This window comes from Pagrus pagrus (genome assembly GCF_965226575.1).
Source record: "Pagrus pagrus genome assembly, chromosome: 6".
Lineage (NCBI taxonomy): Eukaryota > Metazoa > Chordata > Actinopteri > Spariformes > Sparidae > Pagrus > Pagrus pagrus.
This window is the reverse complement of record NC_140190.1, coordinates 14,194,206-14,437,359: the sequence shown is the minus strand read 5'-3', so window position 1 is coordinate 14,437,359 and position 243,154 is coordinate 14,194,206. Positions and strand designations below refer to the sequence as shown.

General features: G+C 42.3%; 5 protein-coding genes across 18 annotated transcripts in view; 2 read left to right on the top strand and 3 right to left on the bottom strand.

Moving 5' to 3' along the window:
- Positions 1–19,001: 19,001 nt before the first annotated feature.
- tle2b (TLE family member 2, transcriptional corepressor b) lies at positions 19,002–109,287 on the top strand. Of its 9 annotated transcripts, XM_084354916.1 has the most exons (23): positions 19,002–19,158; positions 20,524–20,609; positions 21,153–21,221; positions 36,459–36,631; positions 36,905–37,002; positions 39,259–39,322; positions 58,899–58,943; positions 80,377–80,439; positions 82,947–83,021; positions 85,473–85,653; positions 86,951–86,967; positions 89,731–89,871; positions 92,409–92,462; positions 96,723–96,890; positions 97,341–97,500; positions 98,210–98,379; positions 99,135–99,211; positions 100,029–100,278; positions 100,583–100,830; positions 101,377–101,524; positions 102,347–102,497; positions 102,658–102,734; positions 105,635–109,287. In XM_084354916.1, exons 6-23 carry the CDS (start codon positions 39,302–39,304, stop codon positions 105,740–105,742), a joined length of 2,154 nt encoding a protein of 717 aa, XP_084211042.1. In that variant the 5' UTR covers positions 19,002–19,158; positions 20,524–20,609; positions 21,153–21,221; positions 36,459–36,631; positions 36,905–37,002; positions 39,259–39,301; the 3' UTR covers positions 105,743–109,287. The 9 variants fall into 9 exon arrangements, with proteins under 9 accessions (XP_084211042.1, XP_084211040.1, XP_084211036.1 ...); XM_084354914.1 differs by lacking the exon at positions 21,153–21,221; XM_084354910.1 differs by lacking the exons at positions 21,153–21,221; positions 36,459–36,631 and adding an exon at positions 25,530–26,233.
- Positions 109,288–111,809: 2,522 nt separating this feature from the next.
- On the bottom strand, positions 111,810–156,668 carry tle2a (TLE family member 2, transcriptional corepressor a). 4 transcript variants are annotated; one of them, XM_084354563.1, is made up of 20 exons: positions 156,030–156,668; positions 144,152–144,315; positions 130,988–131,051; positions 126,812–126,856; positions 124,191–124,253; positions 123,678–123,782; positions 122,988–123,201; positions 122,580–122,596; positions 120,160–120,255; positions 119,530–119,574; positions 118,125–118,286; positions 117,557–117,680; positions 116,557–116,753; positions 116,187–116,266; positions 115,454–115,703; positions 114,931–115,178; positions 113,757–113,904; positions 113,502–113,652; positions 113,226–113,302; positions 111,810–112,988 (listed from the first exon to the last, which is right to left on the bottom strand). In XM_084354563.1, the coding sequence occupies exons 1-20, from the start codon at positions 156,051–156,053 to the stop codon at positions 112,881–112,883; spliced, it is 2,382 nt and encodes a 793-aa protein (XP_084210689.1). In that variant the 5' UTR covers positions 156,054–156,668; the 3' UTR covers positions 111,810–112,880. The 4 variants fall into 4 exon arrangements, with proteins under 4 accessions (XP_084210689.1, XP_084210690.1, XP_084210691.1 ...); XM_084354564.1 differs by having other exon boundaries at positions 144,152–144,303; XM_084354565.1 differs by having other exon boundaries at positions 123,708–123,782; positions 156,030–156,667.
- Positions 156,669–172,573: 15,905 nt separating this feature from the next.
- Positions 172,574–192,672, bottom strand: plpp2b (phospholipid phosphatase 2b). The gene is made up of 6 exons (XM_084354293.1): positions 192,110–192,672; positions 179,821–179,972; positions 179,281–179,543; positions 178,599–178,656; positions 176,935–177,111; positions 172,574–175,981 (listed from the first exon to the last, which is right to left on the bottom strand). Exons 1-6 carry the CDS (start codon positions 192,183–192,185, stop codon positions 175,823–175,825), a joined length of 885 nt encoding a protein of 294 aa, XP_084210419.1. The 5' UTR covers positions 192,186–192,672; the 3' UTR covers positions 172,574–175,822.
- Positions 192,673–200,917: 8,245 nt separating this feature from the next.
- On the bottom strand, positions 200,918–214,940 carry mier2 (mesoderm induction early response 1, family member 2). The gene is given in 13 exon segments (XM_084355980.1): positions 200,918–203,475; positions 203,477–203,898; positions 205,456–205,598; positions 206,627–206,757; positions 206,894–206,988; positions 207,987–208,068; positions 208,524–208,675; positions 208,799–208,868; positions 209,320–209,399; positions 211,644–211,755; positions 211,865–211,978; positions 213,473–213,623; positions 214,807–214,940. Coding segments are annotated over 12 exon segments (1,479 nt in total). The 5' UTR covers positions 213,500–213,623; positions 214,807–214,940; the 3' UTR covers positions 200,918–203,424.
- Positions 214,941–238,993: 24,053 nt separating this feature from the next.
- Positions 238,994–243,154, top strand: part of s1pr3a (sphingosine-1-phosphate receptor 3a) — a 4,277-nt gene continuing 116 nt past the window's right edge. The window contains exons 1-2 of one of the 3 annotated variants that reach the window (XM_084355979.1): positions 238,994–239,198; positions 240,198–243,154. The exon at positions 240,198–243,154 is cut by the window's right edge and continues 116 nt beyond it. In XM_084355979.1, coding sequence (XP_084212105.1) covers positions 240,268–241,467 — 1,200 coding nt within the window. In that variant the 5' untranslated portion in view covers positions 238,994–239,198; positions 240,198–240,267 and the 3' untranslated portion in view covers positions 241,468–243,154. Of the gene's footprint in view, positions 239,199–239,270; positions 239,341–240,157 lie in introns of those variants that run through there. The other 2 variants (XM_084355977.1, XM_084355978.1) reach the window with 2 other exon arrangements.

Genomic DNA, 243,154 nt, shown 5'->3' with positions numbered 1-243,154 from the left:
ACAATGTTGCTTCATTCATTTTGAGGCCATAATGCGATAAATGCATGACGGAACGAGTCATCAGCAACCTTCTCCCCTGTTCTCTGGGTGTTTTTCAATTTTCCTGTCAAAAACTGTAAGTGCTTACTGAAAACACATCAAATGAATTCCCAGAATAACTCCTTGAGAGTCACAAATTGGTATTGTTATATCACAGACTTTTGTGTGAGTGTGAGTTACTTGAGTATTTTACTACTACTACTTTTCACAAACTAAGAGGAGAGGGGTTTATTTTCTTGTGGCCCAGCGGGGCTGAGATCTCTCTGGTCTGTGGTCAGGCACAAAACTGAAGATCATCATACGGTCGCAGTTACTATGGGTTATGTCTATGGCTGCCTTCACAGCTGACCTATACTGTCATTTTTCTGAAAAGGATAGTCTGGATTTTAGTATTAGCTTCTTTCATAAATTCCTCTCTGCCATCATTATAAATCTTATCTTAATGGCTTTTCTGAATTACTCATTGCCTTCCTCTCTTCTGTTGTCAATTTTGCTTTTAATCCTCTAAACCTGATTCTTCAGTGCTACTGCCTCTATCACAACGGATTCGTTAGAGCTAGTTTCATTTGTTAGATTGTTTTCTCTACTGCTAAAAAAAACACCAAGCTGCCAATATGAAGCTAAGAAACTGAAACTTAAATCGAGGAATATAAAAGTATAAGAACCAAAAAAATCTGTGACTGAAAACACAGATGGAGCTGAAATAAGCCAGCATTCAAACTGACAGGTGTTCAGATTGTACTGAAGTGTTGTTGCCATACGATATGTGTCTGACAGTTCATGGGTTCACGGCCGGGCTTGTCCCGTCTATCACTCCAGCCTCATACCCCGAGCGTACCGACCCGTCCCGCGTGTGCTGGCTCTGTCTGCTCGGCTCTGTAGTTTCTGGAAAGCACTTTCATCCTGATCCTCATCACTAATTCATCCGCTTACGACCTCCATCCATCAGCGCTAGCTCAAGTATGAAAACACCTCGGGCTAACTCACTACAATAGTGCCCCGGCTTCCTCCTCACGCCATGAAACCCACTCTGCCTCTTTTTGTTTCCTCTGATACACCTGGAAAAAAAGCCCTATCTTACCTTTTTTCTTCAATTTCTCTTCATCATCTGCCTCTCTGTTTCTGCCTCCCTTTTCTGTTTGCTGCCTCTTATATTCTCTCTATACACTTTTTTCTTCAGCCCCCCTCCTCCCGTTTTTTCTTCTCTAGCTGCTAAAAGCACAGATTACAGCGAGTGCCAATGACAAGATAATGGTGTGTTTGTAGTTACTCTCCTAAACACAGTAATGCTAATGTTAGATCCTCTCAGCTCCTCTGCGTGCTTCACAAATATATTCCTGCCAACATGTACTTCAGAATTCTAATTTTGTTGGTTTTCTGTTTTGTCCTTTGTTGTTCGTATTAAAAATTCATACGACTCTCCTGCAGCACCCTTACGCAGGGATCAAGGTTACAGCAGTCTGAACCGCTGCTCATTGCGGTGGAAGGCATTTAGTTGTGTTTGGATTTTTTTTTGACTTTTTCACATCAGGAGAAATTTCTTCACTGTTTTTTGAGAGTCATTTTTTACAGTCTATGGAGAGCATTCAAAGTCTGTTATACGACTTCATAAATACATGGTTGTCAGGCTGTAAAATGTTCCGTTTGCTCAATTGCTGCTATGCTGATTTTTTTCTGTGATACAAGTGTTTTCAGCTGTCATCTGTGATTTGTTACCCGGCGTTAGCTCGCCAGGCCACATCCCAAATCCATTTGAGTCTGTCCACTCTGGTTTCTAATCCACGCTATAGCGGCATGGCTCTGGGGATGTCGAGGTCTGTCTGTCCACAGCGTCGGTCCAGAATGAAACGTGAGATCTCCGGACAAATATTGATTAAAATGTGGTGCATACATTCATGTCACCATCAGGATGAATTGCATAACACTGGTTATCCTCTGAGGGCCGTCATGAGGTTACATTTCTTAAAGTTCCCATGAAACAGTTCACGTGCTATTTGCTTTGGCAGAGTTACGTGTTTCCTGCTAAAACAGGCAGCTGGGGATACCCTACCTTGCTCGGCATTACCCGCCTCTGATTGGATACATCCTGCCCGTTAAGTATTGTGCATGTGGAACTCTCATCAAAGATTGAACGGGTGAGATGTTTCACTCTGTAGCTAAAACAGAGCGTTCAAGAGAGAGTGTGAAAAGGGATGCTGCAGCAATGCACCATGTGAGAAAAATAATGTGTTTTTTGAAAATTAAAGTATGTAAACCTATTCTACTAGGACCCCCAAATAAAAGTGTGATACTGAAAATTAGCATTATATGACCTCTTTAATAAAAGTCAGCCCTGTCCTGTTGCAGTCATAGGGTTAGGGTAACCCTAACCCTGGATTATAATATGTTTAATATCCTTATCAAAACACATGGAGTGAGCTGAACAACATACAGTTGCGTAACAGTATGTTCCAATGCTGAATTATTAGAAATTTGTCATATTATACACGTGAATAAAATGAGGTTTTCTCAAGTCCTCATATACAGAAACAGAGGTGTAAAACACACATATTTTAAAATCTGTGATAAACAAAATCCAAACCTCTTATTTTGTATTTTCTGTCTGCCTTTTGTTGCTTTTTAAAACCATCGTTTCAACATGTGACTGAAACAGAAATACTTTTTTTGTGCTGGTAGCGTGCCCATGTAGCTCTCTCTGGTTACCTGTGCAACATAACAGTGAGGATTGCACGTAGGCAGCTATTAAAATAAATCATTTCTGCACAGTGAATCCTCTGTCAGCTGAATTACTCAGTTGTCAGTAGTAAATATAGCAGGTTTCACGCAGACGGGTTGATGACGGAAAGCTGCATTTTTTGACAATACCTAAATTGGGCTCTTGGTCTGTGTAAACGTCTGCCTCCTTCGTCTTTGCCTTTCTGCTTGTCTTTCCTGCTCTTTTTCTCTCTCGACAGTCTTTTCATACCTTCTTAACGGCACTTCAGCTCTCTTGCCAACTCTCCTCCCCTTGCCCTTCCTCTTTTCTACCTTGTGTCCTTCCTTTCCCCATCAGTCCTCCCTCCTCTTCCTTCCTTTCTTTCCATCTCTCTTCACTGCTTTTCCTCCCTCCATCCCTCCTCCCCCTCCCTGCAGAAAGCCATATGCAGCGCTGTAAATGGCAGGCTGCTGTGTGGTTGTGATGTGGTCTCTCTGTGGTCTGTTTGCACTGCCACTGCGGTTCATTTTGCTTACCAGCCTGCTGCTTCACCCCGTCTGGACCCAGCTGGCTGCCTGGTTGGCCGGCCTGATGGTTGACTGACTGACTGCTGCGTAATTGAGGCAGTAGCGCAAATGCTTACGCACACACACACATATACGCACCACCACAAGCCTGCCATAAACTATCCTGGTGTGTCGCTGGAGACACAGGCCAGCCATCAGTGTCCCGTTGCTGCTTAGTGCTCCCTGTTGTCTTAATACTCTGACAATACCACCAAACACCATTCATCATCCCATAATTGCAACCTGCAGAGAGCCGGTCAGTGATGAAGCTGAGAATGATTAACGTGATGACTCATGGGACTTTATATGGTCGTCCGGCTGATGGGAACTATGATATATTTGTGAGAGGCACAGTCCGTGTCTGTATGTCGGTAAGAGTGTGTGTTTAGCTGCATGTAGCTATTAGACAGGTAGAAATTAGATGGAGCAAAGAAATGGAGCGGTTACATCCAGGGAGAAAGAAAGTTGGTGCGAGAGGTTCGAGCGCAGTAATGTTTGTCGCCTAAGTGTGTGTTTGTGCGTGAGTGTTTCACCGTCTGCAAAGAGGCAAGAAGGAGAAAGCGAGTCAGACAGCGAGCAGACAGAGAGAGAGGCAGAGAGGAAGCAGGAGGAGGGGTGCTGCCAGAGGGTGAATGTTGGAACATAGAGCATGCTGTGTTGATTTGATTAAATTCAGTTCTGTTCTATTTGCAGTAGGCCTAGTTACTCAGCTATATTTGTACAGTGCTGTCTGCTGAGTTTTAACAACACAGACACAGATTTCTGGGAGAGCGGGAGGCCCGGGATTAGGCTCTGAAAAGCACTTTTAAAAAGGATACACTCAGTTATTGAGGAGATTAGCCCCGTTTGTCTGTTTTCATGGTTCATCCATTGCCACTGATACCTAAATTAATCCACATGTACTGACATTATCCCAGATGTTTCCAACAATATTTAACCCCAGAGAAATCTGTAATTTTGTTCAATGTAACAATGGGTTTGTTGCAATAACTTAGGAGAGAGTCAGAGAGTGAGGAAGGAAGTCAAATGTGAGTAAGCTCGTTTTGTTAAAGTACATTATGGCCGAACAGCTGCTCTCACACAGTCTGTCCTCCAAAGGTTTTCTTGGTCTGCTGTTAAGACGATCCGACAAGCACTTTGTTTGAAGCAAAGAAGTGGTCCTAACAGTGTTTGAAATCCCCTCCAACAATATTTTCCTGACTTTGAAATTGGGGGCTGACAATTTTTCAGAAAACTGCCACTTGTTACACAGTGACTGGCCAGGTGTGCAGAGGTGAGAAGCTATCAGGAACACTTTTGAGAAAAACGGTCAGTGTGAACCCTTATTCCTATTTACCTGAACCCAGGAGAGACCAGGAAGGCAGTGTGATGAAGCCATGAGGATGTTGTAACAGCAGGCTTTTCACTCCACCAGTGAATGTGGCTGTTTTGCTTTAGAGACACGGTTGGGTGGCACATGGTACAAGCTCATTTCAGGAATACCATACTCGCACTTCATTTGAAGCATACTAAGACCCAAAAGCAGGACAGAGAACAGGAGGGTGAAAAAATGATGAGTGTTTGTAGTACAGTTAGCAGCCAGTCAATAACTTCACACAATGTCTTCTCTACCCTGAAACTCCACCAGTACAACAGGTAATATATGAGCAGACGCACACAGAGAGAAAACAGAAATGCAGCAGTGTAGTTGATGTGGCTCGAATGTTGGCAGTGAAATCATTGAAGCTTTAATAGGACCAAACGCTTCCTGGAAGAGAGTTCAATAAGCAAATATTTCCTGAAAACAAATCCAATTCCAGGCGTAACAAGTCAGAGATCTGAAAAATATTACTCTCTAACATAATTCAGTTGAGGGAAAGAAATTGAATTCAGCTCAGTGAGGGATTAAACGTTCCTCTGAATGTGTTCACGTTTGTTTGTTTGATGGAAGGAAGGAAGGAAGGAAGGAAGGAAGGATGGATGGATGGAGGAAAGCAATGGGTGGATGGATGGTGGATGGATGGATAGATGGATGGATGGATGGATGGATGGATAAATGGATGGATGGATGGATAGATGGATGGATGGATGGATGGATGGATGGATGGATGGATGGATGGATAAATGGATGGATGGATGGATAGATGGATGGATGGATGGATGGATGGATGGATGGATGGATGGATGGATGGATGCGTGGAGCTTGGTGAGTCAGTGTGACGTGAGTGTATAGCCTTCTGAGTCAATGTCTGGTGACAGCTTGGGAACAGTCAGCCAGCTCCAGTCCAGAGGGATGCTCAGACTAGGTCACACACACACACACACACACACACACACACACACAGCCCAGACACTGGCTTGATGCTCGCTCAATGTCACTTTGACATTTACTCTCCAAGGGAACGCTGCTGTCACTGAGGACGATGTGTCATAAAATGGAGGCAAATTCTTACAAGTTTACTCACAATACTACACACAATAACACAATATACACTGTATATAGTAATGTTTCGTTTGTGGGTTGAGTCTCATGATTTCTGGTCTGTTTGAAAGTAAAATCCCAAGTTTACATCTCTTTTAAGAGCTGTTAATAGTTTCCCCTTTCAGAGTGATGGATGTGGAACATATTGCACAACCGTTTTTAGCTGAATGTCCCGCGTCTGCTGCCAGAAACTCATCCGGCCAGACGCACAGCATCGCTCTCTGTCACACACACACACACACACACCGTATGTTTACATAAAAATGAAATAACACATAAACTCTTCCTCTCTCTCTCTCTTGACCTCATTCCTCTCACAGACACACTTGCACATATACCTTTTAATAAATTTTCTATAATGCAGACACACACACACACAAACTTGACACACACAAACATCCCTTTGCTGACCATGTTGTCCCAGCTTCCTGCCAGATGGTGTCATTTGGCCAGACAAGGTTACTCTCCTCCACTTGCCTGCAAAAATGTCCACCCTAACAAGTTATTTAAAGGGTCACTTCACCCAAATTAGTCCTCAAAGCTGTGGTAAATGTACATTTGAAAACAGGCACATGTCTGCGCACAACTCAGTGTCCACAGACATCCCTGTCAGTGTTTCCTGCACTCCCCTTCACCTCCAGCTACCTGCTTCTCCTCTATGTTCATGTTCTTTCAGTTCATGTGTGTCAGCTCCTGATGATGCTCTTCCTCCTTTCATTCTCTCCTGTCACAGATACGGTTGTCACGGAGAACAGGGACGTTAGAGGGGGTGCGTGTGAGGCAGGAGAGGCAGGGAAACTAGGTTAATGTCTGAGGAGGTAAGTTGTGTGAGTTTGATGGCTGGTTTGCGTGGTCTGGATCTGTCTCTCAGATGGTTAGTGTTACTAAGGTCAGTGTTGATGGGTTAAACTGTGTGTGAGGGTAGGTGTGTGTGAGGGTAGGTGTGTGTGTGTGTGTGTGTGTGTGTGTGTGTGTGTGTGTGTTTGATCTCAGTTCAGGACAGGGTTAATAATGTGGGTAGGGGTGGAAATCCCAGGTGGAACGCTTTTAGTTTCTGAACTTAATTGCCGTGACATGGCCCGGGCAATGTGCCAAGTGTGTGTGTGTGTTCATGTGTGTAATGATGTGTGCACCTAGCTGCTTAGATATGTGCGCACATTTGCCTGCAGTGACACAAACATATGTGCTCATGTCTGCAAGTGCATGTGCGTGCGTGTGTGTACATGTTTGTGCTTCCATTTGTATACATTTATCTGTGTGTGCACATTTACGAGTGCAAGAGTTTGAGTGCGTGTGCGTGTTGATCGTTTATGTGTTCGTCTGTGTGTGCAGACATGCGTGACAGGTTATATCAAGGCAGTAGGCGCCACAAGCAGAAACAATATCTGATGTCTTTATCTCAGCCTACGGTCAGTTCAGAGCTGAGCTGTAGCCAGAGAGCGTGAACGTTTCTGCACGTAAAGCAAACACAAAGAGAACAGCTTCAGAGCAGGCTAAAGGCTGACATGTACAGCGTGCACACGCTGATCAGGGACAATCACTGTTCTGTACATGTACATACAACATTCATGCTTTTCGTCTTTTCTGCAACAAACTCGATAGGATTTGGCTCAACAAATCAACCTGCTGGATGGACAGATCTTTACAGTCTTTGAGATCTGGGAGTTGGATAGGATAGGTTCACCCACAAATGAAATTCAGTAATAACACGCCCAGGCCGATGGAAAGCCGTTGCAGCATTCTCCTAACCAACTCTTTAAAACAAATCCCCATCTACTTCAGTTATTAGGAGGATGCTGCGATGCGGTTTTCCTGCGAAGCTCCAGAAATGTTTTGTGGACTGCAAAACTTCACCGCACTGGGTGACATTAAAGTAACTGAATTTTTTATTTTTGAGTGAGCTTATCCTTTTAGAGTCAGAATGAACTTTCACTTGAAAAATTAGGTCACTCATTTGATGGCGCAGCAAGTCAGCTAAAAGGTGACGTGTTAATGTCTGTAACTCTGGTACTGAGGCCCTTACCTGCTGTGCTGACTGTTATAGCCTTCCACTGACAACATACAGAAGTATTCCAGCCTCAATTTTCCATGACAAAACATTACCATAGAAATACATTTTTAGGGTTTCATTACAGGAACAAAACATCCCGCTTAACCTCTGATATATATTATTGAAAAACACAGGAAACAAAACATAAAGCAAGTGCAACAACAAAAGAAACATAATCCCTGTTATGATCTGTGTACACTGAGAGACAAGATAAATAATACACAGATAGATCCACACCAAATAACAATATATTGAGTCCTGTATGGTACTATTGAGCCCATGCATTGTAAATAGCTCTGTTGAAACACACAAAGCTGCAGTCGCTGACTAAGAAAAGTAGAAATCAAGTAGAAAATGGGGCTGTAATGAGAACTCCGGCTCATATTCAGCTCTGTGTGAAGCTCTGGGTTTGTAACGCCAGCCGCTGCCAGTTTCCATTACCTAGTGCAGAGTCCGAACCTGCTCCACTTGGGCCTGGAGTGCTATGTTTGCTCAAATGGTCTTGGCACGCTAATGTGTAGTACACCTCACTCAACAAACACTGTGTCGAGGGAGCAGCCATGAAGTAATGTGTGTAATGGGGAAGCATGTTCTCCCAGCTTCCCTCGCTTTTTCTTACTGGATTTATCTCTTTTACATGCATGTGAATATAAACATTACACATGTGCCAAAAAAAAATGCGAACATTGAAATTTCATGAGAAAAAAAACATCTCTTTCTGTCTCTTCCTCTGCACTTTGTTTGCAGTTTTTCAGCCATGCTAGCAGTACGGCTCTAAGGATGTCTGTCTGTTCAACAACCCCTTCGGTTCAAACTGAAATATCACAGCAACTACTGGATGGATTGCAATGAAATTTTGCCACCTAGACGATGAATCGACTCACTTTAGTGATGCCCTGACTTTTCTTCTGGCACGTCTGAAGGTTGACATTTTTTTCCCCCTCAGGATGAATTGTAATGACGTTGGTGATCCTCTCATTTTTTATCTACTGTAGTATCATCAGATCAGTGGTTCAATGCTTTGCTTTCTGACCCAATCCTCCAAATCTAATAGCATTCCCATCAGCCTCAGCTGTACATTGTGAAATTAGCATAATGTCATTATGAGCATGTTCGCATGTGCAGCCTCACAGAGCCGTTAGCATGTTTGTTAACTATTTACAGTCATTTTTCTAGCAGCCTGGCACCGTTTCTATCTTCTTTCACCTGTCCTTTATAGAATCAATTAAGTCAGGTTTAAGACTATGGAGGTCAACAGTGAAGTTCTACCATATTCATATTCTGAATCAAGGATGTTGATCATCAGCCATAATGTTGTAACCGTCCAAGGTAGGAATTACAAGATTGTGAGGTGATGGTATATGGTCCTGAGGAAGCAAAAGGCTGCATGATATCAACTTTGTTTCAAGAAAAATATGTTTTACTCACAATTTCATGGAAAAGAAATACACTACCCACAATCCTAATGTGTAAGAGTGAGCTCTCTGTTTGGTGGAAAGTCATGTCGGCCAGCGAGTTACTGCTAGCACAATCGGATTGTTTACGTTATGTTAACAAAGAGTAGTCTGACTCACCAGATGTCATTGGGTGCCTATTTCAAGCCGTATTCTCCTCCTACACGCTGAAAAGGGCTAGTTGCTCTTACACTAACCTGGTCATAAACATAAACAAGCTAGCAGCTGTTACCTTTTCTTTTGCAGGGATTTAGAGATTTTACTGCAAGGGCTCATCTGCTCACGTGCAAAACAAGTTCACCCTAACTGTATTTTGGAGGGGCACCATCGCTGCATCTCAGGTGTAGCCCTACCCAAGACGACTATAATTGTTTTACAGAAATACAAACAAGCCAGAGCATTCGTTCCACTATGCCAAAATGAGAATTGGTGCAGCCAACCATAGAGCAACAATGACGTCTACTTTGTGACATACTGCGTTTTTTTTTTTAGAGATGAGGAAAAGAGTCCAAAGGCGTGAAAATCACTACAAGTGAGTACAAGTGTTTGCAAGTTGAAAGTCGTTGGAAAGGAAGCATCTGCAATCTGTTTATCAGATGAGTCATCCTTCACTCCGTGTAGCGTCCCCCCTCGCCTCTAAAAAGTGATGCACAGTATTCTACCTTTGCCTTTTCTGCGTTTTCCGTTTGCTTGGTTCCAGGCTTTAAACTTATTATGCAAGGATTTCTGATTGAATGGGAACTTCAATTCCATAAACAGAGCAGTCCAAAAAGTGTGCAGTCACAGTTGAGCTCCAAGGACAACAGAAAGCAATCCAGTTATGTTTGCAACTACAAGAAAAAACACCACTTGGGGAGAGAAATGTCTTATTTCATGATGAAATACGAAAACATGTTAAACCTGCTGTCACCTCCATGTACTGGATGAAACGTAACCAGCACGCTACCCCAACACTAATGAACTCCTTTTGTTGGAATACACTTAGTTTGAAGTTAAATAAGTCCATGTATTTGTATTTGTTGGAAATGTAAATAACTAACATATTATTCCGTGTGAAATATTCACTTGACAGTCGGTTGGATCTGGCAACTTTGTGAGACAAAGAAATACCCAAGAGGCTGACAAAACCGTCTCCAAAAAGGGAAAAATCAAAATAACAAAGAGACGTTTCATTTCTTTGTGTCTTTATCGGTGTTTCTCCATATCTCCCAAACATCTAACTCTTTGATTCTATATCCTCTACATAACACAGGCACACACAGGCACACACAGACACACACACACACACACACACACACACACACACACACACACACACACACAGGATTCACAGGTCCAGTGTGTTTTGCGTGTGAGTGTGTTTGTGTATAGTGCCTGCCTCCTCTGTAAGGCCATTTGAACAAGAAGATATCCCCCAGGAATCTCCAAACATGGCATCATGAATTTTTCAACACTGACATCCGCCATCTGCACCTTGGCCAACACACACACAAACACACACACACACCGCACACACACACACACACACACACCATCCAGCATTCCACACACGCATACATGCATCTGCTCGCTTTCAGTCTGTCTCACCTCTCTCTCTTCTGCATCTGGTCGCGAGAGCCCCTGCCAGTACATTTTATACCTCCATAATGCATTCTACTGTCAAAATGTTTAAAAAGAGAGGCAGGTAGAGAGAGGAGGAAGAAAGTAAGAAAGTACGGGGTGGAGGCAGAGAACAATATTGATTTTTCTGTTTGATTAGTAATATGGATGAAACCATTTTTTCCACTCCACTGAGGCATATTGAGTTCAAGAAAGACCTGAGAGTCGGATGAAGAGGTGTGAGTCTGAGAAATTGAGGGAAAGCATTTTGGTATGCAGGATGTATAGATCAACGTGCAGGGATGGAAAACAAAAGGCAGCGAGCCTGTGCTGTGCTGCTGCCGCTGGATAAACGACCGGCTATCACAAAGTAAAGAGCCGCACCGATTTATTTGCCTGGCGCCGGTGGAAATGATCAAGAAACGCAGGGGCACAAATGAAGTAGCACACGAGGTCTCACGCACATGAAGTGTTGCTGTTCCACTGAAGGTATCGACTCAGGAGGGTTCTGTTTTACGCTGTTGACTAAGAAAACACAGCAGCAGTGAATGAAAGATATACTAACACATGTCTGAGTGTGAGGGAACATGTACATTTGTGTGATGTAAAGGTAAAAACTGAAGCTTGTTTAGTTATTCTAGACGCATTTCTTGTTTAATAAATCAACATTAATAATTGAACATCCCGACAGCAATCAGTAACTCAAATGCTCCGACAAATGAAAGGGAAAAAAATCCAGTAACTGTGGCTGTTGCAGGACTCTAATAAGCTCATCTAATCGTGTCATTAAGCCTGTATGTAAAGATTGGACAGACAGGAGTCTCCCACAGACCGAGGTGGATGTATTGCTAAAGCTATTGGCAAGCTCGTGGCACAAGGTGAGTACTCACAATAACCTTGTTCCTTGTTTAAGTTCATCATAATAATATTAGATGGTTTCTTATATGTGGGTGAGACATGAAGTAGTTTTGATATGGTTAAAAATGACAACGATATGCTGTGCTCACAGCGCACAGTCTCTGAGTCTGTTGTTCAGCAGCTAGCTAACCTAGTAGCACAAAGCACACTGCCAATGAGCCAAAGACTGAGTGAGCAGCAGTTTTTCAGCCGCTCACCGAGTACCAAAAAGCAAACAGCCCCTGATCCAAAGAACAGAGTCATGGTGGCAGAAGAAGCGGCTAACGTTAGCACAAGGCACAAAACCCCTGAGCCAAGTTAACCCAGTTAGCACAAAGCACATAGCTAGGCGAAAAAGCTAAGAGAGCTTGTGGAACTTACAGGCTGGACACAGTAGATGCAAGTGAAGCGCTGCTGCACAGCGTTTCCTCTCGCTTTCATTTCAGCCTCCATGTTAACGAGAAAGACTGGCCACCCTGGATGCATGAGTTGCGCTTCTCACATGTGTGTCAAGCAAGGCTGCGTCACTTCATCTAGACATTCAGATTCTGCCTTTTTCTACTGCGACACGCGTGCAGTTCTCAGCAAAAATAGACCTGAACATGACCTGTAGTCATACGGACATCATACCAACACTTTACTACAGTTTAATGTCTGTATCTAGAGAATATGTCACAGACCTAAAGAGAATACACACAACAGGTGAAGGGCAGTTTTTCTTTCTCTCCCTAGCCCTCTCTGTCTCCCTCCCACTTTCTCGCTCTTTCAACAGGGATAAGGGAAATTCACGTCATCATAATTATTGATAATTATCAAAGGCAAACTCCATGTAAACAGATAGGGCAGGCAGGATCCGCGCTGCAGCATCAACTCATCCTATGTGAACACAAACGCGCGTCAGCAGCAGCTACTCAGCAATGTAGCCGCCACGCACCAAACAAGCATTCCGTGTGGCCAGCATATTAGTGAGCTAGCCGCCAACTCATATCTCCCTGCTAGCAAGCGAGAGCCACTGGGCAGTCGGTGTCTGTGTAGTCAGCCAGTGAGCAATCATTGGAGGAGTGTTTTGGAGGGAGTGGGTGGGATTTTTTTCTTGGACACTTTAAAAAATTGAGCTTGCTGTCGCTGGTTTCTACAATCCCAGGAAACCCCAGCTTTAAATATTGCTATTCACATTCAGGAGAGATGCAGGCAGAGCGAGAGACAGAGAGAGAGAGAGAGAGAGAGAGAGAGAGGTGATGGTGGTGATGATTGAAGAGGAGGAGGTTTTTTATTCACTGCAGTCTGCCTCAGTCCCTATTAGTCACACAATTGTCCTGTGCCAAGCAGGCTGATCACAGCACAGTCTACTGTAGCCTGGAGGGACTCTACACACACGCACACACACACACACACATACACACACACACTCATACTGGCACCCGTAAATTATGCACATGAAAAGTGCACATACTGTACTGCTCTTAGAATAGGTCATACTTTCACACACACACACACACACACACACACACACACACACACACACCCCAACCGACCGACAAAAGCATATGTTGTATGGACACACATACACACAAATCCAGAATCCAGCCCAGAGCCTTCTCACATGGCACATGTATGATTCACACAAACACGCACAATATACTGATATACTTCACCCACAAACACTTACTCATACACACGTGTTGACACACATACATCATATCCTCACATACCTACACACTCACTCATTTATGGGAAAACATGGTGTCCACAGGAAAACACACACATTACAGCTCATGAGATGTACATCGACAGATACAGTACAGGAATCTAAAACATGCACGTAACAACCTATAAAGCTTTTAATACATCTTCACATCCATCCTCTACGTGCAAGGCCATGGTCTCACATATACAGTAGACAAAAAAACACAATTTATACAGTGCACATACACACACATAAATATAAATGGCATCGGGCTGACTTGATTCATACAACAGGTCTACTGGGTTGCACATGTACCAAACATGCAGCTGCCTCTCTGTCTCTCTCTCTCTCCGTCCATGTATGTCAGAATAAGACAGTGACTGACGCTGACTTCATTATGCTCAGTCGCCTTATTTCCTGGAGATTCGATCTTGATGTGTCACAGTTCATTAGCAGGACGGGAAGACAGTTCCTGGTGTGTGGCTCTGTACTCCCGTTGGTCTGGAAATCAAACAATGTGATGAGGTTGTAACGTTATCTTTTAGCTTTCATTCAAGGATATTTGCATCCACGTCAGATGAACAATCAGATGAAACAACCTTTTTTTGTAGATATTCTGTAGATTTTAAGGTGGCAAACCCAAATAGCTTAAAGTAATTTCTGTTGTTGTGTTTTATGAAGGTTCTTGTGCATGTAAAAGGTCTTGAAAGTTAAAATTTACCTACAGAAGCTCCTTTCTCCCACAGAAAACACCGCTCATGAAATGCCTCGTCACTAGTCCCGCCTTTAACTCTGTGGATTAATGACATCACACTACCTGACCATGTCACACATTTGCATAATTTACACCTCTATTCACGGTAGAATTGAAGCTAACTGGAAGCTGAAAACAGGACAGAGCCATCTGGGGACACGGTGTGCGAGGCGTGTGTGAGCTGACCAATCAGGGCAGACTGGGTATTCAGGAGAGGGGGGCCTTGAAGAGACAGGAGCTAAAACAGAGCGTTTCAGACGGAGGGCGAGTACAGTGTTTTGCTCCACTGGACAGTTTTAGAAAACGAATGCGTTTTTTTTATAGTCGCGATCCAAAATAAAATCATGAACCTGAAAATGAGCAAAGTAGGTCTCTTTTAAAGAGTACTCCACACTACATATTGTATGAAGGGAAAGCGTTGCGTGGTTTGTTGCTCCACTAGTTAGAAGCACATGCCAGATTATATGCAGTTGGCCTTTAATTAAAGCAGCATTCAGTTATTATGCGCCACATATCTGGAACAAACTCCCAGAAAACTGCAGGTCTGCTCCAACTCTCACCTCTTTTAAATCAAAGCCGAAGACCTTTTTGTTTGCCACAGCCTTTCACTGAAGCAATTTCAGGGCTTAAACTGCTACTTTCCTATATCGTTTTAATGCTTTGTTTCTTGATGTCTTCCTACTTGTTTTTAATGTATTTTAAATACAATTTTCAATGTTATTTAATGTAATTGTATGCCCCTGTAAAGCACTTTGAGTTGCCTAGTGTCTATACAAATAAGCTTGCCATGCCTAAAGAAATCATCTTGAATGTCTAATTAATGTCTAAAGTCTGAATTTCCTGCCTGTTTCAGAACCTTCTTGCCTTCAATCTGTTCTTCAACAAGCGCAACCAGCCCAGCATCCTGAAGATTTACGCCCATTTTGGATGATTCAGCCCCTCCCAGCTTGTTCTGTCCAATGCAAAAGTTCCTTATCAGTGCAAGAAATGGTTTGCCTTTAATGTGGTAAAGAGGAAAGTTAGGTTGTGGAGGTTGGGATGGTGGCCTCCTGTCACAGACCTGCAAAGAGTAATTTTTAGTTACTGTAACCATTATCTTTTCCATGTCTTAAACAGCTGTTTTATTGCCCAAGCCTGACACGTTATTTGTGCTTTCTTATATATAAACCATGTGAAGATATTGGAGATATTATTTACATTTTGTCAAAGCATTGGATGAAAAAAGAAATAGCTGTAATTGTTATGTTCCAGGACAACATTTTGGGGGGTTAAAAATACATCGTAATTGCAACTTTTGAGAGTTTTTGTTGAACTGTCCTATATCAACATTTGTGTCAGGTGATGGAGTGAGTGCAACAAACAGTTAGTAAGACTAAGGTCTGCTGCCTTGGTAAGTCAATAAGATTACACTGTTTGTCCCTGAAGAGCTCATCGGCTGCTTTAGCTTCCTGTTCGGGATCATGACCCTGCTGCATTGTCCTAAAACTGCTGTACAATGTCTGTAAAAAGGTATAAAAAGAAGTCCTACACTGTTAACTCTAAGACATCCTGAATACAGAACTATGTCACTGTCCACACACACACACACACACACACACTGACACAGTTATTTCCTGCAGCCAGGAGCAGGAAATAAGTTGGATGAGGCTAATTATGGCATAAAGTGTTACTGCACATGTCCCACACATACAGGCTAGCTACGCACGCAGGCAGGAAGTCACACTGATCTTGCAAAAACATACACAATCACACCCAGACACGTCAATGCACGCACAAGCAGACACACAAAAGAAAACACACACAGGCACGTATATCCATATACTGAATAGCCAAATGTTTGCACTGCAAGGTCAGAGGATCACATGTGTTTGCAGGTGCTCAGGGACTTGTAACACACTGCAGGTACATACACATGGCAGCTTTATTTGCCCCGTGTGTCTGAGCGGTTGCCTGTATGTGTGTGTGTGTACAGTGAGGCCTATATGTGTGTGTATGCCAGTGTTTGAATAGGCGTCTGTTTATCCGCCATCAAACCAGACCAGAGTTTAACCAGAGTCCCACATCATAGGGGTAGGGTTTCCCACTGTGTCGTTTTTCAATTGGACCTATTTTATTTAAGCTTATTTTTCTATTTTTAACTTTTGTTTTTTCTAATGTTATGTTTCTTGATGTCGTCTTGCTTATTCTTCATGTCTTTTATGATGAGGATGGTGTGATACGGTTGAAAGGTTCAGATAAGGCTTGTAAAAGGACCTTAAGTTAAAGCAGCATTATGTAGAAATTGGTATTTTGTGTGAATTGGCACCATCCTCCATTTCTGAGTGCAACATCACCGTTGTAAATACAAATTTGAAAACTTGAAAACGAAGTCTGCACACGACTCAGGAATGTAATGCAAAGCTAATGTAACGTGAACCAAAACAATTACACCCGGCTTTAACACGCTAATGGCTAAACCTCTCTCAGAATGGGCTGACTCGACTTATGATCAAAAACTAGCGATTTGAGCACTTTGCTAACACAACCAAACATCAAGCAAGTGCAACAACACAAGACAAATATCTTAGCAAGCCAGCTTATATTACTTACTACTCAGTACTTACTACAACCACAAGTTTGGCGTCTGCCATCGGCCAAAGACTGAAAGCCAGTCTTAGATCGACTGAGATTGTTCAGTAACTGTCCCTTTTCCTCTTCTTAGTTTCCTCCATCAACATCCTCTTCGGTCTCTTCACCTCTGTCATGATGTCCGTAGAGGCAGCTGAGTCCGGTTTCACTGGCCGCTCACTCGGCTTCGGCTCTGCTGCCCATTCCAGCCTTGGACCTGAAAACCTTTTTCCTCCCAGTGGGTCCAAAGTTGCTGAGATTGCAGTGTTAGCACCAACACTTCTTGTGGGGGTAGATAGATCCAGTAGCTCACTTGGTAGATTGTGCACCCATGGGTTTCCCCTCCTCCTGTCATCTTTCCTGCCATCCTATTGAATAAAGGCACAAAAAGCCCCCAGTAATAATAATAATGATCAAAAGAACAATCCCTACGGATCACTGTACCAATAAAAATGTTATTTTAAGGTAAAATAGTTCTTCCAATGTCAAGAATGAACGTTCCGACTCAATAGAATAGAATAAAATAGAAGCAGACGGGAGAAAATAGAGCTGAATTCAAGATAATTAATTTTATCATAAAATGCAGAAAAAGTTAATTAGCATATAATATGAATGGAAATCAGAACCAGTGTGGGCAGACATTACTCTTTCATGAAGCTTTTGAATAAAACACTTCAAATAAAACAACTTTATTGGCATGCAAAGCAGTTCAATATTACATGCATCTCATATCTAATGATCTAACACAAGAATGGTAAACGTCAGACTTTCAAGGAGCAGGTGAATGTTTCCAGACAACCTTCTGCAGGAGAAGACAGTTTCTCCATTAACAGCAGCCTCAAACAGACCATGCAGTGAAAGACTCACTACATGTCGGGTCAAAAACACTCATGCTGTCACCATCATCGAGGGGCACTCAAAATCACTAAGTGAAGAAGATCTACTGTGGGTGAGGCAGGTTGAGGAGAAGCAGGAAGCCTACAGAAAATACCAATTACATATTCATGCACTGAATTGTCGCAGTCTGTGATGATCTCATCGAGCTCCTGCATGGATGTTTCCTCTGATAAGTAGATACAGTCAGGAGGACCTTTTCCCCCACCATGCATATTGCATTAAACAGCCATACATTCATGAATATGACAGTATCCTCTTTGAGAGAAAAATGCATGTACCACGTCCATAAAGCTTTACGTCAGCCTACGAGAAAAGACAAGGGGGTGAGTAAAATGGGAGTCAGCAGGTTTTTATTTTTATTCTGCAGCAGCGGTGTCTGCCTGTAAAATGTGGTCTGCAAAGGGGAGCTATCATAGCGAAGCGTGTTGAGACACACCAAATATCACAATATCACCCTGAAATGAGATGTATGGGACAAGAAAGGAGCTCAGAGAGGAGGCGTGAGGTTATGTGTGTTACATGTAGAGAAAGGGGGGAATATAGGAAGCAATGACAGCAGGTGCAAGTGTTATGCAAGAAAGAAAGAAAGAAAGAAAGATCCAAACAAAACATTATAGGAGTCAGCGTGCTGCAGTATTTCAAAGAAGAAACACAAAAACTGCAGGTCGTATGTCACAGTCGACTTCTTTCATCCCTGTAGGTTATGATTCATGGTGTTGTTCCATATACTTCATTATTTTAATTTAGGCATGTGAGGGCCACCCGTTTACTTATTTTGATTTCAGTGTTTGAAGTCGAATAAAGAAAACTGGCAAGAAAAAAAAATCTTTAATTTCGAACCGGACTCCACTCACAAGGTGTTTACCCACTGTGTGTGTGTGCGTGTGTGTGTGTGTGTGTGTGTACTGTAGCCTATGTGTGTGTGTGCTGTAGAAATAGCGAGATTGAAATTAACGGCGGAATTTACTGAGCATTTATGTAGCGTGACTGACAGCGTGCGTGGGCGCGCGCGTGTTTATGCTTTTGTGTGTGCCTTCCTCTGTGTGTGTGTGTGTGTGTGTGCAGAATAATCGGGACTTCAATGCCCACAATCCCCACAGACTCCTCCGCCCTCCCCCCGCCCCCCCTGGGCCGCCCACACCCATTCAACGGCCGGCTCGGCTCGCGATTGGTCCGATTGCCTCATGACATCAGGACCCAACGTGGGGTACCCTTAGAACGATTGGTTGGAACGAGGCATCCCTCTGGCCAATCAGAATGCAGAGACAGGCCTCAGACGAGGAATAGCTGTTAAGGTGGCGCGGAGCGGTTGGCGGCTTACTTCTCTCCAGTCTAAATTGAGATGTGTACGCATTAAACTTGAGTTTCCCTCTCCTTTACAGCTTGTTGTCGATGTTAGAAAAAGTACAAGGCAGGCACAGTTACCTAACTGACAGGTGACCTCGTTTGAATGTAAGTTACATCGTCTCTAACGACCGTTTCTGGTGTGAAGTTCATGTTAAAAATGATGCTGCTCTGGTCGTATTTGAACATATTCTTTCATCTATCCATTTAGTTTATATTTTTCTGTTTAATTAGGGTTTATTTGCATGACATTTAACATGTAGCCAAAGTACAGTTACAATTATGAAAGATAAAGTTGAAAACATTACAATAAAATGATGCTATCAGCATCACTGAGTTTGAAACACGCCCTTTATTCTGTATGCAAGTTAGGCTAAGTTTAGCTAACAAACACTTTGTTTTTGTAGCATGTAAGCTAACGTTAGCATGGCCTTTCACCGACTCTTAAAGCACTTCATTGAGACAGAATTTTACAGTCTAACCTTTGAAGAATTGAAGCATTTGATACAGTCAGAAGAGTATTTTTTTTAAGTAAATCATATATAGTAGCTTAATGAAACTGCCTCATGTAGTTTGATCCTGTCCCACTGAGCATAAACATATTCAAAAAGATGTCAGTTCACCTTCTGTGCTGACCTTGAAAAGGTGTCCACTGGAGAGCCAGAATGAAAGTTTTTTCAGCCTTCAGCATTGATGTGTCATCCTAACAGGTTTCAAAATATAATTTTTCAACTTCATTTACAGACATCTAAAGAACTTCTTGTGGTTCAAAATGAAAGTAGCAATCTCGGAAGCGGCAACTGCAGTTGGCAGCTTTGCCACACCCCACCTAGACAGCCAGTGTACATCTTTGGTATTACATCAAATGCAAGGGCTTTCATCAGTGCGCCATAGGCTCAATCATAATTGTGGTACCTCGTTTGATGATAGATAGTGACTTAACAGATATTTGTATACATGAAAATCTTTGAGATTATTACTTCAAAGTTTTTATGACAGCCAAATTTTGCATCATGCAGAAAAAGCTACAGGGTGAATTCAAAACTTGAACCTCAACCTCAGTTGCTTGTATGAAGCATGCACTTTACCAGGTCAGCTATTCATCAGCTTTATTAAATAATGTGTTTTGGTCATCCAACCTTCTTCAGGTAGGCTAATATTCCCAGGTTGGATGATCAAACATGGTTCTTAAATTGAATGAATAAATTGATGTCTTTTGGATAGTTTATGCTCAGTGGGTGTGTATCACGTTATTGTAAAAAAAAAAAACCTTATGAAGACTACTTGCGGTTATCTAATCTACTGTACATGCTGTGTGACACAATTAAGTGCTTTTATTCTGCTAAAAATATTTACTACAGCTATTAGTTGTTCATTATAATCTGTTACTGCTGTTTAGGGCTTTGAGAGCTGAGGTTATAGTGTCTTTACTGTATCTGTGCCAGCAGCTGAATCTGTTCCCCTGTGTTTCAGATGCTGACCATCACTCTGAAGGTGCTGACTTTGTGCATCCCCTCAGCCTTTATCCCTGAACTTCCTCATGCATTACAAAGGCAGAGGTCAGTAAAAGGCACTCTTTTTAAAGCATTCAAAATCTATAGAGAACTGCAGTTAATTTGCTTTGCTAAAGGCAAACTTGCCCTCACTGTATGCATTATTGTTTCCCAAGTTTTCACTGCGCTTTATCCAATCCAAAATCCAGATGTGGCCTGTTATGATTTTCTCTGCCCTTTTTAAACTATAAATGGTGAAGTTGGTATTCACTTTGTCAACATGGGCAGGTGCGATCAAAAAGTGCTCATCCCATACTGTGTTGCTGAGATTACGTCAATCAATGTGGTATTATGAAGTGCTATTGATAAACACAAATGCTAGCTTTGAATTTATGTAACTTCTGGACTGGGTCTATTTGTACGTATGCCTGCCCATCTGTCTCCCTGAAATCCAGTGTGATGAGTTGGGGGAATAATTACCTGCATAATCCATTTTAGACAATTAGATAATGCTTATTAGTGCAATAGGCTACATGGGGATTGATGGTGGTGGTGGTGGTGGCGCCACTAAATGACAATGTACAGTTTGTCTGTGTTTGTGTCTGAAAGAGAGATTTTTCAATGGAAGCAGATTGGAAGAAGAGCTGGAAAGAGGACGGAAGACACACAAAGTGAAAAGTATGTACAGAAAGGTTTTAGAGGACTCAACGTCTGGGAAGCTCGGAGTTTCTCACTAAATTTCATGGTAATCAGCCCAATCAATTGGACTGTAATGGCTCTTTTGACCGTTGCCTCACAGCATGAAGTTGCTGTACTGAATTTTAGACAGCTTGTGACTTTCTGTATGAAGTTTGTGTTCACTCATTGTCTGTAAGAATGACCTTCCACAGTCTGAAGACATGCAGGTCAGGTAAAATTGCTTTGAACTGTAGGTGTGAAGGTGCTCTGGTGACCTGTTAGGGGTCGACCTCTCTACCAGTGTGCGCTGGGGCAGGCCCCACTGAGCTAGGCTCCACTTTACAGGTTAAGTGGTTTGGATGTGAATCATTTTGATGGATCAATGTTTACACAAGGAAATTTTAGGCAGATGGTGGTGCTGATTTTGCACAGTTTTTGCCATTCGTGGCTTCTGACTCCACACATTATTTCCACTTTGTCTCATACTTTTTTAGTCTGAGACAAGGCTGAAGTAATGAAGGATTCACGGAGGGAGGTTACAGAGGGCAAACACTGAGAATAATGCTAGCCAGTGGTTGTCTTGTTACTGCCCTGTGGGTTGATTATTTATTTATTTTTTCGTCTGGCACAACAGCACCCACTCTGACCATGAGTGATAATTATAGAATAATGGTACGTTGAATTTTCCTGCATTTTCTAGGATTTTTCTTGGTTCGTTGCTTGATAGACATCATCATTAGGTGGCACGAATAACACCCAGTGGAATGATATCACAAGCAGTTACATGTCCGTTTGTTTTGCTTTAGTGGTGAAGTCATTGAAATGTGTATCTTTGACAGGCTAAAGAAAACACAAATAGAGAAGAGTCTTAAAGTGAGTGAACGGACTTAGTGACATGTTTTACACAGCTATATATCGTAAAAGTTTGCTAACTTTAGCCACCATAAGCTATATGTCATACAAAAACAACTAGTGGCAAAACCCTTGAGTGTATATAATTAAACAAGGCTGTGTATAATTACTTATGAATTCAAATTTTAATTTACTTTTAACATTAGTAGTCTAGCTTTCAATTAAGCAGATGCATATTTTAAGTTTCAGAGCATTTGATATGAAAAACATAAAACAAATTAACTGTGAGATGAAATATGATGAAGACATTGAAAAGACAATTAAAAATCTTCAAATGTTGCCATTTTTAAAATCAATTTAATACACTGATTTGTATGTGGATTGTCAGTTAAATACATTATTTGACGTCAGAATGAGGAAGTAGAACTATTAATTGACAAATATCATGATTATTTTATTACCTGTTTTACTCCACTTGTTTCATGGTAACAGACTCTTGCTTAAATCCTGCTTGCTGGGTAATAGCTTATACCTGCTAAGTGCTGTTAGTTCAAGGCTTTCATCACTGCTGTCATCACAACCTCATGTTGATGTATATCTGTATAAATCTGTTTTCCTTTAAATATCCACTAGCGACCAAGACTTATCTTTGAGCCAGATTAACTAAAATTACTCATCCTTGCCCTTCTCCTCTAATATCCAGACACATTTTAACACAAAGTTTCTTACTCAAAATAGCATAGTGGTTTCTTATCATTAGATCAGATCCTGGGAAACAAACTTTGCAAGGTTAACATAAGCCAGTATTAGGCTTCCCCAAAAGGATCTTACACTATATATAGGCTAGTGTTTAGTAATAGACTGCATTGGATAATAGGATGTCTGTACGTGACCTTAATTGAGGCTTTGGGGCTGCCCTCTGGCTAACCCGCTTGTTATCAAATGCAGTTTCTGTCTTACTGGAAACCCTCCACAGATGCCAAGACTGACTGTGTCCGATCTTACAGTGTCGGATTAATGGCTGTTTGATCAAGTTCAAAGGCAGAGCTGCCCTGGATAAACTCATTATAAACAGCGCCAAAACACTGCTTGGCCAGACTGGTGTACTGTACAGGAAAGACCTTTAAATACCAGGTCTTACTCGGTCCAGGTCCATTCTGGGCTGTCCTGTTATAAATAACACGTGCACTGGAGCCAGCAGTCAAAAGTAGGCAGGCAGACATTTTTATCTCACTGTAGTGGGGATATTTCTGGGGTGTTACAGTGGTAATCCCCAAGACACTCGACTTATTGATTTTGATGACATCTTTTGTGGTAAGTGGACGTTGCTTGTGTGTTTCTGCACTGCACTCTTGCCAGATATCATTACACAATGTGTGACCCTTTATTTAATGTCCATTTCCTTGGAATTTCTATTGTCAGTTGCACACTTTCTGGTGCTTTTGATCTTGTCTTGTTTGGGGGTTACTGCCCATTTCCTCTGTTTATTTGAAACAAACCACTGTTGCTGCCAAGGGAAAAGTAAAATGAATCACATCCTGTGTGCCAAGTGTTTTTTTCCCAAAAGACCACCTACCAGCAGATGGTTAGAATAGCAAATTTAAATGCAACACAATCTTTCAGTTATATCCATATGGTATGATATCACATGGCATTCGAGACCAGCAAGAAAAACATTAATGTTTACTTTTCTATTGTTATCATATGCTTTTGTTTAGAACGCTTGCGTGTTGAAAATCCCTCCATCATGAACTAAAAGGACATGAGTTAACCCCAAAGTAGGAGTTAATCCGAGATATTATTGGGTAGATATCAAAGATGCTACACAGTACTTGAACTAAGCACAGGTCAGACCACCTTGTTTTACTATATATCTTTAAATGTTACAGTTATGGCTAAAAATGACAACAGAAATAAACATCTTTGCAGTTCAAATCAAATTCAAGTTGTCTCCCTAGAAGTGACTGTTGATAACGTCACGGTGATTCAGTCTATATTGGGAAGTATCTTATATGTTTCATGGTGAAGAGTTGACTGTTTAGAGTGACCGTCCTGGGTCTAAAAGTGAGATATGATACACGACAAAAACAACTAAAACATTTTACTTATATGTGCCATGCATTCACACGTAGCATGCGCACATTTGATCTATCAGATACGTGGGCACATGCACATGTAGGGTTTTTTTTTTCTGATCTTCAAATCAAGCAGCATGCATACCAACTACTTAGTTTTAACAGGATTAAAACAATAAGTAGGTTATAGCAACTGACATTTTATACTGGTTTATATAAGCAGAATTCAGTGCCAAATCTGAGGGAGCATTACTTCATCAGAATCAGAATCAGAATTCCTTTATTTGTCCCGCAAGGAAATTTCATTAACAGATCATTGTGACTTGTGTCTATTATTTCTAATAACTGTGCCATGATCTGAATTTTCGGTGTTTTTCCCAGTTATGTGACACAATGAACATGATGCATTGTGGTGTTTTTATACACAAACAACTGCATGGTGTGGCTTAAACGTAAAATAATCCATGCAAAAACCCAAACACAAATTCAGTGCCTCCGTTTTCTTTCTCCTCGTTTGTGGCACAGATCTGTCATGTGCTGTTGACTTGGACATAAACCAGATTAACTGAGGGATGTGACATTTCTGTTGCTCTGAGGATAAAGTTGCTCTGAGGAGTTGCGAGTTGACTTATGTGGTTTAGCATGGTGATGTATTTGCACTTAACATCTGGATGCAATGCGTCTCTGACCGCTTCCTGAGGAGGTCTGAGCAATCGGATCTGTAGCATTCATCAGTGTGTGTTTACACCTGGATTAATATGCGATTAAGCATGACTGGCCAGTCATCCAAGATGCATTTTAATGCAACTTGCAAACTGAGTAATAAACTTATCACTCTGGGTTACTGTTATGTGTGTGTGCAACTGCGTGTGTGTGTGTGTGCGTTTGCGCTGCATAACAAGTGTGTCCACATCGCTGTCATGAATTTGTGTATGAGTGTCGGAGCATTTGTGTGTGAATCTCGATTCATATCAGTTTGAGCCTGAGTCTTTGTGCATGACTGATTGCTTTGTCTGTCTGACCACAACTGAAAAGAGATCCATCTCTCTCTTTGCCTCTCTCTCCTCCCTCCGCCTCTCTCTCTCTCTCCCTCTCTCTGTGTGACTGGGTGTCTCTATCTACTCAGTTCCACCTTAAGAGGAGCTTTAGCAGCCTGTCGTGTTTGTGTTGAAGCCAACAGGCACAATATATTACAGTCTAGGGCTTGCTGCTGAAAAGCCCGCTGGATCCTCCACTGACCTGCTGTTCTTTCCTGCTTTCCTCTCGCGTTTTTTTTCCACATTTAGATTAAAAACAAAGCTCTTACTCTCCCTCTTCTCCCCTCCCTCCTCCTTCTTCCTCTTCTCCTTCTTATCCTTCTTCTTCTTTTCTGCGGCAGCAGTCAAGGCAGAGGCTTCAGTGTGTCAGAAAGAGGGTGAAGAGGGGGAAAAGCAGAGGAGAAGACTGTTTGGACGGAGCAGAGTGTGTGTTTATGTTTGTATGTTTCGCCATTGGACGGCCGGGTGAAGGGGCACAAGGAGAAGAGTAGGAGGAGGAGGAGGAGAAGAGGAGAGCCTGCCTGGATGAAATTCTCTGTGTCATGTCACTGCGCGTGGACCTTGACTGATCACAGGTTGAGGGAAAAGGGAGAGAGACACTGAGCGGAAGACGAGGAGGTGGAGAAACTGAGACTTGAGGTGCACTGGGAAAAGAAGAAGAAGAAAGAGGAGGTGGAGGAGAAGAAGGAGGTAAAGTCTTGGTTTATCATGACACTGTTGGATAAACAAGCCGACGGATAGAGCGCTCTTCAGTTGTGTGTCAACAGGAATTCGCCTTAGAAGACAGAGAGAAGGAGAGCGAGGGAGAAAAGAAGGACTCTGGAAGAGTAAAGACTGCTGTGTTCAACCCAGCTAAGGAGCAGGGACTGGACTTACTGAGTGTGTGTGTGTGTGTGTGTGTGTGTGACTTTGAGAGTGTGTGTGTGTGTGTGTGGCTGTGTAACCGGTGGAGGGCAGAGGAGTGGAGGGCCAGGGGACTAACCTGGCCATCAAACGGACTGGCAGCCTCTCCTCTCCTGGGATCATGTACCCTCAGGGCAGGCATCCGGTAAGTACCTCCTTATGTCTCTTTCTCCTGTCCGACTCCTTTTCTGTCCGTCTCTCAACTCTGTCTCTCTGTCGCTTTTATATCCCTCACATTTTCCTTGTCACTTATATCTCTCTTCATATTTCTCTTCTTCAATTATCTTGTTTCTTTCCTCCTTTAACTTCCTCTGTGTTAGAAGTCTCAAGTCTTTTTCCTCGTTTTTGTCCCTCTGTCATTCTGTCTTGTCTTTTTCAGCCTGTCTCTGTTGTCCCTCTCTCTTGTTTAGTTATAGGGACTGTACTGTAACATGAGGAGCGAGACGTGATGGGAGGGGGGGTTGTCTGGGCTAAGAGATTCCCTGTTATGTGTACACACACACAAACACACACACCACCACCTCCTTCCTCTCTGTCAGCTGCAACCAGGTGCCTTTGAGGTCTTGTTGATGGTTAGCTGTGTAGGTGGCATATAACTGAATCTGCACTTGTCAGCTTGTGTATGCGTGCATCCATTAGTGTTTGGTTGTCTCTAGGTGTGTGTATGTGTGGTGACGTGTGTGGGAATAGACCCGTTTGTATGAGTGTTTGTGTGTGTGAACTGGTCTGTACAAGTGTCAGTTGTCCATTTGCTCTTTTCTGTTGCTAAGCAAACGCTTGTGCACACACAGACATGCACACACACACATACACACACACACACACACACACACACACACACACACACACACACACACACACACACACACACACACACACACACACAGAGACAGTTTAATTGATAGTTAAATTCCACTTAATTCATTTCCATTACTAGTAAGAAAGGTCGTGAGTGCACAAGCACTTCCCCTTTAATACCTCCTTAAAGTCCCTTCCCTCCTTCAGTTTCGCCCTTCATCAGCAGTGAGAATTTGCAGTTAATTTACCTGCCCGGGTAAAATAAAGGTTAAATACATAGAGTAAAAGAGCACAGGAGGATGAATGACAGCTTAGGCTCAGTCTGGCTTAGGCCATTCGTTTCACTGGGGCCCTGGTCCGGTTGCTATAATCAGATTTGGTTGTCAGTCTCTTTGTATCTGCTACAAATGGGTCAGTGGCCACTTTGCCTTGAAGCCAGCCAGCCAGACAGCCAACCACTCAGTCAGCCAGCAAGCCAGCCAACCACTCAGTCAGCCAGCAAGCCAGCCAGCTAGCTATCACACAGAATTATGAATGACATTTTCACAAGAGGAAGGCATGAGGAATCAATTATATGTACAGAGAGAATGCTAATAAGCCAGTCGCTGGAATAGAAGGGAGAGAGAGACGCCGAGAGAAACAAGAGAGAAGTGAAAAACAAAGGGAGAAAGTGAAAGATGTAAGAGCCAAGCAAGAAAAAAGAAAGAGTGAGAAAGAATTCTTTAAAAAGGCACGGCCGGGGGTGGAAAGAGAAATGAAAATGAATGAGAGATGCAAAGGAAGAATAGAGTGTGAACATTCCTCTGTTCTCTCCTTAAGAGGCGTATCAGAGAGCTTCCTGCTGCGATGCTCTACGTTTGTGATAAAGTTCAATCCCAGATTGAGCCAACTCCAACCGATCGATAGCCTCTCTCTCTCTCCTTCAGTCTCTCCTCTGTTTTTCTCCCTCTCTCTGTCTTCTCTCTCTCTCCCTCTTCCTCTGCAGCCCTCCTTTGCCAGTGGAACTTTATTTCTGGTGTTGCTATGAAATGTGATCTGTGGAGAGGTGTGAGGGTGCAAAGAACAGTTGTGTGTGTGTGTGTGCGTGTGCGTGTGTGCATGAATGTGTTTGTGGCTAAAGACTGCTTGCACGCATGTCCTTGCGTACATTTACGTACATGTGTGTATGTGTGTGTTTGTCCTCAAAGTCAGAACGGGGTTACTTGTGAAATATGTATTTCCTCCTGTTTTGTCAAAAGCACAGCTGGATTATAACCCTTGTCAAAACTCTGCCTTTCTGGTGCAATTCAAGGAAGATACAATATTTAAAAAATTGTAGGTGGCTGCTAGAAAGAATGATGCCAGAAAAGGAAATCAGAAGCCAAACCTTGAGCACACTTGGAAAATGTGAAATGGGCACCGTGGGCTTTGGTGCATCAAGCTTTTCAGAAGTTGATTCAGCTCAGATGTCGGCTTATCCTTGACTCCACCAATAGTTTTTAAAATAGTCTCCACTTGCAACTGCATTATCACAAGATGATGATGTAACTTTTGCATAAAAGTAAGAGTGATGAACTGTTCACTGAGCGTTAATTTGAAACAAACTTAGAGTTTTAAAAGCTTTAAAATGACTCTTTTACAGAGCTTTGGTATTGGGACTGTGTGAATGCACAGCTACTCACCTGTTACTGAAGAATTATTTCACTCCTGGAAAGATAGTCCTTGCATAAGAAATTGGTTCTACATATCCTGAGAAAAGCGAGAAAAAGGGATGTTGTAGTCTCTACAACAAGTACTGCGAGTTGGATGGTGCTTGTTCTTGGGTCTTTGTCCATTTTGAGACAGGAAACAGTAAGGAGGCCAGTTAGTAACAAACAATATCGCGGCCAATCTGTACACTAAAATATGCTTCTGTCATTATTTTAGGTGAGAAATATGCAGTGTTGAAACAGGATCTTAGTTTTTAATTTATAAGCACTGCCTATTTTAGACAGTTTGATCAAAGTTTGGTGAGACACCCCTTACTCGATCCAAAAATGTGGAAGTACAATCTGTAGTTGAACGGCCCTAAAATCCGCCAGATGACATGTTTTGCGTCACCAAGAGGATTTCTGATGACAAAATGTCGGGGGCTCTGCATGCAGGCAAAATGGTGAAAAATTTACAATTGTTCATTTACATGAACATTGTAGTACTAGAAAGCTGGTTGAAAATTGGCAAAGTTCCCATGTAAGTGACTTCCCAGTAAACAGGCTTGACTTTTGTCTCTCAGTAGCCTTGATGTAGCCTTGCTGGTGTCAATCAAACATCATGGACTACTTCCTGTCAGACAGGACAGAGATGGCCTTGAATGCCGCTCCTCTCAACCCTTCTGTGTGCCCCTTTTGGAAACGATAAGAAAGGTGTCTTCAGAATAAATAGATAAAATGGACATCCAAGGTTAAAGCAGCGTTATTTTTTTTCTATCAAAAGAAGAAGTCCGACTTTGTTCTCCTCGCTCTCTGGCAGGAAAAGGTTAAAACCAAGGGCTGATTTGCCAGGCGAGCGGAGCTGTAATTGGTTCCACTGGATTTTTGTGGCAAGCGTTATCAGAACTGTGTGAATGTGTGTGTGCGTGTGGATATGTGCGAGTTGTGTAAGTGTGTGTTTTCTTTTTGTATTTGCTGTGTGTGGGTTTTCTTTTTATGTGTCTTTGCCTTTTTAGTGCTTTGTGTGTCTCTACATTTTTGTATTAACTGTGTGTGTTTGCCCTTTTTGTTTACTTAAATGTGTGAAAATGTGTGTGTGCATCTCCTGTGTGGTGTTTCAGTTTTATTTTATGTGTGCATTTGCTCTCTAGTGATAAGTGTCTTTGTGTCTAAGTATATGTACATGGTGTGTGTGTGTGTGTGTGTGTGTGTGTGTGTGTACCATGTACGTGTTTGTATTTGTCCTTGTGTATGTGTGCGTGTGTGCTTGTGTTTGTGTGTTCAGCTGTTAAAGTGTGTGTATGTTTGTGTCTTGGAGGAGAAGGGGAAAGTAGAGCGGCGGTGTTTGTGCGTGTGTGTGTGTGTGTGTGTGTGCACTGCGTGCCAACAACAATAACAGTAAATAATGTTCCAGTCCGACCTCGACTGTTGCTGTGAATGTACAAGCCCTTGATTGGCTGCCACACCCCAGTGAGGGAGAGAGTGAGAGTGAGAATTTACTGTGTGTTTTCATGGTTAAGAAAGATGTCTATAACTGCTAGCCTGCAAACAGGACTGATCAGAGCTAAGACTCACACTAACATGCACACACATTTACCTTAAGAGTCTGGAAAGTTTGTGTGAGTGTACACTTAAAGCTGTCACTCTGCGTGTAGACTACAACATTTCTCTCACACCTAAGAGTTGTGGTGGCTGTGGTCTAGTGGGTGTAGATCAGACAGTTTTCTTAAGAAAAAGCGTGTTGAAGAGGAAAAGAAAGAGAGGTTACTCCAATTTAGTTGCTGAAGGTGTTGATTGTTGGTCTATTAATGCAACTGTACTCAAATCAAATCTACTCTGATCATTATTATTACACCATGCGGGAACATCATTCAGTCACTTTCTGCTGTGGAAATGTTTGTCATGACAATCTAACATCTGTTGTAGCACTCAGGAGTGTTTGTGTGTGTATGTGTGAGTGTGTTTTGCGGGTACAAAGAGGAAAAAAGTAAATTCTGAGGGATAAATAAGAACACAAGTGTTCCAGTGTGTGTGGTACAATCTAATTGTTGGAAAATCATTGCAACCAGGATGTATAATCATGTGTGTGTACGCACGGGGAGAGCTTTTTTTTCCTTTGGCCATGAGAAGGCTAACACTTTATTTTTATGGCCAAATAAACAAACTCATACCAAATATGTGGCCACAGAAATCACATCTACTCCATTAATGGGGGCAAAGCCACTCCAAGAGTGTGTGTTTGTCTTAAAGTTGGATTTTGATGTGCATGAGATTAATTTTGTAGTTGCAGTGGCAGGATGTGCTTAACTAGGCATTATTGTGTCTTGAATTGTGTAAGTGCCTTTGATATGCAACTGTATCTGCTTTCTTGCACACTGGACTTTTTTGTTTTTGGCATCTAGCTGTGTGAGGCAGTTTGTTTTTCCCCAACATTTGTGGCTGTAATATAAGCCATGTACGGTAAACAGCACAGCGGATTGCTGTCACCTCCCACGGATGACATTCTCCCCTCCGTTCCTTTGTCCTCATCTTGTTTACATTTAATTTCATACAGCATTTCAAAGGCAGCCCCGTAAAATGGCAAAAAGTCAAGTAACAACAATACAGCTGCGGCGAGACGACCCACTGAACAAGCAAAGAGTCGCACAAGCAACCGACAACTCCATCATCAGCCGCCCAGATTAAGTCTGCTCTCTGAGTAAAAAAAAAACAGGCTTTTTCTATCCTCAAATCCTGTGTTCTGTGTTCTTTTCTTTGTCATTAAAAGAAATGATCAGAGCGAGGCTTGGATGGAGTCCAGAGACTCTTTTGGCTGCCAATCTTTCCCTGATTTGTAATCCACCACTGGCTTAGTGGCTGACTGTTGAGCTGCAGCATTAACTGACGAGCTCTCTGAATGACTTACTGATTGGTTAACTGGTAAGACTGACCCACTGTCTGACTTTTGGTGTTACTGGCTGGATGACTGATTGAGTGTTGGCTTGTCAATTTCACTGTCAAACTGAATGACTGACTGCCTAGCTGGCATAATGAGTGAGCGGTAAAGATTCATTGTGAGAGCGCCACTAACTCTAAATGAGCCTCTTTTCTTGGGAAGCATGGCTCTCTCCAAGTTATCAAAACCTTTGAGTGGTCTGTGGAAATGCAGACAACACTGACAGCGAGAAAGGGGCAAATGTGAAGGTGTGATAAAAAGATGGCTGATTTGTAAGTCACATTTCCATTCTTCCCTGCAGCTTTTATTCAGTCTCTCATCCACGCCGTCCAAACCAATGAGCTGTTGCTTATGTTCACTGCTGCTCACTTCAGCAGACACATACACACGAACACACTGAGAGACATGTACACAAGGGGCACTGACACTGCTCTGCCACACTTGGTATTTCTCATCTATTCATGTGCCTTTTTCCTAAATATTTCACCAGCCAATTATTATTTCATGTGCTATCTGAATGTGTCTCTGCTTGTCTCAGAGACACACAGGCAAAAAGAAGAACAAAGGGTCTAGGGAGGAGAAGTAAAAAACGAAAGGAGAGAAAAGGGAGGGAGGAAAGAGACGGAGAAGCAAGAGAAGGGGAGCAAGAAAGAGAAAATGTTTTGTTTGTTTGTTTTGTTCGAATGAATGCATCCATGCATAGGCATGCCTGCTTATACTGTGTGAATACTCATGCATTGGTAGAAAGTGAGCCAGGGGCTAAACAGAGACTGAGATGACAAGCAGATAGATAGAATCATTTATTTCCCAATCACTCCCAGACCTGCATCTGTTTTACAGTCGCTGTCTCTCTCATGCAGCCGCTGCCAGTGGTGGAAAAACAGACAGCTGCTTGAACAGTAGACTTCCATGTGACGGACGGACAGGCGGACAGAAAGACAGAACCAGAGTGACCTAATATGCAGATGGCCTGGGAAAACACTGAAGTGTGACTGAAAATAAGTAATACAAGTCACTGGATGAAGTCAGACAGATTGTTGCACCATCACATCAAGGTTAAAATTTTTGACATGTAAATAATTTGGGGTGAATGAGTTAGTTTCAAGCAGATTGCTGTCCAGGCACAAAGTTTTGGAACTTCAACATCATCTATATAACAGCAAAGGTTTGTGACAAAATCCTGGCCCATAAATCAGAAATTAACTTATCTTATATATTGGTATAGGCTTATACACTCAGTGGCCAGTTTATTAGGTGAATTTAGCTAAAAAACAATGTAGTCTAATACAACAGTACTGCAGTATATCCAGCGTTCATCAAGGTAACAATGTTCAGGGGATAGTGGTGGTGTAATAGGTGAGAAGGCTACCAAGCCAGTGACCGCAGTTCAAGCCTACGTTTCAACATTTGTAAACATGAGACGACAGGATATTTCTAAGTTTGCGTCGACAAAAAACATATTTTTGAGGGGAAGTTGGGCCATCTCCAAACAGGTTTTGCCAACCAAAATGTTCATATTATGAAGATTTTTTTTTTTTAACCCTAGCCGAAGGCATAAGTACAGCGTTGTCACGAGATAAAAAAGTTGCAACCCAAAGAAATGTGAACTTTCATTATATCCGTGGTTTGCAGAAAAGAATATTGCTTCCTTTTATTCTGGCTATGGGGTTGTGGTTGTGATTGTTACCAGTAACACTTTTTGTAAACAGCAAGACAAGATTCTAGTGATGTCAATTGATCAATGTGATTTCACGTAATCAATAATTTATGAAGTCGTACAGTCAAACTCGTGACAGCCTGAAAGGCAGCTGAACAGGCAGGCAGGCAGACAGGTGATGGTTACAGCCAGTGGGTCCCACCTCCGTCATGTTATGTGATACAGCACAATGGGCTTCATCCGCCACTCCTCCACTCGCCTCACCTCCCTCCCTCCCTTCCTCCCTCCCCACTATAGATAATCCCTCCTAATTCTCTGCTTGCCCGTGCCAGCTCGACCAAATTGTGATTGACTGCTGTCCCACATGGTGTCTGTGTGTGTGTGTGTGTGTGTTTGTGCACAAGTGACCCTTCCCTCCCTTCCTTTCCCCCCTCCCTCCACCTCCACCTCCACCTCCTAGATTAACCGGATCAGTTTTGGGTTTCAGGATCCCCTATGTTGGCTGCTACGGTGCTCACACACACATAAACACACATGAAAACACAGGCGGTAGGCTGTTTTTTGGCCCTTCGTGACGCGCTATTGGACCCCTAACAGTCTGGGCTGCCATCTGTCAACAATACAGGAGAGACCAAACACACACACACACACACACACACAGACACGCAGACACGCTCCAACAACAAATGTTAGTTCTGGTGTACATACGGCATGACGTGATGATGCCTCCATCTTTGTAAACACTGCAGAAAGATGCACATATATCATTGTATATAACTTACAGCTCAGTTTTATTTTTACCTGCTGAAGTGTCCTTGAGCAAGACACTGCCACTCCTATTATTACTAATAAGCATGAAGTCATTTGATGGCAGCTTCCCATACTTGACTCCTATTCCTGACAGGCACAGCTCCGCACAGGCAGAGAATATTTCTCCTTGTGCCTGAGGACCGTTTTATAACTTCTTTTTTGTGTGTGTGTATTTTTCATTTCCTTTTTGCTCATAAGAAGTTTTATCGCTGCGGGGTCCATGAAACTCATTCAAAAAAGGTGCAACTGGCAAACCAAAAGGAAGACATTTTTGAGTTTATGTCCAGCACATGAAAGGAATTCAAATCTCTGTCATCAGCACACCACAGAGGACGGCATGTTGACGCTGACGGTTGTCACTCGCGGATCTCTTGTATAAGCCTGATCTGTGACTGTGGGCTTTGTTATATGACTTAGTGCTGCTGATGTAACCCGCCAGCAGCACTTTGTCTGTGTGCGTCTGCGTGAGTATGTGTCTGTGTGCTCATGTGTTCATGGCAGCAGATGGTGGGAGCAGTATTACCACAGAACGATGGACAGTGCGCAGGGCAGAGCGACTCGGCTGTGTTGACTACAGCAAAGACAGTGTGACTCTCTCTCTCTCTCTCTCTCCCTCTCTCCGTCTTCTCTCCATCCCCTCGGTGTCAGACCGATGAATGGCTGGCTATCTCTCTCAGTCAGCAGCCACGCCGCTCTTTCATCATCTGTCTCTCTGCTCGTTCTTTCATTCCTCTGTAAGGATGTCAGACCAGTCTATCACTCCCTCCATCCCTCAGTCCATCCATCCCTCTGTCTGTCAGATGAGTATTTATCTCTCTTCCACCTCTTTTCTCCCTCATCAGTCCATCCCTCCATCCTCCCACTGTGTGCATGTGTGACTCTGGATGTGTGTGTGTTTGTGTTTGTGTGTGTTTGTGTTTTTCAATGCGCTCATGGGTACGTGGGTGTGTGTGTCTATCTGCGCGTGCCAGATCACTATCTACCCCCCTACCCCTCCCTTCCCCTCCCCCGCTGTGTGTGTGTGGTGTGAATCAAGGTCAGTGGGGATCTGTTGGCAGACACCCCCCATCGCATCTATCCCACCCACCCCCCTCCACGCCTCCCTCTCTGTCACACACACACACACACACACACACACACACACACACACACACACACACACACACACACACACACACACACGCACACACACACACACACACACCCACACACACACACACACACCCAGAGGGTTTGAGTGTGTTGTGCCCATCCAGCCATCTAGATGTCCCTGCTATGCCTGCCTCAGCTCAGTTTAGCTCAGCTCAGCTCGGCTCCGTGGATTAATTACTGGGGAACCCACCGCGTCTCTGACCTCCACCGTTGGACTAATTGAAATCTAATTGAATTGTGCTTGTCTAGACTAATGAAGCCCCGCCACTGAAACCGCCAATCTTTTAGCTATAGCTACAGGCCGATAGCCACCCAGCTTCACTGTAGCGTGTGCACTACGCTGCTTAGTTTGGATGGATGGACAAATATGTGAGCAGATAAACAAATGGGAGGATGGGTGGATTCATGGTCAAATTACAAAGTAAAAAGAAACAGTTCATATGTTTTATATCTTTAGGTACTAAATTAAAGGCCACCATATCATCAGAGAAAGAGTGCATCTATACCAACCAACAAATGTCTTTCCTTATATGAGAGATTTGATCTGAGTTTATGTCAGAGCTGTAGTGGCATCTTTGCTGTTTGCCTGCACCAAGTCACAACGTTGACTTGAAATGTTTAACGTTGAAAATACTCAAACTGATTAAACAATTCTCGAAATACTGATAATCAATAAATAGTTGCAGCTCTACAGGCCACTGTGGGGATCTGGGTTCAGTCCCCAGCTGTAGTGCTTTGGGTTTGGCTGGGTATTAACACAGTGTGCAGCGTTTGCGGAGTTGGATGCCGATGAGGTGTCCTTGTCTCTGCACCAGCAGGGTTAGAGCACTTGTGCAGAGGGAGGTGCCATCTAGATGTGATAGTGTGAACCTCAATACTCCTGTTGAGGCAGATCACTGACAGGTGATGAGAAGTGGCTGAAAAGAAGTGGCAGAGACACCTGGCAGGCTGCATCCTCCCCAAGCTAACAGCGGGAGTTCCCCCGTGCAGGGAAAATCAGCCAATCCAATTATATATATTCTTTGGAGAAGAATGAAGAAAGATGTTTTCTTTTTACACAAAAATCTACTCTAGATTTGCCTGACTAAAAACTAATCCCAGTCCTCAAACATGAACAATTACAGCATCAACAAACATCCACATTGTCCTTGTTTCTAAAACTTTATGAAGACCATGGAGGAAGACGGTGGCTGTCGAAAGCGCTTTAGACAGACATGGAGGGCTAGTGGTGGTGGTGGGGTGTACCCCAGGGAGGTGCTTGTTTTGTTGGGCCTTCTTTAGCTTTTAGCAGGTGAGAGACGGTGCCGTGATTCCCTATAAGTTATTCATTTGACGTTTCCTCCCTTCTCAGCTCTTTGTAGGCTGGAATACATTAGCAACCTGGCAGAGTGGAGAGGATGCTAATGTGGAAGAGAGGGAGCGGGAGAGGAGAGGAAGAAAGGATAGGGGCAGCGGAGGGAAGGAGGCAGAGTCATTAGAGGAGGAGGAGAACAGAGAGAGAGAGAGAGGACACGGCTTTATGATGTGTGGGAAGGGGAAGTGACCTTCCCTCTCACTTTCATCTTGGCTTTTTTCTCTCCTTGCATTGCTCCCTGACACGCACACACATGCACACGCACAAATACACACTCAGATATATGGCACATTCAGGTGCACATGTGCCTATACAAATATATTAGAGGCACAATGCATACAATCATTTTTTTGAGCAGCAACGCGCACACATGCACACACACACTCACACCTAAGTATCTTTTTTTCATCCCTTCTTTCTCTTCCTGTCTTCTTCCTGTGCAGGTCCCCTTACAGCCTGGCCAGTCTTTCAAGTTCACAGTCCTGGAAACCCTGGACCGTATCAAGGAGGAATTCCAGTTCCTCCAGGCGCAGTATCACAGGTACACAAGCCATATTACACTGCACACATGACACAGACATTATACAGATATGCATGCATGCACGTACATAAATGTCCATATGGTATTATGAATAAAGTCAGAAATGTGGTTAACATAGTTCAGTTCTTTCTAATCAAGAGAAACGGTTATGAATGGTATGAGGAATCACTCTTCCATACTCTTTTAATATTGTATTTTCTCTACATTACTTGAAATAATTATAGAAACACCACATTGAAATTCAATTCACATTCAGTTCATTGGAAGTGGGTGTTGAATTCTGTAATGTTTGGACCAATGCTGTTAAAATGACAGCGTGCTGTGTGCTGTCCTTTTAATCTTTATTATTACACTGAATGTAGAAAAATACTGGAGACTGATTGTGAGTTGCAGCCCTTCATACTGAATCAAGTTTCAAATCACATCTTTACAAACTTCTCTGAGTCATTATCTTAAATGTATGCACCGTCTTCTTTATTACTAATATTTGCAGTAATTACAGAAATTAAGAAGGGATCATAGTTTTCTGCCTATATTCCCTTCATCACTTCTTTTTACATTAAGTATGCTTTTTGTGTGATTAGTCAGATTTCCAGTTTTCTTCCATGATATTAACAGAATTTTACAAGTGATATTCTTAACTTAAAGTGAAAATGGACTATGTTTCAAATTGCCTCCTCCTAGTTACCCTGTGGCATTACTGCTGGCAATGCTGTCAAAAAGACAGGGTTAGCAACATGGCTTCAGCTAATGGCCTGGCTACTGTCCAAACTAAAAAACAACCATCGAATCACAATTTGACTTAAAAACTTTTATGTCAGTGCTATGAAAAGGCAGAGTAAAACATCCGATTGTAATAATAAATAGGAAGGTTTTGTAACTTTCTGATCTAGTAGAAAGAATGCTGGTTGTGAACTGTGTCGAGTGCCATTGTTGTGTGGAATCACAGATCAGTGAGGGACCAGCCTCCTCCATCAGCGCAGTTCTTTTTCTTTTGCAGTGTAGCGTTTGCACAGTTGTTCCAGTTGTTCCACCGTTACCTGGAGCCAATCCAATTGCCTTATATTTTTCTTCGTTTTTTGTGGGGAAAAAACATTACCGATTTACCGGCGGCGGGCCGAATAGCATAATGAAAGCGAGGTTTACAGGAAACAGCTACATATGTAATCAGCAACTACTTTAGAATGATAAGTTAAAGCAAAAAAGTTTATTCTCTATTCTCTAAGTCTATTCCCAGTTGAAAATTTTTTTTGTTTGCTAATTCCTCTTGCCGTTACACTTTGTTACAGTTTAACTGAAGTTGTGGATAACCAAGTTTCTAGTTTCCAACATATCATACAAATTGTAACGCAATCAAGGTCTTTTTTTATTATTCTCTACAGCCGGAGGTCACTGATATGTCGCTTTATGATATGGCTGACCAGAAATGACCTTGGCAGAGAGAGATAAACCTTTGTAGGCTAAAGCATCCAGCCTCTTGCTCACACCTCAGTGGGTAGGCTGAACACCCTGCTGCAATATAGCAACACCACTTTACTGCTTTGGCATTAGACTGCTGGATCTTAGTCATACACACAAAGATGCAAACAGCTACAAACATCTATCCATGTGCTCTGTAAACGTTTACATGGTAAGTTACAGTGAGGCTACACAAATTGCAGCCAATTAACAGCAAGATGCTATAGCTTTCAATAATAATAAACCAGCTGACTAACTGTCAGTCTGTTAACCTTTTCTGAATATTGTTCTGATAAAGTAACTGTTAAACTCATACACTCATTCCCACCTCAGCCTGTCGGTTTAAATAGTCCGGACCACATTTTAATAATGTACCTGCAATGAAGCCTTTCCTTTGTCTATGTTTCATCCACTATTGACTAATGCATAAACTCGACACGAACACACCTATGATACTTTGTCAGCACCTATTTGACTCTAACATAAACACACCAATGTACACATGATGTATATAACTAGCCACACTCCCACACACACAGAGGTATGATAAATTGCAGTAGTGAATAAAACATACTCTGCTGGCAGTTGCTACCACGTAGGTGATATTTTTCAGTGTCACTTTCAGCAGTAATGGGTAGCCCGACTGTGTGACTAAGAATCATTTTTTGGTATCCTTACTCGGTCTTAAACTATGTTTGACCTCTGCAGTATCTAAGTCCTGTGGAAATTATAATTTATTTCAGTGGATGCAAAATACACCATTTAATCCATGTGTGTCCTTTTTCCGTCCTTGTGCAGCCTGAAGCTGGAGTGTGAGAAGCTGGCCAGTGAGAAGACTGAGATGCAGAGGCACTACATCATGGTGAGTCCAATCAGGACAGCAGAGCTGTACGGTGATTTGCTAGTCTGGCTGTGGCACTTAGAATCTCTGAAAAGAGTCTGATGGGTTCTTGTACAGGAATTACAATCAGGGGAGTTGTATCTGTGCTTTTGATTAGCTGGATTGACTTTGTTGTGTTTGGATCATTCAGGAGTAAAAGCTCTGTTTGTCTCTCTACTTCTCTGTTGTTTTTTGTGTCTTCCTGTCATGTTTTCTCTCAAGATTTTTTCCTTTCTGTTTTCACTTATTTCAATCATTTCATTTACATCAATAAGCTGTTTATAAAACAAAGATAATGTCAAGGAAACAGCCTTTCCTTTTTTAAATCAATTGTTAATATCTTTAAACATCATTATTTACTTTGAAAACCATGTTATTTGCAGTACATAATTGTTTGAGGTTCATAATCTTGAACACCTGTAATAGTGGAATATAGTTCAAAATGTCCAAAAGTTGTACAAACCGTCACCAATCAGAATTATATGTTTCTCTTTCTGTGTCTTGCTCACTCCCTACCCTCTCTCTAAAACGTACTTTCCCATATCTCCCCCCATTTTTCCCCCCATCAAACCCTCTATCTTCCTCACTCTGTTTCTCTTGTCTCCTCTTCCTCTCTCTGTTTTCTCTTGTGCGCTAACAGCCTGAGCTCCCTCTGTGTCGGTGTGTCTGTGCGACTAAAGGCTCACATGTATCGTAAGCCTTCGTCTGTGGTACAAAACCCACACAGAGCCGACCAGAATACGATATGCACCATCTGCTAAGCTGCTCGCATTTCATAAACCTGGGAGAGCAGGCAGGATCAGGGCCGTAAGCTAGATAGACACACAGATGGATAGACAGAAAGAGAGAGACAGAGAGAGAGGAAGAATCAGACAGGCAGAGTGTGAGAGGGAAAGGAGAGCAGGCAGACAGGGAAACAGACAAATGGATATAGAGGCACACAGACAGACAGGCAGATGATAAACAGATAAAAATATACACACACACAAACAGACAGGAGATACTGAATACACACATTCATTCACACTACACTTACACATCCTTGTTCTTGTGTTCTTGTCAGGACCTTCCATTAAAAAGCTCCAGCTAATCCGACCTCCAATTCTTGTAATAACTGTCAAAATAATAATAATATCAAAACAGGATATAACAGGATAAATGAAACAGATGAGTGTTGTCCTGATACTTGAATTTCTACTTTGATACAAAACCTTTGAAAAAATTTAGATTATACCATTTTGAACACTTCAGGTCTGCAACCCGACCCGAGGGCTAGGGCTGGGTCAGGCTTTGTTTTTAAATACACAATCAGGGCTCGGGTCAGGCCGTGCTCCGTGCTCTTTTTTTTTTTTTTTGGCTGCTCTAAAGTCTGTGCTCCTTGCTGAAGCACTGACCAAGTCAATGTGACACACACACACACTCCTCGTCACTCCTGAGCTGTCAATCAGGCCGCGCACAGTGACACACACAAAACACACACACCTCCCTCTGCTTGTTGTTTGCATGTAGTGGTTTGGCGGGAAAAGTGAGGGAAAAGATCTAGTTCACTGTCAGCCATGGAAGAACTAAGGCACAAGGTAGCAAAAGGGGAGCTTATTAAAATCCCAAACTAGAATGGTAAGGCTAGTTTGTGGGAGTACTTCGACTTAATTGTCGAGAGTGAGATGCGAGAGTACACAGGGAATGTGCATTGTCGCCGTTGCAATACGATTTTAAAATATGATAGCAAGAAGACCGGGACATCCTCCCTCCTTCAGCATGCAGAGCAGTGGCTGTGCCGGCGGCCGTTTTGGTGCCGCTAGCCAGTCAAGACAGTTGCCAGTGACAGCCTTCACTGTAACAGACATCAAAGTGCCAACTAAGGTGAAGTCTGGAGTTTGGATAAGTGTATGTGTTACATTAAGAGTTTGTTGTTTTGTAAATCAGAAATGAAATAAGCCCGTTTAGTCTCTGCTGCCGCTGTTGCTGCGGCTGTTGCTGCTGCTGTGTGTTTGTGTGTGTGTGTGTCTCAGTCTCAGCCTTATTTCTGATATTTGGGTTTAGTCTCAGGCACGGGCTTCAAATGTTGCATTACAGTCGAACTAATTGTTGGCTCCACGTCATGAGCAGTTCGTGGGCATAGGCTTAATTTTCAAGTCTGTGCAGACCACTATTCAACACCGCAGGGAAAAATTGATGCAACAATGAGGGCATAAAAAAGATAAACATAACAAGGCTTCTGAGTGTTATGCACGGCAGCATCTAAGTAACTTATTTACTTCTGATCATAGTCCAAAGAGTGAGAGGAGTAGGGCCTGTGTGGACATTACAGCAGTGTGTATGTCAACTCACTGTTGGAGGGAAGAAGGAGCGAGAATGTGCAGCTGTTATCGGTGTAGCGATATGGCAGAAAGTTTGTATTAAAACCATTTCAAATATTCCAAATGTATCGAGAAAAATCCATATTTTTGCCAACACGACTATAGCATTTTGATACGATTACTATTGCATATATGATGGCATAATGATTATACTGTTTAACATTGTAGTTATTCTCAGTCGGTGATAACGTGGGGTTGGGTGGTTTTACAGGAATATTCATTCAATTATTCAACCTTTATTTAAATCTCGAAAAATTGAATTGAAATTGTAGGACTACTACAGAAAGCAGTGTGTCTCTATGATTCTCTAACTTCCATTACTACATGTTGCTACTTGTCACTTTGATCATGGAGGTAACCCTCTCTACTCTATAGAGTATATTGGCTAAAATATAGTACAGAATCAAGTATTTGTAATATACAGTTTAGAGCAGATGAAAAGGCACAAATACAAAACCATCTGCTACTTCAACACCACAGACAGCGCCATGGGTTTATCAATACACAGGACAGTTAGGCTACTGATATTTTAGAGCCATGGTCAGGACCATAGATTGGTACTTACTTGCACAAACCTCACATAAAGGATCAATGGGTGAACAACCCTTCTGCCCCTGCTCACTCTGCTACTTGGAGATGGAAAGGGGAGATGGCAGGTTAACAAGGGGGATGCATTGGGATGGCATACCACGTCTCACTCCTCCTCAAATTGCCATAATTAGAGTTGCAAGAGGTAACATAACTTTAAAAGGAAGAAATAACACATTGTTTTTCTTATAAGTTGTCACTCCAATCCAGAATGAATTACTCTGCAAAAAAGAAGATCAGTACAGTTTGATGCACTTGCTGCTGCTAGTTTTACAGCAACAGCCTTACTTGGTCTGTTATGACCAGTACTGTAGCTTATGGTGGCTAAGGTTGGTCAGAAAACCACAGGTACTTATGGCTGTGTAACGGACATTGCTGAGTCAGTGTATGACTCTTCTCTGCTTGTGCTACTGTCACTGTACTAAATTTTAACATTTCAGTAGCTTTATAAAAAACATAAAACAAGTAGTTAACACAGGAGATCTGTTTGTTGTTTTTGGCATGTTCAGTCACTTTATGATGATGTCTTTAAAACATGTGGCTCAAGACAACCTTGAATAGTGATGTGAATTCCAATGTCCTTCATTTGTCAGTTGTGACCAAAGTGGCCGCTATTCAGCAAAAATTACATAAACTCAGTTAGTCACTCTGTATACTTAAGTTACGACATAATCTCCTAGTCACATCCTCGACCCAAATAAGGGACATTTTTATTGCATTTTAAAGTTATTGCATTTTCTTGCAGTTGCATAAATGCAATACAACTTTGAATAAATCATATACTATATAATAACATACAACTGCAAAGCCAAAAACTTGTTGAGGTTTGTTTAGGACCTTAAACTACCCAAACCCCAACCCCCTACTGGTCCCTCAAAAACAGAGGGATTTTCTAACTGACCTCATTTTATAAAAATATTCTCACTGTGTTTTTCAAAGTGGTGAAAAATACAAGAAGAAACATGTGCACATAAATATGATACATTGCAGAACACACACAAAGAAAAACCTCTGCAAACCACAGACTTTTCAAAAACACCCACTTCCCTAATCTCAGGCACTCCCCATTTTAGCTGTGGTTTCACAGAATTACTGTGTGGAACAAAGAGCCCGGACAAACATCCACCTTCTCCATTGTAATCCCCACCACCCAGTCTTGTACAAAAGCAGAGGTGGCGTGCCAGGGTAGATGCAGTTCCTGTCTTGCAGTTGACAGGGGCAGTGGATGACATTTGATCAAACTTTCTGCATATTAAATGTCACGGCCTTTGTGACCACTGAGCCATCGGTAAGCTAAGGAAGCAGAGAAATGAGGAGTGTCCTCAGCTATATATTCAAGTTCAACACTCGGCTTTAACAGTTACTTATGGCAGGAAGTCAGGGAGCTGCAGATGCAGAGGACATATCCACATACTGTAGGTTAGCATGGCAGATGGTTAGCACTCCAGGCTATATTATTTGAACTAGGGCTCACCCTGGTGTAGTGGATGGCTAACACAGTGCTATGCTACTTCATACTGTACTGTAGGCATGGCTCCGAAATGAGAGGGAGGGAAAGAGGGAGAGAAAATGAGAGGGAGGGGAGTGAAAGAGAGGCTCAAAGGGAAAGATAGCTTGAGAGAAAAAAGGCTCAGCGAGTGTCAGACAGAAAAAAAACTGGGAGCTGCTGAGGGAGGGAGGGATACAAAGGGAGGCAGAGATAAAGAGAATAAAAGAGGAGAGGGAGAGAGTGATAGAGGCAAGAGAGAGATACAGAGGGAAAGAGAGAGAGAAAAAATGCTGAAAAGGAATGAGAGAGACGAAATGAGGAAAGAGAGATACCAGGGGACAGAATTGCAGGGAGGAGAGATGGAGGGTGAAAAAAAAGATGCTGTGAAGGGATGAAATGGAGAGAGAGAGAGGGGGAGAGAAGAAAGAGTAGTATGTAGCACAGAGTGCAGGAGAAAGAGATAGTGATGTGTTTGTGTGGGGGGGCGTGAAATGAAAGAAAGAGAGATAGAGAGGGGAAGAGAGAGAGAGGGTGCACGCACAGACACGTAAATAATGTGAAGCAACAACGGACTCGCTGCGCCCACAGAGGAGATAACCCAGAAGGCTATATTTAGCTCGTTAGGCCTGTCATCCACACTGAGGCCTGTTTCCACAGGCTGGGGCTCTGCTCACCACGCTGCACTGCTCCTGCCTTTACTATTCATCAGTTTTAAGCTCTTTAAATACTAGGGTGAGGGGTTGGAAAGTAGGGAGATGGTTATACAGGGTGATACATGCATGTGGAATTCTTTATGAACACCAAAAAAATATGACAATTAAGAAAACATGCTTTATTTCTCTCTGTAAGGTGGCAGTCTCTGAATGTTTTATTTAACTGTACTCCCAAAGAAAACCACAACATAAATCCTGAAATACAACATGTTTACGTTAAAAGTGACATTGAACTCTCATGGCTGTAGAGAGGAAAGGCGGAAGCAGTGTGAAGTTGTTATAGAGCCACAAGGTCTGCCGAGGTAGGAGTTCTGGGTGGCACAGTTGGTCAATAAAACAATGGATTTTGACAATTTGACTACATTCATTCAACGTTGGTTTCTTCTAACCATGACCATGATTGTTTCCTTAACCAAGTAGTTATTTTAACCCAAACCACGATCTTTTCCAAACCTTAGACAAGCCATTTTTGTGTCTAAACCTAACCAAAACTTAACTATAGCTGTGTCACATCAGGAAAAAAATGTGTTTCCTATATTGGAAAATGCTTTCATGTGTTGTGCTGGACGGCAAATGCAAATTATGTATTTTGACTTTTATTTGAAAGAATTTTCTTTACAAAGTTGTGTTGATGCTGTCCTTGTCTGATCATCAACAATTCTCAGCATAACCTGCTTACTAACGCAGTATTCTTTTATATATTATAAATAAACCATACATACTTGAGGAGTAGAAGTTCCTCAGAGGCAAATACCTGAAAATCTGATAAAGACATACTCTAGGTTGAAACATGAGTTGCTGCAGCTTAAAAAAACACTATAACCATGTGCTGCAGAAATTTCTTTCCAGATTCTACCAGACAATCTGTGCGTAAGTAAAACCGAGCCACCATAACAGCATAAATACATACATTTTTATATTTGTGAGAAAGCCAGAGTAGAAGTACAGATACCTCTTTAAAAAGAAGGACTCAAGTTAAAGTAAGAGAGTACAGGCTCTGCAATGTACAAGTAAAAAATATCCCTGGGAAAGGAGATTTCTACTGGCCTTTTCTTTGCAAAGCTAACCGAACCTCACGTCATATTAACATAATTCAAAGACTATTAAATTTAAAGGTAGAATCAGAGGGATTTGTCCAAGCTGTTCATAAACACACCAGAAAGATAGTTGAGTGTAGAGTCTCATTCCTAGGACGTCAAATACCAACATTTTGTGTTGGTAAAGTGTCGTTTGTAATCCAACTTCCCCTCAATTGCATTAAAACTACAGTAAGGATCCTGTTTTGAAAATGTAAGGAGTAGAAGGTACAGATATTTGTGTTGAAATGTAGGCAGTAAAGTAAAAAAGTAGTTGGAAAAATAGATACTCAAGTTAAGTACAGATACTTGAAAAATCTACTCAAGTACAATTCTATGTCAGTTCCCCTCCGTGGGAAAAGCACATTAAATGTCAATGTAGTGACAGTGCAGGTGGTTCCAGAAATGTCCTGAGGAAACCACTTCAGTAACCACGTACTGAAACAGTCTATTAGACTCAAAACGTCACAGCTAAATTTAACTATTTGAACGGATGTGACAATGCAAAAAGCAATAGGCTGTAGAAAGCCTATAACTGTGGTAATATTGTTGCTGAAAAGCTGTACTTTTCCACCAGCCATCATGTTTTCAAAGTTTTGAAGTTTTAATGTGCTGATATCTCCTTATGGCATGCTACTTTTCAAAGTCTGGAAGTTTGTTTTTACTCACATTTGCCACTTAATTTCTATAGCTGGCAATGGTAGTGATTTACAAATTTCACGCTTGGAGAGATGATGCCATAACCCTCTCAAACTGCTCGTCCGTGATGTTTCCTGCAGTAAACGGCAGAGCCAGGTTTAGATATAGTGTGTTTGTATGTTTGCAGACCCGCTCCCTTGTGTCTTTTTGGATGGAGTATATGTTAAATATTGGATGCTGTACTAGACTCATTTCTTTGTATGTGAAGAGACACTGGCAAAGTGTAACTTTAGTGGTAGCTGCAAACACACAAACATCAAGTAGCACACATTAAGAGTGTCTGTGGGCGTCTTGCTTTTTCTCCTTCTGTTGTATTTATAATTCATGGCTCTCAGATTTCACTGCTCTCCTGGAATTCCACTGTGTATTTTTAAATAAGGTTGCATTGTAGCCCTGACTAATCAGGGGGCGTAGGCGTATTGGTCACATGCTTACACACAGTGCAGGCAAGTCTCCCGCCTGGAGAGCCATGTTCAACCTCTGCTCGCCTGAGGTTGAATCTTTGCAATGAGCAGATACACCAGCACGAGGCTCAGTGGATTGTGAAAGAAGAGGAGATAAAGTCTTGCATCATAAAACTCGAAAAGCTAATATCTTAATGTAGTGGACTGTTTAAGGCGTGCTGGCATACAGTGGGAAAATCTCGATGATGGACTGAAGGTTTTATAGTCAAATATGTTGTAGTTCAGTCGCTGCCCTTTTTTCTTTCTAGGATTAAATGTCTTCAGAAACCTTTTTTTTCTTAACTGTTCTGCAGCCATTGCTGTTCATTGCTACTGTCAAACACAAGACAAAGGTCTTATGGGGGAGTGGACTTCCCATACCCTTTAATAAAAAGTATAAAAAAAGACATGTCTATTGGAGGGTGACACCTCACAGTCAGGAATCACATTAGGGGGCCTTTCATTGCTGTGTGTGTGTGTGTGTGTGTGTGTGTGTGTGTGTGTGTGTGTGTGTGTGTGTGTGTGTGTGTGTGTGTGTTAAAGTGAGGTACAAAAGCCCTGCAGGGGTCTGGTGTTAATGAACATGCTGCTGGCAAAAGAGACAAAATATTGTTGCTTCAGAAATCAATATAGAAAATAATGACAAAATGAAATGTGTGATATTATATTGAATTTGACCACATTTTCACCCCTGCTAAGTATGTGTGTTGTTGAGTGGGGGCTGCCACTTTTATATATGAAATCCAAACTGCTGTTAAAAGACGCGGGCATTGATTCAGAGGTCTTGAACCAGGCTAACCAGTCACCATGTCATTTAAAGGTATAATATGTAACACATATTACACACATGTTTCCAGGAATGTTTCAACCAAGAGAAATACGTGATATTGTTCAAGCTAATGGTGTGTTTTGTTTAGTAGCCTGTCGCTATAACTTGAGGTGGAACATCAGATGATACATCTGAGAGTGAGGTAACGTGAATAAAACTTTACATTATCTCATCTGTGTGTCACGTCACATAGATTTGTAATGGCAACAACAACAATGAAGACAACAACTCCCATGATCCCGCGCTGCTTCATGTCTAAGCATTTTGTTTTCATTGTTTTGATTGAGAGACCCCTAGTGGCAGAAATGACATACTATGCATTAAATGGAAATTATGTAATTTCTGCTGCTATGGGTGTCGTAGTCAAAACAAAACAGAAGACGTGAGTGGATCATTGACTGTCGTCTTCGTTGCTAAATGACCACAATTGCCAATAAAATTCGGACTTGACTCGGGCAGAAACGTTCACAGACGAGGTAATGTACTTTAAGTTTATTCACGTTACCTTTAGTCATGTTCACCAACTTCTATCACTCTCTGACGTATCATCTGGTTTTTCCTTTTTCCCCTGAAGTGATAGCGACAGGCGACAAAAGGAAACGCGCCTTTATCATTCAGTTTCTCTGGGTTTGAACATTCTTTAAGTGAGGAGGCGTGAATCATCTGATCGTCAATCCTACAATATATTTTAGGGTTAGGCAACATGGTTTGCAATCCAATTCGTTAGAATGACATATGTGTTGTTATTTATTTTTTCCCAACTGGACTTTTTTTTTGAAGTGACAGTTCCAGTGGACATCAGTGCCTCTGTAAAATGATTGCTTACTCTGTATTGCAGGTTGTCCAAAAAGCTGCCACTAGTGACTCTAATGTTACTCTAACATAACGTTCTCTTTGCACAGAAGACTTTCTTTAAGCCTTCTGCTAGATACTTATATTTTTATTAATATGTCAGTATTACATTGATTTGACTTTATATTACAGAATTAATTAAATTTAAATGCTGTCTCATTTGTCTAGATATTTCATTTGAAGCCTGTACCAGGATTGTATCATGGCCTCTGTGTTTCGTCTCATGCCTGCCATGCGGTCGTTTGTTGGAACATTGTGAGCATGTGTGTGTTTGTGGTCTGTGTGTGTGTGTGTGTGTGTGTGTGTGTGCGTGTGTGTGTGTGCGTGTGTGTGTATCAGTGTGCATCGTCCGTTCATCTCAGCCCCTCAGGCAGAGATGAAGTGTGTGTATGTGTGTGTGTGTGTGTGTGTGTGTGTGTGTGTGTGTGTGTGTGTGTAAGGATTAATGCGGTGCTCTCAGCCTCTTACTCTGCTCCCAGCTCATCTGTCTGATTCAGGCTGACACACTGTGTTCTCTTCAGCAACATTACAGTCACAGACTGCTTGAGAAAAGGGGGAGGAGGAGGGAGGGGGTCAGAGAAAAGGATGAAGGGAGGTAAAAATGAAGGTAGAGAATAGAAGCAATAAGGGGAGTGAAGAGATGGGGATAGTGAGAGAGGGACAAAGTGAGCAGAGCTGACATAGATGAAAGAGAAATATGAGAGCGAGAGAGGGCACAAGGGCATTGGCAGAGAGTAGAAAGTTAAAAAAAACAAACAGAACAAGGACATTGGCAAAAAGAAAGAGAAGAAACACATTAGTGACAAAATGGTGTTTTTTTTGTGTGAGTATGATAGAGAAAGGAAGGTGGATAAAGGGGAAGGGTTGAAAAGACAGAGGAGATGAAGAGAAAGGCCAGAAAAAAGCAGAAACGAGACTGATGTGAGATAGCACGAAGGAAGAGGGCAGAATCTGAATAGGGATTGCTCCTCTCTGAGCTGAACCTTGCTCTGCCAACCGATAGTTGGTGAGGGGATTTAAGCTGGGCCAGATGTAGGGAAGGATTGAGTCTGTTTTAAGAGTCTTAAACCTGTCTGAACTGTCTGGAGCGGGAGAAGCAAACAGGGCAGGAGCGTGCATAAAGATGTGCTGGGACTCCCTCGCCGTACATACTGTACACATGTGTTTGTAGATAGTGAACCCCCTCAAATTCAAGGTCAGTCCCTTCCCGTAGCTGTTGTGGCTCTCCCTCTGATGAAACAGGCTGCAAGAGAATCTGCAGTGAGGCTGAATGTCTGCCGTGACTGATTTAGTCGTCACCTGCTGACAGGGCACAATGGAGAAGTCAGAGCCTGCTAACCTATCCTCTGATGTGGGTTAGCGCAGCGTGCTAATAAATGTTTTAACATCTTTGTTGTGTGTGTGTGTGTGTGTGTGTGTGTGTGTGTGTGTGTGGGCGGGCAGATGAGAGAGACAAGCTCACCCGAGAGACACCGATGAACAATGCTTTTGTTAAGGTTTTTACACACAGCCACACGCAAACACACAAATAATGCATGCAGGAGTAAACACAAGCTGCTTGCACACACTTGTAAACAACACACACACATACAGTGTTAATTCAAACATGTTGTAAAGCCACACACACACACACACACACACACACACACATGCACGCACATGAATGTCCCATTTAGATAAATCACCTTGGATTAGACCCACTTCCTAAAGCTCATTTTTAAGTCTGCCAGTGTTCTTCGCAGAATGCATAGAGGAGATAGAGAGAGAGAGAGTCTGGCACCATCGTCTGACACTCTCTCAACACCATGAGGGTGGAGGGAAGGAGGGGGTAATGAAAGAGCAAACACTCCCAGAAGAATGGAGGAGTGGAAAGAGGAGGGAAACACGAGCGTGGAGGAAGACGGAAACAGAAAGAGAGGAAGAGGGAGAGAGCAGCTCATTGAGAGAAATGCAGGAATGCTTTCTGTCTGTCTTGCCCAGATGATGACAGTGTAGTGTGTTTGTTATTAGCGGCAGATAGACGTTAGATATGATGTTCAGAAGAGTGGAATGTTTCAGTGCGATCAGATAAACAAGAATTACGCCGCAACCTCATTTATCTAAAGTAACCCATCTGCTGAACTGACATAATGAGCCAAAAAGTGAGAGAGATGGAGACTCTGCTGTAAATCTCACAATGTGTGTGGATAAACTGGAAAACAATTTACAACTCCAGAGATCCAAAGTTTTAAAAAGGACACAAAGCCTTTCAGTTTTGTGGTTCACATAACAAAAAAGTGCTGAAACTTGCCCCTTTTTTGTTAGTTTCTTTTTTTGTAGAGAATAGAGCAGAATCAAAATGATAACAGGAATTCAGTTCACATAAATTCATGGTAATTTCAGTATTGCATAAATACAATATTTAAAGAGCATCTTGCTCATCTTAGACTTTGATAGAATAATATTCATATGGAGGAATATCCTCAGGCATACAGAAGATGTAATTGCTGTCTAACTTGGACAGTTCAGTAAATTATATATTTGTGTTGATGTAGACCTATCAATATGGTTGAAATTCAATATCCTGTTACTGATGGTTAAATTTCTGTCTTACAATCATGATTTTGAACAGATTTCGGTCCAATAATAACACAATTTGATATTGACGGCTGATCACGCAGCACTGGATGCACATGACCTGACTGCATACTAACATTATCAAGGTGACAAAAACTCTCAAAGCTGCCTGTGGTGCTCTGTTTGCTGTAGTTTTAATGCAAAATGTTATGGATTGCAGCTTTTTATTTTTAATCACAGTTTTTTATTTATTTATTTATTTTTTTGTGTAGTGGAAGAAGACAAAAACATATTCAGTTTAATAAAGTTGTGGCCGTCAATCACAACAATGTTCACTTTATTTGTTTAACTTTCCTCGAGCACAGGAAAGTGAGGGAGAACCCTGAAGGTTAAAAACTTTTTGGGTGTATGCACCAGGTGAGCATTTCTCATTGGACTGCATAGGCGCCACGTTTGCTTTGGGTATCTAGTTCTTCTATATTGTTATACAAGTAGTCTCATTTTCACTGCACTCGTGGATGCACATGTACATATATGATCACGATTCCTGTTGACATTTACATTTTATTCTTCATATTTCACTTGAAAAAATTAAAAAAGAAGTCACATATTAATACACATAGTCTCACTCACACACACACACACACACACTGTTCTCTCTCCCTGCTCTCTGGGTGGGCAGTGCTGGGTGTTCTTGGTAAGCGACGTCAGCCAGTTGGCTTAGTGCCCCTCTGCCAGGCTTAGCGTGCACACACACACACACACACACACACACACACACACACACACACACACACACACACATCCACTACATGCGCCTCACAATCTGCCCACGATGACAAGAAATCTTACACAGAGTGCTGAATGAGAACGCAGTGACACAACAGAGGGATTATATAAGGCAGGGGGTGTGGGGTAATTGGAGGAAGAGAGGATGAACCTATTAAAAAAACTGACTTTTACCCCAAAAAACATACTGTACCACTGCAATTTCAACTGCTCACACACAGTACAATATCTTAAAATCATAATATTTCTTTCTTACTTATGTGTGTGGACTATACTTCAACATGCTTGTCAAGTGTTTGCTTTCAGTATACATGGGACTATGCAGGAGTCATAGTATTACATGCGTACAATGTAAGATTAAATGTCAGTCATGAATTGTCACCATACAACACTTCCACACATCCAGAGAGTACAAAGCACAGTTGTTAGCACACTACAGTCCAGATCTGACTCCCATGGAGCTTTGTCACCAGAGTGTTGTACAGACTACACAAATAGTACAGTAGTCACTTCACTGCTGTCTAGCCTACACCCACAGGACAACTGCCACCACATTTCAGTCATTTCTCCTTTCTGCCTCTTCAAAGGAAACCCTGACTGGACCAGTTAATTGTGGAACTGAATTGGTTGCACAGTTAAAGGAGCAAATTTATAACTAGAGCGACTTATTTAATACTGTAACTAAGCAGTGTTGTGACTGACCTAGTAGCTTGAGGCTTGAGCCTGATTACCCATTCAACTCTGAGCTTCTTGTCAGGGGTTGGTGTTTATAGTCCTGAGATTGTAAGACTGGTTTCTGCCTGATAATCACTGCTTTGTTGTATTTAGACTAAACGACTCCGGTTTAAGTCTTGGCAAATAAAGAGCACTCTAAAGTGTTTTGAGCTTTCCTGAAAGTGATCCTGCAGGGACAATTTAATATTTTTTACCTGTGGAGGTGCTCCAGCTATAGTGGACGTGCAACAAGGGGTATTCATACATAATGCAGTGAATAACGCCCTGCTACTTGGAGGATGACTTTGCTTTCCTTGTTTTTCTTTATTGATACCGCACTGGGAAAATTCAGTTAAACAAAATTAATATATTTGATATGTCAGAATCGTGTGAGGCAGCTGGATTCGCGAGAACACATTATCATGCGATCTCCCAAATCTATTTAACCAGGCTTCAAGCTATGTGATTGTGACCGAACACATGGGCGCACACTGCGGCTGTGGGTTTAGGTGTGACAACCAGTGAGAGAAGCAGCTGAACGTTTGAAAACAACAATAACAGCTCATGAAGAGATTAGCTTGGATACTGCTAGCATCAGTTATATCAGCACTGGAGTATATTTCATTAAAAGTAGAGAAAGGAACAGTAAGGAAGGCTTTTCTTGATGGAAAACATGTTTGAGCTCTTCTCTCAATTGGCTTCGGTAAGAGTTTGATTTACCAACGGGCTCTGCTGGTAGAAACTCTCTGCTACTGTTGATGTGATTGATTGAAGTTAGCAAAGGTGATGGACAGATGGCTTGTCCAATCTCCTGCCGAGTATGTTTTTGAGGGTGAATGCTCTTTTCTAAACAGTTTCTGGCAGCACCTTCGCAGATGGTTCTGTGTAACAAAGTGTTGTTTTGTTGGTGCAGGTGAACCTAAGTTAAACTACAACTGTTTAATCCTGAGTAATGTGTGTATAACGTACACTATTTCCTTCTGAAATGTAGTGAAGTAGAAAGTGGCAGACTGTAGACATACTCAAGTAAAGTACTACAACCCAAGAATACAATAACTAACAAAACTTTAATTCCTGATGGCTGTGGAATGCATCGACATAAATCACATTTTAAATTCAAAATTAATCAGAAATCCTTTTCATTGAGTCTACTGATGCTCAGAAATGCACAGTGGCAGCATCAAAGCTCCTTAAATTTTACTGCTGCTGCAGAGCAACATTCCCATCATACCTTTAATGCATTCCTTCCATATTGTCGTGCTGTTTACATCCAGCCATCCAGTCATCTGCTTCATTTTAGTCCAGAGTAGAGAGCTCTTGCTGAGGCCGCCTGCTGAAATATTACTTGCAAGGTTGTATTCAAATACTGAGGCCCTGGTTGATGCACTCAGCTGTTTGTGTAGCGAGGGAAAAAAGTGAAATATGAAATTAAAAGAGGATTTTAGAGAGGGGAGAATGAAAGGGGAGCGGGTGAAAAAGAGAAACCCAGTGTAATGACAGAGAGGTGGAGAGGCTGATGTGAGAGATGGAGGGAGAATTAATAAGGAGAGAAAGACGAGAATTGAGTTAAAAAGATGGGGAGGGCCGAGGTGAGGTGTAATGATGGAGAGGTGACGAGAGAGGCTGATGAGAGATGGAGGGAGAGAGAGGGAGAACAAAGAGAGATGTCACATATCTTTCATGTCGAGAGGGCTGGAGGAGAGGCAGACATGGAAACAAAGAGCCAGCTGAAGTATGTGTGTGTGTGTGTGTGTGTGTGTGTGTGTGTGTGTGTGTGTGCACGTGCGCTTTAAAGTATGAACGTGTGTACTTTCATTACTTACGTGTGCATATTAAATGTGAAAGAGATTCCATGCATTGATTGTTTATGCTGTTGTGTGCGTGCAAACGCATTTTTCCTGTGTGTCAGTCTGTCCATGAGAGAAATATAAAAGAGCGAAATACAGAGTGGAGGTGATCTCAACGGGGGGAGCGAAAGGAGAGAATATAGATATAGCTCTCGACAAGGACGAGAGAGAGCAAATATCCAAAGTGAGCAAGCCAAGCAGAAAATGGCAATAGAGAAAAAGAGAGCATGAAATGGAAAGAGAACATAAAGGAGAAATATGATTGATAGAAATGACTTAAAGGAGAAAGAATGAGAGAGTAGAAAAGAGACGGGGTGTAAAGGACAGGCGAAAGAAAATGATACAGCAGATAGATAAAAACAAGGGGAGATAAAAGAGAGACAGAGAGCAATAGGGAGAGGATAGGGTAAAGAGGTTAAAAAAAGAGAAGGATAATTGGCAAGAAAGACAGTAAAGGTTCTGAGAGGAGAGAGAAAGCACAGGAGGAAGAAGGTGATGGAGCAGAGGCAGGACAAGAGGGTGACAACATAGGAACAGCACAAAGTAAAGCTTGGATGGATGGATGGATGGATGGATGGATAGATTGAGAGATGGAGAGATAGATGGTCATGTCAGAGACGGAGTAATACTTCCTGCTACGCTGCAGTCTGTATAAAGACAGACAAGTCCTGAAGCCATTATACGACAAAATTGACTGTTAATTTTAGAGAGAGATCATGGTCATGGTTTAAGTTTTCAGTTCGTCTACTCTAGCCTTTCTTCAATGTTTTGCGATACTATAATCACTCTACACCTGCCATTGCTAGCGACAAATTAGTAATAATTCACACAGCCACTAGGAATCTCAGGCAGGTTAGCGGAAGAAATGCACCATTTTGAGTTTTACTTTTTTGATACTGATTCTGATACCTTGATGACACGAAGTACCGATCCAGTTGTCTTTTTCCTGTTTACTTCACTGCGTGGAACTCATCGGAATCTGGGCTCATGACAGAAAGCATCCCGTCAGCCTCTGGGAATTTTTGTTTGTGTACAGTATGTATGGCTGTTACTTACTACTACAACAGAGCACATCTGCTCATGCTGATCCCAGAGTTATCTCTCTCTCCATAGCTCTGTGTCAGTGCTAGTTACAATCATAGGCTGGTCACTCAGCGAGAGATGTAAAAAAAAAAATAACACAACGTGGTAAACTCTATCGGCAGGCTTGTTCATTGTGAACAACAAATCTGTTTGGAAGTCGGCAGGAGGAAAGCTAGTTAGCCATTAACTAGTAGCAGGTGGGCGGCAGAGTGAGTCCTGTGGTGCGTTTGGCTAACGGAGCTAAACACACAGCAGGACTGAGAGTTTCCTTTTAGAGGAACACCAAGTGTTACACGGTAAACTGCAGATCAATGTGACAATACAATTTCACTTCTTTGAGTTTTGATAGGGGTTGGCAGTCTAGTTTATAGGTGCATTACCGCCAGCTACTGGATTGCAGTGTAGCAGTAGATTGGCAAAAACAGCAAAACTAAATTCTCTCTATTATTCCCGTTCCTGTAGTAATTAATTAGAAGATTGTGTACTTCCCATGATGTACTTCGTGGCAGATTCCCCAACGTTATATGGTGATTTCTCTTAATTAGTACTGATATCAGCTCCTTTCTTTCTTTGCCAAACCTGTTGCAGTCTATCAGTACATGTTTGAAATGTCCTAGTTTATTACAGTGTAGTTCAGTCAAATGCTTGCCTCCTATGGAGTGTCTGGATAACAACACGTTTACAGTAAATACATGTAGTCAAGAACTTCAGCTAAGTGCAGTTTTGTAGTAAAGGTACTTTGAATATTAATACTTTAAATGAACAACTGAAGATGATGATAACAAAGTGAAGAAGCAACGTTTTGATTTTGGAAGAGTTTACGTTCACTTCAGAAGGGTTAAAATTGTTTTTTTGGACGGTGGTGAAAAAAACTTAGTCTGGAGCCCATTTGAAATTGGATTTTTAAAAGGTAACATGTTGTCATTTTCAACAATTTGTAAAACAAGTTCTTTCACAATACAACACTCACAAACAGACTCAAATGTAATATGTACTTAGAGAAAAAAGTGACATTGCCACTGAGGCAGCAAAATAATGTCAGAGCATGTCACAGCCTCAGGGTGAAGCAGTGAAACAACACGTGAAACTGTACTGAACTCTTTCAAAATGTGCCTTCATGATTTTTATTTGATCTTTTGTTATTTTATAGGTCTCACTGTACAATCCATAACATTTGTTTTCTCCTTTTTTTTAAAATTTTGAATTATTACACTTTCTGTTCAGTGTCAACCTTGTACAATGTGACCCGGTAGTGCAGTACTTAATTATGTTCCAGCCAATAAAGCAAATTTGAATTTAGATAGGGAGGTGCATACATGAGTAGAAACAGACAGACGAAGATAGCAAGTGAGTAAAATGAGACAGGAAATAGAGAGATAGACTGAAATGGAGAGCGAAAGAACATCTGACAGCTGGAAAAAAAGAGAGTAGGAGGGGTAATGTAAAAGGCAGACTGACAGCCTCTGAAAGGTAGAGATAGGTGTGAGAGGGAGGGGCTGAACGAGGTGTGGAATGAATGGAAAAAGAGAGAGAAGAGAGTGATAGAGTGAAAATGAGCAAGAGAATACAGAGAGGAAGAGAAAGAGCGTAGTGTCTCGCTCTCATCAGTCAGAGCGTTGCTCATCTGGCGGCAGAGGCTGCCTTTGTCACCATGACGGATCCTCGCTGTCTCTATGCCGCTCGCCACCAACAACATTACAGCACATTACTGATGTACACACATACACACTCACCCACGGAAACACACACAGAGGAGAGAGAACAACACACTTAACAAGCACTCGCATGCGTGCAGAGGTGTTAGCACAAGGTTTTTAGCAAGCACACACACACAGGTATATTTAATGTGCTGGTGTCATATATAAAGACATGTACACACACAAACACACATGTTTGATAGGAGCATGACATGACATGCTTGGCATATATATGCTGTGTTACTGATGTTATCATCTGGATATGTTATCTGGAATATATCTACAGCTAATGACTACTTTAATTAATAATTTTTCTGCTGACATTTACTTATTCGGATTGCTTGTTTTGTCCAACAGTTCAAAAATCACATTTGAGAAACAGGAACCAGTAAACTTGAGGTTTTTTTGCTAAAAGACTTGACTCAGGTTTTCACTGCCCAGTTTCCTCATTGTTTCAGCTCTGACAGAAATGTGCTTTATTGTACTTTTAACCAAACCCGACAGTAATGTCACAGTGTCCTTGTTTACACCTGTACATTACTGCAGGGATGTGAAAAGCTAGATTACTGGCCTGTTTGATAGCATTTAGATTGCTCTCAACAAAGGAATACCTGCATTTATTTATTTTATTTTTTTTACAAGAAGAAGATTTGTCTTTTAAACATCACAGTGAGTGTCTTCATAAAAAGCTCAGGGTAAAATTGTGTTTCTGTTATGGGAAAAGCAAGCAACAGTTTTTATCAGAAATGTATTATGGTAATAATTTATACATGCACGCAGTTAGTGTTCCTATCGGGGTGTGCTTTGTCTGATTCGGGTTTACACAGACATCACTGCAGCTTGTATTTTCTAGCTTGTAAGTTGTTTGGTCTTCCTCATACAACCGTAGAATGGAACATTATTTGTGTTCTTTACAGTCGCAAATGATGCAGACAAATAATGTACGTCATTCCTCGTACTGACAATTTCTTTGGTGAAGTACTTTTAAAGTTGTTGCACCCTCATCTTAGTGTGAGCTGCATTTGATAAGTATGTATAAGGACTATTTGACCACTGAATGTCCTGTTATTAGACACTAGTAAATTTGACTTGATGTTATTTGTTGCTTGTTTCTTTCTTTTAGCAGAGATGTTATGTTGCTGTTTGTTCCTTTAATGTGCTGCTGTCTTGGTCAGGACCCCCTTGTAAAAGAGATTTTGAATCTCAATGGGAGTATCCCTGGTAAAATAAAGGTTAGATAAAAGTAAAACTACATGAAAATTGAAATGCCTTCCGCATGCATTCATGTCTTCCATTACCATGTGTCTTTCCTTGCACGGATGAGAAAGCCATGTGCAGATCCAGGTGTAAATGGGATCTGTGCTACTACAGCTGTAGACTCACACTGTAGGAACACACTTATCAAACACAAATGCAGAAGAACAGTACAGAAATACACACACATTTAGACACAGGTACACAGTCTTATTATTCTTGCAGTCACCGTATACAGTATATTGTACAGTGTAGGTCTTCTTTGGCACGCAAACACAATATGCAGCACACACACGCATAAATTCATGCTCATTTAGCCGCCATGCATAGACATACAGAGACACAAATATCTCATTATCTATACTCAGTCACACACACATGCACGCTTAAGCTTGTACTATACATTCACACACTCTCTTTCTTCTCTTGTTTTCATGAGAAACACAGAGACAAACAGCAGCATATGCAGCTACACTGAGCAACAGATGTTCAATGAGTTGACTGAACATTAACGTGTGCTGTGTGTAAAACCCTAACGAAAGCTCTGTCGTTTGTGTTTGTCTCCACAGTACTATGAAATGTCCTACGGTCTCAACATTGAGATGCACAAACAGGTAAGAAAGACTATTTAGTTTTTTTTGTTCTTTCCTTCTCTTGCCAAAGCTTTCTATAGTGAGTAGGCGGAAGGAGGTCACTGTGGTATTTTACACTCACAAACATTGTATGCCACTGTGTCATCTTGTGTGGGTGGCTTTGTAATATATTTTCTCATAGCTGTCCTCTTTTATATTTAGTATTTACGCTAGGTGACATCCATATATGTGCTGTTTCCTTTTCTGTTTCGGTCTGCCACAATTTAAGAAGCCCTTTTAAAACCTTGGCCCGGGACTTCAGATGAAAAATAGCCTCTTGGCGAATTCTGGCCATTTTTTACAAAGTGTTTTTTTTTGTATTTTCACTGTCCCTTCTTTAATAAGCTAAACAAACAAAAAAAGATTAACAAATTATTAGAATCATCTTTTATTAAATGCTGCCAAGTGCAACACCACTACAAAGTCTAATTTCAAAATGCACTACAGCAATATCTTCTTGCGTGTTTTTCTATTTTTCTGGTCAGTCAGTGTGTACTGTGTTTGCAGGAAAAAACTGGATCCATTCCATTAAAATTAATAACGTTTTTTGGTAAAGAAGGGCTTGTTTTTTCCCCTTTCTTTTATTTGGTAGACTAATAATGAGTGAGCAGGAGCAACAAGTGGTTTCAACACTGAGCAACGGATGGTTGATTTTACTTGTTTTAATCAGGGTCACTGCACAACACAGTACTTTCAGTCTCTATATGTAATCTAAACGCAAGTACTGCTGCATGAAACAAGAAGTAAACAAAACAAAAAAATAGCAGAGTGTTTTCCTGCACAGGTATCATTGCATCCCTATTGACTTATTTTTTTGTGTGGACAGTGTCTTTTTTTGTTATTATCAAGCAAGTGACGGCTGTTGTAGGTAAAAGAGGAAACAATTACTAAAGTGAGAATCAGGCAAGGCAAAGACAAATGTATTCATATTGCACCATTCCGACACAAGGCCATTCAAAGTGCTTTACAAGGGCATAGAAATACATTAAGATAAGACATTAAGAAAAAATTCAAATAAGCATTTAAAAGACAAAACAAAACAACGCAACTTATGAAGACAATAAAACAAAAGCAAGAAAATGAATAGTTATAGATTAAAAAGTGGTTATGTGTTGGAAAGACATAGTTAACAGTAATGTTTTGAGTCCTGATTTGAGTTCAGGATCTTGTTCCTGTTTTGTTTCACCTTGCTTAGTTTTGATGCTAGAAACACAGAGTAAACCTGTCCCAGATGACCTGAGGGGAATCAGAGAATAATAAGACTATTAAATTGGCTGCTGCAGACCATAGAAATGGCAAATTCTTTAACAGAACTGGTGGTGACAGACTGAGGCTAACTGACACTAGATGTCGACAAGGCCAAGCTTTTATCTGCAGCGTGGGATAGTGATCTAATCACCTTTCCCGATCATTCTTCTCAACCATGTAAAGACTAAAATACCAGGTAGGAAGCAATACAAGAAGGTCAGTGTAAAGTGTACATCATTTCACTTTATGTTCACTGATATCCAGTATTCTTGAATGAAAATGTGTGTCTGATGAGCAGCGTGTGCTCTCAGGAGCCGGTGACTGCTTGTCAGTTTCAACACTTGCTGCTAATTTGCTGTCTGGGTCACACTGCAGGAGAGGAAGACAGTCAAATTAAAGACAGACAGGGAGACAGGGAGACAGGTAGCAGACATGAGATATGTTCCTCCGTGTTGACAGACCTCCGTACAGATAGACACAATCATTACCAAGTTGAATGGCACTTTCCTTTAAGGTGACTGCCTGTGTATCCCACTGTCTGTTAATCTTTCTATCTGTCATGCTAACTGGTTCTATACCATGGCACAGTCTTCTTTTCACATTTTACAATAAGTACCCAGCATGCCTTGCATATGTATTTAGACAGCAGCTCATTGTTTGAAACAATCTCTGAAAACGCCTTCAAATGAAAGCCTCTGCACTTTAACCTCATAATCATTTTGTCATTTCACTGGCAGGGTAATTATAGCACAGAGACATCAAACAGTTGGTTTCTGTCCAAATACTTGCAGTGCAGTGTACATACTTACTCCAGTTCTGGCTGAAGTTATGTCCAATGGTTGAAGTTAGACATGATGCAAGTTTTTGAGCCGATCGGGGCATACATAAATGATAGGCATCAGATCTATTGTATACTAAATCCAGATCATTTGTTCTTGTGCTCAGGCAAAGGTGCTGTTACCTTCATTCACCTTTGTCTGATGGAGATGAACAATTATATACTGTAGCAGATAACAGTTTCCACATGGCAGCAAGTATCTCTTTCCTATTGTTTCTTAAAACGTTACAGGTTTGCCTTTGTAGAGCCCGACTGATGTATTGGTTGGGCCAAACTGTGCGCTGATATTTGCCTGTCACCAATATATATAGAAAAATTCTATTAATGCAGGCCTAAGGCAATGCAGTGGAAATTAGTAATCCATCTACATACACACAACAATTTGTAATGCATCTTTTAACACATGCAGCAACAGCTTCCCATCATTGATGTTTATAAGAAGAAATGTCGATGTGCCAAAGTCTGTTACGGTACCAAGTCAAATAATATTGCTTTCCTGTTACAATTGTATTTCCTTCAATGCCACCCAGCGGTGGTTAAGGTCATTAGATGGCACACCAATCAATGGGAAACAGACTTCATAATGCATATATATATACTTCTTAAATGTATATATTTAATCATCAGAATATTTTGTGGTATTTTTAAAATTAATGACAAAATTGAACATCAAAAACGTTTTATTCATTCATTTATTGTCAATGACCTCTCGCGGCCCACCTGCAGTACCTTCACGGCCCACCAGTGGGCTGCGGCTCACACTTTGGGAATCACCGTTGTCAGGTAATATTTAACTTAAAAGAGAACAAGATAAAAATATGTCAACACAACCATTATAGCTCCGAATTGCCTTTGTTTGTTTTTCTGCCCCAAATTGAGCCTATTTTTAAAATGCTGTGTTCGAACTGAACAACAGAAATTGCTTGTGAATGGTCCCCTTTGCTCTCCATGTTTTATTCTGCATTCCTCCAAGATTCCAATTCAACTCTCTTCTCATGGTCCAAAAATGTGAACCACATTTGAGAGCAGGAAACCTCAGTGGGATTTTATGTCGGAGTTGTTGCGCTATTAAAAGGAATAAAAAAAAGACACATGTGAACAATAAAAGTGACTGATGGATGGGATAGATTGATTTCTAAACTCCCATGGCAAACACAACTATTGATGGAGCAGTAATCGGAAAGAGGGGGGAGAGACAAAATGAGAGAGAGACTAGAGAAAAGGACAGAGTGTAGGAAGGCTACTTTAAAAGTGCAGTTTTACAAGCTACCAATCATTTCACACTGAAATAAGTTGAACTACGGTACAGATACACTCAGGATTAATTTCAAGTTATTGTGAAATAGTAGTGCTACTGTATTTTGTAAAAAATAGTGATTAGGTCTCCACCTGTAGTCATTTATCTCAAGATAAAATGGCAGAGGCACTATCTTTTTAAAAAAAAATCTATTTGGGCTATGCAGCCAAACAAAATACAGAGAAAGTCTTTTTTGACAGACATAAAGAGTAACTATTACCCAATAGTATAGACATAGGAATGGATAAAGAGCTAGGAATGAAAGACGTAGGCAGAGAAGAGAGAAAGAAAGAGAGAGAGATACTTGGCAACAAAGCCAGGCAGAACTGGACTGTCGCCTCTTGTCACCAAAAAGGAGAAATGGACTGGGGTGCTGGCTGCACCTCTGAGAGATGGACAGAGAAGGAGGAGGAGGAGGAGGAGGAGGAGGGGGAAGAGGGGATAGGTGGGAAAGATGACAGAGGGAGGCAAAGGAGAGGAGAGTGTGGAAAACAGGAAGAGAGGAAGAAGAGAGGGAGGGTAAAGGAGCTTGTGGTGGAGATGACAGAAGGAGACCAAAGGCGAATGTGACTAAAAAAGAGAGAGATAAATGAAGAGGGAGAGGTCTGGTGTCAGGAACTGGTGAACAAGGCTCTGAGAAGAGTGAGCGGGGGAATATGAGAGATAGAAAAGGTAGAGAAAAAAAGTAGCTGTTTGAGCAACGGGGAGAAAAAAAAAACGTGATTCAGAGAGAAAAACAAGAGAGCTGGTAAAAAGGTTTAACAGGAGAGGTGGTAGGCGTGCCAGTGAGAGAGAAATAAGAGCCAGGTAGTAAAAGAGAACGTACAGTAGCTCAGATAGAAAAGGAAACAGAAGTGGAGATTGATATATAAAGAAGAAGGAATAGAGAGAGAGAGTGTGTCATTGAATATAGAATGAAGGACCTGGTATAAAAAAAGACTATCAAAAAGAGACACTGAGATAGAAAAAAGAGATAGCAAAAGGAATTTGAGAGAAAAAAGATAGCGGACGAGGATGAAACACAAAAGGAGAGGTTGCAGAGAAGATGGTGTTACAAAGGCAGAGGGGAGGGAAAAGTGAGTGGGATAGTTTAAAAAAAAAGTCAGAGTAAGATAATTTAGAAAAATTAGGACTTTGAACATACAAGAAGAGCGAGCACGGGAGAAAAAAAGGCAGTTAAGACAGTAAGGGAGATAGAGGAATGGGGGAAAAAGAAAGCGAGAGAGATGGCAGGGAGAACTAACGTTGGAAAAAAAGTGTGAGAGCCGGGATGAGAAGAAAAGAGGGGATGGAGATTAATTGAACGGATGAAAGAGGAGAGGGTAAACAGGAAGGATGGAGCCTTAGAAGAGACAGATAAAGACCTCAGAGAACAGATGAGGGGGAGAAAAGAGATGGAGATGAAAATTAGAGCCAAGAAAAGAAAAGCAACGGAGGGAAGAGGAAAGACAGGGGGAGGGCAGTGGAGAGAAAGACGGAGATAGGGATAGAGAGAGAGAGAGAGACACGTCAAGTGAGGGAGGGGAGCTTTGAGCCGCAGTGAGAAATAATGAATCATGAATAGATTTAACAGTATCTGCTCTTATTTCCTCTCCTCCTCCTCCTCCTCCTCCTCTTTCTCCCCCTCCAGCTTCCTCCCAACATCCTGTCGAGATCACTGCTATTGCCTCTCTTCCCTCTCTCTTCTAGCACACGCTCTGTCATTATCAGTGGCAGGGCCATCTCATGTCCCGGCATTAATAGAGCTGTAACAGTCATCCCATGCCTTCCTACCCTTCCTTTGAGCTTCCTCTTTTGCCCCCCCTACCCCCCTCTCTTTTTTCGCTCTTTACATTTCACCCTGCCTCCTCTCTTTTTCACTATCTTTATCTCCCTCGTTTTCGTTTTATTACTCTCCTTTCTTCTTCTCTTCTTCTCTCTGCGTCTCTTCCTCAGATGATTGTATCTGAACTATATGAAGGCACAAAAAAGATAACATCTCCCCCCTCCTACTCCTCCTCCTCCTCCTCCTCTAAGCTGTATGGATGCATTGAAGCACGAGCACATGCACGCACACGCCGTCACATTATCTCACTCAGCTCACTTCCATTATCATATCATATCATATATATACTGGCTGTATCCCCCGGAGGAGCGATGGAGGCTATAAGGACTTTACACTGCTCTCTGTGGTTGTTCTATATTCATTGATATAGCACTTCTGGGGCCCGGATAGTTATTGCCTGTATCCTCCGCTACATGTAGACGCTCCACATGTATATTCAGTGACTTTGTAATTCAGTCATATCCTATGGACTCACAGTGGTTGGCTCAGGGCAACTTCTAGATATGATGCTGGGCTGTATGTGTTGGTGTAAGGTGTGTGCGGTGAATGGCTTGAAGGAGGTTTTGTATTAACAGCTGATTCTAGCAGCAGGACAACAGGATGATGGCGGGAGGTGAAGAATAAAAGACGCTTTGTTAGACTTGTGTGTCCTGCAAGAGCTTGTGACCAGAGCGCAGCCAAGGAAAATGTGAAAATATGGAAGGCAGGAAGTGAATGAAATATGCCTTTCCTCCCATCAGCAGATAACTTCAAAGGGCCATTAAACAAAGCACAGCACTGCTCAGAGTCCAACATATTGGTTCAGAACCTGCCCCAACTTAAAGTGCGGTCGTGCATGAAAGTAATTTCCAGCAAACAAAGCAAACTTGATGCAATGGGGCCTGAGGATAGTCAGACCAGGCTGAATAGTATGATTGACTTTGATCAGAAACTGATAGCGAGTCCATACAACATTAGAACAGATCAGATTAGACTGGACATAATTTAGACCTGCTGGACAGACTCAAGTCAGTCACTTAAAATGTTTAAAGGAAGGATACAACTATGCCTCACTAAATTATATTAAATCTGTGTAAATGAAGTTAACATAGGTTTACACCACAAGGAGTAGAAGTAGTGACTCTGGTAATTCATATTGTCAGGGGAATCATTTTAAAGCCGCTACGTGTTTTAATATTTAGTATTCTACACATCCATAGATGTGACATTTTCTTCACTCTCTCCAGTTAGTTTAGTGCCACCTGTTTGAGCGTGACAACTTACCCGATTATACATTTTATTCGTACAAAAAGTTTTGTGACATTACGTCATTCCCAGTACAGCTCCACCCAGCTTCAGCCTCACTACAGACATAATCAGCCGGAGTAAGTAAAAGCACCGGTGTGGATGTGCAGGGCCTGTAATTCTTGGTTAAAATGAAAGCAGAAGTGATCAAACTACAATATGTTTTGTTCCAGCATATTTTTATGAAAGGAAAAAAATTATGCCTTGCTGTCCACTCGGGTTGCATCTTTTACAGTGAATGTTCTCAGGCAATAAACAACCAACAGTTTGTACGTACTGGACATGTATGATGCAAACTATTTTGTTCTTGCAAACGGAAACTACGTTGGAGCTGTAAATGACAACATTTCTCTTTCTTCTGTCATGCAGTGAAATGTGTATTTTGTCATGCGCACGTATATTCTGCATCTTCACAGTTGCAGTATGGTAATGGATAATTTTATCAGTAGGGCCCATTATTTCTTGATAGTGTCCCCCAGTAGACCCCTGGAGGCAGCAGGGAAGCTACTGTGGCAGCATTTCAATAACAGCCTAGGTAAGTGTTTCTAAACGACTGGGTTGGGACCTGACAGTGCATCACAAAAAAGATGACTGTAAGGGTTCATCCTCACACTGCTACTGCAGGTACGGCCCACTGCCTATCAGAAATAAACACATTTTAGTGTCTAAATTTTACCCGGAAAGGGAACAGCATTGCTAAAAAATGGCCTCAGCTAATGTTACATCATTTGTTTATTCTCCTCCTCAGCAGTCACTGCACAATCATATCACTGGAACCAGGAAAATCCTCCGATTTGGATGACTCACTGTTGCTTTTTTATTATGATTATGCACGTACAACCATTACAGCTTTTAGGTGTGTATAAATGCCTCCCTGATTTATTTAGAAATCGATATACTAAGGAACCAAGTAGCAGCCTGTCTGAGTCAGGACTGCGTGGTTGCTGATTGAAATACTGTCGACTCAAAGGTTAAAATCCTTCAAAGTTGTGCTTTTTACAGAAGGTTCCACATTGAGCTCTGACACCAATTTATGTGTGCGGGGGAAAGACTTGATGTTAGGTTGCTCGAATTGTTGCATATTTGTTTGCTTTTTAGTAGTCTGATACAGCAGGATGCTAGGCAACAAGGCTCCTGGGCAGCGACGGTGCCTAATGAGAGATTAGACAGCGTGAACCTGGAGGGGTCTGTGTGTGTGAAAGCAGGGTCACAACTGGATCTTTATAATAGATTGACGCAAACTTTCTAGGTGGTTAGGACACAAACAAACTGATCATGTATTGGAGGATGAGAACAGAGTGCTTATATCTCAGATACTTTTACATTGCTTTTCAGTTAAACTCACAATAATAGAGCAAGCAGAAGCCACTTGAACTCTACTGTATACTAACTTCTATTAATACTCATGACAGCTGTACAGTATTTAAAGAAAGGTGTCCAAATGACAAAAAAAATCATGAAAATCTGCACCACTTCAAGTAAGAAATGTTTTTAAGCATTAAATATCCGACCGATAGGGGTCATGGTAGATCCAATAAGAACTACAGTTTAATGCGAAACTTGAAGGTCAAATTTTAGTTTACTAACAATGTTACCGCTGTACTGTTCAGCCCACTTGACATTTTCAACACAAGTCTGTCTCACTTGGATTATAATCTTGCATTGATGTCCACAATTGGGCCGTCTTGTTATTCTTAAATTCATCTGTCTTACTCATTGCCATGTTTTTGCATCCCTACCTTTTAAAATATTTTTATCATGTATAAAGCCTCCCTGTATCTGAAAACAAAGAGTTAAAATTTGTTACCTTTAAATTTGAAATATTTCTAAATGTCCTCCACAACAATAAAAAAGGCTAACATGCTGAGAGGTGGCCCTGTGGTGGGAGGGAGCATCCCATTAGTGAAAGGTGTCAGTGTGTGTCGCTGTGTCCTTGAACTGACGGTGAACCTCGAGCCTGTTACTAATTTTGAAGCCATTTAGGATAAAAGCAGCATGAGTTAAAAGCCTAAAAATTACCAGCTCGTGACTGATTAAGCCAAATATCAAACACCAACACACCACTACACAGTATACACCTGATTGGTAGCCAGACTCCTAACCTTTGCAACACCTTGGCTCCTAACCTGCATCGTGTCACTGACATGAATACTTGGTTTATACTTTCTTTTTTCACTGGGATACAAATGCCAGGCTCACACACCATGGACAGGAAGATATTGTAAGAATCAGTGTTAGCATATATATAGACTATACATACTGTATCAGAATGCTGGATGGAGAGACGACGTGGTTCACACACCAGGCAGGATATTATAGGAGGCTGTGTGTGATAGTCAGGATGCTCGGCAGCCAGACGGTTTCCCCTGTGGACTCCTGAGGACAGATGAAGCAGCTGGCTGTCCTTCCTTCCTGCTCTCTCCTTTCATTTCACCACCACACATGCATGTATGAGGCTGAGGGTGTGTGTGTGTGTGTTTTTGTGACAGAAAAGAGTAGCCCAGTCTTGCTTTTGCGATTTCTGTTGTGTTATATAGCAAAAAACATTAACATTATTTGGATTTTAGGAGTCCCACAATTAAAGAAACATCTGTGAATCGAGCTGAAAAAGAAAGGCAGAAATCTGAGAGACGGCAACGACTGTGAACAGAGTGAAGAAATAAACTGAGAAAATGAATAAAACAGGAACAGGGACCGAGGAAGATTAAGACAGAGTACAAACAAGCAGGAGAGGGAGATCACATGAGAGACTGTTTATCTGTTTGTGTTGTATAAAAAAGTGTGTGTGTGCATGCGCTTATCCTCCCACCTAATTAGCCCGAGCTGTCTAGCCTTTTTATGCATGTGTTTGTGCACATGTGTGCGAGCGTGCACGCGTTGGTATATTTGGCTGAAGTTGTGACCTGAATCCTCATTTCATCTGGGAGAGAAAGTGAACAAGAATGAGAAAGAAAGTGAGGGAAAGAGTGCAAGCGAGAGATGCCTTCATTTTCAACTCGCTGCTTTGGTACGTAATAGGATTGGGCTCCCCCCCCCATTTTTTTTTTTCTCAATCTCACTCTTTCCATCCCCTCTGCCTCATCTTTTTTCCTCCTTGTCATTCCCACCACCCAGTCAGTCGATAATCCTGCGGTTGTGGTTCACGTTTTTTCTTCTTTTTTTAAAAAAGTGATTTTAAGGGCAGGATTAGGGCGAGTCCTCATATGTGGGTCAACTAGAACAAGCTTTGGAGAGGTCAAATGACTGTGTGTGTGCGTGTGTGTGTTTATGGTATGTGTTTGCACTCTCTCTGATCGTTGATGTATGCAGTCCCTCTTTGCACATGTTGTAGCATCTGTGCTCTGTATGTGTGCAGCTTTGATCTCTCTCCCTCTCATTCGCTCTCATACCGTGTGTGAATGTCTGTGCATACATGTGTAACAGAGCTCATTTGTGAATAATGAGGCATAGAGAGCAGGATAGAGTGTGATATAACCCTTTAGGAATGATAGAAAATAAGTTAAGTGAAGGAAAAACTGTGAGAAAGAAAAGAGAGAAAGATGAGATGAGAGAGAAAACAAGTGATTAAATTCCCAGGGAGCTAGCCCTTTTAGCGTAATGGCTTTGTCAGTGTGGCAGAAGGGCCCTGAGTAGCTACACACTGTATTGGCTTATCTGAGTGTCTATGTGTGTTTCTGTATGTGCACATGTATATGATAGTGGTTGCATGTGCCACCATGTTCTGTGACCTGAGCCTGAGTTGGAAAAAATTAGATGCTGGTGCCCTGATGGAGCAGCAGGTTTTCATCCAGGTATGACTGCTGAACGCACCATGTGAAATCTGTTGGTGTGTAAAAAATCATGAGTGAAATAAAGAGGAGCATATGTTCAAGTTGCTATTTCATTTAAATGATGAAATGTTGTGAAGGATGAAAGCTTTTTGCCCAGCTTGTGGCATGGCTATAAAGATGACAGTGCCTGGACTGAAATATTTCACCAACTATGTTATTTTGTACAGATGTTCATGTTCCATAGAGGATGAATCCTACTGACTGTGGTGATCCCCTGAGATTTGCTCTTGTGCTATTCTTCACCCATCCTCCCTGAACTATCTCAATATCTACTCAATGGATTGGTTCAGTGGTTATCACATGATCTCTTGTACTGAATTTGGTGCTCTCCTAACTTTTCCTCTTGTTCCAACATGAGGTTTACATACTGTTTTTGTCTGGACAACTACTGGATTAATTGTCACAAAGTTTGGTTCAAACATTCAAGTAATCCCTTAACTTTTCATCTCCTTAGAACTTTTAATTTGTTAAATTCTGGTCAACATCAGCTGTCCAATGCTAGTGCTTATTTAGCTTGCTTACATGCTAATCGAAATTTGGGGAATATGGTAAACATAACTTCCAAACCTTGTCTTTGTGAGCACGCTAATGCTAACATTACCATAAAGCATGACTTTGCCCAAGTACAGACTTGCAGAGCTTCTAGCATGGCTGTAATACTACTCAGTCTTCGTAATGTATATTTTAGTTTCAAACATCAGCTGGTTTCAGAAGTACTTATACTCATAATAGCAACTGCCACCATAGCCAAGGCCATACCATGTGAGTTTCTAACAGTGAAGGTGAAATATTGTGGGTGACCATAAAGAGGGAAGGCTCAGTGTTGTCACAGGTTGTACCACCTGTACTCTTGATCTGATTTACACTGCAGCTGAAGTCACAAAAGCAGCTGAATTTTTTTTCTTCCCCATTTTGGCTTGGTTAACTTTTTAGTCGTGGATACTGTACCCACATTTACCAGGACATAAAGATACACCATACAATGCTATTTTGGGTAAAAGTCTGATGTTGCTATGGCAGTATGTACCAGTTCAAGCACTGTCTGTTGTGTCCTGCACCACAGTCTGTGCATGCTCCAGTACCCCTCACACACAAACAACAATTAAATGTGTAGCAACACCAAGATTTATTAGCGTTTGTTTGTGTGTATATGGATGTTTGTGTGTGATGTGCACATTTTTGCTTGCATGCATACTGTGCAGCCAGCTTTGCTGCTCTGGCTACTTTGTGTCTGATTGCATTGCGGCCGACATGAGTTTGAAGCCGTATGCAGTCTGTCAATGCAAGCTGGTGAGCTGGCACAGTGTGAATATGACTAATAGCTTAGTGTATAATATAGCCAGAGAGAGAGGAGAGAGAGTTCTAGTTGGTTGTAAAACTACAACCCCAACTGTGAGCTACAGATTTTATGTGTCACAGTCACATGCCCGAGAAAGATTACTTGTGTGTGCGCGTATTTTTGAAAGTGCATGTGTATTTGTGTGTTGCATGTGTATGAACCATACATCTGTATCCTTAGATACAGGCTTATACGTGCAATTGCGTGTCACTGACGGTACATGTTGGTATCTGTGATAAATATCCACGTGTGTGTGTGTGTGTGTGTGTGTGTGAGAGAGAGAGAGAGCTGTCTGTCTGTATTTTTCATTCTAAATGTTTCTGCTGCCTGGTCTGCTGCCTATCTTGTATTGTTACTGCACTGAAGGTTGAATCTGTGTCTGAGGAAGAGTAAGTGTGTGTGTGTGCACGCGTGTCTGTGTGTGCGTGCGCGCTTATGTGTGCTTGTTGGTCTCATGCTGGGAGGCTCTGCTTGCTCTGCACACAGCTCTTGTATGTGTGCTCTCCTCTGCTCTGTTTGGATTGGTTTTCTGTGTACCCTTGTTGCTTTTGTGTGTGTGTGTGTGTGTGTGTGTGTGTGTGTGTGTGTGTGTGTGTGTGTGTGTGTGTGCGTGCACGACTGTTTGTGGTGGCTTTTGTGTGCGTGTATTTGTATTCACGTGCACAATCCAGAGAGTCCATGTGTGCACGTGTGTGTGCCTTTTAGTGTTTTTGTGTGTGACCGTGTGTGTGTGTTTCGGTGTTTGTGTGTGCTTTGCTGCTCCCCTTCCTCTCCCTCTCTTTCTCTGTTTCCCTTCCTCTCCTTCCAGAATAGAGGGGCCATCAATCAGAGGCAAGGGGGATAGAGGAAGGGAGGGAGGGGGAGGAGGAGGAGGAGGCGAAGTGGAGGAGTGGAGGAGAGGAGTTGGCTCAGTGCCAGGGAAGAGGAGCTGGCACGCTGCCCAGAGGAGAGAGAGAGAGAGAGAGGGCGGAGAGAGGAAAACAAGACTGAGCAAGAAAAGAAAAGAGAGGGAGGGCGGAGGGAGATTTCTGGGAGAGAAGCAGGGCAGAGAGATAGAGCAAGAGGGAAGGAAAAAAATGAAAGAGAATGAGAAGGAGGGCAGGGAGAGAGAGCAAAAGAGCGCGGCCAAGTGCACTGAGGGAAAACGGAGCACGAGGACAGTGAGAGAGAGACAGAGATATACTGTGGAAGTGGAAAAATGAGCCGGCAGAATAGAGAAAGAAGAAGGCTGATTGCATGGAGAGAAAGAGGAAAGAGAGGAGGAGGTGGTGGGGGATGAAAGAGAGGAAGCAGGAATGGCTGTTTTCATTGAACAGCTCTGTGCCTGCAACCCCAATCAGTGGGTGATTAGTACGTCATTGGCTACAAATATTTACCTTAAACTGTTCACAGAGGGGAGAGCAGTCCAATTAGAAAGCAGGGGACACAGATAAGCTCCAGGATTGTGCTTGTGTGTGTGGTAGATATATACTAACCCTCTGACTCTTGAAATACATCTGCAGCCGTACACATGCAGTACACAGACACATGAGGCAGTGTAACATGCTCTATGTCCAAAATCACTTAATAGCATGTTCAATCTTTTTTGCTTAAAGTCCCACAATCTAATGATTCAAGACTCAGTTTTTTTGATTGTCATTATGTCTAGGTACAAAAAAACAATATAATAAAAATTTTAAAAAGGCATGTAATAGTAAACACAATGTAGAAAATAGACAAAAGCTAATAAATAGAACAGAAACTGGAGGGGAGGAGCTTGAGCAGTTTGTGTCCGGGGTTCGAGGGGTCTACAGAGATGTCACCTGCCCGTTTCCCTGACCCTGGACAAGTCCTGTATGCAGGGAAGGTCGGCTTGAATTATTTTCCCTGCAGACCTGATTGTCCGTTGCAGTCTGTTCCAGTCCTGTTTGGTTGCAGATCCGAACCAGACAGTTATGCAAGTGCAGAGAACAGACTGTATGATCCTGGTGTAGAACTGGATCAACAGCTCTTGAGACGAGTTGAACTTGAATAGAAGTACAACTTCTGCTGGGCCTTTTTCCAGACAGTGTCTATGTAGAGGACCAAATACTGGGTACCTGTGAAGAAAAAAAAAAATAGTGTAAACAAAGGCTACATATATCTGCAAGGCCGTGGCTCGTCTGGCTACCTTGGCTGGCTTTTTCATCAGCACCTGTTACGTCACGCGTCAACACAACAGCGAGCTGGAGAGCTAGCGTGCATGACTAGTGTGTCACAGCAGCAGTCACAGTGTGGAAGATGGACCGCGGAATACGGTCAAAGGTGTGGCTTCACTAAGTTAAAGAAAAACACAACAAGGCAAAGTGCAATGCATGTGGGAAGTTCATTAGCTGCAAGTCAGCACGTCAAATCTGAGGAAACATTTAAGGCAGCATGGCATTTATAAACGAGTGTGCCATGTTTGATGTCTTGCGGTCTCCGAGCCCGAGTGTGTCAGCCTCAGCCAGCGCCGGCGCATCTATATCCATGCACAAGCATCTCTATCCATACATCTTAAACATACCCCGTCCCTCTGTTTTTATACATTGACTTTATTTGGTTACAGTTAGGTGCTGTGCAGTGCCACTGAATGCACTTTAGTTCCTGAATTTTGAGCGTGGGTTTCCTTTTGTAATGTTGCCTGTCTACGATCACTGCTGCTGCCCAGTGTAACAGAAAGGACAGTTATTGCACGTCGGTCAAGGCTCAATTCACCTTTGGTTCAATAAGTGCAGTTTGACATTCGCTCTAATGTTTTTTAATATACATCTGTGTGCGGATCATACATTTTTTATGTACTTTCAGTTCAGTTAACACTTAAAAGAATATTTTTGTTGTCAAAACATTTGACACCCCCAAATATTATACCAATCATGCAGTAGGATGTCCGAAGGTCACCACTTTCTGTCACCACAAAACCATTACACAGTGTATAACCTTCTTTCTGTCAAGGTAACGTCGACTGGGCACGTATCCTTTTTTTCCATCAGCATCATGCATCTCATTCTCTCTGTGGCACACATTCATGTTTCAAGTTGCTTATTACAACTGGTGTCCTCTGCAGTTGGAGGTTAAGATGCTCCTTCAGCTACATCCAAGGATTCAAACCAGCAACTATTCTGCTAAAAATCGAGAGAGAGGTGCTAGGAATAGAAATAAAATCGGAGCTAAGAGACATGGGCAGAGATTTTTGTTGAGAGCAATTAGAGCGAGTAGAGGAGAGGGGTATCACACACACACAGGCCCCCCCTCTAACGCTGGCTTGCTCAGCCGTAGTGGGACTCTGAGGCTGGCACAGCTGGCAGTGCCCGAGCACACTGGGCACAATCTCTCTCCTCCTGTGCCAATCTCAACCCACGCTCATCACATTCAAATTCACCAAGCTTTATTGGCAAGATGAACGCGGTCACTGTTGCTTGCCGTCATGCTGGGAGAACAAATACAAAGCTGATCTTTCACAGGAAAGTGGCTTCCCTGTTGATCCAGTTCAAGTTCACTTTGGTGTCATGAGTGAAAAGTGTACAAAGAAAAACGTGAGCTTATTTTCTGTCAGTTCTTTTCTCCTTTTCTTTCTGGTCTTGATGAGAATGCATTAGATATGAACCTCCATATATCACTTTCTGCCTCTCACAAGCCTGCAGATATGCTACAGTTACACAACGCCGGACGCCTTGTCGTTCCAAGCAGTTGAAAGAAAAATAGCTCAGGGGCAGATCTCACTCCAATAGGCCCCCCTCCCTCTAAAACAAGCTTTGTCTTTGTCAGAACAGTCAGGCGCCGGCTCATTAAAGAAAATTCCACATGCAGATACACTGTTACACCATCAGTTTCTGATGGCTTATTTTGTGAGTGAGCGTTATTATTTTCTTTTCTAGTGTACCCACCGCCTCATCTACCCACCTGTCTCGTCTATTTCTTCTTCAGTTAGTCATTCAATACGTTTCCTAGAATGCCTTTTGACAGCCCTCACAGAACAGGCAGGAACGTGTTGCATTGGCACCGTGGGTTAAACATGTGGGTGGAGAGAGAGCTGCAGCAATAGCGATACCAATTGCAAAGTAAGTGAAGGAGAATGAGTTTTTCTAGTCAAGAAAAATTGAAAATTACATCATTTGTGCAAAGCACAACTCTGGCTTCTGCAATGCATTCTGGTCGACTGAGCTAAGTGTTGGTGTAGAAATTGTTTCCACTGCCTCTTTTACTTTGATGGATTTCTTCCTGATTGACAGTTGAATGCAGATACAAAATGTTTGGTCAAGGAAGGTGCTGTGACACCAAATATGACCTTTGCTTTTTATGTTAAATTTTTCTTGACATTGAACTGTTGGAGGTTTCCTAGTCTTGCATAGCCAGAATCCCCACCATGCTGTCTGCCTACACCCTTTATCATTATGCCATAGGGGGAAAAATCCTCTGGCTTGTTTGTTTTTCTTGAACCAATCCCAATCATCTTTGGTGGCATAACACATTGGCTCGTGGGCAGATGAGCAGTGGCATTAAAATTGCTGAATCCCTGCAAAAGAAAAGGTAACAACTGCTAGCTTGTTTACGTTCAGACCATTCACAATCAGGATGGGGTTGGGATAACTTGCCATTTTCAGCATGCAGGTTGCTACTGTAGCTCGGAGATTGTTGTTGTTTTCCATAGAGACAGGCATTTTTAAAACCATAACACGCAGATGAGAGTGCAATGAGAGAGAATGCAAGCTGAAATAGTCAACCAAAAGCAGCCTTATACCCACAGTCTACATCTGGTCAGTCAGACTACAGGTTCTCAACATAATGTCACATCATCTACGGAAGACCAGTTATTGCAGAATTTATAAAATTACAACAGTGAATCAGAAATGTTAGTGCACATCAAATACTTTCTATTTTTCCAATATTCCTTGGTAATACGCTCTTCATAAAACCTCACAGAGTTGTTGCCCTCCATGCTCTATTATTTTGCTGGAATTTTGCTTTGAATAGACTGGGCACACACTGGTTCTTCAGGATCAGCAACAATTGTTTTGCCTTTTTCATTTAGACTTGAAGGACACACCGGTCCTTCAATAGGCTTTAACCATCACTGCTCACAGGTGTTTGCCAAATGTTGCTTGACTCTATTTCTGACATATTTTAGAGATCTCTTCACTGGCTGTGACTGTACTGTCCTGCTGTGACCACTTGAAATCAATATCAATACAGCTTTGGCATAATGTAAGTGCTGGTGTGAACATGTGGTTACTCACAAGCTTTTAGTATGACTTTCAATACTTCAGAAATCTGATTAGCTGGTGGACTCACCCATGCAAGACACAGTCACCATAGAAAATATGTGCACATGATGTTAGAATAGGTAACAGTATTTTTTATTTTTTATTTAGGTGTCATATTGATTGTACTGTATTTGTGTGTGTGTGTGTGTGAGTGTGTGTGTGTGTGTGTGTGTGTGTGTGTTACCTTTTCACACATTTCAGGTTGTATAATTATGCAGCAACCAAGCACTATGTTCATATAAACGTTTTGCTGGCTGTTATTATCATCCTGTCAATGATCTGACGAGATGACGAGTCTGAGCACACTGCTGCTCTGTGTGTGTGTGTGTGCATGTGTGTTTGTGCGTGTGTCTTAGGCTGTGACAGGCGAATATGCACCACAGCCTCTGGAACAGGCTGTCCTTGCAGTACATTTCTTCTTCTTCTTTGTCTTTGTCTGTTTTCTCCTCTCCTCTAACCTTACTTTTAGTTTGCATTCATCCGTCTCTTTGAATGTTTTGCAGAATAACTGAAATTTGTTCTCTTCTGAATGGAAAGCTTTGCGTCCTTCTTTGTCTCTCTCACCTACATTTTTTATCTCCGTTTCACTTAAAGCCTCTCTCTCTTTGCCTCTCTCTGTCCCTCTGCCAGTTGGCAGCTTATCTGCCCTCAGGTGTTTATTGACCAGCCCCCTCTCCTCCTTTGTATCTACCCATCCATTCATCCCTCCATCCGTTCATCCCTCCATCCAGCCAGTCTTTGCCAGTACTCCCTGATGGCTGTGCTTTGGCAGGGCTCTGGAACGAGACTGTGCCGTGTTGTCTCTGACACCTGGCCCAGCTCAGACTGCTTCAGCCCGGCTCACTTTCACTCTGTTGTCAACCCATCGGCTGATTGTCGCCTTAAACTCATAACACCATCCACTGCCTCCCAGCCAGAACGCAGAGTTGGTGGGATGCTGTCAAAACCAATGAATCAAACAAATGAAAGCGTTGCTAATAGTGCTAAACCTAAACTAAACGTTGCAGCTTTATGCAATGTTAGGTGGCTTTTGGTTTACAGTCTGCATGGTGCTCATCACATGTTTCTATAGTACCCTACCTATTGAATGAGCAGCCAGAAAAACAACATATTTATAACATATGAAACACAGAGGAGGAACATCAAAGCATCTCTGACACTTCACCTGATGCTTTATGTGGTTAAAACCATTCATCAGTATAATCATTGATCATTTAGAGATCCATTAATCAAACGACCAATTGCTTCTGAACTTGTTTCAGTTAATGTATTTTGTCCTTAGATAATATTTAGCTGTGAAGGCCTTGCAAAGCGTTACATAGAAAATAGCCATTCCTCATTGAAACCTGTACTGAAAGAAATGTGTCTCTTTTCTATGTCTATTCAGTTACATCTATTGATATAGCTTTCAATCAAACTCACGGCCACCTTTGAAATAGTCAATGAAAGCAACCTCATTGATCGACCATGTTCAGGGCAGTTCTGTCCTTTTCTGCTCGGACTTATGGTGCAGCATCAGTCCTGTCAGATTGGCCTTTCTCTGGCCAAAACTCAACCAGGTCATCTCCATTGATCTGTTGCCTGAGGACAATCTGTTGTTCGTAAGGTGGCAATGTGGTGTAGCAGCAAAGTTATTACTAAGGAGAGGAAAGTTCATGAAGCATAGATGATACAGTATGTTTTACAGCTGCAACGATTAGTGGATTAATCGATTAGTCTATTGAAAGAAAGTTGCCAACTATTTCAATCATCGATTAATCATTTCAGTCATTTTTCAAGCAAAAATGTCTGGTTCCAGCTTCTAAAATGCGAGGATTTGATGCTTTTCTCTGCCATTTATGACACTGGGAAATTGTGATGAGCTTTTTTCACAATTTTTTCTCATGTGATTGATGATTAATAGATTGATTGTGAAAATAATTAGGGGGGTGTATATTTTAAGCTGTTTCTTTAATGGATAGTTGGCTGCCTTAACGATTGATTATCGGTTAATCATTAATAATATATGAGATATGCTGCACGTTTTTTCAGTAGAAAACTGTTTTAACCATTAACATGGTGTCCGATGCAAAATCTACGAAGACCACACACAGGAGTAAAAAGAACAGATAAAGTTAACACTAAGTTACTTAGATGATAAACTAAATAAAACAAAATAACGACTCTGTCGCTATTCATCAACTGGCCCAACAGAATCCGATCCATATTGAGGTTACTTACTAAAATTAAATGATGTCAGTTTGTACTTTGTCTTTTTTAGTTTTTTAAATAACAAAGTAATTGTATTTTATTTCAATACATCGTCTGACACCAGTATTCTGTGTTTTATTTTGATATATTTGATAAGCAAGTATTTGTACTTTTTGATGTATTTGTATTTGATGTATTTGTTTGTTAATGCATTTTTAATTGGTTAAATTCTTCACGGCGATAAATGATTATTCATTAACATCCCCATGGCAGATAAATCAATAATGAAAATAATTGTTATTTGCAACCCTAGTATATGTAAATGAATTGAACAAGAGTATGTAATGTTTACCCTTTATGAACAAAGTTTTACCATTTGTCCATAAAGGAAATAATATGTGCCATAGGTTAGTTCTGTTTTTCCATGTTAAACCATTTCACAAGTTGCTCCAAGACTAACTCAGGTCAGTTCAAACAGGGAAACATATTTATTTGTGAAAGGACCCTTTTGAGGCTACTTGTTAACAGGGCAACATGCCAGCTCGTGCAGCCATCATTAGACTCTGTAGGGATCATTATCACAGGTAGGAATGAGTGTGGGTATAGTGTCATTTTACTTCCAGCTGTAATTTAGTGGAGAAGTTAGAAAAAATTGAGAGCAAAGAAGGGAATTAAGATTAAAAACTCTTCTATTCTTTTATTTTATCCTTTCTCTGGTTGTCACTTTACTCTCTATGGTGAGGACATGAATACTGTACATGCATATCATTCAAAATACACTGAGGAGCTTTGGCACAACCACCCACCTCCACACAAACTCACACTAATGCACACACACCTGCATATATTGACACATGTATGATGTGATAAGTCTGTGTCTGTCCTTGGAACAGAGCTGTGTGTCTGGTGATAGCCAGTTTATGAAGTCATGATGAGACTGGATGTAAGTGACAGGCCGGCTGATGTGTGTGTGTGTGTGTGTGTGTGTGTATGTATGTGTGGGTGTGTTTGTGTGTGTGTGTGTGAGAGAGAGAGAGAGAGAGAGAGAGGGAGAGACTTTGCATGATGGTGTATACAGCACTGTCAGTCTCTGCACTGCCCTCCATTGCCCTTTTGCTGTCTTTTTTCTCTTTTCTCCTCCAGTATCTTCAAGTGCCAGAAACATGTGTTAGTGAGGATAGAAGGATACAGAGAGAAAAAGAGAAAAAAAGTGAAATAGGTAGAGGGAGGAAAAAAGAAAAATGTATGCATGTAGTATGGCCGTGGTAATGTGCGACAGCCAAGGAACGAAGAAAAAACACAAGAGAGCGACTGATGTAAGAGGAAGAAAAGAGGGCAGCTGAGAGAAAGGAGGGAGGATAAATTAGAGCGGAGAGAAAGTAATAATATAGAAAAATAGAAAGATGGGAGAAAATGAGACAAAGCGAGCAAGGGAGAGATGAGAGAGAGGGGGGAGGAGAGGGATGGGAGGAAGAGGATGAATAGGGTAATAATGGCTCAGTGTGAGAGCTGTTGTAGAAAAAGAGAGAACGGCTGAGTGAAGAAGAGAACAAAATGAGGCTGAGGGCACTCAGACAGATAGAATTAGACACACCGCAGAGGTTCAGTGTATGTGTGTGTATGTGTGTGTGTGTGTGTGTGTCACAGAGAGAGTGTGTGCTTATGTTTTTATGTGTTTGTGTGCAGGCTGCTTTATTCTGCGGATGGTTACAAGGTTTGCCACGTGTGCTTGTGTGTGTGCACATGTTTCTGTGTGCATATGTGTGTGTGTTTGTGTGTGTGTGTGTGCTGGGGGTAAGAAAGAGCATTTTTATGGTTTTTACGAGTTTTAGGAAATGGAGAAAAGTAATGGCACTGAATAGCAGGCTGTGACAGGCAGAGAGCTTGAGAGAGAAATCTTAGATGTGTTCTGCTTTGTGTGAGTGTGTGTTTGTTTCGCTCATATGTTTGTGTGTGCGTGTGAGAGAGAGAGACTAAGAGAGTGAGAGAGGAAGACTGAAGTGGGTAAGAGTGCGTGTGAGGCCGAGCTAAATGAGAGTGTGATGGTGCTAAAAGACCAGATGATGACTGGAGTGCTGCCTCCATCCTTCCACCTTTGCTGTTCACTTCCACATTCAGCAGCATTTTTCTCCTTGTCACTGACAGAACTCGTCGCTCATTAGAAAGGTTTTTTAATGCTGCAGAGGCTTAATGTGCTGTTAATGTGTATCATCTTCTCCCTTCATTGTGTACTTATTATCGTACAGTATGCAGCACAATCATATATCCATTTCTCTCACCTTCTGTCTCTCTCTCCATCGCAGGCGGAGATTGTCAAGCGTCTCAGTGCCATCTGTGCTCAGATCATCCCTTTCCTCTCTCAAGAGGTAAGTGTCACCACTGCCAGACACACTTAGACATAAACAAAAAATATGCATAATCAGGAGTCAATTATTCACATTCCCAGTACTATATCATATTTTCTTAGTATTCGGAATAACAAATAACCCAGAATGGATACATTTGCATGATAAGCAAAGTTAAAGAGGAAACAATAATTCAGAAGTTACAATTCAGTCATGGTAATATAAGTGTGCAAGTGAAGTGGACAAAAACAGAAACATTTTCACTGTGCTCACAATTCAATACACATGTTTGCTGAAAAAGTTTCTGTTCAGACATGAGTTGATTCAACCTAATACAAGGGTAGAGAGTAACTTTTTATTATCTCTTTACTCAAGTACTTTTTATCTTAGTAGGATTTTGAGGTACTTGTACCTTACTCCTGAATTTCCATTTTTTTTGCTTATTTATACTTTATATATTATATCTATATTTTATATTTATACTACACTACACTAAAGAGCCAAATATTATACTTTTGAATCCTCTACTTTTACATTGTCAACATTAAAACGGTGTACACATGAATAGATCAGTAATTATAATCCAATAATAAATGGATAATGTTATCCGGAAATGGGCCTTTCTGAGTAGAGTGCTTTTACTTTTTGTATTTTTAGTATTATTTGATGCTATTACATTTTAGGGCATGGATACCTGACCCGAACCCGTCGGGACCTGCCGGGTCGAGCTAGGAGAGAAACAAGTGATATCCATTTTTGGGTCGGATTTATATATATATATGTACATGTAAAATATAGGCCTTTATATTATGGATTTTATCTCTATAGTATGTTCATAGAACAAAGCCTTTTCATGGTCATCCACACTGTACATATCTGTAACAGGGTAAACACACAAGTTGTAACCATGGCAACAACTGCGTGACGTGGTAACACAAGCTAAGTGCTTCAGCTTAGACAACTGCATCAGGCTCGAGTTGCATTCAGGTGACTGTCTAGTTTGGGACCACTTCGAGTCTGTGGTTTGTGGTGTTACAGTAAATACTTTACTGTTTGAGGTGTAGATATTAAACACGCACCAGTTTTCTGCATATAAATGACGACACGGCTCATTAGCTTTCAGAGTTTTCTTGTCAGTTGTTTCTGTGGAGATCTCATCCCTGTTATTGCAAGCTGCCTCAACAAGTTATCCTCTGTGTGTTCAAAGCAAATCAATCAGCAAATCCATTGATGTATTATCAAACCCCCATTTTACTTAATATATCTTCATTAAACTCAAAACATCTGGCTTATCATTAAATAAAACAAATCCAAGCAAATATGTAAATTCAGTTAATTATGGCACATGGGTAAAACTAGTTTGAAACATTCTGAATAAGCATGAAAGAGCTTAGAACTGTTTGTGGTTAATTATTTTGTTTGCACGGTAAAATACCTTTGTGCTCTCAAAGGGAGGGCACAAAGGTATCTAAATCTCATTTATATCTAAATGAGAGAATTATTTGTGTTTTGTGCAAATCAGATTAAAAATAATGAAGGAAAAAGTCTAAATAAATTCAGTCAGAAACATTGATCATCATGTCACCTGATATTCGCTGATGTCCAGTGGTATAATCATGTTCTGTGCTGCATTTTTGTAGTATGTGGTCACTCTGCTAATTGACACTCCTTAAAGATTTACTTTGGATCCTCTTATTGCTCAGCAACATCATTATCTATCCCATGTTTGTACATGCCATGTCTTTAACTTAACTTGCTTAATACAACCTACATAAGTAAGAGGTGCAGGATCATTGAAGATAATATTATTTTATTGTGTATGTGTGTACATGTGCATCGTGTGTGAGTGTAGTGTTCTTTGGTGTGTGTTGGTTGAATGTGGGATTGTGTAGATGGCAGTACAAACCTGCAGACACACTTCTCTTTGTCTGTGAGTGTGAGTGAGCTTTGATGAGTGGGCTCCCTGGAGACAGAATGGTCACAGCTCTGTCAGTTTGATCAATATTGACACTGTGTGTGTGTGTGTGTGTGTGTGTGTGTGTGTGTGTGTGTGTGTGTGTGTGTGTGTGCTTGCGTGTGTGAGTGCGTACACGGGCACTGTTGCACATGCATATTTGCGTTTGTGTGTCTGATTACATTGGGATTTTGTGTAAACAGAACTGAGGTTTTAGTTAGTGTGGCTTTGGGCACATCTGTGTGTGTTTGTGTGCGTTCGTGTCTGGCCGTATGTGTGTTTCTGTTGGTGTGACTTTTTTTTTGTCAGTGTTTGAGCTGTGTGTGAATGCATGGTTGCCCAATCCATTTACGTTTATACACCCAGTACAAGCAGAGTTTAGATGTTGTAACACCTTCTTCACCTTTAGTTCATGTAATGGTTCCTGCTGTGTACCTACTGTATCCATTATGTTTACTTTACACTTTATACTGTAACATAAAACACTAAAGCAGAAGAAAACCTGCCCGTCTCCTTACTGTCTGTCTGTGGCGTTTGATGTGTATGTGTGTGTGTATATAATTTGTGTGTGCAGCACCAGCAACAGGTGGTCCAGGCAGTGGAGAGGGCCAAGCAGGTTACCATGGCTGAACTCAACGCCATTATCGGGGTGAGTCACCTCCATTCGTCATGACAACACAAACACACACCTACACAACACACACATTAACTGAGGATGTTCCAACTGATCTGACTGGCTCTGATGACGTAATTTTTATTAACGTAAATGTCGATTGAGGTGTTTACGTTTGCTGTTTGTGCCCCAGATGGCGATGTTGATCATGTGGGTCATGCAGGTATTACCTGACTACCGCATGCTTTGATAGTATTCTATGAATTAATGTGGCTAATAGGCAATTTCAAAGTTGTTGTTGTTTTTTAATGGAAATTGGCCTTTGAAGAGATAATTTTTGATGCATCTGTGTTTGAAATTTTCTGTAACCAGCCTGTTTGAATCAGATGTTAACCAGCATCTCATCCAGAGTGTGGAGTGTGTTTCTGTTGGTTCAACGTAGTGATCAGCGGCAACTGCGATGTCCTATTTTAGTCTGGACCTATTTTGGAAGATAAAACTTAATATGCCAAAATCTAATGAATCACCGCTCCCAGTCAAACACTTGGTTGTTCTTGTTCAGACAACTCAGAACTTAAGAATTTCCAACCTCCTACTAGAAAATGCACAGTGGAACGCAACTCGAAGTCAGAACTCCTACTTGTAAACTCGTGGTACATCCATTTGCCCAGACTTCACGAGGGAGCAGTTGTCTTGACATCACTCAACAATTGCACCAACTATGGAGAAGCGATAGGATGTATTTTTAGACCACAGTATTTGTAGAAAGCTAGTGAATGAAATGTTTAGATGTGTTTCCAGGTATAAATGTGCCATAAAAGAAAATGTTTAATGGCATCTGTTTTTGGTCCTCTATTTTGTTTATAATGCAAGGAGGCTGCACTGCTGAGGGGGTCAGTTGTGTATGCACTTGCCAAAAACACCTAGTATTGTTGCGGTCAGTCAAGTTTTTTGGTCCACTTTTGGCGTCATGTACCTGGAATGCTTGGAGGTCAAAAGTTGGAAATTTCAGCTTGGAAATTTCGACCTCTGACGTAACTATTTGTATAGAGAAATACCATTAATGTTAATAGCTTTCGTCTCTCTTATGTGTCCACTTACTGTGTATGGTTTACACTGCATTAATTACAGCTCAGTTTCAAGGTTTTTAGATAAAACACTTTGAGCTTACATTTTATATTTAGATAAAACTGAAGCAAACACACAGACTGTAACTATAGAGTTATACTGAAAATTATAACACCTACACTTGCATCTGAGCAACATAATATACACTTGCTTGTGTGCACACATGTCTTTATGTGTACACACACACAGACACAGTGATGGTCCTGAGTGCTCTGGTAGACGGGGCTTTCCAGAGCTTGTCTGAGCACTGATCACATTACTGTCTACTTAAAGCCCTTTGTTCCTCCCAGCACTACAAACACTGCTGTCTCTAAGGTGTGTGTGTGTGTGTGTGTGTGTGCTCATGTGAGTGTATGTGTGTCGAACACAGCAGCTCGAGACGACGACAACAACACACACAAACACATCATAATGCTCCCTTCAGGATAATAGCCTTTCTTTATCTGTAGCTGCTCCTTTGCGCTCCACTCTCTCTGTCCTCCGTCATCCTCTTTTTTTTTTCTCCCTGCTTTCTCTTTGTCTTTCTGTTCATTTTCCTTCTGGATTTCACCCAGAGTCATCTCTCCTTTTGTAATCTCTTATCATTCTCTTCCTCTTACTATGGCCCTGTCCTAATTTCTCCTCTCCCATTGTTTTTTATGTGTTATTTTTTGCTATGTCTTATCTTTTGCTCTCTGCGCTGCACACTTTCCCTCTCTCTTCCTGTGCTCATTTACCCTCTCCACCTATCTTCTCCCTCCTGCTCATCTAATTCTCCTTCACTTTCACTGCTTCCTCCATGATTCCCCTCTGTTGCTCCCCATCATTTACTCTCTGACTCAAACATTTTCTTCCCTCTCTTTAAACCTCCCTGTGTTTTCCCTTGACCTGTTTCTCCATCTTCCTCCTTCTGCCTTTCCTTCATAATTAATCCCTTTCATCACCTCACTCTTCTCACCGTCTCTCTGTCTTTCTTTTGCTTCTTGGCCTCCTTCGTCACATGCTTCACTTTCCTGTAAACCCTGATCAATTAACTTCCTTCTCCCCTTCTTTCCTTTTCCTCTTTCTCGTTATTGGTGTCCATCTTTCTCACCTCTTAATCCACGGATCTCTTTTACATCCTATCTTCCTTTATCTTGTTTTCCTCTGTTTGTGGATTTGATTTAATTTACTTCCTCCCTTTCTCTCTCCCCTCCGTTATTCCAAAAACAACCCCCACCTCCTCTTACCTTTTCCACCCTTTGTTCTCTGTCACTTTCTCCTCCTTATTTTCTATCCATTTCTTCCTCTACCTGTTTTTTATCTAACCATCCACCCTTGTATGACACCGTCCCTCTCCGACCCCTCCCTCCCCGCTCCCTTCTTTCCCTGTGGCCACAGCAGCAGCAGCTCCAGCACCTGTCTCATCACGCCCCTGGCATCCCTCTGACGCCACACCCATCAGGCCTGTCCCTGGGCGCGGGGGGCTCAGGGCTTCTTGCGCTGACAGGAGCCCTGGGGGTCTCGGCACACCTGGCCTCCAAAGATGAGCGCAACCACCTTGACCCCGAACATCTCAGAGGTAAAGAAGTGTCAATTTTTAATTCTGAATTTAATTCTAATAATAAAATAAATAATACATCAATAAAATGAAAAAATTGTGTCTCTTAAAATGTTTTTTTATCTTGCGACTTTCTGTCAGTGGCAGCCTGCTGTCGTAGAAGAAGACGGTAGAGTCACAGTTTAAAGATCCAAACTTTATTGTGAGATTGCTCTGATTGATAGTGGAGAAACACTGACATTTGTAAATGTTGACTGTGTAGTCCTCTGGTATATCATATTTGCTGTAAATATATATGTGTCCATGCTTTTGTTTCAGGTCAGTGCACACAAAAAAGTTTAATTACTGAAAGTCGTTCACATTATTGGATATTTTGAGAAGATGTTGAGTGAGTTCACTACAAGTGAGGCAGAGAAATAGACTCTGGGAAATCCTCCAGAATGAAATCATCACATATCACATACACAATAGTTATAGTTTTATTCATTACATATTTGTATTTCTGCATGCTGTATCTTTAGTTCAATTTAATGTATTCTGTATGAGGATGGGCAGAAAAATGAAATGACCACAGCTACAGAATAAGAAATAGATCATTTTAGACCGGATAAAATGCAAAGCAGTACTATGCATCATTTGTGTCAGGCTTTTGTATCATTTGTACAGTGCGTCACCTTTTGGACTGAATTTGAACCCTGTTGTTTAGATTGCTGTCATAATATGGACAGACGTATTCATAGCACTTGAGTAAATGCAGGAGAAATGCTTTCTACCGACGAACTTTCATTCACCCTGATAGAATATCTTATCTCTGCGCTCAGTTTCAGGCACCGAGCCAAGAGAGACTTTCTCATGAATAAACCGAGAGTTAGGGGAAAAAAAGTAAAAATAAAGAAGTGAGACTAGAGAGGGAAAGAGATAGAGAGATCAATGTGTTCATATTGCAGCATTAAGCATCTGTGTGAGAGCTTATACATGTCTGCAGCTGTGTGTGTTTCTGTTCTTACATATGAGAGGAAGAATGAGTGAAAAGCAAGTGAGCGCTGAAAGAGGCAGCAGGGGAAGACAGCGAGCTTTGTATGGTTGGAGAACAGAGAGAGGGAAAGATAGAGAGGAGACTGGAATCAGGCACAATAGTGGGTCTGTATCTTTATTAGAGAGGAGCCGTCGAGGTTCAGCCTAACCTTGGCTGACTGGGGGACTGTTGTTATTATCAGGACTGACGTCAAACTTTCTCTCTTTTCCCCTTTACTCACCTCTCTCACTCTCTTTTTCTCTACTCTGCTGTCTTTTCCTACCTTTCTCCGCCCCATCCCAGAGGGAGCACCCAGCAGGGTGAGTAGTTGTGTAGTGTGTTCAGTGTGTGAGTGTGTGTGTCTGTGTGTGTGTGACAGTGATAAACTGACGGAAATGGAGACGCGCTGTAAAGTGGCCTCTAAAAACGGCTGCGTACTGCTGGAGCTCCGCCAGTAGTAGCACAGCTCAACACCAGCGCAATAGCCGCTCAGCGCTATCAACCTTGAGCGTCTCAAGGTTTTCTACATCACACTTAGATCTGCTCACAGCATTGCACTGTAATCTGGAAGAAAGTACAAACTGAATGAATGGATGAACAAGCAACTGCTTGTATTTCAGCACCACAAATGTTCTGGTAATCTACAGGACTTACAGAACAAGTGAAAGGATTAAAACCCGGCAAAAGCTGCCCAAAACACGCCAGTTAGTGTCTGTAGAAATGAGCAAGTCTGGCTTGTAAATGTTGACTTGAGTTCAAGATGCATCCAGTGTATAAAACTACAGGAGGCTCCTTAATGTCTGATGTGAAAGAACCACCAAATATTTCTCAATGGGTCACACCACTGAAATCCATTTGAAAAGATGTTTCCCAACAGAACCTGCTCTGTTATATCATTAGTTAATATTTGGTGTAGAATTGCACAACTGCCTCTTCTCGAGGAGCGATCGGGAACAAAGAGGGCTGAGTCCTTTTGTCTTCGTTCAACTGGTGACCAACTTGTACCAGAAAACCAAAAGGTTGTTGAACATGAATAGAAGAACATGCACTCTGACCTCTGATTATAGTGTAAAAGACTGAGATGTATCAATATTAGAATTTTTTTACTCCCTTGTATTGATATCAGCAACAGCTGCAAAAATCAGTCGATCTTTTCCTCTTGTACAAGTTCTGGTAAAAGGACTTTATATAGCGATTTCCAGTCTACTGACCACTCAAAGCGCTCTAATATATCAGGAGGAAATTGGGGTTCAGTATCTTGCTCAAGAACACTTCAACATGCAGCCGGGGGACCCTGGGATTGAACCGCCGACCTTCCAATTAGTGGACGACTCACTCTACCTCCTGAGCCACAACCTCCAGTATCTTTCCAAAACAGTTTCCTTAATGAAACCTGATTCTGTGCGTTGGTAGGTACAGTAAACATGGAAGCAGTGACGATATTATTGTTTATTATTTTGTTGTCTTCCTTTTGACATAATCGCATGTCGCTATCATACAGATTTATGTATTAATAGATTAATAAGAGGTTGCCTTTTAATAAAACACACCAAGCTTCTTTAAAGTTCAGACTCAAGAGTCATTTAATTAAGTGCAACTGAGATGTGACACATTGGTGACTCAGGTTACAATTAGGGATGGTGAAACCAAAACAAAACAAAATCCATCCTAAGAAAAATCAAGTAAATGCGACACGCAGTTAACCATTAAGTGCATACAAGGGTTCATTTTGCCTCACAGGTTTTGCACATATTTTCTGTCACTGTAGTTAGAAGTCCCTGTTAATCGCCTGGAGAATTAATGCAGTGCAAATGGCCTGATTGAAATTCAGTGGACGTCCATGGTTTGTCCTATTCTCTGTGGATGCTTTATGGAAGCCGTGTGAACACTCCCTTACTGTACTGGCTGCAGCGGGCAGCTGGGCTTCATCAGTGTAACTGTTGATAACACACAGAGGGAGGGGGTGGGTTGGAGGGAGATGGAGAGTGAAATTGGAAAAGGAAAAAGAGAGAGAGACACTAAAGAGGAAGAAAAAAACAAGAAAAATAGGGAGAGAAGGTTGTTAAAAAATACCAGCAAGTCTTTGTTCTGGTTTTTATTGTGAAATGAAAATGATTTAAGAGCGCTACTGACTTAACTTTCCCTCCCTCTCTCTCTCTCTCTCTCTCTATCTGCAATGAAACCCTTGGCATAATTTAATTGCTAAACACAATGCTGACTGTTAAGCACCGGGAAAATATTTCTCTTATGAGTTAAGGTTTGTGGTGAACTTAGCCAAGCATTACAGCGTTTGGGAGGGAAAGGGAGGGGAGGGAGAGATGCATATCAATTGGCATTTGTCAGAGAGCCCCGCACCAGTAGAACATGTTGGAATTTTAAATGGAGGGGAAAAAAGGGACAGCGAGAGAGGAAGTCAGGAGAAGAGGGAAGAAGGCTGCGGAGGAGGAGAAGAAAGAAGAGAGGGAATTTTGTTGAGCCGCACTGAGGTCCATTGTGTGGTTTTCTCCTCTCCTCTGTCCAGCGCTCCTTCCTGTCCGCCCCGTGGGCTCCTTCCTGTGTGACTCATTGGTGTGTTAAACCCTCACTGTTCTTGTCCTCCCCACAGCAGGGGACAGAGAATGACAAGTGGCCCTCACCGAACCTCTGGCCCCTGCCCCAGAGCAAACACAACACAATGCTTTGATGGGCTTTTCAGAGTGCTGAGCACCAGGCCAGGCTGTATTGTAAATATGCCGGCACAGCTTTATTGCCCAATAATGAGAGTCATATTTTACATGAGGACTGGTGTGTCGAGGGGAGAGCACTAATTAGCTGTATAGGCTGTCTTGTGTGCCTCCATGGCTACGTCTTCACCTGTGCTTACGCCTGCTGTTCTTGCTGTGTGTGTGCGTGTAATGCTATCATGTGTGTTTTTATGGGGCTATCTGTTAATGTTTGTGTTCCTGCTTTGTGTGCTTTACCCGAGCTTATATCTACAGAGTGACTGTGTGCACGTTTCTTCACATTGTGCCCTGTACATTGACGTATGTGGGTGTGTTTTATGTGTTTATGCAAGTAAAAAGATGTTTCATGTCTTCCTCCAGAGTAAGTCAGCATCATCAACAGACAGTCAGCCACCTGAGGAGCGCCAGGGCCCGTCAGGAGGTTATTCCTCCTCTCAAGGAGGCGCTGAGGCAAAGAGGAGGCGCTGTGATGACAAGGAGCAGCTTGCGCCACACTCCTATGTACGTGATGTGTGTGTCCTTGTCCTTAAAAGATAGGTTTGTAGCCACATGGTTACCCCGCATGGCCTTCGCAACGTTGCTGGTTCGTTTCCAGCTGACAAACTTTGTTGATGTCGTACCTCTCTCTCCACTATGTTTCATGTCTGCTTCTGCTGTCTAGCAGCTGTTCTGTCCATCTAGATGTACACGGGTATTTCTAAAAATGCCTTTTCTGTGCATTTTGGCCTTTCTTATTCACGTAAATGTTGTTTTAGGTCACTGACACATGTGGCTCTCTTGCTCATCTGCAGCAGCTCCCTGTGACTTTGACAAAAAATGACATGAAAATGAATGATGGTGGTTATTTTTATACACACTGCTGTAGGCCCGGAGTAATTCTTACAGTCATCGATTGTGAAAATGCATAGCCTACACACAGTTTAGTATCTGTTCTAGCAAGTTGTGGTTTTGTCAGTGAATTGAATGACCCTGAACTGATATTGTTGTGCTTTATGCTCAGCGCTCAGTTTGAATTCTGTAAGGAAAGAAAAAAACAAGAGCATTATCTCACAATGAGATGGACAAATACAGTAGCCTGGTTTTTTTCAACTCTTACAGTTTTTAAAGCTAGGCTGCTGCTACATGTTTTATTTATTATAAGGGAAGGCTACTTTTTTTATTCATTTTCACAAACACAGGGAGGATTCAAGTCGCCTGCACATAGTTCTGTATTGCTACTCTATTTCACAGTAGGCCTACCGATGCCAGTGGATACTTTCTTCACCTCGCAAGTGTTCATTTTTGTGTTTTGTTGGTATAGCATTCTCCAACATATGTTTAAACTTTTGCACCAAAACATGGTATTATTGTATTGGAAATGCCAACTAAATAATGAGAATAAGAGTATCCACATGTGAAAATATTAATGAATGCTCTTTCGGGCCTTTTTAATAATCTTGATAGGCCAATTTAGACTTTTTAGGCTGTAATTTGTGGCTCCAGACAGATTTTTTTTACAAAGGGAAGGGGACAAGAATGGCTCTTTTGATGGTAAAGGTTGCTGACCCCTAGTATAGATTATTTCTGAAAGCGTGCTAAAACATTTGTCCTTCTTTTAAAACCCTGTTTCTGTACTGACTTATGTGCGTGTGGACTAGGCCCAATAAAGTTCGGAAAAATGCCCCAAAAATAATCTTTAACAATGCTGAAAGATTTTGAGCTTTAAGTGATGCCTGGAAGGAAACTGAAAAGTTATTTTTTTAACAGCACATGTGGGATACAACAGGAAAAAATAAACATAAAAATGACAAATAATGTCGGAAAGCACATGTGCGTCTGTGTGGTTGCGTGAGTATGTGGCATTGCCCATGACATTATAGCCCACACAGGGGTCGGGGGCCTGTGGCCAATTAGAGTGGTGTTTGGTTTGGATGGGTCCAGTGAAGAAGAGCAGAGAGCCATAGGCGATGCAATGCCAGAGGAGAGACGGCCAAGGCAGATAGCTGTAATGAATTAGATGGCTGTGTGTTTGCAGTCTGGAGGATTGATTGACACTGGGAGTCCGTCTGCGCAAGATGGCCTCCAGCTAAATCAGTTTGGCATCCACAACCACAGTCCAAATCTTCCCATTAGTTCCGAGCGAGAACAAGCACGGGTAGTTTCCACTTTCTGAATGTTTTTTCTCTTTTTCTGTCTGTCGAGCAGCATTACAGCTCCCATTTCTCTCTGTTTGCGTCTTGCTCTTCTGTATCTCTCTCTGTCTCTTTATCACCGGCTCTCAATTTCTCCACTTTTGCCTCTCACTCTCACTTCCCTGTCTTCTTCCTGTTTTCTTTTCAATTTTAGTTTGTCTCTCATTTCTTATTATCTCTCTCTTCCTCCTTTTACTTTTTTCTCTTTCCTCTCTCTCTCTCTCTCTCTCTCTCTCTCTCTCTCTCTCCCTCTCTATCTCTGTTTTTTTGTTCTCGGAATAGACTGTAGACGTAGCCCTGTTTTGGTTCTGTATAATTAGGTACTGATGTCACTCCACGCTGATGTCAATAGGAATATCAGGCCATGATCACATCAAAGCGCTGTTGCCATGGTGACTAAGTGCCATCGTTCTCACCCCAGAAAAAGGGAGAGATAGATATAGAGAGATGGCTAGACGAGGAGCGAAAATGTGCCATGGATGGAGAAAGAGCAACAGTGTGTGTTTGTGTGTGCGTGTGCGTGTGTGTGTGTGTGTGTGTGTGTGTGTGTGTGTGTGTGTGTGTGAACGAGAGACGGATCGAAACAGTGTTTGTATGAAGGAGATGTGTGAGAATATATGGTGCACAGTGGTATGGTATCTCTGTGTTAAATGTTGCATGGTGGGCAGCCAGTGGAAGGAAGCAAAGAGCGGCTAGTAATATTGATATATCGATCCGTGTGTGGACTCGTGTGTGTTGCCAGCTTTATTATTAAAGTTCTCTATATACACATACAGTGTATATATATATATATGTGTGTGCGTGTCTGTGTGGGTGATAGAGAGACAGACCAGCGACTAATGCTGCCATCTTAACTTTTCTCCGCAGGACAGTGATGGAGACAAGAGCGAAGACAATCTCGTAGTGGACGTCTCCAATGAAGTAAGTGGCCTTTCACATTCTCATGCTCAAAGTGGCTGTAATCAGTAACGGATCACATGACTTCTTACATGTGAAACTGGTAGCTTGCAGTGATAAATCAACTGAGAGCTATCACCTGACTCAGCTCTTCCCCTCAGCTCTACAGACTTTCACAGGCTTTTTAAAAAAAACACAATTCACAACTTTACTGTTTTGGTTCACTCTCACCACTCTCATCAACCTTGTGTTAAGCGACAGCAGGCAGCTGTTTCCAGTGAAAAACATGTAATACATTCCACTGTACACTACCTGCTCAGCAACAAATGGCAGACAGACAAAGTTAGCAACCAGCTGGTGATTGTTGTGCAGCATTATGAAGCTAAAGAGCCAGATATTTCCCTCAGGAGACCAAAACAGAGCTAAAAGGAGTGTAAATGTTGGACTCATATCAGCACAGTGACTGGAAACCTGACTACAAATTAACGCTAGTGTCTGCTGGGTGTGTAAATATACAAGCTTTTGCTAAGACATTTGCCATATCACCAAAAAAGGATGCCTTCATCACCCACAATGCAAATTAGCCACTGCTCAGCATCACTGGAGGCAATTTATCAGATTACACAGCTTCCTCTGGAACCACAAATGGCTTCATAGTACTTTTTTAGAGTTGCCCTTTGTAATGTTGCTGTTAGTGTTCTGTTTAGACGGACCACAAGAGGCTAAAAACTGAATTATTCATTGATAATATGATTTCATTCATATTATTCATTGAACAAATGTATTTCAGAACTGTTGAAATAACAGCTTGGATCATCTTTAAAGCTAAGTGGTCATTTATACAGCATAATCTGTGGCTGCGCCTTCTGTAAAGGAGAACATTTGTCTCATAGATGAAAATTAATCACACAGTAAACACTTTTTAACTACGATGGGTTGTTTCTTTTAATTCCTTAGCAAGCAAAGCTGGTAGAAATTGATTATGTTTGTAGCTTACCTGCAATGCTATAATAAAGAAAGTGACCCTTTAGGGATGTATGGGTTTTTTTTCTGTACAGTCATTGCTTAATGGAAAAGTTATTAATGAGCCAACCTCCCAGAAACTTCATCCACTGGTGACCACACTCGCAGAAATTTCCCCGTCACAAAATAGTCAATAGTTTCTTCTGACCTCTTCAAATTAATATTCCACCTTCACTACCAATGTTTACTCACAATTTTCCATCTCTACTTCTGGAAAATATCTGAAGTCACTCACAGAACTCACACTTCACTCTGTCTCTCACACACCTCCTCACAGCTACATCCTTGTGCAAGAGCTGTGCATCGCTGTCAGAGGAAAATATCTTTGATTTCCCTACAAAGCCACAAGTTACAAGCCGCCTTTATCCGACAGAAGCTCTCTGACACTGTGTTGCAGCCCACACATGAATAAAGCATGAATGCAATGTTGGGAAGACCGGTGTTGCTCACTGGAATGACTATAGATGTACTTGCCACAGCTTTGGAAACACCCTCTGTCCTCTCCGTAAGCCTGTCTGGCTGGCTGTCGATAGTTCAGTTCACTCGCACATCTGGTTTTATGTGCACAGTGTATATGTGTGAGGTCAGTTTTTAATATATTTTATTTTGATTTGACACATTCATTGTTTCGTTTTAGTGTCTCTGGAGATTTGGTCTTCTTTATCCATTTTTTTTGTTCCTTTTTCGTGACCACTGTAGGTTAGGGTTACTTTTACGTTTGACTCTAAGTTTAATGCTTTGAGTATTTTAACAGTCTTTGATAAAGAAAATGTATCCCGACTTACTTTTTTTACATTTAGAGAAAGCCACAATTACACCTAATTGGAAAATTGCCTGAAGAAAGTCTTCAGTCCCTTGTCTGAATTAAAACTTAATAGATTTAGTATCCTAATTTGATAATTGATTATTTATTTGTTTTATTTTAGTTAATTTCCAGGCAATGATTATTATTTTGCTTCATACGCTCCAAATGTTACAGACCAACTTGGCTTGAACTAACAATTATTCCCATTATTGAAAAATCTATTATTATTATTATATTTCATTAATAGATAAATAATTTGGTCTGTAAAATGTCAGAAAATAGTTGTTTTGTCAGAAAAAATCCCCAGAGAGAATTGTTTTCATATCATCAAAGAGCAGCAAAAAAATAATCACATCTGAGAAGCTGAAATTAGTGAACTTTTGGTATTATGCTTGAAAAACAACTCAATTATTAAAATACCCACAGAATAGCCTGATTGTCTGACTATCAACTAATCGTTTCAGTTTGACACTAAAACACGTGAACACACACAGCATTGTATTTTAGTGTTTTTGTTTTTTTGCTTGCTAGATTGCTTGTTTTAATGTCTTCTATTGTAACCTTGGCTGTGTGTGTGTGCGTGCGTGTGTGTGTGTTTTGTTTGGATCCGTGATATGTGAATTGAGTCAGCAGGTATGTAGCTAGTTCAGCCTTCCGCTGCACTTTCCTTGTAAATAGGAAGAGCTCCTATGTAAGCTCATTATCAGCTGCTGCTTTTTGTGTTGCGAATTGTGTCCGTCCGCGCACACACACACACACACACACACACACACACACACACACACACACACACACACACACACACACACACACACACATTCACAAATTCTTGGTCTACCTATCTCTTGTGATCTACCACTTCTCTCTCTCCGACCTCTTGAAGCCTCTGTTCTTCCTTCTCTTCACTGTCTCTTTTCTTTCCCCTCTCTCTCACCTCGCTCCACCTTCCCCCCTTTTCTCCTCCCGTCTTTCATTAGATAACTGCAGTCTGGTTCGTGTAATATATGCAAAGCCGTTTATGTCCCTGGAATATTTTAGTTCTTTAAATACTTCACGCAGTGTACCAAAATATGTTTTATCTAAGCTCTCTGTTTTTGATATAGCACACAAAAAGCGGAACCGGTCTCTTGTGTGATTTGGAAACTGGTACAAAAGCAAGAAAGAAGAAAAATGTGACAAATGGGGGTAATGGCAGAAAAAGGGAGGGAATTTCTCTTGTGAATGGTGTGTGTGTGTGTGTGTGTGTGTGTGTGTGTGTGTGTGTGTGTGTGTGTGTGTGTGTGTGTGCCTGCGTGTTTTAGAGGGAATGTATACGCATGTGTTTGAACTTACACGGAGCCTCCTGCACACATGTGTGCATTTCTTTTTGCCCATGAGTGTGTCTATGTGTGTGGTTGTTTGAGTCCTTGATCGTGTGTGTGTGTGTGTGTGTGTGTGTGTGTGTGTGTGCCTGTGTGTGTGTGCCTGTGTGTGTAAGCACTAAAATGTCTGTGCTGATCACTGTGACCCAGTGAGAAGTGCTTACACCAGCACTCTGCTCTGTTCTGGGGGAGGCAGCGCTGGCTCAACAGTGGCTCCAGTGATGAAAGCAGCTGTAACAGCAACATTATCTCCAGGTCCAAACACTACTGTACCAGCGACAGTGACAATCTCTACTGTTTCATGTAAATGTTCCCGGAGCCCTGAGCTCCTTTACAAATCACAGTACAGACTGTGACATGAGAGTTTATGCTGTATCCGTTAAGTGAGAATCTGCAGCATTTTATGTATTTGGTATTTTGAATCTGTGCTGGCCCACAGAAGAGATGTGTTTTTGCTGGAGAAACTGCAGTGTTTTGGATGTGGTCAGTTCAGTTGACATGGTGCTTTCAACTTCTTTTAATGAAAAATATGGTGCAAGAATAAATAAATATAATGTGCGTAAGAATAAATTAGGGTAAACAGGCAGGTTGTAACCATGGTAACATGGTAACTATGCAGGGTAATGCAAACATTGATTTAGCTTACATGACCTGTGTAAGGCTTGAGTCGGGTTCAGATACAAAAAAAATGTCATCATTTCATTTCAGGTCGGGCTCGGTTACTTCTCTTACTTACGCAATCAGATTCAGACAGAAAAATGTGGACGCTAGTCTGAACAGCATTACATACTAAACACATAGATATACATATTTTTATAGGTAGCAAAGTATCTGGAGTACAGTATAAAAACACTGTAGTAAGGCTCTTCAAAAATGTAAATTAAATGTAAAAAAAAGAATTGCGGAACACTACTTTAAGGACAGGGTTCCCTCCTTTAAAGAGAAAATATCATCATGATGAAGTGCTGTGAAATGGACTTGAGGATAACACTGAACAATATAATAGTTGAAGCACTGTGTGACCCTCAAAGACTGAAGAGAAATGAGCACCAGTTTACATTTTCGATAAGTTTTTCCTTTCTCTTTGTCATTGAGGAGCCAAACTCTCCTGTGGGCAGCCCTCCTCACTCCCCCCACGGCAATGGGTTAGACCGAGCTCCTACCCTGAGGAAAGAGCTCCCGGGCTCCTCTAGCACAGGAGAGGCCCCTTCTACCCCAAACCCCCGCAGCCCCACCCCAGGGAAATCCAAGGACTCTGCACAGGTAAGATAGATAGACCGCCAGGAATTATTCTGTCTGCTTTTTCCCTTTGTGCTAATATATTACTGTAATTTTTAACATGTTTAATACGATTTCCAGGCGTTTTCTGTAATAAAATGATGTCTTTTTCACTTTGTACCCTTAGGTTGCCCATTCCTGTTACATGTTACGCCATCATTTATGGTGTTTTACTTTGGGAATAAAAAGCACTTAAAAACTGTGCAACCCATAACGCTTGTACAGTTACTAATCCCTGTCCTATTAAACTAAGTTGAGCAGCTACATGGATCACTAGCACAGATACCTGTGGCTGTAGGACTCAGACAAATTCTTCTATTATCATTAAGATCAGTCAAAAGCTGACAGTTAATGTAATAAAGGAGAACTTAAAGGTCCCATGACAGATCAGCCGTGTGTTTTATTTTTTATATTTCTCGTATGACTTCTCTACAGATGGATAAGTCCCAGTCACCATTGTCCAAGTCTGGCACCCCCTCCCCGTCCCACCGTGAGGCCCTAACCCCTGGAGCACCAGGAGCTCCAGGAGCCCCTGGTCCCAGCACCTCCTGCCTTCGTCTGGTCAGCAAAGCAGCATCCAGTGCAGACCCCCTCGGTGAGACGGTTAAACAAGCTTGATGAAATTTTAAAAACAAAAAACAGATAGTTTTGATATTCTGACTGTTACATACATTTATTAAGTTTTTATGTAACCACTGACTCAGAAAGTAACTCAGCATGACATCATTCATTACTGTCTTCTTTTTAATTCCTTGTTTAGCCGCTAAACTAGAGATCATATTTTTTTTAAGTGAACCGAACTACTTGGACCAAAGAACTCCTTGAATTTGGCTGTCGTGACCCTGGTGGGATTTGCACCCAGTCTACCTCTGCCCCTCGTACCATGTCCTCTTGATCCTCTGTTTTTTTTCCATTTCCTCATTTGTTTATGCGATGACATCACTATTGCCTTGTGAGTTACTGTTTTCTCGCCAAAATCTCATCCCTGATCAGAGCAAAGTAAAACAACACGAACAGGACTGACATTTTGAATATTTAAACATAACAAGTGAGATCCCCCTGACTGTATCCATTACCATTATGCTCTTGAGCAGGGCTCTTAACTGCTACCTGCTCCTCCGTGGCCACCAGTGAAAACTATCGTTGTACTTGACAGCTCCTTGGTCCAAAACTTAAAACTAATAAACTAATAAAAGAAAAAGATTTCCATTCTTCTCAGCCCCACTATGACGGTGCTTGTGTGTTGTTTCCCGTCTTTATTTCCATCCTTCAATCCCTCCCTCCTCTTCTCCCTCCCTCCCCAGCTCTCCGCAGTCCCATGTCTGTGCCCCCCGGTTCATACCCGGCTCATTTTGGCGTGGTGTCCCACGCAGGACTGAATGGAGAGCTCGCCAGCCCAGGAGGTTTCGGCGGGGCTCTGACTCTCTCCCCACAAATCAGCGCAGCAGCCAACGCCTACTCCCGGAGCCCCATGGTGAGTAAAGGCCAAATTATTCTTCCCTGTCAAGGTGTGATTTATAGTTGAGCATCAGATCTAACCCTCAGACTGTCATAGCACTGCTGAAATACAGATGAATGTGTTCTGCATTATCAGGAAGTGTTGCACATTCATTTTATACTCAAAGTTATGATGTCCAGCATCAGAAACATAAACACAAAGCAGCCAAGCAGCCTAATCACAGCTTTTACTGTCTCCTGGAGCCCACGTAGCAACGACATGTAGTTACATTTTTGTCGATGTGCATGTGAGCTGTCGCGGGACTGTTGTGTAATGTAGCCTCAGCACGTAGCTCCCACAAGACCTCCACATAATTCAGCCTTAAGGCAGGATGTTCGCTGCAGTGCCCTGTTCACCACCCTGTCATCACACTGGGGAATGGCAGTATGCTCACAACATCACATATCAGTGTCAGCACACTCACACACTTCAGCACCGTTCTCACAGTGCAGACTTCTGTTACGCTCTGATCGCCCCATTGTTTTAATACTGCTTTATAGTAGAATGATTTTGTTTACATATATTTGTTGTTATAGTTACATGCAATTTATACCTTTTATCTTTTAAAAAATCGATTCAGTTGAATGAATTTGCATATGTTTTGTATTTACTTGCTACACCTTTCTTAATGATTCTGCCTTCAGGCTGATAAACAGTTGCTGCTTTTTTAAAGTTTGTTGTTTTGTCTCGTCAAGCCATTAATTGTGTCTCCCCTCTTTTGCCCCCACCAGGTGGCGTATGACTCTCGGTCTCACCTGAGGGCCCCAGGGCTGTCCTCTTCTCTGCCTGGTTCCTCTGGTGGCAAACCGTGAGTTTGTATTTCTGTAACGCATGCGTGACACATGTTTAAAGCATTTTGCTACCATTAGTGTTTGTATATATTTAGCTCTGTTACTTGCAGTATATTCTACTGTTACACAAGGCATTCAAACAGTTAATTTTCTTTTCTATTAATAGGGATTATTAATAAATGAAATATGCGAAAATAGAGCAGGATAATCATGTCAGGCCAAGGAAAATAGTCCTCCAAGCTGCACACTTTGGACTTTCAGTGCTGCACATTGACCCTGAACACTGTAGATACTGTGGAAGTGTCCAGATCACCAACACACTTGCACACAGTCCATTCGGCTCTGCTGACTGAGAATATTGTGTTGTTTTTGTCATTTGTTGCAGAGTAGCAATTCATTCTTGCGGTGCTAATTTGAAATCATAAAACAGCCTTGGCTTCCAACCGCTCCAGTATTGATCGGCCATTAGCAATGCCACACTGACTCTGCCCTGTAACACAATCTGCCATTATGCATTCCCGCCCACAGCTACAGTGGACCAAGTAATTGCCAGAGTTCGGGTGAATATTACTGGAGTTGCAAGGCCATTATGGTGTCGTCAGATTTCACAACTTTGCGCTCTGACTTGTGTGTGGTTGTTTGTGCGATATGTATATTTACCTGTAGCTCCTCTGCTTTCACTTGCTCATTGATTGATTGATTCTGTCTTGTCTTCTTCAGTCTTTCAATTTCCTTTGCAGTTCCTGCTCTTCTAAACTCTTTATTTTTAGCTTCGGCTCTTCCGTTCTGAAGTATTGAAATTTTTCTGTTCTCTTCTCTCTCTCTGCTCCTCAGTGCCTACTCGTTCCACGTGAGCGCAGACGGCCAGATGCAGCCCGTGCCCTTTCCTCCTGACGCCCTGCTGGGCCCGGGTATCCCACGACACGCCCGTCAGATTCACAGCCTGAACCACGGAGAGGTGGTGTGCGCCGTCACCATCAGCACCTCGACGCGCCACGTCTACACCGGTGGAAAGGGCTGCGTCAAGGTGTGGGACATCAGCCAGCCAGGAAGCAAGAGCCCCATGGCCCAGCTGGACTGTCTGGTGAGACACGAGGAAAGATTTAAGACAGGCAAACACACAAGTGTTAAAAATAGAAATGGGTACATCGAGGAACATTCACATATCAGGCCATGCAAAACAAACGTGTATGTTAAGTATATTCACTGAGCTGATTTGTTTTTATTGCCTCTGTCATCTTTCCTCCCCAATTTTGCAAACTGACATCAAAATGTCCACATCAATTTCCTTAATATGCCCAATCATGTTACCATCTGTCCCATCAACACTTTTTTCCCCTCATCCACATCAAGCGCAAGCTAACTGTGTTTTCTTCTTGTCCAATCAGAACAGAGATAATTACATCCGCTCCTGTAAAATCCTCCCCGACGGGCGAACCTTGATCGTCGGCGGTGAGGCCAGCACGCTGTCGATCTGGGATTTGGCCACGCCCACCCCTCGCATCAAGGCGGAGCTGACGTCATCTGCTCCCGCCTGCTACGCCCTGGCCATCTCCCCAGACAACAAGGTCTGCTTCTCCTGCTGCAGCGACGGCAACATCGTGGTCTGGGACCTTCACAACCAGACTCTGGTCAGGTAAGAGGAGAGAGGGAGGAGAGGACGCTGGAAGGATAAAAAGCACATAACATTTTTTTTTTTTTGAAACTCCACAAATAGATTGTAGCCAGGGGAGAGCACAGAGGGGAAAGGGAGTGAAAGGCTGGAGGATGTGGAAATATTTCAGTGACTTCTTGAGGAGAGATGAGGAAAAGAGAGAAAAGGTGATAAAATATGGAAGAGGGAGGGAGGGAAAATCGTTGCAGTCTGGGATTTCCTCAGCTAAGGTAAAGGTGTGTGGGGGGGAGGTGAACTAGCCTTAGGAGATATGGGTCAGATGAAACATCCAAATTCTGGCAAGATAGGAGAAACTGGAATTGAGGGAGATGAAGAGGAAATATTGTGGTAAGCAAAGGAGGAAGAAGAGAGACAGGAGAATTAGGTGTAGGTGGGGTGAAGGCAGTAGATGCTACAGGGAGGGAAGGATTCAAATATATTTGTTCTGACACCTCCAGGAGAAAAAAGAAGCAAAGAAACACACAGGATGCAGAGTCTGTAAAGTGTTTGTGCGTCTCCTCTCCGCAGGCAGTTCCAGGGCCACACAGACGGAGCGAGCTGCATCGACATCTCCAACGACGGCACCAAACTGTGGACGGGAGGGCTGGACAACACGGTCCGCTGCTGGGACCTCCGGGAGGGACGCCAGCTCCAGCAACACGACTTCACCTCGCAGGTAAAAATACACACTCTCAGGTATACAGCTCAACACATGCACAAACTGCAGCAAATCCTCACATTTAAGGAGCTGGAACCAACAAATGTTTGACATTTTTGCTTGAAAAATGACTGAAACAGTGAATCTGCTATCAAAACATTTGGAGATTAATTTTCTTTTAAATGATCTTTGTTTATCGACCGATCATTGCAGCTCTAATATACGCACAGCACATTACAGGGTCATCACAGTGCATCTACACAGAGCTCACCTCACAAGTTAACACATCGACAAACACCAACGTGATTTCACCTTACAGGCGTCCTCACACACACACACTGCCTCTCTCATTCACTCCTCGCTGTCAGAGCACAGCTATGGAGTTTACTGCTGTTTCGATCCGCCGTGTAATGACTTTCTCCGCCACTTTCCCCCACTTTCCCCCTCTTTCTCTCTCTTTCCTTACCAATCTATTAACTCACTCTATATTAACCTCTATTACGCCGATCCATTCTTTCATTTTTTTTAAAAACTTTCCACCATCTTTCCTCCTTTTTATTCTCACTCATCATCTTTATCTTGATATGCTTCATTCCCTCATTCCTACTAAATTCCTTCATCTGTCCTCCTTACTTCCCTCCATTGTTCCTCTTCTCTCATCGACCTTATCTCCTTTCCTCCCTCATCCCCCATTCCCTCACATCTTCTCCCCCATTCCCCATTTTTGTTTTCATTTCTGCACCATTTATCTTCTGCTCTCGCCTCCTCTGTGTTTTTCCCTCTCTATTTTACTTCCACTCCTTCCTCTTGATTCCTTTCCTCCCTCTCTTTGTTTCCCAGATCTTCTCCCTGGGCTACTGTCCGACAGGCGAGTGGCTGGCTGTGGGAATGGAGAGCAGTAACGTGGAAGTCCTGCACGTCTCCAAACCTGACAAGTACCAGCTGCACCTGCACGAGAGCTGCGTTCTCTCCCTCAAGTTCGCCTACTGCGGTATGGACACATGTACACGCACAGTAACTTGGAGTGGTTTCAACGCTTTTCACTGCTCTACACACACAGTGATATGCAGTTAATAAACAGTACATTGTGCCTCAACCACCGCCGTTTCTTTTGTTTAACACGCAGTGCTGTGTTGTCTGTGTTATTTCAGGCAAGTGGTTCGTGAGCACAGGAAAAGACAATCTGTTGAATGCATGGAGGACACCATATGGAGCTAGTATTTTCCAGGTGAGAGTTGAGTTCATCGTTTGAGGATGTTTATGCTCTCTGTATACAAATATTCGAGCCTACGTATAAATATATGTGTGTGCATGTGTATCTGTATTTGGGGCTGCAGAGTCATCTGTTAGTCAGTGTGGATAGTGTTGTTGAAGCTATCTCTGCTTCCTGTTCTGGTACTGCATACACACACACACTCACACACTCACACATAAACTCACACTCACACTCACGCACACAGTGAGCCCTGGAGGCAAAAGAGAGAAAAAGATGAGGGAGTTCAGAGGGAGAAAGCGAACGATAAACATTTTCTTTTTTTTTTTTTATTCCAGGTTTGTTGATCCATAGTGACTTGCAGAGGTTTATCAGAGAGTGCAGGCTGCCAAACACGCACGAACAAACACACACACACACAAAACACAAAACAAATGTAATAATTCCTCCGTGTTCACTCGCTCCGTTTGAGGAAATGTTGAAACATGAATATGCAGGGGTGCCATATTTTTAGCTGAGCCAGTTCATCTGGGTGTGAATGAAACTAGCATGGTACATTTAAGGTGAGTGGTGTGTGTGTGTGTGTGTGTGTGTGTGTGTGTGTGTGTGTGTGTGTGTGTGTGTGTCATATTTCTGTAAGCTACAGTGCAGCAGGTTTGGTGGCTCCTGTCTCTTTCCCTGTGGACTGAAAGGAGAATGTTGGCTATCTGCTTTGTTATCCAAATGCCAAACGTTTCCCCTGCCAAGCAGCTCCCTCCTGTCACCGTGTTATACAGAGCTGCTTTCTCTCGCTCGTCTTCCTCCTCTCGGGTTTATCACTGTCCTCTTCGGTCTCTGTCTCCTTGCTTGCTTTCTTTCTTTCCTTGTCTCTCTGTTTGTTGTGGTTTCTCCCTCTCTGTGCTAAATCATTTTTATCTTTCTCTCCTACTCTATCTGAACCACTGCCCTCACTTTTTTCTCTGTCCTTGTTTCTTGGTTGTAGATACTGTGTGTGTTTTGCAGCCAAGAGAGCTGATTTGTTGATTTTGTAATTTCACCCTCAGTTATGATGCAGATTTGTGTAAGGAACACAGAGTTGCCAAGTTTGTCCGTGTCTGCCTGTATCAGTGGTTAGGCTGCATCACCTTGCATTACCTTTTTGGTAATCTACAAGTTACCGAGACACTTAGTGCTGAGATGGTTCTTGGTGTTTGTAATGCTCGAGGGTGTTCAGTAGAGTGACGGACAAATAATCTGCAACTATTCAATAATCAGTCAATCATCAGTGTTCAAACAAAAGTGCCACATCTTCTTAAGTTTCAGTCTCTGTCTCATGTGGTGGTAAACTTGGTTAGATCAAGTAATTTAATGATATATTTTTGGTGTTTTACTATTTCCTGACATTTTACAGACCAAATCAATCTATTAAGTGGCAAATGAGCCATCATAAGCTTACTAAATAGCGCATATTGTATGTAGGTGGACAGAAAACATCGGAACAAAGTAAAATAAAGAGGTTTCTGATGCTTTCCTGATGGTCCCTGCTGGTGTTTGGTTCATAAAAATACAACATAACAGACTTATCAGGGGTGGAACAATGAAGTGGACTCACTCCCAGTGTTGTAGCTAGCCTTTGTACAGCTGATTACGGCTGCAACTAATGATCATTTGAATTTTCGATTGATATGTCGGCCATTTCCTCAATTAAACAATTCATTGTTTGGTGCATAAAATGATGGAAAATAGCGAAAAATGTTGATCACTTTCTTTGCAAAGGCCAAGATGACATTTTGAAATGTCTTGTTTTGTCCACAACCCAAAGAGTTTCAGTTTAATGTCATAGAGGAGTGAAGAAATCAGAAAATATTCACCCTTAAGAAGCTGGAATCAGAGAATTTGAATAGTTTTCCCTAAAAAATGACCAGAAACATTTAATTTAATTAAAAATATCGGTTGTTTTCTTTAAAATAGTAGACAACTAATTGATTAATCGACTAATCCTCGCAGCTATACAGTTAATCACTACAACGACGGAGGATGTTTTGTTCAGAAGTTTTCTGAGGAACAAGAGAATAAACAATGGATGTTTTAATCATTTTAATCAGAATGCAATTCAGAAGTAGCACAGACACACAGAGAATCACATAATAAACATTGTAACATGAGAGGACGTTGAGTCAGTCTCTGAGTATCAGGTCAAGTATTCCTCCATGTACCTTTGTTTTTACATCTCTCTGTCCCACTTCATCTCTGGCCTGTCCAAACTCACCAGTGGCTTCATGACTGACAGCCCTGCTGTGCCTGTAGCAGGGAGGGAGGAAGCAGAGAGGAGGAGGGGTCGACATGAGAGTTGGGGACGGAGCAAAAAGGAGAGCCTAAGAAGATGGAGTGGGAGGAGGTGGAGGAGGAGAGTCTGTGAAGAAAGGAAGGAAGATAAATGATGATAGAGCAGTGGGAGGGAGAGGTGGAGGGGTGGGGGTGGACGGAGAGTAGAAAGAGCTTTAGATCATCTGAAGCCAGGTGCCCAGGTCTGGCTCTCAGACACAGAGGAGAAGAAAGGGGAGGAAAGAGAGGATTGTACATTTTGCCAGTTCATGCAGACGAGCAGACTTGTGCTGCTCGTGACGCTTAAACCTGCAGTTAATGAGGCTGCATCTCTCCAGAGGAAAAAAGGAGAGAGAGAGCAGCGTGTCTCACAGTGAGGCAGACGAGTGAGTCAGCATCCTGGAGCTGCGGAGAGTCTGTTTGGAAATAATTGCCGACTGTTTTTGAAATGCAAATATGTCTTGTATGATTGAGTATTAAGTGATGAGTCATATCTTTTCTAACATCTTTCCCTTTGTGTTTGTGTCTCTCCATCTGTCTCCATCCATCTATCATCACATCTCTCTCTCCGTCTCCCTCCTGGGTTTGTCTCCCGCCCCGCTCGCTCGCAGTCCAAGGAGTCCTCGTCCGTGCTGAGCTGCGACGTCTCCCCGGACGACAAGTACATAGTGACGGGCTCCGGGGACAAGAAGGCCACGGTGTACGAGGTGGTGTACTGAGGGCCGGGACGAGATGGGAAGAGACAGGACGGAGATTTTTGGGGTGTTTTTTTCTTTTTTGTTTCGGAGGATGGGGGAGGGCGACCAGTTGGCCTGCCAGCCGCTCCTGATCCTCATTACATCAGCAACAGCAGCACCCCCGTCTCGGTCCTCCTGACCCTCACCCTTAATACATCACCCCCTCTCCCCCTTTTTTTGCTGTGATATGAGCTACTGTGGAGGCTCCCAAATGCCACCTCCCTCCTCCCCCCTTCCACTTTCAGCCCAAGGATGAGGCATGATAGCAGCGAGAGAGAGAAAGGGAAGCAGCGAGATAAGAAGGACAAAGGAAAAGGGCGGTGGAGCATAAAGATAAAGTCAGGAAGGGAAGAGAGGGAAAGACAAGAAGGAGGAGAGAAAGCGAGAAGGAAGAGAAATGACAGGGAGGAAGAGGAGGAGGGGGAGGAGGAGGAGGGTGGCAGGGTAATTAGGGCTGTTTCCTGATTAAGAGCTCAGTGGAAGGGAGGCCCCCAGAGGAGGCGCGGAGCGGCACTGTGGGAGCGCCAGCCAGGAGCACTGATACCACACAATCGATTCATTAGCCAGACAGTGGAAGCCTTAATGAGGCTGACGCCGCAGCTCGCTCTCCCCAGCGAGAGGTGTCAGGAGCTGGGGAACGATGACGCTCCGAGATGGAGGGGGCCGCTTCAGATATCCTCACACACTGACATGAAACGCAGACCCGCTCACAAACACACAGCTACGCACACACACACAAGGCACACGTCATCGGGCGAGAGTACACACACACACACACACACACACACACACACACACACACACACACACACACACACACACACACACACACACACACTCGGATACACCCCCTTGAGGTAATCGTATGAAGACAGAAACACACACACACAACACACAGAGCACCCAATTAAACATTCATCGCAGCGCTCCCCGTCTCACTGCTTAATATCTATTTTATTTTGGTCTGACAAAGGCAGCGTCTAATGAGCAGCCGAGTCAATGGGATTCTCCCAGGGCCCACAGACACAAACAGAGAACATCAGCCGAGCTGTTCCCTCTAATTCCTCTGGATTGTTCTCCTGACACCGGGCGCTGCACTCACTCTCATTAAAGGCACTGTCAGCTAGATGAAGTAGCAGCACGCCAACTTCACTGTAAGGCAGACAAGAGGGCAAATTAACACCACCCGATTACGCCGTCATCAGCAGCCGACTAAGCAGCGACTTATCCGAATCCTTTCAAATTTTATGCAACCGGTTGCTGTTTTCATTTGCAAAGCAGATGAGATTACATGTTTATCAGAGTCATTATCTCCATCTCTGCCTGCCTGCTGATGTGCTAGTGTTCTCTGGCTAAATCTTGTTCGGTAAGCTATTGATTGCTGTTAATTGAGATGCTAAACACCTTAAAGGAAAAGTTTGACGTTTTGGGAAAAACTCTTATCAGCCCTCTCGTTGATATTTAGATGAGAAGATTGATTCCAGTCTCTAATGAAGTATGAAGCTACCGGCAGCAGCATGCTAACCCAGCTTCACATAAAGACTGAAAAGAGAGGCACACAGTTACAAAATCAACCGGCACATTGAAAGTTCACCAGTTAGTTGTATTTTGTTTGTTCAGTCTACTCGGTCTACTTTTAGACTACTTGGTTAGGTTTAGGACCCAAAACTACTCAGTTAGGTTTAGAAAAAGATCATGGTTTTAGTTACAATAACTTTCCGCAAGCAAAAGTGAATATAGCAAGAAGTCATGGTGGATAGGGAGGACTTTGACATGGGAGACAAGAGTCAGTTTCCTGTTTGAAACCAAACTATTTTTAACCCGAACCATTATTTTTCTCTTTGTCATCATTCTCGAAATATCCCACGTTTGTCAGAGCAAACAAGCATATGAATCAAATTTCAATATTTTGCATACTACAGTGATAGAGTTAACATGTTATGTCCAAGGAACACGACCACAACCATTGCTCAGTAAAGTGTCTGTTGGTTTAGATTAAAGAAACCAGATCTAAAGTTTTAGTCAGTGAGCTCATGAGCTGCTGGTTGGTGGATGTTGTTACCTTTGGGCAGAGCCAGTCTGGGAGTTGTCCTTTGTTTCCAGTCTTTATGCTAAGCTAAACTTACTGGCAGCTGGCTGTCGCTCAGTCTTAACTCTACAAATGTACGAGTGGAATCATCCTTCTCATCTAACTTTCAGCAGAAAGCGAATAAGCTTTCCAGATTTTCCAAAATGTCAAACTCTTTCTTTCAAACCAGATTCTTACTTTTCGACCCTCCTCCTTGTATCATATCCCAAACCGGCAGGCAAACTGTATATCAGAGCGCTCTGCTTCTATAGAACATGCGTCACCAATGTGTAGACTTAAAAAAGGCACATTTCAAGCTTTTCTTTTATTACTCATTTATTTCAGTATTTTTTATGAATAGTGATTGCTCGTCTTATGTACTGATATGTTTATGTGTTGGGGTTTGCCCATGACTGCGTTTCGGGTTCAGGGGGGAGCAAACAGAGAGGGATGCACTCACACATGGTGACGTATACAAAATCAAGTGGAGCACAGACAGGGGATTATATTTTTGTTCTTTTAACTTTTTTTAACATTTTAAAACAGTGTTTTTTTTTTATCCTTGGTGATGGTGACAGGCAGAGGGCGTCCAACATCAGCACTCCCATGTAAAGAAAAAGAAATCCTCTGTCTTTTGTTTGTTGTTTTTGTTTTATTCCCTTCATTTCAACTGTGCTAGTCAATGTGCTATAGTCTGTTTTCAGTCCTTATCGTGCAACTGAGCTATGTCTCTGCTGAGTGTGTGGTCAGTGTACAGCGGGCGCCGGCTGCGACACGACGATACAGATTAAGCCATCGGAGAGGTCCCACTTTTTACTGCATGCAAACACTCCACTTGTGCTGATAGAACAAGACAAATCGGGAGTTAATCGGTGGTGTAACAGCTGCAGCGTTACAGAGGGGTGAATTTTACTTTACAGTATGCAAATTAGCTCCAGTTGTATAAACTTTTAGCGAGATTTGTCATGTTGGTCGCTGCAGCGCTAGTGCAGGACAGAAGAATCATGAGGGACTTCTACAATGGCTACTGTACCAGCGAGGAGTCAGAGATCATCTGTACAGTTTAATGCCTTTGCCTGCCTCTTTCCCCTTCTGCCAGTCAGCCACAGGCAGACCTAAATAAGCTTGTATACTACTCAGAGCGATGCTGTATAATGGCTATGCATTTGGTGGTATAGTGTGAATATTTGGGACATTGTATTTGATACTCTTCTTCAACTGTCAGTAACGTCTCCCCCCCTCCTCTGCCTGTGCTTTCTCTGTTCCAACACTATAAAAAGTTTTTATTTCCGTTTTACAAGCCCATGTTTGGTTTCTCTTTTAAAAAGCCAAGGAACTTTCCTTTTTTTTTTTTTTTTTTTTTAAATGCACCGTGTCTTATTCCCTCCTGATGCATTTCCCATGTGCTGTACATGAAATACTATGTGTGAAAAATAAACCAAACTTGTGTTCATCCTTTCAGGTGTCTGCCGTGTCGATCTGTTTTAAATGCCCGCATTTCTTCCTCAACACCCTCCATCCGCTCCCAGTGAGGAAATAAACCTGTCGGGGAAAATGTCAAACTTTTCAGCGAGCTGCAAACGCAGAATTTAAAAGCTCTCAGCAGTTCGGCTTTCACCAATGATTTTAAACAAACCGAGGACATCGTCCAGCCCATCACAGCAACTAAAAGGCAAAATGGTGATTCACAAACACTGACGATACACAGCGAAACTCATTAAAGGGACAGTTCGACCGCCAAATGAAAAATTCATAGTTTCCCTCTTGGCTGTAGTGTTGCTTATCCATGTAGATTATTTTGGTTGGAGGTGCAGAGTATCGGAGATATCGGCTGTAGAGATGTCTGCCTTCTCTCCAGTACAATGGAAGGAGATGGTAGTCGCCTTGTGCTCACCGCGCCAGAAGAAAAAAACATTTCCAAACTCAACAGCAGCATCTCTTTCCAGGAATCATGCATGTGTGCGTGTATCTACTCATGGACGAGAGGCTAGCACTTATGATATGGTGGGATGTAAACAATTTAATGGCTGAGCTGTGACATTCGGCCCCGATCACACTTTAAAAATCATTTAAAGAAATGTTTTGTTTTCATCTCTTTTCCTAAAATGTATGGAAAAAAACATAAAAAACAACACCACATATTTGGGCAAAGCAATGTGGTGCCCCCCCCCCCCCCCCTGCAGCCGGTCTGCGTGTGCAACCATCCATCATATATAATTAATGGAAGAAGCAGTGGGACTTTGCCCTTCGTGATGAAAAGTCTTCTAAAAGCTGCTAGATAAACGCTGGTGTGATCGGCCACAGCTAGCTTAGTGGTGATGTGCGCTTCCTTCTGTGCAGTGATTTGGTTGGCCAATGTGGTTTCAAATAGTTCCTACATAAATCTGTTCACAACAAGGCCTGTGGATTAGAAAGGTAGGTAACCAGTTTCACGATTTCTGGAAAGAGTCTTTGCTGTTGAGTTTTTCAAATGCATTCTTGCTTTGAGCACCACAAGCCGAGTGCGATCTAGTTCAATTTCTTTCAAGAGAATGCAAACATCTCCAAAACACAACTTGCACCAAAACACTCAAGATGGATAGAAAGGCAAGAGGAAAAATACGTATTTCTAATCTAGGGTCAAACTGTCCCTTTAAACACTTGGTTAGAGCTGACCAGCTGGGTTAAGATTCCTGCAGCGTGACCGGTGTTGGAGGTCTTCTCGCCTCTTTAGATAAGTTGCAAACATCAAATAGAGCTGAGATACTGGAGCTCATTTAAATACATCTCCATATGTGTAGAATCTTAGAAAGACGCTGACGCCTAAATTTAAAATACGTAAAACAGGCATGCCACACATCTTCAAAGGCTGTGCTGTTTAATTGGCAGCTGAGATTCTCATTTAGTGTGCATTTTGAGATCCTCCTAAATCTCAACGCAGCAGATAAACAAATGATGCGATCCTGCTAGAACATCAGTTACAGCAGGATCGCAGAGCAGCGACAAACCTTTCTTTATTCAGTCATTTGTTCTTTTCTCTACTGCTCACACTAGATGGCATGTGTATAAAGCACCAGTAGCCTTGAGGCTGTTGAGCGCTGTGATCAGGAGTATTAACAGCAGGACTGTGCATTTTAAAGAGGTCAAGGGAAAAAACAACTCGAATGAAATGAAGCCAAGTGGTTTATCAACCACCTGTATAACAATAATCCTTCACTCTGTGCTGCAGATAAATGCTCTACTTTAATTTTCCCTGTTATCTTCTCTCATTTTTGTCTCAGCAGGACCGTCACCACCACACACACAATCACTGAAGAACGTCCTCTTGGGCATTATTGCTGTAATAATCCATCCCTCAGCAGACTGTACAGTACATCACCTTTGTCTCGCCACACTACAAGCCAGCTCAGCACAAAAGCATCGCTGCACGGCTGCCTCATTTACGGCGTCACAGAAGTCTAACCCGCTCATGCTGCGGGTTTTAATCTCGAGACACTTTCCCGTGTGTGCGAGGATGCAGACGCTGACTAGAGAGGAAGCTTTGTGCTCGTCTTCCCCTCAGTGAGAGAAATGTTTCCATCACAGCAGAGCGGGCGGTCGCATCCTTCATTTTTTAAAAATCAAAATATTTCTAAGACGCTTTCTGGCACCTCCCAGTGAGCACACACACTATTCTGGCTGTTGTGGTTTAAACAAATATTCAACAAATGCTTCTTTTGATTTTTTTCCCCCTCTTCTTCTTCTTCAGCTTTAAACATCCAAGTCAAACCTGGCAAGAACCTGATTTGGTTCTGTGGTTGAAAAACACCTTTTAAACAGCCAGTAATGTGACAAAACACACACAAACACACACGCTCACTCAGATCCTCACCAATCCTTCAGGAGTGTTTTCAATCTGTTTTTTCTGGGAGTGAAGCTGCTCATGAAAGACAACACCACACACGATACACTGCAGATCAGACACAAACTCATCAGTTTTCTAAGTGACAGATACCATCCTCGTTTGCCTTTAGAGAACTTTATTTACATGTCCATATATAGCAAGGTTGAAGGTTCATTATGCAGTTGTGAAAATACCTGTCTGCCTATATGTGCCCTAACAAATACAATAGAAAAAAACATTTAATGTTGAGTGTTAAGGATGACGATGATGTAGCAGAGGCCACGTCCCCAAGCCCCAGGGAGTCCCCTTCTGTGAGCTGTTTGACTTCAGTTTTCTGTCCTCTGTGTTGTGGTTTCCAGGCTGGTTTCCTCAAAAACATCTCCAGAATAAGTCTGGCTCTGTTCTTTTATAAAGAAAACAAATCAAATAAAAAGGAACAAAGACGCTGGAGAGAAACCGAGCCCTGTTCTGTCATGTCTGTACTGGAGATGATACAATCATGTTGCTGCTGAAACTTAACCTGGAGAAAGAAAATAGCTGGAGCTTCACAGCACGCCATCTCGCCATCTGCTGCGCATCTGCTGCCCCGAGGAGCAGCCACGTGCTGCCGACTGAGCCGGACCGGACCGGGCCGATCCAGGCCAAGCTGACCCAGGCTGGGACCTTTTAACACAACACAGAATATGGACCGTATTTTTCCATCAAGAGTTTCCAGCCCCCCCTGAAACCTTCCCACACGCCCTCAGTCCCACGTCTCTCATGTCTTCTTCCACTCGATGTGGTCCAACTGTTTGCGAAAAATTCAAAGGCTAAAAAAATAAGTTTTTTTTTTTTTTTTTTTTGCTAATTTCTTGTTCACTACAGAGGTTTTATTTTGTTTAAAAAAAAGGGAAAAAAAGGAACAAAAACAAAAGTTCTTTGGAGGAATCCACATTTGCGCAGCTCTAACCTAACCAGCGTTCTCAGAGCAATAAAAACAGTTTGTTTTTTTTCCAGAGATGTGACTTTGTGCCCCCTTGCTTCCCTTCTCTCTCATTTCTTTCACAGACGTAAACAAAACAACAAAGTAGGAGTTGAGTGTCTCTTGTTTTCCATGTCACCGATGCTCTGTACAGTCATTGGTGCAGGAGGGAGCCTCGGCCCCGCCCCCTGATTATTAGTTGTTTTTTTTTTTTTTAGCCAATCATAGTTCAGTAGATGACTTCGTAGACTGTGGCCTTCTTGTCTCCGGAGCCGGTGACGATGAACTGGTCGTCGGGGGAGATATCACAGCTGAGAACCGACGAAGACTCCTTCGACTGAACAGGGAGACGGAGAGGAAGACATGTTGGATACAAACACTTAATAAATCATGTTTTTGTATAAACAGCGATGTAGAAATTCCCAAGTTCACAAGTTAAAGCTGATGTACTTGTATCTAAAAATAACCCACTAATATTCAAACAAGATGATGAAAAAGCCTTTCAACATTTTTCAGTTATTTTTTCACCAAAAAAAGGAGAAAATTGTGCTTAAAATCAGTTTGTTTGGCCTACCTGGAATATGCTGGATCCATAGGGTGTCCGCCATGCATTCAGGAGGTTATCTTTGCCCGTGCTCACGAACCATTTACCTACAGGAGGCAACACACAGAGCCGTCAACAGATAAAGCCTCCAGGGAGGTGAGATATGGAGAAGCCTGAGAGGAGGCGCCGCTTTTGTAAAGAACGGGAAGAAACTGTTCCTGTATAATGAGAGAAGCAGGAGATTTGTTCTGCTTCCCCAGTCGTGTGTGTGCGTGTGTGTGCGTGTGCGTGTGTGTGCGTACGTACCACAGTAGGCAAACTTGAGAGAAAGAACGCAGCTCTCGTGCAGGTGCAGCTGGTACTTGTCAGGTTTGGAGACGTGCAGGACTTCCACGTTACTGCTCTCCATTCCCACAGCCAGCCACTCGCCTGTCGGACAGTAGCCCAGGGAGAAGATCTGGAGACAAAGAGGGAAGTTGAGAAAGAAACAAGGAAGCGTTAATGATCATCAGCAGCCTGTAGCACATTAATGCCTATTAGTCCGCGCGTGTGTGTTCTTACCTGCGAGGTGAAGTCGTGTTGCTGGAGCTGGCGTCCCTCCCGGAGGTCCCAGCAGCGGACCGTGTTGTCCAGCCCTCCCGTCCACAGTTTGGTGCCGTCGTTGGAGATGTCGATGCAGCTCGCTCCGTCTGTGTGGCCCTGGAACTGCCTGCGGGGAGGAGACGCACAAGAGCTCAACCTCCTCGCTCTAAAAATACCTGACATACAGCTGCTGATGCGTCAAACTGAAACATATCCTCTCTATTTTTTGTTCAGCTTTCTTAATTTTTGCATGAAAGTCTTCACAAAATAGTCCATGCGCATAAAAAAAAAATTAAAAACTACAGTGACTTATAAATGCAGATTTAGTATTTCATCTTTATTCGTCTCCCTTTTGAGCATTCAGAAGCAGTAAGTGAGTTTAAATAGCACCTTTCAAGAGCAGACGCTACAATAAAAGACAAGAGCAAATAAAAGACATAAAAAGGACAACGTGATATAAAACACGAGTCTAAACAAATCTCGAGCTGCCTTTCAAATATAAATAAATATTTAATAATAGAGTGTGTAATAACACGTTAATGTAGTTTTAAGCAGATACATGACTCTTACTATTGGGACCCATAAATTCTGGCTGCTGTATAAACAGATAATGAGTGCCAATATAGTACAACACAGCTGTAATAATATAAAAATATGTCTTTATAGGCGAGGTTAAAGATGCCCTGTGTCGTCTTGGGTCTATTTTCTTGACTGAATAGCTTTAACCAGTGTTCTAGGGACCTTATTTCCCTCCGAGGACAGCTTTCGAACCTATTCTAGTAGTAACCCAAAATAAATTTATGAACCTGAAAATGAGCATAATGTCTCCTTTCAAAAAAAGACTGTTAGAAATACAAGCTGCATCCTCCTTCCTTGAAGTCCTCCTCCTTCATGTTCATCCTCCATGCCTAGACCGTTTGCGTTTTCCTCTCTCTACCTGATGACTGACGGTGGAGATTTCGGAAATTGCACTGTTCCTTCAGTCTCCCTGTGCAGCCATCTCTCTCTTCTCATTTCCTACTCTATAATTTCTCCTTTTTCACTTTCTTCTCTTACTCCTCTCCTCCTTTCTTGTCACTTGAACATAATCTGTCTATTTTCCCTGAATCCGTCTACTAAAACACGACGCAGTCTCCTGCCGCTCTCCTCTTACCTGACCAGAGTCTGGTTGTGAAGGTCCCAGACGACGATGTTGCCGTCGCTGCAGCAGGAGAAGCAGACCTTGTTGTCTGGGGAGATGGCCAGAGCGTAGCAGGCGGGGGCGGACGACGTCAGCTCCGCCTTGATGCGAGGGGTGGGCGTGGCCAAATCCCAGATCGACAGCGTGCTGGCCTCACCGCCAACAATCAAGGTTCGCCCGTCGGAGAGCAGCTTGCAGGAGCGGATGTAGTTATCCCTGTTCTGAAATGGCACAATAAAACAACAAATATGAGCATTTATATACAGTAATATATGTTGTAGTGCTCTGTAATTGATTACAGGATGCAAAGTTAAGCGTGCTGCTACAGCAGGAAATAAAGATGCTGGAGGATTTGGCTTTAGTGCAGCAACACAAAGGTGATTCATCATCCAAAGTGTGTTTTTATGTGCAGAAAAACAAGAGCATCACTTGGTAGTAAAGCACAACGAACTTTAAATACGAGTCTACAAACATCCATCTAAACGGCGTGTCTCACCAGACAGTCCAGCTGGGCCATGGGGCTCTTGCTTCCTGGCTGGCTGATGTCCCACACCTTGACGCAGCCCTTTCCACCGGTGTAGACGTGGCGCGTCGAGGTGCTGATGGTGACGGCACACACCACCTCTCCGTGGTTCAGGGTGTGAATCTGACGGGCGTGTCGTGGGATACCCGGGCCCAGCAGGGCGTCAGGAGGAAAGGGCACGGGCTGCATCTGGCCGTCTGCGCTCACGTGGAACGAGTAGGCACTGAGGAGCAGAGAGAGAGAAGAGAAATGGATGAATGAATGAGATTAAAGATGGAGCTCGTAGTGGGAGAGGAGAGAGGGCAAACATTTTTTTATTTGGTTTCGTTTCTAAAGAGGACTCTGTTAAACTGCAAAGAACAACAAAGTATAATAACATAACTGTGTAACTTGAAGCTGCTCACTGATGTCATGAAAAATACCCAAAACAACAAAAAGTAAAGTAAAGCCAAGAATGGAAGTCTCATTTTTCAGGTGCTTTGAGGGTGAATACTTTCTTAAATGTTTCTTGATACCTGAACACAGGTCTGACTGTTGATTTAATCAATGTTGCTTCAGTGCAAAGTTTATTCTATTTTTTCCCCTGCAACATCTGTCATAGTTCATCTTTTACTCTATTGTCGTCATTGAAATTTGAGAAGGACCTCACAGCAGTTAATGGTGAACAGGTGAAGATTTCAGTGATAGCAATAAAGAAGAAACGCACGGTTTTCCGGAGGCAGCTGACTGCAGGCTGGCAGGCAGCCCAGGGACCCTCATGTGTGGGTGTGGAGACTCATAGCCCACCTGAAGAAAAATGGAGGAGAGGAGAGGAGAGGGTTCACTCATAAGAACAGATAATACAGAGACCGTATCAGATAAAACATCAGAATAAAATGAGATCAAACAAAGAGACTTTTCAAGAGCCAAGGTCATAGATTGTTACGATTAATAACAATGCAGCTGCTCTCCCTCTCACGTATTTTCCGTATATACTCCGTCTCTCCTTCTGCCCTCTCTGACGGGGTTACATGCTGACGTATTACACATGACAGTGACACTGGAAAGACAGATTATACGCCAAGTGGCTGGCTCACCACAGGGGACCGTCCGTAGCCTGCGGCAGCTGCTGCCGCTGCAGCTGCAGCTCCGTTCATCTGGGGGGAGACCAAGTGGAGGCCGGCGCCGTAGCCCGCCGCCCCGGGTAGGTCCCCGTTCACCCCTGGAGGGGGCAGGCCGAAAGCCCCTGGGGGGTAGGCTCCCTGCACAGCCAGGGGATTTCTTAGACCCAGAGCTGGAGGAGCAGACAAGACAGAACTCATTTATTTTAAAAGAAGAAATTATTAATTTAAACTCGAGAGGGTTTCATCTTTCGTTTTAGCATAGAGCAGAATCTGCTCCACATTCTATTAAGGTGACTCCCTCTGCAGAGCCTCTCAGTATGAGAGACAGATGTGACTGACAGGCTGTGAACAAGCTGCCGTCTGCCATACAAAAGGCAGGACATTACAAACTGCAGCACTGGACCACTACTGACCCCTGCTGGCCACCGCACCTTCCTGCAGCGAGACAGTGTGTGCGAGTATGTGTGTGTGTTCCCATACTCATTCTCTACATCCTTTTACTATGCATGTAGCTGCACCTACGAGCGTATGCATATATAATGTGTATGTCCGTGTGTGTGCATGTGTGAAAGCAGAGCGGAGGATAACAGGTGATGTGAGGAAAAAAAAAAAAAAAGAAAGATACACTGGAATAGATGGAGGCTCATTATGAAGCAGCTCACAGTCACAGTCCATCACCTCTCCTAATCTTTCCATTTAAAAAGTGAGGGGCGCTGAATATTTTTGCCCACAGCTGCTTATTAAGTCCAGATGGTGGTGGGTGGTTGGGAGCTGGCTGACACCCATACCAACTACTGCGGGCCGGTGTTTATAGAATCGCTACATATAACAAAGCCGGTACAGGCTTAAAACATGTCTGTGTAAAGGGATGGAGACGTTTATCATTTGGTCTCCTGAGCAACGTGGAAATATTCTTTCCTTCAACAATAAAAAGTACAGACGATGTGTTCTTCGGGTGATGGGATGTCCTTACCGAGGTCAACACCAGGCTTGCCAGGGACAGGTCTGAACTGCGGAGGTCCGCTGGGTCCCGGAGTGTTGGACTCTTGAGACATGGGGGTCCCGGGCTTCATACCCGGAGTGCTTGACTTCTCCCTCTGGAAGAGCAGAGAGGTGTTTAAAAAAAAAATAAAGACGGAAAAGAAATAAACAACAAGGAAAGGGAAATAAACACGCTGCCGTCAGACTTCGATATTTGGAGGGAAAAACAATTTATAAGTGAAAGATGGAGCCAGCAAGGAGAAGAAGAAAAATGTAAAAGGAAAGCAGACAAAAAAAAAGAAAGAGGATGACAGGATGACTGAGGGCAGACGGGACCTGAGGAGCGCTGAGGGATGTCAGCAGCCCAGACTGACTGTGTGGGATGTTGAATATACAGCATAATAACTCCGAGACGAACTATTGACCCGAGCAAAGCAGCAGAATACAGTGTGTGCTGACAGCGTGGAAACACTGATGTCCAATACTGCAAAAACCATTCAAATATTTGTCTTTATGTCTTTGTGTGGTCCACGTGAGCTCATACAGATGTGTCCGTCTACCTGCGGAGGCTCTTTGCCACGAGACGGGGAGGCAGCGCTGCTGGAGGAGGCCAGGGAGGTGGGGCTGGCCTGTGGGGGGCCCTCCTTACGGGAGGGGGGCATCTTGTCCAGGCCGTTCTCCCTGGACGAGTAGGACTGCACGCTGCGGGGGGACGACGGGTCCTGGATTCAAAACACATAAAACTTTATTAGGAGACAGTAAGAAGTTATGGTGATGTGTTAAAGCGTTCTACAGGGTTTGAAGGACACAGAACAGCTGGAAGTCAATCAGCGGCTCATGATGTTTAACTCTTTTCTTCGCCATGCATATGAATACTGAAGCTGGCTATTATTCCTCATGTTTATACTCTGCATTAAGAAATCACTTCTAATGTGTTTCCACTCGGAGTTAATGCAGCCTTATTCTGTGAAAAAAATGTTTGTCTGAAGTTAATTTGAGACGTCCGCATTCCTAGTTAAAAGCAACAAAATGTGACTTCCTAAACAAAGATAGCTGATCGTTAAGTCTCATCCGATGGTTAACTACTGATGCTGCGGGTTGGCAGCTAGGACAGTCCATCTTTCCACAGGAAGTTTTTTCATTGCCTTAATTAAACCAATTAGCCTTTTTTTCCCCACCACACTATTTTGTCCAAAACAAGTTTTTCCAAGGCGTTTTTGAAGCAGCCGTATCTGGAGTGAGGAGTCTGTGTCTCAGTCTGACAAAGACTCACATTAGCTTTCTGAGCATTTCTGCACACAACAATGACTGTGGAGTTTGTCATCCATCACTAACATTGAAGGCACATTAATGGCCAAAAGATGGACACGAGGAATGATCATAGCCAGCAAAAAGCTCTTAAATATCTTGTCTTTTTACTGTATTCAATTGAATGTAGGTCAAAAAGCATTTGCAAGCCATTGCATTCTTTTTTACTTTACGCTCTGTACGCAGCATCCAAACTGTTTTTGAATCAGGGTCGTTACAGCAATGAACATAAAGTAAATCACTCCCAGGCACTAGAGTTTTGAGAACAAGACCCACCGAAAACTGCAAAGTGAAAGCTTTTAGGAAGTGGGTTTAGCCTCAGTTACTATCAACTTATGCACAGAGGAAACATTTTTAAGAAAAACTGTGGCGATCGAGCTGATTAGTTTTTGACTTTTGTCGGCACTCATCCATTAAAACGTAAACAACAGTCATACCTACAGAACAGCACGTACAGTGAAGATGAAGAGAGCAAGCGCGTGTGTGCACATGTACTTTATGGTGGATGCTGTGGAATAAGGGCAGGCAGAGGTGGATGGAGGGGGGTTATTATTGTTATTATCATTATTCAGATGGTCCTGCTGGGTGTGTTTACATGATGTATGCAGATGAAGGCAGTGAAGAGAGGCCAACAGAGGCCGACGGCCGCCTACTAACCTCATCCACCACCAAATTATCATCGCTCTTATCCGCATCGCTGCCCTGTGAGAGAAGAGACACACACAGAGAGATTAGATATTGCTGCTCTGTTGTCTGATGTCTGTAGATAACATGTAGAGATACACAACATGCACACACAAACAGAGGTGTGTGTTTAAAAAGGTTTATAAAAAATATTTTGCACTCTTGAGAGAGCGAGCTGTAATTAGTTACCCTACAAATAGAGGAAATTAAGTATCTTGACATTTCATTGCCTGAGATGAGATGGCTCAGAGTAAATGCAATGGACAGTACAAATGTAATTAATTTCAGATCTTTAACTTGGAGAGGTGAAATCCTCTAAGGCGCCGCTGTTTTTAATATTGCAGGTCTTTTTCGATCAAAGCGATAAGGATGAACTACCCACGATTCATTTATCTCACACTAAAAATAATCCCTCGCAATGCCTAATATATCTACTTCTCTACAGTGATACAGCGATGAAAGCAGATAGAGTGAATATTTCAATTATAAAGAGAGCAGGTCTCCACTGGACAGACACCACTGGTCTTATGTGACAAAGACTGGCAGAGTTGGGGTGAAACTTCAGTCACTTAAACATTTAACAGTGATATGAAAGTGCCTCACATAGTCCGTCATGAACTCCTTCTCATCAGCTTTCCTCTTCTTGCCGTTGCTGAGGTAGTCTGCTGAGCGACCCTTATCCCCATTGGACAGAGAGCTCTGCAGAGAGGAGAGCGGGGTGAGGAGAAGAGAGCGGTGGTGTGCACGGGGGCACAAAGAGGAGGAGGAGGAGAGGAGTGAGGGAAAAGGGAGTGCAGGCAGAGAGGACGGAAGAGGGTGATAATGAGGTGAGAGGGACTGCATAAATCATGTCAGGCTCATAAGCTGCAGAGATGAATGTGAAAGAATATCAGGCGGCATCGATCGGCCAGCTCGCTGTAGGAGTGAGAGGAAGACAGAGAACGCTTCAAGTTTTCTTTAAGGCAGCACAAAAGACTGGGGAGCTGCCTGAGTGGACTTTGGCACTGATGCACGTTTTTTTTAACCAGTATAGACACAATTTTACAGTGGCGGTGATGTATTGTCGAGAGCTGAAGTGCTGTCATACAGGGTCTAGAATCAGTGACGAAGTTGCTTTTATGGTTTGTAGGCCAATTTCAAAACCAGAGAAAGTAAAAGCTGATAAAACCAGCGCATATTCAACTCATCACAGCTAGAAAATGTTATAGTTAAGTATATATTTATGTCTGTTTTGTTTACTTATTGTTCAATAAACCTTGCTTTGTCAAATCTGTACTGTTAAAAAAAACAAAAAACTAATAAAAGGGTAACCTATTTTTACAGATACCCAATTTAAATGCTTCCGCACAATTTCCAATAAGTTTCCTGCAAATAACCATCTCAAGTGGTACCAATAACACACTAATTATATGTATAAATACAGCATGCAAAATGCAAAAAAATGTTGAACCATCTACAGGCAAGCATTCCAGTAATAAATGAATAAATTTCTACTTGGGTTAAAATGCAGCACTTCTTTTAGAGAAATTTCCATTTTCTCCTTCTCTCTATAATTAGTCTGTCCACCCAGGAAATGTATTTTGAGAATATTCAAAAATGATGTACCTGTAAAAAAACAATCATTTGTTTCCTTTTTATGAATGTATGACCAATGCAGTATCAAAATCCCATAACATAAAGTGTTAAAAGAAAAGATGCCCGATGGCTATAGTTAATATCTTACTACTGGACTGGAAAAAACAAAAACACACACACAAAAGTTTATTTTTTGTTTTCTAAAATTTAAAAACTATTTTTTTTTTTTTGTCCCTTGTAAAACACTGATTTTGCCAACAATGTCAAAGACTGCTGAACAAAAAATTGGACAAGTATAAGTGATACTTGATATCAAAGAAACTTTGTGTAGAAATTGTGCAACACCACTGTCGTAAATACAAATCCCAGGTTTCTGTAACAGTTTGTCACACGTAATGTAGGTGCAAACTACAAACAAACCTCATTACATCATAACAATGCTATGTGTTGAAAACTTGTATGTTGAAGTAAACAGGTATGTTACATAGCGCAGAAACAAGTGATAGGGGGGGCGGAGACAGATGCCGTTTTTCCATTGCATCTGCCGGCCTGGCTCTACCAGGTTTGAATCGGCGCGGCCGGGATTTGCATTTCCACCACAACTGGGCTACCTGCTTGAAGGTGTGTCTTTAAGCAATGACGCACTTGTCGATCCCTGCAGTACTAACGAAGAATCAACGCTAACAAAGTGGCTCCGCTAATTCAGTTACAAACACTTTTCATTTCCTTTAACTTCTTCACAACAAAAGTCTCCGGTTATTTAGAAATTTAAAAGCTTTTATTATGAAGCAGCATTACAGGAAACGTTGTGTTTTCACCAGCAGTAACTTAACATGACTCCTGAAACAGCTGAAAGCGAACACGACGAAACAGTAAAACACAGCAGATGTTTGAAAGTACAAACAGGACGAGAGAAACTAAAGAGATTCAGTTAGAAGCTACAAAAGTACTGAGAGCTGAACACACAGACTTTAAATAATTTCTCTCTCAGGTTTCCTGCACAGACATGAGTTCATTATCGATTTTAGGGGGAGACGGGTGCTTGTTACGGGTTGGCGAGACTTCACCGCAGCCCGCTTGGAGGCGGGGCGGGCCCGGCTTGGCCCTACTCCGGAGCAGGTCCATCGCCGGCGCGGCTCAGCTCAACTCAGCGCAGTAAAACTGGTGATGGAAAAGCAAATCAGCGCGGCTCGGTTTGACTCAGCGCGGCCAAAAGTGCTGGTGGAAAAACGGCAAGAGACACCATTCACCCTATTACAAGACACTGTACCATCAAAATGAAGCTGTTATCTTAAGGTAAAAAAGTTACGTAATGTCACTTTAAAGCTTCTGTGGATTCTTGTAAAACATCAAATTTGTCAACAATATCAAAACCTGCCGAACAAACAGGTGGACAAGTGTAAGTGTACTTGATATTAAGCGATCAGTGTGTAGTAGCTTGTACTCACTGGTCCTGCTTCTCGGTCTGTTCAATCCAGGCAGAAGCATCCAACACATCCAGGTAACAGGCCACAGGACAGCACATGCAGAGAAGGATAGACACACACATAAATGCAGGATTATCTGCCATCCCTTTACAACACTCTGCAGCTGATGACTCAGTGGAAAAATATCCCTGAGGAGTGTCATTATCAGCAACACTCTTGTGCCCTGCCAAAACTCTAAAGCAGAGCCAATCATCAGTATCCATCGAGCCAAGCTTTGGTGTTTTCTCTACTCCCACCTCAGCGAGACGTTTCCATCACCAAGAATGCAATCCAACCCTCATACCCGCCCCTAAACTCATCTACAGTCACACGTTTTGCTTTGAGAGACACAAACTAAGTACACAGGTGCCATATAAAGTGTTCCCGTACCTCTGTGGTGCTCTGCAGCAGCAGCGGCGGCGGCCGCTGCCTCTAGGTGAGCCCTCTCATCCTTGGCAGCCAGCTGAGCCCCAAGAGCCCCGGACAGAGCCAGCAGTCCGGACCCTCCGCCAAGCGCCAGGCCGGGGTGGGGCAGTCCTGATGGGTGTGGGCCTACTGGCAAACCCTGGGCATGCTGGGAGAGGTGCTGGGCCTGGAGCTGTTGCTGTAGAGAGGAAAGTGAAAGGAGAGAGAGCAGAGAGAAGAAAGAGATCTGGGTGACTTACAAGCACTGGAGGAAGTGGCTCACCAGGAAGTGATCAAGTGGAAGAAAGGAGGAAGGAAAGAAAGGGAACTAAGTGCTGCGATGTGCACGATGGGAGGGAGGGGAAGCTCTGCAGATAAATCAGCGTGATGGGAGATTGAGTGACAACTAAAACTGCAATATCAGTTAAAGCTTGTTTTAATTCTCTATTAATCATATTTGCATTTCAAATTTTTGGAAAAAAGTATTGGTAGGGCCCAAAATTTAATCGTTTTCAGGTCCAAAAATCCAATTTTTGATCCATCTGATGAATCCTAATCCATTTTTCAAAAAATTTGCCAATAAATGTGTAAAAATTTAATTGGGCCCATGGATGTTTGCCTCAAAAAAAAAAGAAAAGGAGGGAGTATAAATAAATGGGAGGATAAGGTACACACGCTATGAGGCAGAGGGGGGAGCCCACGTACCCCTATTGAAGCATTTAGCTCCCCCATGGTCACCTGTTTGGCGCGCTCCATGGCCTGGACCACCTGTTGTTGATGCTGTGGAACAAACCAAGAGATCAGTGAGGGCAGGTGGATTCAGAAAGAAAAACTTAACATTCAAATGTTCTTTTTGTCCTCTGTTAACTGAATTAATATTAATGGCGTGCAACATTTCTTAATTAGTATGAAAAAGCATCCAGACTCTCACAAACAGCACATTTAAAATACAGATTTTTTTCGCTTTGGGAGTCATGTGAACGCATGCAAACACTTGGCGATCGAGGAATGTGCTTTGAAGTTCTGTCCATATGCAGCTCTGCGTGTGTGAGTGTGTGTGTGTGAGAGAGAGAGTTATAGCTTATTGTGTGTATGCATGCGCACGCCCAATGTGTGGGCTGCTGTCAGGCGGGAGAGAGAGAGAGAGCTGGATGCAGTACAGTATGTGTGTGTCTGTGTCTGTGTCACCTCCTGTGACAGGAATGGGATGAGCTGAGCACAGATCACGTTCAACCGCTTGGCAATCTCCGTCTGAAAGAGAGGGAAAAAAAAGATACTGTTACTTTGATGAATGAACACACGCACATATACAAACACACACACAGCCAAGACTGAGCTTGAACAAAAAGAAAACGCACACTCATAAAAAGGTTACACACACACACACACACACACACACACACACACACACACACACACACACACACACACACACACACACACACACACAGTGGCTGTGGCCTGCTTCTCTCAGGGCCAGTGTGGTAAATATTTCAGCTGCTTACATTTGGTCCATGCAAATGGAAACTCTGCCAGGGAGTTTGGCTAAAATATTCATGGACAGCATCTGCTGTGGCCTCAGCCAGCCCACACAGTGTGTGTGCGTGTGTGTGTGTGTGTGTGTGTGAAGGAGATGCAAGATTCACGGTCTTTTCTCACTGTGTGCATGTGCTTGCGTGTGTGTGTGTGTGTGTGTGTGTGTGTGTGTGTGTGTGTGTGTGTGTGTGTGTGTGTGTGTGTGTGTGCGCGCACGCACGCGCGCATGTGTTTCTGTGGTGTTCTTGCATGTCTGTTGGTCTGTGTGTGTGTTTGCATTTTGCATGCTTGAGTGTGTGTATGTTTCCTGCTGGGGGTCAGTGATTCTTGCTGTGGGTGTGTGTCTGTCTCGATCTGCTCTACTACACAGCCAGCAGCAAACTCTTCCTCCCTCCCTCCCTCCCCCGCTCCCTCCCTCTTCATCATCACCACCTCTCTTTCCATCCCTCTTTCCTCCTTTCTTTCCATCTCGCTCCATTTATTGCTCTTTCCATCCATCCCTCGTTCCATTTCTCTCTTCCCAGTATTAGTGCAGTAATCAGTGTAACAAGCACTAACACACACACACACACACACACACACACACACACACACACACACACACACACACACACACACACACACACACACACACACACACACACACACACACACACACACACACACACACACACACACACACAGAAAAACATGTTTAGCGGCAGGCCCAACAAGGCCGTTAGGGCCAGTAATGATATGCATGCAGAGATCATGACAACATCATTATGGCCGCAGGCTGTTTGTCTTGTTGACAGCTAGACTCTGCTGTGTGTGTGTGTGTGTGTGTGTGTGATGAGTCAGAATGCACGTGCGTGTGTTTGTATGTGTGTGTGTATACACACACACACACACACACACACACACACACACACACACACACTCCCCACCCCATTCTCTCTCTAAAGTGATTTATTGATGCCGGACTGAACTTCCACCCCCTCCTTTTCCTCGCTCTCTCCCTCTCATTCCTCTCCCTTGCCCACATCTCTCCCTCCCTCCACTCTCCATTTTTCAGCCAGGCAGTGCCCCCCCCCCGCCCTCCTCCTCCCTCCTCCCCTCCCCTCCCTCCCTCCATCCTCTGAATCCATCACCCCCCCCCCCCTAGGGAGACACAATGATTTCTTGTTAGAGAACTCCAACTACTAAATGACATCTTCAGGAGAGAGAGAGTGAGAGAGAGCAAGAGGGAAAAAGAGGGAGAGAGAGAGAGAGAGAACATGAGCAATCGGGAGAAAGAGGATAAAGAGGGAGGACAAAATGGGAGATGGGAAATGAACAGAGGAGGCGGAGGAAGGAGAGGAGGCAGAGGAGGAGGAAAAGGGCAGATTGGGTTGAGGGAATGACAGCCAATGAACGAAGGATGTGGGAGGGAGAGGAGAAAGAGAAAGAAGAAACAGAAGGAAGGCGGGGGAGGAAAATAAGGATTGGGGGGTGGTGGTGAGGGGGTGAAGTGGCGGCAGCCGCACGACAAAAGCGAAGCGATTGAGATGGTGAAATGAACGGAGGGGGAGAGAGGGAGAGAGAGAGAGAGAGAGAGAGAGGGAGAGAGAGAGAGAAGGAGAGTAGACGGCAGGAAGGCAGTGACCTGATTTAAAATGAAATTCAGCGTGGACTGTATGTCTGCGAGGAGACAGAGGTGGAGGGAGGGTGTGTGGAGAAAAAAAAAAAAAAGAGATAAAGAGAGAGAAGGAGAAATCAATGGAGAAGGAAGGGACACAGAGACAGGGATGGTGAAGAAATGGAGATTAAGAGACGGGGGCATTAAAAAAGACAAAGTAAGACAGCAATTGAGGGTAGAGGAGAAAAGAGGGATAGGGGACGGAGGAGCAGGGCAGGAGTGGTGGAGGTGGTGGAGGGGGGGATCACAGAGGCAGTAACAGACTGGGATTTATGACGGGTGAGAGGGGAGGCTGTTGTGGAGGCTCGGAGAAGGGCAGAGTATTCTCATCTGTCTGTCTGTGGTGGTGAAATGAATTCTGTTTGTGGATCCTATTAACGCCTCCGCAGCATAATGCCGCCGTATAGATCCATCAGAGGGGGGGGACTGACATTACAGTGGTCGAGAGACACAGAGAGAAACAACAGTGTGAGAGAGACAGACTTCCCTGAGAATTATTAGTTACTTTGAGTAAAGCTGATTGAGGGATAATCTGAGAGAATAATGCAAAGATTTAGGAGTTTGAGGGGTGAGAGACATAAAGCGAGGCAGACGGAGAGAGAGGGAGCTCACTCACCTGTTTGTGCATTTCAATGTTAAGGCCGTAGGACATCTCGTAATACTGAAACACAGCAGAACATCAGTTAATATACTTGATCGATCATAAACAAGAATATCAGTTGACAGACCTGCACAAACTTTTACATATGAGGAGGGGTTTTTAAAACTATAATATAATGGGTATATGAGGAATGTGGACAAACTGCACATAAAACATACCTTATGACAACAACTTCTGCAAACACTGTCTTCTAAATTAAACAGAAACTTGAAACTTTAATGACTAGAAAACCTGAAGCACAAGAACACCTACATCTGCTATAACGGGTGGAATTATTTGTATCCCAGCGGCTAAAAAACTCACGCGGTTTGAAATTTGAATACTGCAAGCCTTTTTTCTTTACAACATAAAAAAGTAACACCATCAGGGCTCGAGGGTGCACATGCACCCAATAATGTGTCAAGTGCGACTAAACATTTGTATTGGTCTAAAAATAAATAGATTCATTTTTTAACAATTGACATTAATTTGCACCTTTATTCCTGTTAATCATTAACATAATCTGTTAAGGCATTAATGTATTATTGGGTGCAGCTAAATTATGCAACCAGTGTGAAGAGCTAGTCAGGAGAACCGACCTTAAAAATACACCAAAAAAAACCCAAGACAAATAATCTCTCTTCCAGACAAGGGCATATGATGAACTACTTGAATCAAAGCATCTAATTTCTGCCGTAACTTATGCGTGAGGTCATATTTACATAAAATGTTAATTCAGTCATTGTTTCTACACGCATAAATTCAACAGTGTGAGCCCTGAACCACTCACAGGCTTTTCTTCTGCTCCCAGCTTCAGATGATGCCAGTCCCCGCCTGTGCACTCTGAAGTGCCCAGATGTCCCTAAAAGCACATCGCCACTAATTTCACCTCGACTCTGCTGAAAGTCAATGGCACTAAATTGACCCTGAGGCGCATTTCAGGGGCCGCAAACCAGAAGCGAGGCAGGAAAATTGTCACCGGGCAGAAGAAGGTGACAGACTATTGCAATAATCATGTCTAATGCGAGCTATTTGACCCTGGCTTTTACCCAAAAGTACAAGGAGCTGCGAGGAGCGCGGGAGGAGATGAATGCCACAGGGAGAGACAGACAGGTGAGGGTCTCTCCCTCTCTCTACCTTCGGAGATGGACGAAAAAAAGGAGAGCATTTTAAAGTCAGATGCCTCGGAAAGTGACAGGCTGACATTTGCTTTTCAGTGTGACTGGTTGTGGAGAGAGGAGATTGGCAGTTGGGCAGCCAGAACAGGCTGGCAGGACGGGAGAGGAGATGGCAGGGGTCCTCTCTCTCCAGACATCTCTCCTGGCAGTTAACATGCGTGTGTGCATTTGTGTGTGCGAGCAGGTGTGTGTGTTTGCAGCACAAGCCTGCAACTGTGTGGGCGTGTGTATCTATGTGCTTTGTGTGTGTGTGTGTGTGTGTGTGTGTGTGTGTGTGTGTGTGTGTGTGTGTGTGTGTGTGTGTGTGTGTGTGTGTGTTTTCTGTGCGTGTGCACACGCTCCTCTTTCTGTGTGTGTGCCACCATAAAAGAAGCCTTTCCTGGCAGCTGGCGGCTCTGCTTGGCAGTCGTTGTGCCAAGTTTCGCCTGTTGCTTAGCAACATCCAAACTCATCCAAACCCAAATCATCAGCCAGGAAAGGAGACCTGGTCTGTGCTTGATGCCAGCAACCCCCCCATCCCCACCCCCTCCTCCACCCATCACTAAAACTTCAATCCCCCCACAAGTCCCCGCTCTGTGCCAAGATTGCCACATAGCTCTCTTTTGGCTCAGCAGGTTTTGGGCAGACTCCACTCAGTCAGCTGTGGTTGTGTGTGGCTCTGATCACAGGTAAATCAAGGCTGTAGGTTTACAGACAGACAAAGAGTTTTAGCCTTTACTGATAATGTATCCTTCACCGATTATAAAGCCACAATTATTCACACAAAGTGCTTCTAGATTGTCTCCTGGCCTCAGTGATGAGATGCAAAAGCTTAAACTTAAGAGGAACATCTATCAAGCAGCAGTTTTCAGAGAAAACACCATGTGATAACACTAACCTCTAACAGAGCAGTGTGGGCGGGAATGACTGACAACCAGTGAGACAGCAAGTAAAACAATTACGAGACTGCATCGCTCCATGGGTGAAGTGAAGAGCTGCAACAACAGTTCTCACCATCAATAATTGTCTTCATTAACAGATTGATCTTTATAATGTTATCAAATAAAGACAAATGCCCACAGTGATTTCCAAAAGCTCAAATAAACAGTCTAAAGCCCAAAGTTACTGGCATAGAGGACAATTTAACCAGCAAAAACTCAGGGACCATCTTTGATAGAGTTCATCAGCAACTCTGCCCAAGGTTTGAGGTTTGATTCCCACTGGGCTCAACTGTAGATAATGTATGAATGTGTACGGAAACTTAAATTCAGTGTTATTCAACAAAACAAACATACAAATCCATCCTCATAAAACATTTTCCAAACTAAGTTTTTTAATATTCTGATCCGAGTCCCTTTCCCTGCCGCTGTTGGCCCATTACTGACACATATGCATCTTTGTTGGTGTGCATTAGACAAACAAAACAGGGACGCACTCATTAATAAACACTTCCACAGCACTACTTGAGGTCAACAACTCCCCAAGTTACCTTTAGTTGACGCCAAGACAACCACTAATGTAACACAGATACTGTACCATACACCAACATCATAAAACTTTTTATTTTGTTTTTGCCTCTCGACTTAAAAGAATTTAAATCAGAAGAGGCAGATTAGTTAAAATTAAGTTAAGTTAAAAAACTTTTGAGGTGAATTAACCCTTTATTACATCTGTGCTGCCAACCAGGTGCAGATTGGTCGTCGGGAGCACCGGGAGAATTGGCATGCGCACACACAGGAACATATAAATCAACACAACTCTCAGTCAGAATGAGGAGTGCGAAGGTGGCCGCGGTAAAGCGAGAAAGTCGATACCACAGAGGAGAGAGAGAGAAATGGACAAAGAGAAAAGGTAGAGCCAAGAAGGAGTGCATTTGCAGGATAAAAGCCCAGGAGGAAAGTGACGCTAAATGATGTAAAATTACAGATATCACAAGCAGCGGACATGGTTAGTGTTTAAAAAAGAAAAAACACAGGAGGGCAGCTCTCAGCACGTCGTATCACAGCTACCTTTCCTGAGTTGATTCCCAATGTTTTAAAAAACGTAATTATGCTTTGGGAAACAGAAGAATCTGGAAAATAAATACCTGCATAGTCTTTAATGTCAAGGGGAAAGCGTCATACTCATACTGAATTCCATGTGTATTCAGAGCTCTGAGGCAGTTTTTAATTATTTAGGATGTTTTTTGTAAACTAAAAGTAAGAGATATGTTCCTGGCATACATAGTAATCTTAAAAATAATGACAAAAACGCAGTGTAAGTGATCTGCTTTGCTTGGATTGATGTTAGATTCTCAGCCTGAATTATCATCCCAGTTCGCCCCCGCTGCCAACTGTAACAGGCACACAAAGATGGGTGTTGTCAGTTCTATCGATATCCTACCTACAGTTCAGTACCGATACCAAACTTACTCTTTTCTTAGTACCTTTCTTAAACAAAGTTTTCCTAAATGAAACAAGGTAAAATCTTATTTAAATCAACAACGTGATCAGTATAAAGTATAGAGAAGAGTAAGAATCAAAACAGAGATTGAATGCAGGCTTTCAGCACTTCAGAGTTTGTTTATGTTTATTTAAGGATCCCCATTAAAAGCACATGGATGTGCTTGTAGTCTTCTTTGGGTCCTGAACATAAAACTGTATTATAAGGTTGGGTGGTTACACAGGCCCATACAGATGTAGACACATCAGCAGCACAGCCCGGGACTACATTTCTCAGACACAAAAAGAAACACTTGCATGCACAAGATCGCACGCCCATGTAAGTGCTGTTTATTCTGCAGTCCTGTATTATGTGTGTGTGTGTGGTCGTGTGTGTGGTCTGGTGTGTGGTTGTGTGGTGGTTTTTGGTGGGTGTTGTTTGGCAGCTGTTAGCAGATGAAAGGGATTCAGTGGACTTGGCACTGCACTTGTTGTGAGTGAATGCGTAGAGACATGGCCTGTTCGTGTGTGTGTGTGTGTGTGTGTGTGTGTGTGTGTGTGTGTGTGTGTCTCACCATAACGTAGTGTCTCTGGATCTCTGTCTTCTCTGTAGCCAGTTTCTCACATTCCAGTTTCAAACTGCAACAGAGTGAGAGGAAGAGAAGAGTTTTGATGTTTATCATATCCCAAATAAAAAATACAAAATGCAATTAGCAACATGACAACAAATTACTCTCCGCTCACTCACTCTCTCTGCCTCCTCTCCTCCCCTTCTCCCTCACACTCAGTGGGGGAGGAGGGAGCAGGGTGACTGGGGTGCTGACAGCCCATTATCACCTCAGAGCAGAGCAGAAATAGACGAAGTCACGCTCGGAGCCTGAAACCCAGCCAAGACTGCAGGCAGGCACATCCAAGGTGTCTCTCTCTGGACAATTTTCAATCTATCCATGTGCCCTCCACTCCTCCTCATTTTGTTGCTTCCCCAATTACCAGCCAGTCCGTCTGTCTCTCCCTCTCTCTCTCTCTGTCTGTCTGTCTGTCTGACCGTTCCCCTCCTTCTTTCACCTTCGGCAGCACACTTTGCCAAGTTTCACTGAAGTCGAAGCTTCTGCTTTAAGTGGGTCAAAAGGGGGCCAGATCTGTCTGGATGTGTAATAAATCTGCTTTTTTTCCTGTTTCTTCTCTCCCCTCTTGTGGTCAGGACATGACCGGTCTCTGCTGCTCAGTCTTTGAGCATGTCAGGCTACCACAGCTACAGTGAGGCCTGAGGTGGAAGCTCTCGCTTACACACACTCACACATCTCTGAAGTGATAGCAGGCAAACACCTCTCCCATGTGTCCTATATTTCTCTGCGTCCTCTGTGTCTGCCTGTCTCTCCTCGCACCCAAACCAGTCCCCAGTGTCCTCTAAAACTGGATAATGCCAATGGCTGGATTTGCAAACACACACAGACAGACACACACATACTCCTCCATTTCCAAAATGTATTTGTATATCAGGTCCAGGCACACAAACACCTCCCTTGTTACCTCTGCAACTCCCTCCCTCCCCAGAGAGGTTGTATATTTTGGGCCTACGGCGTTTTACGCCGGCTTGTTTTTGCGGGCGGCAGATAGATTGATGGGGGGGGTTGCGGTGTGGTGTGGTGAGGTGGGACGTTGGAGGGAGGAGGTGGTGGTGGGGGGGTCGTTTGGTGGAGGAAAATTAGAATATGATTAATATCGCAACATTACCCCCAGCCGCAACAGGTAATAACGGTCCCATCCGCTCCCCTTCTCCAGTGCTGCGTGCACACACACACATAATTGACTCATTTATCATTGCCAGCCAGTTGAGGAGAAGAGGACGAGGGAGGAGAGGGAGAGAAGCAGGACGAAAAGTGGGAGAGGTTGGTGGTGTTGGTGGAGGAGAGGGGGGTAGTGAGGATTAAACCTCCCACCCTATAGATTTTATTACAGTGGAATTGCCTCTCGGCACAAGTCACTCACAGCCGGGCTGTGAACTACTTGGACTATGTGTGTTTGTGTGCACGACTGCTGGTGTGTTCATCACGACATAAACTTGGGATGAGCTCAGGGAAGAAATGACCACACACACACACACACACACACACACACACACACACACACACACACACACACACACACACACACACACACACACACACACACACACACACACACACACACACACACACACACACACACACAAAGAGTGATTGTTGTGAAATTCCTATGTTTAAATGCTTCAATTAGTACTAAAGATCATTTTCAATAGCAATTAATCAGTTGACCGGTTTGATTTTGTGTCAACCGTCTGAACCAGCGTTTGTCGTTAAGTGTAACGTTAGGTGGAGAGAACTAGCAACATCTGGCTAGTTAGCAAGAGCCCTGGGATAGCCAATTAGCTCGGCTCCATCATGAACTGTTGCTTCTGTCTATCTTTTCTACAGTTTCACTCAGCTGAAGTCATATTTTATTTATTATTTTGTTGTTGTTAAACTGCTGAAAAAAGAAAAGTTAGAGGTGTTTTGGAAATGAAATTCAAACTCAGAAATGTAATATTTACAATATTAATAAGGAAATAATACACACTCAGACATATTTATTTTTCCATGACTAAATAAACAAGCTGTCCTCCGAGGAAAACACCGAAACAATAAAGGTGCCAGGGTCCGGCAAATATGAACAAAGTAAAACAGTTTGAAATTGTGTTTTCCTTTAAAGTCAGTTTGTTGTCCCCATTGGTTCAAGTCCAGCTGCGGACCTGTTGTTACCTATTCTCTCTTTGTCTCCCCCCTCTTTTCTCTGGACTCTCATTCATCTAACAAAGTCATAAAATGGCCAAAACATACACAAGAAACCATCTAATTAATTTACTGTAGATCAACTAATCAACCAATTTTTCAACGTATCATTTCAGCTCCAAAATTACAGTTTAAGGATGCATGCTTTCTTACACCAACAGGTCATTTTGAGAGAAAAATGCCACATCCCCAAAACCAGCTCGGCTCATAAGATTCTGTTGTAGCAAATGAGTAGCAGTCAGCGGTTCTATTAAATACAACTAAAGAGAGCCAAGAAAAAAAAATCAATGTCTCTAAAATCACCTCTAAAATCAGTTCTCTGTTTTTGGCGCCGTGCTCTTGAAATTGCACAACAGCATTACAAGGTTGCAAAGCAAACGTACACACAATCTCTCTCTCTCTCTCTCACACACACACACACAGTGCAGGCAGACACTTCTTCTTCTTACAGGAAAGACCCCAAGGTCGCACTCAGAAAGAAATAATCATTCCCCACAAAATGGACTTCAAGGAATGGAATTACTGTGTGTGTGTGTGTGTGTGTGTGTGTGTGTGTGTGTGTGTGTGTGTGTGTGCGCCATTATGTGACTGTAGGAGCATAAAAGAGTTGGAGGAGGGAGAAAAATGAGGGGGAGAGAGGGGAGGAGAGCGGTGAGCAGGAAGTGGGTATTTCATGTCGAAATGATTGCCTGTAATAATTAGTGTTTGGCTCAGCACCATTTACTGAGAGAGAGGGAGGGAGAGGAGGTTTGGAGGAAGCAGAGAAAGACAGAGAAAAAAAACAAGATTGAGTGAGCGAGAGAGAAAGAAGCAGCAAGAAAAAAAAGCAGATATGACTCTGTGTGTGTGTGTGTGTGTGCGCGTGTGTGTGTGTGTGTGTGTGTGTGTGTGTGTGTGTGTGTGTGTGTGTGTGTGTGTGTGTGTGTGTGTGTGTGTGTGTGTGTGTGTGTGTATGTGTGTGTGTCACGGTGGGCTCGGTTCCTCCAATCTTTCACTGGCGGTGACAGGAGATAAGATGATCAGCCGAATGCGCTACAAATCTGCAGCCTGCCAACCTTCAGACAGCTCTGTCAGTGCTGCACTGCTACTGAAAACACACACACACACACACACACACACACACACACACACACACACTTGGAGCATGGAAGCATTTAGGTGTGTGTGTGTGTGTGTGTGTGTGTGTGTGTGTGTGTGTGTGTGTGTGTGTGTGTGTGTGTGTGTGTGTGTGCGTGTGTGTGTGTGCGTGTAGACACTAAACCAACATACTTGCAGCACATACTGAGAACATGTAGTCACACACACAGACAAAACCCACACGTGTGAGCACACGCACAGTGCAGTATGTAAACCCACACATACACACAAACCTGCTAGATAAACACAGGCAGAACACACACACTCTAACGAGGGCCTACAGAGACTGAAGCATCTAATTAAGATCCTGCACTTTGTAGAAATGTGCCGACTGGCTTTTTAGTCTCCATGTTTGAAATGGGCTGCTGGGTATTGTAAAAATGTCAACTCCTCCCAGTGCTTGTTTTTTTCTTCGCAATACTTTTACTTTCACTATTCCCCCATTGATTATTTCACTAAAAGGAACAAAGACTTTCAGTTTTTTTCTGTTCTATAAAACACTTGTCCATTGCTTCTGGTTGTTGGATATTTCTCCAACAATAACTGTGATATTTTACGCAGATAAAATTAAAGAGAACATCAATTGTCTTTCAGAACAAAGACACTAATAATGATGGATTTGGTACACAGCAGCACCAAAAAGCCATTCGACTTAAAAAGGATAAAAGTTCATCCTCTCCTTCTAGCAGCCTGTGTGTGGTTTAAACAAACACTGTACAGCCTCAAACTTGGAACATTTCATTGTAAACGATACAACATTTCCGGTCATATCTATGGCTAGAAATGTAAAGACATTAAGCGGTTTCTTGAGTGATTGATAATTTGATTAACAGAAAATTAATCTGCAACAATGTTGATAATAAATTACTCATTTAAATCCATGTTTAAACTAAAATTTTAAAGATGTCATAGTTTTGGCTTTGCAGATGTGACTTGTTGCTGATTTACTCGCTCACAAGCAATCCAAATACGTGGCGTTTTGGAAATATGTTGGACATTTATTGACATTTTATAGACCAAAATGACTACTCAGGAAAATGATCAGCAGATTAATCAGTGGGGAAAAAATAACTAACTTGCAGCTCTAAAACATAATGATTTTTGAGTAGGGACTGGAAAGTATGTGCAGCACTGAAGCTGGCATTAAAGCAACATTATGGAGCAACTGGCATTTTGTGCAATTTGGCACCCCTGCAGTTTGAGTGCAACACCACTGTCGTAAACAAATCTCAGGTCTGTAAAAATTTGTCAGACGTAATGTAGATGCTAACTACAAACAAAACTCATTACGCCATAACAATGTCATGTTGACAACTTGTTTCTTGAAGTAAACATGTATGTAACACTGTGATCCTGCCCTCTCACTGAAGTTACATAGTGCAGAAACAAGTGACAGGGGCGTGAGTTTAACAATGAACTTCATCGTCTAAAGTGACATCAGTGCACTAAAACAGTGAACTTAGTGGTAATTTCATAATTATACATATGATAGGCATTTGTTTATGCATTATAATCTCTAATAAAAATATAGGACAACATACTAATATATCTGTGATAGGCGGATATCAGTCGGTCTAGCTTATCAGTTATTTGTAAGTCATGTTGACATTTCTGAAAATGAGGTATCTTCAACAGAGCTGATTGGTATCAGTACTGATGGCTGCAAATTGAAATTATTTTCATTATCAACTAATCTGTCATTTATTTTCTCCATTAATCAAAAGTTCACAGACCCCAAATTCTTCCATCAAAAACCAAATATATTCAATTTTCAATAATTTAAACAAAGAACAGCTGTAAATCATCACATTTGAGAGGCTGGAAACAGTTTTTTTTTCCATTTCTTTTTAACAAGTAACAAATGATTACCAACACTGATGTTATGTATCATTTTTCTGATGATGATTTATCAATTAAAAAGGACTAACTGTGTCAGAATAAAGCATACATGCTGATAAACATCATTATCAGAAAAAAGGAACATTTTCAATGTGAAAACATTTCCAGGCGGATCAGCCAACACTAAACCTACTGATGCTTATTAATCCTGGCTGCTGCTACCAAGTGTGGATCCACCATCACTTGTTCTGCCGTCTGGAGCTCAGCGCTGTCTTTGGCAAACAGACATCATAAGTGACACACGTGCTATACAAATACAGAGCTACCAGCCAGTACAGCACACACACACACAGACACACACACACTGATGGGAGCCGTGTAGTGGCTGCCCTGGTGTCGTGCCTTTACAGTGTCAGGACCATTTAGCCCGCCCGCCTGCAGGTATGTGACTGTTCACTTTACATCACATTAACTATTGATCAACCTTTCCTCCCCACTGCTCCGCTGGAAAAACCTTCAGCTTCTCTCCCAGTCCCCCTCTCTCTCTTTAAACACACTCTCGCACTCAAACATGCACACCAGGGACCCACCCAACTCGCCTGTGTGCTCTTTCATCATCTCTCAAGGGTGTGTACAAGAGCAAATACACACACCTACACACACACACACACAAAACAGAACTGGGATCTCGTCGCACAATAGCAGGCCAACTGTAGTCCTCTCTGCTGCCAGACTCACTGTAAGGGCTGCTCTTTCATAAATGTTTCACACACTCTCTCACACACTCTCTCACACACTCTCTCACACACACACACACACACACACACACACACACACACACTCTCTCTCTCTCACACACACACACACACACACACACACACACACACACACACTAACTATAGGCAAACAATTAACCCTCAGGCGTCCCTAAAGCAAATATAAATTTTATCATTTGGTGAGTGACAAACAGGCAGCTAAATACAGAAGATTCATGACTATTTTATCTAATTACATCTGTACACACACAGCCTTTCTGGATGCATGTGTACTCTGAAGATACTTCATAGTTTCCTCTTTTTCCTCGATATCCATTGCACTTGAAGACCAGCACCTTTTCCTTGGGCGAAGACCAAAGACTTCACTGGCTAATGGTACATCCGAAACCCAGGTATTCTCTCCCTACCTCATCCTCATGCACTCAAAGTAGTACAACTCATCCCTTATTCTCTGCAGTCAAAGCAGCCATAGGCTCTTGTTTTATAAAAGCCTCTATTTTCGTATTTGTAAGTATTTAATACAATTGACGTGTCACTTGACAGATTATGTCAAAGCAATTATTTAAAAAGAGCAAAATGCTCTATAAAAGCTAAAGTATGTTTGACATTTTTCAAGGTGTTTTACTAGAATTAATTAAAATTTGAAGAGTCGGATCTGTTCTTTGTTTTTGTGGGTAACAGTGATGTCAGATGGTAAGACCTTTGGAATATTAAATCAATTATCTTTACCCACTACATCTTAGCCTTTTAACCCTCAGATGAACATAAAGTACATGCCTGGAACTTTTTAAAACACAAAAATGGAAATGTAAAAAAATGATGCAAGAAGCAGGTAATTATTGGTTATCTGTGTCGTTTGAAAATAATCCACATCGTGCATTCCCAGTCCAAAACCTAAAGATATTAGATTCACTATAATTAGAGCCCAATCAATATATCAGTCTGCCATTATCCACCACTAGCTTTTTTTTAAATTCATATTATAATGCAAAAAAGGGACGCTGGGGATAATTTATTATTATTAAACTCTCAGCAAGTTTCAGTGCACTCATGTCCTTTAAGACGATAAAGTTTATTGTTAAACTGGTAAATATTCTTGCTCCGGTACATATCTTTGTCACAACGTCTGAGGGTTCACTGCAAAAAATGTGTGTTTATTGGCCGATATATCTGTATCGAAATTTTTACTTCCTGGTATCAGAATCTGCATTGGCCCCCCCAAAAAAATCAAGTATCGGTCAGGCTCTGACTACAAGACTGACAAATCAATGAATCAACTAATCTTTTCTGGTCTACAAACAATTATTTTCACTAATGATGAACTTCAAACAGTTCTTGAGATCACTTAGTCAAGAAAACTTTCAAAAATAATAAAAGGTTTCCATTAAAACTTGGCGCAAAGCCCAAGGGAAACCTTTGAATTGTTTGTTTTGTCCAGCTGACAGCCCAAAGATGTTCAATAGAAAACAGAGAACTAGCTGATGTCTGGAACTTATTTCTTCACTGACAAACGACAAACTATCAACACGAATTTTCTGCCATTTAATATTTGCTAAATGGACAAATTACCTCAGCACTACTGTGAATGATGACGACCAGAGATTAACCTGCGACAGCAATTTTATATGAATGAGGTCGAATACGAGTCACTCTTTTAGCAAACTGGAGCATCTGATGGTGACGGCTGAGTATTTTAAAGACAACACACACGCTCAAGGTGTGTGTGGCAGATGTTACTACCGCTTTTGTATTTGGGCAGAGCTGAGTGGAGGGGCTCGTAAGCGAAGTGTGGCAGCATGTAAGCGGCGAGCAGAGAGCCTATCTTACTCTGCAGACCACACACGCGCGTGCGCACACACACACACACGTTGCATTATGACTGATATATGGCTGTGTGTGTGTTTATAGAGAGAGAATTACAGTAATGAGAGCCCTGTGTCAGCAGCTCCTCCCATCTCCCTTTAGTCTGCTGATTACAGCCCGCTTAGATAGTTTAGAACACACACACAAACACACACACTCACACACACAGCAAAAACCTGAGCAGCTGACCAACCAATGACCCTTTAATTAATTAACCCTTCCCTTTCTTTAGCTTCCTCAGTAATCTTTCTCATCCCTTCGTACCAACCACACACGCCACCAAAGAGACAAGAGACACACAAATTTAGAATTACACCCCGCCACCCACACATCCATCCTCCCGCCTACACACACACACACACACACACACACACAGTTGCAGCTCATCAGGTCTAATCCCTTCCCTCCGTCTCTTTCCTGCTGTCTAATCCAACATCTATCAGAATCCAGCCACCTTCTCTGCAGACAAAATACACAACTAAGCCCGGCTATTTCTGGACAGCATCTATTTGTGTGTGTGTGTGAAGATAATTGGGGACGCCCTTGCATGTGTGCAAGTGTGTTAAGCACATGCATCAGATTGGGAGTCTCTCTGAATGGATCAGTGTGTTTTGTGTCTGGCTCTGTGGGCGTCCAGGTCACGTCCTCCCTGCGGTGTGAATAGTGCACCAGAGGCTCTGATTACATGAAGGTGCCTGCGTGTGGATCTGAGCTCCGCACTGTCTGCTGCAGGACTAAACAAAGCCACTGTTAATCCAACTGACCGCTTTCTGTCTGGACCGTTCCAAAACTGCTGCCAAACTGAGTTTTTAAGAGTTACGATCTCAGAGCAAACTGACATCCAACAGCTTCTCAGGGTTTCACCAAAGTGGGTTTACTGTGCTGCTTGTGATGTTTAAGGACATCTCTACTGTCTTTCCTGCATAATGGTGGTTTTATGACATGAAAGTAGCATTTGACTCCAGAGAGGTTGACATGCATGACTGGGCTGCTTGGTGATTTTCATGCCACACATTTAAAATAACATCAGCATGGACGGGTCAATCCATTAATCCAAACATTTTTCTGTTATTAGCATATAAACTCAGTTGTCACTTTATATTTAGGTACACCTAGCTGATATTTAGTCCACCTAATCATTATAAATAGGGTGGACAGAATACTAGAAACACCTCCCAAATGAAATAATGCAGCATAAAAAAAATGACCATAAAGTTAAATCAACAACAAACACTGAAAATTATAGCATCAATTTAGTGCAGGACTGTTGTATTAGAGGGCATTAATTTTTCAGCAAGGTGCACCGAATACCACTTTTACACAGCAAAACAGGGAATAGCATAAAGCAGCAGATCGTATACATCAGACTCATCCAGAAGAGAAGACAAAAAAAAAACAAAAAATAAAAAAACACCCTTACAGCTGATGATGGAAGTAGCAAAGGACTGAAACATCTCGCTTCTTTCTTATCTCTGTTGAGATTAGGGATGGGCATTTCAAGCAAAAATACCACTCGATAATCACCGGGAACTATTCAACAATTATTCAATGATCTGTGTGTATGTACTAAAGCATATAGTGACACACCTTTACCGACCTTGTGTGGAAAAGACCATGCTACAATTATTTTACCACAGGCTGGTAATGATAATGCCATTCTACCAAGTCCTGGAATTACCAGGTGCCGGTCAAAACAATGGAAAAATAATGACCCATCTCTAGTTAAGAGGTGCAAATGCAGGACTGATCAGGCATCTGGCAAGGCTCTGGTAGTGACATGGAAGCCACTAACAGTTTCTTTTAAAATATATTTTACTTCAGTTTTGACTGAACAATGATCGAGCGCTGCTTGAACAGACACTGATGGAAAAGTATTAACAAGCCAACATCCTGATCTTAAATGTGTGTCATAGCATCACACCTGATTGTGCCCATTCACATTTAAAACAAAAGCCAGATGTTAGTGGGTTCTCTGTCCAGTGAGAAAGAGGTGTAATAAACATGGAAAAATACGCAAAGTTGAAATTAAATGGAAATCTTCTGAGTCAAATCTCATGAATGATAAAGACTATGGAGAACATATCATCCTAATACCATTAAAAGTCTAGTATAAATAATAATATAGTATCGTGCAGACACCTCAGTACCTTTAAGTGAAAGAAGCTCAGTTTGTTCATATTCAAAGGCAGCAGTGTTGTTCTTGCCATCTCTCTGAAACAACATTAGCAGCACTGTTTGTGTGCCACCAGTCAATCCAATTAAAAAGGTTCATACCTACATACCCACCCAGCCAGGTTAAACATGCATCACCAGATATGTGAAAAGAAGTCTGATTACACAATCTGTTCTGATGATGACTGTTGCTATTGTTACGAGCCACAGTGACACAATCAGCTCTCAGTTGTGGCCATATGCAGTATGACGGACTATTGCTGGAGAAGCCTGTAGGAAGGTTAAACAAATCTTTCCTGGAAACCTAATCCAGGCCAGCTACAACAGCGCACTGTCATATTAAAAACTGGATGATGATGATGGAATCACAAGCTCGCTCTTGTTGCCAATCGTGTTCTTAATCTCATCATTCATTTATTGTTTATCCTGCTCGATAGTTCTCAGTGCTTGGCAAGAGGGCAACACTCCAGGTGTTTTGTAACACGAGGTGTAACATTGAACGGCTGCCAGTGGCGCCGATCACGCCGTCTCAAACCGTGGATCCAGGGGTGATTCATGTTCCCTGAATGGCTTGATTTGTCTGGGTCAGTGGCGCTCAAAGGGGGGGCTCACACGAGCTCAGAGGGTGATAACACTGGGTTGTCCTCTGATTCACCGAGTACACAAAACATGCTCCCATTTGCTGCTTTTCTTTGTAATTTATGATAGTAAATGAGGAGTATTTGGGTTTTAGACTGTTGGTTGGACAAAAGAAGCATTTTGAAGATGTCACTTGGGGCTCTATGAAATTGTAATAAGCATTTTTCACAATGTTTTGACTGCTAATGGCTGAACGATGAATGGATTAATCACGAAAATAATCAGCAGTTTAATCAATAATGAAAATAATTGTTAGTTGCAGCCCTAGACCTAATCTGGTTGTCTTCCACTATTATTTTCTCTTCAGGTGCTATTTAATTCCCAGTTGTTTCATCATTCAGGGACATGACAACAGTCAATTCCAATGAAAAACAGTACTTCTTGCACACATTTTTTTTACCTCTGCATTGATTTATATTTTTTCTTTTTTTTGAAAAAAAAAAAAAAAAAAAAAAAGGGTCAGCGTTTCAGTCACAAAGACCTCTCTCAAGAATTTTCCCCTCTTTGTGACTGAAACGTAGACTTCAAATCAAAAAAATCAATGCAAAGGTAAAAAAAAAATGTGCAGGAAGTACCATTTTCACTGGAAATTACTTTTGAGGATTTGATTCATTGCACCATAAAAAAACAAGTGGTGTGCATGTTGCCTTTGACTCATCATGACAACAGTTCAACCACATATGGTCTTCCTCAAACCATTTTGGTCAAAATGTTTCCATCATTTGTGGTCAAGAAGTTGTCATATCCATATAGAATAAAGTACCGGATGTAGATAGTGTGCAAGTACTGTTTTGGGTTTTAGGACTATGAAACAAATTTTTATCAAATTATGACTCACCGCCCTAAATGAACACATTTTGAAATATTCAATAAACACAAGCCCATTCCAAAAAAGTTGAGACACTGTGTAAAACATAATGAAACAATTAGATAATTTGCTAATCTTTCTTACTTATCTGTCTTCATACAATATCAAGACAAAATATGTCATGTTTCGCCTCATCATCTTCATTGATTTTTGTAAATATCTGTTCATTCTGAAATTGATAGCTGTAACTTGTCTCAAACAAGTTGGGACAAGGGCAACAAAAGACTGGTAAAGTGGTGGAATGCTCCAAAAACACCTGTGTGGAACTTTCCACAGATAAACGGCTTCATTGGCAACAGGTGATAGTATCATGATCGTGTATGAAAGGATCTTCTTCTAAAAGGTTGAGTCATTCACAAGCAAGGATGGGGCGAGGTTGACTGTATAAAGGATATTACTACACAGGCTCGGGAACACCTTGTGAAACTGTTGTCAGTAAACACAGTTATTTTGCAAATTGTTGCGTTCCGTTTTTATTTACGTTTTACAAATCATCCCAACCTTTTTGAGATTGTAGGTGGTTAACCCCCGAGTTATAAAAAAATACTCTAATTCAACAGGACAAACGTAACATAAGTTAGCCGCCGTGATAAGGGAACTACATGTACTAACGTATTGAAAAATACTTGCAAGCTGGCACCATATATATCATGATACAGATTTAAGGCCCAGTCGCTCAGTTGATTTACGTACAAAAGTACCTGAATGTGTTGGTTCAGTTATTCTAGACTCAGTTGGACTGTTGAGCTTGTGGTGAGCAGAACAGTCAGAAGCATGAGCGAGCACACGCACACACACACACGCAACGCACACAGGCATTTGTGTGTACAGCGGAGCAGCAGTAGCCACAGGGGTTAGAGGGGCTGTGGACAAGGGCTGTACAAAAGAAGTTTGAAGTGGGACAGAAAGGGAGGGAGGGGAGATTCTGGCCGGCCAAATCAAAGCAGGATGAGAGGAGAAGGGTGAGGGGGTGGGGACCGTGTGAAGGTGTGCCACGAGAACAGAGACTGGAGGGAGGGAGAGGAAGGCGGGGACTCCACAGCCAGCCCAAATCCCACATTCAAAAAGCATTCTGAGCACATTCCTGCACATCAAGCACACCGTACAGTAATGCAAAAAGAACAGCCAGCTTTTTTACAACTATTGGTCCAAAAACTGTGCCAAGAAGGTTAGTCAAAACATCACATAGTCTTGCATTTTTTTCAGAGACTGAGTGTCAAAAAAAGTTGAACTTGGCTCAACTTTGGCAACAACTCAATGCAAAGTCATCTCGTTGCACACTGCCCTGGTCAATCCAATACATGCAAGTCCACATTCCTAGTAGATTTCTTTTTAAAGTGAACCACTCAGTCAACCATACAGAGTGTAAAACATTTGTTGCCAAGTTTCAAATCCTGTTTTAAAAGTATTATAAACATCTCTGTGGTGTTTTGGTATCTGATAAGCCTTCAAACTCACGGATCTTCAACGCCAACTGCCTTTCCTGGAATCATATCTCATTGTCTTAAGTGCACCTGAAGCAACCTTGCATTTTTATTTTTTTTTAAAAACACAATGCTGTCTTTGATCTCAATTCCCAGTAACACTGAATGATACTTGATGGGAAACACCAGCAGACAAACTGTAAAAACAACTCACCTATGGTACTGGGTCTGAAGGAACTGAAACTCCTCCTTGATGCGGTCCAAAGTTTCTGGGTAGGTTAGTTTCAGTGACTGGGGTGTCCCCGATGCTGCTGCCGCCGCTGCTGCTGCAGCTGCCACCACAGAAGCCGAGGACCCCGGGGGTGGCTGAAGAGGTGCCTAGGAAAAAAGTAGGCAGCTGACTGAGAGATTTGACTTAAAAGTACATGATAGTTGCATCAAATTCTTCTTCATCAACTGTGACAAAATCCTGGGGCCAATGGTTTGGTAAATTTATGTGCAATATGGTAAAAGAAAAGCTTCACTCAAGCAGGAGCTCCATCTGAGGAGGACATAAAACAACCACAGAGAGCAAACATGAGCACCACATCTGCACATGCACGCCAGCATGCTTGTGTGTAACTATTGTGAGGGGCTGTCTATTACAGAGACACTCATCGGCAGCAGAGCCAGATGTGAATGTGTTACCGAGCCTTGGATGGGAGGGCTGAGAGGTACAAGAGCTTCTTAGCCAAATGAGCACACTTTGTTTAATTGCAAGTCTGAGTAGAAGAAAGAAATAAAGAGAGAAATAGAGCAGTGGGAGGGAGAAAAGTGGGGGAAAAAAGGGACCCCATCGTGGCTGAAGAAGACCCCTCCCAACCCTGTGCTTAGTCTCCCATCTCTGCAGGGTTCAGAGCAATTAGGAGACTACAACCATAGGGGTAATGCTGCAGGACAGGCAGACAAAAGGGGGCTGAGAGCTGGACGAGGAGGGTGGTGGGGGGCTGTCCGTCTGTCAGTCTACTTGGCTCTCTGTCAAAATAACACAGTGCAGAGGCCAACAGGGGCCCGGGACAGCCGGTTCACAGGCTTCACGATGGTCAAGTATGACGGTGAGGTTAAGTGATAGTAATATACTTCAATTTTCTCACAGGAAAGCGCCAACTGGTTTTAATGTGGCTCCGTTAGTTTATTAGAGGCCAAATTCTTGCCGGTGATTCAAACAGTTTTTGCTCTTTTTCCAGCCTGTGATGGGAGGTGTGAAGATTGTGAGAGGACAGAGTTAGATGCTATGCCAAGCAGGATTGCTTGATCTGATAACAACCCCAAATAGCGAGTATTACCTAACATTTTATAATCAAAAGTTCTAAGAATAAGCCTGTAATGCAAATGAAAATCAGGTGGCTTTTAAAGACACAGAGCAAGTTACATTTTTACAGATTTCAACATTTGCCAATACATTTTTAAATATTTCTGTAAAAGCTTCATGTAAAGTAGACACTGTTACAATCCAGCTGCACTTTTGTTGAACTCCAGCAGAACTACCTGGCTCAATGCAGTCTATGAGATGACTTCAGAGTCGGTCCTTCCACCAGTATGAGAGCCACTCTACAGTCACATCATTCAGTCACTGTTTACGTCTTCCAATTTCCCAGCATTGCTAGGAACAACTATGGCGGACTACATCGACTCTTTACAAGTGTTGGTCCTGGCTTTGCATTCCTACATTGGCATCCAAACGTGACTGGTCCTCGGACCACTGCTGCTTTAATTTGGCATCCAGAGAGAAAATGTTTGGTTTTATCTCCCAAAGTCAGAACATGTTACACCATCTCTGGTTTTTACGGCAGTTATAAGCAGTTTAAGTTGGTCCTTGGTCTTGATAACCCAACCCCAAGCCCCTGAAGTAAGTGGTTCTTTGTTCTAGACCAGCAAAGACCAGTCTCGACCAGTCACTCTGGAACCCGTTGTCCTGGCTGAGAGCCAGTTCTTCATCTGTCGAAACACAAGGAACTGGTTCCAGAGTAGGCACTGGCTCCGAACCAGCACCTGAACCACCTGAGTTGAAAAGAGGTATTTTTTTGTGAATTTATGTTGCGCAAGTAAGGGCATAATGCTAAAAAAGGGATGATGAGAATAAAATGGCTACGAAAACAATCTGCCCACTCTTCAGAGTTCAAAGACAGTGGGCGTACATGTGGGTAGCCCTGAACGACGGCAACAACACAAGTCTCACATCAACGATGTCTGTCACGCGTTAATGATGTTTAATGAACAAGTTAATCACAACATCGCTCAACTCCAGTGCCAAAAAGAATGCCGGGGGGGGCAATATGAAAGATGTTCGGGGCATTTGCATGTTGGCATGACGAAAGCAGAGCGTGCCAGCATCTATAGTTTGTACATGCATGTTTAAGGAAACAAGTGACAGTGTGAGATGTTTCAACAAGGAAAAAGCAGAATGTGTTTCAGCAGGTGAAACATTATCAAAGAAAATACATACCGAGAGAGAAAGACAGAGAGACGGGAGTAGAATAAACATTGATGATTGATGGGAATAGGATGAAATGGAAAGTAAAAATGGACAGATAATATGGGTAAGGCTAGCAAGTCTTTACCCAAAAGTCGAAAAATATACAGAGAAAATGACGAAAAGACTGAGAATCTGTTTTGAAAGGAGATGAAAACAACTGAAGAGAAAAGAGAGAGGAAAGAGAAAAAGAAAAGAAAGGACCAAAAAAGAAGATAGGAGAGGGGCTGTGGCCTCATTGTTCCTCTTTCTAACAAGCTGCTCTCAATCTGTCGGCCAGATCCCCTCCTAGAGCACAGACAGCCACACACACACACACACACCCCTTTTCCTTTACACAAAACCAACCATCACACACACACACACACACACACACACACACACACACACACACACACACACACACACACACACACACACACACACACACCGAGTGTTGCTCACACATGCACACCTCTTTTCTCACACAAAAACCCATGATTAAAAACACACACACACACTCTCCCCTCCTGTTTCACACAACTCTGACACACACACACACACACACACACACACACACACACACACACACACACACACACACACACACACACACACACACACACACACACACACACACACACACACACACACACACACACACACACACACACACAGCAATTACTCTTCACGAGGGAAAAAAAAGAGCACCAAGGCCATTTTATAGGAGGATGGAAGGAGGAAGAAAGAGGCGACCATCCTTCCCCTCTCTCCTTTTTATCACTCCCTCTCCAACATTTTTCGTGGCTTTCTTTTTAACATGGTCACTTCTCCAGAGGACAGGTGAGAGGAGAGGAGGCATCTTCCTCAAAAAATGGAGGCATGAATGGTCTATTTTCTGGTTTTTGTTTTTAAAGGTAATGGAAAAACCACTGTCTCTCTGCTGGCTCAGCCACTCAGGACCTTGTGCACAACTCCAGTCTGCTGGTTAGGTTTGTTATGATGAATCACACCAGACTAGACTGGACGCATGTGACGGATGCCATCTCTGAAACACAGGAAAATCATGGATCCTATCCCAGCATTTATAGCCCTTTTCCTCCCACCAACCACAGCTATTAGTCTGCCCCGACTTCTGATCCAGCAAACAGCTGAGCAGGCTTTAAAATGAGAGGTCAGGTCATCAAGCTGACCTGGTGACTTCTGGGAATGGATCTAGGCTGGGAGCCTCACCTGATAATCCAACACTCAGTTATTCCGTCCCTCTCGGCCGTGTCCCGGCCCGAAGGCAAACAAGAGCCATGCCGTCTGCCCTTGAACAAAGCTTACATAGACTGAAAATCGCTGTTACACAATTACAGACTAGATCTTCTGCGGCTCACACAGGCATAGAGTCGGGTTCTGTAATACTGCAGACGGATTGCATGAGGTTGGACGGCGAACGCTTTTCTCTGATATGATTAGAGATCATCTGATTACTCATCGGTTTAGATAAATCAGTGGGGAGGTGTTTACAGGCCCTGAGCAGTCCAGCAGCACCGCTGTGACATGTTCCATTCCTGAGAGCCGGCTGAGAAAGCTATAGGCTAAATTTGGTGGTTTAAGGGCACCTACTGCACAAGCTAAATGAGGAAAAGCCCAGATATGACCCTGTCACATCAGATGTATAGGTGTATAGGCAAGCACACACACATACACACCCACGTTCACACTAATCTCTCTCTGAGCGCTCGAAGGCCTAAGTCAATTGCAATGATTAAATGAGGCCCTGATGATGAGGGGATGAGAGAGAGAGTGTGAACGAGTCATCTACGGGAATAGAAATGATTTAAATCAGACCTCACATCCCTTTAGTGGTGTAGGATAAGAAACAATCCAGTAGTGCTGTTTTAAATGTGCCAACTGGTGAGAAACAGCTCAATGGCAACCACAGATCAGGTTATATGTTCTTCACACGCATTATATCCAAGGTCACAAAGTCATGAATGCAAACACGCGTACGTGAATGCACAACAAAATGTGTGCACATGAAAAAAAACAGAGCAGAAAAACATGTTAAAGGCTGACATGAGGGGACCGTTAACAGTGTGGCAATCACTGAATGAAATCATTCCTGTTTTCATTTGAGTTACCTCTAATTACACCGCAAGCAACAAACCACTATGACCTCACATCCTTGCTCTAACCCCCCACCCTCACAAAAACATGTGCACACGTACACACACACACAGACGCGACTACACGCCCACACATGCCCACTACAAACACTAAGTGGATGTGTGCACGACGCAGTTTTCCACAAGTATTTACAAGCACACATGCACTTTATTGTATTCGCACACGACTGCAGCTCCTACGTCAACATTAATGGGAATCCGCAAGATGTGTCCCAATCCGCACTAGCCACACTGACCCACAGTTATACATAATTTGCTAATGGAGCTGGGCAAGGGCCATCACTGTTATGATGTGGTTGTGTGACCAGAGGAATATGAGGTTCTCATGTAGAAACACTCCTCTGTGTCTTCTTCTTATGGCTGGAGGGGACTGAGGAGATAAATAGATTTCTCTTGGATGACCTCTCACATTCTCCTTTCTTTCTTTTGCGATTTCCACCACTGAAAATGCATTTTTCACACGCAGCAAAGGGAAAAAAAAGACAAGATTCCTACATTCTTTCATACAAGAAGCTCCCACTACTTTGTAATGTTTGTTGTTTATTTTCTGTATAGCGTTCCTCATTACAAATCCTGCTGCACACTGATTGAGCTCGGCTTTGATCAGAAAATCAAGCATGAAACCAAAACTCCACTCCACTGGTGGCATAACAAGTTTAAGCGCAACATCAAATTTCGCCTGTTCACAAAAAAAAAAAAAAAGACAGTCGACAGCCATGCCAGTGCCTCTTGAGATTGTACTGGCAAAGTGGTGCTTTGAGCTAAACGCTAATATCATAACATGCTAACTAACTTACTAGCTGATTGATGACTAATTGTCGATGCTACCTGGTGTTCTGTCTGGGAGGTGCTGTGGCTAAAACAAGCAGCGAGAAAGAAAAAGTATAAACATAAAACTGTATTTCTTTTGCTTGAAAGTACTTTGCCGCAGGGCTAATTTATGCAATGTGAAATGCCACGGGCCTAAACTAATAATGGTGACTAGCAAAAAAAAATTGTTTCGTCTCCTTGACAGATCGTATTGAGCCAAATGTTTATACTTCTGTTAAAGTTCTTGTTGTTAAGCCATGTTTCTTGTGTTGGTGGATTTACGTAAACTTCACTCCACAATTAACAATTATTAATCTTTTTGTCTTTTATCACCAGAAACAGAAAAGGGGTGGTAGTTTCTTCTATAACTGACTGGGTTAAATGGGCAGATGATACTGTTTCATATCAATCAGAGGACTGAAAGCAAAATTACAGCATGGCAAACTTTATGACACCAGCAAATATCGTAGTCATCCAAAGAAACAATATCATAGCGTATCATGATGAAACTGGTTATTTACAACCCTAATAACAAAAAAGCAAAAAATGACTGGCCCTCCCAGTTCATGTCATGGTTTTTCTTGTACAAAAAAAATAAGTTAAGTGCTGCAGGTATTTGGTCAGAAATCACAACCTATTGAACAGTAGAACAGATCATTTTGACCACATGTCCATTTTAATTCATCCTGAGGGGAACATGAAAGTACACATTTTGAGCTGATCGTATAGTAGATGTTGAGATACTCTGACTTGCTGGAGGAGCCACAGAAGGTGCCAACAGTCAGAATCCATCCTCTGGGCACCATCAATGCATGTATAAAATTCCATGTCAATCCAGCCAAAAGTTGTTGAGATATTACAGTCTGTACCAAAGCGTGGGATCGACTGACTCACTGCCATCCCTAGAGCCGTGCTGCCAACAAGGCTAAGAAAAAAAATAAATAAAAAAATACTGTGCCAAATGTTAAGATCACAGTTTTTTATTTGTTTAATCGGAGTTGGATCTCCCTGTCTGTCTCTTTTAGCTGGGAAGATGCTGTGCTGTTGCCTCCCTTCATATAGCTCATTAGTCAGGCCACTAATTACACTGCTTACCCACAGAGTCGATCATCAGAGTAAACACCCACCAAGCTCTCTCTCTTCTCCTCTCTCATCCAACTACCACCAAGGACGCAGTGACAGTAGGTCTAACCCAGAATAACATTCCCGAATGTGTATCTTTGAGTATCCACCCACATACGCCAAAAAACACACACCTCCCCGTCTCTGAGGGCCATGAAACATGTAGCCCAATACACTGTCCTTCCTCAAAAGCATTTGAAGTTAAAGATTGAATAATTTTATATAAACACGACTGTCAACATTCAGCAGTGATTTGGATCGTTGGAGTGGCTTGCAGGTGGGGAAGAGAAGACGCAGGTTCGTAGCCCCCCCACCTCCATCCTCCCACCTTACATCAGGTTGCTATCTGCTTGGCTGAAGCATGCTGATAATCTCTCAATGATTCCTGCACTTAGAGGGGAGGGGCTGCCAAGCACCTGTTTCATTAGCGCCACACATCTCTCTTCCTCAGTCCCCCCACCGACCCCTCCACCTCCTCATTCCTCTCTCCTTCCTCCCGCAAGCCTCGTTATTCAAATTTCCCTGCTGTCAGCCCACATTAGCGAAGCGCCACAGTTTGCCTGTCAGCTGGCTTAATTGCTGGAGGTGCCTTCTTTTATTAGGTAACCCCCTCCGCTCGTTTGTTCCTTCCACCGAGACGCAACTCCACAACAGCTTGTGTAAACGTGAGATCCCTTCAGCCTCTTTTCCTTCATTTCCTTCTGCCTTCTCTCTCTCTCCCTCCCATCTAATCGGTGGCTGAGCAAAGCAGGCGAGCTCCTGATCGATAGCCACACTCTCACCGCTGGACAACAGTGGTGATAAAGAGCTAAAAGCATGCTAGGACTGGGAGAGTGGAGGCTTGCTTTGAGGACAGAGAGGGGAAGACCTCATCTCAGCTACTCATTCAAAGTGCTCTCCCCACAACAGCCTGTGTCTCCTACCTGACCATATCCATCTTCAACTGATTAGATATTAATTTAGAAAAACCTTCCTTGAAGTGATTGGATGATAAGAGGAAAAAGGAGACGCATAGATCACATGGTCACACTTGAGTTTTTTGTTTTGTTTTTATATGGCTCACATTTACTGAGTGTCATGCAGTGTGGGGCTCACATTAGTCTTGGTCTCAACCCCTCAAAGTCTTGGTCAATACACTCTGGTCTTGGTCATGACTCTCTGTTTAGGTGGTCTTGATTACAACACTACCAGCATTTTGAAACTCAACTAGGAACTGTGTTAAGTTTAAAATTGGTCACTATTTGGATCTTTACATTAAGACTGAACTTGTTAGGTCTGCTAGCGGCCTCTTAATCAAAACAATCAAAACAAAAGACGTAGTTCGATGACATTGTGAAGTTTGTCTTCATTGTTAAGAGCCACCATTGTCAATGAAAATCTATACGACGTGACTGGGAGAGAAATGTTTGTTACATGACACATAATCTGATGTTTTGCTAGACACTATAGCAACAGACAACCAAATCAAAGGCCTTGAAAGAAATGACCAGTTTCTCTGGGTTTGAACAATAACATTGTTATAATCCAAGATCACACCGGTATACCAAAAGTCTAGTAATTTTTAAAGCTTTTAATGCTGAAATGTTATAAATCTTTAAAACAACTATGTATTGTTCATCATTGGCTAATGGTTATTGTTGCAGCATTGCAATAATGATAATAATATGTCTACATGTTGTAGCCTAAAGTCACCAGGTGTTGCTTTGAATATCAGATAAAATGGACAACGGCAAACATCAGCCAAGATCTGTTGGACAGCTAACATTCAATTTGTAATATTGCACTGCTGGTTTGGTTTAGAGTTACATATTTGACTACTTACACTGAAGGTGAAGCTAAATCATTATACTATAACAAAGAACAGGTCTAAAATGGTAGAGCAGGAATTGATAAAGACAAACATCAAGCCAAAACTCTGACGTTGGGGGTTTTAATTTGTTTAAGTCCATGGGGACTCAGCTACATAAAAATGAGCTTTTCGAGATAATCCACCGGGACAGGCACGAGCAACAGTCAGACAATCAGTCATAAACAAATCCACATGAAGTGTATTATCCAATCCAACGCATTTGGAAGAAAAGACTGGGGCAAACACATCCAAACTGTGTGTACCAACCACTACAGTTACCGTTTGTACATATAGCAGCTAAGTCTATGTTGAACCAGGAAGAAGCTCTGAAAAGTTTAATGAATGTTTACAGAGGACAGTCTGGGTAGCAACCAAATCAGTGGTTTAAATGATATGACGTCTTAGAAAGCTGTGTGATCACTGTTTGCCATGATAGACTAAAAACACATTACCGAAATGGGTATGAATGACAGCAAAAATTCAACCAAGAGTCACCCACGATTAGTAGCCTTCAAACAAACCCCTCCCCCGGCCCAGGGTATTGTTCAGGATAAAATGGTTGTCGAGGGCTGTTGCTAATATTATGAATAATCTTATTGTGACCTTGGAGAGGTTTGGATGTATTTGAGCACTCACTGACAATTAAATTATCTCCCACAGATTAGATCCGCTTTGGCAACAGAGAGATCTTTAAATCAATGCTTAGTATCATTGCATGCCAACAAAACAAGTTGGTAGTTTCTGATTTGAATACAGTTTCATATTCTGCTTGGATGCTTTCTTCTTCATCCATTTTCAGCCTTGTATGTTTCTGTCACTGTGGGGAAACTGAAAGAACATTAAGGCTTTAAGACAGCTGGCCATGCCTGCCATGTCCTATACACTTCTCAGCTAGTCTACTTTATTTGGCAAAAATCCCAAAAACCATCTGAGCACATACGAGGGCCTGAAGCATTTTCAAGAGTGCTTCTCTGTCGTGTTTATGTCATGTAGGCACCATAGTGTCATTGCGTCTGTTCACATAATTAGATTGTTAATCTCTTGTGAGGAGAAGTTCGGCTTAGGTATGTTTCTGTATCTCGTCAGGACATAAAATGAATGTGCAAGATGTTTGATTACAGATGTTTGCATTGCACTTTAAGGAAAAGTAATCTCTAGGCACCTCATGATTTTATTCAATTATGCCTTAGAGAGCTATGATGCTTTTATAACACAATACTTGATGCATCTTTATGCAACTAAAAATGTTTTATTTCTGTGCTTTATTTTTTCTCCACTCGCTACTTGTAAAACATTGTTTATTTGCCATCATTAGAATAAACAGATTATTTTTTCCCCATTATCTTTGCTCACGCTCAGCCATCCTCACCAAAACTCAAGAAGTAGCCCATTTTATAATGTGTTAAGAAAATGAATTGCCCACTCTGATAATCTTAATAATCGATTAAACAGCGATTTAGTCATTTTGGAGATAAAAAATAAGAATTTGTTGCTTTTCTTGGTCATTTATGACACTAAATGAGGAGTCTTTGGGTTTGGAGCTGATGGTTGGATTAAAGAATCAATTGGAAGACGTCACTTTGGACTCTGGGAGGAAGATTTTTTGGGAAATTGACATTGTACGGACTGAAGATATAGATTAATCTATAATGGAGATAATCATTAGTTGCAACCCTAGTTCATCATCCAGTTGGTTCAGCCGTAAGAGTCCAGCACAAAATTGCTACAGGGAATCATGATGTTGAGAACTGGGTTTTAAATTTGTGATCGACTTTCCTGCATTGAGACGATTCAAGAGTATCGAGATGCATCTAAGAATCAATGTTTTCCTCCAGCGCTAACTCACACCATAGTAATAAAAATAAATTGTGACTATATGCATGTGCTCTATATGGTGGAAACAGTCTAGCCCAGAAAAAAAGTTATTACCAAGTTCACATTTTACATGAACAATCTAAAGGGAAGATCTGTTGTAAGAATCGATCAACATGCAGGTGACATTAGGTGCTAGACGCCACAACCGCTCCGTTTGAGATCTGAACGTGCACCATGTTCTTAGGTTTTTATGTGAAGAAGAATAGCTATACATTTGTTAATATGGGTCAGGTATTTATGTAATATATGGGTCACATCCTTCACAGCAGACCAGTAGCCAGCGATGACAGGCTCCTGCCAGTCTTGCATTTCAGGGATTAAACAGTTTGCCGGGTTGAGTGGCCCTTCACTCGGAGGTGCAAACAAGATCTACTGATGGCCCGACGGTGCCGCTGAGATCTGCAGAGGGTTGAAATGAAACGAGGCCGCTGGCCTAAACATTCCACCCAGACCCGCCGCAGTCTGCTCCTCTCGCCCTGGGACGCCTGCCCATACATTAAGATGTGGTTTGGAGCTCTCACAGGAACACAGCGAGGAGAGGCTGGATGAGAGGGATTGGGTTTACAGTGCAAACCACAGACCCACAGTCTGCCTCCTGCCCTGCCTTCCTGCAGTCAGCTACACTACATACACAGCTGCTGCTGGTGTGTGTGTGATGTTTGTGTGTGTGCTGTATGTTTGTGTAGAGGGGACTCACAGGATCCTTTTATCACTCAGAGGAAGTACAGGGTGAAATAAAAGTTGCAATGCATCATGGTAGTGCAATTTAAGCATTATGCAAACACACTAACAATGCAGAATTAATTAAAGTGGCTTACACACACACACATTCGCATGAAGTTATACGTCACAGTGGGCTTAATCTGGCTCCAATGCATGGGACATGAATGTCAAAACACTGTCAGGGGTGGGGGTGGAGGGATGTAGATGAGGGTTAGGCAAATGAGCAGGTCTTAATTGATACTTCACACAGCTGGAGGACCAGTGTTTATGTATTTCAGTCCGCTCAAAAGCTCTCCACCTAACTCGACTAAAACAAATTAAAGCCGTGCAGCATGAATATCTCTCTCGTAGGGATCCGTCTCCAAACACAGACAGCATGCTGATTTCAGTTCTTTTTTTTACAGTCACATACTGTATAGCTTCTAGTTTCCAATCTTTCAAAACATCAGCCACACCGTTGAGGTTGTTGAAAAGAAGAAAGAAGAAGGCAGATTATTATTTTTTCTGTTTGGGATGAAAATGAGTGGTACTTGAGAGGGGCAGATCATTGAGTGAAGGTGTCAACAAGCCATAGCTGACTCACCCCCCCCTTCCTCACCCCTCCTGTGTGAGGAAGGGACAAACAAACACACACACTTCATCATCTGGGTCAACTCCACAATAGTGTGGAAATAGAAGGAGGCTCCATGTTTCTAAACCGGCGGAGGTGGACACCAAGGACATGAGGTTTCACACACAAAGCCACTCAGCAAAGTTGGACGCCGATTAAGGTGGGCTACAGATACATCTCACAAAGATCACACATTAGAGACTATGAAGGATATTCAACACAAAAAGGAGTCCCCGGAAATACAAGAGTAAGGGATGACAAAGACAAACAATTTCGGCTTTTACTTTCTCACTGAGGACCCATAACTAGAGCTCAATACGGTTTATAAAAAAAAAATCACCACAGACACGTCGTATTCAATGGAGGTTCCGGGTATGAAACAATAACCCGGTTTAAAGGCGTGCGGACGGCTTCATAGTAGCGTAGCTTACTCACCGGTGGTCGGTTTTGAGGGAACATTGTAGCCGCCGACTTGTGCGTCTCCCTCTGCGTGTCTCTTCTCTCGTCTTCGCCCTTCTTCTTTCTCCCTTCTGGGGCGGAAAGCTTCGTCGAGAAACACGAGCAGCAGCCGATGCACTTATTGTTGGTCTCAGAGAGGCATTTGGCCCGCTTTCAAAGGTAAAGGCGAAGCTAGTCTCGGCTCGCTCATTCCTCGCTCCAACACTCCTTTGTTCTGGGTTATATCTCCAACCCCAAACCGCACCGCGCCGCGCCGCACCGCTCGACGTGTAGTAGTGAGGAGGGGGACGGCGGAGGAACACCCGGTCCGACGGGGACGCTTTCCTTCCAAGTCCTCAACTTCCAGCGAATAACGCAATCGGTTTCCCTCTCCGGTGTCTCCTCGTCGCCGCCGTGTGTAGCATAAAAAAGGCCAGAGAGAGAGAGAGAGAGGGAGAAAGAAGGGGGGGGGGGGGGATGTGGTTTTTGCTTGTGGCTTCGGAGACGGACACACCACCGGCACATTGAATGCAGCCGCAGCCTCTTTTGTCTCTGCACTCTTTTCACACACACAACACTCCCAGTCCCTCACTTCTCTCACTCCCCCCTTCTCTGATCCTCAATGGGACATAACATATGAGTAGCTTTCTTTAAGGAGGAGGAGGGAGGAGGAGGAGGAGGAGGGGGGCACCTAAAGACACTGGCTTACCACCCACCCCCCACTCACTCCACAGTTTGTTTTATCAGAATTAGTAACCTAATGCTTTATCGTGAAGGACACCCAATCCTATCCAGCCTTTAAAAAAAAAAAAGCTGGATATACTGAGAGAATATCACACAATGCTGCTCCTCAAATAGCCTGATGATGTTTGCGGGGAAACCTTTTGCTGCCTCTCGTTTGCTGCTGCATTGTAATTAGCTTCATCCTCGCGAAGTCGTGTAATTGAAAAATCTATCCACGCAATTAGGGGAATTTTAATTTTGGGGGAAAAGTGCACAAAAATGTCTTTAGGAAGAAGGGCTGCAGAGGAAATATTCAGTGATTGAATGAAAATCTCCACGTGGGGCTCGGCCTCGGCACAGTAAACACTGCTAAAGCGAGCCAATGAGCGTGGAGGGGACCCACGTGGGGCGCGCTGACCGTTCGCTGATTGGAGCGCGCGGGGAGCACAATGCTCCGCACGTCAATCAAGCGAGCTACAACTTGCTGTGTGAGGTTAACCCCTTCCTGGGCACAGGGAGTGATTGAGGGCTGGTGTGGTGGTGGCTGTATCAGGATTCAGTGGTTTTCCTTTTTCTCCCCACAAGCCCGTCAATGCATTGAAAAATCGCAGGCTCCCCCACCATTTCGTCCTCGTTGATGTGGAAATAAATAGACTCTAGCTCTAACTTCTGCATCATCCTGCTCGTTTCTGGATGTCAAAAATTAATCATGACCACAGGGAACTGACCGGACAAGCAAAGACAGAATAGATCTAAATAAGGGCCAGAGAAAGGCGCCAGAGCCCACACAAACAACAGCGATAATGCTGCAACGATTGCATGCCCATATATCGAACCTGTGCATTGTTGTTACCTGGAATAAAAAAAAGGGGGGGCGGGGGGGGGGGATTATTCTGGAGACGAAGGGAGAAATGGTGGAAAAATTGGTATTCTGGTGGCACGACCCCTTTGGCGGGGCTCATAATTAGAGAGAGAGATATTGAAAAAGCAATTTCTGACAGTGGAAATCACAACCTGCCAGAGGTGGAGTTGGAAAATATAGATGGGTGTGTGTGTGTGTGTGTGTGGATATATGTGTGTGTGAGAAAGAGACAGAGAGGGGGGGTAGGAGGGAGGGAGGGAGGGAGGGAGGGAGGAGGAAGAGAATAAAGGATGAAGGACAGCAGGGGGGATGCTGAGAAAGACGAGCCAGTAGGAGGGTTAGAGATTGAACGAGAGGGAGAGTGCACACGGGTGATGAAAAAAAAGAGTGTGTGCGTGCGTGTGTGTGTGTGTGTGTGCGTGCGTGCGTGCGTGCGTGCGTGCGTGCGTGTGCGTGTGTGTGTGTGTGAGAGCAGACAAGTGAGGGAATGAAAAAGAGGGAAGGGTGAGGGGAGCAAGTGGGAGAGGGAAGGAGGGAAAGAGAGGGGGAGAGAAAGAAAGATTTTATTGCCATTTTTTCCCATGAATTTTAATGCACAGCACTGGTCTCCCTCCCGGATTCTGGGATCACATTTATTAGAAAAAGAAAGTCATGAGGAATGCAGTGCTTTGCAGTCTGCTGCTGCACGGGGAGATGTTTCATGTTGGTGTGTGTGTGTGTGTGTGTGTGTGTGTGGAGGTGGGTGGGGGTGCTTGCCTGGCTGGGGGTGCACAGGATGTATGAGGCAGCGTCGTGCTGGGGGGAGGCATAATAATATAGATGATAGAAAATGATAAGTGAAGGACACATATTATTGCTATTGGCAGGTCAGATGAAGGAGTGTGCTGTGTGCGTGTGTGTGTGTGTGTGTGTGTGTGTGTGTGTGTGTGTGTGTGTGTGTGTGTGTGTGTGTGTTGGCTGAGCTCCAGTGATTAAATACACCAAGTCCACAGTGCCCTTCTCTCAGAGCAGCGGGACATCAAAGTGGCCCCACAATAGGGACGGACACAATGGTCGTAACGCTGCGGGAGCTTTTGGTTTTAGCTCGGCCGTGTGAGGTTGTAAAGAGACAATTGTGTCAAACTCGCGCAACTAAACACATGCTCACCTACGCACACCTGTCTCAGAGGGCGAGACAGTGGAAAAGTGCCCGAGGGAGCAGCAGCATCTCTTACCAACTACAACCGCCAGTTATAGATACAGCAGGCAAATTATTACCAAGTGGCAAAACATCAGGAGGGAGTGTCTTTCAAATGAGGTGATGAAAACAAGTTTGCTTCCCACGAAACTTAATCCCCTTGCGGTCGCCAACAAACATGCGAGGATGGTATTAGCACTAGATGATGCCCTGATAACAGAGGATAAGGTCTGCTGGACAGATGATGAACTAATGACGTCTTTTGTTCATGGGAAGGCAGTGCCACGAGACAGTTTGGATCAATAAGCTTCACTTGTCTGATGCTTGTGGGATTGTACTCTGAGATCCCATAAAAAAAACAAAAAACTAAAGTATGAGTTGCAGAAACCCTCTAAAAATCAAGCTCAGAAGAAAAATACACTTGAACCACAGCAGAGTGAGCAGTGGTGTTGCTGCTGGTGCGTTTATTCACCTATAACTTCACTATATTTGCTCTAGAGGTACTTGTACTATTGATTCCTGGAAAGTGTTCAGCTATGTTAAATACTGAGGGCAAACATCAGGTATTGAATCAAAGACCATATCTCCAGACCTACAACTGTGCACCAGCCACACTGGCCTTACAGACCTGAATGCGCTGGAGCTACAAGATATGCTGCATTTTGAGATTGCGTCTACATTGTTTCTTGAGCCACCCTCGTGCCGTTGGGAAATCGAGCTAAGTTTTGTAGTCCACAAAAAAGTTCTGGAGCTTCACAGCAAATCAGTGTTGCAGCGTTCTCCTAAACAACTAAAGCAGATGGAGACTTGTTTTAAAATGTAAAAAATAACCAAAAGAAAAACATCAAATGGCTCCTTACAGCTCGTCCGGTGTGAAACAAGTCTACAGAAGCCTGTACCATGTGTACCATTCTGGGCTACTGTAGAAACATGGCAAGTCAACATGGCCGACTCCATGGAAGAGGACCTGCTACCTCTGTAGGTATTAAAGGCTCATTCTAAGGTAACAAAAACACAATGATTCTTTGTTTCAGGTGATTATATACTAATAAAAAATAAAATGATCAATATCATATGACATTTCTTCTGATAGATCCCTCTAAATCCTGCACAACAGACCTTTAAAAATGACATTTCATTTCAAAATAAGCACTAGAATACAATTAAATGGAGCCCTGGAGGCGAGTTAAAGAGGGGATTGTTCCTTTACTTTGCTCAATTCATCAAATGACATCCCATGGGATAAAGGATCATACTGGAGGACGGGCTTTAGCTGGGGTCATAAACTTCTGGTTTTGTGGTGTCCCTATTTGCTCCCCACCCTTCCCGGCACCACCACCTCTTCCCCAATTCCCCCGGTGCCTTCGGGATGGGGTCGAGAATGGCTCCTGCCCAGCGTGGGCTTGAGTGACATGAAGACAAGGCCACAGTGTTGTCACAGTGGTGCCTTCCCCCACCCTCACCGCCACCCCCACCCCTACCTCATTTCGCCCCCCCCCCCCCCCCCCCCCCAGCCCTTCCCTGTCCCTCATCAGACAAGCTGGGTGTCAGCGCAGAGACACACCGTGATTTATTGGTCTCAACTCCTCTGGGGTAACCCCCCCTCCCCCCTCCCCACCTTCTCTAACACACACACATCCTCACACACACACACACACACTCTCTCAACCCCTCCCTCCTCCTCCTCGAACTCCCACTCTACCACCCTCCATTTTTCCCATCCCCCCCCTCTGCCCCCACACCCCTCCATCCATCCCCTCCCCTTCTGTCCTCTCCTGCTGCATGGCCCCTGGGAGAAGGAAGGGGTAATGACCCACATCAGCAGCAGCTATGCTCACATGCACACACACACACACACACACACACACACACACACACACACACGCACGCACAGATGTAGTAACAGCGCGCGCACACACACACACACACACACACGCACACACACACCTCACTCTCCTCCTTGCAGGCACATACAAATAAATACCCTCTGTGACACACATACGCACACGTATGCGCACATAAAACAGACGCTGACACATTTCCGCCCACAGGCATGTGTATCTGGGAATTCCAGTGTCGTGCCGTAACGTTGTCTCCCCGCTCAAAAGTCTCCTCCAGTCTTCGCACCACACAACACAACACTGAAGGGATCAATACCGAATCATCTGCATCTGTGGTATTTACTAAACAGTCCTTTCTTTTAGCAGAGAGGTCCCGTTGTAACCTCAGAAAGAGGGAAAGTACACCTCTCCTTTTCCCTGGCATATTTTCCTAATAAGTCAGAACAATGGGATGATTTGTGTGTCTCTGCAGTGAAGTGGAATACAATCTCCTCTTGACTTTCCAAATGTCTGTGAAAGCACCAGCTTGCACAATTTGGCCCTGAAATCCAGAAATGTAATGATGAAGCAAGAGAACCGTAAGAAAGTTTCCTCATGGCGTCTTGTTGCAAAAACTACATATGTGCCAGTGGAATTTCTCGACAAGGTCAACCCGACGGTTCATATGCTCACAGTCTGCTGCCGAGAGAAAAGAGCATCTCTACAGTGGCTGATTTTTGAATTCAGGCAGTTGAGCCACACTGAAGGGAGAGTGAAGAGGTTAAATCTGAGCATTGACTTGCAAATGCTACTGACAGCACTCTGCGCGTGCTGTCACTCATCTCTCACACAGCGGAGAGACGCTCTCTGGCAAAATGTGTGCAGTTACTACCGCGGGATTCCACTTTACATGAGTGTTGGCAAGCCTGAGTGCAGGTCAGGTGTTAATTTGTATGTTAGAACAGGAAGGAGAATACATAAATTATTTTTTCATGCAGAGGAGGATAAGGGATGTAGTAGAGAATGAAATGATATGTTGGATGTTCAAACTGAGAGCAAAAAGCTTTGTTGTTTTTTTTGTTTTTTGTTTAAAAAAAGACAAAAAACATGCACCCAGTGATGAATAAAAGATAGATTAACTCTCTTAGACTAAATTACACTAGAGATACTGAACTTTCCCCTGAATTAATAGCACTAATACGCCACATTTTTAAAGAGCGTGATGTTAAATAATGGAACGACTTCACTTTTGTTTCGTCACAGGCAGTTAACGGTCAATATAATGATGTCTCCCATATCTAAACTCAAACACTGTGTCGATGAAAGTCTGCTGTGTGTTTCTACCTGTAGACGGACAAACTGGATCACTACACTATACTGCCACCTGCTGCTCAACAGAGGTATTGCTGCCAGATTAAAACTGAAAAAGGCTGTAAGGAAGCCTGCACAGTGTTTCTTTTGTCTGTGATTCCAGGGCACAGTGCTGCTGTTTAGGTAGCCTAATAAGTCATAGTCAGCACTCTGTCATATTAAAGCTAGGGGAGAGGAAATGTTCAGGAATTGAAGCAATTAGGACTTTTAATCCATAGTTATATAACTTCAAATGTTATAGTTATAAAACCTGCTGTTCTGGTTGTTTTTTAATTTACCTGCCACACAGCAAACAGTCCAAGAAATACAGCTCCTAACTGTGCCTGCAGATGAATTACATATTTAATATCCACTTGTGAATAGTGAAGGCTTTCTACGGTTAGGAGAGAGCATTGAACTAAAGGCTACTGTATACTGTATCCAGCAGCACACTGCAATTATACTTTTGTACCACTTGGTGTCGCCATTATACTGTAAATGCCGAACTGACAGTAAGTCAATGAGGATTCAAGACAGGAAGGTGCATGTTCATAAAATTGGAGTATTTATGTGTGTGGAGATGTGACGTATGCAGGTATACATGTAGCCTATCTTAAGTCAACACATAGATGCACAGGTGCAGTTAAATCATATGATTTACTCTCAGGTGTTTTCACAAACATCAAGCCCACTGATGGATTTACCCCAGTGGGTTTACAGAAATAATAATAATAATATTTCAGAAATTACAGCACTCAAAATAGAATGTAATCTTAGCTCGCTCCTTCACTGTCGCCCTTCACCCATGAGGCGCCTGTGGACAGGATTATATATCCTGAATTTAAATGGAAACTGATTTATATGACCTCTCTACCGCCCAGTGAGATCCTCATACTTTCACATGTTCACACAAATATTTATCATGTTGTGAAGAGTTACGACTTTGATTTTTTAAAATTGCTGACGTTTAAAAGCCGCCTTTTGTAAAACCTATAAACTATTGAGTTCTGTTAAATTCACTTTATTGTATTTCAAGTAGAAAAATGCCATCTGGATAAATAAGTGGTTCAGTCAACTTGCTATATAAAACATTTTCATCAGTGAGATTATTAAAATTGTGAAGATGGCCTTTATGTCATCAATGACAGACCTGTAACTTTATGTTCACATCTCATTGTGTCAGGTGTTGGATGCAGCTGTGTTGTCAGGTACTGTCCCAGCAGGGTTTGACTTCAAGTCCAAAGATGTTTCAAATCTAGATTAAACCTGAGAGAAAGCTGGTTGAAAAGCAAAACATTTTTAAACATTTAGGTTACTTGTAACTGTAAACAGAAGCCATCAGCTGTTTAATGTAGCCCACAGCATCCTCTTCTGCTTGTTGTTGTTGTTGTTGTTGTTGTTCGTCTTCTTCCTTTTCTTCTCGTCTGAAACATGAAGCTTTGTTTAACAGTTATCTCTGCGTGAACTGTTAAATTACAACAGTCACAAACTAGTGAGCTCATTGTTCACTTAGTAATGAAACCAATATGTGTGGAACCTTTTATTCCTTCAACTCTTTCAACTATTAAATGTGAAGCCAGTTTACCCCCTTGTTAAATCTAGAAGAATGCATCGTATTTTATTGATAAACTGATCATATGTTTTGTTTTAAAAATGTTAACCAGCAAAGTTACGAGCAACTCTTTGCATCAAAGTAAGTAATGCGAAGTAGCATAAAACTAACATGGATTAGTGATAAACCACCATCCGTGTTCGTTCCTTGCTTTCACAATGCTATTCGGTGCCAACTGTATTACCACAGGAAAATGCAGGGAAGGGGGCAAATTGAAAACTTGCCTCTCCTGCTTTAAATGTGTACAGTACTGAACTTGAGTAAATGTATTTGGTCACTTTCGAACAATGGAAACGATCTAGTTGGTGACACTCTCGTTCCCACATTCTGTGATTAAGGCACAGCTTGTAGTTTTGATTCCTGTTTTACTCTCTCCCTCTTTTTAACCTCCTAACTGCTGTGTCATAAGGTCAAACTGCAGACGACTTCAGGTCAAATTGCAGCCTGGGAAATTTGAGACATAATGTCTACCTTACGCGATCCAAGAAAGCAAAACTTTCTATATTATAAGCTCCATCTTCACTACTTTTTATAATGCAAAAAGAGAACTCAGCCACATCCATGTTTGTTTGTCTCTCTTTACTTTTCCTTATTATTATTGAGGTAAATGCAGGGTTTTTTTTCTCCTTCCTTTTCCTCCTCCAGTTCTTGCCAGCGCTTTCCCTTCTTCAGAGGATTGTTGAATTTGATGGAATATGAACCACCTTCTCCTTCTTGGCTGGCAGCGTGCACACTAACATTTTCCCTTCTTTCATTCACTATTCCCTCTCCATGTGCAGATTTCTGGCACAGGAAGGCATCTTGTATTTTCCAGGGGAGACCAGACCCAGGCCTCCCATTTCCCCTTGTGGTCCTTCAGTCTCTGCTGCAGCTACATGGACAACAACTACACAAGAAAATAAATGTAATTATCTTAAAGGAAAACTAATTTGTTTCTTTTTCCTTTCCTTCAGTGTGTTATTACATTCTTGTGCCTGTAAAAGATCTTGAAAGGTAAAAAGATCCAAGTCCGCACCAACAGAAGCTCCTCTCTCCCACAGAAAACACTGCTCCTGAAACGCCTCGTCAATACCTGCCTTTAATTCTGTGACTTCCTGACATCACTATGTCACACATTTGCATAAATTATGCTTGGCGGCTAGTTTGGCATGTAATAATTGATTTAGCAAAGCTATTCTGTTGTTGTTAGTGGGGCTGGTTCAGGCATGTGTGAGCTGACCAATCAGAGCAGACAGGGTATGGCCTTAAAGAGACAGGAGCTAAAACAGAACGTTTCAAACCGAGAGGGACTACAGGGCTGTTGCATGAGAACAGTGTGTGTTTTGAGCATTGAAACATGTAAAAATAAAATTATTAAAATATGTTATATGTCTCCTTCACTGTAATTTATGGCAAGAATGAGACCTGTCCCAAGAGTCAGCATAAAGTAGTGTTATCACAAAGACAGACCATAATTGGAGTAACTACATAAACAGGAGTGTTATGTGAAGTTAAGTTCAGGTTGATATAAACACCCTCGTACCCCACTGGGGGTGAGTGAGTGTATATTCAATGTAACTGATTTAGTAACCAGTCAGGCCGTTCAGTTTGTGTCCCACAAAAATGTAGTTAAAATGTCATTTAGGAAAACATGTTGCTATTTGTGAATTACCATCCCTTAAACTGTGTCAATGCTGAGTAAGCGTTGTTTGAATTGTATGTGTTGAGCTCGCTGATGGGTTAAATCCACACACACATGTTATGCTAGGCCTGTATCTTCTCTCTGGCCCCATAAGATAATACAGAAGTCTGTGCAATCTAAATCTGGAAACTTAAACATAACAGAGCAGCATTATAAAAGTGTCAGGCGTTAAATACTGTAAGCTAGCTGTGCGAGAGGCTCATACCATCCTCGGCTGATGAGATGGGTGGTCCCTGTATGAGCCCATGCATGTGAGCTTTACAGCATGTTACTGTATATTATTTTCAGAGACAAACCTCCACCTTTCTTGATTATCACTCTTGTGCATTAATAACTACAGCCTGTATTCATCCATGTGGCCTCCACTACGCGCCTCTGGTCCCTTTGGAATGACATCATTCCAGCCCTGAAACAGGACCTTGGGCTGTTTCCCAACAGAGGCCCTGTCACACACGGCCTCTAGCGACGTGCCCGAGGTTTGTTTACCTCTCAGTGTCGCTGCTGCTCCACAGCGGGACACATTTTCCCCTAAACCATAAATCTATAAAGTCCTGCATGACTTGCAGGGTTGAGGGGGGGTGACGTGAAGCCCCTTGCCGAGGCGAGAGGAGCGGTGTGTGAGCGTAAATATATAAATATATAAATCCCTCATCGGGGTCACTGGTGGTAGTGGTGAGGATGGCTCGCAGCCAGATAAGCTGCTTCTGCTCTCTCCCTCTCTGGCTCTCGCTCCCAAGGCTGCCTGGAAGAAATGTGCCATTATCCGGCAAGGCCCCTACAGCCGGGCCCCCGAGCATAGAACTGCTGTCCAAGACAACATGCAAAGGCCAAGAGACTGGAGACTGGAAGCTGGAGACGAGAGAGCTTTAGATACCTCCTCAGACTGTTTACGACCACCTCTACTACAGCCAAGAGCTGCTCGCTGCTCCCTGCCTCACTACGTTTCACTCACTACTTCTTTCTTTCCAGCAGGTCATTGCAAGCGAGAGTGTAACGTCTGCAAAACACACTGGCTGTGTGGGCAATGATGAGTCCAAACTGGACGGATCTCTAGAAAATTAGGTTGTGAAAGTGTGCATGCATGGTCTCATCACTCCTGACAAGGATCTTCTGAACTCCCTCTCGGAAACACAAAATTGCAAGAGACTGAATAATATATTTCCAGCAACCACCTGCTCTGACTTACTGCTTATCAGAAAACGAAGTATAACTTTCTCATACTGTTGAGATGCTCCAGATATGAGCATTATAGCTAAAAGTCAAATGCCAAACTGTAATCCGATTTTGATAATAAATGACATAAAGCCTGACATTATCATAGAGCCCAGAATATAAGTTTTTCCTCAGTTCTCTTTAAGACAACTTGCTATAAGATCCTGGTCACAGCTCAGGTTGCGAGTAAAATCAGCAGATCAAAGATAATATAACTTTCAGTGACAACTTCCTCATCCTTCCTGGAAATGCCCAAATGGTCCTGAGGCAGCAGCAGGGGGATATAATCATATATATTTATCACATATCTTTATCATATCCAGGTTCTATTCTTGGGTCTTCATGAAGGTTTGGTCCCTATCTGCAAACTAGTGCTTGGTGGCCCAAGGAACCAGACACAGCTCATCATTGAACAATTACTGTACCTTATTGACTCAACACATGGAAAGAACATTAAATATTTGATTCAAAGTGTCAGAAGGAAATGTAACCGTATGTGGTTATCACTGAAATAGAGGTGTAGTTTGTAAGAAATGGTCAGAACTCAAAAGCAGGAAGGTACTTTTTGCTGTACCTGTCCATTAGCTGACGGAAGTCACCATGGGCTCGGTCAACCGGCCTCCAAGTGAACATGGCTGGACACCAGTCTGGGATTGAACATACTCTTGGAGACCAGGTCAGTTTGAAGACAGGGGATACAGTATGGAGGTGATTTACAGCAGTTCTAATCAGGATAATAACAACATTTATTAGGATAGATGGGTTATTTTACCAAGATAATTTAAGATAAACTCCTGAAGAATAAGATCTCAATAGGGCATTTTACAGTGTGCCAACCAACATGACCAAAGTGCTGCTGAACTTCTGGCTGCAGTTGTTTGTCACAGTGGGGCTTCCCTGCTGCCATTAACTCAGTCTGGCCTGTCAAGTGCAAAGGTTAGTGTCATTATCATTGTTGTTGTCATCATCATCAGCATCATCATCACCATTACCATCTTCATCTTCCTCTGTCTCGATGTCACCCTCCCACAGGCTTAGTTGTGTATTTAAAGGTGCCACAAACTAATCACGGCTTTGGAAGGGAAAATGAATAACAGGTGTCGTGTAGTTAAAGGGAAAAAAACTCTAAATATATCCAGTTTGATTAAATCTATGGATCAGTTCCGAGGGCAAAACAGCTGCAGGTTAGTGGGCTGGAAAAATTAAACTAAAAATAAAATGCTTTCAGTGAGTTAATTGTAAATGGAGAGGAAACTAGGATGTTGTCCAATAGGAACAAACTTCATGCTCCATTTATATGTAAACAGGCTACCTGACAGCACTGTGACTGCAGAAAAATGAGCTGAGTATTTTGAAGGATGACGCTCCCACACTACAAACATGTCTACTTTTGTAAAATGACTGTCGGTTTCCTGTTGATGTTAATGCGCAAATTTAAAAGGAAAGCTCAGAAAGCAGGGATGTGTGCCTTAACTGATCAAATATGTAAGGTCAGTAGCAGCTGCCTCATTGAAATGCAGTCTGTGAGTAACACATTGAACCTCTGCACGATTTCAAAACTCTGATCATAAAATTATTCCCTCTGCACAGACGAGGTTAGAGCAGACAATCCATGAGATTTGAGTCTGGTGGGCTTAATTATAAAATAACATATTCATGCTGTTATTTCAAATTACACAAGGCCGTGACACTGGCTGACGAACCTGCATTAATAATGTCGGTATGCGTGTGAATGTTTGCGTGCGGAATAGAAAAGGGGTTAATTAGTGTGCCTCTTTGCAGAAGCAATACTTTTGGCAATGGAACAGGAAGACCAGCTACTGTCTATAATGGGAGGAGGAGAAAAACAACAGAGACTAGCTGCTCATTTCTGGAGGCATTTTAATTGCTAGAATACAGCGCCAAGCTAAAAATGTCTCCACCGGCCTGCAGCATGAGAAAGTAACAGAAGCTGCTCTCTGTGACACCTCCGAATCGGTGCTGCAGAATCATGTTCATTGTCAAAATACATGAAGCTAGATCTTCAGACAACTGTAAAAGTTCCTGTTGTAGGCCTCTGTACAAATTCTCCCCTCTCTTCTCTCCTCAAAGGCCCCTCATGCCCTCAGACACAGAGGGTCAGGAGCACCAGTAGTTTGTAAAAGGCTGCAGGACTGACTGTCTGTGTCACTGCGGGTGTGTGACTGTGCAGCACTGAGTGACTTTCTCAGAGGCCGCTCCCCCCTTCGAGTGCTGAAAGCGGGATATAAACAGTTCCAGCTCAATGGAAGCCACAAAATAATACAGTTAAATTTAACACAGGTTGAAGAACAAGACTGTGCCTGTGCCTCCCATTTATCTACTTCTGATCATGGAAGTGAAGCAGCTCTCCTCCGTGTCTGTTTCAGCTTTATAAACCCCTGATGCCCTTTGCGTCTTATGTTGCCTCCATGTTCTCTCTGTCAGTTTCTACCAGGACCTCGAGGGTCTGGTGAGGCCACCCCAACTTCAATCTAATCCTGCTGGACCATGCCAGAGAATACAATTATTCATTATTTCAGGACCTTAAAGGGACAGTTCACCCCAGAATTAAAAATACATATTTTCCCCCGGACCTGTAGTGCTATTTATCCATCTAGATTGTTTTGGTGTGAGTGTGAGTCAAGTTTAAGAGTTGTCTGCCTCTTCTCAAATTCATATGGAAACTGGATGCCACTCGGCTTGTGGTGCTCAAACCGCCAAAAAATACAACTGGGCAGCAATGTGTCTTTCCAGAAATCATTACTCAAGATAATCCACAGACTTTGTTGTGAGCAGTTTCATTCACTTTCGCTGCACAGAAGGAAGAGTGTATCTACTCAAAGCTGAGAAGCTTGCCAACTGAGCTAGCAAACATTACAGCTCAAGCGAAGATGATGCCATTGATGCTTGCATTGTGCAATGTCACAAGCCTCTTGTCCACGAGCACACGCACGCCTAATTCTCCGAGGTAATATGGTTGGCGGGTGTAGTTTGGTAGAAAGAAAATAGTTCCTCCATTAAACTGCTCACAACAAGGTCAGTCGATTACCTTGAGTAACTGGGTCATGATATGTCAATCTGGAGAATGAGGCGTATGTGTCCATGTAATATTCGTGATTGATGAGAGGCTCATGCTCGTGACATTGCAGAATGTAAGCATCAATGGCGTCCTCTTTTGCTGAGCTGTAAGGTCAGCTAGCTCATTAGCTTGGTCAAGTAGCCTCTTGTGCATAAGCAGATATTCTAGAGAAGGCAGACAACTCTACGACTTTCCAGCATTTTGGGTTGAAGTGTCCCTTTAAATCAGCTTCAAGGATCCCAGAATGTGCAGTCCTGTCCCACACTCATTCCTCACTCCTGTTTCTGGTCCTGAAATTCCAGCTTGAGCCCATATGGCTGTCGCCCACGGGGACACTGACCAAAGTGGGCTGAACGTTTGAGCATATAACAGTCAGCGACGTCCACCGCAGCATCAAAATACTGGCAGCCGAGTCTTTTCTGTCATGCTTTACTGCTTCCAGTGCTGAGGTTTTTTCCCAAAACCGCTCATCTCAAAAGCCACTTCTCACCAGGCTCTGGGTCATTCACAGAATCCCATCCCTGTGGAGCAGACCATTCATGATTTGTGATGGTTTCTAAGGAATGATCTATTTGCTTTGTTTGTCAGACACACCACATTATTTTGATATAAAACCTCCAGGTCGTGCAGCATATTTAGCCTCTCATGAAACACTGTTATCAGGATATATATTTTGCATGACAGAATCTGCTATATTATTCCGTATTTCCAAGGTTATTCACAGCATGCTGATGGTTTGGTGAACAGTTATAGAGATAATGCAAACCCACAGGAGTCTGTCTATCTTCAGGTAGAGTATCAGTTTCATCCGCCTCATTAACCCCTCGGGCAGAATCTAGATCCATCCTTCAGATACACAGTGTCTTACTATTTTCGTCCACAGGCTGACATACTGTTTAGGAAGCTCAGAAAAGCCCTGGTTACCATAGTGATCGTCTCTCATAATGTAACAAGGTACATTTACTTTTAGGCCTTAAGGATAATATATTCAGCAGGGGTGGATTATGCATCTCAGGAGAAATTAATGACAAAGCTGTGAACTCACACATTGTAACTCACCCTGAGGAAGAAGAAAACCCTAAATGGATAAATAGTCACGTAAATAAAATACCTTAATGTCTTCCATTCCCAGTTGTTTTGACACCACCGTTTAAAAAAAACAGCCCCCACGTACGCATAACTTTCACAACATGCAAGTGAGTAATATTGTTTTAAATAAGGGACGACAGTGGTTTTCGATAGCGCTGCCAACAAAACTCCCGCAAATGTCCCCACGGGTCCAGTGTTTATTTCGTTATAAATATATGTGTTTATTTTAGTGGAGCGTTCCATTCTCAGGCCTGGACGCACTCAGGCGGCGGCGCTTCTTTGATTAACCCCTCCTAAATCCTCGGTCCTTGGAAAACCTCCGCTTGGTTTGAATTATTCTTATTTCAAAAACTCATCCAATGCACAAGGAAGTCATGTTATGAATCAGTCACTTGACAGAACGTCTCCAGAGGTAAAACTGGAAGTCTTTAAGCACTGCTGCACACGAGCACTCAAACCATATGCTCTTAACTTTGTACTCGAGTCTGTCTTTGAACTATTGCTGGGACCTTTAGCCTCGTCTTTCCTGACAAATCTCCACTCTGTACTGTGCAGTATGTCAAGGCTTTTGTTTTTGAGCTGACAGGAGGAAAGTCAAGTGAAGAAAATTCCAGTGACTTTAGTTTTCCACAGATTGATCAGAGAATAGAAATCTCATCTTCTTTCATTGTACTAGTGTGGATACTGTAATCTTAACGATGGATGACTCAAAACCTTTGCTGATAGACAAAACTTTTTGCATGTCAAAATAAAACTGGAGGTAAAAGAGTTAATATGTTTTTTTCGGGCATAGAGACCTGTTATCAGGTTTCTGAGAGCATATGGTGGATTCATCATGAAATAAACTACTTCCAGATAATAAGTCATTAATAAACCACGGGTGCCCTCCACTCCTTGTTACAACATCAATATCAAGTATGTTGACATTCTGACTTGTGCACTGAAGAATTTTTACTGTGCAAATAAAAAAATTCAAGGGAAATTGCTTAATCAAGATCACAGTGACCTCGCCATGAACATATTTCATTTAAAAAAATTCCCTATCTGTGGCTTAAAAGGAGGAAAACATCACAATCTATCAGGTACAGCTGACATGAAATACGGTATCCCTTAAATTTTTGTATCAAGAATTTAGATCGTTATTCCATCCTGAGGATTGGGTGCATCAGATAGCTTTGAAATGTAGTCAATTACTGAATACTAATTACTGTACATGGCAATGTGTGTAATTAGTAACGTAATCCATTGACTGAAGAAAAATGACACCACCTGCAAATAGATCAGTTACCTATAAACCCTGTCATGTTGCCAACACTGACTTTGCGATAGCGACACCAACAGTAATGCCACAAGGCAACACTGACATGCAGATTCCTTTTTGATATGTTTTTGTTGCTTCTGGTTTTTAAAGCAACACAATTTTACTTCCTGGAGAAAGATAGCTCACTGTTGGGTCTCATCTGCAGATTGGCAAAGACACTCTGGGGTGGCAACCCGGTCAGAACCCAATGCATGTTTGAGCACCTGAGGCTAGAAGCTACAAGGCCAGTTGGAGCACTCACTCAAAATGTTCATCTTTCATTTTCATCTGAAACAAAAAGGAATAAAAACTTCTGTTATCCATGATTCATCATTAAGAGATCACTTGTCAAAGAAACCCTGTGTCAGATACACTTTTCATGAGTTAAAGCAACACTGGTCGTTAAAGTTTCATAATTTTGAAATTGCCATAACTAAAAACAAAATGAAAAATGTATTCAAATAATTCTTGACGATGTAACTATAACCTCAATACACATTAACATGTTCTGATTAAATGCACTTATTTTCTGTAATCTAATTTCACAATCCTGGTAACATGTTATCTGTTACTACTCATCCCAGTCCATCATAACATCAGTCACATTAAATGTAAAAATAAAACAAAACAATTGAATTCAATGTGGATTATATCTTTATTTAAAATCCTTTGTTTAGAGCCTATAGATATAATCTATGTACAAAAAGAGCAAAAAACACAAATCATACCTACAAGTCGACATATAAACAGGAGGCTGGCCAACCAGTGCCTACTTTAAGGCACTAATTCAATAAAGCATAACAACACGTGGAGCCACATCACCAGCTGAGAACCTCAGTTACCATGAGGGGCATCAAACACATGACGTTTCTACATCCTCATTTGGGCTATTAGTCTGGCTGCAGGAATACACGGATGATTTAAATGTAGGCAGCAAGAAGAGGGGGGGGCACTTCACTGCAACCAATTCCAGCTGTTTCTTGTTATAAATCTGTGTTTTTAATGTGTAGAAGACCCCGGGGACCGGAGTTCACCATGGGATACCCCGCACCCCTCCCCTAAAAGTACCCTGCCTTTCTCCAGTCGCAGCTCAGCTTCAGGGCTTCACAATCACTACCAGGTGAGATTCTCTCTGTCTTCCTGTCTCCCCCCCCCAATCAGGTTTGTGGTCTGTCTGATGTGTTGTCAGTCCTCCAGGGGTCTGCATGCTGTACACGATCTATACAGGAGGCCTTATTCACAAATTAACCCCATCTATCAGCACAGGAAGGGGAAAAGGAACACAGACGAATCTTTGAAGTGGCAACGGAGCGGTGTTACTAGCTTCAAAAACACAGTTGGGTATGTAACCCTTTATCATTACAACAGCCCTTTAAAAGCCCTGCCAAGGCATCTGGCTTATGTTTGGACCTGGAATTGGATCCGTTTGTGTGGCGACTTCAACAGCCACCAGTCTGAAAAGGCACAGGCCAAAGCACACTGTACAGGCAAAATTAAAAATGTACCTACACGTGAAATACAAACACACAAGCATGTATATACATCCTTCACGCAACATGAAACATGTCTCATAGCATTAGTACATACATTATTTGTGGCTCATAGTGGCAAGCAGGGGTGATTGCACAAAAACAGCGCTGGCATTTCCAACCTTGTAAGAGTCGATAAAGAACTTCTTGTATTTAAAATAAATTAAACACCATTTTCAAAATGGCTGTCTCATCCTTCTTTGATTACTATAGTTGGAGATAAAAAAAAACTGAACGAAGAAGACAATATAGAGGCCAAATTCCTTAAGATTTGATTGGCAATATAGTAGTGGTATGACACATTATAGTCCAACAGGGATTGAAGTCGTCTGCATCAATGGTTTCTACCACTGCAGTCCATTTAACACAAGGGAAACACAAGTCACTCATAAACTCCACAGTTACATTTACACATTTTTAGAAAAGCATCATTAAATTTGAGGGTGAATCAAACCCTGCCCGGACATCAAGTCTGCCCTTAAAGGGTAACCTCGGCCAATTTTTCTGATTAAAGTGTGTTTACAGGTCTTGGGGGGTAAGCGAAGAAAGAAGTATAAAGCGGCATGTAATCTGCTAAATTACCTCCAGTGATGGACATTACCCACAATGCAGCTCCGTGCATCACTGGAGGCAATTTATCAGATCAAATGCAGCTTACTCTGGAGCAACAAAAGGCTTTATACTTCTTTTGTCTCATATGCAGCTGTATTCCCCAGGACCTTTAATGTGGAAATTGGTGAGGTTACCCTTTAAGACTCATTATATTTCCTCCCCACAGTTGAAACTTCAGACTAGCTGGCACCATCGAGCTGATTCAGCAAGTCAAACTCTTTATCTGGACATACACAGTGATACAACACGACGCCCAATAAGAGTAATTGCTGGGAGCTGAATTCGACTGGAACCAGTGAATCAGAGTCGATCAAAGTAGTGTGAGTCATCGATCACGAGCACGACAAGCCTGTGTAGTCACTTTTAAAAACATTACATTGTTCACCCAGACCTGTTTGTGTGGCAGTTAGGAGAACTATTGTCAACTACTTTCAGATGCTAGTTTGGCGTGTCGGTTAAGTTGACATACATCTTTTTTCAAAGAAGCTTTGGGTTGGCCTGCAGCTGACATTTTGAGTTTTGGAGCTTTATTGCCAACAGGGTGGCATGATCCATGGAGAAAACTAGCTCATCGACTGTGAACTGGTTGCCATTGCAATAATTTGTTATGATTTGCAACACTCTTCTCATGTGAAGCCAGTTTAAGGTGCACTCAAGTGAAGCTAATCAATCAACAAATTGTGCTTTTACCAACAAATATCAACATTCTTGTCTTTCTTCTTCTGACTTGTTTTTTTTTTCACTACTGCCAACAAATTTGGCTCCCTACATACAAAAAGATCAAAACATAAAAAATGTTAAAGCTCCATTAAGCGATAAAGTCGATGTTAACATTAAATCAAAGAGCTCCCCGTAAGTAAAAGAGCTGCTAGTACTGCCGATCCCACTGTGAATCAACAAATTCCCGCCCCCAGATTTCTGAGGTTTTCAGGCACTTTCAGACCATCTATACAGCTGAAACCCAACCACTCTCACTGACCTATTATATGAAACTGTAGGCAGCTATTTCCTGTATCATTACCATGTTTCAAGCCAAAAAAAGCATATTTTTCTCATGGCATAAAGACAAGTGAACATCAGACCTACATTTGTCATTTGGCCAGGAGGACTCTTATTAGAAGACCCACAGTCCTCTGTTTTAGCTGTGTGTGTAGCTTGGTTGCTAACACATTAGCACCAATCGCTTGGTGTATCATAACAGCCTTGTCACTGTGGGTTTGGAGTCTTTCACTTAATGCAGCTTTAAACACATACGCTTCAACATCAACAACGATGTAATAAAAACAATATACTCCTCTCTCTCTTACAGGAGAAAAGGAGGTCATCATGGTGTCTTTCAGGGGGGGCTCAGGCACCTTGCGATGGGTTGCAGCCCCCTCAGTCAGTCCAGTGGTTGGGGAGTAGGTAAGGGTGTGAGTGGTTGACACAGGGGGAAGAAGATGGGGGCTTGGAGGCTGCAAGCTACAGACCGGATCCTTAGCTTTACTCCTTCTAAACAGACATATAAAGAGCTGGTGGCAAAATTCATATAGACACTCTAAGATTAAACATCTCACACTCATAGGACTTCTCACATAGCATCAGGAGTCTGCAGCAGGCAGCCTACAGAGTCAGGACCGCAGGTGACCCAGGTTATCTAAACACTGCTGACTGCACAATCAAGGTTGAAGGCCCGGAGTTGGACCCTATCACACAGGTTTGGGTTCTGCAGGCTGCAGCCTTTCTTCCCGAGCCTCATCCGCTATCACACGGGGCCTGGATTGTGGTGATAGTTGTAATGGTTGCCATGCTCGGAGTCTGCAATCTGCAGGCTGGGTTTCCTCTCCGGCTCTTCGCTATCGCCTGCGTCAGATCTAGCGCAACGTGGCGGACGCTTCTTGAAGAAGTCTGACACAAAGTGCACCTGCAGAGGGGAGGAGAGGAGGTTAGCTTTGTTCACTTAGGGGATATTTTTCTCACTGAGATTGCTGTAAAAGCATGTGAGGGATACAGAGGAGGTAAGGGCAGGGCTGGAAACTGTGATTACATATGTCTGGACAGGTTCGTGCACAGCTGTTAAGTGACACTCACACTTACACACATCTGAGAGGAACACACAGAGAGCAGGCGCAACCCCTGTCGGCCATAAAACGCTATGCCCAGGAGGGTCTCTAATTGCGCACAGCAATGTGAAGGCCAAAGGCGCGGGCTCGCTTCACAATTAATCACACACGGATACACACACATGCACGAACACACACTCGACCACTCCAGAATTTCCACAAGGCGGTGCTGACAGCGGCTCACTCAAAACGGGGAAGTGGCCAGACAATAAAGAAGCCCAGCTGGATGAAGTGAGGAGGAGAATGGACTTATTGCCTGAGAACATGCCAGTGTGAGTGTGTGGGTTTGTGTCAAGTCACACTTTGCGGCTGTCACACTACCCTCACGCTTCCTGTCTGTGCGGATTTTCACAGTGAGACTGAGAGAAAGCTGAAACAGGGATTCTTCAGCAGCTGTTCGCCATTGAAGGGAGTATCACTAACAGAAGGATTTCCATTAAATAATATTTCTTATGATCTGGACCGTCCCGCCCGTGTTTGCTTTTCCTTAAGCCAGAAACCACAGGGGTAAGACTCATGGTTAAGATGTCATCAGGTTGAAGGCTACCTCACACAACATGTCAAAACATGTTGTGTGAGCATGATTTCTTGAGATAAGTCATACTTTTTTTAGCCGTGAGCTGATGACATCATTGTGTTTTCAGTATAAAATCTCAGATCAGATCAGAAGTCTTAAATAGTGGAAACATCAATTAGGAATTCTGAAATGTTGCGGTGTTTCCCTCGAATGAAGTTAGTTGCCTTGGAGACTCACGTTGAGCACAGCGACGAGCGCTCCCTGCAGCAGCCCCACCAGGACGTCGCTCCAGTGGTGCTTGTAATCAGAGACTCGGGTGTAACCCACGTACACCGCGAAGGCCACCAGGAAGAACTGGATGGTGGGCCGGAGAAGTCTGGCCCACTTAGCTGAAAGTCTCGCCTGCACGTAAAGCTGGAGAGTGGAAGAAGAGCAGAGGGTGGTGGGTCGTGGGGTGGGGTTGAGGGGAGAAAAGACAGAAGAGAGAGATCAGTGGGAGAGACCATGTTTTTAGGCAGGGATAACTTGCGGTATGGAGACATTAGGGCTTCACGATATGGTAAAAAATCAATCAATCAATTTTACAGATGTTATGATTGTGATATGACATACGATAAGTGGGCGCGATCATATTCGCAGCCCCCCTTGTGCCCTCATGTTCGAAAAAACGCTGCCCATGTGCCCTCTTGGATGCCCCAATGGTAGATTAAACATGATGAAGTGCCCTCTAGGGTGCCCTTCCAGTTCACTATAAACGTATCACAGCTTTTATTTTCTCTGCCCCCGCTCCTCTAACATCCTCAGTTCAGCACTGGTACTGCACCAAACACACGCTTTCTTGATACTATTTGGATTATTTGTGCAGCCCTAATTAACATAATGTTATGTAAAGATAATTTTGTATGCTGATGAAGCAGTGAAGTAATGCAGCAGTCAAATTTCTGCTTTGCAAAGCCATCTCTGTATTTGCTTATCCCGTCCTACTATCAGGTTTCAGGCTAAAAGGTATCTAATCCAAAGACCAAAAACAAAAAAGTCAATGATTGTGCCTCTCAATGCAAAAGCAGTGGCTGGTATGTGCCTCAAATTGGATCCAACAGTAAAAAGGTGTCGACTACCAATCTAATTTATGTCTGCTGTGAACTGAAACTCCCTTTTTTACTGGAAACCAGCAGATGCCAAAAAATTATGAACCTGGCAACAGTACAGGCTTCTCTGGGCCTCTGCTGGGCTGCTGTTGAAGGTGCAAAATTTGGCATCACACCACAGACCCCGCCACAGAGTCACACTCTGCACACTCGACACTGCAGGACACAGGCTGGATATCACGGCTGAGCTCGATTTGTTTGCAGCATTGCCATTTTCCAGGTAAAATGGAGAGCAAGGACTGAGAGACTGAGGAATAGACCCTAGTTTGAGATTTTCTGTCTTTTCTTTCAAATGTTCATTCAACTGAGCACCGTTGCTTTGCTTGGCCTCCTGAAGCCTGCTGTCTAGCACTGTTGCCTGGCTTTTCACACAAAGAGATGAGGCCAAGGGTAATGAAGTGGATAGGACTGGAAGACACAACACAGCACATGCTTTGCTTTCATCATTGCTGGGAAGAGAGGCAGTGGAGGTCTCCAGATCACTTCTCTCAGTATACACATTTTTCCTCTGAACTCTTGCCTTGTCCTTTTATGTCCGTTGGCACAAACCACCTCTATGAGCCCTTTCTCCTCTCGACAATTACCCCTGGAGGACAGATCCAGATGAGCTGTTGTCAGATGAGCCCATCTGGGAACTGTGTTCCCAGATTCACACTGAGATATTTGCATGGAGATATTTTCATGTTTACTGTACACAGAGATGCATATTTACACCGTGTCATAAGACTTTTAGTGATCATGTGCTGTACTTACCGCAAGGAAGAGCATGCAGTACATCCCAAAAGAGGAGTGACCAGAGTAGAAGGACAATCTGGAGATGAGAAAAACATCTAATTTAATGTGTCACAGAATATTAAAAGAGACATATTATGCTCATTTTCAGGTAGGTCTATATCATTTTACAACTAGGTTTACATGCTCAAAAAACCCAGCAGCTATCTCAACCTGTCTAGTGTAACAGCATTGTATTCTCCCTCTGTCTGAAAAGCTCTGTTTTAGCTCCTGTCTCTTTAAGGTCCCCCCTCCCAAATACCCAGTGTCCTCTGATTGATCAGCTCACGCATGCCTGAGCCAGCACCGCTCACCCTGTCTACGGTCGGCCCTGTCGGTTTCAGCTTCCATTAAGCTTCACTCCTGACGTGAATATAGGCATAAATTATGCAAATGTGTGACATGGTGACATATGGATGTCAAAAAAGTCAGGGAATTCAATGCGGTACAAGTGGCGAGGTATTTCTGGAGCAGTGTATTCTGAGAGAGGAGCTTTGTTGGTGCGGACTTTGGGATTTTTAACTTTCAAGATCTTTTACATGCACAAGAACCAATAATAAACTGAAGGAAAGGAAAACAAAAGCATGATAGGTCTCCTTTAAAACTGTAAAATCTTGTTAGAAACGTGTGATACGAGTGTAATTCTGAGATATTCTCCTCTTACCTGGACTCTGTGACGTCCTGAAGCTTGCCGGTGCAGTTGATCCCCTGCATGTATCCCGTGCAGACCTTGGGGGCGCATACGGCCATGAAGTTAGGCCTCGGGCGGCCGATGGTGTACTTAGCAAGGTCAGTCAGCGACTGGCTAACAGCTGCTCCGAACAGGAAGGTGCCCACTACCTTGTAGAGTGCTGCTACATACTGGTTGAAGTCAGAGTTGGAGTAAATCCTCTTGCTGTAGACCAGATAAGCCTCCCCAGAGGAAATCTGAGGAAAAAAGGAGAACAATTAAAGAGCTTTTTTGAAGCTTTGTTCCATTTTCTCCCCCCTTTTTTGCTTCATTAGATTGAAATGACTTTTCCTCCTCATACATGAACACTTTGCCCAATTCCTGAAGGCTATTTAGTAATGGAGCAAAAAGCACAGGATGTTGTTAAATGAGCAAAGTCCTGTAAACTTTCCATGATTTTGCCGTTACCTCGGTGATACGTAATAAAGCTCCCTGTGAGAAGAAAGGGGAGATTGATGCTGTGGCTGAACTTACAATGATGACTGTGCAGGAGATGGTGACAGCTGCCAGCATGCCATGGGTGATGGTGTCTGGTTTTAATGGGTACTTGATGCTCTCGTCGTTACAGTAAACCCCTCGTTGATATGGCTTGGACACGATGGTCATAATGATGAAGGGCAAAGCCGCTGTAACGAAAACAAATCAGACAGATGAGGTGAATGTTCACTATATTTGGAGAAATTGTGCTTTTGGTGAAATGAGATCAATGTATTTTATGTCAGTGATGTATGATGCTTGGTCACCGCCAAGATTATAACTGGGCATACAGACTAGGAACGAAGTTGATCCAAGTTAACGGACACCAATATCTAAGAAAAATGTTTTGGAATAACATATTTGTCTCGCTTTCTGAAGGTCTGCAGACATTACATCATTTCCAAAGCCGGGAAGTGAAAATGTTTCTCTAAGGATAGCTAAATTGTTTTCTCTCTCCCGCAGGACCTCAAGGTCTGAAATCACAATGATGAAAACAACCCACTAGGAGGGGAAAAAAAAACATGCAGTACTTAAATGTGAGGGTAGAAATGCACAGCGAGGAATTACAGAAATAAACAGCGCAAAAAATAGCATTTATATACTCATGTGGGCATATGTAAAAATCAACATCGCACACAACCAGTGGACACAAGTGTGTGTAAACAAGACTTTACACCAATTACAGCAGGCACAACACACACGACTGCAGCTCTTTTGAATGATGTGGCTCTGTCCAAAAATAACACCAAATATAGCCGCTCACAGCTCCTGAGTGCACGGATGATGTCCTTGAGTTGTTCGGAAACATCCTCCCCCAAAATACTTCCTCTCTTTCTCTCTCTAAGCCACATCCCTGCATTTTGAGGTTAGATGTAAAAGTGTGTGCATGATGAGTGAAATATAAAATTTTAGGACCTGTGCTCTAAACAAGCTTATGAATACATTTTGCAGATGCTCTTTTTCTTTAAAGGTCAAGTCAAATTGGTTTCAGAGACTGAAGGAGAGTTTAACACAGAGTTTGAGAAAAAGTGTTTTTTGAGTGAGAACAGGACTATGCTGCAAGTAGTTTAAGAGGCTCTTCTTATTTTTCCCCCCGCCATGAAAACTTTTCTCTGTTGGAATCCATTGTAACTGACCATATCCTCTAACTTTGAAAAACCCATTTTAAAGCCTATAATGGTGGGTTGAGTAAGACTTTAGTAGATACTGTGTGTGGGAAGAAGACCTAACTTGATAGACAGATATGGATACTTTATTCATTTTAGTTAAAGCTTGTTCGCATTTTTCCATTTAATGTCGCTGTTGGTTGTTTTCGAGTGTAACTCAATTTTAAAATATTGGCTCTGGTAGCTCGAGATGGGTATTAGTCATTTTTTTTACATTTCCTATTTGGCACAGGGCTGCAGCGAATGACTATTTTCATTGTCAATTAATCTATTGATTATTTTCTTGATTAATCACTTAAGTGCCTGCTCTACAGGGGTGTAGTGCTATTTGTTCAAGTACCGGAGCGCACCTAAGACACACACACACGTTACATTATGGATCGTTTCTTAGTAAACACTGTTCCTACAGTGGCAAGTTGACATTCAGTAGTCAATTATAACTGACAGCGTAATTAAACGTTACACTGACTTCATCATGTTGAGAAGACAATGCAGCAATCAGCCAAAACATGTTTGAAATGATTACATTCATACTTGTTAAGAAATTATGTTTACCTTGTAACTTCTTCCAGAAAATTAAAGGATGTTTTGCTGCCTTTTCATCATTCCTTGACAATGTTTGCTAGCTATAAACTGGGGGGAAAGACTTAATGTTGTAGGGCAACAGGCATCTTTTAAGGTGGAACATTTTCTTGCATGTTACTCAAAGCATGAATTGACATCGTGAGTCAATCGGCACACCTTAAATGTCAATATGACGTCTTTGACCATTCCCTTTGTTGGTTTTATTGGCTCTTTTGCATGACAGACTCTTTAGTGATGATTGGATGTCCGTGTATTATAATGTAAGTGTATATGATTTTCAACTGGATTATTCAAATTATGCTGGTTGATAAAATGTAAGGACATGTCAATCACTGTGTCCCAAAGCCCAAGATGACAACCTCAAATATCTTGTTTTGTCCACAACCCAAAGATATTCAGTTTACTGTCATAGAGGAGTGAAGAAACCAGAACATATTCACATTGAAGAAGTTGGAATCAGAAGCTTTTTTTCCCTTAAAAAATTACTGGAACTGATTAAATGATTATCAGAACAGTCGGCGATTGATTTAATTGTTGACATCTAATCGATTTATTGATAAATTGTTGCAGCTCTAAACAATTTACTGACTGATAAAAACAGTCATGAGTCGCAGCCCGACTGAGGAATGTACCCTCCACCCTGATATCCACTACCACTATCCATAACGGGCAGACAGACAGTCTTGGGGCCACTATGGAAATGCCTTTCGGCCACATACTAAATGCAAGAAAAACAGACGTGAAAAAACACTGCGCACACTTGAAAAAGTGCCCTCACCAATAGTATTACATTCCTGTGTAAATGAGCAGCGCACCCCTCCCATTCTCTCAAAAAATGTCTGCAGCTGACATAATTCCAGGAGGACGTCCAGCGAGACTGACTGATGAGAGACCAGCGCTGAAGGCTGAGACTGAAGGAAAATATACAAGTGGATGGTGGATCAGGATTCAGCTGAGGTCAACACTCGGTAACACCCTTCATGATGGATATGGAACAACAGCCTACTGTAAATGTATGAGTGCTGACTTAAACATGTGGCCTTTTTTTTTTTTTCTTGAATGCTAAAAAAGTTCAAAAGGATGTAAAGAAGGAAGTATAACATGCTGATAGAAAGAAAAAAAAACCCATCATGACTCAAACTGTCCAAGCGCTGTGATGTCGTAATAAACCACTAATTAACTAATGAAGAAGAGAAATTCCCCGAATAACCCACAATAAACAACCACGCACAATAGAACCTGCACAATGACGCCGCTATTGTCTGACATCGCTTATATCCAAGGTGACTTGAGATGAGTGCGGACATTGTTTAGCAACATGCCAACTGCACACATGTTCCACACAGACACCATGTAGACAAAGAGTCTCATTGGCTCGGTAACGAAGGGCAGCAGCAAAATAGAGGCTTTGTGTCGAAGGGAAAATAAACAATAGAGCTCTATAGGATAAACACACATTGCACATTGGACTCCTGGTAACCCGACCTTGGTGGAGCTCGGTTTAGACTCGACAAACAGGGAAGGACGAAGCACAACAAGAGATGCCAGCTGATTGCAACACACACGAAAACCTCTAATCTTCTTTTGACATTTGAAAAAGGGAGGCATCACAACTCCCCACTTCAATGTTTCGACACAAGATGTACAAGTACAAAAACACCTGCCTTATCAGTTAACGTTCAGTGAAGCTAACTGAAAGCTTAGCTGGCAGGTTGCAACACTTTTCCAAGAAATTACAAAACAATACATGGAGGGGGAAATGCAAAATGTCAGAGATAATACTGTGTTCAGACTCAGAAAGGTTGATCACAAGAGAGGCTGAATTCAACAACCAAAAGTATTTAAAAGTCACTTATTTATACATTTTTATCTCATGAGATTGGTATCTTCTCTCTCTCTCTCTCTCCCCCTTTTTTTCTTTTTACTTCTTATTTATATGAGGAAATAAACTCTCCACGTCCCTTTATACAGTTCTACATATGAAATTCATAGATTACACATATGTAAAGTTTAACCAAAGACCCAGGGAAAACGACACCAAAATAATATTAAAAAACAAACATGCAAAAGAAGGGCTCTTTGTGTTTGATCCATGATAACAAGCTGTACAACACATGCAGTCATTCTTAACTAGACATTTTAGTGCCTATAGGCAAATTCAGCACCAACCACCTGCCTGACGCACTGGCACCACCTTCCCCCTTTCTCTACTACAGCCTTGTCTCTTTGTGAGCAGCAGCAGCTGGAGGACACCTGTCCCCGCACAGCAACTTCCCACTGACGCCGACTGGATCCCTGTTTACACATCTACCAGTCAGGACGTGACCGGGTGCATGAAGCCTCACTCCACATACTTTCCTCTTAACACCAACAAAATCCTGTGTGTCACAACAGCACAGTATGGGGTCCTTGTATTTAACTAACATCCTGCCTCAGGCGCCCTGATATGGATTTACTGATGTGGCTTTCTGGTGGCAGCTACTACATCTGTATCCTGCATCCTGCTTCCAGCTGGCAAGAAACACAGCAGTACGTCTTTAAAAAAAGTCTTTTGGCTTACCTTTCCACGTCACCATCAACGATAAATGGTTAGACTTAAATCATGCAGGGCTGTACCGGATAGAGTGTCACTACAGGAGTTATTACTGTGACTCCAAGCTTCTGATGTATTCTACAAAGGTCAGTTTTTGTTTTTAAAAATATTTAATTTCTGTTGAAATGATGAGGACTGAAACAGCGTCAAAGAGAAATCAATCAAAATGATTGAAAATGTCAAACGAAAACACATAAATACAAACAGTATGTTGGAAAATAAAAATGCTAAAGGAAAATAATAGGCAACAGAAATAAATACATTTAAAAATGAATTTGAAAAAAAAAGAAGAAATAATTTATTTATTTGTGAGTTGGGCAGTATCGGTCCTCCATAAGTGTCTTCATATTATTATTTTAAACATTCACAGACTTCTCATGTATCCAGTGTTGTCATGGCTCAAATGTACGTGGCATGTTTTGCCTTAAAACATTATTTATGAACGTAATGTTCTCGGAGTGTTTACATTACCACACATGAAAACAAGCACCGCCCCTCTTTGGGGGTAAAATCCATACACGCCGTCGTTACACGGTGACATGAAATCTGTTTCCACTCGACATCTTCCGTCAGCCAACACTAACTTCTTACACAGTGTGGACTGTTTGCATTTAGCACAACATTAAAAACAAACTGGCACTGCAAACAAAAGCAAAGGACGGACTCGTTTGACCGGATACTGACATGTATTATAACTACATCACAGCAGGATTTAAAGGTTTGTGTAAGGCTGGCGTGGTTAAAGTCTGGGGGGAATGTTTATTTACTTATAACAGCATGGTAAATGTCACTTTAAAATGAGAGAGGGACATAATTATTTCTACATTGGAGTCACATGGCGTAGTAACGTCGACCTGTTTTTATGAAGCTTTTAACACTTGCCAGAGCGCGGCCATTAATCACAGCGGAGCGGCGGGGAAATTAAGAGAGAAAAGCTTCAAAGAGAAGTGCCGGCAGCTAATGAAATATACCGACTTGAAGGATAAATAGCTTTTGAATGTACATCAACATCGTTACATTCTCAACTATCATTTGTATTTATCTGTTTAAACATACGTTAAGGGGTTTTATAAGTGTTTTTATGCTTACAAAACTTGGATTTGCCAGTGTGCCAAACCGACTGAGTGAAGTAAGGACACCTGGCCTTGAATAACCCTCCCCTGGCTTGTAAAAAAAGTATGAATTTTTCATTTCTGTATTCATAAATGAGGCACTTGACACTTGTAAGTCACAAATTAAAAAGTTTGGATGAAAATTAAAGCGCTCCAATAAAATGATGTAAAGAGTATTTACAGTGCAGTCGTGGGCAGATCATGTGCTACCACCTAAGTTGTGTGGAAGAGTCTCATGATGCAGTGCCTGTCTGGATAAAATCTGCAAGAAACAAACCAGCCACTCAGGCAAAAATAGACCCATCGGCAGACAAAATAGGTCTACTGGACACCACGAGACAACCCCGCAACCCAACTGAAACTGCTCCAGAGCTGCCTCCACTTAAAGACTGAGCAGTGTCTCTGACTTGAGCTAAACTCGGACATCTATGGTGGAGAAAACCCACACGGAGGTAAGTAAGACGGGGGGGTGGGGGTATTTATCCAAGATCCAGGAGAATCTTCTTTCTAGACACCTGCTTCCACGGATGGAGGGCAGGGAAACGCTGCCAGTTTGGAACGTAGCCAGAAAGCTAATCTCCAGCTGCCAGTCAGAAATCTCCTCTAACGGGAGCCTGTTTGAAGTCACAGGATGCAGGACTCGTGCTTCCTGTGTTTCGACGAAGGAAGGCCCATTTTTAGAGGATTTGGTTCCACTTTGGGAAGTTTAAGGCTTCTCATTTACCTGGCCGCAAATTAGCATTCATTCGCAGTGGCACCTCAGTGTCTCCCCCTGCTGAATAGAGGAAGATTTTAGCACAAACAAAGATGTCAGTGTGAGAAGAAGTTCAGTCCTTCCTCCAGCTCTGATTCACATCCTCCTTTCTGCTTCTTTTTTTTTTTTTTTCTCATAGTCTCTCTTATTACAAAGTCATTCATTCTTCTCTCTGCAGCTCCATCTGTCTGACTGTCACTCTCCTGATCGCAGCGTCCTCCCACACACTCTTCATTCTGTTGTAAATATAGAGGCCTCAATGGGACGGTGCTTTATTTAGCTCGGCAGATGTGCAATTACGCGGGACCGTTTGGCCCACAATCGCAGTCCGGGGCTGAGATTCGAGGCTTGTCGCGTCCTCTCTCTGCCTCCCTCTGTCTCGTTGTTTCTTTCTACCTCCGTTCTTGTCTTCGTCCCCTCTCGCATTTCTGTCTGCCTGGACTCAAACTGCCGCCATCATCTGGAAGTTATTTTAATGGTTTCAGAGCACCCCACACCTACTTGCCCTGGCTTCTCTGACATAACCTGCTGCACCTGCGAAGCCATGTGGATGGACAATTATTCTCCTCAAGTCGAAAAACATACAGTCTGGGTTTTCATTATGCATATTTGCAAGGCGTGTAAGGCCTGTGAGGGCTGTTCTCATGCCCCGGGGCTGCCCTGTTTGGTCTAAAACTTTCCAGGGTCACAGCTGGAACATTTGCTCCTCCATCTAATTTCTTCCACTCTCATTTCTCGTCTTTCCAGCGAGAAGGTCACTCTCTTGTCCTCTTCTCTTCTTTCTGCCTCTCTCTTCCCCTTTCTAATCCATCTTATCCTTCTGTTGATAGCTCGCGTTTCCTCTCGGATTAACGCCCTTCCTTGCTTCTTTTATTTTTCATCCCTGTGTCACTCTGACTCTGCCTCTAAACTCTCTCATCCCCTCCCACCGTGGACGAGGACAGAGGCAGGCATTTTTTTTTTCTCCTTCTAGCTGCAGTCACTGTTTCCACTTCTTCTTTCTCTTTCCTGCTCTCCTTTGTTTGCTTTGTCGAGATGACGGCAAGAAAACCTACAGCATCGAATCTCAACGTAGGTGATGTTCTCGAACTTTAAGAGATGTCTTGTGGCAACAAAACAAGCCAACTCTCTCTCTTTGTGACTGTCTCACCCCAAGCTGGACTGACTAATGTGGAAGGTATGTGCTGAGCCTACAACCTCTGTCGGGGTTGGCCTCTGGAATTCTAATTCACACGAGGAACGCCCAACTTCACCGGTCACACCAAATCCTGCTCCTGCTGCTCATTCTTTTATTTTTAATCCTGCTGTTGCGCTCCGAGCATCATTTACGCATGCTTAGCTCCAAGCAGTGCGGAAGGAGACGGGGTGGCAGGCGAGGTTGCACGAAGAGGTGGGAGGGCAGCTAAATCTGGGCCGGCAATCAAAGAGTCTGGGTTTGGTGGGGATCAAAGAAGCGAGCCACACAGGTTTAAACCTCAAAACATGAAGGTCGGCAGGAGTTAAAGACTGGAGCTGTCACAAGCAGTGCTGAGCTTCTCTGAAAGTTCACCAACATCTGCATACCACTGCCAAATATATAGTGATTTTCTGGTATAATCACATATGGAAATGCAAACTCTACTCAACACCAGTGACCTTTTCCTAAATTCTTGCCCCTGTCTGAAAGTAATCATTGTTTCTCTCTTCTCCCTCTCTATGCATGCATATGTTTTCCCTCCAGCTTTACTGCAGAGAATACACATGTTGGCAGGTGACAATGAAAGCTACATCTGTGCCGGGAGAACAGCAGGCAAGGTGCTACAAGCTGTCAATTTTCAGGAATGTCTTAAAAATAATGATTTTACAGTAAACCTTTACAACCTATTCTACTGGTAACCCAAAATAAAATTATGAACCTGAAAATGAGCATAACGTCTCCTTTAATGCCTCATAATGAATATGGTAATGCTTTTTGAACAACCACAACAAAAGATCCTCATCCACTTTTAAACTAAGACTGATAAAAGACTTCGTTCACCAGAAACCCTTGTAAAGTTAAGATATTTAGAAAAAAACAAGAGCACAAAGAAGGAGAATGAGAAGGAGAAATAAACTGGGCTCATATTTCTCAGAGGAACATGCCTGTTTGTTTCAAAGGGCTTCAGTTTCCATGACAGAGCTCTCCTGAGGAAAACCATTCCCATCAAGCGTCTTCACTGCCTTTCTCTGAGAACTCGGGACAATCAGTCTTCCCAACGCAAGCCGCATGAGAGGCCCGGCTCCCGGGAGACGCTGCGGCAACGACGGCGCACCACCGACACACTCGAACTGGCATCCATGTTTGCACGTAAGCGCATTCTAATAGGATGAAAATAACAGGAGGAAATATGGAGCAACTCCGACAGTTTTACAACTGCGGGGCTTTGGGAGCAAACTCACCGTATCACGAAATAACAAAAAAGGTGAAGATTAAATGATGGGAACAGTTCAGAGCTTTGTTCACGCTTTAACGGAAAATCAGAAACCCCACTGCCTTATTCTTTATGTGTGATCTATAACTAATCAAACCAGTAAAACTCACAGGAGTCATACACACATTACAAACTGGTGACACACTTATGACTCAATGTCAACTTTGTCGCACAGTTGTGTCCCTGCAAATCAAGAGAAAATCACATTCAGGAAACTTAAACTTCGGCTGCTCCCTGTGCATACAGCAGACATAACGTGTGTGTGTGTGTATATAGCATTGTAGACTATAGAACAGAACAGGTTTGTCGTAATGTACAGCACAACGAGTGCAAACAGGCCTTGAGTCACGGCGGTTTAGTCACACCACTCATAACACGCAGCTCGCTGCCGTTCACGTCGCCTACAGAAGTCATGCAGAAATGCGAGCTATGACTCCAAAACAACCTACACCTGCAGTGCTCTGACTGCGAGCCGTGGGCAGGGAGAGGTTAAGCCCGGTCTTTCCTCTGTGTGCTTTCAGCCAACACCCACTATCTATTTGTGCTGAGTGTAGACTTACAGAGACAGAAGAGGAGAGAGGGAGGGAGAGAGGGAGGGATACAGTGGAGAAAGACACTGAACAACAAACTCAAGACAGCGGCAGATATTTGAAAAGCAAAAACAGCTCAGATGTCCCTCATGATGCATGTTTCTTCTCCATAAACTAAGCAGATAATACAGCAGACTTTGTGTCTAAGGTATCAGTAAACCACTCCTTGGCTCTAGGCAGCCATTTTGTGTCAGATTTCTCAATTTAAAAGCTTCAGTGGTTGTTTTCCTATATTGTATGAACACGTTTTATCTCATGGTATGTTAACCTTTCAGTGCACAACAACCATCGTCCGTCCACTATCATTAAAATAGCGAATCGAATTTCCCCTCGAAGGATAAAAAAGAATGGAAGTTTTGAGTTCGAGCCGTCACATAAATCGCTCTGCGAAGCCTCGTTTCCACACAGTTTTGTTTCGTGTCCGTAATTATGGATGTACGCCCCGAGAGTTCAACACAAGGAAGCACATTTCTTTATGGATAGACAAAAACGGCACTAAAGATAGAGAGGAGAAGCTCATTTCCCTGTTTTATGCGCATGGAGCATCAACAGGACAAAAACAGCTTGGTCAGTTTGTCCAAAATCTGCTGCAGTTTGTCAACAAACTGACTAATGAACGAAGGATTTTCACAAACGCATCACAGATCACGGAGGTTCTCATGGGAATGAACAGACTTACAGGTGAGTTGCATATTTATATGTAACATTTGCTTCATGGAAACGGGGCCTTAGGAGCCCAGGTATCATGTGTTAGAAAGTGTTATTAAGCTTTCTGAACATTAATTAATCTACGGTTATTAGAATGATTATTCATTGATCTTTTACGGTGTTTTTTTAACCTCCTTTTTAAAATTTGCTGCCAAAGCGGAGAACAGGAGACTAATATTTAGAGTCGGAGGTAAATGTAGCAAAGATAAAGACCAGTGAGCAAGAAAGGCAACAGCAGAGAGGAGAGAATAAGAAATGTAAATAGCCTCAAAATGCAGACAAAACCAAACTGAAAACTCTGTTTCCATATGGGCAAATGGTCACGATGATTACAAGCTCAACCATGTTGTTATTACATGGCTGGGGCAACCTCACATAAGCTTGGGGTCGACTTGATGATTATTTGGGTGGGTGACGTGGGTGGCAAAAGGGAAGGGAGAGGCAAAAGAGTGGGACGCAGCTACCCAGACCTGACCGACCAACCCAGCCCCAGACGTTAATCCCAGACTTGTGACAGTGAAATGGCGAGGCTTATCAAGTTCAGCAGTCTGTGGACGTTCCCACAGATGGAAAAAATACCCCTAAGCTCTCTGAAAAGCCAGCAGAGGGGGTGAGGGGGGACTGAAAGTGCACAGCGGAGCAGATCAGCACTTACGTTAGCCGTCATCCCTGCTTCCCAACTTCACAACTGACACCAGTATAGACACAACAAGGGATGAGCATGCCGCCAAACACCAGACCATTACACAACACACGTCTGTCGAGGGCTTGTGGCATTAATAAAGAAAACCGACGTCCCGCCACAGTGGCACATTCCACACACACGCAAGATCTCTGAGGCAGCAGGGTGGCGGTGAGGAGCTCTCACATTTGTTATTATCAGACACTTATTATTATCGCTGGGGAGGACCAAAGGTGTCAGAAAGTGTTATTAAGCCTTTTCAAAATTTGACCTAATTACATCCGTCACAGTGCCCGTTTGTTGGTTTGTCAGCAGGATTACACAAAAACTACTTAACTGTTTTCCACGAAACTTGGATGGAGGATGGATCTTGGCCCAGAATAGACCCCATTAACTTTTGGTGCAGATCCAGAATTATGGTTAAGCAGTTACGAGTGGTCCAAAACATTTAGAGTGATAAGGGGCTATCAAGTTTGAGGTTGGATTAGGCTTGAGTGAATTAAAGGGGATTGTTGGCAGAGGTATGCGCTCTACTGAGTGCCATTCTAGTTATTAATGGACTCTTTTTTATTGCCTGTTTAAATTTTTAATTAGAAAAATATCTAGTTATTTAATTTATTTATCTGTGGATTCGTTTTTTTGTGATTACTGTTTAATTGTTCAATTTGAAATCAGTTAATAAAATGCTTCATGGCCATTCATATGACCCCTGTGGTCCTCCCTACAACATTTCATATTCTGTTCCATTCATTAAAGATTAAAGGCAAATGTTGACTAACTACAACCACAATGTGTCACTGATATGATTCATTTTCCGACATGTCATTATTGGTTCATATTACCCAGAGAGGGAAAGAGACAAAAACTTGCACAGTCATGATGTGATCTAGCTCCTCCAGAAATGGGAACTTTAAAACAAACAAACAAACAAACAAAAAACAGCCAGAATTATTCATTATTCTGAACTGAAGGTCTGAAAAACAATGGGCCGTTGAGCAATGTGGAAGCAATACTTTGAGAAATGCAGTGTATGTCGGTTGTGGGGACATTCTTGAGAAGATTCCTGGCGGACAAAGAATTGAAGAAAATGAGGAATAAGCGGGGCGCACACATGCATATCGGATTTCCATAAACAAACATTCAGCTTCCTGAGGCTGTGTAAAGTCCTGCAACGGTTTTTCTCTCTCTCTCTCTCGGTGTGTAGGATGGAGCATGCAGCCCAGCGAGGAGAGTGAGAATCATGTTTCCACTCCTGTGACACATTTCAGCCTGGACAATATTGCAGTTGGGATCAGCGTAAACAAACCGGCTGACAGGCTGCTCTCGTGGAGCTGGACTCAGGCGTGGAAATCCACTTACTTCTTCATTTGCCTTCTAAAAAGAGACACCGGGATAGAATAGCTCCTGCGTTGCCCCGAGGATCTGATTAAAAACTTGTTTTTATGTCATTTGAACGCGTAAATAAACAAACAAAGCAGAGATCACATTATTTCGACGAATCCCTGAGCTGCTGTCGTGGGTGCACAACACACACACAACACAAGAGTGTTGACAACACATAGATCGCATCTTTCTTCTTGTTGACAACACTCGAGAGCAATTCCTAGATAAAAGATTATGTTTTGTACTTGGCGTCCATAACTTACCAACTACACAGCACATGACGTCCATCACCACGTACAGCTTCTTCTTCCTCAGCTCCTTCATCTTCTTCTCGGTCATTTACTTTTAAAAAAATCGACGACTTCGAGAGCGAATAACTACTTTTTAAGTAAGTCCATCGGCGCCTGCTCGCTTTGGTAAAGAAAGCACAAGCTATGCAAATAACCTGCCAACCTGCACTACGAGTTCTTCCGGGATCCTCTGCACTACCTGTGCTGACATTGACAGCATAGGTGTGTAACTTTCTTCGAAAAGGCAGCTGGTTGGTCCTCAGCAGACGCGCGGCGGCATTGGAGTCGTGCGTCCTGTTGTGCGCATCGCTTCCTTGGATACAAAAAGCAGAACTGCAGAGATCCTCCGATTTCACAGCGCTGGAGGCGTCCGGAGAATCCAGTAGAAACTCTTTGCTCCACACGCACATACACACACGCCACGCCACTGCACTGGTCCCTCCTCCCGACTTCCTCGTCTGGCTCCTCTCTGGCTATCTGATCGTCGTCAGCCTCGAAGTTTTTACGCACAGGCGTGCAAAGAGCGAGAGAGAAAACCTCGCGGCGGTTTGCTTGATATTGCTCTCCCTGCCTTGAAAACCAACGTATTTTATGGCTTTTGTGAGAGGAGACAAAGTTTGTGAGGAGGAGGAGGAGGTGCCTGACAACAGTACAGCCAGACATAAAACTGCTCTGCCAGGTCAGGAATACTTCAGAAGAATGAAGAAAAAGAAGGAAAAATGGGTTAAAAGCTGAAACAAATGACTGTCATTACACCTGACCACATTATCTGAAGTAATCTGGACTGAATCAAGGACATGATGGATTTCAAAGCACTACAATGAGGCTGTGGCTTTAATTGAGGATCACTTCTGAAATCCTCACATACATGAGAGCCCTACATGATCTCATCCCAGCATGCACTTCAGTTTCCCCCCCGCAGGACAAACACTTGAACTGCTCAGTTTTGTCAAGAACTTAACCTTTTCCCAGAGTGCACCCTCCCCACACATCTGAGAGAGATTTATATCGAAGCCGACTAAAAAGCAAACAGGTCCAAACATATTAGTCAACACCTCCGTGTCACTGGGAGGTGAACACACGCTGAGCACACTTGGTGGGTGTTATTAAAAAATATGTAACTAACAAAACTTACAACCCAACAAAAGCTGGGAGACTTTAACGAGCCCTGCTGGGACTGAAGGAACATTAGCATGACTTAACACCAGCAGGACTCCAAGCTGCCAGGATGCCCCCCCCCACCACCAGCAGCAGCAGTCAATACCAGGGCACCACCACTCACTGGCTGCACCCGGCCGTGTGTGTATTAGAGTCATTTGTGTGTATTAACAGTTAAGTCTGTTTGCATGACAAACACCATGTTTACCCCCAAGTCTATTAGTTCAGCACACTTGAGTTGAGTAGATAATCTCGCATGCACTAACTCTGGCTGGCAGCTTTATTTGACTTCCTGCATGTTTGCAAACGGAAGAATTAAACGCATTTAATTAAGGATATGAAAACTGTCCAGTTGCCAGTTAAGACTGTGCAACTGAAATCATCAGTGAAACAGAATAATATCTGGGGTGGGGAGTGATGGAACATGATACTTCAGTGTTACAGTACAAGGAGTACATTTAAAACTGAGTTTTCTCTGCCCCCTTCTGGTTGTTACCAGCAGTACCAACGCCAGATCGACCCTCTCTAACATCTACTTTTTCTTTTCTTTTCTTTTCTTTTCTTTTCTTTTCTTTTAACAGAAACAGGAATGAGACTCCAAGATTCATTTGGATGTTCTGCACAATAGAGCCTCACAAATGTGCCTTTAAATGTTGTATTTTAGCCTCGCGTTCATCTTTCAGTACTATATGGCTTGTGGAGTTGTAACCTCGTCGTGCTGTGAGCAAAATATGTTCACTTTTGTGATAAAGTGAAACAAGCTTTATAGTAAATGTTTCTGAATTATTTAGACAGTGTTTGTTGTATGTTGTTGTTGTGAATTATGTTTATAATGATTGTATAGTTTATTTGCTTTAGCAACATCATCTTGTATGCAGCCAGGCCAATAAAGCCGCTTGAATTGAATTGAATTGAATTGAATTGAAAACGCTCTATGGTCCACACATTAGAAAATGCTATGTCGATACAAAGTAGCAGATGTAGAGGAAAAGATGGGAATGGGTGTTGACCCGCATGGTTCTGAATGTAATAAGAAAGTCCACGATTCTGCACCGAGGACAAAACCATACACCGATGTCAATATTCCCATTTTTATGCATCCGTTCTCACTATCTTCCAGCTTGACTTTTTTGCCCCCAGGTGTTTCCTCTATCTCGTTCGTGCAGCATGATCCAGTCCACCTGTTCACCATCAGGAAACGCTCAAATTTAAAGCAACATTATGTAGAAATTGGCGCCCCCCACAGTTTGTGAGTGCAACACCACTGTCGTAAATACAAATCTCAGGTCTTTGTCAGATGTAATGTCGGTGCTAACCACAAACAAAACTCATTACGTCATAATAATGTTATGTGTTGAAAACTTGTATGTTGAAGTAAACATGTATGTAACGCTGTGATCCTACACTCTCACTGAAGTTACATAGTGCAGGAACAAGTGATGAGGGGCGGGATGGCTGAGACAGAGACACTATTCACCCTGTTACAAAACACTGTACCACCAACATGATTGTGAAGCTGTTATTTTAAGGTAAAAAAGTTACATAATGTTGCTTTAATATACAAAAGATTTACTGTTTTCTGTTTCATGACCAAAAACGAACCTCCATCGTATTGACAAAGGATGATGGCCCATTCTGCCTAAACTTCCATTTCAAGTCACTGTCCATGAAGCTTTTCACCTCATTCACAAACAGTACAAATAGTCAAGGCCAAACTAAATGGTGTAATATGTTCTTAGTTTGTTTTAAAATACGACACATTCATTTCAGCTCTTGCTTAGATGTGAAATTCAGTGTGAAAACAAATTAAAAGGGACTAACCTGACACAGTAAACAGGATGGGAGAAATGTTGGTATTACCAAATTACCTGATTTATTGTAACTGTAGATAAAAAGGACAGAAACACAAACATTGTGCGGTTAATTGCACATTGCTTTTCATTGTAACCAACAGAAAAAAGAACAAAGGTTCACCAAGCATCCTCATATGCTTTTCTTCAGCTGTGCCTGCTCATACATCCATAACATTAAGCTTCAGCAGTCTTCTTCCTCCTGCAGGTCATTAGTTAATTGAGAGGTTGAAGTGTGATCCGCTCCCTCAGAGTAGAAGTTTTTGCTTCTGGGGTCCAGAGTTGGAGATCCAGGCGGTCAGACTGCTCAGTGCAGGGTCAGGAACTCCAGGAAACTGCTTTATCCTGGGAACAAGAAACAGAGAATGTAAATGGAAGCTTTGGCAAGTTTATTATTTTTTTTAAAATTTATTTATTTTGTCTGTTAATCTTTGGAACAAAGGGCCATTGGGAGCTGAATGTTTCAGTCTGAGCTTTGAACTGCTGAAAAAGAACAGCGATATTAATGTTAATAGTTTACCCAGTCTTAGCTACCAGTCCCGCTGTTTATTCTGTGATGTTTTATGGTCAACTGAAATGCAAATGCAGATTTCCTGCCTACAGTAAATACTCAGTGGAGACAACTCAGCTCATTTAAGCAGAGAAAAACAAAGCATCTATTTCCTGCTTGCACGCTGCACTTTATTAAAGAAACTGTTACAAATCTACTTTCTGTTGTCTGACTGTAGAAGAGTAAAAACATATTAACTTCATTAGCTGCCCTCACAGGCACATTTTATGCCCACTTTGCATTTATTCTCCTCAAATAAATAATATGCATAATAAGCAGCGTAGCTCCTAATCAGCCAGTTAAAGCATGGTCGAGGGAACAGGAGGCCTGAAGAGATAGAGGGACGGTTGCACTTAGGTCACATGAGGGCTTTTCCTGCCGTACTGCTCTAAACATGCACTTCATATCTCTCCTATGTATGAAAAATCCAGACTAACCTTTGTTCTTACATATCCAGACTAACAAAATCGAGCCTCTTTCATTGTCGATTGTCTCACTGTTTGATTCCTAGGTCATTTAATTTGATTCTTCACACGAAAATGAAGGAACTTAAAGGTCCAGAGTGGAGTTAGAGTAGGAGTTAGGAAGATATATTGGCAGAAATGGAATAGTATTTAAATGTAAAATGTATCATTATTTTTTCATTAGTGTATAATCGCCTAAATCTAAGAATCTTTGTGTTTTTGTTACCTTAGAATGAACCCTTTATAAGCTACAGAACAAGGGAGCTCCTCTTCCATGGAGTCTGCCATGTTGCACCGCCGTGTTTCTACAATCTCTATGTAGAGCTGACGCTGTAACCTACGCAAGAGGCCTACGTCGTGGTGAACATTTATACATGTGCGCTGGCTTGTCTGCGTTGCTGGTGGCAATGAGCAGATTGCCAGCTCTACTTTCCCCTTTAAACTCACCGACTCCTTCGGCCCACGGCTGTGTCTCTGGGCCAGAGAGAGCAAACAGGCAGGGTGTCTGCAGGGAGGGTCGACTCTCCATACAAACCCAGCTTGAACGACTTGGTACTGGCAAGGCAGCATTTGCCAGGCTTGCTCGCGAGGAGCCAGAAGGTACTTCAACAGCCAAAGAGTGCAGTGTGTTTACTGGGGAAACTACAGGTCACAATCCCTATTATGAGCACTGCTGCTAAGCACCGGAGGAGAAGCCGCCAAGCAGACCCATCAGAGTTGTTGCGGTCCGTGTCGCTACGACGTGCATTTATATTTAATGTCAGGCTATTGCGTAGGGCAAGCACCTATGCTTAATGCCATTAAATCCTACACACTGGACCTTTAACATTACTGCTACATTAGCGTTCACTAGCTATCGTTAACAGCTAACAGTTTCCGCAGTTAAGTGTACAAAATGGTGGGAATATACACTGTACATGTTTGATAAAGCTTACATAATTCAATGAAAGTTACTCTCACATATTTCTTAAAGATCAAAACACTGACCTTAGTTTTGTGATTACGGACAGCTGGTGGTTGAGATGCCTCATAATGATTTGGAGCTCTGCAAATCTTACAGTAAGACTAATAACCTTTCTCATCTAAAAAAGGCAGAAAAATACCAGAAAGGTGAGATTACTTCACTTGTAACCTACCTACAGTAACCCACTGAGGTGGACCAGCTCGTCCTTCTCCTGCCACTGTGTGAGCTGTCATATAGATCTGATAGACTCAATATGCAATATGTTAATTTCTAATTTCATTAAAATTAACTTTTATTAAAATATGCAACAAATGTTCTTTTAAGACTTTTTCAAAAATATTTTCATGTCACCGCTTGTTATGAGTTTCTGTAGACTGTGTGTGAGGCACAACGAAGAGTACTGTATATTGGCCAAGTATATCAGGGTGTTTAAGCCTGCTTGTTGCATTGTTCTCCCTATGACAGTGGAGGCTGTGCTGAGTGATGAGGCCATGCTGCTCCTCCACAGGTGGAGGCTCCCTACACCAGGAGGACTGCACTGTTGCTGTGTTCCTTCACCTGCAGCCTGGGGCCAGCAGAGGGCACTAAAGAGCCTGGGAGAGGAGTTTAAAGGAGAGAAATCAAAGGAGAGGGTAGTAATGTTTTTAAGTTTGTCAGTCTGTGTGTATGTTCATGGCAAAATGTGGTCCTGGAGACACCGTCTGTAGTGGGAGCTAACTATGAAGTGATTTTGAGGATTTTGCCAGATGTTAATATGTTTCTGCTTGTCTGTTTGTTTGTGGAAAGATTGTGTAAGTGCGATAGTGGCACAACCACACATGATGCAGGTAGGAAACTTTGTAGATGTGTAGTTGAGATCAAAATGAAGGGAAAAAAAGAAAAATGCAGAAATAAGACAAAGGGAGAGGAATACAGAGATAAATACAAAAATAAATAAGTAAATGTTAAAATAAATACATTAATAGTAAGATGAGAAAAAAATAAGCTGGAAAGAAAATAAATTGCTAGTTAAAAGCAGAAATATCAGTTTTCTTTCATTTGTGTTTTCATGGAGGTTAAGGTGTATGTAGTGGCTATTGATGGATATGATTTCCCCAACTATTGCTTTAACTTGTCATTCCCAAGTAAATACTGATTGCACAGTGCTGGTGGAAAAAATGACACCATCTGTGTATTGACTGGTTTCCTTTGAACCTCACTCTTCACTATTTCACTCGATTTTTTTAAAATTGAAAAATTGAGGTCAAATCGCCACAGGACGGAAGCGCGTCTGCCATTGTGCAACCACAACCTTTAAGTGCAGTTTTTTAAGGTTGAGTATCAGGTTGCAGGATTGGCCCTAAATCGCATGCCACTCTGTTAGTCGGAGGGTTGGTCTTTGTTGGCTTTACAAACAGGAAAGTTGCTCCCCTGTGTCAATGTGTCGATGTAAGGCATTTATTACGCTCTGAGCCAGGAGAAACAAACCAAGGACACAGAGAGGGGGACGGATGTGAACACTAGACTCCAGGTCAACAGCTCAGTTTGTTAGTTCGTGGTTCTGGCGGACGAGGTGGGGACCCAAAAGCATAAACAGTGGGCTGAATATGTAGGTAAAAAGGGCTTTTTATAAAGTACCTGAGGCTTTAAAGGCTTGACAATAACCCTGCAAAGAAATGCACCAAGGGATGCATTGTGAAGTTGTGCTGTTAGTCTGAAGTCTGTTAGTGCTGTCCAGTATAAAGTCTTATCAGACACCACCACACTGCCCAACAGTTTGTTCCCTGCTAATATAGGACCCGATAAAATATAGAAATATACAATAGCAGACACATTTGTTTCCTCTGTCTTGATGTTGAAGATGTTGATGTTGATGATGAACACAGAGGTCAGGTTGACAATGAAGGGTGTCGAAGATAAGGGCTACACAGACAGGTCTGTCATTGTTGAGATGGGTGGGGATCGGAACAGAGAACCTGAGGACAGTCCGGGACAACCTCGACCCAGAAAATGCACAAATCAGGACTGGTCATGGACCAAGGCGTTCTCATGACAGCAAGGTAGGACAGACTGTCATCAGTAGGGCAGCCACAGCACAGGAGAAACCGGAAGGACGCAAGCAGTGGCTGAGATTTGTTTTTTTTCCTAAAGACTGAGTCACATGACTGTTAATGATTTAACTTTAGCAGAACAGGCTGTTCTTTGGCCAATTTGTGCTCAGAAAGAGTGAGAAGAGTTCTCTACTTTAATTTAATCTTTAACTTTATTTATTGGATTGTTGACTTGTGAGAGTTATATTTGGTAAACACACACACACACCCACACACACACCCACACACACACACAGACATTGAGGTAGCGGAGGCGCAGTTGGACTGTGTATTGAGTGAATGGACTGAGGGTCCACTTTTTCTTCAGAGAGTCTTCACACTGCAGGCGCTCGAGGTGCTCACTTAGATAACCCTCCACTATGTGGGCCTGGGGCTGAAAGAAACATGGATGACTATGTAATGAGGACGAAGAATGAATAAATTCAAAGGTCTGAATAACATTATTTTTCTTTCTAGCTGATTCGAAGAGATTGAATTGAAAATGTATATCCATCCATTCACCCTATAAGGACAGTCAGTGTATAACCACACCTGATCATCTGTGCTGTACTGTGGCTGGTAGTTCACAAAGCCAGTGCAGATGTTCTCATGGGTTAGAGCAAATCTTTCAGGTCCATGCCACTGCAGCTCTAAACACCTGGGTTCATCTGTGACTGGTCTCAGATCAGACAGGACCGGCCTGCACAGCTTCACTGGTGAAACAAGAGTCAGGGTGGGATGCATTACACTGTAAAATTTAAAGGTTTAGAAGTTTAAAAGTCAGGAAACCTATTACCTCAGAATGACTAATTAAAGTAGACTATTACATTTAAGTTGTATGAGCTAAAAAGTCTGGGTTTGGGTAATTAAATTCAAGTTTAGGCGTACAGAGCGACTAAATATTTGCAAGACTTTTTGCATTTTCTGCAATCTGGCGCCCCCCACAGTTTCTGAGTGCAACACCACTGTCATAAATACAAAGCAATAGACACATTTTCAGTTCTCCACTTAACGTTTACAACTTCCTTGGCTGCTTAAAGAGATTTGCGTGTCTGAGTATATCAAGTGGTGGAAGGAGAATTTTGCAGTTGCAGCCCCCAAACTCTAGATTGAGTTGCCTCTACATGTTAGGCTGGCCTCTACACTGCCTGTTTTAAATCCTGTCTCAAAACACATTTTTAATTCCTTGGCTTTTGATTCAGTATGAGGGTTGACTTTCTTCTTTTTTTGGTATTTGTGTTTTATTGTGTTGTTTTTGCAAATTCTGACTGTTCAGCACTTTGGCCAACTGTTGTTATTTTAGATGTGCTTCATAAATACATTTGGATTAGATTGGATTTGGAAGAAGTCAGACATTTTACTCAAGTAAAAGTAGTAATACAACAATTTATAATTCTCTGTTAAAAGTAAATATCTTGTATTTAAAAACTTGAGTAAAAGTACATAAATATTAACATGAAAATATGATTAAAGTAACAACAGTGGTCATTGAGCAGAATGGAGGAGTAGAAATCTAGGAGTAGAAGTATAAACTAGAAGTGAATGGAAATACCCAAATAAAGAACAAGTACCTCAAAATTGTACTTCGGTATAGCGCTTAAGTTAATGTACTTAGTTACACTCCACCACTGAGTATTTTCAGGGTGGTTTCCCTGCTTATACGACGCTGTTAATATCACAAACAAGTGCAGGTGCTGCATCAGCTTTCAAAATAATGAATACTGCACTCAAGCAATGTATTTTAATATTTCACCCATGTTCATTTTAACCATTTCATTTTTTTTTTACAAAATATAATAATTATAAACAAACATAACAGAAGCAGTACAATATATAAATGGCTAAAAATAAAAGTGAAAATAAAGAATTAACAAAAGGCAGTGATTCAGCGCCTTTTCCTGCCTTCGTGGTCTTGTCCTGAACCCCCCTCGTGTAAACAAAGACAAACCAAACATTGATCTGAAACCGACTTGGCTTTTGATAGGATCACAGGAAGAGCTCCCATATTAACACACAAAGAATAAATAGAAGGACAGATGGAAAGAAGAATGTTGGGCTGAATCCTTCCCTCACCTCTTAAGAGACAATATACTGACATGCAGAAGCAAATACCACATATGTAAATCAAAACATTATTTTCAATAATCACATATGTTCTGTGACTTGCTGTATTTTCTCAACCTTCAACTGGCAGATCATTTTGAGATGTGAAACTGCAGATTTAAACTATATGAGATACATATGTCCTAATTCATTTGAAGCTCCTGCTGTGCTTTACAAAATATATGAAATACGAAGAGATCATAAAAATGCACTGAAAATATATAAAAGTTTGTAATTCTCAAAATTCATATGACAGTTTGACATCTCTAATCGATGGGGCCACGAGAATTTTGACAGACTGGTGACTAAAAGGTGAGAAACTGTTATGCAGTTCTTAATGAGAGATTTACACTATAACATATTATTATTATTATTATTATTATTATTATTATCATCATTATTAGAAATGTTAATGCACATACATATGTGACATTTTTCAGTATATTTCATTATGTCTGGCAGAGGTCAGTGAAGGAAACATTTCAGAGGAAAAGAAAGATTTGTTTAATCCAGGATGTCGCACTAAATATGTCACTATTGTACCTTTGTTCACACATGTTCACTGATTGGATGTTAATTGGATGAAAAGAGCAAGCAGAAAGAGTCAGAACTGTTGACTTTCATGTTAGGGCGCTTTCTGGACCCCGACATCTGTCATTACATTAGATGTTACTCATGAACAATGCGCTTCAAATTAATCCAATAAATGTCTAATAACACCTTTGCAGAGTGATATTGACTCCCTCTCACTGATTAACGGTCTTAGAAATCATTAAAGTTGCAGAACCTGAGAAACTGTGTTTGCATTCAGTGACTTACCTATGTGTCCCTATGTACATTTTACATTTACATATTTTATTTTTTGCCTATTCTTCATGTCAAACAGGCCCTTAATGACAAAATATTCAACATGATTAAACAAAATACGGTGATCAGAAATGATGACAAAGCACTGCACCTTTAAAAATCTCTATGCAAGTCTTCAAAATGAAGATCAAGGACGAAAAAACTTCCACAAAAGCCAAACTAGAAAATAAAACCGGCAAAAATATTGTGCTCCTTTTACTTTCATGACCATGTTCAAATCTCAACCTCAGAATTAGAATTTTATATAGTTTCAGCTTCTTATATTAAATAAAATTCTTGAGAAAGATCACTTCAGTTTTAGACAGATGGAATGGGGGAGGCAGGAAATTAAAACACAGACAAAAACAGAGTTAAAGGTCCAGTGCGTAGGATTTAGTGGGATATACTGTGCGAAGTGGAATATGTTATTCATAATCAGGTTTTCATTAGTGTAAAATTCCCTTGAAACTTTACCTTAGAGGAGCTTTTTAAATATACAAAAGGAGCAGGTCCACCATGTTTCACTGCCATATTTCTACAGTAGCCCAGAACAGAAAAAAAAACATGGGCTCTGGAGAAGGATGGTGAGGCGAGTGGTAGTGGAGTCGGCAGCAATCGGCAACCTTAACACCAGATGCCATGAAATCCTACACACTGGGCCTTTAATGTTCATATCAAGTGTTCTATATTTTTGAAGGGACAAATTTTACTTCCACGAATCTGACTTCCACCCACTGTGGAGAAAGTGTTGAGCAATATGCAGAAAATGTTAAGAAGCAAGTGATTGGCTCTTGCTGGAAGAAGTTGAGAAAACTCTGAGCTGCAGTCAAACTCTTCCATTTTGATAAAAAAAAAAACAAAAAAAAACGATGGTGGTTAACATTGTAAATCATTGATCTGTTTTAGAAAAAATAGGCTGCTAGCCACTTGCATCTGGTTTGTTTGCAGGGTCACAGCAGCTGTCATCACCTGCACTGTGCTTTCACAAGTATGTATTAAATACATCCAATCAATAACATTGTCCTGGTGCAGGTTGTAGTAATAAACTGTTAATAAACACATTATCAACACCCGAAAGTTTTGATTAACACTCGTCATTCCACATGGATGGAGGGTTCAAGTGTCTCAGTTTAAAAAGATGGTTCAGACAGACGAGTAACCTCTCAAACACAGGTAGTAGGTCCAATCGTTCTTCACAAAGTGAAGTAAATGCACTTTTGTCCTGGTTTCTTCAAGCCTGGTGTAAATACCAACGGCGATCACAGATCAAATGAAGAGTACCACTCAGTTTTGATTTCCCCCGTCACTGTGTGAGAGAGCGGGGATGCTGGACGGGAGAGGGGTGCAGCAGGCTGCCAAACGCCTGGAAGTGAGATGGGAGGAGGGCAGATGATGGAGGTGAGGCAGACGGAGACAGGCTGAATTCCACCTGCAGCCCATGGGTGGAGCCAGTCCCGCCGCCTGCTGTACCACAGTCAGGGCCCTCAGGAACTAAAGGTCCACCGCACATGTGTAGCTGGTAGAAGCAGGAGCCTGGGAGACGAAGGTCGTCATGACAGGACGGAGGGCTCCTGCCGGCCCACTGGGAGCTCAGGGGGGAGGGCTGGGACTGGAGCTGAACTGGAACTGTGGGACAACATGTGCCTGAGCCAGGATCCCGCAGGTCGTCCATGGGCGGGAGAGAGAAGGGACAGCCGAACAGCTGCTGAGGACATCCGTCACCACACAGGTCTGACAGCCCCATCACCAGCTCACCATCTGTACAGATGAAGTTTGAAGGAAGAACAGATCAACCAAATGTCTGTTAACTGCAGTCATGTAATCTATTACTGCTTTATTTACATGCTGGATGTTTTACATATGTTTTTGATTTATTTAGCTTAATCCCAGAAAATTTCAATGGTCTGAAACGTGTGTACACACACATACTGCCTCAAAAAAATATTAATCACCCTTTGATGATACTGAGATAAAAGCACAAAAACTTAATTGATATATTGTACTAAGAATGATTTTAACTGCTATGCTCTTTAGTTATTAAAATGTGTTAAAGTGGCTCTTAAATTAGCATAAGTGGAAGAGTGTTATTATTTTGTTTGCATAAGGCCTTATGGGTTACATGCTCTTGCCAACCATATCTGAACAATATCTGCTTAAATTGGTCAACACAAGAGCCATATGAATGATTTCTCAATCTTTATTTTGTTGATTGCATTGAAAATTCATTATAGGTTGAACTCTCCAAGTGATTTTAGTTTTAAGTTATGGATAAATGTTTGATACATGAACAGTTATTTGGAAATCAATTTCCATTTTGTTACAAACAGAGTTACACTTTTCGCATTTTGAGCGATTTGGCGCCCCCCATACATAAGTCAAGATGGTAAGGCCTGAATTCATTCTGAAAAGACTCAATACATCTGACAATATAGTTTATTGCCAAAGGAGACTTTTTGGTCTCAATCCATTTGGCTCTAATCAGTTTGAGCTGTACAGTTTGATCTATTGTGGGTAAGTTAATGAGATTTATTTCAAGTCACCACATTACTCATATTCACTCTGTAATTCTCTCTGCTTCACTTCTTTACCTGCAGGCCCAGCCTGCTTTCAGTGGCCTGTCTGGACCGAGTTCATGGCTTTAAGAGAAAGCGGGGAGTTCGTCTGCGCCGGGGACGGCCCTCCTCTTCTGGAGCACCATGACAACAGGTGTGCATGCACACAGATACACATACAGACATGCAGACATGCGTGCACATACACAACGACACGAGACACACAAGAAGCAAGAAAACAGCGGGGAAACAAAGGAGGTGAGACATAAAAATGATTCAGAACATAAGATAATGAATATGTGATGTCAACATAAAAGGTAATCAAATTAAGACATTCATTAGAGCTGCATGTAAAACACGGTGACATGGTATGTATATTGTTTATATACAGAAAGATGGGTGAAGATGCACAGCTCTTTTTGATTTCAGCGCAACTGCAAACCAAACTAAACCCTTAAAGCCAACTGTATGCAGGATTGTTTTACTAAATGCTCTATTTGCTTCATTGTTAGAGCTAAGTGCTTAATGCCCACTTTCCACTTTAAATGGAACTCTGACTGATGGGTGGAAATTCTCTGAGCTTTTACTGTCCGTGTGTTTCTGTCTTTCTGTAAACACAAGATGATGGAAATACTATTACAGGGTATAATGGCTCTAACGCTTGCTTCACTATTAGTAATGATGTCATCTATCTGTGGCAACAGCTTCCAGAATTTGAGCCTCCACCATGAGATACTTGTAAGGAAACACCTCCAAGTTTTACCTTGTTTATCCAGCACCAGGCTCGACTGTGGAGGTAACGTGGACTCCAGCTGCCTAGTGCCCATGGAGCTGTGAGTCGACAAGCCTGAAGAGTTGTTGCTTCCCTCCAGCTCCCCGACTTCACCGTCCTGGTCTCCATCGTCCCTGCAGCACACAGCACAAACACTGTTAGGGCAGTGTAGTGTGCATCAACAGTGAAAAGCTGGAGTGGGTGGCAGAACTTCAAGTTATCAAGACACAATATTATAATAATATATTACAAAGTGCTCCATCTATATCAAATTTTTCCATGTATGTTGTGTTGTTATGTACGTATTTTAGTGCTATAACAATTTAAAAAATGTTATAGTTGTTATATTGTGTTATGGCATTTAAAAAAAAAAAAAAAAAAAATATATATATATATATATATATATATATATATTATGACATAATTGTTCCAGAAACATTGGTCCTGTTATTTTATTTCTTTGGTAAACAGCATGTCATACACGTTATTTTATATGAACCAACTGTTTGAGGTCACGAGCAGAGGTGCACTTACAGTAAAAATATAAGTATGAATGACTTCTAGTTAAGCTGGGAAAAAAAACATTAAACCAGGCAGGGAGGAAATTTTCGATAACGAGATGCCAAATGGATTATTCTTGGAACGGCTACGACAAAGCTACAACTAATGGGATCAGGAAATAAACAGATTATAAAAAGGTCTGCTGTTACTGAAAGAGGCTCTCAGAATACATTACAGATTACACCACAGATTTACAGGGAAGTTCAGTTGAGAAAATACGGTACAGGAAATCCTCACTGCAGGGATAAATAGAACACACACATACACATTAAGAGGTTTTAGATGACTCACGGCCTATTAGTTATTCTGCTTTCCTGCATGATTTAATATCCTGCATTAATACTTACGTATACTTAATGGTAGAAATTAGTATTGACTCTTCTTTTAAATAAATAAATGTTAGACGTACAATACATCACGATCATTAGGAACACTGAAGGGCTTTTAACCTGGGCTTGGCATCACTGGGTTGCACACTGCAAGACACAGCCTGTTTGCAGATTTATGTTTCGACTCAGACGTGAACTCTCTTTCTACATCTAGTCATCCTACACATTTAGCTCGACTCTGATTCTTCTTATCAGTTGTGAGCGATACTCACATGCTCCCTGATTGCAGGCTGTACTTCTTGCGGCTGAGTCTGGTGGCCTGCTGGGTAAAGTACTCGTGACGTTCAGACTTCTTCCACATGTAGTAATACTCCACACACTCCCCAACTGAGCGCGTTCGTACCTGAAGGGAAGGAGAACGATTGTGTTTTAATGATGACCGATGAGTACGAGAGGTAGATCTTCAGTCAGGGTTGGACAACAAACTTCAGGAAAGATTCACCAGAAAAGTGTCAGCGCGTTGTCTCCTGAGCACTCACCTTATTAGCCTGAATGAGGTGGAAGTTTTTCCCGTAAACTCGATAGCCGTGCTCAAAGTTCCTACACTCCTCCTCACTCCAGGCGCACAGCTCTTCTTAAGGGAGGGGAAATTATGGGTTTAGTTTAGTATCAATTTTATTTCAATGCATTGCAGTTTTGTGCTGTGGATTTTCACAAAGCAGGGATTTGACAAGACAACTCAATGCCTGGTCTTGGCTGGAGTTTTGTCTTCATTGAGACAGCTGCAGAAAAAGCAGGACAGGATGTGGCAAACATTAAGGGCTCTCTGGCCTAGCAATGGGTCATTTTTTCCACTCCAATCCAAACTACAACAAAGGTCATGGACTTGCACTGGAGCTTCACTGCTGAATAAGAGGTCATGCGGTCACACCAGTGAGTCAGCAGCTGATGTTGCATTGACAGGGTAACAGACAGTCATATTTTGCAGTATCCTGAAGCAGACATGCTTTCATAGGGCTCAAACGTGAGTTTTCACAAATGGGATGCAAAATGAGTCCACATGTTATTTCATAAACAAGCTCTAGAAGGTGTGTGTTCAAATCAAATTTAGTTTGTCGAGTGACTGGAACATGTTACTTCTTGAGGAGGTTGTTATCTTTAAACAAGTTAATTCTCTTATTTTTCCATGAAGGCCTCTCTTTATATGAAATATAAATATATGCGTTCACTGAGTAGTAGTAGTAGTCTGATTTCAGATCAGCCTCTTTCAAAGAATAGAAAGAACTGAAAACCAACTATAAACCTCCTTCAGTTCATCTGCATCAACAAATCTGACAAGGGTAACAAAAAACAGCCTTTGTTCCTGTCTGTCTCTGATCCTGTTCATAAGCTGCTCCTTGCATAAAATGCGTAATACATCCAATTGTTTGACAGAAGGACATCTTTCAGTTTGCTGGCTGTCGCTTTATCATTCATGATTAAAACCATATCAATAGCAGCAGCTTTAGTCATGTGTGGATGTTAATACTGAGTGAAAACAACAGTTTTTGGTTTGGTTTCTGAAGGAAAACGTAGACTTAAGCTCAGGATGTGAAGTCCCCAAGTAGTGTAGGACAACAGGAAGCTTCTTACCACTGAACACTTTCACATTGAAGTGTAATCGTCTCAGTGCCTCTTCTGCATTGAAGTTGCATTTCACTAGTTCATACAGCGCCTGAGGATCAAGAGAAAAGGAGGAGAACGAACCAAAGATTAGACTGTTGACCTTTGTGTTTACACTGAGTGAAATACAAAAGCCCTCCTGTTCATTCAATGTCGCAGAATAACGACCAATAAATGATCCATGACACAAGATCCACTATCAAATTACATTTAGTTGAAGTAGATTAATCATTAGGAGATTAATAAGATCAGTGGAAGACAGACTTCAAGCCTCGAGACAACTGGGACTGAGTTTGTTATAAAAGCGGTACATCTGATTAAATCCGCAAGAAGACCACTTCAGATACTGGCAGACCTCAGTCCATTCATAAGCACCAGTTCCTTTCAACACATTTAAACAGCATATCTTTACTGCTCAACACAGAATATTTCAACTGTGTACTTTTGGGTAATGTAAGTACTTTTAAGCTGACATCGTCTTCTGGGATACGATTTAAATTGGTGCACCTGTTCGTTGTCTGGGACAGCGTCCGCTTGTGTTTGTGTGCATGCTGCCCCCTCCTGGACACGCGGTCTCTGTGCATACAGCAAGAAATCCTCCACTTCCTGCACCGGCAGGACACCTGGCCTCCACAGCAACTGGTCCTCACTGCTGTAGGCTGGAGTAACAAAGAGAGGATGGATGAGTGAGGTTCATACAACATGCTAGATGTAATCTCCATAAAAACAGCCATTAAACTTGTTTCCAACCCCTACAACATATAATCTTTTCAGTTGCTAACCTCTGTCCTGGTAGGTAGATGAACCGAGTGGTGGGATTTTTGCTTGGTACATAGATCCAACCATGATCTCCTGAGCAGGAAATCAGAGACACATTCTGTCACATAAATCTCATCTGTGTTATATATGCTGTTTGTTAAAGTCTGTTCTGTGTGGCAGACCTTCCAAGACACAAAGCTACTTAATAATAATACTTAATAATTTCATATTGTACGATCCTACAGTACATGATTACATCAATGCCAAAGGTCATTACCAACGCAGGATGAAGTGTGATGTAAGAAGGATGTTAAACCTCCACTGCTCACTGAATCAAATGTAAGACAGACCTTTACCGAAGAATTAAAACAACATTTATTATTGTTAAATTGTCATGTGAAAGGTGTTTTATGCAATTTTCTCTCCCATAAAGCACTGTAAACTACAACATACTGTAAAATATGCTTAATGTGTCTTACTTCACCTAAATATTGTGTCTGTTTCAAAGAGGTTCAGTCATCATAAGATGTGTTTTAATGCCTACCTTGTGCTCTTCATTGGAGGGAATAGAGGCATCGTCAGAGTCCTCGTCTGATGAGCTGACTAAAGTGTCTTTGTCTCCACCTGAGAGACACAACATCAAAGAGGAGGACAAGACGATCATTTCAAAGACACATACTACATGTTTTAAGATTTTGTCAAAACTCTTGATGCTATGTTAAAGTCCGTCTTACTGCTGACAAATCACAGTAACTGAATAGCCTCACGGTTGTATGCCTCCGCCAACCTCTCAAGTTGCAGTTTACATCCATACCTGTCCAGACTTATTTAATATAGCTTACAGTATCTAGTGAAGCCTTTGAAGAAAGTTGCTAAAGTGTATTTTTTGGTGAAATGATGTTATCACTATATTGACAAGTACGACTCCAGTAAATAATCTCCAGTGAGAAACATGCTGTCTTCTCTTAAGCTCCTTTCACACATGCACTGCAACTCTGGATTTATCCACAGTTTACCTGGAGGAGCTGTATGTGCGAACACAAATGTCTGCATTATTTGTCCCGGACTTTAAACTGCCAGCTCTCTAGTCCTAAGTCCAGGTGGGCCACATGTTTGAATAGAGCAGACAATTGTCTGCAGTTGAATGAATTCACAGCAAGCGGGCATGTCGACGTGTGGATCATGAGACTGGGGCATAACTAGAAGCATACAAATATCCAAAGGAAAGAAGGGTCATTTTGCACAATGACGACACAGAATGAGAAAACGTCTGTGAACTGGAGGGATGAAGAAATTTGTGAACTTCTGGCAGTTCGGCGGGCAGCGCGTCATATCCTGCCTCCTTGCATGCTCCTACCCAAGCATGGAGTATTTTGTAACATGTGTGAATACGTCTGACACGGACAATCTCCTGTCGCGCGCTGCATGTGTGACAAGCAAATGTGGACAATATCCTCATCTGATTCTCTGGATAATGTCCGGCACGCGTATGTGAAAGAGGCTTTAGAGAACAGTACAGAGGACTGATATAGATCTTCCTCACATGGCGCAACGACAATCAACTGAAGCAAAACTACTGAGCTGGTTGTGGTTACTGCTGTATGTCGATTAGTTTGTAACGTTATTGAGAGAAAGAAAAAAAAAAGTTAAACTTCTCGTACGCGTTCACATGCTTGTCTAATTAAGCTGATTCTTATAGAACACAGATTCCTCGACGCGGCAGCAGAGAAGAGCTCTACAATCATCGCAGAGATTAGTGTCATCAATTTAGTATCATACCAAATGTGAAATATGGTCACAAAATCCCCTTCTGAGCCTGAGTGTGTTAAATAATGATCAGAGAAGTGTTTTTGCAGAACTTTATGATGTCATATTCTGGATGCAAGTATACATTTTGGATATAAAATGTCAACTCTTCATAGTTTTATCCCATTTGTGCGAAAATTTGTCAAAATCAGAATTTGAATTCTTGAGTTATGGTCACAGGAACCTTGACCACCAAATTCTTATCAGTTCATCTTTGAACCCAAGTAGACATTTGTGCGAAATTTGAACAAATTCCTTCATGTTGTTCCTGAGATATCAGCTCACAACTACGGGGGATTGAAGGACAATCAAAAAACATAATGCCTCTTGTTTTGTTTATCATTAACCATTAATCAACAGGTAGATCCTATTGAGAATGAAACACACAGACAACAACAGTAGGTAGCACTGAAAGTTAGAGCAGGACAGAGTGGATATAATAATAAATATAGCTTCAATATATCTATCTCAGTAAAAAATGCTGAAAAGAATCAAAGAGGAGCAGGCGCTACCTCGCTTTTATCTTCTGTGTGTGCGATCAATTTCACCTCCATATAAATGAAACAAACGCAGCGTACCTGCCATACATTCAGTTTTCATCGTATTGTGTTGACTCAGCACCAATACTGTCACTCACTTCAAACAGAATCACTACCAGGGAGAGGCTGCTTGAATATATTTAAACTCCATCACTTCACAAAATTGTTTCTTTGACATCATTCGGTCATATGGAGAGAGACACATGAGGCAGCACATGCTGTCACACAAGAAGACAAAAACAAATCAAAGCTTTTCATGTGATTTTCTGACATTATAAACTCTGACATGTCATGTAATTGAAACGTACTGCCTAGCTGTAAGTGAGAAGCTGCAGTCTCAGCAAAGAACGGATTTAAAATCGAAATATAAGAAGATATTTCACCAAAAACAAAGGCTGTAGGACAGTTTAACTATATACAGTTTCATTAGAAAGACGCTTGTTCTAACTTTTCTTCTGTGGCAAAACTGAGATGTGTAAATGTTATATAGTCATGTGTAAATGTACGTCATTGTGTGCATTACCTTGGAGGCGACGGAGCAGATCTGAGGTGTTTGAGGTGACTGAGGGGGTCAGATCATCAGCTGACGATTCTTCTTCCTCCTCCCCAGGAAAGAGATCCTCAGTTATCTGATCCTGTGTCGGACAAATACACAACGGACAGCACATTATAGCAAAGAACACATTAAAAAAAATACACAAATAACGTTTCACAAATTAATTAACTTTTATTGCTGTAATTCACCTTGTCTAGTGTCATGCCTGGCAGGCTGGCAGCCATGTGACAGGTCTCCTTCTCTGGATCGGACATCGTGTAGCCGTACAGAGCCAGCAGCTCCTCCAAAGGAAGCTCACTGGCCTACGAACAGAGACAGGTGGAGGGAGATGGTTGGGTTGCTTCCACATCTGTCAGTATCTTACATCTGTCAATGATCTGAGGAACACGATTGGCATTGTTTTCCTCCTTTGCAGAGTCACTGCCAAATGGCTTAAACATTGACAGAATCAAACAGCAGGGTGAAACCCACAACAGGTCAGGCAGATTTGGGGAGGTGAAACTGGTGTGATAACTAACAGCAGTGTGTTTTATTTATATCATTTCCTGAGCTTTGTTTTCAGAGGAAGCTTCAACTGTCTTGAAAGTGATATTCAAACTGGCAATAGACAAGATTTCTGCTTCAGTACAGTAGATGTTGGTAACACAATGTAATGGATATAGAATAATGAAACCATCACCGTTGACATTAACCTTGCTAACACTGTACAATTTTTTCTGCCACGAGGAACGGTAAACTGGTGATTGATTTCTATAATAGACGTTCTGACCCGTGTTGTTGTTAATTGTGACTGAGGAAAACGGAAACGACCCAGTTGTCTTTGCAACAGTGACACCAACAATTATACCACTTGGAAGAGCTGGGGGGGGGAAGTTGTCTCTTGCCACTTTAAGGACGCCATCTATGCTTTGCATTTTGTGACAATGGGCACAGGTAGGTGTATCGCATCTATCATCAGGATCCGTTTGCTGCTGCTCCACATAAATGTCGATCTCGGGAACCCATCAGCTATCCTCTGACAACGATTTCGCCTCTGGAGGCAATGGCCAATGTTTCTGGGATTCCAGTGTAACCAGCGGAAATCTGGATAACGAATATCTGGGACAAGAGTTCCTCTTCCAAGTGCTGGTCATTGTTCAAGAATTGAGTTGTAGTTGAGAGACAACTCTTAATTTACCTATACCTATAGCTATAGAAAGCTAAATCATTGTCAGACAATAACCAACGGGTTCTGAGATTACATTTTGATGTAATGAAATGTTAACACCAAAGCCTGCGTCAAACATGATTGGACAATTTTACACATAAACCACAAACGGAAACCAGAGCGCTTCAGATACCGAAAGTTTGTCCATCTCCAACAGATTCTGAATTCATATGCAGAAATCCGTTTAAATCGATTATGTAAATGCTAATGGACAGAGAGGAAACACAGCGACACAATGAGGAGTGTCTGAGCTGTCTTTGTGTGTGTAAGTGCAGCTCAACAGGAGTCTTACTTAGGGCCGAACACAGAGCTTTCTGTTAATGACTGGATGCACTGTCAGGAAATATTTACTGTAAAGTCCCATGAAATTAATTCCAGTTATATCTGTTTAGGGCGCTTTATCTGTTTGTATCCAAATATTGTTTCTGCATTAAAGAAATCTGAAAAAACAATAAGACTGAGGAGACTGTGTCCATTGGTTTGTAAGTGTCGCAGCAAAGCCTACAGCTAAGTTCTCATAATCGATGACTACAGCTTTCACACAGCAACCAACTTCAACAGATACATTCACGGCTGAACTGGACCGTACAGTGTGGGACTGCGCTGCCATCTTCATGGGGCGAAAGTTGTCCTCCAGCTCCTCTACGGCCTGTTAAGACTTCTGCTTCTCCCGCCGAGGGCCTTCATCGCTGTACCTCATCCACAACCTCTGCATTTATCTTCGGGGGCTTTACACCCACCTGCACGCACAAACACACACACACAGACAGTATTATTTGGAAGAACAGTCATAAGGGTCACGTAAAACCAGCGTGGGGGTGCATTACAACATGGCAGCACACTCCTGTGTGTGCATCCGTGGCGCACAAGCACACACACAAACAACATGAGGGATCAAATAGTGGCTGATCCTGGCTCATCCCATTACAGATCAGCTGACTGCTGACTTTTAAACCTCCCTTTTTAACTTACACGACCTAGTGTGGTGATTCAGGCATGGCAGGATGTGTAACTTATATATTCTTACTCTTTAAAGTAAGTTAGAGACAGCTCTCTACGGAGTGGTTTTGCTTCAGTAGTAGCTTTTCACATGAGGTGATCCAGGGTTGTTCGAGGCTACGTTTTCCACTATAAGCCTGTGGTTTGACAAAGACTTCAAAGTGGGATGTACAGTGTTTGATGAAGCCCTGGCTGCAAGTTGAGGCCACAAGTGGAAAAAAAAAACCCCTCTGCTACAGGAGAGACTACAGGATGGTGTAAACAATCCCACCCTGGTTCACACAGACGACCAACACTCAGTCATTTAGGTAATACTTTTCAAAGACGCCTCTTCTTGGTTGAAAAGTTGTAAAAGTGCGCTGGAAACCTAAATATTAATACGGCGTGCGTGTCCTGACCCACTGGGCGCTGTCTGTCTGACCAGGGGCGCTTTCCTGTGACTTGGTGCTGAACGTCTCTTCCTCTCTCCGGCTCACTACGAGTGGCACAAGAAGGAAATAACTAGTTCTCAGCATGTCCGAAAGAGACGGTCGGAGTTTGCCGCCGCCGAGTCTTGACATCTCTCCCAACTTTTTGCCCACTCAATCCACTTCGTCGCCGGGGCGCACCTGAAATAGTTCAGCACCACCGTGTCAAACCCCGCCGGGCTGCCCTATTGTTTCTCCGGCTTTACTATCGCGGCGGAGGGGAATGGCTCTTTAAAGCCAAGAACGCGGAGAGAGGCGATACGCTGCCGGAGAGCCTCTCCATTTCTCCCCTCGCTTCCCGGTTAAAATGCCCCCACGTAGCCCTCTTTCGGCCGGCGTTCACCGGCCGGCGACACCGCCGACAGCCGTGTGCACGGCACGGAGCGGCACAAGTGTTAAATCCGGCCCGGTTTCTCTATCATTCGCCTCATTACATTCCTCGTTTTCGCTCACTTACCTCCGCCATTCCGTTTCTGCGCAAGCTGCGTATTGCCCGGATGTTGTAGGTCTGCTGCTCTGCACAGCTCCGTTTATTGCCGCAACGATTCACAGCCACAGTTAGGTGCCCGCTCATTACATTCACTATTTCCAAGTAATTAAGCTATTTTTGTGTCTCTCGACAGCTGGCGTTAGAGAATGGAGAATCCCCCTCCTCCTCCAACATACTTTTTTTAATGAAGTTCCCTCCCACACTTTCGGTATCAAGTCTAAAATTAAACTCTTTATGTGTTTTTAACAAAATCATGCGTGAATCTAAAACAAAAAAACCCCAACATATTTACCAGGCATACATGCTCGTGGCTACTTGTTTTATAGGCTTTATTCTGCTTGTTCAAGCAACACGTTGCCGCTAAATTCAAGTTAAAGTGAGATGTCACATGTTGTATAGGCTCATGCTGGATATGTGAATGAGGGAGGGGACAGGACATGGTCACAGCAGATAAAGATGTACTGTAAGGATCTGCACCAACACACACTTAATGTAGGATATATGCTGTATGTTGACCAACACGTGACTTTACTTAACCACCGCAGACCAAACAGATCATATGATGATGATGATTCACTTCATCTGTCCCGTGTACAATATGGAGGCAGCGGTGGGAAGTTACTATTGTACTCTTGAGTTTTTACTCGAATATTTCCAAATATTGTTTCTTTTTACTTCACTACATTTATTTGACAACTTTAGTTACTAGTGTGCAGATTGAGTTTAATCCAAATAATAACAGTGACAAATAAATGATATGTAATATTATAGATATATGGGTTAAAACTGATTCCTAAGGGGGAAATTCACAAGCTACCCGGCAGATAAACTATATAAACCTATACTATATAGTTAAACCACCTTTACCAGCATCAACATTAAAGCTGCACTTTGTAGTTTTAGGAAATACATTTTAATCAGAAGAAAAAAGATTTTTTTCATGCCTAAACCAAATAAACAAACACTCTTTGTTTTCATGACTGAATAAACAGAATAAACAAACTGACCTTAAAAGACAACACAATTTCATACTGTTTTTAATTTGTTTATAGTGGCGGACCCTGCCAACTTTCTATCTACAAACAGTGTTCTGGGACCTTATTTTCCTTTGAGAACAGCTTGTTTATTCACTTATGGAAAAATAAACATTTCAGCTTCTTCTCCAAAACTTCATAGTGCTTTTTTAAAGTGATGAAAACACTAAAGCAATATAAAATCCATCATTCTGAAAGATAACATTCTGCATTATGAGCACTTGTGCTTTTGGTGTTTTTTTGATACTAATACTTTTGTTTTTTTACTCAGGTCAGAAATTTGAATGCAAGACAGCATTTCTACACGGTGTTTTTTCTACGTTTACTTGAAGCTGCAATATATGCAAATTTTGTTAAACCATTCAGAAATTAATTAAAATGATCAACAGACGTTGAAGAAATACATAAGAATAAAAAACAGTTTTGAAGTTGTGATGTCTATGTGTTGTGTTGCAGTAGATTGTATCTACTGAAGTTAGCATGCTAACCACCTAGCCCCAGCCCGATCCAGTCCAAAGGTCCAGATATGGCAGTGTAAACTGATTGATATGAGTCACACTCCTCAAGTGACAGATAAACCAATACAACAAAGAACAAACATAATGTGAAAAATCACATATAAAACAAAATTGTAAAGTTATTTATTTCTTTTTTTTACATATTGTTACCTGAAGTCTCTCACTGATATAAATGTCAACATTTGTTGGGGCGACCCCTTGTAATTTTGTTTTCCTGTTTATAAAAAAAACATGGTGGAGCTTCGTTTCTGGAGTTTTGTCCTCCCTTTTAATGACTTGGCAAAATTAACTAACGTATGTATGAAGTTACTTGATTGGTATATTTTTTAAAAAAAAGGAAAGATGTAAAGGCATCACACTGGTTTCATTAGCTCGTCTACATCTGGATTATTTTAGAGAAGCAGTAGTTTGGTTCCCTACGGATCATACCTACAGGCTTTTAGCACTCCCTTTTCCCAGTAGTGAAAAGCGCTGAAATATTCATGGAGATACTTCGGCTCGATGTTTTTGAATTTAAAGCCTCCTGGCATTCCGGTAAAGTAATAATGATAATTGTTATGCATGAGCGAAGGATGCACTTGACAAAATAACTTCACACCCACCCATTTCTCATTAGAGGATGTTTGCTTATTGTACATTTTTGTGTTCAATGTACTCAAGCGCTTATATCGTTCTTCATTTGGGAAAGTGAACACTCGGGCTGAAATGTATTATAAAGCAAATCAGTTTTAACATCATGCTTTCCAACTTTCCACCTATCAACATCACCTCAGTCACTACAGTGTGTGTCAAAAGGTATTTCAGAGAAAAGACCTGTGTTTGTGTTCAACAAAAGACTAAACCACACAGAGAAAACAGAACAAAGCACGTTGTTTGTAGGGAGAATGCCACTGCATGCTTTGGGTTTTACTTTTACTGTATAGAAATTTTGCAGGAATGAAAGTCATGAGAGGAATTGTAATGTCGAGGAAACTTTGGGTGTGTATCCATGTATCAATGTGTAGGGCGGTATAGGTCAATTTAGAGGTGAGCTGGTCTAAATGTCTTTCATTCTTCAGTGCAATGGGTGTAGCTGGTTAGTTGGTCGTTGGAGTATTGCACAACAACTAAAGGATAAACAGGATATACTGAGCAGAACAATAGACGTCAACCTACTGGAAATCAATTCAGAGCCACACAGCATTGTGTGTACCTGACAGGATAACAAGAAGTTGCTGACCTGTGTATATACAGCGTAGACATGACGAGACAAATGTGCACAATCGTGTAGCAGGAGACTGAACTACAGCACGTACACATACATGCTTCTTTAATGAATGTGAATATCTAATATCTCATGTTTTCTACAGCCGTTGTATCAGACAGCTGGGAGAGAACATGCATGGACCTGGCTGTGTCAGTAGATAACAGTATATAAAGTGTTCATCGACAGTCAGTGGGAGTGCTCTACACTCGGTAATCACCCCCAGTGAAAGGGTTTTATGAGGGTTATACAAGCAAGGACACTTTGTTGTGTCTCCTGTTTCTTCAGGGTCTGTAACTTTGTCTGTGTGTCTTGTGTGAAGAAGAAAAGCTGTTCACAGAAAGAGCAGTTGAATGTTTTGGTAAGGCTTTGTTGATAGTGTGTACTTTGTGTTTTGAGTTACAAGGAAAGAGAGAAGGCATATATGGATCACTTGTTATCAAAACCCCTAGTGTAATTTGTTAAATATGGGATACCGATCAAATAAAATAAAAATTAGCTGCACAAGGGTAGAGGGCACAATCCTGGAAAAGAAGGGCAGGCAACTTTCCATTTGAAAGAGAGCTGAAAAATAAATGACACTGCTTTTTGACCAGACATTTTGAGAAATACTGTGGTCTAATTCATTCTAACATTACAGTATACTTTAAAAAAGTCTATCCCAAGTCAAGGTCCACTTGAGCTTTTATCTGAAGCCTTCATCGATGGTTTTCATTAGTTTGCTCAGTTGTGATGAAGAAAGCCCTTTGTTGTGTTTTCATGACTTCTTTTTGAACATTAAAATGAATTCGTTACCTTGGAAATAGCGGTTTGACAAAACAATCCCAACTCAAGGTCCACTAACTAGCCTTTTCCAGGTCCTTCGACCATTTCACAACACATATGAGAAGTCCTCAAAGTGCTTTTTATGAAATCATTACAGCTGAACTTTTAAGTGAACAGATCCATCTGTGCGAACTCCATCCAGTAATGAACAATGTGTGCTGTGCTTGAGAGCTTGAAGAAAAAAAATAAAGCAGTAACCATTTTGTACCATTTTCAAGGTCAAGAGAGTAAAGGCAAAAAATAAGCCTGTGAAAAGATTTTGGTAAAAAAAATTGTTTTTGGGAACTCCTGTTATACAGTACCCTGTGTAAATGTTAGTTTATTTAAAATCTATAGGTTAAATTCACGTTGTCAGTGGGAAACAATCATAATCCAAACACAGCATCTTTGGTTTCATTTTAGTGTCGTATGACGTGTGAGTGAACTCAAAGTTTGGAATTGTTAATGGGAAATTAAACGAGAAACCTGGGTAAAAGGGAGGAATCTGTAAAGTGTTTTTGCTTTGTGATGGAAAACAGACACTTGAGATTCTGGAGGAAACATATGTAAATGCAGTTGCCCTAACACACATACAAGATGTATACCTGAGTATTTGTGTGCATACTCCTGGGAGGTGGAGGCGTTTTGATAATTTTTCCAGACATGATACCACAGTGTGGCATCCATTGATGAGGGCTTAAGGCAAGTAAGAGGTCTAATTATGGAGCTCTTCACATATACAGAGTCTGTCTGCAGTGGGTGTACAGACAGAATGGTGAGGAGAACGCACAGCATCAGCGGTAAGGCACGAAACAGACTGGAGTGTGATGACACAAACACGGAGGGTTACAGTGGATCATTACAGTGCAATGTAAAACAGGTGCAATGAAGACTTTAGTCCACAGGGTGCAGTATGGACATGCTCATCATGCAGCGATGATAGAGAAGAACTGGCAGTGCATCATGGGGAACTGAACCGTAACCCATAATACCCCTCTGTGGAAAGGATCACTACCTGTGTTCCCAGTGATGAAAGGCAGATGTGAAGCAGATGTGAAGAGATTATGCTTAGTTTTTTTTTGCTTATAATGAAGTAGTTTATTATGTCTTTTTCTCAGTCTTACTTTTCAGAGGCTTGATCCTTTCTTTTCTTTCTCTTCTGTGTGTGATGTGAGAACCATGAATAGCACATTAAATCATAGTTATCTCCATTGATCAGTCTGTGGGTTATGACTTTGACCCAGTGCCTAACAGACTTTTAAGAGAAAGTTAAAAAGATTGTGGATAAGGACACGCTGAGCACAATACTTATCCTGTTCTCTTACACATTACTTACTTGATTTGCTTTGAGCCCTCTTCACTGCTGTAGTTATTTCCCTGCCTGAGGTTAGGATGGCGACTTGGGGGCAGACCCAGGAGCAGGTTCGGCCTGTCCTCCCTGAGACTCAGCTGAGAGCTTTGCTAACCTGTGACTCCTACATGTCCCAGCCAGATGCTGCATGGTAGCAGTCAGCTGACGGGCCTCAGCCCACATCAGGGTTCGCTCCGGAGCAAAATGCAATACACACAAAACCAAACAAACAAAAAATAACTCTGTGGTGAGATATGTGTGTTTGTGTGTGATGATGGTGGTGATACATTGTGAGGTCAGGCTGGCAGGAGTGTGTGTGTATGGTGATCACTCCCACGCACAAATCAAACCACATTTACTGCTTGCAATCTGACATAAATTTAAAGCCCTTGCGATGTATCACCTGGTTTTCAAGGGGGTCCTAAACAAACACTCCCAAAGCAAATAGAAAGCCGTGCAAGACACAATGATATATAGCACAACAAGATAGAACAACTAGCAAACAACCAAAATAACAATAAACTGTATAACAAAAGAAAAAAGAACAAAAGAAAAGAGTTACAACCATAGAAACCATTAAAAGTAAAAACATAAAAATGATCAGTTTGAAAATATAGGAAAGTTACCGACTAATTTCTTTTATAATTTGACAACAAAACGTCTTTGAAAAAGCAAAATGATGAATGAAAATAGATATTGTTCCAATCAGAGGGAGCCTGAAACATAAACGCTTTTCGACTAACTACCTTAGACACAAAGGAAGGGTCTCTATTTACCATTAAATGTGAAACAATGTCTTGAACAATACAGAACAGCAACAGCAAATGTACGTTTTTAATGACACGATCAATGAGCGGTTGAATTCACACACATTAATAATTAATTTCTCTACTCTCTGAAGAGATCTACTGTCATCACAAGTTTAAACCAAAGAGTTGGATTTGGAGTTCAGGTTCTGCCTCATGACACGACAACTGAGTGGGTTTCTGTTTGAACGTGAATGACGTAGTAGCTTTTGTTGTGCAACCACTGAGCTGTCACAAGAGTCAACCACAAACTGAGATGTCATCCATACGTATGTCACCAAAACGTGTGGTCCCACAGAGCGCTGACATCAACATGTGAGACTTTTTGTCACTGTTTATGACTAAACTCATGTCTTTTCATTCATACTGTAGATTTAATGGAATTATGATTCATGTCAAAGAGTCCTGTGTTCATGATTGTGACACATCTACCTATGTGGGGTCTAAATGGGGATATTTGATGTATTTAAATGTTGCTTTAATTACTGTGAGGCACTGCAGCGTTGATACAAAATCATCTAAATCATAATTGACAAACTTTTAGAAACATAGCATCTAATGTCGTTCCTTATTTGACCAACTCATTTGAAAAGAATGGAAGGAAGAAGTTATTTCCTCATTCCTCAGGTTACTTCCTGCGGGTGATTGTGCATTTTCGGTGCCTGGCTGGTCAACACTAGAACACAGAGCACGTGGTCATCAGCGGACTTGAACTCACCACCACAGCTCCCCCATGATGATAACATGACGCCCCAACTCCTTTAAGCACATACGCATGTGTTTTGTTTTGAGTGCCTTTGTCTCGTCTCCATGATGAGAATAACGGGACTGTTCTGTAACTCTATGAACTCAGTTGTTTATTGTGCTTAAAATTTAAAAGTAAAATACATGTGTGCAGATACTTACAATGAATTAAAGCAACCACAAACACTGTAAAATGTCATGAGTCTGTTAGGAGAGTGGTAAAATGTAGTAAGTCATCCTGCAGTCAGGCAGTGCATGTGCATGTGCATGTCATGTTGTAGCGCATGTTTTCTGAGCCACCCATGATCATGTAGATGATAACACATACTGTAGCTCTGCAACATTTACACTTTCTGAATCAGTGGCTGTAAAAACAAACCTTCACATTCAAATTTGAATCCCTTGCCAAAGTACACCAGTGTGAACTTCACACATTCTTTAACATGCTGGTGGAATAACACAGCGTACCGACAGGCCTTCGCCTTGTTTGTTTATTATTTCCAGAGTTTCCTTTGTAATTTTAGAAAACAGTTTTAGAGAACATTTCTGTCTAAGTTAGATAGGTTTCTTTGGGGTTGGGGTTTAAGTTCATTTGTAATTTGTCCTCCATGCATATTTTCAGAATAAATATGACTTACAAGAAAGGAGTAAACTTCAAAGGTCTTCAAAGAGACCAGATTACAATTTTAAGATGAAAAAAATGTGGAACATTGTACTGCCTTTTACAAAGATATTGACGTTAACCCCTTGGAGGGCCAAAATTGAAATTTAACTGTGGACAACAAGCCAAAAGCAAATGGGACCATAAGGACATCGTGATCTATTATAAGTCTGATCTTAATTGTCTTCTCTCCTGTGTTGATGACTCAAGAACAGGAGAAAATAAGTTCCTTAAATGTATTAAGTCCCTCAGGGCTTCCGTACGAAGTTTCTTTAATGTGTCACTTTTGTCATGCTAAGATTATGAAAAATAATCAATAATTATGGATCCTACTTATTTAAAGAGCATTTTCACAAAATAAAAAAACCAGCATAAACAGTGATTCATATTATATTTTTTAATTAGACTTTTTTTAAATTAATTTTTCTCTCTAGAAACATCTCTGAGGCCAAATAAAACCTTATAGTCGGCCCACTTTTGGCATGAAACATGATTAAAAAATGTTTTATTGTTTTACATATGTTAAAGTTCTTTCTGGTCTGAGTGCACTTTTAACATCACTTGTTTTATTTTTCCTTCCCCAGTAACTGCAATTGAGGAACAGCCCTAGCCCACATCCATTGGACAGTACATACTGGAGTATACATGACAAAAGTCAGTCATGACTTCTTCTTCATGACATTATCATTTAAATACATGATTATTTGTCTGCACCACCTTTTATGTACAATTGTAAATGATGACATGCTCCACCTCTGTAACTACCATTCCACAAGGGGGCAATGCTGTCCTCTGCATGAGTTCAATCAGGAATTCAAAAACTTCAACATGGCAACAAACACTTTCCCAACATCTACTACTAACAACTTTGCCAAGTCGTACACAAGAAATCAAGTGTCAAAACAGTAAAGCTGTAAGTAACACTGTGGTGATGAGAGAACTCCAGTGCTGCTTCCTATTATGTGCTGCTTGTGTCTTGTGCCTGTCTGGCTCAGATGGGACAAGAGATTACGAGAAGTGCAGTGGAGTCATAATTAGACTAATTTTCAGTCTGCTGGCGGCTCCGTTTGCTCTCAGGTTTCTGCATGCATACTAATATGACTCACTACATCTCACTCTAGCATTTGCATTTTCTGCATTGACCGAATTTTGTTGCGTAATGATAAGAAAACAAACACTGCGGTGGCTAAAAAAGTCTAAAAACAGACTGCCCACAAGTATATTTCCACAGACACTGCAGTCAGCACACTTTCTTGCTCATTTACAGACGATTTACACTGTTATTCCTCTTTCTCCCTCCATCCCACCCCCTCTCTAAACAGGATGTTTGTGTCTCAGCGGGGCTGCCAGGAGCAGACCAGTGCAAAGCTGATGATCAGATAGCGTGGCTATGGAGTGGCCAGTACTCCCAGCGCTGTGACAGATTAACTGGGATTTAGGGCTTCCATTCGGATTCCCCGCTAAAGCAACACACCGCAAGAGACAGCAAAACACAGGAGGTCATGCAGCCGGCAGCCCCTGGGCCGAGTCAGTAAAGTCCCCTGTTTCATCTTTCCTTTCAAATTGCTTCTCAGCCTCACAAGTGTTATACAGAAACAGAATAGTATTGTGAGACAATGAATTGATGAAGAATGAGCTCTCTGAGTGTCACACTCTTTATCCACAGGAGACAATAACTGGTGTGTTTATGCATTGATTGTCCCACAAGAGGAACCAAGCCTGAAAGTAGCGCTTTATGGTGGCTAATAATTCAGCCTACACTGATGGTCATGTTCAAAGGTGATATCATGGGGCTCAGGAGACTTTTGTTTCCGTGTATTGTGCTGCTGTGCGTGTGAACTCACCACAGTTAATATCAGATGCCTGGCAGAGCACAGGATCTGAATCATGAGTGCAAGTTGTTTCATGGCGAAACAATGTCGCACAAGTGTGAGTTATCTCAGGACAATTTGGTGTTTTACAGTCATAGAAAGAGAGGTAAGACTTAGGGAGTGGAACAAGATTGGAATTTTTTGTTTTTTCTACAAGAATTATTTGATAAATTAAAGGGGAAACCACAGGTTGCAGTGCCACAATAGATTTTGGGAATAGTCAGGAGTAAAAGCAGGAAACATGCACAGTCATCTCCTCAAAGTGGATTATGTTCTGTTCTCATTTTATTAATAGTCTATTGGACTTTTACCATAGAAGAAGAAGTTTTCATGGAAACAGTGGGGGGCATTTCCTGTGAGACGCAATGAGCTCATATAAAAACAGAAGTGGACAGATGTGTGTATGTGTGGCTCTGCCCTGTCCTGTTTTAGCCTCCCTCCACCCTCCAACCCCAGTATCGCTCTCAGTCGTTTGTGACTCTCTGGCCAAACCACTCCTTTCCTTGCATTTACCATTTCTGGCCCTAATTTAGTTCATAAGTAGCTCAAGGGCAAATCCGAGTTGAATAAGATTCTGTTTTTGAAAGGTGTCACTTTTCAAGCTGCCGAAGTGAAAACATGCCAAATGGTGTCTGTCGGATAAAAGGATAAACAGAATTTCTATTTTGACCAAGAGGAAGCATCAAAGGAGGTCAAACACGAACCCTAAAAGTGTTCCCCTCCGATCTGACTGACACAACCGATTCTCTGTTGGTAGGATTTCCTCGCATGTAGCTTTTTTCAAATGTGCACAAGAACCTGAGTGTGAATTTGGCCAGTAAGTGGTGTCATTAAGTCACCGATGCCCGGACACATAGGCCTTTCACACCCAGGACTCACTGCTGTGTGTACACACATGTGCCATACATACAGCGGACAACCAGGCTATTGTTTACATCCAACGTTCACCTACGAGTATAACCAGCCCCCTTTTACCTACACACCATCATATGGGCTGAGAGTGGATACGGCCTGTTTGAAATATTACATCACGAGTCAATGGTCAGGGGTTTTCACTGTTATGAATTGTATAAATCATGTGAACTTAACACTTAAGTTTATATGATTTGGTTTCCTACTGACTTGTTTCATTTCACATTTATGAGACCATGTTCACACAGCGCTCACTTCCCTTAAAGTTAAAATGTTGCACTGCTGTGCTCCAAGTCCTATAAACGTAGGGAATCTAAAAAAACAACTTGGACACATTTATTTAAGCCTGGAAGAGAAATGCACTGGATGTAATCAAACAGTAATGTTAGCTAGAAAGTGACTGAATGCTGACGGTAACTAATGGGTTATCAAACATGTTGTTTTTCCTTGAAATATGTCCCAGAATGCTCCAGAAATTCACTATCTATTGTTTTTTCAGTTGCTGACCAATCGGCAAGTGGCGAAATGATAACTTTTCACTGAATTGATATGACTCGCAACCTGGTACATCACAATAGTTGGGTTCACAATAAAAAGATAACAAACCAAATCATGTTGTTGAATTAAAAAATCCATAATTACTGTGCCAGGATTTAAGTTTAACATTCATTCACACAAATCCTCCTGAAGCTGCACACCTCTCCACTGTAATACTCATCAGTAATAGTGTGGTCATTTTCCACAAAGACTGTTTCTCTTGCAACTCTCTACAGCTATATCTGAACTGAAACTTTCCAAGGCAGAAGAAATGCCAAATGAGCAAGTGCCTTCATGGTGACGGTCTCTCTAGAGTTGGCAGTCCGCTGAGAGGTTACGTCTTTATCTTTTGGTCCGCATCCATGAAAAACAATCCATCAGAGCGAGAGCCGAAGAGAAAACATTAAGTCGAGCACGAGCACGAAACTCTTTGGAAATACAAGTTTCGATATGTTTTTTTATTCACTCCATCTTCATAAGACTTTATCCTGGTGATGTAGAACCAGACACTGCTGGTGAATGTCACATTGAAGCAGGGTGAAGCAAAAATACACAAGATAAGATCTAATTTTCCTGCATTTCGAAGATAACATCTAGAACTGGACTGTGTTTAAGAAATGTGTGTGTGTGTCGGAATAGTTTTCAGGCATGTAGGTGATGGATGTGTTGGACGCATATGTTAACTTTCCTGTGTTAGTGGTTTGATTGTTTTGGTTTCGACTCTAGGGAACACGGTGCAGAGGTCCAAGGCTAGGGCAAGGTTGTAGCAGTTGTGTGTGTGCATATGTTCACTTTAGCTCAGTCGGAAAGATGATTGTGGAGATACTGGGTTTGTGGCGGTCCAACCCAAAGGCCAAACTGTCGGAAAAGATGATCTCAGAAAGCAGACGATTCACAGACAGGGCACATAAACCTTACACAGACCTGGATCTGACACACCATTGTTGGCCGCACTGTTTGCAGCCCTCCTCGTTTATTTTTACACCACATTCCCTCCGTGTAGCCCCCGTCCACCTCTTCCACCCTCTCCCCTCTCCCTTGTTCACTTCACACTCCATCAATAAACAACCCATGGTCATCACAGTCAACCTTTCTCGTCCACCGTTGAAGCATGCTGTTGTTGGACCCCCTCCGGCTGCTCTGCACCAACCACCAAAGCTCCCGCAACAAACTGACAGGGACAGGAGGACAGATGTGGGACGACTCGTTTGGCCGGCTCAGAGGTGGAGGAGACTGCTGTGATCTCAGCAATGTGCAGGACCATCATGTGTTGGACTTATAAACACAAGTGGACCGCAACACTGCAGGCCAGGGACTCCATTGTGTGTGTGTGTGTGTGTGTCAGTTTATGTGAGTGAGGATGTGTGTGTCTTTTCACACAGTCCACGGATAAACTGCAGAGACATATGCCCCGCAGATGCCCAGAACCACTCCAAAACGCTGTGTACAGTGTTTGAAAAGAGGATTAATTACCGCTGTGTGCTGTGGTGCAGATAATAATTCCATAATAGGAACTCTCGTCACAGTGAAGACTGCACTGTGTGGCAGTATCAGAAACTATTATATTGATCATGGGATGCCATCAGTGACAGAGAGTGCACTTTAATGGGATTAAAGATGTACTCAGATCCTTCCTTCACAGTATGTACTTTTCAAAACAATGACAAAACAGAGTCTGATAAGGGAGTAAAGTGGTGTGAAATCATGGGAGTTGTGCTCTTTATAACACTCACCATTGCCGATCAACCACATCCAACTACAATAAAATGCTGCTCATGTTAATTCTTCAGTAACAACAATCCAACAATATACTTTTATATATAACAACATAACAATTAGAGATGGTTCCTCTTTGGCATAATGTGTTCATTTATTTATGATACTATAATTACAATTTGCTAATAAAACCTTTACCAGGAACAGAATATTTTTACTGTGTGGTGGAATACATCCTCTGTCACTGTATATTAGGTGAAGTAAATTGAACTTTAAATATTATATTTGAGAGGATCATCATTTTGTATGTGCGACATTTATCTGCAACGTAAACGCAACTATGCAACAAATGGAGTGAAGAACAATACTACCAGATTTGATGATGTATAAGGTTTAAGTCTTTCAATGAAATGTTCAATTAAAGTACAAGTATCTCAAAAGTGAATTAAGTTTAGTGCTTGGGTAGATTAGTGTTTGTACAACAATGCTATTCTGTACAATCTATTCTGAACATAGACCTACAGGAAATGTATTATGCTGACAGATATGATGGATGATAAAACATCTGGCTTTGGAGACGAGAGGTGTGATACAGACCTTGACTAGAAAACCTATATATAATATAGCTTTACTTTGTGCACTTCTACCTTTTTAAACTCATTCATGTACATTTTATTGGGTTAACTTGGTGGAGTTGACCTGCTTCGGGCCCTCAGTCAGCTGTCACAGTGGCCCTGTGTAATGAGATGTGAAGTGTGTGTTTTTAGCCTTTATTTTGTCCAGCGTGTCCCTGGAGCCAGGGAGCTTTAGGATGGCCATGCCCGATGGCCGGCCTGTCTTATTGTTGTTGCTGGTTGAGCGGTCACCGTGGCAGCCTTTACTACCTCTGCAGATCTCTATCGAGCGTTTCTTTATGTGAAGCATCGCCGCGTCACACAGGCCACAGAGCCCACTGTCAGCGACAGAGGCTGTTAGCCCAGCTGTGACTGATCGCCATTCACACAGTAATTCATTCACAAACATACACCATTCATTTCACACAGCCACTATGGCCGGGTCACATGCTGGGAAAATACCTCTTCAAATGCACGACCGATATGCCTACATACTCTCTTTGTCAGCATGGAATATTAAAAGGGTTTCATTGTGCTTATCCAAAAACATTTCACTATGATTACACATTCCTCATGATGTTGTTAATGCTTTGGGAAATATGTTTTTTTTTGCTTTTTTTGCCACGAATTAGATGAAAAGATCAATACCACTCTCATGTAGATAAATATAAAGCTACAGCCAGTAGCCGTGTAGCTTAGCTTAGCACCGAGACTGGAAACAGGAACACACAGCTAGCCTGTCCCTGTCTAAAGGTAACACATTCCAAATACCAGCATCTGTAAAGCTGGCTAATTACTCAGTTTAACAAATTGCTCACTGAATCAATCTATCTTGTTCATTTAATCCATGCAAAACCACAATTTACAAATGACATGTTGAGGCCTGCCGCAAAAACTTGACAGACAAGAGCAGTGTCAACTCATCTGACTCTTGGCAAGGAGTTGACTAAGTTTTAAGTTCAACACAAAAGTAGTAAAACATAAATAAAAACCAGAATGCATCCAATTCACAAAGTTGATCAGTACCATCTTGTCTTTCCACTGTGTTCAACTGAATATTGGTTAAAAGGGATTTGCAAAACATTGCATTCTGTTTATAGTTATCTTTTACACACATTTTAGTTTGTATATAATATATATGTAGTGTTTTTTGTATTTGTGTTTGTTGCTTTTGTGAGGTGTTACAGCCACAACAAAACACAAAGTTGGCTGTACCTTGTGACCAGCAACATATAAAGAGGACACCATACCCGATTTGGCATGAAGACATCTTTTTTATTTACAAACACTTCCAAAATGAACCAAAACAATGGACAAAAGAATCGAGGGAAGTCTGTGCCAGCCGTAGGACCCAGAACTTCCCTCCCTAAACTAAGAAAACTATAGAAACAGATGTCTAAGCTCTAAAGAAGGAAAAAAAACAAAAAAAACAGAAACACTCCAAAACAATTACCACTACTTGGTTTGTGGAAGTGAGGTCCTTCTCCTCCAACCCCCCTTCAATATGGGGCAGGGCCTAACCACCTGATTAGGAGCACCTGAGAGGGGAGAGCAGGGAAGAGGAGGAGGGTAAACACAGAAGGGGGAGAACGTGACAGACGTCCTGTTGTCCTTGCACCATGTGTATATATAGTAAAAGTGGGTGACTTTGTGCTCTCAAGTGACTACGGAAGAAAAAAATGCATGAGCTTGTCTCTGAAAGGTTAAAGTGATTCTAAATCCGTACCGATGGTATTTGGAGACGGAGTCTGGTCTGTTTCTGTCAGTGGGTGACTTCGTTCTCAGGCTCCTGCTGCATATTTCTTTGGAGAGCCGAGGGTGTGGGGTTCGAGCAGGGGCAAGGCGGAGGTCTTTCAAGAGATCGGTGGGGAGGTGGTTTGGCGGATGGTGTGTGATTGGGGGTAAGTGAACATGGAGTGAACACACTGGACTGCGTGACCATTAGTCCACGTCTCGAGGGAAATGCACCTTTGACCCTTTCTTATGGAGCAGCAGACAGACAAAGCACAGCCAGCCAAGATATACAAACCTCCCAAAATAGGATGCATGATTCCTGCATGTAAAGGATGTACGTTTTCTGCTCGACCTCTTCATGTGTGTGTGGAATAAAATGTTAATAAACGGTGTGAAGGTGAGATAAAAACACAAACACATACACACACAAGGGAACGAGCATAGACATGCACTATGCCCACAGTCAAAAAATGTTTCCTTAGAAAGTCATTTGTCTTGCACACACACGCACACACACACAGAGGAATCTTACAAGCGTTCCCACACATCAGAGAAGCAGTTCTGAGAAAATCGGGCATGACTGTTTACACGACGGAGGTCAAAGTTATTTTTAACATATTTTGGCAAAGCAACGGCTTGAAGTCTATTTTGTGTTTAAGGTCCCTTATTGTAAAGAAAATAAATAACAGCCTAAAGATCTCGTGTTAGGAAGTTCCAGAGTGATTGTGTGAGAACAGACATGGTGACATTTTAAAGACGAGGGAGCCACGATGAAGGGTTCAGATATGGAGCAATTCATTTTCTTGAAAGTCCTAGATTGTGGTATTTGAAATCCATCAGCCGTGCTACATAAACATTGTGAACAAGGCAACCCTCCTGAATCTGCTTTCTAATTCTAATAATCCTAAACATCGTCAAAAGGCTGAAGCTGAGAAAGCAGACAGGACTGCTGAACCTTCGTTGAAAGACAGAATAAAGATGTCAACTTCTTCCTCTTCCTTGCTGATAATTCCTCTCTTCTCCTCCCTCCCGACAACTGCTCACAGCCAGAATGAAATGTCATCTTTTCATCTTCCTGTTTGCAGCTGCTTATCTTCTCACAGGTATCTCTGTAAGAGAGAGACATTGAACGACAGTCTTATACTTTTTTTTTCACATCAAAAATTAAAAGTGTGCATTGTGCATCCATCTGTCCTCCATCTGTGCATCCTTTGATGTTGTTATTTTGAGCTGGCTGCAGATAAAAAAAGGTTATCTAAAAGAACCAGCGAGGCTGTTTCTCAGACAAGCAGTCACCTTGTGCCCTTGCAGACCTCAGACCTCCACTGATAACCCACCAGCAGCACCATCGCCCCAGATACACTATCAGCCCACAGAGCTCCACTCACGACCTCCAACAGAGACATCCCTCGTATAACCAACAAGAAAATGTGTGATGGTCCTCGAGATACAGAAAATGTTGCAGCAATCTAAACTTAACTGGGTTTGGTTTGGTTGGCTTTCTTTTGTTGTAACATACTGCTGAGACAACACATTTCATTAAAAATGCAATACAATGCAAATCAAATCTACTATTCCAGAGTCTGGGGCTGATCTACAGGAAGATCAACTGTGAGGAGGTCACTGTTATAGTCTGGGATGATGCCGTAAAGTGAAAATGACGATAAGTACTCAAAAGTATAAGTAATTCGATACTGTAGCTCACTGGTAGCCAGTGGAGAGATTTTTTTTTTCTATTCTTTCAATGAAACATACTCTCCATTTCTGATATAACTGATGCTATAGAAGCAGCTATGCTAACCTCTTAAGGAGCCGCCATTGTTGTTTGGAAACAAATCATCTCTCGCTGGTCGTCACACTAAGCCCCCAGAAGTGTGCCAGGCTTTAAAGCCAATTTAACATAGTGGCTGAACCATGTAATTACAACATTGTGTGATGCACAGGGGCCCAAAAAGCTGTTATTTCCCAGAAGCTTACATGATGAAGAAGCGCCTCTAAAATACAAGATACATTTCTTGTCACAACCCCCCACGAAATGATTCGTTTCACTATCTTAATTTGAGCAATGAGAGCTGACAGCATTTGGAAAGTCGCAGAATTAAATCATTTTATCCTCATTTTAGTTAGTCAGGATTGAACAGGAAGGAAGCCGGCTCGACTGGCAGAAGTCTCACTATGAGCCGCATAATAAGGAAAGATCCAGATATTAACGTACCCAGAAAATTGTACTTTTTTCAGGTTCTGCCGCTGACGCTTATCCAGTTCTTGTTATACGTCCATGTATCATACCTAAACCCGACTGTAGCTGCCAGTAGTTCCTGTAAGGTTGCTGATTGGATCAACCAATGTGTTCTACCATGCCTGGCAAGATGGATCGACAACATCACGTGATCTCCCGAATCCAGCTGCCTCGCACGCTATCTATGATGTCAGATAACAACTTTGCAGAAGAGAGTGGTGCGGTGTGGAAACCTTAGAATCAGTTACAACAATGTGGGAAAATCTCCACACTGGAGGAGGCCCAGACAAATAGCAAACTGAGAGCTCACAAAACTAGGTGAATCCCCAAGTATCCAATTTTCTTATTTCATAATTGCTATATTCCAACCTGTTCCCTTTTTGCTGACATACCTCTGTTTTAAAATGTAAATTCTGCTCATTCATTATGCAGTTATACCAGCTCTGCTCTGAAAAGCCTAGCGCTCTGTGTGTTCTTTGTGACAGGAAAAGAGAAAAGGGAAGGAAAAGGACAAGAAAGGGGAGAGGAAAAAAAATAAGGAAAAAACCCATTTCACCATTCATTACTGGACCAGGTGTGCCTTCTATGTTATGTAACCATTGTTTTTCTGCTGTGTTCATTACGTGGTTTGGTGGTTACTACTGTGCAACTTTGTGTTTATGTTAGGAGCACTGGTGTGATCTCTCAACGGTCAGTGGGTCCCAGAACCCGGGGCTCTTTTCTTGGTTTCACACACGCAATGAATGACACATTGTTTACTTCTTCCCCCGTTTTCTTTCTTCCTTCCATGTTAGTTACCCTTTGACATTCATATTACTTAATACATGACTACGTCTAACGCTCCTTCTTCTGGCTGACAATGATGCAAAGGCTGGAATATGACGAACGTGCATCATTCCAGTAAAGCGAAGGGTTTTTGCACAATTGAAATCCTTGGGGGTTTTGAGGTTTTGTTGGGAAATTATTTGGAGCTCAAGTAGTTCGAGCAAATAACGATGTCCCAAATGACGTGTAGTTCCTCTCGCTTGTCATACGTATCATCTAATTTTCGGTGATTTTAGCCAAATATGGATGGATCTAAAAAGCCTCAAGGCAATAAAATCTGCCACAGTAAATCATTTTTAGACCTCTGGAGAAATCTCAACCCTGCCAACAAGCGATACTCAGTAATAATAAGAGTATGTTTTTTCACTTGTTCATTGTTCAGAGTGATTTAGGATTTTCGCCCTGTACAATGAGATGTGGTTTCTTGACAGTATCGCACCTCAGTGCTCCTGACGTTTTGAGCCATTATTACCGTCTCGTAATACATTCCAAAATTTTTTATCTCAGTGCATATTGACACTTTCTTGGAAACCAGCAGCACACCAGGTGTCACATGCTGCCATCTGGGAACCGCTTAAAGCCTTCCTCAGGGGGCAGATCATTTCATATGCAGCTTATCAGACGCCTCGCTGACTTATCTCTCAGACACGAGTGCTAGACAAAAAATGTGCCAACACTGAATTTTACTGAAATAATTCTATTACAAACAGAATCCAATAATCGCCCCACCAAACAAACTGTAAGACTTTCACGAAAGACAAAGCAAACCTGTGCTTAACACTAGATTTGTAGTCCTGTCGCCTTAGACAAACAGCTGCTAGTCGTATCATTCCAGAAATCTGCACACCACAGGGCTTCATTTCTGCTCATGCATAAATCATAAACGACCAGGTCAAACAATTCTATACTAACTTTAAGACATCGGAGGCTTCGGCAAACCTGTTGGAAATCAGTCCAAGGATGCCATGCTGTCAAGTGAGGGAATAACACAGCCTATAACTTTTTATAAATTTCATGCCAAAGGGTTAAAAACAGGTTTCCATGCAAATTTTGTGTCAAATTATTTCCTGTTTAACGCCAGCTCATACTGAAAGTGCTGAAAGTGCAGCGAGAGGAATTTATTAACTCTTGTTATGAATGTTTTTTTTTTCCATTTTGCCTGACTGCACAGTTAGCATGTTATCTCATTAACACATTAAAGGTGCGATACGTGGGAATTTTAGTTGAGAACATTAAAAAAATTAATGAAAAATGTCAACAGAATGTCAAGAAATTGGGTTGACAGTTAAGCTGTGAGCAGACCTCTATCCAGATTGTTATTTCCAAACTGCCATAAAGAAAAGTAATTTTCTCTATTCTCTAACTGTAGGTCCTACTATACTCAAGAGCGCCGAGTCGTACTGTAGATATCATGGTTTTGGTTTTTGGTTTCCTGTTTTACTCTGTAGTTTATCCTCTTGTGTATCTCTTGTGTCCTGCTCACCTGTGTTCCCAGTGTTCTGTTTGCCTCTTGTGTTCCTGTGTTCCTCCTCAGCCTGATTTTACCTCACACCTGTCTCACATCAGCCTCATTAGCACTGCCCTGTTCCCAGTGTCTCTCCACCTTCACCTCATCCCTTCATTACAGGCTGGACACACTGGCTGCATGAGCGGTGCGTGTGCTTTGCGGGAACCTCTTGGTTTTCATTTCAGCTAACAGATCAGGGAAGTCACACTGCTGGCATGACTAGCGTGCCTCACAGGCGTGTCAAGCCGACTGCGTCATCTTGAGATTCGGAGTCTCGCCTATTTTTACCGAGACATGTACATGGTTCTCAGCTAAAAAAACCTGAAAACCGCCCTGTCTACAGTCATATCGACATCATACCAGCGTGTCACTACAGTTTTAATTTCTGTCTGTAGAATACGTCAACAGAAGAAGAGCAGTTTTATTCCTATGCACTCCCTGCACTCCCCCCCCCTTCCCGCTCTCTCGCTCCTTCGACAGGGGTAAAGGAAAATAAATCTCGCCATCACATTTATTGATAATTATCGAAGGCAAAGTCCATGTGAACAGATAGGGCAGGCAGGAGCGACGCTGCCTGTGTGAACACACACGAGTGAGCTGCAGCAGCTCAACAACGCAGCCACCACGCAGAACACAAGCAGCCAGTGTGGACAAAGCATAAGTTTAGTTTGTATTTAAGTCTGTGTTGTTCCCTCACTTTTTATTGGTTTATCTATTTTCATCCTCACGTCATGTTCCCAGGTCCTTGTGTGTTCCCTGTGTTCCTGATTTGTTCCCTGTGGTTTTCTGGCTTGTCCTCAGTTTTTGTATTTTCATTTGCCTGCCTTTTTATTGTTTGCACTTTTGGGTTTTGGATTTATGGATTTTGGACAATCATCTCATTAAAGTTTGCCTTTTGTTATACCAGCTGCCTGTGTTTGGGTCCTTTCTGTCTAACTGTGATAAGAGATTTACATGAGTCAGCCTAGTTACACGTTAATGCAATAATGCAAGCATCATTAATGATTGACTGTAAGCTGGTAATGCATGATAAATGTGTTAGTGTATGTATGTAATGAATGTTGGTTCACAAACATATAATGACAGAGAAATCAGTGGCACAATTAGCAGTCAAACATATCACAATATTTTGCCCTATTTATTCAAAAGGAGCTTAAAAATCCAGTCGAGAATATGAATTATTCTGTGCACACATAGACGCTCTTCACATTCACCGTTGTTGATGCCACCAGGCATACATTTAGCAATTTTCTCCTGAAAAATAACTAAACATCTCTGACACAACAAATATCTACGTATACTGCTTGGTATGTTCCAAGAATTGTTCTCTCCCATGCATCACGACTTAGAAAATTATGGGTTGTTGTTCAATCATCTGCTTCATAAAGTGGTCTCTTCGCTCTCCTTAGTAAATGATATTAAACTACACTGTTAAAACACTGTATGGCTGCAAAGAGCTGTGAACTTGCACAAAATGTATACTGTATACTATATGTACATCTATGTCATATTAAAATGTTATACTGTCGGAGCTTGGTGCACATTCTTGTATAATTCATGTATTAAATCTGTGGGTGTGGGTAAACTACATGAGTGGAGGGCAGGGGGGTGACGGCCTGAGAGGCCTTCCTTTTCCACCACCACTATTCCTGCTTCGTTCCCACTGCATTTTACATTCCCAAACATTTAACTCACCATCCGAGCCTACGTCAGTGTGCCCTGACTCACAGCGCTGCTGCACACTTAAACACACACGGCGGCCACACACACAAAGACGCAGAAACACGCACGCAACATCATCTCCGTTATACAAACTTGTGCAGGACTTGGCAACAAGGACAGTTTTTTTTTTTTTTTCATGATCTGGTGACCTGTAGCTACGTTTCCTCTTTCCACCACAACACCAAACATCCAGGAAGCCCGTATCCATGCTTGCAACAACACCGAGCCAAGGCCTTTGGGGTGTTTTTATATGGTTATAAATGGGTTGTCAGAGCGTCTGTACATCCCTTGCTGCTCAGGGTAAAGTCAACAGCTCTGGGGGTCATTCATTAATCTGCTATGCCTGCTGGGCTGACATGTGCAAGAGGGCCAGGCTGCCTGTAACCTCTCACAATCAGTGATACAAGAGGGACTGAGAGAAAGTAAGGGGAAACTGTCAGCTCTGCCGCTCCTTAGTCTCCAAAGTTTCAAGAAAGTCTCCCTTTCTTGTCTCTTTCCATCTCCTTGCCTTTTTATCAACATTTGTTACGGCATCGGTCTCTGTTAGCCTGTACTGTCATCCATCACAGTCTCAATTTCTGGCCTGTTATGTCTAATTTTAGCGCATTAGATCCAGCAAAAACAAAAAGAAAAGAAGACGGACAGTTTGAAAAACAAAGCAGACATCAGCAAAGAGAAAAGACGAAAAGAAAACTCTGAAGCCTCCTTATAACTAAAGTTGATTCTGTGCTATTTTAAAGCCAATTTCACAAAAACGTACCTTTGCATCACCTTTTTATTGAGCTACACTGGGCCGCATCAATATTAAAATCTAATTATCTTCAGATGGTATCTTGCTATATTCATCGGAATTTTTGTCTCCCCTGCCCTCTAGCATTAACCAGCAAGGTACAAACTAATCAAAACAGACTTGAGCCAAAACAAAGTACATTTTTTGGCCTTGGAAGTCAAAACAATCTCACCACAAACCGACTTCTAATGGAACTGGGCAACTCCGTCTGCTGAGGATCACATAAAAAGCTCAACAACAGCCAATAAGTGGTTAGTGTGGTTTTATTTTCGACACAGACACGTAGATTTATTTTCAATCCATGTGGGCAAAATATTGATTAATAAATTAACCTGAAGACCCAGCAGGCATCAAGCATCCTTGCCCCCGACTCCCCTGCCATTTTTCCTGTCCTCTGAAACTTTCTCTCTGCTTATGTTTCACTCATGCTCAGACTTCGCCTCTCTCTCTCTCTCTCTCTCTCTGTCTTCCTGAATCTTCTCAGACTGAATGTGAAACCATGGCACGACCATCATGTGGGAAAACTTTAATAAAAGGCAAAGTGTAAACACTCAGTGAGAAGTAACAACCCCGAGCCCTGTGTTTCCACCCGTTGCACAATCCAGTGGATGGAATAACAGCTTTTAGGAAATTGATGGGAATGTGCGTACTATTTTTTAAACACAATGCAGAGCCAGCTCACAGAGGGGAGGGGGTCATTGGTGCGGGTGGGGGATTAACAGAGGTGAAGAGGGCACAGTCCTCAGCATCATCCACATCCAGCCGTGGCTTCTCCCTTGTCTTCTCACCACACGGCACCAGGAAGTTGCAGGAAAGTCCCGATTGGAATCGACAGGGATAAGACACGAAGGTGCACCACATTTAACCTTGGCTCTTGTTCTTAAAGGAGAAAAAATATGCTCATTTTCAGGTTCATCATTTTATTTTGGGTTACTACTAGAATAGGTTTACATACTTAACTTACAGTGACACTACTTTAAGCAGTAATTGAACGTGTTTGTCCAGTAACGTGTTACCACCTGAAATTAAGATGTATTTCATCCTGGTCACACCCACTGGGTGGCCATGACTACAGTTTAAACTTGTTCAAAGCGGCTCATAATGTTATGAACGTTGAAACCTTTGTCAATATGGGCATGCTGTACGTGGTTAGATCGGTTAGATTCTGCACAATTCAGTTGTTTAGATCATTTGACGAAATGAACCAAAGAAGAAATCTGCCGGCGTGGTAAGCAAGAGAGACAGAAAAAAGTGGTGACACCCTCACAGATCCTCTACTCTAGTCAGACTTTTAGATGTTTGGAGCCGAAATACAGTTTCTTTATGATTGCGTCGAACACAGACATGGCAAAAGCAAAAATATTTGCACTTACCAGTTGATAGTGTTCGTGACGCCAATTGTCAAAAGAATATAAAACAGTTTATCATCAAATTAATCCAAGTTGTGAATATTGTCCTGTGAAGTCCATCGTTAAACAAAAACACAACTTCTTTACAGTATATTCTGTTCTTCATGACAAGCGATTGTGGGTGTGTTTGTCTTCGTTATGTTGCCGCCTACAGCGTGAAAGTATCCTCTCTATTACTCTGCACAGACAGTAATATCGTAAAGAAACGTATTACTTTAAGATGAAAATCACTAGTGTTATGTAAAATGTTACATTCTGGAGGTAACCAGCCCAACATTGCTTATCTGTGACACATTTTCTTCAGAATAACTGAAGGAAAGTATGACTCTTCGCTTCCCATCCATTCCAATTAACTCCAATGGCAGAGGTCTGACCTATCTCACACTCTGAAGGAGCGAAGGGACCCAGTCATCTTTTATTTGAACAAAACAATGACTCATCAAATCACAGACATAAAACGAGTTACAATTTATTGCCCTGTCAGCGGAAAGCCAAATAAACACACATCAGTTTGTGTTCTTTTGGAAAGCTTTGGAACGTAAGATTTGGCTTTCTGCGCTCCAACAAAATGAAGGAGGAGGAGGAGGGGGAGTGTGGAGGTAGAGGCAGGGTTGGTTGAGAACCCTCCATTATTCTCAAAGATCAAAATGAAGGTGACACATGCAGAACAGTAGTTCAAAGCAGTCGACTATACAATGACAACTCGACCTTCAGGCCAAAATCTTGTTAGGGCAAGTAAGTGCAGCAGTTCTTTATTGAGGTAACTTTTAAAAAAATAACATTTGACAGGACAAGTTTAAGCACAGCAGTTTAATAACAGGCAAATGAGGTGCTCTCTGCTCACGGAGAACACCAACACAACTCATGAAACTGCACTTAGAAATGGAACAAAATCCATCAAACTCACGATGAATGCTTGTTTGTAGAGCACTGTAGACATAAAGTGACACATCTGCACAACATTTAAGCGTCTGGCGCGTGGCTTTGACCTCCCTCCTGACTCATAATTAATGGTAAAGACTAAATGGAGAGGTGAGGGAAGAGACCGCCCCGCCGCGTGGGAGGGGTGAGAACAGGACGGCCGGAGCTGGAGAGAGTCACAGAGTGGAGAGAAAAGTCCAGGATACAACACAGAGTGGATGTAAGGAGGAAGGCATTTAAGAGTTTTGGGAGACAAGACATGGACTTTTGACTTCACGTCGAGGATAATTTTTTGGTGATCTTTTGCGCGTCGTTACGCACGAGAGAGAAAAACAGCTTCCAGGTTCTGCAGCTCTCACCACACCAGCGGGATGTCCAGATGAGAGCAGTGGCTCCAAAAGGTAAGATGAGTTACTGTAGCTGTGGTGAAGAATAACCGAGAGCTGTGCAGAGACTGGGAGACCAAACTCCATTTAACTTTGAGCAACTTCATGAAGGAGCGAGCAGTAGGACGAGAATAACCTATTAGTCATGTCTTTAACGGTGCGTATTAATCACGGATGAACATCATTAGGTTTCATTAAGAGAAAAACCTGTTGAGCAAACCTGAAGGATTACATGCACTCTAAAGGGTCATTTCAAGATTGTTTTGTCACCTTTAATTGAGGTTTATTTACAAGCAGTAAATACTGGCACACAGTAGTTATATTGGAGGTGTTTTCAGTCAGAAGTTAACATTTATGGCGCTGGATTTACGAACAACAGTAACTGCCACAGCTGTTTGTTCAAGATGCCGGGGGCAGTAAACTCAGAAATAACTTGTCTTTATCCACGGGTTCCTCTTTATTTTGTATTTTATTGATTTCTTTATAATTCTATGTTTCATGGTGTGTTATATTGACTTTCTTTTGTTTTCTGAGTGCTAGTGCTATCTTGGCAGGAGAGATTTTTGCACCTTTCTGGTTAAATAAAGTAATATTAAAGGGGCAGTGTGTAGTTTTGGGGAAGAACTTTTAATCAGAGGACTGTTTTTCATGTCTTAATTAAAAAAACTAAATAAACTCTCTAACTCTTTGTTTTCTCGCCTGATTGAACAAACTGACCTTAATGGACAACACATTTTCATACTATACTTATATTTGGCGGACCCTGCCACTTTTCTAGCTTCAAACAGTGTTCTGGGGACCTTATTTTCCTCTGAGAACAACTTGTTTATTCAGTTATGGAAAAACTTTTGAGTTTGCATTATTACCCCGTCAATATTGAAAATATTTGAGTTTGAATTTCTCTTTTTAAAGTGCCCCCTTTAAAGCAAAGCTTTTCAAAGTAAAAGTTATCTCTATAATCATTTGATTGGCAGGTCTGAAGGGGCTCTAAGATGCCAGCTGTAACCCTGCCAGGTGCCGTGTCCAGTGCTGTGGCGCCCTCTGCTGTGTGACCTAGGAAGGCCAGGAAGGGCAGGAAGGCATCATGGGGATGAACCTGGAGGAAGGGATGAATCCTGTCATCGTCAGCCACTACAACCACACGGGGAAGTTGGACCTGCCTCGCAGCAGCGGGGCCTGTAAGAAGGCTGTGCTGCTCTTCATCTGCGTGCTGATTGTCCTGGAGAACCTCATGGTCCTGCTCGCTCTCTGGAGAAACAAGCGCTTCCACAGCCGCATGTACTTCCTCATTGGAAACCTGGCGTTGTCAGACCTGCTGGCCGGTGTGGCCTACGTGGTGAACATCTTCACCTCAGGACGCAACACCTTCTTCCTGACGCCGAAGCAGTGGCTGGCCAGAGAGGGGAGCATGTTTGTGGCCCTCAGCGCATCCACGTTCAGCCTCCTGGCCATCGGGATTGAGAGGCACATGACTATGGTGCGCTTGCGTCCGTGTGAGACAGCAGGTCGGGGAAGACTTCTAGGGCTGCTGGCAGCCTGCTGGCTTGTGTCAGTGCTGCTTAGTGCCCTGCCCAGCCTGGGCTGGAACTGCCTGGGCAACATGAACTCCTGCTCCACGGTGCTGCCGCTCTACGCTAAGAGTTACGTGGCCTTTTGCATCAGTGTCTTCAGCGCGCTGCTGGTGGCCATCATCATCCTCTACATCAGGATCTACCGCCTGGTGACCTCTAGCGGCCGCAGGGTGAGCAGCCGGCCTTCAGAGCGCTCGCTGACCCTGCTGCGGACGGTGGTGATCGTTCTGGGAGTGTTTGTCATGTGCTGGACACCCCTCTTCCTCCTGCTGCTGCTGGATGTGGGTTGTAGCCCACATAAGTGCCCCGTGCTCTACCAGGTGGACTGGTTCATTGCCTTGGCTGTGCTCAACTCTGCCCTCAACCCTCTGATATACACTCTGTCCAGCAGGGAGATGAGAGCGGCGTTCTTCCGGCTGCTGTGCTGCTGTCAAAGCAGCATGGAGTCCACTGGGACTGCTGTGGTGGGCAACCCCCACCTGGGCACTGTCATCCCGACGGCGGAGAACAGCAAGACCAGTTTGGGTGGAGGAGGGGGCAGTGCGCCTGGCAAGACCACGCTGAATAGAGGGAAGGTTCCCACACCTATGAACTCTGACAACAAGCATGGAGACCCCTCAGCCCCTGCTGTGCCTCACCCACCCGGACCTGCAGATCTGCTCTCAGCTGTGCTGGTGAAGGCGGGGGCGCTGCCACCCCTCAGCAAGTTCTGAGAGGAAGCACCTTAATGAGGCCCGACAGTCACACAGAAGTAGAACTGACATACTCCTGCTATCAGCCACTTTTTGTTAATGCACTACGGCCGGTGTGGCAGGAAGAAGATGAAGTGATGATATTCAGTTGGAACCACATAAATGCAGATTAGAGTACAATCAAATCAACCAAAGCCACTATTTTCATCAGCTCAACAATATTATTGACAGCACCAGAGTGACTGATATGTTGTGTTTGTCTTACATGATGATTAATGTTGACGTTTTAAAATTATGAATTACAAAAGGAGAATTTCATGGACTAAACCAAGCCCCCAATTAAACCTCAGCAGATTATAATTAACAGCAAATTATAATTAACTTTATTAGTGTTGTGTCTGTCAGTGTTTTATTGGTTCATTTTGTCATTATAAGCAGAAAAGATCAAACTGGGGCACTTTTTTTTGCATGTGCTATATGCAAGTACTGTTAAAACACCAGCGTTTTCACTCACAACCTGACTTGGTAAACTATTTATTTTCTGTGAAAACATTTGCCATCTTAATACTATTAGTATAATTGTTTGTTATAGTTTGTGTGCATGTAAACCATCATGGTACTAAGACTTCAATGTTGATTTTGTTACGATTTGAGATGCACTGCGAGAGAAAACGTGACTAGAGCTGCAACGATTAATCGATTAGTTGTCTGAAATTAATCACCAACTACATTTATAATCGATTAATTGGTTTGAGTTGTTTTTTTAAGGAAAAAAAGACTAAATTCTTTGATTCAAGCTTTTTAAATATGAATATGTTCTGGTTTCTTTACTCCTCCATGACAGGAATCTGAATATCTTTAGTTTGTGGACAAATAATTGATTAATCAAGAAAATATTTGACAGATTAAAAGGGCACTATGTAGTTTTGGAGAAGAAATTCAAACTCAGAATTTTAATTATTTACAATATTTATGAGGTGATAATACTAACTCAGAAATATTCATCTTCTCCCTATCTAAATAAACAAGCTGTTCTCAAGAAAATAAGGTCCCCACAACACTGTTCGAAGCGAGAAAGGTGGCGGGGTCCGCCACATATAAACAAAGTAAAACAGCATGAAATTGTGTTGCCCTTAAAGGTCAGTTTGTTTATTCAGTTTATCATGTCATGAAGAGAGTTGTTTTTTAAGTTTGTTTAGGCATAAAAAAAAATTAGTCAATGAATTTTGGGAAACACTGATGAATGTTTTTCACTATTTTCTCACTTTTTAAACACCAAACAACTAATCGATTAATCAGGAAAATAAGATTAATCAACAATGGAAACAATGGTGAGTTGGAGCTTTAAAAAATACCATTTACCGTCAACGTTTTTCTTTTTTTGTCAGACTAGCGGCCTCATGAGGCTGCGATGCTCATTATGCACCGGAAAACAAAACTGTTGGATGTCTGAAAAGCGAAGATTGCCATTAAAAGATTCTTAACCACCACTAGTGGGCGAGAGCGTAAAGAGTCGATGCTCCAGGTGTGTTTTAGGGTTCTGTTCAGTGGTTATCACCGGAACTGACTCATCATTCATTGTCAGCAGCAGCTGCACTCTGAGCTGGATTAGCGTGGCTCACAACTACACTCATGGACAGTTTTTGCTTTTTTTTCTCATCAGCACATCTAGAAACCACTCACACGTCAACTAACCACTAGTGAATAG

Bases quoted from the DNA above. Each gene is read 5' to 3' on its own strand.
- tle2a (XM_084354563.1), bottom strand. From the start codon at position 156,053: ATGTTCCCTCAAAACCGACCACCG. The intron at 116,267-116,556 runs GTGAGCCAGCCA...ATTTTTCTTCAG, and splicing joins GCTACGGACGGTCCCCTGTG to GTGGGCTATGAGTCTCCACA. The intron at 112,989-113,225 runs GTAGGCCAAACA...CTCCCTGTTCAG, and splicing joins ATGGATCCAGCATATTCCAG to TCGAAGGAGTCTTCGTCGGT.
- plpp2b (XM_084354293.1), bottom strand. From the start codon at position 192,185: ATGACCGAGAAGAAGATGAAGGAGCTGAGGAAGAAGAAGCTGTACGTG. The intron at 179,544-179,820 runs GTAAGTTCAGCC...TTTTTTCCTCAG, and splicing joins TCTCCTGCACAGTCATCATT to ATTTCCTCTGGGGAGGCTTA. The intron at 177,112-178,598 runs GTAAGTACAGCA...TCCACTCTCCAG, and splicing joins ACTGCATGCTCTTCCTTGCG to CTTTACGTGCAGGCGAGACT.
- tle2b (XM_084354910.1), top strand. From the start codon at position 26,210: ATGTACCCTCAGGGCAGGCATCCG. The intron at 37,003-39,258 runs GTACACAAGCCA...GTCCTTGTGCAG, and splicing joins CTCCAGGCGCAGTATCACAG to CCTGAAGCTGGAGTGTGAGA. The intron at 101,525-102,346 runs GTAAAAATACAC...TTTGTTTCCCAG, and splicing joins AACACGACTTCACCTCGCAG to ATCTTCTCCCTGGGCTACTG.